General features: G+C 40.5%; 2 protein-coding genes across 31 annotated transcripts; one reads left to right on the top strand and one right to left on the bottom strand.

Annotated features, from left to right (window-relative positions):
* Positions 1–47967: 47967 nt before the first annotated feature.
* On the bottom strand, positions 47968–117929 carry LOC124607201 (oocyte zinc finger protein XlCOF6.1-like). Of its 30 annotated transcripts, none has more exons than XM_047139432.1 (7): positions 116680–116862; positions 115976–116035; positions 86705–86816; positions 81178–81322; positions 68026–68122; positions 60355–60419; positions 47968–50796 (listed from the first exon to the last, which is right to left on the bottom strand). In XM_047139432.1, exons 5-7 carry the CDS (start codon positions 68047–68049, stop codon positions 49509–49511), a joined length of 1377 nt encoding a protein of 458 aa, XP_046995388.1. In that variant the 5' UTR covers positions 68050–68122; positions 81178–81322; positions 86705–86816; positions 115976–116035; positions 116680–116862; the 3' UTR covers positions 47968–49508. The 30 variants fall into 30 exon arrangements, with proteins under 30 accessions (XP_046995388.1, XP_046995397.1, XP_046995390.1 ...); XM_047139441.1 differs by lacking the exon at positions 68026–68122 and adding an exon at positions 67063–67120 and having other exon boundaries at positions 116680–116860; XM_047139452.1 differs by lacking the exons at positions 81178–81322; positions 86705–86816; positions 115976–116035; positions 116680–116862 and adding exons at positions 67063–67120; positions 72827–72883; positions 83818–84016; positions 84114–84674 and having other exon boundaries at positions 50609–50796.
* A 2221-nt stretch (positions 117930–120150) lies between these two features.
* Positions 120151–265585, top strand: LOC124607272 (ATP-dependent RNA helicase abstrakt). The gene is made up of 14 exons (XM_047139550.1): positions 120151–120311; positions 183493–183609; positions 183707–183848; positions 193389–193524; positions 197922–198131; positions 220768–220901; positions 221116–221272; positions 223246–223326; positions 227261–227342; positions 227617–227748; positions 248744–248912; positions 258508–258657; positions 264807–264989; positions 265358–265585. Exons 1-14 carry the CDS (start codon positions 120270–120272, stop codon positions 265492–265494), a joined length of 1872 nt encoding a protein of 623 aa, XP_046995506.1. The 5' UTR covers positions 120151–120269; the 3' UTR covers positions 265495–265585.
* Positions 265586–288358: the final 22773 nt, after the last annotated feature.

Here is a 288358-nt window from a genome sequence, read left to right as displayed (position 1 = left end):
AAGGGTTTCTTCTTAATCCAATACATACCCGCTTAGCGCTTTGTAGCGGGACCTCTAATCTTTGTTAATAAATTGTTGTTTAAGAAGTGAAAACATTTCAAGAGAAATTTGACGGTGATGTATTTCCTGTGTAGTTCTACCAGCAAAGTGTTAGTTGGAGTCGATTTGAATGCTACAAAACAGACTCTGACACCTTCATACTCTCCCTTATCTAGTTTCTCTAGTCAGTTTTGCATTGCTGAACCGTAACAGATGCATTCGTAATCCGTTTAAGCTATCATTAGCACGCGATGTATATTAATGCAGATTCTTGATCTGCTCCCCAACAAGCGTCTGTCATAGCGCGGAGGATATTATGGCACCTTCACATTTCTGAACTACACGATTACTGTGATGTGATCATATTAGCTTATGATCGATGTAAACCCCTTAGTACTTGACCACTCTTTTGGCCGGGAATATAAAGGGTCTTAATCATATGTTTCTTATTTCGTTAAGCCTATGTCTCGCACATATGCACACAGCTCGTTTCTGATGTACTCTGAGCCAACAAAAGTCATGGGGAATCTGCTAATATCGTGTCGGACCGTCTATTGCCAGGCGTAGTGCGGGAACTCGACGTGGCATGAACTAAACTAGTCGTTGGAGTCGCCCGCAGAAATACTGAGCCATTTGTCCTCTATAGCAGTCAAAAATTCCGAAAGTGTAGCCGGTGCAGTATTTTGTGCACGAACTTGCCTTTCGATTATGTTCCATAAATGTTGGATGGCATTCTTGTTGGGCGACCTGGGTGGCCAAATCATTGGCTAGAATTTTTCAGAATGTTCTTCAAAGCAGTCGTGAACAATTGTGGCCTTGTGGCATGGCGCATTGTCATCTATAAATACTCCATCGTTGTTTGGGAACGTGAAGCCAATGAACGGCTACAACTGGCCACCGAATTGCTGAAAATAACCATTTCCACTCAGTGATCGGTTCAGCGTCGGTCGTCTGCTGCCATAGCTCATTAACGCCGAATTTCGCCGCAGTCTCCTAATGGATGCGTTCGTCGTACGTCCCACATTGATTTCTGCGATTATTTCACGCCGTGTTGCTTGTCTGTTAGCACTGACAACGTTGTGAAAAGACCGCTGCCTTGGTCGTGAAGTGAAAGCCGGCGGTCACTGCGTGGTCCGTGGTGAGAGGTAATGCCCGAAATTTGGTATTCTCGTGACACTCTTGACATTGTGGATCCGTGAATATTGAATCCCCAAACGATTTCCGAATTGGAACGGCTCCAACTACCATCCCGCCCCCAAACTCTGTTAATGCCCATCGTGTAGCCATAATAACGTCGGAAAACTATTCACATGTATCACGTGAGTATAAAAGCAACCTACGTTTAAATTTTCTTTTATTATAATTTCTGATGGTATCCTGCGTGGGTAAATGCTAGGGGGTGAGCCAACTTATTAAAATAATTAAGTAATTTCGTAAATAAATAAGGTTTGTAAATACATTACTTTTGTTAGGCGCTCTTGACAATGACTTTCTGTGTAAGGTCCGTTCCGATTCTTTTACTCGATCGGGGATATCTCTTCAAATGAAAACCTTTTATCGGACTTTGAAAACATTTACTCACTGAAGAAATGGTTCGTACTGGACTATTTATGTGCATTTAATGAACACGGAACCTTTTATCATTGTAATACGTGTATATTTCTATTGTCTATTGTCAAACCACAATTTATGAAAGATGTTTATATTTTATTAGTAGGACTAAGTAGGAATAATTAATATTTGGCATGTTGGAAATAATTGTGGTAGCAGGGAATGTCTGCACCAAAGTATTGTTGGCAAGAGAGACCGCACATTGATATAACTTTAAAAAGGGCGGGAGAGACAGCACTTGGATACATTTTTAGAAAAGAGCGGGAAAGACCGCGCATTGATACATTTTGTAATGGTAGCAGGGATTGTCTGCACCAGAAAGCATTGTTGGCAGGAGAGACAGCACTTTGCGTTCGTAGCAAGTCAGTAGTAAGCGAGATGTGAAGCGAGTCGGTAGCACGTCTGAAGCGAGAGGTTGAGAGGAGCGGTGTGCCTGCCAGCCACTAGCTATGATTTACAAGAGATTATAAACGGACGTGCAGAGACATCAGCTAACTATTATCACAAGAGGTACTAATTATTGAATTAATTTTTTGAGAAACTCAAGACTACTGAAGGTATGTTTGCGCATTGCTAGTTGTAAGATTATTGTAAAAAGTAAGTCCCATTTGAGCGTTTGTAAAATCATTTCATTCAGAATATAATTACTTTTTGCCAGCAATATTGCACTACTGATTATAATCCATCAACGTAAAACTTCGCAAAATTTTATTGTTGTCAAGAAAAAGTTTAACTATGAATTACATAACTTAAGTCAAATTAATTAAAGAATAACGTCAGCATTGCTATTAAAGAATAACGTCAACTTTGGTAATAAATACAGCCACTTATTATAACAGCCCACCAGCAGCTAATAGAGTGTAGTAAAACAGAGTAAGTATATTCATGTCGCAGTTCGATGTAGCAGTCAGATGGCGATCCAGTAACAGTAAAAAAGGTAAGGAACAGTTTTGGGTTATTGCAGGTAACGACTGAGGGCCACGACGAGACGACACATTCTATGTTTCGTCGGAATAATCAAACAATAAACTTTAATAAGCAGCATTTAAATTTGTAGGTGAAGATTGAGAAAGAGAATTAATTTCAAAGGGAAGATTTCATTTGTTATTATTAAGCAAGAGGTAGAAATCCTAAGGGAAGGTTTCATAGGTTATTGTGGAAGGGAACAAGAGAGATACAGAGGAGACGGGAAGGTTTCATCATGTCAAGATACCTTACAGCTGAGGATGACTTCAAACGAAAAGGTACCGTCCCCTTCACAAAAAAAACTGAGGGACTTAATTCCACATTTGCTTCTGTGCGATTGTACCCTACAGTCAATACAACCGGTCATGGTACTTAATTTTTAACTGATACTTTATTTACTTATTACGTTTCGAAAATTTTGGAGTAAAAACCGCTCTCCCGCAGATGTGTCTGTAAATTGCTCCCTGAATTGCGAGGCGAAAGGACGCACCGGTAGGCGAGCAATTCAACCTAAAGCACATTTGATTCTATATTTACAAGTCTTTTCGCATACAACGCAAGGTACGCAATGAGTGCTATTGACAAGGGATTTCGGATTGATTCCGTATTTCTGGATTTCCGGAAGGCTTTTGATACTGTGGCACACGAGCGGCTTGTAGTGAAACTGCGTGCTTATGGAATATCGTCTCAGTTATGTGACTGGATTTGTGATGTCCCGTCAGCGAGGTCAAAGTTCGTAGTAATTGATGGAAAGTCATCGAGTAAAGCAGAAGTGATTTATGGCGAGTTCGTAGTAATTGATGGAAAGTCATCGAGTAAAGCAGAAGTGATTTCTGGCGATCCCCAAGCTAGTGTTATAGGCCCTTTGCTGTTCCTTATCTATATAAACGATTCGGGAGACAATCTTAGTTTTTTAGCTGATGACACTGTCGTTTATCGACTAATAAAGTCATCAGAAGATCATAAAAATTGCAAAACGATTTAGAAAAGATATCTGAATGGTGCGAACACTGGCAGTTGACTCTAAATAACGAAAAGTGTGAGGTTATCCACATGAGTGCTAAAAGGAATCCGTTAAACTTCCGTTACACGATAAATCAGTGAAATCTAAAGGCCGTAAATTCAACTACATACTTAGGAATTACAATTACGGACAACTTAAACTGGAAGAAACACATAGAAAATGTTGAGGAGAAGGCTAACCAAAGAGTGCGTTTTATTGGCAGGCCACTTAGAAAACGTAACAGATCTACTAAGGAGACTGCCTACACTAGCTTGTCCGTCCTCTTTTAGAATACTGCTGCGCGGTGTAGGTTCCTAATCAGATTAGGATTGACGGAGTACATCGAAAAAGTTCAAAGAAGGACAGCACGTTTTGTATTATCGCAAAATATGGGAGAGAGTGTCACTGAAATGGATTTGGACTGGACATCATTGAAACAAAGGCGTTTTTTGTTGCGACGGAATCTTCTCATGAAATTCCAATCACCAACTTTCTCCTTCGAATGCGAAAAATATTTTGTTGACACTGAACGACATAGGGAGAAACGATCACCACGCTAACATAAGGGTAATCAGAGCTCGTACGGAAAGATATAGGTGTTCATTCTTTCCGCGCGCTGTACGAGATTGGAATAATAGAGAATTGTGAAGGTGGTTCGGTGAACCCTCTGCCAGGAACTTAAATGTGATTTGCAGAGTAGATGTAGATGTAGAATTTGAATTGTGGCAGATGCGCCAGGCATATTTCAATGGTCGTAGCGACTGCTACGCGCATGCGCAGTCATGTATTCTTAAGTGCGGCTAAGAACCGTTACTTCATAGTCCTTCTCGCAGCACGGTGTTGACAGTTTAATATCCGTTCCGTATGTGTGTGTGTGTGCGGAAATCATCACAGTGGCAGAACGGTACATAGAGTTTTCAGAAGAAAATATGCAATTACATCTATAATAGGTGAAATAGTCTTAATACTATAATCTTTGTTTAAAAATATACAGTTAGTTTTGGTTGATTGTCTCAATGGATAAATTTTATTGCTTTTAGAATGTTGTTAGTTGCAGATTTACAGTCTTTGTGCGACGAGTCGTCCTTCAATATGCATATACACAATATATACAATGATAATGCAGAGGTAAGCATTGTTTGTAGAACTTTTTGTTACACAAACGTTGCTGCACATAAACGTTATTGTTCACTGTTTGATATCAGATACGTCACTTTGTTCATACGTTGCACTGCTTATTTACATTTATCTTCACTGTTTTCTTGGGTCATGCATTACATGGATAAAGACCATTGGATAACCATTCCACAATATCTTGTTTCGTGAAGGTATGGATATGAGACTTGGACGGCAATATTCTGGCATGGATCCACAATTAATCCAGGTGAGAGACCGTCGCATTCCGAAAACATTTAATTCCCCGAAATCTCATTCAAAAGACCTCCACACGTAGAGTTGTCTTCAGTGCCTATGCACCGCTACCATAGGGCGTTTATAACTTGCATACTGTTCCATTGAGATAGGCGATACACAAAAAATATCATTGCACTTTCACATATACTATTACATGGCGATTACAATATATCTTGCTATGTATAAAGGTTTTTTTAACGGTTTTAAACAAATGTTTCATCGCTATTACTCCAATTGCAATGTACAAAAAGGTTCCTTTACCCTCCTTTTTACATTAGTCTTGTGCTTTTATCCACATTTATTCATATTATAAATTCTGGATATTATTGCGTTATATATAATCATATTACATTTTGCTTTACATTCATTTACAAATATTGACAGATTTTGTGGATTTGTCATCCAAACTTTCTATTAGCAAATGATGTCACCTAAAGCTAGAAAGATTAGATACGACATTTTGATAACAGCAGCAAACAAACTCAAGTGCACGTTTGCTAATAGACAGATGTCTTCGAAATAAATATTAATTCAAAACCACGAAGATTTCGTGTTTCGGATTTGTGCAGTTTGTGTACATGGGCTTTGCTTGATGTGATCATAGTTTATTCTACATGACGTGTACCTAATTTGCTTCAAGGTTGAAGTGTTTGGTTGTCATCTCGTTTAGTGTACACTTCTATCAGTCATCGATTGCCATTGATAGACGGTACAGTTTGCCAATTTCACTGTCTCGTTGATACTTTTTGCATTGATTATGGGTAAATATCGTCATAATCTCTTCTTTCCTCTTGCTTCTGGAGGCTGGTTCTACTGAAAATAACATTTCTTACGCTGTCTACATTTCTTACTGAAGAGGTGTGCAGTTCCTGTAACTCACTGGTATTCTGTTTGCTTACCAGTTACAGATAGACATAAGCTTTTTACTTAGAATGAAATACTCTCAAATATCTGTGATCGTAAAGTCCAGTGACTTTGTTTGTATTCTAGTTTTGTAATAGGCATGCACGAGAATGCGGTATATTAACGATTACATATGGGCCTTCGTATTGCGCTGCTTCAGTGCAGAAAATTTGTGGTGAGTACGCGATAATACCTGCATGCCAACTTTGAATTCTTACCTTTTCTTTGTTGAAATAGCGTGAAATCGTTTTCTATCATTAGCATTCTGTGTCAGCGTTGTAAGAACTTTCCTAGTCTTTTCATTATACGACACCGATACATTGAAATTTCGGTAACATACTGCACCATTCATTAGATTCCTTGCGGTCATACACTAGTTCATTAGGAGTATACTTAGTATCGTATATACTGAGATTACTTTGCGCATCTTCAAAAAGAGTTAAATAGCTTAGGCTGCCCATTAGAATAATGTGCAGGTATATATGTTCTCATAAACCCGTTCAGTTCCCTGAAAATCCGTTCTGTGGGATTAGATTGAGGACTAAGTCACGTGAAAGTCACAGATTTTATGGCGTAAAGCTTAACATGCTTAGAAAATATGTCATAAAAGGCTAATAGGCCTACCTATTTTACACCATCGCTACTTGTCCGATGGGGTCCACTTATGTGTGTACTAACGATTTCCATAGCTTTATTGGATAGAATGGAATGTAAATCTTTGATGATAAATTCTGTGTTTAGGTTTCTAACAAAATATACAAGTTTTAATTATGTTGTGAATCTCTCTCCTCACGTCGGGAAAAATAAGTGTGTTGTGTTTTGCCAGGCACTTCTTCGTCCCATAATGTTCCCAAACGAAGTGCGTGTGTCTAAGTTGTGTTCTGCGTCCTTGGGTATACATACACACCAGTTAGTGTCATTTGGATATCGATCATAGAATATCACATCTTGAGATACCCTATAACGGCTAGACAGTGTATGATTAAGTTGATTAATCAGCAAGGTCCTTATCTTGTTCCAGTGGGGATCTGACTTTTGTAAATCTGCTATGTTTTAACACAAATCAATGTAGTAAAGGTAATATTGTTTGCACTGCATTCAAAGTATTCTATGGTCGTTCTCATTTTCTAGATCAGTGTTACTGTCATTCAAACCTTGTCGAAGATGAGACAAAGCGTCAGCGATGTTGTTGTCCTTTCCCTTAATATAAACAATCTCAAATGAGTAATTCTGCAACGACAAAGCCCAGCATGATATTCTGGAATAAACTAACTTACAGATTAATAAAAATGTCAGAGCTTGGTGATCAGTATGGATTTTCGTGTGTTTGCCGTATACATAACAATTAAACTTTTTTTAAAAGCCCAGGCAATTGAAAGAGTTTAGTTGTGGCAGGAAACGTCAGGAAGAAAAAAAACAGACTCCTAGAAATGACTTCATTTGCTTTCTAGTACGTGGACTAGGAAAATTCTTAGTATTATCAAACTTATGCGAATCAGGGCGTATACCTTGTGCATTAATTATGTGCCCTAGATACCTTAGTTCATTACATGCAAACTTGGATTTCTTAAGGTTTGCTGTTACACCAGCTTGTGCAAATTTGTACAGAATTTTTTCAAGTTTTTGTGATGTTCTTTCTCATTTATAACTCCGGTATCTAACAACAGCCTAATGTTTCCGTCAGACCTCGTTACAACAAGTAACTGACTACTATAAGGAGATGTAGAAGGTTGTAAGATGTTCCATTGCAACATCGGTTTGAGTTCACGCCACACTGCAGGTCGCTGAGATAAAAGTACGTTTTAAGACCTATGAAAGAAAATCTGGTGAGGCTTGACTTCAATTTTGTAAATATACGTCTTAATGTTGCCTGGTCATTTTGCAAAAATCTGTACATACTTAGACAGTAGTTCAAAAAGTTCATCATAAATAAGAGCAGTTTTTTCTTCTAACTTATGACTAATCAATGTTCTTAAATCATTACAACCTTCATCTGATGCAAGTGTCTGCGTGTTTGCGTCGTCACCTTTTTGTATTAACTGCATTTCGTACCCCGAGCAATACTTGTCATATTTCAGCGTCCTGGTATCTAACTCAGTAGTGATTTCACCGCCCCAAGTTTAATGAAACACATTTCGAGAAGTCAGTGATTCTGTCCTTCTCACATAACATATCCAAACCTATTAAACAATTAGCAACTAGATTTTGGACCACGTAGAATGGCCATTGTACGGTATATGATGATATGATTACCATTCATGTTACAATGAGTCTACTGATTTTGTGAAGTAAACAGGGTTGCGGAAGCAGACTTTTAGCCACAGTGCAAATGAATTAGGTCCTGCAACTCTGCCATGCCGTAGTTCTGTTTCGCAGCATCCTGTGTTGATCTGGCAGTCCGCACTGAGATCGCCATCAATATGGCCGCTGAAGAGGAGGGGTCTTGGGCAACCAGGTTAGCTAAGGAGGGGTGCACCGGACCATGCAGGAAACTGAGCAGCCAAAAGTCCCTGTTTCGGATAGCAGAGAGATAGCGTCAGAGAGTGGGAGCTGTGTAGCAGCCTGTCCGATAGGAACAGACCTACTCCCAGCGTGTGTGTTTCTATGAGTACATTTTTACTAACGGCATGGCACAGTCACAGGACCTAATTCATTTACACTGCGGCTAAAGTCATGCTGCATACACAAACACACACACAACTGAATCAACTGAATCCAGCACTGTCAAAAAATATTCCACGTCGTTGTCAGGAATGTGCACTAGTTTCTCTTTGATATAGAATGGTTGTCTAGCTTTTAGTGCGCAGAGTATATTACATGTAGCGATGGATCCGTCTAGAAAATGGGTCATATTCAGGTATTTGTCAAAATATCTTCGTAAATTACCGTATTTGACACTGAATGGCTCTGGTTCAAAGATCTGTTTTCTGAGGCGCTCGAGAACCGTTTGAGACCAAAATTTGGCCAAGACAGCTTTTTCGAATTTATAATTTTCAGTACGATAGGGTCTGCATCTGTCGGTTTCGTTGAATCCCCAGACAGCTGCGTCTCCCCCGATGTAACCTTCTACATACGAAATTCTTTTCTGGTCACTCCAAGATCTGGGGAACGCTTTTCTGAACTCTTTGATAAAAATCACGGGGTGTTCACAATGTTTTTCAGGAACAAACGGTTGAAGTTGACGCTGTGCGATTAGGCTTTCTTCGTCTTTAGCACTGTAATACCTGTTTCCTTCACTGCAATTTTTGTATTGCTCATCTGCTGAATGCAAGGTAACAAATTGTCCTTTGATATCACGATTGCGATTTGGTGGTGTATACGCTGGTGTATTTTGTAGACAAACAGTGGTATGGTGTGTTATGGGATACGTGTCATACCAGTATCGATTTTCATTTCTATATTGAACATTTTTGCTGTGAACGTTAGTACAGTCGGGTTGCACATAATCAGCAAATTGTTTTTGCTGTGCTGCGCTACTTTTTGCTGCATCAGCTATGATGTGTTCATTATTTTTAACAAATTCAGTCACGATGTCTTGCACAACTGTCGGTAATTTTTTATCTATACATTGATCGATGTATTAGTTCTTCTCGTCAGTCCAATTCTGAAATTCATCGTTTATGTTTGCAGAATGGTTGGCTGTTAATTGTTTGATCAGCGTGTGTACTTTCTTTTGAATTTGTGTAATCAGCGTAGTTACTGGTTCGTGTATTGACGGGCAAGAATTCACTTGAGTCGCTGAAAATTTAGCTCGAAAAATTTTTGGTCGAGTTCAATCACTTGTCCCCTCAGTCTTGCGTTTATTTCGTCTACCCTTTCGCATAATGTGTCTTTTAGTAACGTTATATATTCTGTAAGTCTGCTATTACTACGTCGATAGATGCGTCAGTGTCGTTTTTGGTTTTGGTCATGGGTTTGTACATTTTTGGTCAGATGATTTTATTTTCGGTCATTTGTTGGATTATAATATTAAGCACATTAGCAGTGTTTGCCAACTGAAATTTCTGTGCCCACGCCACGCCTTTTGACATGACATCACGGTCAAGAATTGGTTTTCATAATTGACTAGTGGTCGGGACGCTAACAAAATTACCGTCACTAGGCATTTCAACTATTGATTGCTCAACATAAGAGTTATTGTCAACATTCTGCTGAATGCCCATGTCTGATTCTGTTTGTTTTTGCTGTCTATCGGGCTCCATTTACGCGAACTTTTTGCGTGTTATTACAATGCTATTATGTAATGTATTGTGGAAGGAAAAAGTCCTTAAACTCCTGAGAAACTAAATTGGTGAAAATTAATTTCGTCAAATTCAGTAAAGTGACAACGATGGTTTTACTGAGCAGGACTAGCTGTTGATCGGAAAATATTTAGCTGTAATTTTGCATTGTACAAGACATAATTCGAACATTTTGTAAAACAGTGTAAGTCGATTGCTGTAGTGGGCTGTTCGGCAAAATAAATTGCAATCCACAATTTTGAGCAAAAGTGATAGCTACAGTTTCGGAAAATTTTTATGGAAGCTAGGAACAAAACTACAATTATGGAATGCGCTTGAACTAGCGTGCTGAAGTATAAATGTAGTATTTTAACTTGGATCCTGTTTTTCCGTGCAGATTCCAGGTTTCATCATAACTTGCATTAAATTTCTCTCCAGATTGGTTGTTACAATTTTTTCAGTGGTAATGACTCCTAATGTATGTTCGCATCGTCCATGCAACAGCTAAACACAATATAGTTCAAACAATAATTGCTCCAGACACGATGTACCAGGTTTACATTTTCTTTTATTATTAATTCTGACGGGATCGAGCATGGACAAATGCTAGGGAGTGAGCCACACTTATTAAATTAATTTAGTAATTTCGTAAATAAATAATATTTGTAAATATCTTACTTTTGTTAGGCGCGCTTGACAATGGCTTTCTGTGTAAGGTCCGTTCTTATTTCTTTACTCGACCATGGATATCTCTTCAAAAGAAAACTTCTTTTATCGGACTTTGAAAACATTTTAGTAACCGAAGAAATGGTTTGTATTGGATTATTTACGTGTTTTTAATGAACACGAGACCTTTTGCCATGTCAAAACACAGTATAGCTGAGGATGACTTTCAACATATAATGAAACAATTATTAAGTAATATCACTATATTCAATTATCACACATAAACAATAAATTTACAGTGAGACTTATATTAAGGAAAATATAAATGATAATGGGAGTGTGGCGTATAAATTTGCCGTAATCACAGAAAAGCGTCCATCTTGGCTTGCTTCTAAAACATGAAAGGTGCCGTCCCCTTCACAAAAATAACTGAGGGACGTAATTCCACGTTTGTTTCTGCGGTTGTATCCTACAGTCAATACAACTGTTCACAGTATTTAATTTTTAATAGATACTTTATTAATTTATTTATTACATTTCAAATAGTTTGTGCGTAAAAACTGCTCTTCCCGTAGATGTGCTTTAAATCTGCCAAGGCACTGCCATTTTACACTTTGTGTACGCGATACTATCGCCATCTGCATATGTGTATATTGCTGTCCCACGACTTTTGTGGCCTCAGTGCACAGACTAGCGTCCAACATGTACATGACTGTGTGTCAAAACGGATAAGTGGTTATGGGTAGTACTAAGAAGCTATATGAAGTGGGCCTAACACTTAAAATCAGTACCAGGAAAAAGGGATAGAAGACTTAGAGTTGTTTGAAGGGTTCTGGGATATTGTAGCTCATCTGTGCAGGAAATCACAAAGTAGACGCTTTTGTGACTAGTAGGAGAATAATGTTCCAGTGTCTGGAGTCCTTAACAGGTACGCACGGCAGCAGACGTGGAACGATTTCAGAGGTGCGCTGCTACGGTCGTTAACAGGTATGTATGTAGCTTATAGCGCAGCAGAAACACTCGGGGAATGGGAACTGTTGAGAGAAAAACAACGTGGTTCTAGCGAAATTTTGTTGGGTACCTTATATTCTAAGAGGATTGCCACCAACGTACACTGACAGAAAAAAATCGCAACACCAATAAATAGTTAATGTAGACTAATGAAATTTCGGGAATACATTTGTCTTGATAGCATATTTAAGTGATTAACACAACACCACTAGAATGCAAACTTGTATGCATTGTATTGTAGGGATGCCGGATGTCAGTTTGTGGGAGGAAGTTCCATGCCTTTTGCACCTGGTCAGGCAATACAGAAACGGTTAATACTGTTTGAGTATGACGCTGGAGTTGTAGTCCGATGTTGTCCCATATGTGTTCGACTGGAGACAGATCTCGTGATCGAGCTGGCCCAGGCAACATGTCGACACTGTGTCGAGCAGGTTGGGTTAGAACAGCGGTATGTGGGTGAAAGTATCCTTTTGTGAAACACCCCCTGGAATGCTGTTCATGAATGGCGGAGCAACAGATCGAATCACCAGAACGACGTACAAATTTGTGGTCAGGAATGCTCTTGCTGTCATGCGAAATCGCGCCCCAGACCCAAACTCTTAGTGGAGATCCAATGCATCTGGCAAGCAGACATGTTGGTTGCAGGTCCTCAGCTGGCCTCCTCCAAACCACTTACGGTCATCACTTTCGTCGAGGTAGAACCATCGAGGTAGAACCAGTTTTCATCAGGAAACACAACAGACCTCCGACCTGGCCCTCCCCCCCCCCCCCCCCCTCCAAAAAAAAAAGGTCTCGCTTGATACCACTGAAGTTGCAAGTGGCAGTGGTTTGGGACCAGTGGAAAGCACGTTACAGGGCGTCTGGCTCGGATCTGTCCTTGACGTAACCGATTTGAAACAGTTAGTTGTGTCACTGTCGTGACATCTGCTTCCCAAATTGCTGCTGCAGATGCAGTACGATGCGCCAGAACCGTACGCTGATTGTGTTCCCTCTCGGTAGTGCCACGTGCCCATTCGGAGCCATGTCTTCTTGCGACCGTACCTTCTACTGACCAATTGTGTCAGCAGTCGTGTACAGTGGCGACATTCCTACCAAGTCTTTCTGCAGTATCGCAGAAGGATCATCCAGTTTCTCGTGGCCCTGTTACACGACCTCGTACAAACACAGTGATGTGTTGATAGTTGCGTCTTTGTCATCTTAAAGACATTCTTGACTAACATCAACTCACCAAGTCCAATCTCAAGGGTAACTAACGCTCACGATCGTTACAGTGCGTATTTGAAGAAAAACTGATTTGTAGTGGCGCTACTAGTGCCACTCTTATTCGAATGGCGCGCAATTTGAAGAATCATCTTTCAAATGTAGGAACACGCCTACCAAATTTCGTTTATGTCGCACAACTTCTTGGTGTTGCGATTCTTTTTCCGTCAGTGTATATCTCGCGTACGGATCGTGAGAAAAAGATAAGAGAGATTAGGGCGCGTACAGGCACATAGTCATTTTTCTCTAGCTCGGTACGCGAACGGAATAGGAACTAAAATCGATAATATTGTTACAGTCTACCCTCCGACATGCACTGTACAGTGGTTTGTGGAGTACTTTACAGATGTAGATATACCCTACCATTTTTTTTTTCCCTAGCGACTGAAGTGTAAACTAAGAGCTTTTTTGCCGTGTTGAAAGTACAGACAAAATTTACAATCTGGCATCTCGAGAGAGACGCTGTCGCTCAGCTTACGTTAAAAGCTCCTATACATTACAGAGACTGAATGTTTCACCGGTGCGCAGATGAAATGACGCTCCTCCGTAAGAGGCCCCTCTTGCAGGGAGACGCGGATAACACGAGACTTCCGGACGAACCTTATCGAAGGCGCCCGCTATTAAGCCTGCGAGCCGGCGCAGTCTAATCAGGCGAGGGCTTAACAAGTTAATTTCGCGTGCCGCGGGGAAGAGGGAGCCGCCCGCGAGCTGAGCTGCAGGCGGCGGCTGCCTGGGCGCACCCCATCTGACCGAGCCTCTGCGGCTCATACCTCACACGGCTGCGTCGGCGCGCCCTGCATCTGACTTATTCCAGCCGACCTGGATCTACCAATTTAACTTGGACAATCTCCGGCACAAGTGGGATGAATGGTGAAAGTTTCCATTTCTCTGTGCTGCAGTCCCTAAGTACGTGAAAGGAGACCACATCTGCTCGCATCCAGCGGCTCGTCCAGATTTCTCCCGCGAAGACGAAATCAGCACTCAAGGCACAAAGCGTACACAGTTTTTTTTTTCTGGAAATGGCTCCTCCACAGCCATTGAGTTTATTTGGTTCAAATGGCTCTGAGCACTATGGGACTCAACTTCTAAGGTCATCAGTCCCCTAGGACTTAGAACTACTTAAACCTAACTAACCTAAGGATATCACACACATCCATGCCCGAGGCAGGATTCGAACCTGCGACCGTAGCGGTCTTGCGTTTATTTATTTATTTGCTGAATACCTGTTATCAGGCTACTTATTTATTCCAATCTTCTTTGAAGTGTAATTTCGAAAAAAATTCATTTAATTGCATTCATGACATTTCCAAAAGAACTGACACCATGGATTTATATATTGGATTCACCTCGGATAGCCAGTGAATCCACCTCCTTCACTGCAGTTGCACAGTTTCGTTCGATCTCCTACGGAATGTGAAAGTAGCGAGCGTGGAGGACATGAACAGGGAGTGCTGGGTATAAATATCGGTCAGCCGAGAGGCATGCCGAGACATTTGAAGCAAGAGCGCTAAACGTTGTGTCCGCGTGGTGCAGTGGTTAGCACGGCCGTCTACTAAGCAAATCCCGGTGCAGCACACATTTTTGCTCCTCGACGCTGATTCCTCAAAAAGTCCCGATGCAGCTGACATCAACAGTTCCTTCCCTTACCTTTCCTTTCTCTGTCACAACCTTCAATTTAAACGATATGTTTCTTTTAACTTGAGACAACTAAATATCTCGGAACTGCCGCATCGTACGAAAAAAATTTTCTACGTAAAAAGTTAATATCAGTAAAGTCTGTGCTACAACTGGCCACGTCCTAATCACCCCTTCTGTGTGGTTGGGGTCAACTTTGTGTTTTTAAGTTAATCCCCCTGCCCCCCCTGCGCATTTTATTGCATATTTTGATTTTTCGTCCAAAAATTTGTACTCTTTACTCAGACCGTTGTTTTCTATTCGTGGTAGAAGGCGCTGTAATGGAAAAATACTAAGTGTGCCTGTTTTTGCTATTAAAAACGACACATTTGATTCTACATTTCATTTACGACGTAACTGTAAAGCTTTGTGTTCTGTCGGTTGATATTGATGCTCAGACGTTACACGAGTGTCGCAAATGTGACTGTACAATACAAATAATATGGCTAGACACTGATATTTCAGGCAGATCACCTACTTGCAGGGTAACATAGCTTTCTTTTTCCCTACGGGATTGATTGTGGCGAGTCGTCAAGCCATAGGAACGCTTGACTTCGGTGGCCGCCCTCGAACCCAGAATCAAAGACGTTTTAATTATTAATCAAATACTCCATCCTGGGCCCACGGATATAGCGAGGAGCATTTATGATGTGGCCAGGTTCAAGAAAAGGAATCAGCTCTCTCCTTGTTGCATTCCCTGGGGCAGTTCGAGGGCGATCGCTACGAGGCTCATCTTGGATATATTTCCATCTTCGCAGTGTTTCGCCCACCTCCAAACACTGCTGGAGACCGTGTAGACATCTCCATAGGCACTTTCAAATCTGAGGTGAATCCAGCAGCACATTTTCCCCCTTTAACAAGGAATTCAATCACAACTTGCATTGAAATAAAACACTGATATAGGCCATTTTGGACTTACAGACGCTAATGACGTCAAAGTAAATCATCACGTGGTGTTACGTCTGTAGAATAGATCAACAGGCAGTTTGTTACTTTGTTGGAATTGGAATTTTAACAATGGGTTCCTCACGACTTCCAGTAAGGCTCTTGTATATTAGTCTGTGTATAGAGGGCGTCTCAGGAGGTATGGTCAAGATTCAGGGATATAAGACGAACTGCCATTCGAAGTAAAAATATCTGGTAAACATGGACTCTAAAATGCGTACCTTAAGAACTATGAGCAGTTGTTAAGTAGAAGACCAGTGTTTCGCAGTAGCGAAGGTGAACAAGTGTTCATAGCTCTGAAGGTATGGACTTAGAGTCGATGTTAACTGGACATTTTTGATTCGAATGATTGTTCCTGTCACATCCCTGAATACTGACCATTCCTCCTGAGACACCCTCTGTGTGTGTGTGTGTGTGTGTGTGTGTGTGTGTGTAAGTCTGATGTACAATGTGTGAACAAAAGTGTCCGGACAAGTGACTTACAAGTTCATGGCACCCTCCATCGGTAATGCTGGAATTCAATATGGTGTTGGCCCACCCTTAGCCTTGATGACAGCTTCCACTCTCGCAGGCATACTTACAATCAGGTGCTGGAAGGTTTCTTGGGAAATGGCAGCTTATTCTTCACGGAGTACTGCACTGAGGAGAGGTATCGATGTCGGTTGGTGAGGCGTGGCACGAGGTCAGCGTTCCAAAACATCCCAAAGGTGTTCTATAGCATTTAGGTCAGGACTCTGGGCAGGCCAGTCCATTACATGGATGTTATTGTCGTGTAACCAATCAGCCACAGGCCGTATATTATGAACAGGAGCTCAATCGTGTTGAAACATGCAATCGCCATCCCCGAATTTGCTCTTCAACAGTGGGAAGCAAGAAGGTGCTTAAAACACCGATGTAGGCCTGTACTGTGATAGTGCCACGCAAAACAACGAGGGGTGCAAGAAGTCCCCTCCATGAAAAACAGGACCACACCAAAATAACGCTGCCTCCGAATTTTACTATTGGCACTACGCACTCTGGCGGATGACGTTCACCGGGCATTCGCCATACCCATACCCTGCCATGGGATCGCCACGTAGTGTACCGTGATTTGTGACACCATACAACGTTTTACCACTGTTCAGTCATCCAATGTTTACGGTTCTTACACCAAGCGAGGCGTCGTTTGGCATTTACAGGCGCGATGTGTGGCTTATGTGCAGCCGCTCGAACATGAAATCCAAGTTTTCTCATCTCCCGCTTATCTGTCATAGCACTTGCAGTGGATCCTGATGCAGTCTGGAATTCCTGTATGATGCTCTGGATACATATCTGCCTATTACATATTACGACCCTTTTCAACGTCGGCGGTCTCTGTCAGTCAACAGACGAGGTCGGCCTGTACGTGCCCCTTCACGTTTCAACTTCATTATCATAGCGGAAATAGTGGAGCTAGGGATGTTTAGGAGTGTGGGAATATCGCGTGCAGACGTGTGCACAAGTGACACCCCTCACCTGAACACGTTCGAAGTCCGTGAGTTCCGCGGAGCGCCCCATTCTGCTCTCTCACGATGTCTAATGCCTACTGAGGTCGCTGATATGGAGTACCTGACAGTAGGTGGCAGCACAATGCACCTAATATGAAAAACGTATGTTTTAGGGGTGTCCGGACACTTTTGATCACATAGTGTTCGTTGTTGTAGTTGTGGTCCTGAAACGGGTTTGATGCAGCTCTCCATGCTACTCTATCCTGTGCAAGCTTCTTCACTAACAGTACCTACTGCAACCTACATCCTTCTGAATCTGTTTAGTGTATTCATCTCTTGGTCTCCCTCTACGATTTTTACCCTCCACGCTGCCCTCCAATACTAAATCGGTGATCCCTTGATGCCTTAGAACATGTCCTACCAACCTGTCCCTTCTTCTAGTCAAGTTGTGCCACAAACTTCTCTTCTCCCCAATCCTATTCAATACCTCCTCATTAGTTATATGATCTACCCATCTAATCTTCAGCATTCTTCTGTAGCACCACATCTCGAAAGCTTCTATTCTCTTCTTGTCCAAACCAGTTATCGTCCATGTTTCACTTCCATACATTGCTACGCTCCATACAAATACTTTCAGGAACGACTTCCTGACACTTAAATCTATACTCGATGTTAACAAATTCCTCTTCTTCAGAAACGCTTTCCTTGCCATTGCCAGTCTACATTTAATATCCTCTCTACTTCGACCATCATCAGTTATTTTGCTCCCCAGATAGCAAAACTCCTTTACTACTTTAAGTGTCTCATTTCCTAATCTAATTCCCTCAGCATCACCTGACTTAATTCGACTACATTCCATTATCCTCGTTTTGCTTTTGTTGATGTTCATCTTATACCCTCCTTTCATGACACTGTCCATTCCGTTCAACTGCTCTTCCAAGTCCTTTGCTGTCTCTGACATAATTACATTGTCATCGGCAAACCTCAAAGTTTTTATTTCTTCTCCATGGATTTTAATACCTACTCCGAATTTTTCTTTTCTTTCCTTCACTGCTTGCTCAATTTACAGATTGAATAACATCGGGGATAGGCTACAACCCTGTCTCACTCCCTTCCCAACCACTGCTTCCCTTTCATGCCCCTCGACTCTTATAACTGTCATCTGGTTTCTGTACAAATTGTAAATAGCCTTTCGCTCCCTATATTTTACCCCTGCCAACTTCAGAATTTGAAAGAGAGTATTCCAGTCAACATTGTCAAAAGCTTTCTCTAAGTCTACTAATGCTAGAAACGTAGGTTTGCCTTTCTTTAATCTAGCTTCTAAGATAAGCCGTAGGGTCAGTATTGCCTCACGTGTTCCAATATTTCTACGGAATCCAAACTGATCATCCCCGTAAACCTCTGGTTTACTCAATTTATCCAGCTCCCATCTCCTTAAATTCCCACCTTTTCGCAGTTTCTTCAGTTTTAATCTACAGTTCATAACCAATAGATTGGGCTCAGAGTCCACATCTGCCCCTGGAAATGTCTTACAATTTAAAACCTGGTTCCTAAATCTCTGTCTTACCATTATATAATCTATCTGAAACCTGTCTGTATCTCCAGGCTTCTTCCATGTATATAACCTTCTTTTATGATTCTTGAACCAAGTGTTAGCTATGACTAAGTTGTGCTCTGTGCAAAATTCTATCAGGAGGCTTCCCCTTTCATTTCTTAGCCCCAATCCATATTCACCTACTACGTTTCCTTCTCTCTCTTTTCCCACTACCGAATTCCAGTCACCCATGACTATTAAATTTTCGTCTCCCTTCACTATCTGAATAATTTCTTTTATTTCATCATACATTTCTTCAATTTCTTCGTCATCTGCAGATCTAGTTGGCATATAAACTTGTACTACTGTGGTAGGCGTGGGCTTTGTGTCTGTCTTGGCCACAATAATGCGTTCACTATGCTGTTTGTAGTAGCTTACCCGCACTCCTATTTTTTTATTCATTATTAAACCTACTCCTGCATTACCCCTATTTGATTTTGTATTTATAACCCTGTATTCACCTGACCAAAAGTCTTGTTCCTCCTGCAAGCGAACTTCACTAATTCCTACTATAGCTAACTTTAACCTATCCATTTCCCTTTTTAAAGTTTCTAACCTACCTGCTCGATTAAGGGATCTGACAATCCACGCTCCAATCCGTAGAACGCCAGTTTTCTTTCTCCTGATAACGACGTCCTCCTGACTGGTCCCCGCCTGCAGATCCGAATGGGGGGCTAGTTTACCTCCGGAATATTTTACCCAAGAGGACGCCATCATCATTTAACCATACAGTAAAGCTGCATTCCCTCGGGAATAATTACGGCTGTAGTTTCCCCTTGCTTTCAGCCGTTCGCAGTACCAGCACATCAAGGACGTTTTGGTTAGTGTTACAAGGCCAGATCAGTCAATCATCTAGACTGTTGCCCCTGCAACTACTGAAAAGGCTGCTGCCCCTCTTCAGGAAATAGTGTACGTAAAACTTTGTCGAAAACTGATGTAAAATTATTTTAATATTTATTCTCTGTTCATGAATGTCTAACAATTACATTGACATACAGATACTTTTAACAACGACTACGATTGTGAAGACAATGCAAGAAAACAGGAGGCAAGGATCAAGTGCAATCTAAATGGTAATTAATTATTGAAATAAATTTACAGCAGCCTTCCAAAAAGTTACAGAAATGAATAACAAGCTACACAACACGATATTAGCGATAAATGCCATAACCAAAAGAACACAAACAGCGCATTTTTTGGAAGCAGGGACATAACAGTGATATTGCTCTGGGGTTCAAATGGTTCAAATGGCTCTGAGAACTATGGGACGTAACTAATCTAAGGACATCACACACATCCATGCCCGAGGCAGGATTCGAACCTGCGACGATAGATGTCGCGCGGTTCCAGACTGTAGCGCCTAGAATCGCTCGGCCACCGCAGCCGGCGTTCTCTGCGCCCAGTTCTCATTTGACAGAGCACATATATTTCGTGATTGTGGAGATGGAATAAACAAAAATACAACCATTTTTTGGTATGTTTTTTTGTCTGAAACGTAAACAACAGCATCGTACTTTTTCCAGCCATCAGCCTCCTTCTAATGTACGGCATTATTTATTTATTTAGTAAATAAAAAATGCGCTTCATTAGAGCAAGACTGTATAACTGCATCAGTTAGTTTTCGTCCTGTACCCTCCATTGTCTCACGAAACACAGTTTCTTTAGAGACCGTCGGATCCCCACAACTGATCAATTCACCCTGTCAGTACTGCTTTGCAACAACATGATCATGCACTCAACTTTCACGCTAAATCATGACTAGCTTCGTTCCTACACACGTCAGTAAAAGACAAGAAGCCGACGAGTAGGAAGTGACCGCAGCACTATCATTCCAAGATTCGAGATACTTGTAGGGCTCAGCAGGAAGTAAGGAATCAGAAACAGTACTGGCGTAACAGCGGCGCCTCGATTTCTAAGTATATGACCTTCAGCATTAGGCTCGTACTCGCTCTGTATCTGATCTCTACTCGAGAGTCAAGTCTGTCGCTACTGACTGTCGTTAAGATATTCTTTCCCAAGTTTCTCAAGGTCAGATATTAACAGTAGGGGCTACATGTCATTGTCAGGTTGCAGCCCTGGAGCCACTGGGCCTCACCTGTTACGGATGTCATTTAGAGTAATTGAACAGCTCCATTTTGGCAATGAGACATCACCTGACAGCCACAATAGCCTGTTGCCATATACAGGGTGGTCCATTGATAGTGACCGGGCCAAATATCTCACGAAATAAGCCACAAACGGAAAAAACTACAAAGAACCAAACTCGTCTAGCTTGAAGGGGGAAACCAGAAGGTGCTATGGTTGGCCCGCTAGATGGCGCTGCCATGGGTCAAACGGATAACAACTGCGTTTTTTTAAATAGGAACCCCCATTTTTAGTACATATTCGTGTAGTGCGTAATGAAATATGAATGTTTTAGTTGGACCACTTTTTTTCGCTTGGTGATAGATGGCGCTGGAACAGTCACAAACGTATAAGTACGTGGTATCACGTAACATTCCGCCAGTGCGGACGGTATTTCAAATGGTTCAAATGGCTCTGAGCACTATGGGATTCAACTGCTGTGGTTATCAGTCCCCTAGAACTTAGAACAGAAACCTAACTAACCTAAGGACATCACACACATCCATGCCCGAGGCAGGATTCGAACCTGCGACCGTAGCAGTCCCACGGTTCCGGACTGCGCGCCTAGAACCGCGAGACCACCGCGGCCGGCGCGGACGGTATTTGCTTCGTTATTCATTACCCTTGATAAAATGGACCGTTTACCAATTGCGGAAAAAGTCGATATCGCGTTGATGTATGGCTGTTGTGATCAAAATGCCCAACGGGTGTGTGATATTGTAAGTTGGCTGTTTAGGTTTTTTTATTGCTAACGCCACGTAACGCTCTGTATGAAAATCACTGACTGTGCTGTGTGTAGTCTGTGGCTGGTTTGCATTGTTGTTGGCTATTGTAGTGTTGGGCAGTTGGCTGTGAACAGCGCGTAGCGTTGCGCAGTTGGAAGTGAGCCGCCAGCAGTGGTGAATGTGGGGAGGTGAGATGGCGGATTTTTTAGAATGGATAATCTGTAGGTGTGTCCATCAGAAACAGTAGATTTGTAAGAATGGATGTCATGAACTGCGATATATATTATGACTATTAAGGTAAATACATTGTTTGTTCTCTATTAAAATCTTTCATTTGCTAACTATGCCTATCAGCAGTTAGTGCCTTCCGTAGTTTGAATCTTTTATTTAGCTGGCAGTAGTGGCGCTCGCTGTATTGCAGTAGTTCGAGTAACGAAGATTTTTGTGAGGTAAGTGATTTGTGAAAGGTATAGGTTAATGTTAGTCAGGGCCATTTTTTTGTAGGGATTATTGAAAGTCAGATTGCGTTGTGCTAAAAAATATTGTGTATCAGTTTAAGCACAGTCATGTATAATTTTTCTAAGGGGACGTTTCATATATCGACCCTTAGCCGAGGATACCTCACTGGAATCTTCTGATTTTTTCTTGTAGTTTGTTTAATTAGTGTAGTTTTTATTGCTAGCGCGTAATTGTAGAGAGAATCTCCTTTGTAGTTGCGGTCTTTCATTGTTGTACAGTAAAACAGTTGTGGCATGCATGTAGATTTGCACCAAGTATTTCGCAGCTGCGCTTGCAATTAACTAGATATTATTTTCAGTGCTATGTTAATGTGTTCTCTTATTTTTGCTCTTCAAATTGTGCTTTTCTTTGTTATCGTGTCAAATATTGTGACAATAATGGCGTGTGGAAAACGTAATACTAGGCTCCAAAGTAAACTCAGAAATAACAATGACGACGAGCGTAGCTTATCAGCACAGCCAGTGATTTTCATACAGAGCGCTACGTGGCGTTACCAATAAAAAAACCTAAGCAGCCTACGTACAATATGTATGCTGCTTGGTATCCTGGACGACATCATCCAAGTGTCCGGACCGTTCACCGGATAGTTACGTTATTTAAGGAAACAGGAAGTGTTCAGCCACATGTGGAACGTCAACCAAAACCTGCAACAAATGATGATGCCCAAGTAGGTGTTTTAGCTGCTGTCGCGGCTAATCTGCACATCAGTAGCAGACAAACAGCGCGAGAATCGGGAATCTCAAAAAAGTCGATGTTGAGAATGCTACATCAACATCTGTTGCACCCGTGCCATATTTCTATGCACCAGGAATTGCAAGGCGACGACTTTGAACGTCGTGTACAGTTCTGCCACTGGGCACAAGAGAAATTATGGGGCGATGACAGATTTTTTGCACGCGTTCTATTTAGCGACGAAGCGTCATTCACCAACAGCTGTAACGTAAACCGGCATAAATGCACTACTGGGCAACGGAAAATCCACGATGGTTGCGACAAGTGGAACATCAGCGACCTTGACAGGTTAATGTATGGTGCGGCATTATGGGTTATGGGAGGAAGGATAATTAGCCCCCATTTTATCGATGGTGCGATGTATGTTGATTTCCTACGTAATGTTGTACCGATGTTACTACAAGATGTTTCACTGCATGACAGAGTGGCGATGTACTTCCAACATGATGGATGTCCGGCTCATAGCTCACGTGTGGTTGAAGCGGTATTGAATAGCATATTTCATGACTGGTCGCCGAAGCACGTTCACCGGATCTGACGTCCCCGGATTTCTTTCTGTGGGGAAAGGTGAAGGATATTTGCTATCGTGATCCACCGACAACGCCTGACAACATGCGTCAGCGCATTGTCAATGCATGTGCGAACATTACGGAAGGCGAACTACTTGCTGTTGAGAGGAATGTCGTTACACGTTTTGCCAAATGCATTGATGTTGACGGACATCATTTTGAGCATTTATTGCATTAATGTGGTATTTACAGGTAATAACGCTGTAACAGCATGCGTTCTCAGAAATGATAAGTTCACAAAGATACATGTATCACATTGGAACAACCGAAGTAAAATGTTCAAACGTACCTACGTTCTGTATTTTAATTTAAAAAACCTACCTGTTACCAACTGCTCCTCTAAAATTGTGAGCCATATGTTTGTGACTATTACAGCGCCATCTATCACAAAGCGAAAAAAGTGGTCCAACTAAAACATTCATATTTCCTTACGTACTACGCGAACATGTAATAATAAATGGGGGTTCCTATTTAAAAAAAAAAAAAAAAGCGCAGTTGTCATCCGTTTGACCAATGGCAGCGCTATCTAGCAGGCCAACCATAGCGCCATCTGGTATCCCCCTTCAAGCTAGACAAGTTTCGTTCTTTACAGTTTTTTCGTTTGACGCTTATTTCGTGAGATATTTGGCCCAGTCACGCTCAATGGACCACCCTGTATACACCAGCGCTCAGTATTATTGCCTCCAATACTAAATACAGTGTTTTGAGAAAGGTCTTGACTATAGAAAACTATTGTAGAGAGTGTACTCTTTTTTCCTGTGCAAAAGGAAGGTACAAAAACTAAAGTTGTTCTCAACCTGAAGGTTTGTCTGACTACTGCCGTGCTGTTTGCCTTCTTCCTACCTTTGAATTTACTTATCAAGTTAGAGCTGGGACTAAATTTTCAGGTATATTTTCAGATGTGTAGCTTACTAAACAAATTGCGTTAGTAGGGAGACGATAACACTGGTGTTTCAGTAGGTTACCCACAAAAACATTATAATTAATGGATTTCTAATTCAAAGGTACTGAATGCTTCGACAGAATTGTAATGCCGGGAACAAAAAATATGCAGGACGGTTTTAAAGAACTAGAGGACAGTAATAAAGAAATAAAATCAAAAGGAATGATACAGTAGGAGATTACTATATGGAGACAGAATATACTAACCAGAAACAAACCTAGGTCAAACAGAATCACAAGTAATCAGACATTAGGGGATAAAATAGACATTAACATGGAAATATTGCCCAATGGGAGTTTTAAAAATATACTTTAATTTATACTGAGGATATTTCCAAGGTGAAGAGATCCAGTAGTGAATACTTCACTCGGAAACATTTAAATATCAAAATAAGCGTGCAAGCTCTTAAAAAATAAATACTGGTCAGTAAGGTCCAAAAAGAATAGAGTTGTTAGGACCTAGTTAGTATGAAAAAACACAGTTTGAGTGACATATTATTCAAATTAAGCACTCTGGAAGAACCATTACGGGAAGCCGTGTGGTTGATAACCTCTAGAAGGTTTTCGATGCCAATCCTCACAAGTGTCTTCTAACCAAACTGCGTGCCTATGGAATATCGCCTCAGTTGTGCGACCGGATTCGTGATTTCCTGTCAGAAAGGTCACAGTTCATAGTAATAGATGGAAAGTCATCGAGTATAACAAAAATAACACCAGGCGTCGCCACGCAAATGTTACAGGCCGTCTATTGTTCGTGATCCATATTAACGACCTGTGAGACAATCTGAGTAGCCCTCTTAGATTGTTTGCAGATGCTGCTGTCATTCACCGTCTTGTAAAGTTATCAGATGACCAAAATGAATTACAAAATGATTTAGATAAGATATCTGTATGGTGCGAAAAGTGACAATTGACCCCAAATAAAGAAAAATGTGAAGTTACTCACATGAGCACTAAAAGAAATCCGCTAAATTTCGATTACGCGATAAGTCACACAAATTTGTAAATTCAACTAAATACTTATGAATTACAATTACAAATAACCCAAATTGGAACGATCACTTAGATAATGTTGTGGATAGAGCAAACCAAAGAATGCGACTCGCTGGAAGATCACTTAGAAGGTGCAACAGGTCTACTAAAGAGACTGCTTACATCACGCTTGTCCGCCCAGTTCTGGAGTATTGTTGTGCGGTGTGGGATACGCATCAGGTGGGACTGACGAATGACTTCGAAAAAGTTCAAAGAAGGGCAGCTCGTTTTGCATTATCGTGAAACAGCGGAGATAATGCCACAGAGACGATACGTGAATTGGAGTGGCAATCATTAAAACAAAGGCGTTTTTAGCTGCGACGGGATCTTCTCACGAAATTTCAATCACCATTTTTCTCCTCCGATTGCGAAAACATTCTTTTGGCACCCACCTACATAGGGAGAAATGATCATCACGATTAAATAAGAGAAATCAGGGCTCGTACAGAAAAATTTAAGTGCTCGTTTTTCCCGAGCGCCGTTCGAGAGTGGAACGGTAGACAGACAGCTTTGAAGGTGGTTCATTGAATCCTCTGCCAGGCACTTTATGGTGAATAGCAGAGTAATTACGTAGATGCAAACGTAGATGTAGGCTAGACTGACAAATAAAGCATGAGAAATGTCAATTGTGAAAATATGGATACAAATGGGAGCATCATGAAATATTCTAGAACAGTTTGATACTAAGCAAGATACTGACAATAATCACGTTTGAATATATCTGTAAATGTTGGGACAGTAAAAGAAATAATGATCAGTAACTGCAAAATATATGGTGTAGTCCTGCAATCCAAGCTACAGAGAGGCCACTTTGAGTAACAGATCTGTAGATGAGCTGCAAAACACTCAAAAGAGTGGTGCTATAGTGCTCTGGAAAAACACAGATGGCAGTGCGGAGTGGCATACTCACTGTTACGAGAAGCTGAACTCACAAATCATTCCTCGGGAAACCAAAACAATTTATGAAATGATTGGAATAAACTAAAGACAGCTAATTATGCACGAACATATTATACAGACTACCAGAGGATATAACAAAAGTAATGTTATGGACAGTAAAAATGTTATCAATGAAGAGCAAAGATCGACAGCTGGACAAAATTATCAGCGACTTAGGAGGACAAGAAGAGGTTTGAGCATTGGTTGTTAAAAGATGATGTTTTCTTTAAAAGAGCGGACTAGAAGAACTGCTTATGGTAAGTATGCATACCTGAAAAGTCTGCAACCAAACGAATATAATTCAGAAATTCAGGTTATGCAGATTTTGGATATAAAAATTCCCTTTCACAAAAAATCATATAATCATAATAAAAGATGGAGGAATTAAGCCATAAGGAGACTGACTGGAAATGTGTAAAACCAACTGTAAATTTACTACAGGGGATGGATGATAATTGTTATCCAGCTTCTAAGGAAACAATTGGTGAGGTTTGGCCAAGGAAATTGTGAAGTTGACTGTCCCATCAAGAAACTTAATGTTTCACTATCAATACGTCACTCAAAACTTTTAAAAAACTGAATCCAAACGTAAATCGGTATTCGTAGGCAATGACTATTAGCTGCAAAACCGAGAGTTTTTTGTATTACTTAATGGGATTTGATTTTCTGTGAAGGAATATGGAGTTGCTGCATAAATCAAAAATTTATTCTGAGCCATAAGGCCTTACCTTCTCCAAGCCATTGTAGTAAAAATAAAATGTTATGGTCTACAACTTGAAAGTAAAGGTGGTACTAATTCTTCGCAGAGTAATGCTTAGATTACAGGGCAGAGTGCTGTGGACGAAACTAGGATGTCAGTTATATGCAGTCAAATGAAGGATTAAGGTAATTTATTTAAGGTCATGGCAAGCTAAAATATGGAAAGCATGTGCATCTTCATGCTGTACAAGTCTTCACAAGTATGACAAAAGGAAATCTGCACAAGCGGATTTGGTCATTTTAGTTAAGATCACTACAAGAATGAAATTGAACACCAGGTTCAATATAACGTGAATTTACGTAATACTTACAAAATGAGCAGTAAGCTACTGGAACGTCGAGCATGAGAATGAAGTTAATCAATTTTATATGTATGTGTCCTGTTATGTAGAAACGATATGTAGCATTTCTTTACTTTTTAAATTTTTTCATTCTGCTCTCCAAGGAATGGAGCGAGCTGTTTAAGATCCAAACAATATAGAACCGCTGATCTGTTCAGCCAATTACCAGACGAGCTGATAGAGGGTTCAAAAATGGTTCAAATGGCTCTGAGCACTATGGGACTTAACTTCTGAGGGCATCAGTCCCCTAGAACTTAGAACTACTTAAACCTAACTAACCTAAGCACATCACACACATCCATGCCCGAGGCAGGATTCGAACCTGCGATCGTAGCGGTAGCGCGGTTCCAGACTGTAGCGCCTAGAACCGCTCGGCCACCACGGCCGGCGCTGATAGAGGGGCAGAGAGAGAGATACCAACTGGAAAAAAACTGTTGAAACTGCCAGTTTCGCTATTCGTCTGACGACCTAGGAAAACCATCCAAAAACCTTTGTCGGAACTGGGGGTTGGAAGCATTTTAATTTATTTTTGGGGCATCGTTCTTCAATGGGGTTAGTGTCTCAGCCGAAAATTACGATATTATCCATGTGAACTGCGTATATGTGTTGTATAAGTGCACGTATGTTACAGAACAGAGTGAAGTGTTGTGTAATGTAGCAATATCAGAACAGCGGAATGTTTGTTTTAATGCCAGAGCTTGCCGAGTTGTTCAGAGTGGTTCAACTGGCTCTGAGCACTATGGGACTTAACGTCTGAGGTCATCAGTCCCCTAGAACCTAGAACTACTTAAACCTAACTAACCTAAGGACATCACACATACCCATGCCCGAGGCAGGATTCGAACCTGCAACCGTAGCGGTCGCGCGGTTCCAGACTCTAGCGCCTAGAACCGCTCGGTCACACCGGTCGGCCATATTATAACAACTTGCTTCTCAGCGCCTTGAGGTCCTTTTTTTCATAGGAATTATGCCAAAAGTGCAGAACATGAGCAATTTTGTGACAGTCTGTAAACTTAATAGGGAGCAGAAGCGTCCTAGTTCGGTTTGGTGTATGTTGGTAGAAGACAATATATTTCGTGCCTTCGCTGCTGCCAGTCCTTGCTGTCCATGCACAATGCTATGAATTATTGTACTCGAGCTATACAGACACGAGAAGTATACTGCCAGCACAGCTCAGAATGTTTCTCTCCTTACCACGACTGCACTCCCCCCCTGTGCCGCCTCTTTCCCCACCACAACAATGGCCGTTGAGGTAAGCCCAATATGAAATTTACAGACACTATACCAATTATTTTAGAAGCGAAAAACTTACGTAATCGTAGCAGGGCATTTCTTCATAGACCTATGTGAAAAATACGGCAGCAACGTGTCACTAAACCATTTGCTTTCCACATTTGTATTATGAAGTCATTTGACAACGAAACAATTTACGATTTCGTTGACAAATGAAAGTTGGTGAATTCTTTGCCGCCTGAGATCTAATTAAAGCAGTTACTGGATAAATTCGTGTCGAAATTTGAAGTTATGTTATGGATCCTACTAGGACTGGAAGAAGAGATCTAGTGTCAGAGTGGATCAATGAAATGGAATTTCTGAAAGCGAATGGTGTTGTTGTTTATTGTGATTGTTGCAGTAAGGATTAAGTAGCTGTGTATTTATCTTATTATTACTAGGCAGTGGCGCACTTTAAAAAACCTTTTTCCTAACAACTTGTACACCATATCAAGTCATTTCGTTCAAATCTTGCAATGCCTAGAAAATGTACAGGTTAAAAAATGTTATGGTGATATAGGCTATATTTCATTTGCAGATAAAATTCTCATAAAAGTTTCGAGTGTATCAGCATGTAACTTCTGCATGTTATAATGCAAATCTGAAATTACAGAAAGACACATACGTGTAAAGTGTGCCATCATTTATTAGTACAGTACCAACTAAGCGAATGCAAAACCATACTTTTTCTGGATTTAAGTGATACTTTGGTAAGAGAAAACATACTGTTTGAAAACTGGCAAATCCCACTTTCAAATCATTTTCAGAAAAGTACACAAACATGATATCCTGGATCCAACCACCTTACACAAAAATTACCTTCAAGTGTCATGCACGTAATCATTTGAAAAAGTACTTAATGTTAAAGTCAGTGAACACATGCACACATTTAAAAATATGTAAAAATTATTAATTTTCGACACTGCACCAGTGAATTGGAGCATTTCATCTTGTAAAATTCTTGAAAGAATATAGGCGGTTTGAATGATCTTCATCAAGAACATACTTAATTTTATACTCTGCTTAACTTTCACATAAACTCTTGGAATTATCAAACATATTTGTGTCTGTTGATGAAACTACTGGTTGTACAGGTCGATATATTGCAAATTTCATGGTGAATAATTGAGGACAGGCCAGGACAGCCTCTAATAGTGTGCTGCAAAGCTTTTCATAAAGCATATCATTCTACAACCGGAAATTTCTTTGACAGAGAAACTCGTGACCAATTTTAAACAGAAAAACGTTTCAGTAGTCTATAAATATTTTGTAAACCCAGGTGCCATTGTTTCGATCGGTAAAAGTCTATGCTCTTGGTGGCTACTACCTATCTTTGTCATCCAACAGTATTTGTAAGAATTCACACTGGCTTAATTTAATTTTCATTACCTCAAAGAGTACAAAATTTAAGCATAATTCCTTTATATTTCACGTTACTTTGGAGTTACTTGTAACATTTCTACTATAGCGGATGACTGGCACGAAGCGTCTTCTGTCAGCACTGCATGGATTGATGGAAACCCAAAATGGCATACAACCATATAGGAGGTCACTGAATTCTCCCCGCCTTCAAATCACCTTTTGAAAGCTAGTACGCATCTTACCCTACACCCGCAAACCCAGGGTTCCGGGCTTGCTTAAACTTTCCCCAGCTTGTTTTAAAATGCACAAGTAATCATATGTTTCTTATTTTTAGGAATACCGTGGCAAATAAATTTAAATAAAAGAAGTTCTATTATTGCTAAGCAGTGCTCTCCGTGTATGATGAACGCCACGAAGGTAATTAAAATATTTTATCAAAACCTGAAGCATATTAATGGTTTAGTTCGTGCAGTACATCGTAAAGCTGAAACACTACATCTAAAATGTGACAATCTGAATACCCTAATAACAACAACCCAACGTCGTCGTCCCCCCCACCCCGCACGCACCCCTCCCCCCCTCACACACACACGCACGCGCGCGTGCGCACACACACACACATGCACACAAATCTGAAGGTTTGATAATTCTGACAGCATTAATTAAATCACGTGTTTTTCGTGTTAAATATATTGTTGAAAGCACCTGTCCATGTTGTCGCATTTAGAGATATACTGCCAGATTTAGCTTTGGCATCGCAACCTACTTTAACCAGATTAGGAACCTAGACAAATGCTGCCACGCTTTGCTGTGTTAATTTTGATGAAATCAAGTCAGCAAGAGCCTGTAAATTCCCACAAATTTACTGAAGTTAACATCTACATACATATTCTATAATCCATCATATAGTGCATGGCGGAGTGTAATTTATACCACTACTAGTCATTTGCGTTCCTTTCCCAAATGGAGTGACGGAGAAACGACGGTTAAATGCCACATTATGAGCGCTTATTTCTCTTATCTTCATGGTCCTTATGCAAAATGTACGCGACAGTAGAATCGTCTTGCAGCCAGCCTCTGCAACTCTCTTAACTTTCTCATAGAGTTCGCGAATCATTTGTGAAATACTTGACTGCTGACAAATCTAGCAGCCCACCTCTGAATAAATAACTTCTTGCTTCAGCGAGAGGACCCTCCAATGTGTGGTGCTTGTGGCGTACAAGTCACTGTGCTTTATTTTCCAACTGGAGGGCAGCGGCAGATTTGCTGATAGATCTTTCCTCTGTTTTAAGTAACGTTCAAACGAATGTGGTGACAGTTAAGGTTTTGCGATTTGTCCAACTTGTTTCCTGAAATTATAGGGAGATTTTCTTAATGTGTTACCAGAGTGACTGGCTCATCCAATTCTTTTGTAAGTTGTCAGCAAGTCACATTTTCCTGTACCTTTCTTTTAGCTCTTCCATGGTTTTACTTCTGTTTTAATCTCGCGTATTGAACCTTTCACCCTTTTCTTCAAATTCTTTTTTTTAATGTGTGTTAAGTGTAAGATTCAAAAACAAAACACACGCGCACGCGCGTAGCGCGCGCTTCAACGTCTTGTTTTAATCCGCCCTGCTAGGGATCCCTTCCACGCTGTCAGTACTCACTATAGAAGCAATCAACAAAATTTGAAATTTCTGGGAAGTTCCTATGGGACCAAACTGCTGAGGTCATCGGTCCCCAGGCTTACACACTACCTAATCTAACTTAAACTAACTTACATTAAGGATAACACACACACCCATGCCTGAGGGAGAACTCGAATCTCCGACGGGGGGAGCCGCGCGAACCGTGGCAAGGCGCCTTTAGACCACGCGGGTACCCTGCACGGCGGCCTAGACCGAGCGGGTACCCTGCACGCCAGCAATCAAAAAAATAGGCATCTCAAGGTCGTCCCGACCTACAGCATCGTCAGTGATAATTTCAAATGTTGGTAAAAATTATGAACAAAATATTATACATCTCTATTTTCAGTTTAGAATATCATGGAGTACTTTCCAAAACGAAATTCTTACCTGCTGCTACGAAAATAAATAAATAAAATTAACGTTACAAGAAATTTTGAAGAAAAAAATTACTTCAGCCTGTGGAAAAAACAATACCACTGGCATATTTGGACTGAAAACAATGTACCAACATTCTCAAAGTTTATAGATGCATGAGAGACACCTTTTTTCGTGGAAAGATAGCAGCATCCTGAGGCAAAAAATAAAATTCCGTGAGAGGTGAGGAACTGCTTCGCCAGTGTAACGAAAAATGTCGTCGTGTTCTATTCCAGCGAGAAAGTGGTTAAGAATACTATGAAATTAAATTTAGTAACACCTGGAACATCATTACCGTATCGTGTTACGTATGAACGAATTATATTCACGAAAGAATCCGTGTGCAACAACGCACGAGTAGTCGCATGCCGCTGCCAGGATTTTAGCTACTTACTTGCCCTTTGTCACTGCATCCATCACCCAGATCGCCGATATACCCTACATAAAAGTAACTGCAGGTACTTTCAGGCCAATATTTCCGTTGAGGTCGAGCAAAATCTTTTTTTCCGCGCGGTTTTGTGGAACCCAAGTTTTATCGAAACATAAGACCACTATCGTGGTGCACACAGTAAATGCATTTTACACAAAACTTCGTTCTTGCTGCTGCAGTGTGTCTGAATTCCATTAAAAACTTTTGTCCATCTTTAGGGAATAATACAAAGAATGAAGGTCTCTGAGTCACAATAATTACTTTTTTTTTGGAAATATCATTGTATTTTTCTCGCCGCCGTATATTCCTCTGTCGTAGTGTCGAAGTACAGTTCTACAAACTACCTTTTTTGTCAAAATCGCCGACCTCCATAATTTCCGTGTTCACTTATATCGCTCTCTTGGAGAATCAAAACGCATGCTCACATGTACAGATTCTGCCGATGTTATTGTACTGTTCATACAGAATACAGTTAATTCGGAGTCGACCGGAGTGGCCGTGCGGTTCTAGGCGCTACAGTCTGGAACCGCGTGACCGCTACGGTCGGAGGTTCGAATCCTGCCTCGGGCATGGATGTGTGTGATGTCCTTAGCTTAGTTAGGTTTAAGTAGTTCTAAGTTCTAGGGGACTGATGACCACAGCAGTTAAGTCCCATAGTGCTCAGAGCCATTTGAACCATTTTTTAGTTAACGCGGAAATATCATATGGTTTTGTTGTCATTTTATGAGCTTGCGCAACATTTACATTATTTGTGGCTTCTTCACCGTTGGCCAGATCAATAAAAAATCTTCAGTACATTCTGTACCAGTGGTCATCAAACTGCATGCGGCCTGCAGTTGTCAGCGTACATTATAACAGTACTAGCGATCCACCCAGGCTTCGCATAGGTATCACTAAGTATTTGATGTCAGGGGACATGTCTGCGTAGCGGTATTTTCTTCGGAGAACTCTGCGCTGCTAACGTTAGGTAACTGAAAATTGTAACTTTGATATAAACTAAACAGCAAATGCCACTTGCCGGCGCACAGCGGCGCCTGCAGGCATGAGCGGGCTGCTCGAGCGTAACCCCTCTAAGAATGCGAGCCATGCATCGAAGTCGGCCGCACATCGCGGCTGCTGACTTGTCGGTGTCGTGGTACCGCCAGTCCGCTGCGAGTGTCAACATACCTACAGTAGTTCCTGAAATTAGTCCGTATATACCTGCAAAAGCGAGCAGGTAAATTCACCTGTTTCTGCTTTCATTTAAAGTCAAATTCATTTCCCATTATAAAATGTATTTTGTCAATTTTTAACCGTATCTAATACAGCAGCGGTCGTCAAACTATTTTTTTTTTTTTATGAAGAGCCAATGCTGACACTGTGGGATGGTATGTGTACTGATCTTATTATTAATTAGTAACCTACATAAATTAGTATGTTGTGAGCCCCAATAGACTAGCTATAGTAAGAGCGCAATACGTTGACCGCGGGCTCCCGAGTAAAAATGGTTCAAATGGCTCTGAGCACTATGGGACTTAATATCTGAGGTCATCAGTCCCCTAGAACTTAGAACTACTTAAACCTAACTAACCTAAGGACATCACACACATCCATGCCAGAGGCAGGATTCGAACCTGCGACCGTAGGGCTCCCGAGTGCTGCTCATTAGAAGTCGGCACCATTTGGATGCTTCGTTTCGACTGTCCTCTGCTGTCACCCTCAGTTGACATTGTACTTGTCTGAAGAAGTACTGTATGTTGTCTGTGTGTGCAGATGAATAACTGATTAATAACAGTAATTGTACTTACAATTAAATGCATTATGCAATATGAGACACTATCTTAAATGTTTACTAAATGTTCTGAATGTCATTTTTCTTCTACTCCTTGCGTCACACAACAGCCTTAATTTATTTTCATATTCCTTGCTACATACAAATATGAATCACATTTGCGAGATGATCGTCTGCAAAGGGTGGTTTTTTCCATCGTGTACAAACTACGAATTGATTGATGAGAGGATACGGAACAAAAAAGGTCTAATGAACTTACGTCCGGAAATGCATGGTTTCCATGCTACAGACCATTTATTCAATCATGCATTGTTATAGAGACTACAGTCTAATACACGCTGTACAATGAAGCCACAGTTACAGTATGTGTTGAAAATGGTTTCCATGCCTCAACGCATGCGTGTACGCGCTGTAGCGTATTATATCTCACACGTTCATATCGGCCAGACTGCATCCGAACAGTGTCAAATGCATCATGAATACGTTGCTCCAGTGTCTCCACATCTGGAATGGGCCCTGCATACACGATACTTTTGAGATGGTCACATAACCAGAAATGGCACAGCTTGAGATCCTGTGAACGAGCAGACCATGCAACTGGACCGCTCGTCCAATCCACCGACTAGGAAAGATACGATTGAGATGTGTCCAGACATTAATAGCGTAGTGGTCTGGAGCACCATCATGTAGCAGCCACATAACACTTCGAATCACCAATGTCATTTCTTCCAGCAGGGGAGGCAAAGTCACCTGTAAGAAACGCCGATAGTACCGTCCTGTTAGGCAATGTGGAAGGAAGATTTTTCCCAAAATACGGTCTCCAATTATCCTGGTCCACACATTCCAGCTGCACCGATACCGATGATTCGCTATCACCATACCATGGAGGTTCTGCATACTATCTCACAGATGACCGTTAGGAAAGTTGAAGATAACAATCCTCATGAAGTTGGCCTCATCTCTGAATAGGATGGATGACACAAATTCCAGAATCGCAATTGCCAGGTGAAGATATCAGTGGGAAAGCTGCTTCCGATGTGGAAAGTCTGTCGCTAGTAAGTCCGGCAATAAGTGACAAGGGTAGTAAAAACTGTCATGGGGAATGTCCCACACGGTTGTCTGGCTTACCCTGTTCTGGCAGGCCAACTGCCTGGTACTGACACAGTGGTCACCTTCCAAAGTGTTAATCACATTTTCCTCAAGTCTGGTGTTCGAACATTTCAGGTATGTCCATGATTTCCTGCTTCTTGAAACGACCCTGTCTCAGACAAACGGGGAAACACTGTTGCAAACATTGAATGCTGGAGTTGTCGGTGGGAATAAGTCTCCTGATACAACCATGCTGCCTGCCGCCCATTGCCATTTGCCTTTCAAAATGGCTCTGAGCACTATGGGACTCAACTGCTGAGGTCATTAGTCCCCTAGAACTTAGAACTAGTTAAACCTAACTAACCTAAGGACATCACAAACATCCATGCCCGAGGCAGGATTCGAACCTGCGACCGTAGCGGTCTTGCGGTTCCAGACTGCAGCGCCTTTAACCGCACGGCCACTTCGGCCGGCCCATTTGCCTTTCCGTAAGTAAACACCACGTCGGCAAGCTCTCGATTCGAATACGAACCATTGCGTACAATGCTGGATCACATCCGCTACAAGGTGAGTCAGTAAGAGAAGTGAATTGGACACAACGTTAACAATTACTATGGTAGGAGAGGGCGCTAGGGCAAGGCGTACGAGGAACAGTATAACCCTCTAGGAGGAAACCATGCATACTGTAACTGTGGCTGCATGATACAGCGCGGATTGAATAAATTGTCTCTAGCATGGAAACCATGCATTTCTGGACATAAGTTCATTAGACCTTTTTTGTTCCATGTCCCCTCATCGATCAGTCCCTAGAGTTTGTACACGGTGGAAAAAATCACCCTGTAAAATGCGTTTTATGAATCCATGTTACATCTACGGCAAAATTCATACAATAGCGGCTGATAGGTATGAGTCGCGCACGCTTGTGGATTGTTAGTACTGGAAGACAAACAATAAAACATCCCCCTCACAGACCATCAGGCTCGCAGTGACCGCGCTACTTACCCCTCCGCCCCTGAGGTAAGTGGCCAAGTACCGAATTCACCAACATCAAAGTCAAGCACATCTTAAAATGTTCTGTTCCTGTAAGTATATTTGTTACTGGGCAGGAAAACTACGCTCTTAAGAGGTTGTTAACGTTAGTTGACGTTCTTACATACGTCTGTTAGTTGCTAGATGCATATTATAAAATACGACTAAGAATCACAAGCCACACGAATATTTGATTTGGGCCACAGTTTGACGACCATTGATCTAACACAATGCTAAAATGTGTATGAATTGTTATGTTTCTTTATTCTTGCTGTTTTCGTTTCTTTCATTGACTGTTCATCTAAAATATCTAATTCGAATCTTGAAGTCTGAATGCTAACTTTATTCATCATATAATTATTGTTACAGAAGAAATAAAGAACTTGCAGCCAGCCGGAGTGGCCGAGCGGTTCTAGGCGCTACAGTCTGGAACCGTGCGGCCGCTACGGTCGCAGGTTCGAATCCTGCCTCGGGCATGGATGTGTGTGATGTCCTTCGGTTAGTTAGGTTTAATTAGTTCTAAGTTCTAGGCGACTGATGACCTCAGAAGTTAAGTCGCATAGTGCTCAGAGCCATTTGAACCAAAGAACTTGCAAGATATCTTTTACAGTTTTTCGTGGGTTAGGAAAACTCTTAACGTTACATGAGCTCACTAACAGGATGCGAGTTCGAAACCCTACCATAAAGTCTCGTTGACATTACAAGCGTGCCTAGGGAAAAGGGCGCAAGGGAAACGCAAAGGGCGGGGCGCATCGTCCGCGCGCCAGCCCGTCAACTTCGTCATGTCAGTGTCAGCCGCGCCCTTTCAGTACTCCTCAGCAGTCGTTGCGTTGTACGTGTATTTTTACTAGTTCGTGGTGTGATTATCTTTATTGGAATAAACAGCCGGAAAACTGCGTTGAAATTGAGAGAGAAATTTATTTCGCCACTACACAAGAAAGCATAATTCATTTATAGTAAATTTCCCTTTTAGGTTCAAATGAAACAAAGGAAAAAATTACTCAGCTCCAATGAACAATTCGCCAACAAAACGTTATGTTGGCAGTAGTTGGGCAAAATGAGGCTGCCATAAAAACATCACACGAAGTACGAGGTTTGTCCGGAAAGTACGTATAAAAGTTGAATAATGTCTTTATGTTACAGGTTGTAGTCACCGCCAGGTGGGACTACTGCTGTAATCAATCCCATCAACGCTCAGTTCGAGTCAGAGCACTCTGCGTGGAGGTGGGAGTGTGCGGCAGCTTGTTGACAGTTACCCTTTTTCACCTGCCATCGGCATGGAGCTCTCTCTGATTGAGGAACAGCCCGTCAACATCAAGCTAGGCAAGAATGGCCGCGAGATTTTTGAGTGTTTGAAACAGGTTTACGGAGACAATTCTCTGAAGGAACCAACCGTGAACAAGTGGTTATAAAGGTTCCGGGATGGCCGAGAAGAAGTGAACGATGACTCTCGCCCAAGGTGTGAACGATGACTCTCGCCCAGGACGCCCGTCGACATCGAGTTCCGATGCAAATGTTGAACGAATTCGGGCTTGTGTTCTTAAAGACCGTAGATTGACAGTCAGAATGATTGCTGACGAGCTGTCAATCCCCAAAACAATCGTTCACGAAATCCTGACACAAAAACTTGAAATGAAGAAATTGTGTGCGAAAATCGTACCGAAGCTCTTGACGCCAGAACAGAAAGCAAAGTGGGTCGAGTGCTGTGAGGATTGGTTGGAAGCAGAGGAACGAGGGGACTTTCTCAACCGAGTCATCACTGGAGACGAGTCCTGGTTTTACGAATTCGATTTGGAACTCAAATCTCAAAGCAAGGAATGGAAACCAGCAGGAGAACCGAGAACAAAAAAGTCGCGAAGATCAAGGTCCAATGTGAAGACAATGTTGATTGTTTTCTTTGATTGTAGGGGCATTGCTCACAAGGAATTTGTCCCTCCCGGCCAGAGAGTGAGCGGAAATTTTTACGTTGAAATTCTGACACGTCTCAGAGCTCGTGTGGCCCGAGTTCCCCCGGATTTGGCAAAAGGGGGCAGGTGGATCCTTCATCACGACAATGCGCCCGCTCACACGTCGCTCGTTGTGCGCGAGTTTTTGGCCCGATGCACAATCACCGTGACAGACCACCCGCCTTATTCACCCGATTTAGCCCCGTGTGACTTCTTCATGTTCCAGAAATGCAAAATAGTGCTTCGGGGGCGGCACTTGGGAGATGTGGAAGCAATCAAGGCGGAAACGGCACGGCAACTGAACAACATCACAACTGAAGACTTTCAGCAATGTTATCAACAGTGGAAACGGCGTTGGCAGAAGTATATCGCGTCTCAGGGCGAGTACTTTGAAGGAGACTATATTGTAATACCTGAATAATTGTAAAATAAAGTTATTATTCAACTTCTATACGTATTTTCCGGACAAACCTCGTATGTAATATTCTTGAAATAAAAAAAAGGTAACTTTCACTGATGCTATGGTAGTGAAGCAATGTAAGATACCTGTTTCTCAAACTTTGTTTCAACGTTTGTCAAACAATAAACTAATATTGGCTGAAATAAATAAGCTTGCACTTTCTGAATCCACCTGCTGCTGCCGATAGAATGTATTTCAGGGAATAATTAACGAGGTAAAAATATGCAAATACTTTCGTCTTGATTGTGGTTCCAACAAAGATTTTTTTCATTATTTGTGCATTACTGTACGTTTGTCAAACAATAAACTAATATTGGCTGAAATAAATAAGCTTGCACTTTCTGAATCCACCTGCTGCTGCCGATAGAATGTATTTCAGGGAATAATTAACGAGGTAAAAATATGCAAATACTTTCGTCTTGATTGTGGTTCCAACAAAGATTTTTTTCATTATTTGTGCATTACTGTACAAATCACGGTATAACAGAAAACGACTTGCTGGCAATTATAACCATGAGAGGTCACACTAAAGATTGTAATATTATGGACGCAACTATGGATTTTATAGAAAAATAGTGGCTTGCCAACGAGCAGTTTAATATGGGTGTCTGCAGACGGCTGTCCGTCAATGACGGGCTTAAACATTGATTTGATAGAACTGATTAAGAAGTAATTAAATTTACCATAATTACTATGTATTCTGCATCAGAGTTCGGCCTGTTAAATTTCAAATGTTATGACAACCGTCACAAACATTATAAATTTAATTCGTGCATCTGAACTGATTCACCAAATATCTGAAGAGCTGCTGGAGGAATTGCAAGTATATTACGGTGATTATGTCCTACATACTGCTGTCAGATGGCTAAGCAAACGAAAATTGCTGCAACAGCTTATCCATTTGAAATCTGAAATTATTTTGTTTTTACAACAAAATGATAAAAATTATGCTGAACTTCATCATGATGATGCTCGGCATTCGCAGCATTTTGTTCATATTGCAAAAAAGGTCAGTAAACTTAGTATGGAACTAAAAATGGAATTCTTGCCAAAACGGTACGTGCCACTTATCAACTCCCATGAATACAGCCCTCAAAAATGGTTCAAATGGCTCTGAGCACTATGGGACTCAACTGCTGTGGTCATAAGTCCCCTAGAACTTAGAACTACTTAAACCTAACTAACCTAAGGACATCACACACATCCATGCCCGAGGCAGGATTCGAACCTGCGACCGTAGCGGTCGTGTGGTTCCAGACTGTAGCGCCTTTAACCGCTCGGCCACTCCGGCCGGCAATACAGCCCTCAACATCTAATTATTGTCATACCGGAGCACAGAGATTTAAAATTCTTATTCCTTGTATTGCAGGATTTTGATAAACATGACGCATCGCTGTTAGCAGTTGCAGAGTACTTTTTAATTCGATGAAGGAGTCAGTACAGCCAACAGTTGCCAATAGTAAGTATTTATTATTTACCAGTTTTCAAAATACATTTCCATTTGTTACATATGTTAATGTCTAGTCTCTTATGAATATGGATAACTGATTTGTATCCTAATTCGGTAAAGAATAAATACTTAGCATTTGCACCTGAAGACTGTGCCTGCCTACTTCATTGAATCAAAAATATACTGGAGGAATTCTAGTACGCGCGTGACGTGTTGGCCGATCACCTCCAACTTGGTACAGAGGCAGCGAGATCTGTCATTGCGGGGCGGAGGGACATGATAAGGGAATGTTTTCTTGTTTGTATTCCAGTGCTGACAACTCATGAGCATGAGTGTCTCTTACCTACCACCTCCTATGGTATAAATTTCAAACAGAATAACACAGAATCGAGAATTGCACATTATCAAGAGTAAACTTCAAATCGATACATATTTGTAGCAAGGGATATGAAATAAAATTAAGGCTGTTGTAGTACAAATCAATGAGTACAAAAAAAATGACATTGAAAACATTTATGATCGTATCTAATGTTGCATATTGCCATTAAATACAATTACTATTATTAATGAATTAGTCACCAGCACACGGAAACACAACACTACACTTCACCAAGCAATCACTGTGTCGCAAGTTTGGGGTCCGAGAGGGAGACAGCAGTCTAAAACAGAACAGTCAACATCAAGTTTTCCTTGCAGTATTGACTTTTAACGATTAGTACCCAGGAAGTCAACAGCAAACCTATCACTCCCTTAATATAGCTAGTCTCTAAACACACGTCAATGCTCTGTTTAACGGAAGACTTTCTCGCTTCCCGCGCCCGGGTTCGATTCCCGGCGGGGTCAGGGATTTTTCTCTGCCTCGTGATGACTGGATGTTGTGTGGTGTCCTTAGGTTAGTTGACTGATGACCATAGATGTTAAGTCCCATAGCGCTCAGTTGTGTTTTTTTTTTTTTTTTTTTTAATGGAAGACTCAAACCATAAGTGGACATACGATATCGCACAGAAACAAAATATTTGGCTGGCGCTAACCTACTACACTGTTCGTGAATATTCAGCAACAAAGCTATGAGGCAAGCGAATCACAGCGCTTGGCACCGGCAGACTACACTGAGTGGGTATGACCTTGAGGTGTCTAATTTCGTGACAGCCTCTCTTGTGTTCTGTACACAGCCTCCTTTATAGATGAACTACGCTTTCCTAAAATTCTTCCAATAAATCAAAATCGTCCATTCACCTTCCCTACTACCGTTCTTACATGCTCATTCCATTCCATAACGCTTTGCAATTTTACGCTTAGATGTATAAGCAATGTCTGTGTCAAGGAGCACACTACTAACAATGAAGTCTGATATTACACAATTGTTTTTCCCACACATCTGTAACAAGTTACATTTTCCTACATTTCGAACATTCATCACACCTACTTGGAATTTTGTTCAAAATATATTATCCTACTACAGTCACTTGACATCTTCCCGTACATCACAGTAAACAGCTACGGATTGCTGCCCGCCCTAATCATCGTGTCTTTTATGTATAGAGAACAGAGCACTCCAATGACACTTCTGACGTATTTTTCTCTCTGAAGAGCAATCGGGTTGACAGCAACATACTGGATTTTATTACTTACTAAGTCTTCGAACCACAAACATATCTGGAAACCTAATCTGTACTTGGACATTCATTAACAGTTTGCAGTGGGGCACCTGTCGCATGCTTTCTAGACATCTAGGAATATGGAATCTACCTGTTGCCCTCCATCCATGGTTTACAGGGTGCACATGACAAAAGAGCAAAGTGGGTTTTCCACAAGCGATGCTTTCTAAATCCGTGTGTGCAATGAATCCATGGACAATCCAGACTATACTCAGTAAAAGTCGCCACCAACTAAAGTCCGTGTCATGTTTGTAGGCGGCCCAATTTTCAGCCGTTCTGTGCAACCCCCTCTACTAGCCACTGGCAGCCAATAATATTTATTTTCCTTCCGAGCGGCTAGCAGAGTGTTACAGCTAGACAGCGAGAAACTCGCTCCTACATGCTGCACTGTTGACGTACTTCGCGACAACCGAATTATTCATTCAGCTGTCAGTTTGGTTTTTTTTTTTTTCTTGTAGCAGTGGAGACATAAATGTGTATCTGTAAATGTTTAATGTGCGATTTAAAAAAAAAATCCAGGTGATGACAATAAATATGAAGTGCTCCATAAGCAGGCGAGGGAGATTATTTACCGCATTTATAACTTTTGCACACGTTCACATTTGAAGACACAAGAACGGACTCCAGAACCATGTGGTGTCCGCGAGAGACTGTAAAGATAATTATAAACGAGTGTCAGATCTGTAAGAACCGTAGAAAAAGTTGGTTTTGTGTCAACCGGAAAGCATCGAAATCGCAAGGAATCTGTAACAAATGGATGGTTTTAACAATGATGTTTTAAAGTGCTCCATGTGAATGATGAATACCTTAATCACAAAAACGTGTAACAGTTATGCAGGAGAAAATCAGCTTCAGTGGCAAGCGTATCGTCAGTGCGAAGAATTTTAAAAGATGATGTTGCTTCCTGATATGTTGAGAAGAGAGGTTTCAGCTCAAAGAAATGACATAGGTGCAGCACGTACTACATCCCGTATAAAGGTTCACATTACAAGAGGCGGTAGTTCAACACTGTATTATCTTTAAGAAACACTATTAGAGTCGTTCCAGGAAGATCTGCTGGAAAGTGAGTGATGGTACGGGAGGTTTTAAAGTTTTCATGGAATGCGTTCTCTGCTAATTATTCTGCATGCCAACTCCTCTTCTGGTTTTGTTTTTGAGAGTAAACTTGTATTTACGTGTAAGAAAAACAGCAGTGACTACCATTCGGAAATGAACGCCGTCAGCTTCGTGACATGATTCAAAATTCTTGTCATACCCTGCTTCTAAGTCAGTCATTGCCAGTTCTGATTCAAACTACCTTCCTTGCACGTGACTGAGGTCACAGTTTTGCTATTACCCATGTGTCATTGCAGTCCTATGGAATTAATTTCGCACAGGATAAGGCTATATGGTATAAAAACATTCAAGATAGCATTCACAGAATCGCTTGTGCATGAGGCAATAGACATCCCAGCTGTAGTGGCCACAGTCTGTGCAGGATGCTGAAAAGCTTCAGGAAGAATAATTTGACAGGGAAGTGATGATGGATATAAGCCTTGATACTATCTTCGTAAATTTGCAATCAGATTGTTCGGAAACAGATTCAGATAGAAGTGACAAGTGATACCGTATTACGATGACTTGCGGTTTAAAAAATGTGTTTGTCAACATATCAGTTTTGTACTTAACAAGAACTTCCTAGCCTTTTTGTTTAGGGCTTTTTATCCTTTGGATTATGCACACACTAATGTTCAGCATATTGCCCTAGGAGAAGTTAAGCTTCTCCCACCATGTTGTATGCTCTAATAACATGCGAGAACGCAGCTGGACAAATTCGTCAAAAGTCCGATATTTCCACATGTAAACCCATGTCATTTTCAAGGCATGTACTGGATAAGACCCTAAAATTATAGTAACTGTCACTGGTCGAGATATCAGTGGTTTTCGATGTTATCGGTCTTCAAAGTCGATACCACTAGGAAAACTTGTTGACTGTTCTGTTTTAGACTGCTGTCTCACTCTCGGACCCCGAACTTTTGACACAGTTATTGCTTGACGAAGTGTTCTGCTTTCGTGCGAGTGATTAATTCATTAATAATAGTAATTGTATTTAAAGGCAATATGCAACATGAGATACGATCACAAATGTTTGCTAAATGTTTTGAATGTCATTTTTCTTATACTCATTGCTTTGCACTGCAACACCCTTAATTTTATTTCATATCCCATGCTACAAATACGAGGGTTGGAACTTTAATAGTGGCAACTATTTATTTACAGCTCGTACAAAATAGATACGTGTTTCAAAGTTTCACTGACCTTCAAAGTAGTCACCAGCATTGTGTATAACCCATTGCCAGCAATGTGGAAGTCGTGGGATACTCTTAGCAGTGCCAGTTGTGTTGACAGTTCGAGCGGCGCGGTCTATTGCCCGATGAATTTGTAGTAGTTCTGAGGTGAATGCTGAAGTGTTTCCTTCAGTTTAGAAATCGAGTTGAACTCGCGAGGGCTTAAGTCAGGGGAGTGCAGTAGGTGGTATAGCACTTATAGCAGGCCCATCAGTTAAACAAATCGATAACAGCTAGCACTGTACGTGCTTGAGCATTGCCCTGCAAAATGATGGTTAGGTCCTGCAGGAAGTGTCGTCACTTCTGTCTCTCAGCTGGTCGTAGGTTGTGTTCCAAAAATGAACTGATTTATTTGACTGATGTGGCTGCTAAGTGCTATACCACCTACTGCACTCCCCTGACTTAAGCATTTGTGAGCTCAACTCGATTTCTAAACTGAAGGAAACACTTCACAGCATTCGCTTCAGAACTGCTACAATTTCGGCAACAGACCGCGCCGCTCAAACAGTCAACACAACTGGCTCTGCTAAGAGTATCCTACGACTTCCACATTGCTGGCAACAGATGACTACTTTGAAGATCAGTAAAACTTTGAAATACTTATCTATTTTGTATGAGCTGTAAATAAATAGTTGTCACTATTAAAGTTCCAACTCTCGTATGTATCAATTTGAAGCTTACACTCGATAATGTTCTCGGATCTGTGTTACTTCTGTTTGAAATTTATACCATAGGAGGTGATAGGTAGGAGGCACTCACGTCCGTGAGTTGTCAGCACTGGAATACAGACAAGAAAACATTCCCTTTTCACGCTTCCCGCTGTCCCACGGAGTAAATCTGTGGAGCAGTGGACGCAACGTCAAGATGTGAATTAATATTTCTCTCATGTCAACTGATGGAAACCGGTTTTATTATTTACTATTCCTCTCATAGATTTGAACGTATAATACCAGGTAGCACAGGCAAGTGAACCAGTTGTCTGCAGCAACGTAGTTGGGCAACATGGACTTTCTTTGCCAGCACTCTGCTGCTGAGTATGCGCAGTTCTCATCCCTCCAAAGCTATAATACTGCACACACGGTGTGTTTCCGTGTTACTGAGTGTAGACTTTGAATGATATGTCCAGTAACTTCACAGTCAGACACAATTTAGAACTCAATAGACAATATTTTTAACAGCAATGAATACTCACCTCCTCCTACAGCGTTTAATCGATCCATTCAATATACATTCCATACCTTGCTAAATATTTTGGACGGGTTTCATCCAGCTCTCAATTCCAAGAATAATTTATGAGCAACAATTAAAAGTTTAGGAACCTTTGTACAAATACTGTAACAATCTGCTGTTAAAATTTTGAGAGTCACAGTTCTTTACATTGTACAAGGTCTGATTTTGCTCTTGCATATAGTGTTCATCAGAGGACCTCAAACTAGCATCTGGGCAGTGTATATTTGTACAAGAAAAAAATCCTGATTTTTTTCCCAGTTAAAAATACTTTTTCTCAGGTGAAAATATACTCTTTCCCTGGGTGAAAGTATATTTTCTGCCTTGATAAGTGACATAATTCCCCTCAGAGTTGTCAAACTTTTAAGTCCTTTGAATGGTGAAGGTTTTATGCACCAGCATCAGACTTCCGAGCACTCAGTGCAGGTCTTGATGCACAACAATATTTACACTGCATGTTCTTGTATTACAGAAGTATAAATACAAATTCCACCAATTTGTGCACAGTAGCTTCCGAAGCACTGAAATCGAGATAGTGATGCACTTTTGTCAGCCAGTCATAGTTCATGTCATGTGATCTCACCAGCCAATGACAGCAGATATTCAGAGCATAGGATGTGTGAAGGGTTGCCAGTAGCAACATCAATGTTATGTAGCACGCACACACACAAATATGATAAGTTAATGGATTAAATAAATATACTGGGTGTCCCATTCAGAAGAGACAACAGCAGACCTGTGTAGCAATTCCACTGGCAACACTGCACACAACAGTGTTTGTCCGCACGTCATTGTGGCTGGAGGTCAGTGTTCAGGACAATCATCATGTTTACACGGTGCTCCCAAAATCAGATTTCATAAACCAATTTCCAAATGCCGCTTCTGTGTTGTCATGTAAACGCTTCAAAATAGATTCTGGAAATCCGCTTCTGGTCACTGGTTTTCCAATTCCGCAATCGATTTTCGCTCCCAAGTAAACACAACCAGTGTTGAAACGTACTGGAGCCATCAGGTATTGTCTTGTTTTTAAAAGTTTTTGGCTAATAAAGACAGTGTGGCTTTTTGTACATTGAAGGATAAGTAAAAATATTAGACTACAGCTGATTATATCTTGTCTAACTGAAGAGAAATAGTGATTGTGCTGACTAAATCATAAAGTATAAAAAGCTCTTCTCCAGGCATCATGTTTAACCGAGCTAGCAAATCTGCTACATAGCTTAACACATAAACACAACACTGAAAATGATTTTCGAAATTTGGTCATCATCTTTCGGAAGATGTGTTGCATGTAAACATAGTGACGGTTCAGTGATGTGGCACAGTTCCACCTCCTGTTATGTAATCTCTTAAGAATACACATTTGTGATATAATGGAAATCCACGTGCATTGGTCGGCTAACCCCTGCATTCATAAAAGACTGGCGTGTTTTGTGCGATACCAGTGTCGCTTGGGCCAATTTTTTTCAAATCTACTGTGACAAGTGCAGTTTACATCAATTTTTTTGAGAATTTGTGAACCTACTGGATGACAAACTTACCCTAGACTGGTACCAACAGGATGGCGGCACATACCACGTCTTGATTGACAATGGCAGAGGTCGTCTCATTTCTCATTTTTCCCCAGCAGAGTGATTTAGAAAGGGCTGTATCTCCCCCACCCCCTCCCCCAAGGTCACCTGATTTAACAACACGACTTTTTCCTCTGGCATGGCCCCTAAGAAGGGAGGTCTATAGGAACTAACAACATAACTTGGAAGATTTATAAGATCACATCATCTGTGAAATTAAGGCAGTGAACAGCAGAGGTTCTGGCAGCAACATTGAAGAACCTGCAGCTGTATTTACAAGTCGAGAGCTGTCACTTCCAGCATCTTTTGCGAGTCACCTTTATTTCCCCATGAACAAGGTAAGGCATGTTCATTTCATTTCCTGATTTTTACATAAAGCCTTTTAGTGTAAAGTATATGTTTGTTTGTGGGGCCTCTATCGAGTGGGACACCCCTGTGCTTACAGTATAACCACAAGAAGTGCTAAGTTGCGGCAATAACAAAGTTGGAAGCCACATGTCTATCACTGGTGGATTCTTTAGTCATTGAAAAGGTTGGAAAATCATCACAATCATCCCACAGAGAAGTGGGTGTTCCACTAAAAGATAATCTGAACAAAGTTCTCACATTATATCTTGATACTGAGTTTAAGTCGAAAAATAATATGTTGTTGTGATAATGTAAAAGACTTTCAACTTGATCTGCCTCTGTCCAAAATTTCTTCACTGAAATATGCATCTGTTGTTTCTTGTCATGAAGAAAGGTCACTTTCTATGTACAAATTTATTCAGTCAGATAAATGTATGAGAGAGAAATTGGTCGTTATGTGCATTTTGGAAGAAAACAGAAATAAATATATAACTAATTTTGATACCACATACATTTATTGTTTTGCAGCCTCAGTTTTTGTATTTAGTGAAATGATACTGCATGAACGCATGCATGTTTTAAAATTTGATAGTGTATGAAAATCTGAGCTTTACTAATAACAGAAAAGTATGTGACAGAGTTGTGTTTCAGCAACAGTTTCATAGTACTTACCTATCATAAGCTGAAACACAAAGAACTGGGTTGAACACAGTGGACAGCAACCAAATTTTGCTTTTTTATGCAGGAAATACTGTAAATAGAAAAAGGTAAAGAAAGTGTGCTGGTACTGGAGGAATGAAAATTTAGTTAAGCAACAATAGTCTTTCAACAATGTGTAAGTAGATTTCCAACAGTCCATACCTTCTTGGAAAAGGAACTTAACCAAAAGTTTTATTCCAATGTATATCACTGAGCCATATTGCAAACTTCTCTTTTCCACTATGCACACACATCTACTCTCCATCTCCACAAAGATCATAACTGCTTTTGTTCATACACTTTATCTTTGTTGCTTGTTTCAAATCATCAAACTATCAACCAGAAGCACTTACAGATACAGTATATCATTTTTAAAAAAACACCTAATTCACAAATTAAAAATGTTTTATATATACAGGAAACAACAGAGAAAAAAATTAAAATATTAAATTAGCCTAACTTTAAATTCATTACACGTCACTTCGTGTAACAATGCTACTGCTACACACACAATGAACAGAGGAAATAAATCACTTTTCCCCTACAAATGCTTTCAAAGGGCATCATTAACGCCAGTAACGTTACAGCCTATATCCATGTATTTTTCATGTAAACACCAGTTTAAGAACATTGATCCACACATTTTGTGTCTAAACAACAAGCACCAGTATAGCTTAAGTTAACTTTACAGACAATATTCTTTGTAAATAGTGAATGACTTACTTTGAGTGAATGATTTGCTTCAAAAGTAAAAATTGTGATAAATGAGTACTTGTCACTTATATACTGTGGCAAAAAAAGTGAGTAGAAGTTTGTGTCAAAGTTTGAAATGTTAATGGAAAACTTCTAATAAAAGAGTTTAATCATCTTAATACTGCACATACATATGGATGTAAAAACATTTCCTTTTGTGACAAATATGACTGAGTCTCTCATCGAAACCACATAGAAAAAAATTTATTCCTTGCTTTTCAGTGGTTCACTACAAAAGTTACACGTATGTCATAAATGGCAAAAAAGGTAATATTTTGGAGCTCACAATCCAAAAACTGTTATTACAGCACTGAAAAGGGCTTCTCCTTTTTGTAGTGTTAAGAGAACCATGTTTTGCATGACATACAAAATGTACCACATACAGTGACATGGAAATCTTTAATGGAGTCAGCCCTCAATCAGAAAAAGTTAACTACAGGTTTTGATTCAAATTGAAAAGGTGTCATGATGATGATCTACACTATCACATGCCACTAAATTCATCAAAGTTCTAGTTAGCAATGTTGTAATGCTCTGACATACAGTGACACTACTGAACAAGCTTGTCATGGAAAGCATATCAGTCTATGGATCTGTATGTGAATAAACATGAACAATAAGATCTGGTTCATTCCTGAAAGCTCTCCCACAGAAGATACAACAAAATGGGCGCTCACCCGTATGGTACCTTTTGTGTGAACGCAGTTGTTCCCCCGTCATGAAAGACAGTTCACAGTCACTGCAGGCAAAAGGCAGTTCACCTTTATGGATTCGACTGTGCCTTGCCAGCTGTAATGTAGATGAAAATTCCTGATCACACTCAGCACAATTGAATGGCAAAGCACCTGTGTGCTTAACAACATGGGATATCAATGCTGTCCGTGTCTCCTGAACTTCTCCACAAAGTTCACACCGCAATTTTTCAACACTATGAGTACATCTCTTGTGGCGATTCAAGTATTTTGTTCGTCTGAAGTGTTTCCCACATTGTTCACATGAGAGAACCTTTGGCACATTATAATGTGCACGTGTATGAACACTCAAAAGACCAAAATTAGAAAAAACTTTGCCACAAATCTTACAAGGAATACCTGGTTGAATACAGCCATGTCTTTTGCGTCGATGTTTCAGAAGATAACATATACGTAAAAATGTTTTTCCACATATTTTGCACTGGAAAGGGCGCTCCCCTGTATGAATACGAATGTGTGTTGCAAGAACACACTCAGATTTAAAATTTTTACCACACAGTTCACAAGTAATGGGCTCATCACGTTTGCGCCTGTGATTTGACAAGTCCTCCGGCTTTGTGAAATTATCACCACAATCCCTACATGAAAAACTGTCAGCTTGACTTACTACAGACTTCCATTGTTGTAGATCTGCTTGTCCAGTATCAGCTGAATCAACACTATTTGCATTAGTTTCATCTGCATTAACACCATCTGTACTGAGACAACCTGTACCAACATTAAGTAAATTTTGTTCTATCGTAGGTGAAATATGGTCTTCAGTAATTTCCACTTTCACTTTATCATACAGAGACAAATACTCTGGTGGAAAATCTCCATCTGCGGTATTCCTCTGTTGAGGATTGGAGCAAATACTCTCACAGTCATTCGCCTCGCTCTCCTCTTTTATTGGAAAATCCAATGGATTATCACTAATGCAATAATTATTTTCACTATCTTCAGGCTCTGATTCTGGTTCTTGTTTAATAGGTTCTAATTTCACATCATGAAGCCAAACATGGTGCGTTTTGGGCAGATGGGTATCAGTCTGCTCTTCAGTAGCTAATGGATCCACCTCTTTTTTAACATTTACCAGTTGGTCCATTTCCATATCTGCCATTTTTGTTCCATAACTTTTACACCTGTAACAGATATATTCGCAATTAAAATATCTCTCTATTTAAACATCATAAGATCAATTTTAATTCTTGGTTCTGTACTGCAATCTCCCACAGTAAACAGAAATAAAGCACTGCATTTCACTAAAAGAAAATTATAAAAACAGCATAAATAGTTCCATTTAACCGCAAGCTAAGAGGGCCAGAGTTGTACATTAGATAGCACACATTCTTAGAACAGAAAACTTTTTTTACATTTTTGGATTTTTATCTCATTACAGAATTTGACATTTTCATAATAAAATTGCATATAAATCACTTGTAAATTCGCACGGGAAGTTATAAACTTTACATGCAGGACATCAAGGTTAATAACTTTTTATATACAAGGCTACGGATTGTCATAATACAAAGGCAAACTTAAGTTGTTGTTATTGGTAGCACTGTCAAAAAAATGTATTAACTTTCCATAAAATAAATCCATTCTGTAATGTAGAAGTTCTAAGAAGTCAGTTATTACGGTGACCAGTGTGGGTACTGGAAAGATAACTGACTTACAGATTCTGATAAAACATTTTTATTAATATAAACCAGTGAACCAAGCAGAATATGTCTGCGATAGGAATTATGAATGAACAAATAGTGGTATGGGGGCCCACGCAGCTATGGAAATTTTTAGTCAATCCATGAATGAAAAGGGTGTTTGTTAATCCAAGTTCTTAGGTGATGGGGATTCAAGAACATGTAATAATGTAGTAGCAGCTAGCCCTTATGGTGATAGAATCATCACAAAACTGGAATGTGTGGATCATGGCCAGAAGAGGATGGGCACCATGTTAAGGTTTAATTCAAACGAATGTGTGGCAAGCGGCACTGGGAAGTTGCTGTGGGCGAGTGTGGAGCCTGACTTATTAGTTAGTGCATTGTGTATAGTGGAACAGCTGGAGGGTAGTGATTTATTAGGTGATACAGCATGTTGTTAAGTGAGCTAAAGCGTTGTTGCACATGTATAGAAAAAGGACAGAGGCTGGTTAACCTCCACCAATGTGGATAATTTTGGTGCCAAAGAATTGAGGGGAATGCAATGGATTTTGGTCTAAAAAAATCCATTTTTCAAAAATATTACTTTCTTGATCTACACAGCTTGATCTATGTTGTGTGCGAATTTTATCATGATAGTGGCTTTAGAAATGCCTTTAAATTATTAAACTGATTAACTCTGCATTTGCGGCTCTCTCCCACCTTTTACAACATTTGAGAAACTTATAGAGTCCAGCAATCAGTCGTCCTTTTTTTAGATTTTATTATGCAAATCCAGATTTCGACTAGTGGCTAGCACTATTTTCTATTCTCTATGCACGTAAGTCCCTGTTGTTCGGGTGTCAGTCACATTCAAAGAAATGTGACTGATGCCCAAACAACAGGGACTTACATGCATAGACAATAGAAAATAGTGCATTGAGAATGGCTAGCCACTAGCCGAAATCTGGATTTGCGTAATAAAATCTAAAAAAAGGATGACTGATTGCTGCACTCTATAATTTATAAGCCACATAACAGTCATTGAGTGCACCCACTTTCCGAATGGAAGGTAACCTGATTTGGGCAACGACTTGCTTCAGCGGAATGTTTGTCAATGTGAAGGCTATTTTCTTTCAATATCTTTGGCTGATATTTATATCTTTGCCTGAAAACTTTCTTGTGAGTGGTTTATTTACATTTTGACAATACTAACACGTATTAGTAGGTGGAAAGTTGAATTCGCAAACCTTTACGTGGAAGTCAAGATTTATGCAAAATGGGTGGTGCAAAAATTATGTTTAGAAAACAGAGATATCATGGAAATCAGTTTACCAAAAAAAAAGAGGAAGCAGCTAGAAATGAAGAACATAAGCTATCAGCTTCAGCATCGAAACTTTGGACAGTAGAATTGTACAGGTGCGTGAATTATGTTGATATGGATTCCACTGGATTCAGACTTCTCTGCCTGGCTATAAAGTTTTCATGTTCATGTGTTGGCTGTAAAAATACGGACTGCATGATGCTTGTTTAAGAAAGAAGAGTGGGAATAGGCGGTGATTTTATATGAATTTGTAATCTGTGTGGCTATGAATTTTCATTTTCCTCCTCCAAAAATACTAACACTGGTACCTATAAAAGCAATTTTGGGTTAGCATATGCTCTGAGATGCCTTGGACAGGGCAGGGAAGGAAGTAATTTATGGTCTAGTTTTCTGAACAACCCTCCACCTTGTGTGGTTTGAAAAGATAAATATAGAAATGTCTGATGCTATATGCGATACTGCCAAAGTTTCTATGAAGAAAGCAGTGGAGGAATTGGTGGAAATAAACCAAAAAGAAATAGATCCTGGGGTAGATATTCATGACAGTGAATCTCCTACAAATGTTACTGACCTGTGCGTGTCTGTAGATGGGACCTGGATTAAAAGGGGTGACACATCCCTGTATGGAGTTGCATCTGTTGTTGGTATTGACTCAGGTAAAGTTTTAGATGTAGAAATTATGTCTAAATACTGCCACCAGTGTGCAACAAGGAAACTGTCCAACAATAAAGAAAGTGAGAAACTGTGGCAAGAAAAGCAAGCAGTAGCATGCTCTAAAAATTATAGTGGCTCAAGTGGGGGGAATGGAGGTTGCTGCAGTTGTGAGGATGTTCTCCATAACTGAGGACCAGTATGGTGTTATACATACTAAATACCTTGATGATGGGGACTCATTTTCATTCAAAGCTGTAACAGATAAAAATCCATACAATACAACAATACAAAAGTTAGAATGTGTTGGCCACATTCAAAAGGGGTTTGGTGGTAGGCTTCGTCGCTTGCTGAAAGAGAGGAAGTACTTGAGGATGGAAAACCACTAGGAGGAAAAGGCAGGCTTTTCTCTTTAGTTATTTTATGGGAGCTATCAGGAGAAACACACATAATTTAGAGGCAATGAGGCATGCTGTATGGGCAATTTTTTTCTACAAACTATCCACTGACCAAACACCAATGCACAATCAGTGTCCGAAAGGTGATTGGTGTAAGCTCAACAACAGAAATGAGACGTATTCACATAAAAACTCATTACCAGAACCTGTTATGAATGCAATTGTGCCCACATTCAGGTTTCTTGCAAACTCTGATTTACTGAGGAAGTATCTTCACAGAAAAACACAAAATGCAATGAAAACTTCAATAATTTAATTTGTATTAAATGTTCAAAAAAGGACATTCTGTGGACTCGAAGTACTCAAAATAGGTGTCTATGATGGAGTTTTATGTTACAGTAACAGAAATAATGGCAGAATTGAAGTGCTGAGGAGGGTTGATATCAATCCTGGTGTGTTTACAACAAAAGCACTTTACACCATTGACAAGAGCAGGGTCAAGAAAGTTAGCAGATCAGTGTCTTACCTGCAAATACAGGCCAGGCAGATTCGAAGAGGAGAGAAGAGAAACCTGAAGGATGGGGAGTATCAGTATGGAGGATTTTAAAATTGAGGTAAGCTTATTAAATGTCAAAGTATGAGAAGAAAATCTTTGAACATCATTTTCTCTGTTTTACATTTTTAAAAGTCTTTTCTCAAAACGTATATGTGCTAATTCTATGAAATTTTCAGGAAATGTTCACAATGTGTTGCTGTCTTCTAAGAACTAAAAAATACAAGATCCTGCAATTACATTCTGATTTTTATATGATTGTATGCAGAAAAAAAGTTAATTTTGGATGTGCAAAATTAAAAACTCTGTTAATGATACAATTTGTACCATAAATTAATAACTGTAGTACAATGGTCTTCTAACCTTCTCAGGACACTACAATACAATTTTCAGATTGATTGCATGATTAGAATTTGAGTTGTGGCTTGTTATAAAAAGACAATAAAAAATTAAAAATTAAAATTTCTAGCAAAATATTAATCCCACACATTCTATTATATTTTTCCGTTAAAACACAGCTCTTTTGCTTTACACATGCAAAATTTTAGATGTGTGTATTAATAAATAAGGCTGTAGTGATTTTTTAGATAAATGTTTACATTTTCCGTTACATCCTCCCCTTAAATTGTTGAAGGTAATGATAGTAGCAATGTTAGAGGTTCCAGAAGACGAGTGCTACAGAGAAGGTGCGAGCTATGAACAGGCACAGGTTGCCGCTAAAAGTGCATGTGTTAGCAGGTTAAGCATTCCAGAGGTACAGAGAGAGAGCACATATGGAAGAACCATTATTGGAGTTTCAAGGTCAAGACTGGGGCCACGAGTGGTAATACCAGAAAAGCTAAGGGAAGAGGTACTTAGAATACTACGATATAATATCATATTTATTAAGCGTAAGAAGGTAGTCAATGTGTGTGTAATGTTTCATTGTGTTTCTTTGCATATTTTGTGTAGGTTGTTAAAGTAGTGTTGGGTAGGGTCACATGTACCATATTTACTCGAATCTAAGCTGCACTTTTTTTCCTGTTTTTGTAATCCAAAAAACTGCCTGCGGCTTACAATGGAGTGCAAAGTAAGCGGAAGCTCTGAAAAATGTTGGTAGATGCCGCCACAACTAACTTCTGCCGTTGAATATATGTAGCGCTACACAGGCTTGCTTTGCAGGCACAAAGATAAATACTGGCGCCAAAACCTCTGCGTCAGTAAATAAATTCCAATGAAGTAAATACAAATTCCGTATTGTTCATCTTCAAATGTAGCAGCATTTCAATGTACTATGAAAATCCAACTGGCAAGACTGTTTGGGGTTTTTGTCAATATGGCCAACTCTACATTCTGAATTTTTTCCTACCTGTGAGAAGAGATGGTTGCTAATAGGAACTTTTATAAATTGTGAAATCACATGCAGTATTCTCTCGTGTTTGCTGCTATCTCATTTAAATCCTGACTGCCTAATAAACTACGAAACTAGAGTGAGACAACAGCAAAAGCGGAAGAATATACATATCATGTCATGTTTATATTTGTATCATTCTTATGGCTAATAGTGATAGTCAGAAATGAAGCACGGCAATTGACTAGATTTTTAAATCTAAGATGACTAATTTCTGTGCAGAATGTAATGTGATGTACTAAAGAGGCGTCTGCAAAGATTTTCAAACGGGGAAAAATTTTCACTAAACTCTCGTTCAGAACATCTATCATACGAAGTTTATTATGCAAAGAAAAGCAAGCCATGCCGCGAGCGGCGACAGGTCGTAAACAAGCACTATCAGAATGCGACAAACAATGCATGACACAGTACAGTAATGCATTTTCAGCTTAGAGTGACGTAAACACCTATAACAAAGAAAATGATACTTATCAGATCAAAGAAAAAATTCAAACCAGACGAAGCACGTGAAAAAGGAAGGGTACCCGTATAAATACGGACGGAGCGCCTGATGCATAGCAATGGCTACCTGGTAAAGCTTAACTGCTAAGCTTACGACTCGAACCAAACTACTGTAGCTGTATCGTCATTCATTCGACCTAAATTGTGTCTCGTATTAAAATGGACCAACTTAGTTTCGATTTGGAGGTACGGCCTAAAACTTCTCTCTCCTCTTGAATTTCGAGTCTCAAATTTCAAGTGCGGCTTAGATTCGGGAAAATTTTTTTCCCTTGATTTCGAGTCTCATTTTTCAGGTGTGGCTTAGATTCGAGTGCGGCTTAGATTCGAGTAAATATCGTATGTGTTAGGCTAAAGATTATCTTCAGTTACTGCGTAAGAGATGCAGACTGGAGACAGCATGCGTCTGAGGTGAGGAGATGACCCTGTCCTTAAGTTTGCCATTCGGCAAAGCCGAAGAAGGATGCTAGTCTTGGAAGTGCTGTAACTCTTTGCCTGTGGCAGAGTAGGGGTGCTGTGAGATCACCTGGAAAGAGGAGTTTTGTTTTCGAGGCAGCAAGATATGGTACAGTCTAGTTGCAGGTGGACGTTAAGTTTCATATCTGATGCATACGAACTACAAAACAACATAAGGAGATTGGAAGAGAGATACTTGGGTTTACAGCAGTTAGCGAACAGCAATCGAATATTTAGGAAGGTGTCAGAGGAACACATGAAGCTACACACTTTTTATGCGCAACTGAGTGAACAAATGCAAGTAGCAGTAGGGGTGATGTTACAAGAACTGCAGAGGAGAAATTGTGGGTGGGTAGGTGCTGGAGGAAGGGTATTCAACACAATATTAGGGATAGCTGAGTGAGCGAGCTAAATAGGACAGAAGAAGCCATGAGAGCTGGTTGATGGGAATAGTGTGGTTGTGGAGCAGCATTCCACACAGACTGCAGGTGGACGTTAAGTTTCATATCTGATGCATACGAACTACAAAACAAAATAAGGAGATTGGAAGAGAGATACTTGGGTTTACAGCAGTTAATTATGTCAGAGCACCAGCTAGTACTGTAAACCACGATTTAGAGGCACTTCAAGCACAAATTTAAAGTATCGCATCATGAGGCACTTCATGGGCAATTGAACCCTGTCCTATTGTCACCTAAACAATATCTGAAGGGATTGAGAAAGGTGTAAAAACAGCAACCACTGGAACTACAGTTAACAGTAGAGCCTAATAATCAAAACCCACATTCCTATTATTATGGAGCATCTGTGGAGGTGAGAACAGATAGCGCACGGCTGTATGTGTTGACGAAACTACTGGTCGAAGACAAACCAACATTGTTTGGGTGTTACACAATACACACGTATCCTGTAAGGTTAGAAACAGTAAGAAGTTCGTGCAGATAAAAGAGAGTGGTGTGTTAATAACAGCAGAACATGGCTCGGCATGTGGTAATGACCAAGGAAAAGCTACAGCAACGTCAAAGCAGGGTGGTCACCATGTGTCCTAAGCATGAAATTGAGACGGGAGGAAAAGCATGTGCCATGCAACTATTCAGGAGCAAGGAAGGTGGTCATTCACCCTGAAAGAAGGTGAAGTTCTCAAGCTATACTTTCGGTGAACAGATCTACATTGGTTATACTCGGTGTTCTATGATATAATAGTAATGGCAAGTTGTTATGAACAAGGGAAGCTGATGGGAGCAAGATGCATGGGGCTAAGAGCCAATAGGTTGTCAGTTAATGGAACCATGAGTGATATTACGTGACAACTTTTCATTTGCCAGCTATAATGATGGGAGTTACTCACCTCAATGTAGCACAATCACAGCAGTCTTCGCAAGACAAACTCTTCGAGATGTTTCCTAAACAAAACCTAATCTTTGTAAATGATATCTGGGAACCAAGTCTAGTTCATTCTCTGAATCAATTAACAGCGTCCAGGAGCAGCGGATCACTGTGGTGTAACTAATGCAGCATGTTGAACAGTACTGGGATGGTACACGACAGGGTAACCATGACATTCAGTGGTGCAATTCGTAGCACCACAGTGACTCTGATTTTGATTTGCATAGTTTTTAAGTACTTGAGACAAAGAGCTATCCAGGAAAGCTAACTGTGTTTAATCCATGTCCCAGTGGACAGGATGCCCCCCGCCCCTCCCCCAAGTGTGAGATAGAGATTATATACCATATATTATTGTAAAAGACGAATTTGGTGGACTTGAGGGAGATTGGAAACATGGAGAAAGCCATGTAATCAGCAAACATGTGGATCATCACAGACAGAAAAGGTAATTAGCTGCTGAAGGAGTTGCAAGAAAACACCCTTAAAGTATAATGTAGAGTAAGAAATTTACAGTACTTAAGATCGCTAGCACAATATAATCTTGGGAGTGTGTAACTTGTTTTGTAATGCGATGGTAGAAGAACTCCACAGCGGGGAACCGGCCCTGAGCAAGACCCAAGAGACCAGGTCTTTCCCATGGAGAGGGGTAATGCATTGCCACTACCTAGTTTTACTTGAAATTTGTAAGAAGCTGCTGTGTAGCACAGACTAGTAAGCATAGTGTGGTGATATGTATGTTAGAGCAACACTAGTCAACAAACCCGACACTGCCTCGGTACCCATTTTTCCAACTTTCTATTAGAAATGAAAACAAACAATGAACTGTGCTTGTAGTGTAATATGCTGTAAAGCTTCCACACACTGGGCGCAGCTGCTTCATGTGCCTACAAACATGATTCTGTAAATGTCTCTATGGCACGTTTCTTCATAGCTCTATAGATGGCGATTGTTTTCGCCTAAAGACTTTTGTGCTTCGCAGTTGAATGATGTCGAAAGCACTGCCATTTGTCAATGATTTCCTTAAGTTGACATGACTATAAGAGTGCCTTCGCAGTAAAGAATAAATGTATTAAAACTTCATCCATTACGCAGCATATTTTTTTACACATCTGTGTTTATGACATTGTATCTCTTTAAATGTGTGTTGCACACTGATATATGTGTGTAGGAACATTCAGCAGAATATGCTGAAACTGTCTGCGAGATGTGTTGCACACAGTTAGTAGCAAAGTAGTAGTAAACTTACATGTCATCCACAATGCAACAGTTTTTCACACATCTCAAAGTTTCACTTCATATCTTCTGAACTATGACAGGTAGGTTGTTCTTTCTCTGATATCAAAACACATTTTTATAATACGTATGCATGTACACAAACGGATTGCAAGACAGGTTGACCATTCTCTGAAAAACATGCACCACACAGCATAGCCAGAACAGGCAAAATTGTGTCATTATACCAGGGGGCTAGAACTATGTGACCAGGAGTCAGGCAATAGTGCACTAAATGTACCATGGAGCACTTTAAATAACTGCATTTTTGAGAGGGGCATTGGACCCCATAAGTACTGCCACCAATGCCATGACTGCTAGATGACAAAACTGGGCATCGCTAGATGTAGCCTTGAGTTGAAGACCAGGACGAAGCAGCAGCCTCTATCACAAGTCCACCCTGGGAGACTAGATGCCACAATGCAGTGGACCTGTTGTCCACACCAACTGCTGCCAGCCTCTTCCAAGGAGGCAGTGGGTCGTGTCCCACACGTGGCAGTCACCCCCATCGTTGCAGACAACATAAACCATGCCTGAGTTGCCTGGGAACAAATTCCCAACATCACAGGGCCAATGCAGCAAGGAGAAACAGCACACCGCTTATGTCACAGCCTTGGCCTACTGGCCGTCTGCTGGCTTGCTTCCCAGGTCTGATGTCTGAATTACCAGATGACGACCCAAGAACTATCCATCTGGGGCAGGAGCCAGCTGCCCGTTGACAATCGCCAGTCTGCTAGATTGGAGTGTAGCAGGTCTGCACCACACTGATAACAGACAAATGTTGCAATGAAAGCAATAAAGTGTCTTCTCAATCACCAGTTTGTCAATGGGTCCCACCAGACCACCACAGCTCCACCCTTGGCCAGTGAGCCCCTACAATACACAGTGATGTGGACCACAATGTGTAAATACATGCGTATGTATAACACTCAAGAATGTTGTGGAGCTTAAATTGAAACAAATTTTCTGGCCCAGATCTGTGGATATAAATAAATAAAAATGTGAATAAGAGAATTTTTGACAAGGCGATAATCAAAAATTAGTCTCTATGGGGAAAATGAGAAACAACTAAACCAAAGACAGAAACATGGTATATTAAGCCTACAATCCAAGAGCTACAAATTACAAAAAATACCTCTGGGATTCCACTTCACTTCTGTAGTCACATTCATCATTTTCTGCTGGCAGTGGCTCTTCTTTCTGAAATACAAAAGAAAACACTATAGTTAGAAAAACAATATATATATATATATATATATATATATATATATATATATATATGTGTGTGTGTGTGTGTGTGTGTGTGGAGAGAGAGAGAGAGAGAGAGAGAGAGAGAGAGAGAGAGAGAGATATTGGTGGGGGGGGTGTAGGATAATAACAACAACACAATAACATCCACGTCAATGGGAAAGAGAAAAATGTTAATGTGATATAGCTGAACTACATGACAATCTATGGTGAAGTTGCAGAATTAGTATCACTTATTAAACAGAATAAAGCCCACACAGAATTACGAAAAAAGTTGTTAAAACTGGAAAAGAACAGAACTAGAATTTTAAATTTACACTGAAATATGTCACAAAGGCAGGTTAGACACCAATGGTGTCAGCATATTTATTGCCGTACACAATGCAATAAAAACTCTTTAAGGTCAGCCAATTTGAAAAAAACAAAAGCTCCTGGTTTTTGTGTCTCAGATTTTGTTAATTTATTTGTACAATGGTAGTACTAGTGGTTTCCATGAAAAAAACCCAAATTGAAATTTTTTTGGGCCTCTCATTTTTGAGTTAGCAATTTTCATTTGTTTCCTGAAGTGTGTGATTTTTGTCATGTTTTGAAACCTTATAATGATCAAATCTCAAACTACGTAACTTACAGACCTGTGATTTTTTTCAATTTCTTTTGTAAGATTTGACTACACTCCTAAAATTCTAATTTTTCCCAAACATATTTTTTTTAAAAATTTCGAAATCTGAAGCTTTTATTTTGGAAAAAAATGTTATTGTGTACGCCAAATTTCATGATATCATTGTAGTGCAAATACATCAAAATAGATTGTATTTTACTGGTAATCGCAGCAATCATCATGTAGTCTATAGCACTTTGGGACTTACTAATGTTGTAATGATAATCTTAAATGGCAAAGAAAACTCTATAACATCATCAAATCAACAAATTTAATACATGATTAAAAATTATGCACTTCTGTGTAAATTCAGATTTGGCATTCCCGTGTCACCTGCAAAAGTATTTTAACATACACCATTATAAAATATGCTCAAGGTAGGCTGTGCATATATAACTTAAAGTTTGTACATCTATTTTAGGTTTTTTACAATAATTATTTTTAAACATATACTGATGACTAACTCTCACCATCTTTGTACATAGAAAAGTACTCCTTTCTGCCAAGCTCTAGTCTGCTAGTATCGTCATTACGGTGACACTCTTTCAGTAACACGACTGTTTTTGCACACAAGGACTGTCCAATCTTGGAACCAGGAAGAGAGAACATGCCCTCCACACCCACAGTTGCATTGTAATCATTCAAAAAGATCTACTGTCACCTCTGCTTTCCTTAGTACCTTAAAAGAATTCCACCAAAAATGTAGCAATTTATTTTTACCTGGCGCCATGAGAAGCAAATTTTGAGTAAAACCTACGCATTTCTATGGTTGCCATGTCAAAATGTGCTGCTTTTACCAAAACACAGCTGCGTTTACACTGCCTCACCTCACTAACATGTTGTGCAGACAACTGTGAAAGAGTTATTAAGTGAGGAACTGAGGAAAAGCAAAATAAGTGGCTTATTAAAAAGCACATACTTAATACAAAAAAACGTATAATGTCTTCAAATATGTTGTCCCAAGACCCACAGACTTGTTTCAGCAGCAATCAATGGCCCTTAAAAATTACATTCTTTCACCAAAAAAAAAAAATCTGGTCTTATTGGAATAACACAGTAGATAAAGAAGTTTTATATAATAACAAAATGGTAAAATACTCCCTCTTTGTAAGTTATCATTTGCCAAAATCTCATTTCGATATCTGAAACCATTTATTAAATATGAGGAATGTTGTGGATCTTTCACCCTGCCTTTTTCACTGGGGGCGGCGCGCTCACAAAAGAGTGTACTACATCGAATCAGTTTTCTTGAGATTAGTGACAGATAGGTACCTCTACCGAAGTCTAAAGAAAAATTCAACGTGTTAGCTATATTTCATATAACATATTATGTAATACACACCAAATGCAAAATCATAGCAACCTTTGTTTTTCATTGCACACTTTTCTGAATTTCGCACAGTGTCTTACTTTCACATAAATATCACAGTAACTATGACCATTAACGAAATGGACACATCATCAAGAACCTGACATATAAAGCTACAAGCAAAGCAAAAATGAAATTTTGTTACCAAATAGTTCCTGTAAAATTGTTTGAGAAAGACTGCAGGGTGTGCGCCTCAATTCTGTCATCGCTGACTAGCTGAAACATGGAAAACACTTATCGGCCTCCCATTCTGAACAAACGAAGGGGCTCACCCAGCGCATTGAGCACCATATCCTTCGCGAACTATACAGTAATTCAAGTCTGTTCTAATACAATGCAATGCAATAAGTACAAGAAAACTGGTATTTAAATTGTTTATCAAAATCTTGTGATACTGTCTGATATTGTAGAGCATTTAAATGTAAGTACAAATACTATTATTAATCAAAGTCATTCACACACATCGTAACATCAATGACACTTCACCATGCAACTATAGTGAAGCAACTGTGAGATCACTTTGGTTGACAGCAATTTGAAACAAATAACAGTCACCACAAAGTGTTTAAAATGGTGCCAATATGTAGTAATCAGCACTTTCGGCCCAGCAGCCAACTATAGAATAATTTTATCGATAACAAATGTGAGCAACGATTACAGAAATGGAACTTCCAAGTGCTCGTCAAACTGTAGGAACAGAGACCCTTTGACGTTGAGGATTGAACTGAAATTTTATCGGTATACTTAAATCATAAAAGAGCTTTTTCCTAGACAGAGAAGTTTACGCAACAGATTGTAAATGTTTTGCTGCAGCTACATGTGATTAAAATTACTTTGCACTTGACAGTTAAGCACACGTTGCCTGCTACCTCACTGCGCCAATTGTATCTCGTAGTATAGCAGATGAACCAACGAAGTTAAAATAAAGGGACATAGTGTTACCTAAACTGAGAACACGCAATGGCCAAGGGCATGCAGTGTGGTAGTCAACCATCTTGCGAAGACGAAAACAAGGGTTTCTCCATCAAAACCCTGTGTGAAACTTGCCCCCTCTACTTGAAGCCATTGAATTAACTGTCACATCTGAGTATGTACTTAGATATGACATACTTTCAACATCTACATATATATCCTGCAAATCACTGTGAAGTGCATAGCAGAGGATACATTTCATTGAAGCACTTATTAGCGTTTCTTCCCGTTTCATTCACATATGGAGTGCAAGAAAAAAGGTTGATTGTGAATGGCTCTGTGTGTGCTATAATTATTCTAATGTCATCTTCACGATCCCTATGTGAGCAATATGTAGGAAGTTGACGTATATTTCTAGAGCTATCATTTACAGCCAGTTTGTGAAACTTTGTTAGTAGATTTTGTCGGGATAGTTCATGTCCACACTCACGAGCCTGCCAGTTAAGTTTCTTCAGTATCTATGTGATACTCTCCCGGGGGTTAAACAAAATTGTGACCATTCGTGCTGGCCTTCTCTGTATACATTCAATGTCCCATGTTAGTCCTGTTTGGAACGGGTCCCGCACACTTAAGCAATACTCTAGAATGGGTCACACAAGTAATTTGTAAACAATGTCCTTTATAGACTGATTGCACTTCCCCACTATTCTGCCTATAAACTGAAGTCTACCACATACTCTATGCACAACTGAGCCTATGTGATCATTCCATTTCATATCTATTCAAAATGTTACACCCACATATTTGTATGGGTTGGCCAATTTCAACTGTGGCTCCTTGATATTACAGTCATAGGATACCACTTTTTTTTTTCATTTTGTGAAGTGCGCAATTTTACATTTCTGAACATTTGAAACAAGTCACCAATCTCTGCACCACTTTTAAATCTTATGAAGAACTGACTCAATATTTAGGCAGCTTCATTCAGACATTATTTCAGTGTAGATAATTGCATCATCTGCAAAAAGTCTAATTTTACTATTAGTCTTGTCCACTAGGTCATCAACATACAACTTGAAATGCAAGGTTTCCAACACACTTGTGGGGCACATCAGAAATTACTTTTATGTCTGATGATGACTCCCCATCAAAGATAACACGCTGTGTCCTCCCTACCAAAAAGTCCTTAATTCAATCACAAATTTCACGTTATACACCATGTGGTCAAACTTTTGACAATGAGTATAGGTGTGGTACCAAGTCAAACGCTTTTTGGAAACAAAGATGTACTGCATCTACCTGACTGCTTTGATACAAGACGTTCGGTATGTCATGTGAGAAAGTGAGAGTTGGGTTTTACATTATTTATGTTTTCGGAATCCATGCAAGTTTTATTGGAGGAAGTCATTCTGTTCGAAATATCTCATTATATCCTTAGAATATGTTCTAAGATTCTACAACAAATCAATATTGAACAGTAGTTTTGTGAATCACTTCTACTTTCATTCCTGTAGACATGTGTGATCAGTGCCTCCTTCCAATTATTGTGCACAGGTTTTTGTTCAAGGGATTTATGATCTAAGAGATATTACAGTTGGACAAGTGCCTAACTCAGCCACAAATTCAGTACAGAATCTGATAGGGATTCAATCAGGCTCTGGAGCTTTCTTCAATTTCAGATATTTCAATTGTTTCTAAACACAACTGACATTAATACTGATTTTAGTCATTTTGTCAGTGCTATTAGGATTACACCAGTGCAATTCTTCTGGGTTTTCCTTTATAAAGGATCATTTGAAAACAGGGTTAAGCATTTCAGCTTTTGCTTTGCTACCCTCAATTTCAGTTCCTGTCTCATTCGCTACAGACTGGACACTAGTTTGGTGCCACTAACAACTATAATTTACTTAGATTTTGCGAAAGATCATCTGACAATATTCTGCTATGCTAGTCACTGAAACCTCACACACTGTTCTCTTGACACCCAAACATTTTATTCACCATCTCTCTGTCTATAGACCTACCTATTACGTAATAATCTGTTTCTTTAGAAGTTTCTTTGCAGTGATTGTCTACCACAGAGGGTCCCCCTACATCTACATCTACATACAGACTCCGCAATCCACCACACGGTGCGTGGCAGAGGGTACCTCATACCACAACTAGCATCATCTCTCCCTGTTCCACTCCCAAACAGAACGAGGGAAAAATGACTGCCTATATGCCTCTGTACAAGCCCTAATCTCTCTTATCTTATCTTTGTGGTCTTTCCGCGAAATGTAAGTTCGGGGCAGTAAAATTGTACTGCAGTCAGCCTCAAATGCTGGTTCTCTAAATTTCCTCAGTAGCGATTCACGAAAAGAACGCCTCCTTTCCTCTAGAGACTCCCACCCGAGTTCCTGAAGCATTTCCGTAACACTCGCGTGATGATCAAACCTACCAGTAACAAATCTAGCAGCCCGCCTCTGAATTGCTTCTATGTCCTCCCTCAATTCGACCTGATAGGGATCCCAAACGCTCCAGCAGTACTCAAGAATAGGTCATATTAGTGTTTTGTAAGCGGTCTCCTTCACGGATGAACCACATCTTCCCAAAATTCTACCAATGAACCAAAGACGACTATCCGCCTTCCCCACAAGTGTCATTACATGCTTGTCCCATTTCATATCGCTCTGCAATGTTATGCCCAAATATTTAATCGACGTGACTGTGTAAAGCGCTACACTACTAATGGAGTATTCAAACATTACAGGATTCTTTTTCCTATTCATCTGCATTAATTACATTTACCTATATTTAGAGTTAGCTGCCATTCTTTACACCAATCACAAATCCTGTCCAAGTCATCTTGTATCCTCCTACAGTCACTCAACGACGACACCTTCCCGTACACCACAGCATCATCAGCAAACAGCCGCACATTGCTATCCACCCTATCCAAAAGATCATTTATGTAGATAGAAAACAACAGCGGACCTACCACACTTCCCTGGGGCACTCCAGATGATACCCTCACCTCCGATGAACGTTCACCATTGAGGACAACGTACTGGGTTATATTACTTAAGAAGTCCCCTCCCACTATGACCTGTTCTACTCGGTATGTATCTACCTAATGCATGGTCAACTATTCTTTTAAAACTGAGCGATCGTTCCTGTACATGCTTCTACCCTGTGCTGAAAGTTTCGAGTTCCTCACTGAGATACGACACTGGCACGTCAACACTCGTTTACGACTACTGATAATCAGAGAGCTCACAATATAACTTGTTGATACTGAATTTCATCCGTTAAGCACGGACTACATTGTGGCAAATTAGCCAATCACATTAACTATTAGCTGTAATAGTCAACAATAGAAATAGCTCAAGATCCTTCCAATCATTTCACTACCAAAATGAACAATTTTCTGTGTTTCAGCATTTAAATGGTGTGTTATTTAGGCAGAGAAACAAAAACAACAACAACGTAAGGAAATTGTGTTGAGCTCTGGGGCATTTAAGCATTCTCAAGAATATGAAAAACATTCACATTATCTAAAATAAAATGAGTTTCTCTCTCATACAATATTTTTTTCCATCTTCATAGAACATTTTGGTCATTTTAAATGCTATCTATTTCATTTTTCAATTTCACGTATTCTGAAATTCACATACCTGTCATAATCCAACTCACCAATACACTCACCAGTGCAAATGTATTCAATTATGGTATCTGCAAAAAGAAATGTAGGCAATGGAAGCAAACTTAAATGATGATTTTATTTATAACATAATATGTACTTTGTCTTTCAAAATCTTTATTTCACATTCATAAAGTTTAAACATAACCTAGTTTATTATACGTGTGTTAGTCACTTTGGAAGGTAATTAGTTTGGTATATTTACATCTATTTTTGATTTTGTGGGCAACGTCATTTTGCATTCTTACTCCATGAGCCATTCTAGATTATAATTATCTGTCTGCAATGGCATTTTAAAATAATACAAAATGATTGTCCAGTAGCATTTAATAAAGTCTTGTCTACGCATGTTCTCAAAACTCCAATTACCCATGAAATCAACAGACTTCTGAAAAGGAACATATTTGCCTTCAGTAATGCTACAACGTATTTTCTTCTGGTGTTTCTTGTTCACTTCATACACCATGTTCAACTTTCTTTCCAAATGAACAAAAGAGTCGGCAAGTGTTGGGTCAGGACTGAGGGATGAAATAACAAGAGTATCACAACTTGTTACAAATTTTTGAAGCCCACAAAGTATTACTTACTGAAGCAGTGGTTCCCAATCTCTGTTCTGTGTTCAATGATCCCTAATTATTCTGCATATATCCACCTCCCCACACACCCCTCCCCCACCACAACGATCTCTACTGCCATTACAAAAAAACACCACTATCTCTCTCTCTCACACACACACACAAACACACACACACACACACACACACACACACACACACACACACACACAAACTTAATTCCATCTACTTTCACTCCTTTGTAACAGTCTTGCACGTGATTAGCAGATAAGGTATGGTAAATTTACTAAGCAAAAGAGATCCACTGGAGAAAACGTTGGCAATCAATGCACTAGTTGGTTCATACTTAGTGTAAAACTTACACTCCTGGGAACTTGACAGTTCATTCATCCCATCATGTTTCACAGGTATGATGATTTCTTGTGATGGTTTCTGCAAAATACATCTCTGTTTCACAACCTGCAACATTGCAACATTTGCTGAATGTTGTGTGAATCAGGAATGATCAACAGCATGAGGATGCACAAGGTAATGAAAAGCACTGTATTCAAGATACATAATGTTTATCCACTGGACATGTGGCCTGTAATCGAAAAAGTGTCACAACGCTCTCTCCATTGGTAAGATTACAGGCTAGTCCCCCATTTAGATCTCCGAGAGGGGACTGCCAAGGCGGAGGTGACCATGAGAAAAAGACTGAATAATCAATGAAAGGGTAATATTTTTACGAACTGGGGCATGGTTCTGTCACAGGTTTAAATGTGACAGGAAAGCTAGAAAATCTGAGAACAGAAATGCTACAGCTCAATATACATGTAGTGGGAGGCACTGATGTGAAATGGAAAGAACACAAGTATTTCTGGTCAGACAAACATAGGATAATAACAGCAGCAGAGGAAAAAGATATAAGGGGACAGGATTTGTTATGAATAGGAAGGTAGAGCAAAGATTGGGCTACTGCGAACTGTTCAGTGATCAGGACTGTTCTCACCAGATTCACCAGCAAACCAATGCCGATGATGATTGATCAGTTATAAATGTGAATGATGCAAGCAGCAGATGAAGAGACAGATAAAGTATACGAGGATACTGAATGGATAATTCAGTAAGTAAATTGAAACTAAGAAGGAATAGAAGGAAAGATTACAGGAGAATACGTGCTTGGAACTAGGAATGACAGAAAAGAAAGACTAATTGAGCTCTGGAATAAATTTCAGATGGTAACAGCCAAATACTCTGTTCAAGAATCACAAGAGGTGGTGGTATACTTGGAGAAGACAAGGTGAGGTTCCCACTGGATTACATCATGATGAGACAGAGATTCCAAAATCAGATATTGGATTGTAATGTGTACCAAGGTGCAGATACAGACTCGGATCACAATTTAATAATGATGAGTTTAAGAGAATCGTCTGAAAGAATCAACTTAGGAGAAAGTAGAATACTGAAGTACTGAGGAATGACAAGACATGTTTGAAGTTCACAAAGGCTATAGAAACTGCAATAGGAACACCGGAGTAGGCAGTTCAGTTGGAGAGTGGACATCTTTGAAACAGGCAATCAGGTATGTTCGGCAGACAAACATAGGTACCTGGAAGGTAGCTGTGAAGAAACCTTGTGTATCAGATGAAATACTTCCAACTGATCAGCAGAAAAAGTAAATACAAAAATGTTCAGGGAGATACAGGAATACAGCAACATAAATCCCTTCGGAATGAAATATGAGGGCTATCCAGAAAGTAACAGACGTGTTTATCTATTGTGGCGATACATAGGGCTACAGCCACCATTTGTTGTCATAATGTTCCTACACTTATTGCGCATCCATGGTGGTAGTGTGTGATTTGTGTCTTGCCTACTCTGCTTTCTGTGACGTGCACTGCAATAGCAATCTCCACCACTTGTGAAGTGTGTTCTTCAATTACATTTTTGTTGGCAAAAAACCGCAAATCAATTGAAATCTACTGTGATATTTGTGAGATGTATGAAAAAGGAGTAATAAGTGAAAGCCAAGTGAGCCAGTGGTGCAATGATTTTAAAAGTGGCCATACCAATGTTTACAATGAGGACTGCAGTGGTAGGCCTAGCCTTGTAACTGAGGAATTGGTGATGAAAATCAAGGACAACATTTAGGAAAATCGTATTCTCATGATTACAGAACTTTTGCAGCATTCTCCTCAATTTTCACAGAGGTTGGTGCATGAAACTGTGATGAAGATTCTTGTTAGCACAAATTTTCTGCCAGATGGGTTCCCAAAATCATCACGGAAGGCCACTGACCTTCCTTGAACATTATGAGAAAAATGGTAACAAAGTTACTGATTATAGTGGGGCAAGACCTGGGTGAAGCATGTCAACTGTGAAACAAAAAAGGCACTCAATGGAATGGGGACACACAAATTCACCAAAGAAACCAAGGAAGCGTTCGCAAATACTGCTAACAAGAAAGATCATGGCTATTGTGTTTTGGGACTCTAAAGGAGTGATTCTCATTCATACCCTTGAACATACATCGAAAAAGTTAAGACGAGCAATACAAAACAAGCGTTGGAGAAAACTTAGTGCGAAATAAAGACATGGCACACTACAAAGCACTTTATATACTGAAACCTAACTGTGTGCCGGTATAAATCCCATGGTATGATAAGTGCCTCAACCTGAATGACGATTATGTAGAAAAATAGCTATAGAGTATACCTCTAAATGTATAAAATAAAATTTGGTTTTTCCATAGTGTTAATTTTTTTATTTCAAAATGTCTGTTACTTTGTGGATGGCCCCAACAAATAGCAAATTCAGGGCAGCCAAGGCGACATGGCTGCAGGAAAGGTGTGAAGAAATTGGAAGAAAATGATAGTTCGGAGCCCTGAGTCAGCAACAGAAAAGTCAGAATAACTTTTGGTGAAATTAAGAGCAAGGGTGGTAACATTAACAGTGCAATGGGAACCACTATTACAAGCAGACGAGAGAGCAGATAGGTGGAAAGAATGCAATGAAGGCCTCCACGAGGGGGAGGACTTGTCTGATACTTGACAGAAGAAGAAACAGAAGTTGACAGGGAAGAGATGGAGATCCAGCATTAGAATCAGAATTTAAAACAGCTCTGGAAGACTTGAGAACAAATAAAGCAGAAGGAACAGATGTCATTCCATCAGAATTTCTAAAATCACTGGGGAACTGGCAACCAAATTACTATTCAAATTGGTGTGTAAAAGCTATCAGACCAGCAACATACCATCAAACTTTTGGAAAAATATCCACAAAATTCCGAAGATAGCAGGGACAGGTAAGTGCAAAAATTAGCACACAATCAGCTTAACAGCCCATGCATCCAATAATGAAACCTCTAATATCAAAACTAGCCACAGCACTGAAGGCTTGTTTTTCAACATGGATGAAAAGCCTCCACAGACAAAACAATGATTGGCGCAAATGTTTTTCTTCCATAGTTACATCCTTAATGCTTTAATATGAGGATCACTTCTGAAGTTCTGCTCATGGTAAGACAGAATTGAAGAAAATAATTTATTTTACAAAAAATCTTCGTAGGCCTTCATTCTTGCTTATGCGGCTTCCCAACATTTTGGCAACTTCTGTATTCTGGATAGGGCACCTTCATTGTTGAGCTACCTGATTACCTGGGTCACCTAACTGTAAGCTTCATCAATTGTATCAAAACATTTTCCATGGAGTTGCTGCTTCGATCTGGGTAGCAAATCAAATCTGTTGAGCTCATATCAGGACAGTATGGTGTGTTGGGAAGTATTTCCCATCCATATTCGTCGACTGTTTCTCTCACTGATAGAGCTATATGCGGTCTTGCATTGTTACACAAAATGAGGACACCAGCTGCAAGAATGTCAGACCTTCTTTGACGAATTTTTGGGTGCAGAATACTCTGCAGAAACAGCTTGTAGTATGTGGCTATCAAGGACATCCCCTGGGGCATTCCATTTGTAGTTATGACTCCATTTATGTCATGCGTAAAGACCATCACTTCCACCTTTAATCACTGATGGTGGTATTTTTACGGTTGTGGTGAGTCAGAAATTTCTTTCTTTTATTTTACAATATCAGGCATTTCACATAAACAACTGACGCGGACTTTGGAGACTGTGTTGGAACTCTTATAGCAGTGCAAGCAGTTTCAACAGTTAATATTAGTATTTTATAAAACTGCAATGTCCGAAGATCTTCCCATGTTAGGCCGAAATATTTATGCAGGAATCCTTATTCTGACCACTCTTGCTTTCGTTGCTGCGATTTCCACTTTGATGTGTTTCTCGTTCTCTTTCTTGCATTTCAAAAAATGTGTGTGAAATCTTATGGGACTTAACTGCTAAAGTCATCAGTCCCTATGATTACACACTACTTAACCTAAATTATACTAAGGACAAACACACACACCCATGCCCGAGGGAGGGCTCGAACCTCCGCTGGGACCAGCAGCACAGTCCATGATTGCAGTGCCTTAGACAACTCGGCTAATCCCAAGCGGCTTTCTTGCATTTTATCTGGGTGTTTCATTTATTGATGTTTTCATTACGTAGCAAATGGAGTGGAACACTATTTTTCAGTTCACCATTCAGAATAATATACACATTACATTACACAATAATGACAAAATACAAGCACACAGGAAATAGAATTTTCTATGTGCCAATTACAATAAAAAGCCTGTGTATACAAAAGGCAGTGCAAAAGACTTGTGTTGCCAACATAAAAATAAAATATTAAGGCTTCAAAGAGCAACGTACAAGGAATTCTTTTGCCTACTGATATGGTCATATTGTTGCAGAAACTAGCAACCCAAGATTCAAGACAGAAATGTTAACACATTAAGATTGTTGCTCATTCCTTGACAAGGCCAGTTATGAATTCAGTGCCTGATAGTCTTGGCCCATTCTGTTGCATGAACATGAATTCAGTGCTCTGCATCATGAAGAGACAGCTGATTTTGATGCATATTCCTGTTTCACATTATAATAATGTACTTCTACTTTAAATCAGTAATACTAACTCATTTTTTGTAAATTTTGTGACTTGGCCAGTTTTGATACTAGGTGCGTCATATACAGAAGAATGGAAAGAAAACTGAGGATCAGTTAGATGATGATCAGTTTGGCTTTAGAAAAGGTGAAGGGATCAGAGAGCAGTACTCACATTGGACTTGGAAGCAAGATTGAAGAAAATCAAGACATGCTCACAGCAATCATTGACCTAGAAAAAGTGTTCAGCAATGAAAATGGTGCAATGCATTAAAAAATCTAAGAACAACATGGGCAAGTTATTACGAAAAACAGGTAATACACAAAACGTACAAGAACCAAGAGGGAATGATAATGGAAGACAACAAATGAAGTGCTCCGATTAAAAAGGGTGTACGACAGGGCATGCATAGTACTGGGGAGGGGGGGGGGGGGGGGGGGGGGGGGGGGGGAAATGTTACTAACACACAATTTTTTTTACGTGTCTGCTACATTACAAAATGGTATTCTGGTGGGAACAGGTTAAAATAAATTTTATTTTTCTGGTAAACACAGCATCCAGCACGTAGTCTGTAGACTTGTGCCTTGTAAATATTAATTGGCAAGAATCACATAATGGTGTCAAATCAAATGTTAGTCTCATTTAAAGACAATTTCTTGCAGCACTAGAATCAAACATTTGAATTTAAAGTCAGAATTGGCTTTTCCATGTTAACTACAAAAATGTTTGAACATACATCATATCAACACATGCTCGGTACAGACTATGAATAATTTAATTAATTGTACCTTATTTAACAAATATATTAACATTAATTAAAGTTACTAATTAATCAATGATGACAGGCGAAATACCCTCAGACGTCAAGAAGAATATAGTAATTCCAATCCCAAAGAAAGCAGGTGTTGACAGATGTGAAAACTACCGAACTATCAGTTTAATAAGTCACAGCTACAAAATACTAACACGAATTCTTTACAGACGAATGGAAAAACTGGTAGAAGCCGACCTCAGGGAAGATCAGTTTGGATTCCGTAGAAATGTTGGAACACTTGAGGCAATACTGACCTTACGATTTATCTTGGAAGAAAGATTAAGGAAACGCAAACCTACGTTTCTAGCATTTGTAGACTTAGAGAAAGCTTTTGACAATGTTGACTGGAATACTCTCTTTCAAATTCTGAAGTTGGCAGGGGTAAAATACAGGAAGTGAAAGGCTATTTACAATTTGTACAGAAACCAGATGGCAGTTATAAGAGTTGAGGGGCATGAAAGGGAAGCAGTGGTTGGGAAGGGAGTGAGACAGGGTTGTAGCCTGTCCCCGATGTTATTCAATCTATATACTGAGCAAGCAGTAAAGGAAACAAAAGAAAAATTCGGAGTAGGTATTAAAGTCCATAGAGAAGAAATAAAAACTTTGAGGTTCGCCGATGACATTGTAATTCTGTCAGAGACAGCAAAGGACTTGGAAGAGCAGTTGAACGGAATGGACAGTGTCTTGAAAGGAGGATATAAGATGAACATCAACAAAAGCAAAATGAGGATCACAGTGGTATGTAGTTGAATTAAGTCAGGTGATGCTGAGGGAATTAGATTAGGAAATGAGACACTTAAAGTAGTAAAGGAGTTTTGCTATTTGGGTAGCAAAATAACTGATGATGGTCCAAGTAGAGAGGATATAAAATGTAGACTGTCAATGGCAAGGAAAGCGTTTCTGAAGAAGAGAAATTTGTTAACAGTGAGTATAGATTTGAGTGTCAGGAAGTCGTTTCTGAAAGTATTTGTATGGAGTGTAGCCATGTATGGAAGTGAAACATGGACGATAAATAGTTTGGACAAGAAGAGAATAGAACCTTTCGAAATGTGTGTTACAGAAGAATGTAGAAGATTAGATGTGTAGATCACATAACTAATGAGGAAGAATTGAATAGAATTGGGGAGAAGAGAAGTTTGTGGCACAACTTGACAAGAAGAAAGGACCGGTTGGTAGGACATGTTCTGAGGCATCAAGGGATCACAAATTTAGCATTGGAGGGCAGCGTGGAGGGTAAAAATCGTAGAGGGAGACCAAGAGATGAATACACTAAACAGATTCAGAAGGTACTGGGAGATGAAGAAGCTTGCACAGGATAGAGTAGCGCAGAGAGCTGCATCAAACCAGTCTCAGGACTGAAGACCACAACAACAACACGATGATGTTACTATTTACAATGAATTGTTTCAGTGCTTTACAATCAGAAACTTTCTATTACCTTCAACAAGTATTGATATAACAGCACGGTCTTTTGCAATATAATCTACGAGGCTTTTAGCATCTCTTCATTTGATAACCTGTATGTTCAAGTGGTAGTTGTGGGGTATAAATTACAAAGTATGAAATTTTTTGAAAGAGTTAATTTATCTGGTCTTCTTGGGTACGAAAAACAAGGTGCTGGTGCATAAGGAAGCATAAATAAAAGGTTCACTTCATCTTCTTTCTAATCTCTTGGCAGCACAAAACCCATCAATCATTTGAAGTCATAAGAACAAGCAATAAATCCTGTAATCTGTTCAAATGGCACGCAGTCTTCAACTGGATCAACATTAATTTTATGAACATCAGAGTCTTTAAAACAAGAAATAACTTTTGCTTCAACTTTGGCTTTGCTTAAAGGAATGAATTCTTGATACTTCTGAGCTCCTGTGACTGCTACACTTCATAAACTTGAACAGGATTTAACATTTTGCTACCAATAGGATTTTGCAAACTAGCTTTGCCTGTAAGCTTTTTTATTGTGTCGCCAGCACCATCAAGCACTCTCTTTCCATGTGAAGCAGCATAAAAATCCCATTTTACCTCAATTCTTTCAAAATCGTCAACATGATCATGTAAGTTAGACAAGTTTTTTAGATTTTTATATTATGCAGCTGAGCCATCACTGGAGTAATAAATTTTGTTCAAATTAGAAAGAAAATCAAATTTCACGAACTCTAATAAGTTATTTTTGGAACACATATAAGAATGATGTATTGCGAGCCAAACTATCTCAGATAAAAAAAAAGGCAGATTGTTGTTTTGCAGCACAGTCATGTCATTTTAGATGTGTTCACTGTGTACAAAAATCTTCCACAAATCTCTTTGTTGATTTGGTTACAGTTCAAAGTTTTTTGAGGTGGCATTGTGCATGTTGCTCCAGTTACTGGACAGCGAGAGTTTCAATGTATGTTACGGGTTCCAGGAATTTGTGACTGCATAGATGGAGAATTTTACGGATGGACAGAAGGTATACAAGGAGGTTTGAGCCTGATTGATATGGTATTGCAGAACTATATTGACGAGGGCTAAGGATTAGCAGAATCTGAACAGATGGAGGTCATTGTGAAATAAAGGGTGGAAGTCGAAGATGGGTAATTTGATGGAGCCATTTGGGAGCTTTCATGAGCAAAGCACCAACGCAGGAACAGTGCGTGGGATTGGGTTCTGGCTAAAGTGAGAGTGAGGAAAAACTACACCAGCTGTCATACTCATCCACCTACAAACCCTGCCACAGCAACCCAATTCCAGAGACCCAGTAGGACCTCCAGCCCACAACCTCTCCCTGGAGTCCACCTCTCTCCTCGCCCCTACCACTCCCTGCACTCCTACCTTCTACATGCTTTCTAAAGTCCGTAAAGCCAACCACCCAGGATGCCTCATTGTAGCCGATTACTGTGCCCCCACTGAGAGAATTGCTGTTCTCGTAGATTAACAGCTTCTGCATATTACCCACTACCTACCCTCCTACACAAAGATACCAACCATTTCCTCCATTAACACTCCATAGTTCCTGTTCCTTTAACACACGGTGCTCTGCTCGTCACTATTGATGCCACCGCCCTTTAAACTAACATTTCAAATTCCCATGACGTAATTGCTATAGAACACTACCTTTACCAACACTTGACATATTCTAAACAACAAACTCCTTGACCATGACCAGCTATACTTCTCCTTTGAAGGCATTACCTACAAACAAATGTGGGGTACAGCTATTGGCACCATCCCTAGCCAATCAATTCTTCGGCCACCTAGAGGAATCCTCCTAAACACCCAGAATCCCAAATCCCTCATCTGGTTCAGATTCACTGATGACATTGTCGTGATCTGGATCAAGAGTGAGGACACACTATCTACATTCCTCCAGAACCTCAAACAATTTCTCTGACATTCCCTTCACCTGGTCCTATTCAACCCATCAAACCATCTTCCTCGATGTTGACATCCAACTCAAAGATGGCTGTATTAATACCTCTGTCTATAGCAAACCTATCAACAAAAAGCAATACCTCCACTTAGACAGCTGCCATCCATTCCATACCACCAAGTTCCTTCCATACAGCCTAGCCATCCATGGCCGTCGCATCTGTAGGACGAGTGGTCCCTCTCGAAATATACCGAGGGTCTCACTGAAGCCTTCAGAGACCGTAATTACTCTCCAAACCTTGTACAAACACAGATTTGCCATGCCTTACCTTTCTAGTTACCCAACACCTCCCAAAGTCTGGTGAGACCAGCCACGGAGGAATTTTCCTCTTGTGACTCAGTACCACCCAAGACTGGAGCAACTGAATTACATTCTCCGTCAGGGTTTCGACTTCTCTTGTTGCGCCCTGAAATGAGAAATGTCGTACCCACTACCTTTCCCATCCCTCCCACAGAGAGATTCTGCCGCCCACCACAACTACACAGTATCCTCATCCATCCTTACACAACCCCTGTTCCCAATCCTTGCGTCATGGCTCATATCCCTGTTATATGACATAGATGCAAGAGCTGTACCACACCTCCTTCCACCACCACCACCTACCCCAGTCGAGTCACAAACATCGCCTACCCCATCAAAGGCTGGGCTACCTGTGAAACCAGTTATGTGATCTACATGCTTAGCTGCAAGCTGTGTGCTGCATTCTACGTGGACAAGACAACCAACCACCCAGCTATCCACATGAATGGCCACTGACAAACTGTGGCCAAGAAATAACTGGACCATCCTGTTGCTGAGCATGCCACCCAACACAACATTCCTCATTTTAATGACTGCTTCACAGCCTGCACCATCTAGATCCTTCCCGCCAACATGAGATTTTCTGAATTGCGCAGGTGGGAACTCTACCTGCAATATGTCCTATGTTCCTGTAACCCTCCTGGCCTAAACATTCATTAGTCGTCGTCCTCACCCATCTAGCACTTCCCCCCCCCCCCCCCCCCCCCTTACCCTCCATCTAACTTTCAAATTGCACCTAGCTGCACTACTCTCCACCTCCTCCACGCATGCTCCCTGCAGCATTTTACTATCCCACACCCATACCCTGCTCTCCCTCTCTGCCCCAGCCTCCTCCTTACCATCACCCAGTTACCACTCCCATTATGCTGAACTGTGCGGTAAACCTGAGTTCGGTGTGGGGTGGATGGACTACTGTGGCCTGTTGCTGGGTTGTGAACCACTGAGGGCTACGGCCAGACGTCCCCGCTTTAATACATACATACATACATACATACATACATACATGATGAATGTTATGTGGAAGACTTCTTGGTGATGCTAAGAGTTATTGCAAATTCACTGCATGGTTTTGTCCTACGCTTCCCAAAATTTTCCTTAACACCAGGGTGGTGCAAAATAGTCTTATTTTACTTTCATGATTGATCAGATTATTTGCTTGCCATTAGACAGGCAAAAAATACGTAAAGAACTACACATATTACAACAAACAGCCATGCATCCATATAATAAAATAAAATAAAGAAAAACAAGGGAGCACAGGAAGCAATGGAAAGTAATAAAAATTTTGCCTGATGACACACTACTGAAGAGTATCTCAACAGCTAGAGAAGCAACTGAAGAACACAAATGTCAGATGCAGTTTACAAATAAACTATTCTCTGAAAGTGCAGCTTAGACGCAAGTTAGCTGACAAATTTTCAAATTATGGAGTCCACAAAACACGTCACACGAATTGTGAAAAGTTTTATATTGGACACACAGTTAGGAATTTTTTTTTAGGTTCAGGGAATACACATATCTACAGAACAAAACTGCATTTGGACAAGACCTGACTGAATGCAAGTGTACTGAAACCAACACCAACTGCAACATGTAAGTCGCACATACAGCTTTTAGGGGCTGCCTATAGAAGCTTTTGGAAGAAATATATGTCTACAGGAATAAGAAATGCCACCCCACAAAACTTCTAATGAACCAAACGAATTTACACCATAAAGAAATTTTTCACTGTATGATAGGCTGTTACAGATCTTGCATGTCATAATGATGAGGCTCTGTCTACCTGTTTTCACACTGGCACTGTGCTGCCCTTGTTTTCTTGGCTCTGGTTTCGTGGAATCATGTGCCTGCTGCTTTTTCATGTTTTTTCAACTGCTGTCGGTTAACTTTACTGTGTATTGTCAGTTCTGGTGGGGTAATTGGAAACGATTTTGTGAAGTTATGATGATTTCAAGTAAGTGCTAGCTTGCTGAATTTAAGTGAATTATTTTTGCAATTTTAAGACATAATACCTTGAAATACAAAGTCTGCTCTTGGATTCTTCACATGACATCATAGTAAGTTTACATTTACCCCATTGTGTCCAGAGTAAATGGAAATTGCAATCTCAAAGTGTGGACTAGATTTTGATTTGCCAGCAGGGTTAGCTGTAAACCAACACTGTTCTACAAGTTATGAACATTTTCCTGAACAATTAGTGTTTACAATTACCACAACCAAATGTGATAAAAATTCCAAAATTAGCAATTTTTAAAGTAATTTATCAAATGACATTAAAAATGAGGTAACAGGGTAACATATTCCTAGTCAGTACACACAAACAGAACAAATAAACAAAAAAATATATGGCTAAGCTTTTCTCCCCATGTGATTTTAACAGGGCCAAACACAAATCTGTCACGACGTTGTAACCTACCAGGTAAATGACTCACCAGCACACTAAATGAATGTTATTCTGAACACCCATTTCCATTAATTGTAAGCTGACGTGGCCAGCGTGCCCATCAAACATCAAAATGGCACTTTGACAGGGTATCGGGGATTTTTACGATATTTTTGTACGTGATGGATAAAAGCCGTAGTGAACCATTGACAAAACCTTGGTTCCTCCCTCTACTGCTTTGCTGAAGCAGTTTACAGTCTCCCTGGTTAGGTATTAGACAAAGTCCAACTCTGAACTGCACCATTCTTACACACATTGAGGTCACAAAAGTCATGGGATACCTCTTAATATCATGTCAGAGTTAAGAATTCCTTTTGCATGGCGTAGTGCAGCGATTCGATGTGACATGGACTCAAAAAGTCGATGGAAGCCACTTGCAGAAATACTGAGCCACACTGCCTCTATAGCTGAAAGTCAATGGAAGACGCTTGCAGAAATATTGAGCCACGCTGCCTCTATAGCTGCTCATAATTGGGAAAGTGTTGCCAGTGCAGGATTTTGCGCACAAACTGACCTCCTAATTAAGTCCTATAAACATTCAATGGGATACATGTTGAGCAACATTGATGGCCAAATAATTCTCCTAGTCATAATGTTTTTCCAACCAGTCACGAACAACTGTGGCCTGGTGACGTGGTGCAGTGTCATCCATAAAAATTCTGTTGTTTGGGAACATCAAGTCCATGGATGGCTGTAAATGGTCTCAATTTGTTCAGTTGGACCACAAGACCCAGTCCATTCCACGTAACCACAGACCATACCATTATGGAGCCACCACCAGCTTTCACAGTACTTTCTTCAAAACTTGGATCCATGGCTTTGTGAGGTCTGTGCCACATTTGAGCCCTAACACCAGCTCTTTCAAGCTGAAATCAGGAGTCACCTGACCCGGCCATAGTCTTGCAGTTATCTAGGGCCCAACCGATACGGTCATGGGCCCAGGAGAGGTGCTGCAGGCAATGTTGTCCTGTTAGTAAAGGTACTCTCATCTGTCATGTGCCGCCATAGCACATTAATGTGAAATTTAGCCACACTGTACTAGCCAATACAAACATCCAATGCCCCAGATTGATATCTGAAGTTATTTCATAAGTTGTTGTTTGTCTGTTACAACTGACAACTGTATGCAAATGCAACTGCTCATGGTCGTTACGTGAAGGCCATCAGTCACTGCATTTCAGTGGTGAGAGGTAATGCCTCAAATTTGGTACTCTCTGCACACTCGCTACACTGTGGATCTCAGAATACTGAATTCCCTAACGATGTCCAAAACAGAATGTCTCCTGTGTCTAGTTCCAACCACCATTTCGCATTTAAAGTCTGTTAATTCCCATCTCACAGCCATAATCACAAAGGAAACCTGTTCTAATGACTCATCTGAGTACAGTTGATGGCTTCACCATAGCACTGCCGTTTTATACATTGTGTATGCGATACTATCACCAGCTGTAAGCGCACATACTGCTATCTCATGACTTTCGCCACCTCAGTGTATGATCAATGGTACAAAGTGAGTGCATCTACAGCAATGCAGGCCAAAACAGTTGTAGATTCCCTACCTAACCCAGCACAGACCCCATTCAGAGGCTTCCACAAGAGCCCCCATTTCGGCATGAGCAATTAAACTGGCCAATGTAGCTTCAACGTGTGGAGTGAGAGCTTGAGGATGCTCAAGGCTTCATTCATCCACGGTTATCCTCCAACCTAAAGAAGAAATCAGAATAAAATTAAGCAAATCCTGTGTAAAGGTTTATATTTAATCTCTTCCTTTTAGTCTTTAATTCTGGACACAGAAAAATTTAGACTCCACCCTTCAATTCAGTAGTATATGACACTTTGGGATACTATAAGCTGCTTTTGCTTCCTTAAATGTTTCAATTTTATAACATCATGCACAGCTGTTGACACATCATTTACAGTGTAACTGCGATTTGGACACTTTTTTTATGTATTTCCTTGGCATTTTTCAAAACCTGATATGAATATCATCATACTGGTTTGCAATCTCCACTCAGTATTGGTACCCATTTACCCCACTTTGTAATTTTTTAGAGGGTAAATGTAAATGTAAAAGTCCAATGGATGTTATTTACATGAAATTAAGGAATTTCACTGTTGCAATCTCATTGGAACAATAAAATAATTTAATAAAACAGAAATGTGTTTATCGTATCTATAAATAAAGGGAAAAATACTTTTTCCTTTCAAAATACAGAGCTTCTAGACTCAAAGAAAAAAGCTCAACAATTAACAGAATTCAACAATAAAAGAGAGAGGGAAGTTATGTCAAAATAACATGCAAAGGTTGAAAACAATGTTTTCTACAATTACAAATATCTCTCTAGTAGTTTACAACTATCCCAGCTGACCCCACACAGTGCAGAAACCTATTTGGGATGCCAAATATTTATAATTTTAAACAACATTTTACTGTGGACCCATGCTTAAGCTCTAGTTCTAGTTTAATTGCATTTTAACTAATATTTTACAGGGGCCTGGTGTATAAATCTAATTCTTTTTTAACTGCACCTTAACTGATCTTATTTTCTTTCACACCGAATGTTGAAGATTGTATCCTTGACTTTGTAACATGCAACTGTAAACACTGCTTATGGACAGTGTTACCTAATGATGATGCCCTCTCAACTGTTTGTACTGTAGCTATAGGCATTTCCCATAATTTTATATCAGATTTTTATACCATGTGACAATGTCAATCATGGCTATATGTTTTATATGCCTCTTTTGATAAATACAAGGACAGACGTATGTACATTAGTTCCTCCTCAAACAACGTGAATCACACTACTACTTGTAATGTTTGGTAACTTATCGTAACACTATTATTCATAAATATGTACATTCTTTTTAAATCAATCTGAAGATGATCATTATGATTAAATAATTCAATGAATAAAACAAATACTTGTGATCACAAGACTACTGTGGTTTTTTACATACTGTCACACACTGGATCACTTCTCTTCAAAGTGACCAAGTCATCCCTCAATAATTCCACTGAAGTCACCAAGATTTATGATGGTCCCATGAACATTACAAATAGTGCGACATGGTTCTTAATAGACTGTTTGATCACCACACATGGCAATGCATGCTCTGCAATGTGGTCCTACGCTGGACACTAGGTTAGTATGAAGTTTTTGTGGTAGGGCATTCCATTCCTCCATATGTGAGTTTGACAACTGTTGGATAATCATTGGTGCATGTGGGTGTGCTGCAATATGTCATCTCAATGCATCTCACACATGATCTAAGGGATTTATGTAAGGGAGGGAGGGGGGGGGGGGGGGTGGCAGGACAGACCAGCCCATCTGCCAAATATCTCCTCACTCCAACAGCTCCTCCACAACGAAGTTCAACAATTCACACATTGTAATACACACAAAGCAATGTCTGGACCAAATGCGCCACTGAAAAGACCCCTATGTTCCAAGATTTGGAGCTCAGTACATCTGAGCACCATTATGCCTCCCCCAATACCATAATACATGGAATACCGAAAATGATCTCCTTAGACAATGTTGGATGTACCGTCATATGGCAAGAGACGGGAATATGTAAAGCATCCAGAACTGCTCTGTATAGCTAATTTGAGAAATAAATCTGAAACTAGAACCATCCAGCAGAATTTAGCACTGTCAGGCAGTTTCTGAAGGCATTAGCAGATGTATATGTATCACATGAATGAACTCTTAAATAAAATTTAATCAACCACATTAACCTAATTGTTTTGCTATAAAAGATGTTTGCCTCTACTAGTCATCACAACATGCATCCCAAGTAATTATGAAAAGATTTTTTGGGCAGCTTCATATAGCCTACAAAGTTAAGCAAAGCATGCCAATCCATACCACTTTTGAAACTTGCACCTTATCAATTTCGCGTGCATACGTGATGCAATCACTTTATGTTGAAGCACAAAGACTTTCCATCACAATAATTAACAAGGAGCACAACAATCATGTGCATGATAAGAATTCATATGTTGTTCATTTGAAATACATGATATCTTCTTGCTAACAATATTAACTCACTGGATTGTCTCAAATTTAAACAACTACGCGAAAATAAACGGGAGCGCTCACACAAGCTGTCAAAACCACGGCATCTTCAACTTATAAGAAACATATCATGCACTTACACATTATAATCATTAAGAAACATCTAGTGCAACTTACATTCTGCATGTACGGCGGAAAGGATGTGAAAATACATGGCACGGCGCCGCATCTAATGCGAACATTTGATAAAGACGTTCGATCAATGTCTGCTTCTCGGAAATGGACTGAACATATTCTACTATGTTTAGTTGGTTTCCAGTCTATTCGTCGCAATGCCTTGATCCATAAACTTTTCCTTGCGCTGTCCTTCGGGAAACTATGTGTCGCGAACATAAAAGATTGAAGGTAATGAGTAAAATAATTGAAACGCTCCCTATTGCGAGCGTAAGTTTTAGTTTAGCTGCAGCATTTACCTGTGGAAAGTAACAGCTGATTTTCCGCTTCTGTTTGTGCATCCGGACGCAACACATGTAACCATTTTTCCCACGTTTACTTTAATATTTCGATGAACAACACATCAAAACAAACACGCTACTGGCAATGTTTTGAGCGCAAACAAATGGCGGTGCCGGCTTCACGTTTACGGCATCTTCCAAGGGGCTTCTTGGTCGTCATCCTCAGATTCTAACCTCCTTGGGTGTGTCACACACGAGCGACCGATCGCAGCGATCTTTCGCATGCGTGTTCCAAGGGCGACCGATCGCTTCGTAGATCGCAAGTTTGCGGTAAAATCGCAATGATCCGTCGCTGATCGCGTGGAAATAAAAGGTATTTTCACACCGATAACAAACTCCAACAAACAAAACCACGGGCTACAACTGTTGTAAGTTTGGCAAATTTGCAACTGTTGTGGGTCTGGCAAACATCTGTTGAAAAATGTTGACAACAGTTTTAAATTCTTGTAAACACACATTCCGTGTTTCGATTTTAGAGACAAGCAACGGATATGGATTCTGACTGAAGTTGCATTAGCAATTTGTGCTACAATAGAGATTTTGTGGTCCAGAAAGTTTTTGTTACAATGACAAACTCACGAAACTTATAATTCTGTACTGGAGGTGCTCAACGTTGAAGACAGGCAAGGTTTCAAGAATTTTTTTCAGTATCACACGTGGGCTGATTGACTAACTCTTAAGGCTAGTAGCCCTACATATTCAACGGAAAGAGAGAAATTTTAGAGCTGCAGTATCACCAGCAGAACAAATTCTTTTAACCCTTCAATTTTTGGCAACAGGTGACAGTTACACACATTTAATGTAGTCTCACTCAATATCACTCGCCAAGATTAGTGAAACTGTACCTAGAGTGTGGTGGGTTATCGTGAATGTGCTCAAGAATTTTGTAAAATTACTGTTATTTTCTTATCTACATTCTTAACCCATTTATACATGCTCTTATTACATATTCAGTTCCTTCCCAATAAACCACTATCTGAAGGCAAGGAACTGAAAGTTACTGTCATGGTCTCTCTTTGCCATAGTAGTTTCCAAACACCTTAACCTTTAAGTAAAATAGTATACGTTGCTGGAAACATTTGAAATATATGCACTTACACTCAGATACAGCACATCTTACCAGGCTTTCCCTCAGAAAGGAAGCAATTAAAATATGTTTGAAGACCCAAAATGGAACATAATAAATGTTGCTGCCTTACATTTAAAAAGATACATTGAAATAATTTTTGGTAAAAATATTGACTGATTTTGGCTCTATCAATTTTTTTTAAAAACAAGAGATATCACTGTTTCTTCACTACACATTGTCAATATTGTTATCTGCCCCTGCAACCTCATTTTCAGCTGCATAAAATGATGTCACTGTTTTTGCTGTAGCAGCAGCAGCAGCTTGGGCTTCAGCCTGCTCAGCAAGCATTTCCTTAGCGTTATATATTACATCAGAAATTTTTCGTTTTACTTTAACAAGCACATTCTCATTCCTTATTTCTTACAGTTCAGCTGCAACCCAATCTGCAAATGCAGAGTATTCGTCTGTTGTGTTTGACAGTTTTTCTATTTTGTACTGACTTCATGCACATTAAACCTTGCTCTGCAGCAGTGGTCCTCTCCCTCTTCTTTGCAAAACTGGGATCTCTGACAGATATTGAAGGCAATGGGAAGTGTACAGTTGATTGTGGTGGTGGTGCAAAAATTTTTGTTGTAAAAGCTGGGATTTCTTCATTAAAGCTTGTAGATTGGAATACAGTGGAGTAGATTAAAACTTCATCTGACCCATCATCGTTATCATCGTTCAGTGGTGGCTAAGTGGGGTACATTAAATGTTTCTGATGAATCCTGAAAGATTCAAAATGTAAATTTTAGAACACTGTGCCCCCTAAAGCTACTTATTAATATAATACAGCAGTTAAATTTGAAAGGTATTTTTCTTACTTTTATAGGAAACATCTACAAAAGAAGAATGGGAAGAAGTAGCAAATGGATTTCAAACAATATGGAACTTGGCATACTGTATGTATTGGTGCAATACATGGCAAACATATTGAAATAGTGCAGCCTGCTGGAACTGCATATTATAATATAATTACACTGGAGCATTTAGTGTTGTGCTGTTAGCATTGGTAAATGCATATTACAACGTAATCAGTTACAAAGTAGGTATGCAGTGAAGTATTTCAGATGGTGGTGTCTTCAACCACTTCAAGATGGGTGAGTGATTTTCTAAGGGAAAAATTGCTCTACCCATGCCAAGATCACTTCCTGGAAGAAACAAGGATGTGCCATTTGTTATGGTGGGAGATGATGCTTTTGCTCTTTTAGAGTACGCGATGAAACCATATGCAGAGTGGCAACAGAAAAGTAGCCACGAAAGAATGTCTTGCTCTAGAAGAATTGTGGAGAGTTGTTTTGGAATACTGTCAACAGTTTTTCAGTGTCATTTAACAACTATGCACTTAACTAGGCCTACTGAAAAAGCAACGTTACTGACTTCTGCAACTGTGTCTTTGCACTATTTAGAAGATATAAAGAAAGTGCCACAGTTTACTCACAACTTGGCAGTTTGATATGGAAGATCCAGAAACAGGCAGGATTCAGGTGGCAGTTGGAGAATGTCTCCGCAAAATAAATGTCTCCAGAGAAAGGGAGGCAACACAGGAAAAACTGCAAAGCAAAGCATATAGAGGATGAATTTGCAATCTATTTTATATTCGATGTTGGTAATGTGAAATAGCAAGACAAATGTAATTACAAACTCCAAAACAAAACCCTTATAGCTTTAGTTATGAACAATATATGCCATTAATTTGCATCAGATGTTGACAAAGTTATATGAAAAGTGAAATAAATAAATTTCCAGTGAAAATATAGATGTAATTACAAAGTTCCCTACTAAAAATCTTCCAGCTTCAGTTACGCTAGTGAATGACATTTTATTTACTATTGTAAATATTTTTCTCCCTCGCTTGTTCACGCCTTCCAAAATCTTCATACGCTCGTAAAATATCCATTTGAGAATGTAGATCTCAGTTATCTCAGGCCCACTTTCAGTTTTGACCATTTTACAATGTTCAGATTGTACCGTGTTTTCATATATGTCCATTTCCTTTCACACTCCTCAAGCGATACACAAACTTATCTGAAATGTCTTTCGGTAAATCTTTCTTTTCATATCTGTCTTTATACGCAGAATCAGAAGGATCCCAGAGGTTTCCTCATTTCAATTCTATCAAAAACTGAGTTGTTTGATCTGTTGACCACACGTTACTCGCTATTGTCGAAAGAAAACACTTCTGACGAAGAAAGAAATACAGCAGACGACATGGCAAATGCGCATGCGCACATCACACAACTCTGCCATGTTTGGCTTACTGAACTCTAGACAAATCTTCCCTCAACTACTTGTTCAAACTCGCGACTTCAAACAACTGTTGACAGTAGATAAGAACTAAATCAAACTCCGAGCTGAAAACAGTTGTCAAGCGAGTTTGTTGGGGTTAGTTTTCAGTGCGAAGATGCCTTACGGCAATCTGATGCATCGCATGCGATTCGTGCATACATACGGCTGCTGGTTATCAGGAATGGGTGGCAAATACGTGTGCGACTCGCGTGGGCTGTTTTGTTTCGCCTACGTTAAAAACAACTTTAAGTTAGAATTTATGGTTATTCAGGCACCATGGACTACTCTGAGAAGTGAAGTGCAGGCGGAATTGTCGTTTGTAATAAAAAACATACGCAAGAAAGACGTGGAAACATTCCACGAAGTCTTTCCAATGGCTGCATGCACACAGGCCATCGACGGACGTCTTGTCATGTCAAGTACCGTCGAAGTTTCTCTGGAGAAAGTTTTGACGGTGTCGTGTCGTCTGCTAAAGGAAGTTAACTCACTTTCGCCGTGATAACTAATGTTACAGTAGTGAATTTCGTGCTCTTGTGTCTTCTTAATCTTATTTTATTTCTGTGCTTTGTTTTCGTGGAAAATTTCAAATGTTCCATGACGACTTGGAACAGATATTTTTTCCTTTGTGTGTTCTCCCACAAGCGTGGTCACACATCTGAAAGCGAAAAATTTACGTTTTACAATAACAGAACAGAGCTGACGCCCAAACTGTATATACTAAGAACATAATTTGATGGAGCCATTTTCATTAAATAACATTTTAAATGAAAAAGTCAGTTCTAATGAAGGAGTAAAATACAGCTCTTCATGAAGTTATTAGGAACTGGACAAGGTAAATAGGTTCTATTTATTCCCTAATAAATGTTGTCCCATTTGTTTGTTTGTATATATATATAAATGTCGCTGATTTGAAATGCTGTTCCACTTCTCAGCACAAAAATGATCAAGAATATATGTCAGGATGTTTGTTTTGACCATAAATAACTTCGTGTTGTTAGTTCCTCTATTCAGATACCATATTACGATTTTCTGTAGCACGTACAAATACGATAACTCATAACCTTAGTTAAGTAATTAAGTACTGGGCTATGTGAACGGACATGAGTGTTGCAGATAAACTTAAGAGCACAGTAAGGGCAACTGCCACTCAGAGTCGTCTTCTGCAAAGACAGGAAGTGGATGCGGCCCTGATCTGGGAACTTGTTTATATAAGGGGGGGGGGGGGGGGGGCAGGTATCAGCTCTCGGAGGAACTAGAGGTGAGTTGATTATACAAGAACTCAACCCCAAACATGTATTAATGTTAAAAATGGAATGTCCATGCCGATGGTGCGCTTCTTCCAGGGGCTTAATGACCATCAGAATGAAACACTGTACGGAAGCAAGCACGAGGGTGAATGTATTGGCCTCGGCTTACCTTCATTACAAGGACAGCTGCTCACAGTTGAATGAACTGGTTTGTGATACTAGTGCCCACAACCTGATACAGTGGAGCAATGATACCAAAAGCAGAGGGGAGTACCTACTGTAATTTCTCCTCGAAAGCAACTTTGAGAACTGGAATAGGGGTAGGGAAACAACCTTCAGAGGGAGAAGATTGGAAGATGTAACTGACTTAATTTTTGGGCCCCTCTCAAGGGCGGTTATATAAAATAACAGCATGTGGTGATGGAGCCATCCTTATCTGACCACATTTGAGGCTGAAATGGATGTTAAACAGACCATTTTCTATTGAAATTTGGAGAAAACAACAGGATTCACCTAGGAAAGACCTAAACCCACACTTACCTGAAATCAGAACATCATTAAGAAACCCAGTAAATCTTGCGGAAATGGCATAAGAGGCCAGCCGGAGTGGCCGAGCAGTTCTAGGCTCTACAGTCTGGAACCTCTACGGTCGCAGGTTCGAATCCTGCCTCGGGCATGGATGTGTGTGATGTCCTTAGGTTAGTTAGGTTTAAGTAGTTCTAAGTTCTAGGGGACTGATGACCTCAGAAGTTAAGTCCTATAGTGCTCAGAGCCAGAGAAATTGCATAAGAAACAAGTTTACCATTATGACTTCATACTTGAAAAATTGTCCAATCGCCAAGAAGTGCACTAACATGAATATACCTTGATAGAACAATAAACTTGAATTGCAAAGGGAACAAGTAAGCCACATTTTCAACATTGCAAGAAGGAAAGAACAATGGTCAAATTAATAGGGGACCACTGCCAAATACAACTTTGCAGTTAAGCAAACAAAACTGTAGTCCTTGAAGGTACTCTGAAAGGAGGTGGAAGATACAGTTACTTGTGCCAGACTGAATCAAACACTCACCAGAATGCTACCGAATCTGGGAGGCACTTGAAGGAGGATGGTGGGTACACAAGGACAGCTAGACATTGAATGTTCTCCTGAAGACCAACTTCCCCCAATGCAACCTGGTCGATACCATACCAATATTTATTCCCTTGAAGGTACTGGTTTACAGGTAACCAGAGGGAGAACTGAACCAGCCAGGGAATGCATAAAAAAAGAAAGAAAGTAGGGAATGGGAATATTTCAACCATTCTTGACTACTGCAACAAGCAGGAGAGGGACTGATTAGATTCCTATGCAGATTGTTTAGAGCCAACCTAGCAGCAGGAGTCATTCCTAATGCTTGTAGGACACTGAAGGATGTTTTCATTCTGAAGCTAGGGAGAATGGATCATATAAAGGTTAAGGATATGAGATGGACCAGTCTGTCCTCCTTCCTACTAAAGTACAGAAAAATAGGTTAACGTGCACATTAGGGAAAGGAGGTTGACTGAGGTTCCTCTACACGAAAACCAATGCAAGTGTATCAACCAAGCAAATCATGTGAAACAGCACTTGGTCAACTTGTTGGAAAGGTGGGAAAAGCTCTACACGCTCACGAAACAGTTCTCTGCATTTTCCTTGATATTGAGGGGGCTTTTGGAATGCGACCTTCAAATCCATGGTTACAGCTGTAGAAGAGCATGGCAGTAAGACCACCATATGCAGGTGGATTAAGAACATGCTGAGTAGGCAAAAGGTAGAAGCCACTGTGATGAATGGGAAAATGGTAATCAACACCACCAGAGGGTGTTTGCAAAGAGGGGTTTAGTCCTAACCACTGTGGAACCTAGTGGTGAATGAACTCATCAAAGAGTTAAAATCTTGAGGATTAGGGTATGCAGATAATTTACTCATAGGCAATATTTGGAAAATTTACTAGTACCATTAGAACAGTGGCACAGTCAACACTGAACAATGTGCAAAACCAGTGCAAGAAACAGGATCTAAGGGTCAGTCCCAAGGAAACTTTAGTTGTACCATTCATGCACACGTACTGGAATATTAAGCTTCTCAATGAGTCTACCTGTGGAAGGGTAGGTAGTGAAGCATCTGAGCGTAACCCTGCATAAAAAACTACCATGGACCCCCCAAATAAGGAACGTGCATGAGAAGGGCCTATTTTACACACTGGGGCCAAAGCTCCAGGAGTATGTACTAAATACACACCACTGTTAAAAACAACTATGGTAATTTATGGGGCTATAGTAAAGTGGAATAAACTAGAACAGGAGGGTGTTACTAAGGAGCTTGGCAAAGTGTGTACAGTTATCTGCTTAGCCAGAACAGTATTACCCCTCTGGGTTACAACAGAGGCAGCAGCAGGACCGCAGAAATTAAGAACTGGAAATGTTTAGGATTTCAGAATCTCACATCAATATAGTGAATGTGGTACATATAGGAAAGTTCAGGGAAATGACAGCTGACTATTCAATAATTTCCACATGCTTCAATAAACTTCAGGGCCACCACTGTTTTTGAGTATTACTGTGGAAACTAGCAGCTCAGCCTCAGGCTGCAGAAGCCACATACAGCTGGCAGGCATCAAAGTGTCAGCATGCCAATTGAGCAACATGGCTGCTTTTACACTGCAAGGCTGTCAAGACAAAGAACCGCAATCCTGGTGACACAGTGAAAAGAAGAGACTCCTGCAGGGCGGCCTAAGCAGTTCCTGCACCACCAGCCACTGGATTTGCTTTTCTGAAGGCCAGAAGCTGAGCATTGGCTAATAAACAAGCTGGACCATGTAAATAACTGAATTCTAATGGAGGAATCAGCAGTGCGATATCGTCTACAATGATGGAAGGGCTGTGGTAAGCGCTGAAGTGATATAAGTGTCAAGCAGCCACCGCGGGGGAGGGCGTCCATCCTATAGCACAAAGTCTACCTTACTGGGGCATGTGTTGTTGAGTGTCCTGTGTGTAAGCATTTCCGGGTGCCAAAATTAATCGGCCTACTGGCTGCTAGGTGGCCTCCTCAGCATACCACTCAGCATCGTAATCACATGCCGAGAGGAGATATGACTTCCTCACAGAACTACTGTGAATGTACTAACACAACTTATAAAATTTAGCAAGTGCAGACATTGCCTGCTGCGGAACAACAACTGTTGAAACTAACTTTATCAGGACAGTCAAAAGTTGATATCAATACATTTTATTTTTATTGTTTTTGTTGTCTAACTTTACGAATTTTAAAAAGTTTCTGATAACGCTCTTATAAAATTATGGAACAAAACCACTAAAAAATAAAACATACTGTTTGCAGCTAGTGGCTGTCCTGGTAAACTAAATTCTAATAAAATATTTGACTTGTCGTGTTTTTTCTCTACGCTGCCATCAGGCTACATCCCAGCTGTGACCCACTCCCGCTACCCAACTCATGCACAGAAGTCTTCTAGGACTCGAATTAGTGTGTCACGAATTAATTTGTTGGACTAGAAGCTGTCCTAGCCGTAACTAGTATGATGGTAAAATTAAAATTATGTAGCTAGATTAGAAGGCAGCATGCAGAATATTAAACTAAAATCAAAAACAAAAACATGGCAAGCTAATGACACTGAAGCCATGTTTCAAGAGAAGTTCTATAATCCTGGACTTGAACAGGATACAGATTAAACTCATCATAAGACAAATGACTGGGCACAGGAACTTTAATTAACATCTACACATGATAAGTATAGACAAAGAAGCCTGAAGTGTGGCCTGTGTAGTGTGGGCATGAAACCGCACCACATTTGGTCTTCCAATGCGATGTGTGGGAGGTCAAAAGACACAGAATATTCAGCCATTAATTGCTTAAGAAATTGTGTCTAATAAAGCAGTAGTACAGAGTCTCCTACTACTCTTTAATGTTTCTGACTGGGTTTATTAGAACCACATTAAAAGAAACCACAATAAACTCCGTTTCGGTGTGTGCTGCAGTGGGCTGAGACCACTGCTTTTTTGTTTCCTAGCAGAAGTCAATCAAACAAAAATCAAATATTTATTTCACTTTCATGAACAAACCAAATCGTCAGTTTATTGACCAGTATATATTATTAAAAATCTAGTCACTGTCCTCCAAAGGCAACTGTTACTTTATTCACATTTATTTCTGTTTCTATGAGAAAATAATTCTGCATTCTCACTACATGGGCCACATGAGTCATTGTCAAGTGGCCACTGAAGTCCCATGTGCACACTAAAGTTCAGAAATGGGGTCTTGTGTAAACACTTACTCATAACCTCACTAACCATTAAGTCAGTGGGATTCAGTGGACATCACTTGTGAAACAAGGTGTCCCACTTTGCTCTCAATTATTTATTGTCCTAGGATGTGGGAAGCAAGTATCAAATATAATCCTGAAAATCGTATGCTCTTGTAGAATAAAAGGTAAGCATTGATCAGACAACCTCAAAACTTGAGCCACATTTTGTAACAACAAACACAGAACACATTTTCTTGTTGATATGATGTGACAATTATCCATTTACACCAGACACTGAAATTCTCTCTTCATCGGTGTAGTGCTACTTCTGCAAGGCCTTTATCACATGGTTCTAATGACTAATCACTGCTTGAGGCAGCAGTTTGGCTGCTGAAGAAGCTTCATTTTCTTCCTGTGTTGCTTATTTGTTTCACACAATACATAATTTTCCCATGTTGTTACCACATTGTCAAGAGGTAGTGTGTCAGAAATCTTTTGGCAGCACTAGGAAACAGATGCATACAATAATAAAATTAGCATGACCTGTCAAGCTTTCAATGCACAGAAGCTATTAACTACTGAATTCTGATACAGCAGTTCCTAAAATAAGGATAACTCCTCAATTAGCACAAGCAGAATAATCACATATGTAAAAAAAAAAAAAAAAAAATTAATATGTTGAATAATATGTTGAAAATGGTTTCTGTGCATAAGATTATTCCTCCTCTGTGCTAATTGTTATGCCAGAATATTTTTCTTTATACTGGAAACTACTGCTCCAGAAAGAAGTAATTATTTCTGTGCATCAAAAATTTCTCATTTTATACATTTGTTTATTTCCTTGGGTTGCCAAAAGAAGTCCCCCCCCCCCTCCCCTCATACATACACACCATCTCACAACACTTGTTCACATCAAGAAAAAAGTTGTACACCGTAAGTGAACATGGAAAACAGAAGAAAATCAAGTTTCTTCAGCAGCCAAACTGTTGCATCAAGCAGTGAATAGTCACTAAAATCATGAGAAAAATACCTTGCAGAAGCAGCACTACTACACAGATGACGATTGTTCCATGTAAATGCACAGCTGTCACACCATTTTGCCAACATAACAGGTTCTTCATTCTTACAAAATGTACCACAGCTTTGAAGTCTTTTACATAAACACTTACTTTTTATTCTACAAGAGCACATATTATGTCAGGGTTATATTTGACATTTGGTTGCTACATCCTTAGTAAGTAGATGGTAGCAAAGTGGGTCATCTTGTTTCACAGGTGATGCAAAATGTATGTACATGGAATTCCATTTATTTAACGGTTAGTAAAGTTATGAGTAAGTGTTTAAATAAGACTATTTCTGAACTTAAATACCAACATGAGACTTGAATGTGACTTGATACCAACTCAGTGTTAGTCTAGTGTAGCTCATGCAGTGAGAGTGACTGAAATTATTCCTGATTGCACAAAACTGTCAACTAACATTGATAGTGTGTTGAATGACCTAAATGTTCTTAGAAGGGCAAAAATGTGTTACAGAGACAAATATAGGCTTTGTCTGGCACTGACTGTAAGCTTTACATTTTAGTGGTAATATTCAATTGGACTCACACTTACCCAATAATTTCATACAATATATTCATGTTTCTCTAACTAAAAAGTGTCATTTCATCACCTAATTCAGCAAACTGTACGTACTGGTAGTAAAATTATCAGAAGGATCTTGTGCCATTTACACTATTAACTATTACAGCTAATGGTTCGACTTAAATTAAAATGATCAGTTCTTTTGCCACGATGTATTCAATGCATAATGAATTAAATTTCGTGCCAACAAATTGTATTGTCAGCTCTTTGTTAAGTATTCCTCCACGGAAGTATGTCATATCTGAGTACATTCTCTGATGAGACAGGCAATTTATGTAATGAGAGCAAATTGCACATATGGTATTAATGGAAAAACCCTTGTTTTACTCTTCAAAAGCCGATGAACTGCCACACTCCATGGCTTTAGTCAATCCCTTTTCTTGGCAGAGGTAACTCCCTATTGTCTGTCAGGTGCGAAGTATTAACTGCACAATAATGGAAATATGTCTACCATGACAGTCAAAGATTTCACATTCAGAAGATGCAATGAGGATTGTGTGCAATCAAATAGTCACAAATATGAACAAGACAGCAGAAAAAAATCATCACATGATTAAATATTTTTATTCTTCAATTTACTTTGTAATTTTAGAAAATAAAGCTCCAGATTCAAGACCAAACCCGTAATTGCCTTTAACACAGTCACTAATATATAAGGGTTATAGGAAAAAGAAAGAGTTCCTTGCCTTCTTTGTGATTTCCACTTATAACTACACTCCTGGAAATTGAAATAAGAACACCGTGAATTCATTGTCCCAGGAAGGGGAAACTTTATTGACACATTCCTGGGGTCAGATACATCACATGATCACACTGACAGAACCACAGGCACATAGACACAGGCAACAGAGCATGCACAATGTCGGCACTAGTACAGTGTATATCCACCTTTCGCAGCAATGCAGGCTGCTATTCTCCCATGGAGACGATCGTAGAGATGCTGGATGTAGTCCTGTGGAACGGCTTGCCATGCCATTTCCACCTGGCGCCTCAGTTGGACCAGCGTTCGTGCTGGACGTGCAGACCGCGTGAGACGACGCTTCATCCAGTCCCAAACATGCTCAATGGGGGACAGATCCGGAGATCTTGCTGGCCAGGGTAGTTGACTTACACCTTCTAGAGCACGTTGGGTGGCACGGGATACATGCGGACGTGCATTGTCCTGTTGGAACAGCAAGTTCCCTTGCCGGTCTAGGAATGGTAGAACGATGGGTTCGATGACGGTTTGGATGTACCGTGCACTATTCAGTGTCCCCTCGACGATCACCAGTGGTGCACGGCCAGTGTAGGAGATCGCTCCCCACACCATGATGCCGGGTGTTGGCCCTGTGTGCCTCGGTCGTATGCAGTCCTGATTGTGGCGCTCACCTGCACGGCGCCAAACACGCATACGACCATCATTGGCACCAAGGCAGAAGCGACTCTCATCGCTGAAGACGACACGTCTCCATTCGTCCCTCCATTCAGGCCTGTCGCGACACCACTGGAGGCGGGCTGCACGATGTTGGGGCGTGAGCGGAAGACGGCCTAACGGTGTGCGGGACCGTAGCCCAGCTTCATGGAGACGGTTGCGAATGGTCCTCGCCGATACCCTAGGAGCAACAGTGTCCCTAATGTGCTGGGAAGTGGCGGTGCGGTCCCCTACGGCACTGCGTAGGATCCTACGGTCTTGGCGTGCATCCGTGCGTCGCTGCGGTCCGGTCCCAGGTCGACGGGCACGTGCACCTTCCGCCGACCACTGGCGACAACATTGATGTACTGTGGCGACCTCACGCCCCACGTGTTGAGCAATTCGGCGGTACGTCCACCCGGCCTCCCGCATGCCCACTATACGCCCTCGCTCAAAATCCGTCAACTGCACATACGGTTCACGTCCACGCTGCCGCGGCATGCTACCAGTGTTAAAGACTGCGATGGAGCTCCGTATGCCACGGCAAACTGGCTGACACTGACGGCGGCGGTGCACAAATGCTGCGCAGCTAGCGCCATTCGACGGCCAACACCGCGGTTCCTGGTGTGTCCGCTGTGCCGTGCGTGTGATCACTGCTTGTACAGCCCTCTCGCAGTGTCCGGAGCAAGTATGGTGGGTCTGACACACCGGTGTCAATGTGTTCTTTTTTCCATTTCCAGGAGTGTATTTGGAACACATTGCTGTGCGAAATATAGGCACGTCACTATTTTCCACTGAGCTCCATCCATTACTGACTGTTGCTGTACTGCCAAATTTAAATTCAGTCTTCCTCATTTTACCTTTTTCTTCATTTTTTACTGGCTTTTATTTAACTTAAAATTCATTCACTTTTTACAAAATGTGCTTTGGCAATTTTTCAAATGTACCTTAATCAATTCTAAAATATTTGTGAATAGTTTCGGTCCTTTATTCTTTCATGTTTTATTGGCAGTTGAAAAATGTACCTTAATTAATTCTAAAATACTGGCTGAATAGTTGTATTTCTTTATTCTTTCAGGTTTTGTTTATTTTGTTAACTGTTCACCTGAAACACCTTTTCTGAATTTTGATGTCTGAATTCTAGCTTTATCCATTACACAATTGTTACTCACTTTTACAAAGAACTTAATAGTTTGCATGGTATCTTTTCTGATTCTAAACATTACATGAATGCTCTTACTAGGATCTGTGTCTGAATCCCCACCACAAAAACTAATGAACATTAGAAGCATACCTAGGTAGAAGTGTGCAAGAAAAATATTAAGAATGGAGGCACACTATCTGTGTAACCACCCCGCCACACCTCAGCTTTGCTACGTTAGTGCTCTTGAGAGTTCTTCGTGTTGCAAGTGTATTTGCGCTCATTTGTGTTGAAATTATCTTTATTAGAATAAATAAGATCTCATGGCTGCCAAAAATATTTAATATGAGGAAGATAAGTGAAACAAATAGTTTCTGAGAAAGATGGGAAGATGCACTTTGATTTATAAATGGACACAACGATGGCACTTTATTTGATTATTATTAAAGGAAAGGGTTGTGGGAATGAAGAGATAAGATTCATTTCTCCAATACACAAGCAAGCATAGTTCATTTACAACAGCTCTTCTTTTAGACCCGCGTGGGGGAAAAAAGAAAAACCTATTCAAATCAAAAGTTCATCACTAACAAAACACAGTCAGTAGCAGTTGCACAAAATGAGGCTGTCGTAAAAGCATCATATGCAGTAATTAATATTCTTACAAAAAATATGGAACCTTTCTCTGATGCTGATTACTGAAGCAATGCAACGTAACTGTTTCTCAAACTTTGTGTCAACATTTATCAAACAGTGTCAGATGATGATCAATTTAGCTTCGGGAAAAATAAAAGGCACCAGAGAGGCAATTCTAATGTTGTGGTTGACAATGGACGTGAGAATAAAGAAAAATCAAAACACGTTCATAGTATCTGTCAACCTGGAAAAAGCATTCAACAACACAAAATGGTGCAAGATGTTTGAAACTCTGAGAAAAATAGGAGTAAGCTATAGGAAGAGATGGGTAATATACAATATATACAAAAACCAAGAGGGAATAATAAGAGTGGATGACCAGTAATGGAGTGCTCGGGTTAAAAAGGGTGTAAAACAGGGATGTAGTCTTCCGCCCCTACTGCTCAATCTGTACATCGAAGAAGCAATTATGGAAGTAAAAGAAATGTTCTGGAATGGAATTAAAATTCAACGTGAAAGGATATCAATGATATGATTCGCTGATGACATTGCTATCCTGATTCAAAATGAAGACGAATTACATGATATGCGGAATGGAATGAACAGTCTAATGAATACAGAATATGGATTGAGAGCAAATCAAAGAAAGACAAAAGTAATGAGAAGTAGCAGAAATGAGGAAAAAACTTTAACATCAGGATTGATGGCCACGAAATAGATGAAGTTAAGGAATTCTATTACCTATGCAGCAAAAGAACTAGTGACAGACATAGCAAGGAGGACATCAAAAGCAGACTAGCACTGGCAAAAAGGGCACTCCTGGCCAAATAAAGTCTACTAGTATCAAACATGGGCCTTAATTTGAGGAAGAAATTTCTGAGAATGTACGTTTGGAACATGGCAGGAATTCGTGGCGGGTCGCATCAAACCAAGCAGAAGATTGATCAACTAAAAAAAAAAAAAAAAACTTTGGCACCACACAGAAGCTATTTCAAGGTACATGTTTGAGGGAGTAATTAGTAAGGTAAAAATATGCAATTACTTCCACCTTGCACGTGATTCCAGTGCCGATGTAGCTTTGATGTCTCAGTTTTTATTATTTTTGTGTTACTGCGCAAAGGTTAGGATAGTAGAAGAATAATTTTTAGCAAATTTAACCTTCAGAGGTCACACAAAAGGTTGTGATTTTATAGATGTGACTAAAGATTTTGTAGAAAAAAGGCTTACCCTTGAGCAATTTAATATCATTGTGTACAGACAGTTGTCCGTCAATGAGGGGTGTAAACAATGATTTGATAGCATTGATTAAGAGGGAATGGAATTTATCAGATTTACCATCCATTCACTGCTTACTGCATCAAAAAACTTTGGTATGTCAAATTTCAAATAACAAAGTGACAAGGATGTTACAAAAGTGTAAGTGTCACACATTTCATTCGTTCACATAAACTTAATTATCAAGAATTTGAACATCTACTGGAGACTTTGCAATGCTTATAATGGTTATGTTGTCCTACATATTGCCATCAGATGACTAAGTGAAGGAAAAGAGCTGGAACAGTTTGTCAGTTTGAAATTATTTTATTCTTACAGCACAGCATTAAAAATTACACTAATCAGCCAAAACATTATGACCACTGCCCACCGTGACAGTGGATGCTGCCTGGTGGCATTGTGGACGTGTGACATGGTAATAAAAGTGTGTAAGCGAAGTGGACATGGACGTGGTTCACCCCTAGTGCAGATATGGGCTACAAATGGGGACATCCATTGAGATAAGCTACTCTGGCAAAGGGCAGATTATTATTACACAGAGCATGTGAATGAGGATCTCAAAAATGGCAGAATTTGTCAAATGTTCGGGTGCTACTGTTGTGAGCAGTTACAGAAATAGGTAGGACAGTGAAACTACCATTAGGCACTAAATGGTTGGAAACCCACGACTCTTCACAGAACGGGGGTTAGGAGGCTTCTCTTCTCTGTAAAGGATGATAGATGGTAATCTGTGGCATCTCTGCCGAAAGAGCACAATCCTGGTGCATGCTCGAGTGTTTCAGAGCACACTATTTATCACACATTGTTAAACGTGGAGCTACACAACAGATCATGCAGCGCACCACGGACGAAGGTTGATGAGAACGTATTATGCTATGGGAGTCATGCACTTGCATGGGACCTGTGGTAGTACCCGAAGACACATTGACAGTTGTGAACCACCTGCATGTTTGATGTCTTCCCTGAGTGATGTCATCTTTCAGCAGTATAGTCATCAATGTCTTGGAGTCAGAACCATGTTACAGAAGTTGAAGAAGCATTATAGTGAACTCATGTTGATGTCTCCCCTATGGGACCCTTGTGGGTCGTTACCAGGCGCCAGCACAACTTACACAAATCAGCAACATATCATTTATGCAAATTACATGACCTGTGTGTAGACATCTAATGCCAAGTACCTACCAACAAACTGCTGGATCCCTAATAAGCAGAATCAGCAATGGATTTTGTTACAAAGATTGAAAAACAAGCTATTAAGCAAGTCGTCCTAATGTTTTGGCTCATCAGTGAATGTTGAAGTTGATAATGATGATTAGTGGTCACTTAAAGCTTTTTCAACTGATACAGGAAAAGCTAACAAATTTTATTTTCCTGGGACCCAACTTTTTACTGGGGCAAAATGATTGAAAACACATTTATGTATATGAACTTGAAGGAAAAGATTTGTCTAATTTTCCAGTGGTTGCTATACTCTGATCAGACTTAACTATTGCTTGAAGTATTTACCAACATGCAGTGCCCTATTGGAAGACATTAAAAATGCCCGAGGCTGTTTCATTCTCGCAGATAACAATTGGCATACCGAACATGATAATCAGTATTATTCTGTCAATTCAGGTTTCATAAAACTCATTTGGCAAATAAAATAATCTAACTTCAACATGACACACAGTTTCAAGTTTAATTTACAGAACATCATGGAAAGCAGGAGCACATTTAATTTTGGAGCAATCATAAAAATTTACGAGACTATACACAGTTTATTTTAACACTGTTTCCTACAACTTACCTTTATGAAGCATTGGTTTCAAAATTGAACTATCTGAAAAATAATCATCATAATCGGTTACCCAGTCATTTAAAAGACACAAAGAGGATTGTATGCAGTCCTAACAATGCAAATCTAGATGGGATAGCTAAAAGAGTACATTACAAGTCACATCAATTAACATTTTTATTTTTGTACTAAGTTTACTTTACAATTAGAATGAATAAAAATCCAGATTGATGAACAAACCTGAAGCATTTTTACATAGCCTGAATATGCCAAAAACTATCTGAAATGAATGGGTTCTTCAGCTTTTGCTATTTGGAAAGTCTCAGTTTCAGAATAAAGTTTATGTGACTATTTGAATAAAGTAACATTTTTAATTCAACTAGTTGGCCGAGCATAAAAATATTTTGCGACCAACTTCAGGGATAAAATGCACTCACTTTAGCAAGTAACTCAAAATGATGAAATTACTAATGAGTCTCTTTCTTTCCTGCAACCTTCACATGCACCTGTCAAGCGATATGATTTGTAAGACTATGCATGACAGGTGAACTTCATTTTCCCAGGGGTAAGGTGGACTGGAGTCAGACAGGTGCACTGTATTCTTTCTTTTAGAGTATTGAAAATTGATCAGCAGCACTTGGCTGTCATTCTGTAAAAGTCTGGCAGTGGAGGATCCTGTTGTCAGCCCTTGTTACAACAATGATTATTCCTGTCACCACCAAAAATTGACTGAATACATCAATACAGATATAAAATTGTTATTCCCTATGTTGGAGGATTGTAATGTGTTAAACAAAGTTGACCATTGTGAACAACTTGCACAATAATTTTACTCAACAAAGGAGTTGGGTAAAGCCAACAGTTGCAAATGGTAAGCATTTATTCTTTACTTATTTCAAATATACATTTTGTGAATTGTAAGCAGTATTCTTTACTGAAGCTTCCTGGCAGATTAAAACTGTGTGCCAGGTCGAGACTCGAACTTGGGACCTTTGCCGTTCGCGGGCAAGTGCTCTACCATCTGAGCTATCCAAGCACAACGCACGACCCTTCCTCACAGCTTTACTTCGGCCAGTATCTCATCTCCTACCTTCCAAACTTCACAGAAGCTCTCCTGCGAACCTTGCAGATCTAGCACTCCACTGCAGAGTGAAAATTTCATTCCAGTATTCTTAACTGTTTTCAAATACACATTCCCATTTGTACCAGGAGTTAATGTTTAATAGCTTCTGAAGAAGTATGACTTTTGTATGTCTGAAACCTGTAAAGAATAATACCTAACATTTGGAACTGCTGGCTGTACCTGACTCCTTCATTGAATCAAAAATGTACTGGAGGAATTATAGTAGGCACGTGGGAAGTGGGTCACCTGAGGGGCGACACTGGGTGATGGCACAGAAAAATCTGTCATTGCACATGATACAGAATATGTTTTCTTGTTTGCCTTCCAGTTCTGACAACTCATGGGCTGGTGTCCCTCTTACTGGTCAGCTGCTATCATACACATTTCAAACTGAAGTAACGCAGATTCACGATTGCAAGAGAGAATCATTTTCTAATGCGGTACACATCTGAATATGGAATTAAAGTAAGGTGGTTGTAATACAATGCAATGAGTACAAGAAAAATGACATTCAAAACATTTAGTAAAAATTTGTGACTGTGTGTCACACTGCACAATGCATTTAAATGTAAATACAATTACTGTTCTTACTCAATCATACACTCTCACAGACAAGACAGCACTTTGTCATGCAATTACAGTGCTACAATTTTGCAATCTCTGAGGGTGGCAGCAATCTGAAACAGAACAGTCAACAGCAAGTGTTTCAAAATGGTGCCGACTTTTAATTATCAGTGCTTGGTGGAGAGCAGCTAACTTATCACAGCCTTACCACATTTTGTCTATTTGTGGCTCATGACATACTAACATGTCTAGGTTACCAAATATTAATACAATTGGGACGTATGCAGACTGAGTTGCTGCCCCACATCAGTATTGGCTCTTGAGCAAAGAAATTTGATGACCACTGTTTTAGATAATTTAGCCTACGCAAAGAGCAGATTTTCATTCTTTTTGAATAATCCATGTTATTTAAGTCATCCATAAAGTTCCTTCTTAACCTCCTTATACCCAGTGAGAGAGTCTGTTTAAGAGACTACAACAGTATTTTGGCAATTAAAATCCTGAATTGGTATGCGGCTTCTTGCTCTCCTTTTGCACTTTGCTGCTTTGCTAATTTTATCTCAACAATTCACCTCTACCAAAGAGTATTATAGTGTCAACAGAAGAGAATATTTTGTTTTATTATTATACACTGGTAAAATATATTGATATAAATGTAGACCACAACCAAATCAAAAGTTATACATGATTAAAAATACATAATATTCCTCAAATTATTTATGTTAATTTTCAGCCTGTATGTAACAACTTATGTTTTAAAAACAACAAACAAAAGCCCACTTAATTAGTATACAATAATTTCGTTTCAACTTTAGTTTTACGAATCAGCTTGCAAACCGTGTAGTTGTGGCACAGTTGGCAATGTAAATTGCAGGAAAATAAACTGAATTTTAGTATTTTCCAGTTTGAATACCATCATGAAATTTGGCACACATATTAACAAGCTGTGTCCGAAGAACATACATTTATTTATGATTTAGAAATCATAATAACTAAATAAAAGCTGATTTGTGAAAATTTTACATTTTTGTGAATATGTTCAAGTGACATCCATTTTTAAAGCTTCTATGAAACTGAATGTAACGGTACAAATTTGAGATCTGTAAGTCAAATAGTTTTTGAGATATGGACATTTTAAGATGTTAAAAGAAAACAAAAATTGCTCAATTTTGGAAACTTTAAAGTCTATAATTTTGGATTCTATCTTATTTCAATAGGTAGAAGGAAAATGATAAAAATTTACCTAATTGTAAATCATCAAGTTTCAAATTTATATTTCACTGGTTGGACACTTACAAAATAACCAAATGTGAAGTAATCTGAGTGGAGTTAGTATGTAAGGTCAGTTAAACAGCATAATCTGATGTTTTCATAGACATGCTACCTCAGCCGCTACAGTGGCAGACTGTTTCAGAGACAGAGACATATCATCAGTAAATTTACTGATCAGTCTATTGTAATATGGGCAGTCTTCAATTTGCCAGTTATAGAAAGGGAGAACCACAGAACCACACAATCTACTCTAGCACCAGAAACAAGGAATTGTGTAAAATGGCTCTCATTGTCTTGTCTGAAAGTATATTCAAGTTCGTGTTTAGAGGGCTGACTTCTGAGGGATACATCTTAAAACCTCCCAGCAACAAACAGCCACAAACAACAGATTAAACAGAGGTGGGCATCGTTGGTCATAAGCCTGTTATCACATTAACGACAAAGGCTGTTACAAGAATCGTTGAGAAATATAGGGAAAAAGAATTTGGTAGAAAGAGTGACAGGATACAAATTGAAAAGTATCTTTACTGTGTCAACATCATCTCCGAGAACAAAACTGAGGAGCACAACTGGATTAAACTAAAAAAATACCAAAAAAACACAGTTTGGAAATGACGAATATTAGGGTAGATTTCTGGTCTCCACATGGAGGAGGCACGGAACAGAATATAGGCATATTCATTAAGAAGCCTGTCACATTTTAGCTATCTGACAAAATAAACAGATCCAGAAAACACAGAAAAATTTGTACATACGCAATTCATGCATACATAATCAATGTTGTCTCCAGCAAAGCTGCACACAGAGGCCCAGCCCACAGGTAGCTGCCACACTGCTCACATTAGACTACAACAGTCTCTGATGAAATGAGCCCATGAAAGGAGATGGACTGGGTAGTGCTGCGCACTATCGTCTGTGTGCTACAGGCTTCTAGTAACAATGGCCACGGTAGTGACAGAAGCAGAGAAATTAAAAGGACTGTGCATATGAGCCAGTGGGATATGAAGTTTGTACGAATGCTGCTGCAGGGAGAGTTCCCACCTGTGTAATTAAGGACAACTTTTATAGGTGTGAACCAACCAAATAGTGGGGACTGTGAAGCCTCACCCCCCTTACATGCTCCCAGCCTGGCATAGCACAAGTGTTCTGTCCCTCTCCCCCCTCCTAAACATCTTCCCCAATGCAGCCTACTATCCTGTGCCCTCCATGTTATTCCAAGAGATCACTATTCTATCACCCAGAGGTGATAGAGGATTTTGGAGTGTGTGTGTGTGTGTGTGTGTGTGTGTGTGTGTGTGTGTGTGTGTGAACGCGCAAGAGCTAAAAATCAAAGTTTGCTAATAAATGTGCCTGTCTTCTGTTCAACATGTCCTCTATGTGACAAGTAGCAATCCATCCTAATATTAATATTATTAAAATTCAAAAGCATTGTTCATTAGACCTTAGACCAGAATGCATCGAGCGAGGTTTTTAGGGATGGGAAAGATGCACTGTCAATCAATAACTATGTAGAAAACTTACAGCAAAATCAAAGAGCTTTGTCAAAGATTTAAGAGACATCAAAGCCTTCCCGACTAACAACAGCTGATTGAAGCTAAAATGAGTGTAATGAGAGCAATGCAGGAAGCATTCCATAAATTTGGGAGTAAAATTTTGCCAACCAGTAAAGTAAACACCTCATAGATCAAGCCTTAGGCCTGTTCCGACTGGCTGACTGCTGGCTACAAGGCAGTATGAGCAGCAATCTGTGACTATGGAACGTAACCAGCATGTTGTCATTCTCTCCTGCTGTTACTGCCAGTAGATGAATCTTGATGGTTCCATTTCTTCTCTTTCGTTTTGCCTCATGAGATTAAGTGAACTCCATGTTGACATCTCTATATCAGAAAAAAATATTCTGAGACAGTACAAGAGTGCCAGAATCACATCCAGGTCTTTCCACACAAAGGGCACAGACACTAATTATATGGCTAGAGAGAAAGCCATTTGCTGATTAACATGACAAAGTCTTAATTAGTTTTTGATCTTACATAAATCAAAGTTATCATGTGACCATACTCGCAATGAAACAGAAGATGAAACGAGATAAGAGCAAAAGACTGAACCAATCTTCTGAAACTTCTGAGCATGGAAAACCGTAATAAAAGAGGCATCTGGTTATTTAAAAGAGGGGGGGGGGGGGGGGAGACCAAACTGTGAGGTCATTGGTCCCTTGTTCCCAGTAGAACAATTACCCATGGGAAAGAAGAAAACAAAGAAGACGTATGGCACAATAACAGGAGAAATGAAGAACCAGTATAACGACAGGAGGGCAACAAACACTATAATGGACAAAACATGACAAGAAAACCACAAAGAGACGCAAGAAACAGGGAGAAGAGATTAAAAGCAAGAAAGCAGATTACCATGGCCGGCTGACCACGAGAATAAAAAAGACACCAGTCACTCTGCAACACATGAAAACCTCCACCCTAAAAGCCCTACAGTGGAAGACACAGAGGGACAAAGGACATGCACTAGAACTGAGACCAAATGATAAAATCCACCCTCACGAGTAAAAGGTAGAACTAAAGCTGCTGCTGAGGCACTGTCACCCAACACCAAAGGTAGGCTGTGGCCAGCGGGCAAGGAATGCTGTTCAATATGGCCTCTGTATGTCCACAGAAGCCAACATTACCATCAGCCATTGAGCCGACGGTGTGAACAACTTCAGAGCCCCGGAACATGTCAAGAATCAAGAGGATCCGCAATGGAGAGACTCCGGCCTCCACCAGGACACTGGTCACCGGACTCATTCTACAAGCTCCCGTCGCTAGGCGAATGCCACAGTGGTGGACTGGGTCGAGTAATGCAATGCCAAGGGCGCCACCGAACCATAAACCAGACTCCTATAGTCAAACCGAGATCGAACAAGGGCTCTGTAGAGCTATAGCAGCGTACAGCGATCTGCAACCCTGTTGGAGTTGCTCAGGCAGCGGAGAGCATTGATGTGCTGCCAGCACTCCCGCTTAAGCTGGCGAAGGTGAGGTAGCCAAGTCAATTGGGCAAATAAAACCAGTCCTGAGAATCGATACGTCTCCACTACAGTGAGTGGATCATAATTAAGATAAGTTCAGGTTCTGGATGAATGGTACCACACTGACAGAAGTGCATGACACACGACTTCACGGCTGAAAACTGGAAGCCATGAGCTACAGCCCATGACTGCGCCTTGTCAATGGCTCCCTGTAGGCGCCGCTCAGCGACACCAGTACTGGGGGAGCAATACGAAATGCAGAAGTCATCCTCATACAGAGAAGGGGAGACCAAAGGCCCTACAGCTGCTGCTAGGCCGTTGATGGCCACTAAAAATACACTCCTGGAAATTGAAATAAGAACACCATGAATTCATTGTCCCAGGAAGGGGAAACTTTATTGACACATTCCTGGGGTCAGATACATCACATGATCACACTGACAGAACCACAGGCACATAGACACAGACAACAGAGCATGCACAATGTCGGCACTAGTACAGTGTATATCCACCTTTCGCAGCAATGCAGGCTGCTATTCTCCCATGGAGACGATCATAGGGATGCTGGATGTAGTCCTGTGGAACGGCTTGCCATGCCATTTCCACCTGGCACCTCAGTTGGACCAGCGTTCGTGCTGGACGTGCAGACCGCATGAGACGACGCTTCATCCAGTCCCAAACATGCTCAATGGGGGTCAGATCCGGAGATCTTGCTGGCCAGGGTAGTTGACTTACACCTTCTAGAGCACGTTGGGTGGCACGGGATACATGCGGACGTGCATTGTCCTGTTGGAACAGCAAGTTCCCTTGCTGGTCTAGGAATGGTAGAACGATGGGTTCGATGACGGTTTGGATGTACCGTGCACTATTCAGTGTCCCCTCGACGATCACCAGTGGTGTACGGCCAGTGTAGGAGATCGCTCCCCACACCATGATGCCGGGTGTTGGCCCTGTGTGCCTCGGTCGTATGCAGTCCTGATTGTGGCGCTCACCTGCACGGCGCCAAACACGCATACGACCATCATTGGCACCAAGGCAGAAGCGACTCTCATCACTGAAGACGACACGTCTCCATTCGTCCCTCCATTCACGCCTGTCGCGACACCACTGGAGGCGGGCTGCACGATGTTGGGGCGTGAGCGGAAGACGGCCTAACGGTGTGCGGGACCGTAGCCCAGCTTCATGGAGACGGTTGCGAATGGTCCTCGCCGATACCCCAGGAGCAACAGTGTCCCTAATTTGCTGGGAAGTGGCGGTGCGGTCCCCTACGGCACTGCGTAGGATCCTACGGTCTTGGCGTGCATTCGTGCGTCGCTGCGGTCCGGTCCCAGGTCGACGGGCACGTGCACCTTCCGCCGACCACTGGCGACAACATCGATGTACTGTGGAGACCTCATGCCCCACGTGTTGAGCAATTCGGCGGTACGTCCACCCGGCCTCCCACATGCCCACTATACGCCCTCGCTCAAAGTCCGTCAACTGCACGTACGGTTCACGTCCACGCTGTCGCGGCATGCTACCAGTGTTAAAGACTGCGATGGAGCTCCGTATGCCACGGCAAACTGGCTGACACTGACAGCGGCGGTGCACAAATGCTGCACAGCTAGCGCCATTCGACGGCCAACACCGCGGTTCCTGGTGTGTCCGCTGTGCCGTGCGTGTATCATTGCTTGTACAGCCCTCTCGCAGTGTCCGGAGCAAGTATGGTGGGTCTGACACACCGGTGTCAATGTGTTCTTTTTTCCATTTCCAGGAGTGTAGATACGCTCAATACAGAGCCCAGCGGAACGCCATTCTCCTGAATATGGGGGGAGATATGGGAGGCACCAACTTGAACACGGAAAGTACGGATAAAAATCGTTTGAGGGTGCAAAAGGCTATGGATAGTTCTCCTACACAGAGGCTCGAGCACAGTGCTCAGCAATAATGTTTCCGTCGGACTCCTGTTGGGGTCTGGTATCCAGAAAGACGTCTGATCTTCATCCAGACTTGGGAAGGTGACGTATGGCACCCAATGGTCAACATGTACCTCACGTAACACTCCTGTTTCCATCGTTTTATAAGCAGGAGAACGGGGGCACAGAGCCGCATAAAGGCTGTTAGATGCTCTCGAGAAGGGTGCCGCTTATGTCACTGTAGAGCTCACCGACGCTCTTTAATTGCCTCAGCGACTTCTTGCGACCACCAAGGGACTGTCTTTAGCTGGGGGCACCCTAAAGAACGAGGGATTGCGTTTTCTGTCGCAGAAATTATCGTTGTAGTGACCTGCTCAAACACAACATCGATGGCAGCATGTGGGGGGAGATTCAGTGGTGACAGGAGAGATGAAGGCTACCCAGTCTGCCTTGTTTTAGCCCATCTGGGTAGGCGTCCATGGGCATGATGGTGACAGGAAGATGGGGAAGTGGTCACTACCACACAGGACGTCATGTGCTCTCTAGTGGATAGATGGGAGGAGTCCTGGGCTGCAAATTGATAAATCAATGGCCGAGTAACTACCATGAGCCACATTGAAATGTGTGGTGGCCCCAGTATTTAAGAGGCAGAGGTCGAGTTGGGACAGTAAATTTTCAACATCTCTGCCTTGTGCCAGTAAGCACGGTGCTACCCCACAAAGGGTTATGGGCATTAATATCTCCCAAAGGTAGGAAAGGTTTAGGTAGTTGATCAATCAGTGCAGCCAATATGCTTAGGGGTACCGCACCATCTAGAGGGAGATATACGTTGCAGACAGTTATTTCCAGTGTCGTACATATCCTAACAGGTACAGCTTCAAGAGGAGTTTGAAGGGGCACAAGTTCACTGCATACCAAGTTCAGGACATAAACACAAACTCCACCTCACACTCTATTATATTCGCTACGGTTCTTGTAATATCCCCTGTAGCTGCGAAGGCGAGGGGTCCGCGTTGCTGGGAACCAGGTTTCCTGGAGGGCAATGCAGAAAGCAGGTGTAAAGCTTAAAACAGTTGCCGTAGCTCAGCCAGGTGGTGGTGAAAACTGCCCAAATTCCATTGGAGGATGATGTGATCGTGAGACTGGGAAGGCATGAAACACTCAATGAGACAGTCTACGGGCCTCGACTTATTTCCTAAACAAGCTGTATCCATTATGTCTGAGGGTCTGGCGAGATCTAGGTCCTCAGCAGACGCCAGAATCTTCAACTCATCAGGCGCAGAGCTTGTAGGCAGCGGTGGTGTGGGTGCCACTGCAATTCCCTTGGTCTTGGGGTTATTCTTTCTGTACTTCTCTTGCTGATCCTTGGGTTTTTCTGGCTGGGAGGGGTTCACTGATTCAGTCTCCAGGACTAAGGATGATCGTGAAGCCCTACGACCAGCTGCTTTTGGGAACTTCAGCCACTGGCAGGTGTCATCTTTCCCACTAGCAGAAACCTGGGAAAGGATTGACACAATGAACACCTCCCTAGCGAGAAGAGCTAAAGAAGACATATGATTCTCCAGCTGAGAAGTGGGGTCTGGTGTCCCCAATTTGGGGGGACAGTGCTCCCGAGGTAGGTGGTGCGGGAGCAACAGGGAGTGAAGTGCCCCCACCATCAAGGGGGCAGGTGTAATCTTCTGGCTCTGAGAGCTGACTGGAACTCACAAGAAATTATGGGGCTCCAACTGTTCTCGTAGCGGCGTCATAAGAGGAGGTCATAGCCACAGGATGTAGGCGCTCAAGTTTCCTCTTGGCCTGGCCTCAGTGTAGTTCAGTCAGTCCAGGGTTTTGTATTCCATGATTTTCCTTTCTCGCTGTCAAGTCCTGCAGTCTGGTGAGCAAGAGAAATGATGCTCTCCACAGTTGACACAGATGGAAGGCGGAGCACATGGAGTATTGGGATGGGATGGACATCCACAGTCTTGACAATGGATGCTGGAAGTACAGCGGGAAGACTTCCAGCACTTAAAGCACAGCAATTGTAGGGGAATATATCACTTGAAATCACAGAGACAGACCATCACCTTGACCTTCTCGGGTAATGTGTCGCCCTCGAAGGCCAAGATGAAGGCACTGGTGGCAACCTGATTATCCCTCAGACTCCAATGGACGAGCCGGTCGAAATGAACTCCTCGTCGCTCTAAGATGGCGCAGCTCGTCATCAGATTGCAAATTAAGATCCCTGTGGAATATAATACCCTGGACCATATTTAAGCTCTTATGAGAAGTGATGGTAACAGAAACATCCCCCAGCTTGTCACAACCAAGTAATGCCCATGACTGGGTGGAGGATGCCGTTTTTATCAAGACTGACCCTGACGCATTTTAGACAAGCCCTCCACCTCCCCAAACTTGTTCTCTAAATTTACCACAAAAAAAACCTGAGGCTTCATGGAAATGAAAGATTCCCAATCAACTCTCGTACATGCGAAGTACCGGGGCAAATAAGGTTCGCTGCCATCCTTAGCCTGGCGTTCCTCCCATGTTGTCGCCAGGGAGGAGAATGATTTAGGATCACACTTCCTTGCACTGTACTGAGACTTGGAATGCTTAGAGACTGCTGGCATTTGATCACCAGCAAGCGATTACATGGGACGCTTCATCACGCCTCATCCACTTTGATGCCACCCACTCCAACCAGGGGCACTCCCCATGGGCGCCACCCAGCCACAGCACAGGCCACGTGGCAGAATGGCCATTGCCGGGAGTCCCGATGCCCCAGGGTGACAGGCATCTACTCCTTGGCACATGTTGGGAATTAACGGCGCAGGAATCAGCAGAGCAATCCCTTTGTAGTGAGGGGGCTACAACCAACAGGGTACATGGTGGCCCCACCACAACGGACTGGCTACCGTGCTGGATATGATGTGCAAAGAATTCCATGGTCCTCAACAACACTGCACAGTGGATGGAGGAAAACGCACCCAGGAAGATGTCCTCACTCAAGAGATGGAGGATGAGCAGGACTGCAATGCCACAATGAGAAAGTGGGCTAAAGATCTCAATGCATGATGGACACGAAGCGCCATGTAAGGTGCCCTTCCCCAATTGGCTCACTCTTAGGGAAATTTTAGAAAAATGGAGGTCAAACCCTACAAGTGACCATCACATAAAGGCCGAAAGGTGTGAGACTCCTTTTAGTCGCCTCTTACGACAGGCAGGAATACCTTGGGCCTATTCTAACCCCCAGGCCCGCAGAGGGGGGGCGGGGTGGGGGGGAATGGCATCTGGACTGGGCGAGATATCTATGAGATTTTGCAGAGATTATATGAGAGAACTTGCTGCCCTTTCTAGTAGTTGTTTACCTCAGGTTGCCAGAGCAATGGAGGGTACCTAATGACTGGAAAAAGAATGGAGGTCATTTCTGTTTACCAGTGGGTTTGTGGGGCACACACACACACAATTATAAGCCTATATCACCAACATCAATCTGTTGTTGAATTATGGAACATGTTTTAAGTGTTATGATGCTTTTGGAGAATGAAAATTCCCCTAGGCCTATGAAAATGTGTGGATTCCGTAGAGAGATACCTTGCAAACTTTAGTTTTATTTGATAATTCACGAACTATGGAGTGTCAGAAGACCTGTGAACAATCTGGGATTAGTGCAGGGACTGGCTGTTGACCCTAAATGTAAATAAATGTGATGTGCTGCACATAAACAGGCATTGAGATCAACTAATACGTGATTACACTGCTGGCAACAATCACTGAAAACATTAATTACCATTAAAAAAACGTAGTAATAACCATGTTGAGTGACCTGAAGCAGAATTACCACATAAAACAACTGAAGGAAAAATAGGTGAGTGACAATCTCACTGGTAAAATCTTAAGCCATGAATTAAGTGACTTACAAAACACTTCTTCAACCACTTCTTGAGTATTGCACTTCAGTGTGGGACACTTACGAGGTTGGATTAATAGAAGAGATAAACAAGAAACAATGAAGAGCAGCGTATTCTGTCATGGATCATTTAGTTGCTGCGAGTGCATAACAGAGATGCACAACAAACTCCAGTTGCAGATGCTACAAATGACACCATTCATCATGAGAAGGATTATTACTGAAATTCCCAGAAGAGAACGTTCCAGAAAGAGTCATATATATTATTTCCTCTACCATATACATCTCATGAAATAAAAAAATATCACAGAAATTACAGCTCGTACAGAAGTTTACCGACAATCATTCTTGTTACTCACCACTCCCAAATGAACTACGGAAATGGGGAAAAAGACGGCGGTAGCAGGAGTACCCTTCATCATGCACAGTAACATTGCCTGCAGAGTGTATGCCGATGCAGCAGATGTGCTTGGACAGAATGCAATATTACAAGCATCTGCAAATGTTATTTTTTTCAAATAATGACTGTTTTAGAGAACTGTGGACACGATATTGAATTTTAAAATATATGGCAACAACCATATGGTTTCTGCTGAATGTTATAAATATCCTGTACATTGGAGCTACTGTACATTGCCACCGTTATATAGGCCCTACATAAGTGGCACCTATAGAGTGCATGTGCAGAAATAGATTGTCTAATATTCTGTAGGCCTAAGTTGTTACCTTTACTCACTAAATTATTTACATTCACACAGACCTCAGTGAGAAGATTCAAAAGTAACTGAACACCTATCAGTGTATTAGTAGGAGGGGGCATTTGAACTCTGCTTAGGAACCTTCCCGTGAAGTGTCTGAAGGAATGGTAGCCCATTCACCTCAAGAACCTCAACCAGAGAAGTACATTGAACACTGAGGTCTGTATTGAAGTCAGCTCTTGCAACTTATCCCAGAGCTGTTCCATTGAGTTCAGGTCAGATTTCTGGGCAGGTCAGTCTATTTCATCTATGTTACTGTCCACAAACCACTAGCTAATAGATACTGCTTTATGACCAGGTTCACTCTCATGCTCAAACAATTAATCATCATCTCCAAACTATTCCTCTACTGTATGCAGTATACAATGCTGGCAACATATTCATATCCTCCTGCATTTGCCATTTTTAAGTGCAATAAAGGGACCACACCCTACCCACAAAAACAGTCCCGTAACATAAAATCACTTCCTTTGTACTTCCTTGTTGGCATTACACATGACATGTAATGTTTTCTAGGCTTTTGCCAAATCCAAACCTTTCCATCGGATTGCCACAGGGTATAGTGCAATTCATCACTCCAAATCACTCATCCAGTGTCCAGTGTAATTGCTCTTTACACCATCTCAGGCATCACATAGCATTGACTACAGAAATGTGTGGTTTATGAGAAGCTGCTAAACTACTGCACCCCATTCCTTTCAACTGTCAAGCACAATCATTGGGCTAGTTTGAAACTTAAAGAGTCAAGCCTTCCACTGACTTCATGTAGTTTTTTACAACAATCCTCTGCAGAGCTCAATGTTCCCTGTCCATTACCACACAATGTCTGTTTCATCTTGGTTTAGGTGTGGATGTTCATTCATATTTCCACTTCACAATCAATTTGCTAACAGTCAACATGGACAGCTTTCAAAGGGTTGAAGTCTCCCTAAAGGATTTTTTTCTCAGGTGACATCCAACAACTAGTCACCACTCGCAGTCACCAAGCTTCCCTGACTGACCCACTCTGCAGTTACTGCTTCTCTACTGACAATACTCCCCACGCCCTTTAGTAATGGCTGGTCTGCCTCTCATAAGCTCTACTGCTCAATTTCATGTTAGCCTACATAGGAGTGTGCAGATACTATGCATGCTCAATTTCATGTTATATAGGAGAGTCCAGATACTATGTGTGTTAATACTCATAGAGTATAGTAGTGAAGTGCACACACTAATTTCTGGATGTGTAACTAGTTATATAACTCATTTCTGTCTACCTCATAATCGTTAGAGAATGTGTAAATCTGACACTAAGTGTATAATAGGTATAATGATGTTGCCATTGCAAGTTCTGTCACTGTCCCATATAACATGTTCCAGCTGTCCTCTACCCAAGCAATGCCAAGGTATGCTCCGTATAGAGATGTATATAGACACACTGTGTGACTGGCTTGCTCTCAAAAAGTTTATAGACCCAGAAAACGATCACCATCACTTCATAATAGAATAATTGTTTTGTTTGCTCTGCATCACTCATTTAATACTAGAATGGCTGGTTATCAGTACCACAGTTACAATGACCTGGACACTAGGTATTCTGTGGGTACTCAGATGTGAGCAATATAAACAAATGAGGCAAGATCTGGTAGTCAGCTGAATACATGCACACTGTTCCTTGCTACTGCACACTGTCATACAAAATGACATCTTCTTTCAGCATAATGAAAGACTTGGTGAAGTATCTAACAATTCTTAACTGCAAATGACGATCCACCAGCAAACACTGATCCTGTTGATACTGTGTGTTAGCTTTCATCATCAAAGTGGCCTTCTCCGTGTGTGGTCTTATAAGAGTGACATAGGGTACCAAGTCTCTGCTGTCAGTACAGTTTATCATCCTATTGTGATTGAGCAACAATGAGATCATAAATTTAAAACCAGAACTGTAAGTTAGCTGTCAACCCAGGCGCCAATTAATTGAACATTTATTCGGTAACTGAAAGAAAATCAATGTCAGTAACTGTCTAACAACGGAATTTTAAGTCCATGACAGGTGTAAAAATTTAACCTGCAAGATTGTGGAATTATAATTGTTTAGTCTGAAGGTAGCCTATCTTGGTATGAAGTGAGATAACTTGAAAGATACTACATACAACACTAGAGAAAGAATAAATTCTTTGTTATAGGAACACAGATCTCACATTCTTCAATGAAACGATTACTTCGTAGCAGAGGTATTCGAGTTAATTTAATTAACATATGGCAGCATAAGTTTCATCAATCACTGTTACGGTCTTGAAATTAGACTATTGCGTTTGTCGCTACTCTCCCGTAAAATATCTTTACCTCCGAAGAACTGTCTAACTTTGATTGGTTGAGAACTTTAACACTCGACTCCCAAGAAATTTAACATACCGTGCACTACAATTTTGCTTCAGCGCCTCCTAGTAAACATCCAAATCGAACAACCCGACACCCTGTACGTAACAATACAGCACAGAGAAAAACGGATAACTTCCAATATGTCTAACTACTTACAATGACAATTTCATCCAGTAGAAGTTGCTCCGGCACGTTTTGCGCTCCATCAGTTGGGCACTGTGAAAAAACACCGTCTATAAGATTTCTGGCATTGTTTTTTCACCCTCCGCACTTCAGCGCGTCATTCATCAGAATGTTGAACAAGATTATTTTTATGAACACGACTCATGATATTATACACAATAACTGCAGTTATAGAAATGTCCCTTCGTTTGCCAAACTCAGAACGCTGCTTCGTTTAACAACTGCTCAACATAACAATGATTTGTTTTCAAAATTCGAGAAGTAGCTTTCAACTATCACTGCCTAGTCAAACAAAGAAGTAATATTATCTGTCAATGTGAATGTGATGAATATCTTTGTTAGAAGTGCACCTTTTTTGAGGGGGAGGAATTCACGAAATACAATCCCGTAAATAGGAAAAAGTGTAGATCGTGTACACAACTTGAAACTGTCTTTGTCTTTGTTTCACTCCAGAATAAAGTTCGGTAACGCCGTACTGTAAAGCATGTTTTAAGGAAAAACATTTTAACCCACGTTAATATTTGAAGAAATCAAAACTGTACTTTCGGAAGCGATCGGGAGATCGGAGTTTTTGCACGAGTATAACTGGTCCAATTAATGGCTTCAGAGAGGAAAATTAACTGTGAATATCGGTTCTAAAGTAATTATGCATTCCCAAAAAAATTAAAAAAACTTACGCAACATATCTAAGACTTATCAGATTCCCCCGCAAACCATTAAATACATGCTTCGCACATTGCCAATAAACGCAAAAAATGCTATGGTTTCAAATGAAACATCATGCTTTCATCTTTTCTTACAACTACTAAAACTAATGTTAGTTGAGTTAAAGCTGCTTTGCACTGATAAAGGAGACTCAAATGACTGATTTATGTATTCAAAAGTGGTATTCACACAGAATCCAATAGCGGATTCACAGTGTGCTTCCTTGATTTGGCCACATAATCGATCACGAAGCTCTTTGACGGAACTGTAGTTCTTAAATATAGTGCATTTGAAAGAAAATAACCCAAGAATAATAATAAAAAGCACTAACAAGAATTATTGCCTGAAATTTATCCGTGAATATTGGTATTTGCGGAGTAACATTTGTAGTTTGTAAGTCCGAATAACTGAATTGTTTACTAGCCAAAAACGTTAATTCTCACCTTGGCAGTAGGCATATTAGCTACAAAAAAAAAAAAACTCCAAACGAAAAAAAAAATTTTTTGGTACATGTAGAGCATTAACTCCGGCGTCGGAAAGAAGTAAGTCCAGAGATAACATTATATCTTAATTTCCTAGTTATCTCTGTAATTTCCTTACTCATAAAAACAACATCAAATGCAAGGAAGTAGTGGTAAGGCCAACTTGTGACTTAATAGTGAAAGAACGGATAATATTTTAAAATAATTGCACGAGCTCCTATTCGAATTTGGGATAAAATAACTGGTCCCTTGATATTGTACTATCGGTCAGAATTATGGCAGTTTTCGGTAAAAATTAGTGTGGAGTGAAAGATATTATACCGATTACAACAATTACGATTGTCTGGAAGAAATCTTTTCAGTAATAAAGTCGTTTGAGGCGCGGGAATAAATCACGATGGGGTCGAAAGAAAGATGACGGTAGTTACAGCATTAATTGTTAAATAATGTGTTTAGCATTTTCCTTGACGTTAGCTATCGTCTCGCGCGACAAGGCACTCTAATTACTATCACGAATATCTCGCTCATAATACTTCACCTCTTTGACATATTCCCACATAATGCAGTCGAAAGTCTAACGAGGTCTTCGAAAACAGCTCGTAATGCGTATCTTCTATCTTTCTATGTCATCACAAACACACACAAAACCAGAAGGAAACGAAAAATTACGCATTAACGATTATTAATTGACATAACAACGAAACACGGGCAGGCACCTTCCTAGCGTCCGAAACCTATACGCCACGTACAAAGATATTATTCCTGTATAAACACAATCTTTGCAGCGATCCGAATCAAGTTCTCATAGGTCATACACAAGGAGGTTAGAATAATCTAACATACATAATGCTGTCAAATGCTATGTGAAAGGCTTTCAAAAAAAAGCAGGAATCTGCCGACGTGGCTGTAACACAGAACATGGTAATCTCATACGAACAAAGAAGGTCATACGTTGAAACAATGATTTTTTACTCTGGCTACAGAATTCCTTCCCTAGATTAGCTCAAAATGTAAGCATTTTTGTAGAAAAATACTGCGTATCCAAATCTGCTGCCACTGTCACACAAGTCTGCTGACACTAAATACTGTCAAATATATAAAACACTGAAACATTAAAGTCATTTGAAAAACATCTAGTACAGCTCACATTCTGCAAGTATGAAGGAAACGATGGGAATAGGAACGGCATGCACCATCTCTTATGCGAACGCATGACGACGACGTTCGATCAATATCCACTTCGCGGAAATGATCAGAACATATTCTGCTATGATTTGTTGGTTTCCAGCCTTTGTGTCGCACTGCCTTGGTCCACAACCTTCTCATTGCAGTGTCCTTTGGGAACCTACACATCGTACAAATGAAAAGTAGAAACAAACAGTCCGTATTTAAGCTGTAAGTATTAATTTGACAACAATATTTACTTGTGGAAAGTATCAGCTGATTTTACACCTATTGGTACAACCATAGGCAACGCAATTAACTATTTTTTTTTTCAAAAATAAACGCATAAAGTACCGCCAGCAATTCAGTTCGAACAGACATTTGACGCCAATTTTTTGATACTCCCAATATGGCGTAGTGCGAACTGAGGTGGCTTAATTTGTGTGGATTAGATTAGATTAGTACAGTACTTGTTCCATAGATCATGAATACGACACTTGAAACATCCTGGCAGATTAAAACTGTGTGCCCGACCGAGACTCGAGCTCGGGACCTTTGCCTTTCGCGGGCAAGTGCTCTACCAATTGAGCTACCGAAGCACGACTCACGCCCGGTACTCACAGCTTTACTTCTGCCAGTATCTCGTCTCGTACCTTCCAAACTTTACAGAAGCTCTCCTGCGAACCTTGCAGAACTGGAAACATCCCCCAGGCTGTGGCTAAGCCATGTCTCCGCAATATCCTTTCTTTCAGGAGTGCTAGTTCTGCGAGTCTCGGTCGGACACACAGTTTTAATCTGCCAGGAAGTTTCATATCAGCGCACACTCTGCTGCAGAGTGAAAATCTCATTCTGAATACGACACTTCGTAATGATGTGAAACGTGCCAGGTTAATTTTCTCCCCATGAAATCCCTTCCTTACTTCTGTCCATGTTGTTCCGGATTTTTATTTCTTCTGCTTTGAAAGCTTTCCAAATTTAGTATTTTGTTTTTAAAACGGTTTCTTTCTGCTATTTCTGATTCTTTGATGTTGTTTGGGGGTTGGGGAAATTACCTACTAACTATATCCGAAAGTTCATCTAATGAGTAGAAGGAGTTGCCATTAAGAAATTCTTCTAATTTCCTTTTAAATGCTATATGGCTATCTGTCAGACTTTGGATGCTATTCGGTAAGTGACCAAAGACTTTTGTGGCAGCATAATTTACCCCCTTCTGAGCCAAAGCGTATGGGCATGTACACTTATTTTAACCACCTTGCTTTTGTCCTCGAGTGCTGCAGCACAGTTTTCGTTGATTGTAACACGCTGCACCTGCTGCTTGTTTGGTGCTGTAAAGTCGAACAATGATGGCATTGCTTTCTCGTAGTTCCAGGTCTTATTAAGTAATCATCTTGTAGGAAGTGCTGGTGACAAAGGAAACTGTGAGACGTAGGGTTAGAGACTTCCCTTTTAATAGAAATAACTCACTTCTTCAGTAGCTCTTTGTTCTTTAGAGGAAATCTGTCCGACGCAAATAAGTTAGCAGACGCACGAAGTCAGTTAGTTTCTGCCTAAATTTCTCTCATAACCTTATTACCAATGAAATGCTAAACCTCTTTCCTTATTCCACCGATTCGTACATTTGAGAGCAGAGCAAGAAATCACCTTTTTTTATAAGTCTTCCTTAAAGATCGACAGTAACCTTTTGCCCAACTACAATATGACGACCAGTGTAGACGACTGAAATCTGAATTCAGTGTGAAAGCTCTATGCTCAAAGATCGGGATTGTACATTTGCATAGTATGTCACTGGTGAGACACTTCAGTTCGATGGTGTGTAGAATCTGTGGCGTCAGTTTGTTTGTAAACAGTCATCGTGGTGCTTAATATGAAGTGTGTTGTGTAAGTGGTTAAGATAGTTGCCAGATCGATAACAGAATATGGAATGTGATCCGAATAAAAAACCGGAGCCACCATTGAAAGTAAGAATGTGCTTTAGACATAAAATTTACGAATAACGAATTGGCAGCGCATTGGTGATTCTTAATGTTGTAGTACGATAACTCTTGAGTTTTGCTCTCACCAAAAGTGTATGACTTAATGTTCACAAGAACGACTGTAATGGCGTAGAAGTACCCGTACGAGATATCCATCACCCCTTGTCCTGAGAAATCTTCCAGTGTATGATTGTAGGTAACAGAAATGCATAGACTTCGACTGGCTAATAAGCTAATGGGTCTGATAATGCTCGCTACTCTATTCGCTCGTTTTTCACAGGGAAACAAATGCCCATAACCATCTGTGTGCCCTTAATCTCTCTAATTATATCACTATAGATTTATGCGATACATCTAGAGAAGAGAGTTATACTTCAGAGATTAAAGAATTATTTTGCCCATTCCCAGATTTCAAAAGTGATGTCGCAAATAGAACTCGTCCGACAACGTTCTGAACGTACTGAGCGTATGATTGTGCAAGTTACACAGAGATTCTTAAAGCCTCCTTTGATGTAGTTAAATCTGGGAAAGATGACTGCTTACGACAAACCCTTTATAAAGTTGTGTCACATGCGTCACACTTGTGGCACCGCAATACTACCATATTTAGCCATCGATATCTTATAAAACTGTTGGGATACTATAATAGTGGCAGATTCGTTATGTAGTGATGTGTCAATGACGTGTCACGTTACATCGGTGCTTTACATATTATTTAACGCAAGTCTTTTTTTTTCCTTTTTGTGCATTATGCAGCACACTTACTCATACAAAAGCAAAAATTAGTGTTGTTACACAAGAGCAATAATACTTTCTCTTCTAAATTATGTAGGCTTTGTGTGCGACACATTTCTGAACAGAGATGTTTGTATGGAACAGGATTGCTTAAGAAGCAGCAGCTGTACCATTCCAAGTCATCTTGTACAACGTTCTGCATTCTGTTACGCGGAATGATGATAAAAGATTTCACGAGCAATTTTCATATAGATAATTTCAAACCCATCAATCGAAAAAAACGCCCCTTGAAAAGAATGTGAAGTTTAGCTTTGTGTATCTCCAGAAGCAAACGCATGATAAACCAGAAACTCCGCACGTGATAACTTACGATCAAAAGATCTTCCAATATAAAATTTAATTCTCCTGCTCCTTTCAAATAGTTTACAAACTGAGGGCAAAGATGACAATTTTTGCAAAACCTGTATTTTGCGAATACAAATGTTTTATTTCACCTTTGATCATCGTAACATGCATTCGGCGCCGTCAACATTAACACAATAATAATAAAAACTTGGGCAAGTGTCATCAAGTGCAAGAAAATAATGCAGGATTCTAAAAGGCGTCCTTTTAACTAGCCCCTGAGTGGAGAGCGCAGGGAGTGGAACGTTGCAATCGGCTACGAGTTGTTGGCGGGTCGCTACGAGTTGTTGGCGGGTCGCTACAAGGACCAGTTACACCTTCTTTGCACATTTCTGTAAATTATATTAACAATCACTATAAACAACACCACACACGGATCAACACTTAATTCTCAACGGCTTGTTATTGTTACGGCGCACAATACCTTACGTATGCCGTGTTGGCAGAGACCAGAAACATTCTGGAGTGGCACGAAGTCACCGATCACAGGGGGACCAAGTACAAGTGCGAAATCAGTAGATACATAACAATAACAACAAAAAGTTTTCTAAAAGCTCAGTTACAAGATTAATGACCTGGCTTTAGGGAAGCGTCCGATTCCACCCGTCTGCTTTGATCAAAGACGTCATCAGTATGAAGGAAACAACTACTTGCAGAGTGTACAAAATTGGGACTATGTCATCACTACATACACATGCCAACAAACGCGAACAAAAATAAAAAAAAAAAAAAAACCGGAACAAGAACGTCTCATTCCAACAATAAAATGAAACTAACGGGGCAACCGCGGAAAGGAAGGGTTTTGGGGGGGGGGGGGGGGGGGGGGGGGGACAATTCCCTTGGCATATATAGCTGAAACGAAGTCCTCAGTACCAAAAAACCACTATCTACAATTTCGAAAATTGAAATCGGACAATTCCTTTGACCTGTATTGCTCAAAGCAGCTCTTGATGTCTACCGCCAAACCTGAAATACTAATGCCACAACCACAAACTTCACATATCTACATAACTCATAAGACACCACTGAAACCAAAACCTTAATAACTCGAAAACCCAAAAAAACCCATATTCACTAGCTCAATTAAAACACAGCTGAAATACCATAAATATAAAACAGACAAAATATCAGAATTAAGCTCACTGAAAACAAAGCAAACACTTCCATATCTATGTTACAGCACTGAGTACCCAGACTTAAATAAACCCACACTGCCACAATGATAGCCAAGACTCAAATGAACCCAATCATACATTAAACTCAATGTGTCACATCCATAACCACAGGGCACGATCAAATACAACACAACATCTGCAAACATGAACCGACTCAAAAACACCGTGCCATAGTGACGTCACACACCACAGCACCATTACATCATGCATCAAAGCAGACAATTGGAATTCGGCATTTCCAATGAACCAAATGACCTACATAGTTGAGTGATGACAAAGGTAAAAAATAATTAATGGATAAATGACAATAAGTACATGAAACGGTAGGACGATGAACAGTTTACCGTAGATCAAATTTTCTTAGACACTCATTACATTTAGTTGCTTAAAATAATCTGGACATGAGTCACATGGTCTAAGTCCTGCAGTGCACCTTATGGCTTTCCTTTGTTATTTAAACACTCATTTTTAATCTACTGAATTACTCCACAATAGTATCCTATCACTTTGGTGGGAATGAAAGAATGCTAAATATGCATGTAATAGAGCTTGTACAACAGATAGATGATATTTACATCTATACTCTGCAAACCACTGTGAAGTGCATGGCAGAACCTACATCCTATTGTACCAGTTGCTGTGGTTTCATCACGTTCCTTTTTCTTGTTCGGAACGCAGGAAGAATGATTGTTTGAATGCCTCTGCGTGTGCCGTAATTACTCTAAGCTTGTCCTCGTTATCCCTATGTGGGAGATGCATAGGGTGATGTAGTATCTTGCTAGAGTCATCAGTTAAAGCAGGTTCTTGAAACTTTGTTAGTAGATTTTCTCAGGATAGTTTACATTTGTCTTGAAGAGTCTGCCAGTTCAGTTTTTCTCAGCATCACTGTAACACTCTCCCATGTGTCAAATAAACATGTGACCATTCATGCTGCCCTTCTCTGTTTATGTTCAGTTTCCCCCAGTTAGTTCTATCTGGTTCAGGTCCCACATACTTGAGCAACATTCTAGAATGGGTCGCATGAGTGATTTGTAAGGAATCTCCTTTGTAGACTGATTGCACTTCCCCACTATTCTACCAATAGCCTAAATTGTACCACCTGCTTTACACACAATGGTGTCTGTGTGATCACTGCCGATTCCAGCTGTGACTCATTTATATTACAGTCATAGTATGCTAGATTTTTTTTCATTTTGTAAAGTGCACAGTTTTACATTTCTGAACATTTAAAGCAAGTTGCCAATCGTTGCACTACTTTTAAATCTTACTGAGATCTGACTGAATATTTAAGTAGATTCTTTCAGACAGTACTTCATTGTACATAACTGTGTCATCTCCAAAAAGTCTGAGGTTACTATTAATATTGCCTGCAAGGTTATTAATACACAACAAGAACAGCAAGGGTTTCAACACACTTTACTGGGGCACAACCGAAGTTACTGCTACATCTGACAATGACTCTCTGTCCAAGATAACATAATGCATCCTCCCTATCAAAAAGACCTTAATCCGCTCACAAATTTCACTTGATACCCCCATATGATCAAACTTTTGACAATAAGCATAGGTGTTGTACTGTATCAAGTGCTTTTAAGAAATCAAGAAATACGGCATCTACCTGCATACCTTGACCCAAACTTTTCAGTACATCATACGAGAAAAGTGGAAGTTGGGTTTCACATGATTAATGTTTTTCGAATCCATGCTGGTTGGCATCAAGGAGATCATTCTGTTCAAGATATGTCATTACGTTTTAGCTCAGAATATGTTCTAAGATTCTACAACAAATCAATGTCAAAGATATTGGACGGCAGTTTTGTAGATCACTTTTATTACCCTTATTGTAGAGTGGTGTTACATGTGCTTTTTTCCAGCTACTGGGCATGGTTTTGTGTTCGAGGGATATACAGTAGAAATGTTAGAAAAAGGGCTAATTCAATTGTAAATTCAGTATAGAGTCTGATAGGGATGCCATTGAACCCTGGAGCTTTGTTCAATGTTAATAATTTCAGTTGTTTCTCCACACCAGTGACACTAATACTGATTTCAGGCATTTTTTTTTAGTGGTACAAGGATTAAATTGTGGCAATTCCTCTTTGTTTTGTTTTGTAAAGGTACATTGGAAAATAGAGTTAAGCATTTCAGCTTTTGCTTTGCTACCCTCAATTTCAGTTCATGTCTCATATGCTAGGAACTGGACACTACTTTGGTGCCACTAACAGCCTTTACATACAACCAGAATTTCTTTGGGTTTCATGAAAGATCATTTAACATTATTCTGTTACAGTAGTCATTGAAGGCCTCATGCAGTGTCTTTTGACAGACAAACGTCTTTCATTTAGCATTTCTCTATCTATAGTCCTATACTTTGTGTTACACCTATTATGCACATTCTTTAAAAGCTTCTTTACGGTGATTGTATATCATGGATGGTATCTCCCATTATGAACTGTTCTACTGGCTACACATGTATCCAGTGCATGGTTGACTATTCTTTTAAAATTGAGCCATAGTTCCTCTACATGCTCCTGCCCTGTGCTGAAAATTTCAAGTTCCTCATTGAGATATGACACTATTGATCTTTTATCTAGCCTTCTGAACCTATATACAGTATCAGTCTGCTTGTTTTAGATGCCCTTTGAACTTTGATAATCATTGTTGCCACGACCGTGTCATGCTCACTGATACCACTTACAATGTGACATCCTCAAGATCCAATATACTTCCATCATAGGTGGGTTTCTGAACTATCTCTTCTAGGTAGTTTTCAGAGAAGGCATTCAGTAATGTTTTAAACGGTCTCTTATCATGCCCACCTCTAACAAAAACGTTATCCCCCCAATTGATTGTTGGATGATTAATGTACCCACCGATGATTACAGTATGATTGGAGAACTTACACATAGGTGAATTGAGGTTTTCTCTAAATTTTTGGTTACATTAGGAGATGATACTGGTGTACACTAGAAGGATCCATTTACCATTTTACGCCCACCCGTGATACTGAGTCTTGCCCATAAAATTGCACTTGCAGCTTAAATTTCTATCTTGGTGGATTTGAGTTTTTTGTCTGCTGTGACAAATACCACCACCTCCATTTCCCATTTAAGTGTAAGCCTTCGATATACACTTAAATTTTCCCCAAAAATATCACTGCTATCAATTTCAGGTTCCAACCACCTTTCTGTACCAAATTTTTGAGAGCTTCACTGCTTTTCAGGTGTGCTTCAAATCCTGGCACTTTGTTGCAAATGCTTTGGCATTTAACCATTAGGACTTTAATGTTCTCACCTCTGAGAGGCATTTCTTTCGATCTTACACTGATACTTCTGGGTTTCCTGCACCTATTATTATCTGGATTGGATGGAGAGTTGCCTAATTTTTTTAAAAAAAACCTTGTGTGCACGCCACACACAGTCAGCTACCGAAGTAGCAGTCTCTCATTTGTAGTGCATACCTGACCCATTTAGGGGCACCCTAGATTTCTCAAAGGTATGGCACAAGGCCAGGAAGTCGCAGCCTAACTTGTCACATGACTTTCAAAATCTCTGGTACAGTCCTTCCACTTGGCTCAGAGCCAAGGGGCCACGATCAGTTCTGGGAACAATGCTGCAAATTGTGATCTTTGTTGAAACTCTGTGTACAAGGCTGGTTCTCTCAATCTTCTCTGTCGATTGGTGGAATGATCCAAGTATGACCTTGGAACTCAGACAACAGGGATCATTTGTTCCAACATGTGCCGCAGTCTGAAGTTCCTTGCAGCCTGTTCCCTCAGTGGCTGCTGGAACAGCCTTTTCATCATTTTGAATGAGGCCTCCTGGTATAAACATTGAGTGCACCAGGTAACCTTTCATGTCTCTTGATGCCATTTCCCTAAGGGGTACCATCATTCGCTGTATGTTTAACTGCTTGCCCTTTTGCTTTTGCCTCCTTTTAACACCAAACAAAACGGGTGATGTGTGCCCCACTAGCTCAGATTCATTTTCAGTGAAAGACAACACCTCAGACTCATTGATTAGGGGGACTGATATAACACTGAGTCCTCCTCAGTCCCTGTTGACACTGTAGAGGGTGCCTACATCTACAGGGAGACAGATCTACAGGACAGGTGGTACTGGTATATGACTCTTGGGAGCTCTTTCAATATGTTGATTTGTAGCTGCTGCCAATTATTTTACAGTAGTCAGAGTGATTTCCAGATGCTTACGAATGTCGGGCAACTCACCCCATATTCAAGAACAGGATTCACATTAGGGCTGCATTTTGACTGGTGCAGTGTATTACAGGACAGTCAGCAAATAAGTACAAGCTGTGAATACTGTTTATCTTTTATGTCTGTTTAGCTAAAGAACTACTAACTTCCTATAAGAACGGAAGTAAATAAACAATAGGAGATTTCTGTTAAGGCAACAGAAAAACCTGCAGTAAAAGTTTCTAATTTCCTAATACTTTTTGAGGTTGGTTATAATTATTAGCAAACTCGAAAATAGAGTTAATTTACAATAAATGTATATAATATATACTCCTCTTTAAGGTAAAACTAGATGTAACCCAATATGTTAGTTAGAATATCTGCTACAGTAACTAAATCACAAGTGCCGATTTACTACAAATTAGATTATGCGCAGATTGTAACTTCTGAAAATTCTCTAAAATGTAAACCAAGTAGCACACGATGAGTGTTGTCATCTGCATGTAGCACTGCGTCACATGATACAACTGTAAGTAAATCTTTTATGTAAATAATGAAAAGGAAAATTCAGGATGGAATGTAACAATATTATGAGAAGGGAAGTAGCTACTCATTAAATAGCAGAGACACTGAGATGCAGATAGGTACAACAAAAAGACTCTCACAATTAAAGCTTTCAGCTATTGGCCTTCGTCGATAAAACACACACACACACACACACACACACACACACACACACACACACACACACACACAAAACGCACTATGTAGCTAAAAACATTTTTAGTCTGATGATAGCAGCTGTATTATGCTCTTGGCCCTAAGCGACCTTGCAGTTGTCATTATATTCCACAGAGTATTTTATATAATTGATAGTTATGTTATATTTTTACATTTCAATTTTTATTCCTATGACATTTCTGCTTGATGAGAGCACTTTTGCTCAGATGTTTTAAGCCATGGTGCAGTTAATTACATGTGTTCCGTGTAATTTTTTGCTCTAATGAAGATTGCCTTAGTGCAATCAAAACCATGGTGAATTGACAAAATTTTGTGCAACCAAAGTGGCTGTATGTACTTCCTGTAATTAAATAGTGTATGGTTGCTGGATTCCAGCCAATAAAATGTTTAAAATTTCTACTTCAACTGTTTCGTATTGGCCAAGTAAGAGTGCATTAAGCATTCTCTCTCACTGTGTAGCGGTAGATTTTTTTTTTTTTTTTTTTTTTTTTTGAGGGAATGTTGTGGGAGGCCATGTAGAGTGCTTTGCTGAGGTTCGACAATTGTTGGTAATATATATATTTTCAAAACAGTTGTAGATTTTTCCTGCCATGCTCTCAACTGTTTTATCATAAATACTGGATATGAAACCATACTATGAAGAACTAAGTATTTCATTAGATTCAGAATATTGAATCATCTGTTTATGCAAGCAGTATTCTATTATTTTTGATATTATGGATATAAGTAATATATAGGTTGACAGTTATCTGGAGATGCCATATCTCCTTCCTTATGTACTGGTCCAGCTACAGATAATTTCAAACATTCCAGATATATACCTTCACTTAAGATGTTATTGATTATTTTCGTCAGTAGCATTAGAATTTAATTTCTGACATATTTAATAGCATAATTTGAGAGGCCATAGTAATCCTCTGATCTAGAATTATGATATTGTCACCTTAGTGACGACTGATAAAATGTGCCTTTAGAATATTGGGTAGAATTGGTGTCTGGTATACTTTATCCTCACAGTTTATTTCCTTGCAGCTTTGTACTTATTCACTGAGTTCAGTAGATACATATCTTTCTCTTTGCACATTGATTTCAGACCTATAAATCTTTTTCACCTTCACATACCTTTCGTTGTCAGCACTATTATTCTTTGACCTATCATAATAGAGTGGCATTATGATTCCTATTCTACTTAGATGTGTGCTGTACCAATTTTTTAGATTTTGTGGTTTAATGCAGCAACTCTGTGTTGATGTTTTCTTGTAACATTTAGGGCAACATGCTTCAAACTGTTGAGCTAATAGTTCTAAAAATTTGTTGGTAAATTCGTTAGCACCTACAGTGGTTATTATTTTGTCCTATTTTATTAAATTGCATTTAAATATCAATTGGTTTATCTTTAAGTCATTAATTGGTCTTATAATGTTTCTATCTTCAGTGGATGTTTCAGTTATTTTACTGTTAAGAGTTTGAGCCGTAGTCCCTCATCATCAGAAATGCATAGTTTGACTGTATCAATTTCTGTATTGCTTCAATGAAAATCACCATTATATTATCTAGACATTCTTCCTGCCTTGTAGATTTATAATTTATACAACAGAAGTTAAAGGATCTTAATGTATTTATCAAATTATAAACATTCCTGTTCTTGAACCTAATGTCTATGTCGTTATCACCAAATATTAATATTCTGTAGTGTTTTTACTGGAATGGCAAGAGGATCAGTTTCTCCAGAAGATCCACGAACAAGTCTTCATTGTGCTTTGGGGGGGGGGGGGGGGGGGGAGGGGGGCTTGTTTATGCTGATGCTACTATAATTTCCTGTTTTGGCAACATTATGGCTACAGCTTCAAATTTTATTTCTGTGGATACTTGAGTTACTTCTGTAATTTTGTACATTAGGTTCACACTATTTTTAACATAGACACGTACCCCACAATTTTTTAACACCTGTTCTGCAGCAGCTGGTTGCCAATTCATATCCAAATGGTGCACTTAATCTATTGAAAAATTATGCATATTTCTCACTAATTTAACTACATTCATGGGGCTTTCACATTGCACTTGGCATCTTGATTCGTTCCACTGTGTTTTACTGCTTCAGCTTTCCTTTCTCCCACTACTTTTGTGATGCACTTAAGATCACATAAATAACTACCCAGAAGGATGTATAGAATAGTTTCTATGCTGCATTTGGAACTTATATACTACTGCCTTTTCTGTCCAAGGACTATAGTCAGGAAAGCACACTGCTAAGCTTAATGTATAAGAAAGCACCCTTTTACAAAAACTATTTCCTTCAAACTCTTTTAACCCAGTTTCAGTAAAAAGACCATGTTCTCGACCCTGTAAAAAACTACATTTGTTTTTTCAATCAAACATATAGAGTCCTAAAACCTAATGGGGACAAGGTGAAAGTGCAGTGAAAATATGCCCACATTATGCTGATACTGAGTTAAATGTTACATCTTTCAGTATATTTTGCTACTATCTAGGAAACGTAAAATCGAAAGTCCTAATGAAAACAAAAGAGACTTTGCACCAGAAAATTTGAAAAACTTCAAGAACATAATTTTTTTTGTTTTGTTTTTTAAAATTCTCTAATGCATTCAGCTCTATAATTCTTTTTATAAAAAATAAAGGCATAAGGAATCTAGTAATAAGAACAGTGTTCTCTGTATAGCATCTGCCATTGCTAGCTATTTCATACAGGATGGTCCACAGAAAATAATTGTATTCAAGCAGTGATCCATATTGTTTGAGACAAACGGGTCACAAGGCAATATATGAATTTTATTGGAGTAGGAATAAAAATCTGAAGTCTGTCATGCCATTGTTGCATGACCACAGATCGCAATTTGCATATGAAAGTAATTAAATTTTATCTAAAGGAAGACAAGCTTACTATCGTAATGAATTTTGCTGAAAATTATTCATTTATCATTCAGAATGCAGTGCAAGGTTTCCATGGGGAAAATAGTCGAGCGAAAGTTCATCCATTTGCGATCTATTTTCCCCAATATCAGAAGGTGGGATCTATGAGTTTTTGCAATTCCTATGACAGCACATTTAGGCATACTGTTCAGGTTTTTGTCAAGGAGCTAATCAAATGTGTAAAAACCCACTGTGCTTAGATTTCCCACATCCATTATTTCAGTGATTTCCCCTGTGCACAATGAAAAACTTTCAAAAATTTTCTCAGTTTGTAAGAAGAGAAGTTTAAACTGGAGCCTACTCTAGTAGGAACTGGAGAAAATCATCATTTTTTTGCCAGCTGCTGAAAAAACTACTCAGGTCAGCACAGTTTGAGATGATGCATCTTCTTTTCTGGCCAAGATTAGTAACAGTGGAGGAAGTACGATAGTACCGGACTTCCAGCCAGGACAATATTCTGCATGCATTTACGAAAAAAAGTGAATTGGAAACTTCTGCAAGACTTCCACTGAGCAAAAGGACACTTTAATAAGTTTTGTGCACCCACATTGCCCAGAAAATTTATTTTATTGATCACCATGGAGTGAAAAGTGCTGGGCTCTGTAACAGCACATTATTTCAATTATTCCAGCTCTTATCAAGGACAGCATCTGGCTGTCAGTTTTCCTTGTGATATTCAATGAAACTTCCAAAAAATTCAAATAGCTTTGAGAAAACATAAGCTCATGATCCTAAAAGAAACCCCTTCTAACTTTGGTCTGGGACACTTAAAGAAATCTGTCATCAGACTTGAGACTCTGTGGTAACAAACTCCTGTCAGGCTTGAGATCCTATGGTGAAGAAACCTATGCATGGTTGTCATGACACAGCTTTGGGTATGGCCCCCATGGTAATGGGGATGCTGATTTTCTCACTTTGAAAGAAACCAGTGGTTGGTAAGCCACCATGGACCATAGTTATATATTTATACAATTTTTCACCAGTACACTGATGTTTCCCTTAAACTGCATAATATGCAAACAGAAGATATGCTATACGTTAGACCAGAATTAAACCACTACATCAATAACATCATGAAATAAGAAGACGCATTCAAATTCTCAAGAACACGAATTCTTTTCTAAAAAATTTTAGTCAGACTGCTATGAATGCCAAAATTTACATATGTGACCATGGTGTAAACTTTAAGGCAGTTTATAAACTGTGTTCCAGCTGTTGTGCAAAAAATTTACTACTGTGTTCTAGAGTGTTTGGTAATGCACATTTATATTTTAAAGTTCATTACTTGTTTCATTCTGTAGTTATTACACCAGAAATACTGTTTGAAATATGTCATTTTGAGTTGTGACAAATGACACCCTTAGTTATTTCGTACTTTTTCAAGTTTTTCTGATTCATACTCACTTCCTGTTCATTAGTACTTCATATTTTACATTTCCTGGACACTGCTAAACAATGGTAAAAAATAATGTCACATTTAACTTGAGCACCAGTGGAGTAAAAGCATATCTTCACTGCACCTTCAGCTTGCATTTTTGTAAAGGTGCTATATGCTGTCATTGCAGAACCAAATCTAGTTTTTTAGATGTTTTAAAACATATTCTTTCTAATGAAAATTGTTTAAACAGTTTGAAGGGAATAGTTTATTGTAAAAGTGGACTGAAAATACGTCTTTCTCTGTTTTTACAAAAACTATCAACTTTGCTTTCATTTTGTAAACTATTGGAATTACAACTGTTTACACATATATATTCCTCCCTCCCTCCCCCCCCCCCCCCTCACCCCCCAACAGAAAAAATTCTAATTGTGTTGACAGACTTATCTGTAGTTTAGTCTGAGGTATAGATTACGTTGGAAAGTAACAATATTCTTGTGAGTTGGTAAAACTGATGAATGTGAAAGAAAGAAGCCTGGTTGTGGTGACAGACTGATCTGCAACTTAGCCTGTTTGAAAAAATTGCCTCTGATATCACATTATATTTGCCATGTTATTTACAACATTTGTTTTATGTTTCCTCTATCACTGGCCAAAGCTAATGACTAGTATAAAATATTTCTTTTATCCAAATTAAAAATAATGGAAAATCATACTATCTCAGGTTCCGTAATTAGATACTCGTGCTAATAAACCTGTACAGTTGTTCTTTTTAAGTAGGCCTATATGGTTGTTTCAAACATAGTATAGCACGGTCAGTACACACAGATGTTTCAAAATGTGATCATTGTCGAACTGAATGTCACCTGACGGTATTACGACACATGAAGCAGTAAGGAAAGTGTATGACTGGAGCAAAGATGAACAGGGAATTATTGTAGAAGCAATACTTGCTGCAAGTGGGGAAAACCACTGACAAAAGCAAGGCCTAGGAAAGAGCACCTTGGAAATGGTGCAACTGTTCATTCAGTGCTGCTGTGAACATCTACAGAAAATGGTTGAAAGACAGTGAAATCCTGAGATGTTGTCCATCCCCGCCTTTCATAGAATGGGAAGGTCAGTGGTTCGCCTGCTCTGTAAAGCAGGATAGGTGACGGTCTGTAGCAGATTCGATGACAGAGTACCATACTGGTTTTTGGAGCACGCCATTAAGCACATACGTGACTCCACAACAGACTATGTGTTTCCACTTCTCTTCAACAACATTGTCCATTATGATTGCGGTATGCACAAGATCATCAGGATTCGAACATGGATCAATGGAAATGTGGCTCCTTGTCAGATGAATCATGCTTCTTATTATACCAGGAGGATGGTTGTATCTGGATATGCCATTGTCCACTTGAATTATTCCAGAAACATGCTCCACTCTATGAACACAGGCAGATAGGGGTAGTATTATGCTATGGGAGGACATTCACCTGAGCTTTCATGGGACGGGTGGTTGTAGTTGAAGACACTGTGATAGCTGTGGACTACATGAAGATTATTGCAACCAGCAGCATCCCTTCATGCTTGATGTCTTCCTAATGACGGCAGCATCATCCAGTAGTGACACATTGCCAGAAGTGTGCTACAGTGACATGAGGAACACAATAATGAACTCTCATTGTTGGCTTGGCACACAGATATGTTTTATCTGAGCCTGATGAAACACATCTGGCAGGCCAGATTTGAGATTAGATTAGATTAGTTTTCGTTCCATAGATCCGTGCTGAGGAGATCCTCGTGGATGTGGAACATGTAATTTTTTTTTTTTTTAAGCTGAAATAACAGTACTAATAGTATGAATATATACAATACATCATTTGTTTCTGTTAAAAAATTCGTCAATGGAGTTGGCCACTAGTAAGTCTTTCAGGCTTCTTTTAAACTGATCTTTATTTGTAACTAAATTATTTATGTTTACTGGCAAATTATTGAAGATGAGTGTTCCTGAGTAGTGGACACCTTTTTGAACTAAAGTAAGTGCTTTTAAGTCCTTGTGCAGATCATTTTTGTTCCTAGTATTGTATGTATGAACTGAGCTGTTTGTTGGAAAAAGAGATATATTATTTAGGACAAATTTCATTAATGAGTAAATATACTGAGAGGCTGTAGTTAGTAAACCCAGTTCTTTGAAGAGGTTTCTGCAGGACGTCCGTGAATTTACTCCACAAATAATACATATTACACGCTTTTGGACTCTGAAAACTTTTGTTTGACTTGAAGAGTTACCCCAAAATATTATACCATGTGACATTATGGAACGAAAGTAGGCAAAGTATGCAAGCTTTTTCATTTTTATGTCGCCTATGTCTGCTAACACTCAAATTGCAAATACAGATTTGTTAATGCGTTTCTGCAGTTCTGTGGTGTGCTCTTCCCAACTGAATTTATTATCAAGTTGTAATCCCAGGAATTTAAGACTGTCAACCTCTTCTATCTGCTCTTCTTCGTATTTTATGCATATGCTGGGTGGAAACCTCTTACAGGTTCTGAATTGCATATAGTGGGTCTTTTCGAAGTTTAATGTCAGTGAGTTGGCTTTAAACCATTTATTAATATCCATGAAAATATCATTAGCAGATCTTTCTAGAACTACACTTGACATACTATTTATTGCAATACTTGTGTCATCTGCAAACAAAACGAACTCTGCTTCTGGCAGTGTAACTGATGAGAGATCATTAATGTACACAAGAAAAATCAATGGGCCTAAGATTGATCCCTGTGGGGCACCACATGTAATTTCTTCCCATTCTGATGATGACTGATGACTTAATTCAATAGTCCCTTGCACTGACACCCTTTGTTTCCTGTTAGTGAGGTATGACTTGAGCCATTTTGCAGCACTGCCCGTGACACCATAGAATTCTAATTTACTTAAAAGGATGTTGTGGTTCACACAATCAAATGCCTTTGACAAATCACAGAAAATACCTGCTGCTTGTAATTTGTTATTTAATGAATTAAGTACATTTTCACTGTAGGTGTAAATAGCCTTCTTGATATCAGAACCCTTCAGAAATCCAAACTGTGTTCTTGACAATATGTTATTTGTGGCCAGATGGTTGAGCAGCTGCCTGTACATTACTTTTTCTAAAATTTTTGAGAATGCTGGCAAAAGTGAAATCGGTCTGTAGTTTGATGGTATCTCTTTATCCCCTTTCTTGAATAGAGGCTTAACATCTGCATATTTTAGCCAGTCAGGAAATGTCCCAGTTATAATTGACTGGTTACACAAGTAACTTAGAATTGTACTAAACTCACAAGAACATGCCTTAATTAACTTTGTTGATATTTCATCGTACCCACTAGAATGCTTTGTTTTTAAAGATTTTACTATGGACGTTATTTCTTTTGGTGAAGTGAGTGATATATTCATGTACTTGAAGCTATTTGTGAAGCCTAGTTTCAGATATTCAAGGGCATTATTTACTGATCCTGAAAGTCCCATTCTATCAGTAACAGATATAAAGTACTTGTTAAATAGATTTGCCACACTATGCCCATCAGTTACTAATGTGTCATCTACCCTTAGTGCTATTTGCTCCTGTTCCTTTCTGGTTCTATCAGTCTGCTCTTTCACTATATCCCATATTGTTTTTATTTTGTTCCCTGACATTGCCATCTTCTTCTCGTAGTGCGTTTGTTTAGACGTCTGAATTACTTTTTTAATGTTTTACAGTATTCCTTGTATTTAGCTAAATCATCAGCATTGGAGCTATTCTTGGCCGACAGATACATTTTCCTTTTTGTCTTACAGGAAATCTTTATTCCTTGTGTAATCCATGGTTTTATTATAGACTTCTGTTTAATTTGAGTAACTTCTAGAGGAAAACAGTTTTCAAACATGGTATTGACATTGTTCATGAATGTGTTATATTTTTCATTCATGTCATGAGCACTATAAACATCTTTCCAGTTCATATCTTTGAGCAGTTTTCTAAAACACTCAATTTTTGATTGATTGACTACTCTCCTGTACTCAGATTTAGCAGTCTTGATAATCTGCTTAGAATTTACATCTAAAACAAGGAGCTGCATGTCATGATCTGATTGTCCATTTATAACAGATTTTATGATATGATTTTGTTCCTTTTATTTGTCTATAAAAATGTTATCAATGGCTGTCCTTGAGGATTTAGTGATCCTAGTTGGAAAGTTTACAGTGTGAGTTAGATTGAAAGACAACATTACTAACTGCAGTGAATGTTTACTGGAAGATTGCATTAGAAAATCTCTATTAAAGTCACCATCAATCAAAATTTCTTTGTTTCTTCCTGTTAAATAACCCAAAAGAGCTTCTAGATGATCTAAGAATAGATTATAATTCCCTGCAGGTGCTCGGTAAATAGTTATTATTATATAGGATCTGTTATGGAACTCTTACTTCTGTTGCACATGCTTCTAGATGCTGCTCTAACCAGAATTTATTAATGTCAATGTTCTTGAATTTATGGCAGTTTTTGATAAATGTGGCAACTCCTCCTCCATCCATATCTACTCTGCAGAAGTAGGAAGCTAGCTTAAATCCTGAAATGTCTAACATACCTATATCAGTGGTCACTTGATGTTCAGAGAGGCAGATTATGTCAATTTGGTTAGATGAATTCATTTCATCGATACAAATGAGTAGTTCATCAACTTTATTTCTAAGTCCCGGAATGTTCTGGTGTAATAAAGATAACTGATACTGCATACTAATGGGATTGTAACTGCTTTGGCGAAGATGAACTGGCAGTTTCTGATTACTTTCTGTTAAACACTGTTTAAATGGAGGCTGTATGATAAAATCTGACTCCTGTTCATCTGTTTTCTCAAACTGAGTGTGGCTGCCAATCTCTCTTAAAACTCGTTTTCTTTCCCTCTTCCCCCCCTGCGGGTTCGGGGGTTAGAATAGGCCCGCGGTATTCCTGTCTGTCATAAGAGGCGACTACAAGGAGTCTCAAACTTTTCGGCCGTATGTGATGGTCCCCTGTTGGGTTTGACCTCCATCTCTCAAAATTTTTCCGAAGAGCGAGCCGATTGGGGAAGGGCGCCTTACTTGGTGCATTGTGTCCATCTAGCGATCAGACCTTTCGCCAGCTTCTTTGTCGTTGCATTGCAGTCCTGCCCGCTCTCCATCTCTTGGGCATGGATACGTTCCTGCGTGCACTTTCCACCTTGCGCTGTGCAATGCCACTTTCTGCACTGATGGCGACCATGGACCACATGTCACTTAACATCCAGCATGGTAGCCAGCCCGTTGTGGTGGGGCCACCATGTACCCTGTTGGTTGTAGCCCCCTGACAACACAGGGATCGCTCTACTGATGCCTGCGCCGTTAACTCCCCATGTATGCCAAGGAGTAGATGCCCGTCTCCCTGGGGCATCAGGACTCCCGGCAATGGCCATCCTGCCAGTTGGCTATTGCTGCGGCTTGGTGGCGCCCGTGGGGAGGGCCCTTGGTCGGAGTAGGTGGCATCAGGACGGATGACCCGCAATGAAGCGTGGTACATCATCTAATGCTGGCGGCCAACCGCCAGCAGTCTCTAAGCGTTCTCGGGCTCAATTTAATGCTCAGAAGTACAATCCGAAAATGTTCCCCTCTCTGGCCACGCCGTGGGAGGAGCGTAAGTCTCAGGATGGAGGTAACAGTTATTCGCCCCGATTCTTAGTTTGCACAAGAGCTGATGGGGAGTCATTTCTATCCACAAAGCCTCAGTTCTTCATCGAGCATTTAGAGGACAAGTTTGGGGAGGTGGAGGGCTTGTCCAAAATGCGCTCTGGGTCAGTATTGATACAAACGGCATCCTCCCCCCAGTCACGCAGGTAACTTGCTTGTGACAAGTTGGGGGATGTTAACGTCACCATTACACCACATAAGAGTTTAAATATGGTCCAGGGTGTTATTTTCCATAGGGACCTACTTTTGCAGTCTGATGGCGAGCTGCGCGCCAACTTAGAGCGTAGAGGTGTTCATTTTGTCCGGCGCGTTCATCGGGGTCCGAAGGACAATCAGGTTGCTACCGGTGCCTTCCTCTTGGCCTTTGAGGGTGATACATTACCGGAGAAGGTCAAGGTGATGGTCTACTGTTGTGACGTCAAGCCCTATATCCCTCCCCCGATGCGGAGCTTTAAGTGCTGGAAGTTCGGCCATATGTCTTCCCGCTGCACTTCCAGCCTCACATGTCGAGATTGTGGATGCACATCACATCCCAATACTCCATGTGTCCTGCCTCCCATCTGTGTCAACTGCGGAGAGCATCAGTCACCTTGCTCGCCTGACTGCAAAGTCTTTCAGAAAGAGCGCAAAATCATGGACTATAAGGCTCTGGACCGGCTGACCTATACTGAGGCCAAAAGGAAATATGACAAACTCCATCCTGTGAGAATGACATCTTCTTACGCAGCTGCTACAAAAACTGTGCTAGCCCCATCAGTTTCGAGACTTCCAGCCAGCTCGATGAGCAGTACGACTCCTCCTGCCCCCTTGCCCATGGGCGGCTCTACCCAACCGGTTGCTCCTGCACCACCTACCTCAGGAGCAACATCCTCCCACCCATCGGGGACGTCCGTCACCACTTCTCAGCCGGAGAAGCGTCTAATTTCTTCGGCTACTCTCGCCCGTAAGGGTTCCCTTGGGTCCCTCCCTTCCCAGGCTTCCACCAGCGGGAAGGATGACGGCCGACAGTGGCATAAGTCCCCACCAGCGGTCGGGCATAGGGCTTCACGATCCTCCTCCGTCCTGGAGACTGAATCGGTGAAGCCTTCCCAGCCGGTGAAACCCAAGGTTCAGCGAGAGAAGTCCAAGAGAAAGACCTCTAAGGCCAAAGAACTTGCGGTGGTACCGACCCCACCGCACCCTTCGAGCTCTGCGTCTGAGGATGAGGTCGAGATTCTGGCGTCCGCTGAGGACCTTGATCTCGCCGGTCCCTCAGACGCCGTGGATGTCACTCGCACGGGTACTGAATCGGTGGCAGTGAGTGAACAAGCGGCGTAAATTGCCTTCCCAGTCCCTTCACGCCTTTCTCAGCCATGGACAATATCATCCTCCAGTGGAACTGCAGCGGTTTTTTCCATCATCTAGCTGAGCTCCGAAAAGTTATCAGCCTTCACCCTTTCTTCTGCATTGCTCTTCAGGAAACTTGGTTTCCAGCAATGCGAACCCCCGCCCTCCGTGACTATCGGGGTTATTATAAGAACCGGGCAGCTTATGAAAGGGTGTCTGGTGGCGTCTGCCTCTATGCCCTTCACACTCTGCACAGCGAGTCTGTCCCTCTCCAAACACCTTTAGAGGCTGTCGCTGTTTGGGTGTGGATGCCACAGGCTGTTACCGTCTGCAGTCTTTACCTTCCATAGGATGGTGATGTCTCACAGCATGTCCTGGCTGTGCTGATAGCTCAATTGCCGCCACCTTTCTTGCTACTGGGCGACTTCAACGCCCATAACCCTCTGTGGGGTGGGTCAGTGGCAACAGGTCGAGGCGCCACCGTTGAGCTTTTATTGTCGCAGCTCGATCTCTCGATTTTAAATGATGGTGCCTTCACACACTTCAGTGTGGCGCATGGCACATACTCCGCCATTGACCTTTCGATCTGTAGCCCTAGCCTCTTACTGTCTGTCCAATGGAGTGTGCATGACGACCTGTGTGGTAGTGACCACTTTCTGATCTTTCTGTCACTACCACAGCGTCACTCTTCTGGGCGCCCTAGCAGATGGGCTATGAATAAGGCTGACTGGGACTTGTTCTCCTCCACTGCCGCTATTGAGCCTTTCTCTAATGATGACATTGATGCGGTGATTCAATCGGTCACCACAGGCATCGTTACTGCCGCCGAATCTGCCATTCCCCGTTCCTCTGGGTCCCCTTGGCGGCGGACTGTGCCTTGGTGGTCACCTGAGATCGCTGCAGCGATTAAAGATCGCCGGTGGGCACTACAGCGTCACAAGCGACATCCCTGCATTGAACACTCATCACCCTCAAACAGCTGCGTGCGCGGGCCCACCGCCTTATCCGCCAAAGCAAGCAGGAGTGCTGGGAGCGGTATGTGTCCACCATTGGCCTCCATGTCTCTCCATCGCAGGTCTGGGCCAAGATCCGATGCCTCTATGGCTACCGGACCCCTGTCAGCGTCCCTGCGCTCTCACTGAATGGAGCAGTTTGTACAGACTCCGACGAAATTGCCAACAGCTTGGTAGAGCATTTTGCTCTTAGTTCCGCTTCTTCCAATTACCCACTGGCCTTCCACTCCATTAAAGAGCGGATGGAATGTCGGAGCCTTTCGTTTCGCACCCACCACCCAGAATCTTACAATGCTTCATTCAGTGAGTGGGAATTTCGCAGTGCCCTAGCCGCCTGCCCTGATACCGCTCCTGGGCCAGATGGCATCCACTGTCAGATGCTGAAACACCTTTCAGTGGACTGCCAGCTACGCCTCCTCGACCTTTACAACCGTCTTTGGGTCGAGGGGGAGTTTCCGTCGCAATGGCGGGAAAGTATTGTCATCCCCGTTTTGAAACCTGGAAAGAACCCTCTGGAGGTGGACAGCTACCGTCCCATTAGCCTCACCAACGTTCTTTGCAAGTTGCTTGAACGGATGGTGAGCCGGCGCTTGAATTGGGTACTGGAGTCTCGGGGCCTTCTGGCTCCGTCTCAGGGTGGGTTCCGTTAAAGCCGCTCCGCCACCGACAATCTGGTGAGCCTGGAGTCGGCCATCCGTACTGCCTTTGCCCGCCGTCAGCACCTGGTCGCTGTCTTTTTCGACATGCGGAAGGCGTACAATACGACATGGCGTCATCACATCCTTTCTACGGTTCATGGATGGGGTCTTCGGGGTCCTCTGCCGATTTTTATCTGCAATTTTCTGTCATATCGTACCTTCCACGTGCAAGTCGCGGCCTCATATAGTTCCTCCCACGTCCAGGAGAACGGTGTGCCACAGGGTTCTGTTTTAAGTGTCTGCCTGTTTTTAATAGCCATTAACGGGCTCGCTGCGGCGGTGGGAAATTCTGTCTCCGCTTCCCTGTATGCTGACTACTTCTGCCTTTACTACAGCTCTATTGGCATTGCAGCTGTTGGCTGTTGAATGTCAGCTACAGGGCGCTATCCGCAAGGTGCAGTCTTGGGCTGTCACGCATGGTTTTCAGTTTTCGGCTGCCAAGACGCGCGTTATGCATTTCTGCCGGCGCCGAACAGTCCATCCTGAGCCGCGGCTTTATCTTGCCGACGAACTCCTTGCTGTGGTGGAGACCCACAGGTTTTTGGGTGTAGTTTTTGATGCCCGGCTGACTTGGCTGCCTCACATTCGGCAGCTTAAACAGGCGTGTTGGCGGCATCTAAATGCTCTGAGATGCTTGAGCCACACCTGCTGGGGCGCCAACCGATCTACCCTGTTACGGCTCTACCAGGCATTAATCCAGTCTCGTCTGGATTATGGGAGCCTGGCGTATGGCTCAGCATCCCCATCTGCGTTGCGGGTGCTGGACCCAGTCCTCCATAGCGGGATACGCCTTGCCACTGGTGCTTTCCGGTCCAGCCCAGTGGACAGCATACTTGTGGAGGCGGGTGTTCCTCCACTGCGATTACGCCGCCAATGTTTGCTGGCTTCTTATGCTGCCCATGTTTTCAGCTTGCCCGGGCATCCTAACTATCAGTTACTATTCCCACAGTCGCACGTCTATCTTCCAGAACGTAGGCCCAGGGCTGGTTATACGATCGCAGTCCGCAACCGAGATCTTCTATCGGGGCTTGGGGCTTTACCTCTTGCGCCTCCTTTCCGGGCACCTCTGCATACACCCCCGTGGTGTGTGCCTCGCCCTTGCCTTCAGCTGGAATTGGCACAGGGCCCGCCGAAGGACTCAGTCCCTCCGGAGGCTTTCTGCCGCCGCTTTCTTTCCATCCTCGCCCCGTATCGGGGCTCTGGCCTTGTTTACACTGATGGTTCGATGGTTGCTGGTCGTGTCGGTTATGTGCTAACTCTAGGGGACCATTCCGAACAATGTTCCTTGCCGGCTCGCTGCAGTGTTTACACTGCTGAGCTGGTCGCTATCTTTTGTGCCCTAGAGTATCTCCGCTCCTGCTCAGGTGAGTCCTTCGTTATCTGTAGCGATTCCCTGAGCGGTTTACGAGCTCTCAACCAGTGTTTTCCTCGTTCCCGTCTGGTGATGGCTATCCAGGAGTCCCTGCATACTCTTGCCTGTTGCGGCCGCTCTGTGGTCTTCGTGTGGACCCCAGGCCATGTTGGGATACCCGGCAGTGAGAATGTTGACCGCCTGGCGAAAGAGGCCACCAGTGCACCATCTCTGGACATTGGCCTCCCGGAGACAGATTTGCGAGCGTTCCTATGCAGCAAAATTCTAGACCTTTGGGACACTGAATGGCGCGTCCTGCCTTCACGGAACAAACTTCGGGCCATCAAGGAGCCTACCGGTGTGTGGCACTCCTCCTTGCGGGTCTCTCGCAAGGAGTCTGTTGTCCTCTGCCGGCTGCGCATTGGGCACACATGGATGACACACGGCCACCTATTGTGACATGAGGGCCCACCTTTATGTCGCTGCGGCTCCGTTTTGACAGTGGTCCACATTTTATTGGACTGTCCACTTTTAGCTGTGCTCAGGCAGTCGTTCGCACTGCCTGACACGCTCCCTGCCCTTTTAACAGATGACTCTGCTATGGCTGACTTAGTTTTACATTTTATTTGGGCAAGGGGTTTTTATCATTTAATCTGAGTGTTTCTGTTTTATTTTATTGTTTTGTGTTGATTCTGGCCTTTGGCCTACGATTTTAAACTGATTTTTTGATGTGTTTCTAAGTGGTTGGCTTTTCCTTTTTTAATTCTATGGTCGGCCAACCACCGTCACACTCTGTGTGATTTTAGTTCGTTTTGTCTTGTCTTTGTCTAAGTTCCTCTTGTTCTGTATCGTCTGTGATCTATTCTGTTAATCGTTTTTATTCTCTGTGGGTGTTCTTAGTATTTGTAAAAAGGGACCGATGACCGTAGCAGTCTGGTCCCTTTAATCCCACAAACCAACCAATCTTTCCCCCTTCCCTATCCTAAAAAAGGCATCCCTCTGACACCTGTGACCACTGGTATTTTACCACTTGTGCCAGTGTCCCCCCTTAAGTTTTCTGCAATCAACCCAGACAGTTTTCCCTTCCCTTTCCTATTGAGGTGAAGGCCATGCCTAGTGTAGTCCCACCTATCGATAGCATCCACAGGAATCAAACCAATATGGGACCCTATATCCGTCCTAAGCAGCCACTCCAACTCGCAAGTTCACCCTCCCTACGGAAGAGTTCAAATGAGGCTGATCATGGCGTCTCAACACAGACACAAATCCCACACTTGTATGCTTCGTTGCTGATGCTATCTTCACCAGGTCACTCTCTATGGAATATTCAGAGTCTCTGCCAATGCTATTTTCCGGACCACCCACTATAACCATGGCATCCTCCTTTGTGAAATCCTTGCATAAAGCACCTACATCCTCGTTACCTGACCCAGATCTGCACTAGGCTTGAAAAAGTTTGTGACCTGATACTCTGGACCTAGATTTTCCTGCAGTAGTTTGCCAACACCTCTACCATGGGAACTACCTAACAACAGAACTTTCTTTCTCTTTACAAATTTCCCTACCTTTTTCAAGTCCTTGAAAGCTTGTTGTGCCCTTTCTACAGCTTCATCTACCTGAGGCTCATCCGATTCTGACTGAGGCAACAGGACAAATCTATTTTCAAGATTTATGACAAAGCTGTCTGATGCTCTCCTTTGCCTGTTCCCCCTATTACCTGTTGCCACTTCCCACCTCTGTTCACCCTTCTCCCTCTTTAACCTGTCCAGATCCTCCCTTGCCTTGTCTAGGCCAGCTTGAAGAGCTGCAATTTTCCCTTCCTGTTCCAGTATTTTCCTATCTCTACTACAGATCCTACAATACCACTGATGAGCCTCATTTATGTCCCCATTTCCCACGCCACTACATTCGCCCCAATGAAAGAAACTACAGCACCCAACACACCATACCCCGGAACTAACGATCCTACGGCATGTCACACACTTCTCACTCATGGTAAAAACAGAAATCATATAAGCTGATTTAAGTAGTGACTAAAACGTAAACAAAGGACCCTAGAAACTATTCAGGCAGATATAAATAAATTGAAAGAGTACTGAATAAAAAAACTGGTGATTACATATAACTCACTGTTTACTTATGATACGCGCGCGTGAAATTAAGCATAAAATCCGTGCTATAGGCGCGAGAAGGAAAATAAACTTCTTACCCTGTTTAATCTTCTTTAACACTTCACTAACACTTCCACTAATGTAACAACACTTATATTATATTTATACCAACTGGAAACATTTATCTATAAGTTTAATTCACTGCTTACTTATGATTCGCACGCGTGAAATTAGGCCTAGGATTCGTGCTACAGGCGTGAGAAGAAAAATACGCTTCTTACCCCGTTTAATCTTATTTTATACTTCACTAACACTTCCACTAATTCAACAACACTTATATTATATTTATAACACCTGTACACGTTTAAAAATAGCTTAATAACAACGCTTTTTATAATTATTTAGTGCAGCAAAAACTTGAAGACTCCGCTACCAGGCACCATCCCTACACACATAAACCACCAGCCCTTAATTTAGGGTAGTTTTGTGACTTGTGCATAGACATCTGAAGCTGCATACCTCCAGAATCTGGCAACGAACTGTCAAACCCATGCCATGCAAAATCCCTGCTGTATTGCATTCCAGAGGTGCACTAATCCACTATTAAGCAAGTAGCCTTAATGTTTTGGTTAATCAGTATAGTTCTTTAAATTTCTCCCTGAAGCCTTGTTTTGGTGATAAGATTTTGATCTGTATGACACACTTCTTCTCTAATCTCTCCATGTGTAGTGAGTAGCTGAATCTACTCTTCCAGAAAATTGCCTCAGTGGGAATGTGCTGGTGCTTATTTTAGAAAAAAAATGTTGATATGAATCTCCTAAATTATGTCCCAGATGAAATATATCAAACATAATACCCCGGAATTTATTGTTTCATACTTCTTTTATGACCAAGTCTTCAAGCATATGACACACATCATTGGCTGTATTTTTTGTCTATTTGTTCATTGAACAGTTTGCAGGTATCTACATATATATTGTCTTGTTTGTATTCGCAAATAAATTATACATTTGTTATAACAGACAAATAAATTATTCTCACTGAAATGTGTTAGCCTTTATATTTCTTAGAGAAACTCTTTGTTCCAGTTCTTCTGTTGAGCATGTATTTAATACAGTTGAATTGCATGTAACCTTCAGTGAATAGCATAGCAGAATCTTGTCAAGAGACCTTCCACGAGATGAAGAAATTATAATCATAATTAAAAGCTGTCAGTGGCAGAAAAGTTTGTGTCCAGATACTTATGGATTACATAGGAACTGAAATTGAAATTTCATAAGCAAAAATGCTGAACTTGTTTTCAAATGTTCCATTACAAAGGAAAATCCATGACTAGTGTCCCAGTTTAACTCTCACACCACTGCTACCATATGTGATATAGTATCAGCAGTGTTGATGAACAGCTGAAATAGCTAAAACTGGAGAATGACCCAGGGTCCAATGGTATCCTTATTAGAGTATGTACAGAATTTGCAGGTAAGTTAGCTTCTGTTTTAACCATGATATACAGTTGATTTTTTCAAACAGAAAACTCCGCCCAGTAGTTGGAAAAAACAAGTTCACACCTGTCTACATGAAGGGGCAGCACAATTTGTCCACAAAACGAGTATCCAATACCTTTTACATATGTCTTTTATAGAATCTTGAAACATATTTTCAACTCATATGTAATAAGGTACATCAAACAGAATGATGACCTCCATGCTGACCTACAAGGATTCTAAAAGCTTCACTCGCACAAAACCGAACTCATACTGTTCTTGTGTGACATCCTGAAAGCTGTGAATCAGGGCAGTTACAAACATGCAGTATTTTTTTACTTCCAAAAATTGTTTGACTCAGTACCACACTAGCATTTAGTAATGAAAATATGTGTGTTTTTGATATCACACTAAATATGTGACTGGATTGAGGATTTCATGTTGGGAAAGACACAGCATGTTGTCTTGGATGTAGAATCATCCAGTAATGTAGGAATAACTTCAGGTATGCCCTAGGGAAACAAGTTAGGACCCTTACTTTTCATATTATTTATTAGTGACCTGGCAAAGAATATTAGTAATATCCCCAGACATTTTATATGTGATGCATTTATGTATAATGAATTACTATCTGAAGGAAGCTGCTCCAGTTCCCTCAGTGCCATACAATACTAAAGTTAATGTTCTTAGCAGAGACAGTGGACCAAACCATGAGGACTCCCTTCTTCTCCTGAAATAGTAGAAAAACATATCATTCAGCTTCGTACTGTGAATTGTGTGAAATGACTGTGCAGTTATTGCACTCAGTCATGCCTGTGGATAACAGTGTGATACCATGTATGGGTCCTCTTCCGGCTATCACCTTGCTGTTGAGTTATAGAGCTATACAGCTGTAAGATGTTGAGTAGGTTGTGGTGAATGGCAAAATGACAAGTTACAGTTAGTGCAACCAGCTATCTGGCTGTGATGTATCTCACATCTGCCCATACAACATGATCAAGTCAGCTCGACATGTCTCCAAGTGGGGCTTTGTCTGCCAATTCATGGCTTTTCTGACTCTTGTGAGAGACTCTCCAATCTGAGATGATCAGTACCTGACATTGAGTCATTTGACAAAATGTTTAAAATTTTGTGATTGTTTGGACTGCAGCTTAAGCTTTTAGGCTGGAGACTTTAGTGTATTGTAGAGTGACTGGCTACTTTTGTTTTTACCTGATGAGCATACAGAGCCATATTTTTTTGATATTAGAAAGACAGACTGACCTTTGGCTGGGAAAAAAAGCTGGCATACATGGAGCATTGGACACCATGTCACCTTGGGACTCCATACACTTCTCCCAGCTGTGAGCCAGTGGAAGCATGCCAAAAAAGCCTCTTTCAGAATGGAATTTAGCTCAGCTGTTGTGGCTGCCATGATGTTCTCTCTCTCTCTCTCTCTCTCTCTCTCTCTCTCTCTCTCTCTCTCTCTCTCTATATATATATATATATATATATATATATATATATATATATATATATATATATATATATATGGTTATAATAGAGGGAAACATTCCACGTAGGAAATATATATCTAAAAACAAAGATGATGTGACTTACCAAATGAAAGTGCTGGCAGGTCGACAGACACACAAACAAACACACATGTGTGTATGTTTGTGTTTGTTTGTGTGTCTGTCGACCTGCCAGCACTTTCATTTGGTAAGTCACATCATCTTTGTTTTTAGATATATATATATATATATATATATATATATATATATATATATATATATATATATATATATATAGAGAGAGAGAGAGAGAGAGAGAGAGGGGGGGAAACATTCCACATGGGAAAAATATATCCAAAAACAAAGATGATGTGACGACCAAACGAAAGTGCTGGCACGTCGATAGACACACAAACAAACACACACATACACACAAAATTCAAGCTTTCGCAACAAACTGTTGCCTCATCAGGAAAGAGGGAAGGAGAGGGAAAGACGAAAGGAAGTGGGTTTTAAGGGAGAGGGTAAGGAGTCATTCCAATCCCGGGAGCGGAAAGACTTACCTTAGGGGGAAAAAAGGACAGGTATACACTCGCACACACACACTTATCCATCCGCACATTCACAGACACAAGCAGACATTGGTAAATGCAAAGAGTTTGGGCAGAGATGTCAGTCGAGGCGGAAGTGCAGAGGCAAAGGTGATGTTGAATGACAGGTGAGGTGTGAGTGGCGGCAACTTGAAATTAGCGGAGATTGAGGCCTGGTGGGTAACGGGAAGAGAGGATATATTGAAGAGCAAGTTCCCATCTCCGGAGTTCGGATAGGTTGGTGTTGGTGGGAAGTATCCAGATAACCCGGACGGTGTAACACTGTGCCAAGATGTGCTGGCCGTGCACCAAGGCATGTTTAGCCACAGGGTGATCCTCATTACCAACAAACACTGTCTGCCTGTGTCCATTCATGCGAATGGACAGTTTGTTGTTGGTCATTCCCACATAGAATGCATCACAGTGTAGGCAGGTCAGTTGGTAAATCACGTGGGTGCTTTCACACGTGGCTCTGCCTTTGATTGTGTACACCTTCCGGGTTACAGGACTGGCGTAGGTGGTGGTGGGAGGGTGCATGGGACAGGTTTTACACCGGGGGCGGTTACAAGGATAGGAGCCAGAGGGTAGGGAAGGTGGTTTGGGGATTTCATAGGGATGAACTAAGACGTTACGAAGGTTAGGTGGACGGCGGAAAGACACTCTTGGTGGATTGGGGAGGATTTCATGAAGGATGGATCTCATTTCAGGGCAGGATTTGAGGAAGTCGTATCCCTGCTGGAGAGCCACATTCAGAGTCTGGTCCAGTCCCGGAAAGTATCCTGTCACAAGTGGGGCACTTTTGGGGTTCTTCTGTGGGGGATTCTGGGTTTGAGGGGATGAGGAAGTGGCTCTGGTTATTTGCTTCTGTACCAGGTCGGAAGGGTGGTTGCGGGATGCGAAAGCTGTTGTCAGGTTGTTGGTGTAATGGTTCAGGGATTCCGGACTGGAGCAGATTCGTTTGCCATGAAGACCTAGGCTGTAGGGAAGGGACCGTTTGATGTGGAATGGGTGGCAGCTGTCATAATGGAGGTACTGTTGCTTGTTGGTGGGTTTGATGTGGACGGACGTGTGAAGCTGGCCATTGGACAGGTGGAGGTCAACATCAAGGAAAGTGGCATGGGATTTGGAGTAGGACCACGTGAATCTGATGAAACCAAAGGAGTTGAGGTTGGAGAGGAAAATCTGGGGTTCTTCACTGTGAGTCCAGATCATGAAGATGCCATCAATAAATCCGTACCAAACTTTGGGTTGGCAGGTTTGGGTAACCAAGAAGGCTTCCTCTAAGAGACCCATGAATAGGTTGGCGTACGAGGGGGCCATCCTGATACCCATGGCTGTTCCCTTTAATTGTTGGTATGTCTGGCCTTCAAAAGTGAAGAAGTTGTGGGTCAGGATGAAGCTGGCTAAGGTAATGAGGAAAGAGGTTTTAGGTAGGGTGGCAGGTGATCGGCGTGAAAGGAAGTGCTCCATCGCAGCGAGGCCCTGGACGTGCGGGATATTTGTGAATAAGGAAGTGGCATCAATGGTTACAAGGATGGTTTCTGGGGGTAATGGATTGGGTAAGGATTCCAGGCGTTCGAGAAAGTGTTTGGTGTCTTTGATGAAGGATGGGAGACTGCATGTAATGGGTTGAAGGTGTTGATCTACGTAGGCAGAGATACGTTCTGTGGGGGCTTGGTAACCAGCTACAACGGGGCGGCCGGGTTGATTGGGTTTGTGAATTTTAGGAAGAAGGTAGAAGGTAGGGGTGCGGGGTGTCGGTGGGATCAGGAGGTTGATGGAGTCAGGTGAAAGGTTTTGTAGGGGTCCTAAGGTTCTGAGGATTCCTTGAAGCTCCGCCTGGACATCAGGAATGGGATTACCTTGGCAAACTTTGTATGTGGTGTTGTCTGAAAGCTGACGCAGTCCCTCAGCCACATACTCCCGACGATCAAGTACCACGGTCGTGGAACCCTTGTCCGCCGGAAGAATGACGATGGACCGGTCAGCCCTCAGATCACAGATAGCCTGGGCTTCAGCAGTGGTGATGTTGGGAGTAGGATTAAGGTTTTTTAAGAAGGATTGAGAGGCAAGGCTGGAAGTCAGAAATTCCTGGAAGGTTTGGAGAGGGTGATATTGAGGAAGAGGAGGTGGGTCCCGCTGTGACGGAGGACGGAACTGTTCCAGGCAGGGTTCAATTTGGATAGTGTCTTGGGGAGTTGGATCATTAGGAGTAGGATTAGGATCATTTTTCTTCGTGGCAAAGTGATACTTCCAGCAGAGAGTACGAGTGTAGGACAGTAAATCTTTGACGAGGGCTGTTTGGTTGAATCTGGGAGTGGGGCTGAAGGTGAGGCCTTTGGATAGGACAGAGGTTTCGGATTGGGAGAGAGGTTTGGAGGAAAGATTAACTACTGAATTAGGGTGTTGTGTTCCAGATTGTGTTGATTGGAATTTTGAGGTTTTGGAGGGAGTGGAGCTGGAAGTGGGAGGTTGAGTAGATGGGAGAGACTGGGTTTGTGTGCAATGAGAGGAGGTTGAGGTTTGCTGGAAAGGTTGTGAAGGGTGAGTGAGTTGCCTTTCCGGAGGTGGGAAACCAGGAGATTGGATAGTTTTTTGAGGTGAAGGGTGGCATGCTGTTCTAATTTGCGGTTGGCCTGTAGGAGGATGCTCTGAACAGCCGGTGTGGATGTGGGAGAGGAAAGATTGAGGACTTTTATTAAGGATAGGAGTTGACGGGTGTGTTCATTGGCGGAGTTGATGTGTAGGTGAAGGATTAGGTGGGTGAGTGCAATGGGTTGTTCAGTTTGGAACTGGTATAGGGACTGATGGAAAGAAGGGTTGCAGCCAGAGATGGGAACTTTAAGTGTGAGGCCTTTGGGGGTAATGCCAAATGTCAGACAAGCCTGAGAAAATAAAATATGCGAGCGTAATCTGGCTAGGGTGAAGGCATGTTTGCGGAGGGAATGTAAATAGAACTTAATGAGGTCGTTGTGGGGATGTTGTGAGGGTGACATGGTATTAGAAGGTGGAAAGTGTAACATGTGGTTGAGATGAAAATGAAAATAACTGGAGAAAGTAACTGGAGATCTGTTGTGAAAAAAGGCGAAAAAGTGTTGTATAAAGCTGGGCTATGTTGATCCTGTGGTGAACTTGGGTTGGTAGACAACGATGTGCACAAAGGTTAGGTGGTTGTGTTGCCGCCAAAACACGTTAAAGAATGGAGAGATTTGGGAAAATTTCGAAAAAACGGCGTGTAAATGTATTAAAAAGAGTGGTTTTGTGGTGACAGATTATGAAAATGAGGCTAACAATTGTCTGGCAAAGAAATAATGACGTTAAAACCTGTGGGAAGCGGCTAAAAATTATCAGTGATGTGGGAAAAACGGAAATGGAAATAAAGCGAAAGTTATCAGAACTAGACGAAATGGTTGTTTAATAGGTGAAAGGAACTGTTTGTGGACTAGAAACGGTGGATTTTATAGCAGCGGTAGTGTTGAAAGCGTAAAAAAATTTTTTGGTTATGGTTTGGAAGTGGGTGACGTATTATTGAGTATATATAGGCGGGATAAAATTGTATAGTACATTACGGTAAAAAGGAGAAGGTGAATACAAAGTGAAACTACTGGCAAAAACAAAAAGAGAAAATAAGACGACAGGAAATATTTCGAAATGCAACAGTGACAATAACAAACGTAATTGTTGGGTTCAAATAATTGATACGAATTAATAGAGGGAAACATTCCACCCCACCGACACCCCGCACCCCTACCTTCTACCTTCTTCCTAAAATTCACAAACTCAATCAACCTGGCCGCCCCATTGTAGCTGGTTACCAAGCCCCCACAGAACGTATCTCTGCCTACGTAGATCAACACCTTCAACCCATTACATGCAGTCTCCCATCCTTCATCAAAGACACCAAACACTTTCTCGAATGCCTGGAGTCCTTACCCAATCCGTTTCCCCCGGAAACCATCCCTGTAACCATTGATGCCACTTCCTTATACACAAATATCCCGCACGTCCAGGGCCTCGCTGCGATGGAGTACTTCCTTTCACGCCGATCACCTGCCACCCTACCTAAAACCTCTGTCCTCATTACCTTAGCCAGCTTCATCCTGACCCACAACTTCTTCACTTTTGAAGGCCAGACATACCAACAATTAAAGGGAACAGCCATGGGTACCAGGATGGCCCCCTCGTACGCCAACCTATTCATGGGTCGCTTAGAGGAAGCCTTCTTGGTTACCCAAACCTGCCAACCCAAAGTTTGGTACGGATTTATTGATGGCATCTTCATGATCTGGACTCACAGTGAAGAACCCCAGATTTTCCTCTCCAACCTCAACTCCTTTGGTTCCATCAGATTCACGTGGTCCTACTCCAAATCCCATGCCCCTTTCCTTGATGTTGACCTCCACCTGTCCAATGGCCAGCTTCACACGTCCGTCCACATCAAACCCACCAACAAGCAACAGTACCTCCATTATGACAGCTGCCACCCATTCCACATCAAACGGTCCCTTCCCTACAGCCTAGGTCTTCATGGCAAACGAATCTGCTCCAGTCCGGAATCCCTGAACCATTACACCAACAACCTGACAACAGCTTTCGCACCCCGCAACTACCCTTCAGACCTGGTACAGAAGCAAATAACCAGAGCCACTTCCTCATCCCCTCAAACCCAGAACCTCCCACAGAAGAACCCCAAAAGTGCCCCACTTGTGACAGGGTACTTTCCGGGACTGGACTAGACTCTGAATGTGGCTCTCCAGCAGGGATACGACTTCCTCAAATCCTGCCCTGAAATGAGATCCATCCTTCATGAAATCCTCCCCACTCCACCAAGAGTGTCTTTCCGCCGTCCACCTAACCTTCGTAACCTCTTAGTTCATCCCTATGAAATCCCCCAACCACCTTCCCTACCCTCTGGCTCCTACCCTTGTAACCGCCCCCGGTGTAAAACCTGTTCCATGCACCCTCCCACCACCACCTACTCCAGTCCTGTAACCCGGAAGGTGTACACAATCAAAGGCAGAGCCACGTGTGAAAGCACCCACGTGATTTACCAACTGACCTGCCTACACTGTGAAGCTTTCTATGTGGGAATGACCAGCAACAAACTGTCCATTCGCATGAATGGACACAGGCAGACAGTGTTTGTTGGTAATGAGGATCACCCTGTGGCTTAACATTCCTTGGTGCATGGCCAGCACATCTTGGCACAGTGTTACACCGTCCGGGTTATCTGGATACTTCCCACTAACACCAACCTGTCAGAACTCTGGAGATGGGAACTTGCCCTTCAGTATATCCTCTCTTCTCGTTACCCGCCAGGCCTCAAGCTCCGTTAATTTCAAGTTGCCGCCGCTCATATCTCACCTGTCATTCAACAACATCTTTGCCTCTGTACTTCCGCCTCGACTGACATCTCTGCCCAAACTCTTTGCATTTACCAATGTCTGCTTGTCTGTGAATGTGTGGATGGATAAGTGTGTGTGTGCGAGTGTATACCTGTCCTTTTTTCCCCCTAAGGTAAGTCTTTCCGCTCCCGGGATTGGAATGACTCCTTTCCCTCTCCCTTAAAACCCACATCCTTTCGTCTTTGCCTCTCCTTCCCTCTTTCCTGATGAAGCTACCATTGGTTGCGAAAGCTTGAATTTTGTGTGTATGTTTGTGTTTGTTTGTGTATCTATCAACCTGCCAGCACTTTCGTTTGGTAAGTCACATCATCTTTGTTTTTAGATATATTTTAATCTGTGTGATGCCCATATCATCATCAGCAAAAACTGTCTAAATCTTCTGAATGTTTTCTACCTGGCTGCTAACCGATTTCTGACAAAAGTGCTCCAGTCATTCTGTCATTTCTCTCGCAATGAAAAGTCGATACAAGCATTACATGCTAACTCACTCAGCTGCTGCTTGCCAGTAGTTGATGCTATCAACAGGTGGGAAAAATTGACATGCGTGCAGGTAGGTTCAGGGTCAGTTCATGCTAGCATGCTAGACTCATATCCATCAGGTGTTCACAAAAAAAAAGGGGGGGGGACATAGATACAGATACTTTTCCAACAGACCTCGTAAGTATTACTTAACCATCAGTTTTATGTTATGGTTGAAAAATACTAACACGTATTACCTACTGAAGAATGTAGCAATTGGTGGATGCCGACTCGGGGAAATATTAAATTGGTTTCCGGATTCCATAGAAATGTGGGAACTTATAAGGCAGTGCTGAGACTGAGACATTTTGAAAAAAGACTTACATATGGAGGGGGGGGGGGGGCAGAGGTGTAAAAATTGTTGAGGGTGGTCAAGACTTGACAATACTTAAGTATATTTCAATAGTTACACAGAGATGAAGAGGAAGAATTGTTCACATAAACGTCTGTCAATGATCTGTAGTTGGTGTGTTCCAAATTGTAATAACAAGATACTATATATACATCTCTTAAGAAGAAGTGGATGTCATTTTGTAGAAGTTGATTTTTCTAGAATGACTTTTCAGCTAATGCAGGAGGAGTTACGCTGGTGACGGAGTCTCCTCCTCAAAATAACTTCACAGTCATTTTACCAGTGGACTGCCACACAGATAAAAGCAAATGAAATCAGGCAATAATGGCAATGCAGAAATTCTTTGCATGACTAACTGGTACCCACAGTATAGAAAATTTCAAGCTTTTTACATTAATGTTGTGCCTCAGAGTAAACAACCGAGTTGTTGTTTCCATTTTATACACAATATTTCAATGAACAAGCCAACTGTCTTTTCAAGTTACTGTGATTTTTGCTACTTGATTCATTTATTACGACCATCACATCCACCAGAATTAGTAAATACTAAGAGAATATACACTTCAGGGAATATCAGTACATGCTTTGAAAAATAAAAGTGCATAGTAGGCATTGGGATTCACTCAGCTATACATACGGGTGCAAGACCACCAATACCCTGTCACAGTCTGGTTGGAGTCCAGGCAGTGAGTACATGTAACAGCAAAACTCGCAGCATCTGAAGAAGACAATTCTGGTTCGGTTGTTAAAATATTGCATAGAAAATGGAAATAACAACTCGGCTGGCTGCCCAGAAGCACACATTAATCAGTCATGCTAAGGAGATCTGTGATATCACGTAACTTTTTACATTTTCATACAGTGGTTTCATCTCAGTTTATTTTTGCATCTAACATTACTCCTGGATTCTCAATGAGAAAATAAATTTATGATTGTCATATTTATGGCTAGTAATGGGAGAAATTCTGGAAATTTTGACCTTATGAGCCTAGAATAACCAAAGAGGACCATTTGAGTTTTCGGATGGAACGACTGTCAACCCTATGTTGTGATGTTTCACATCATTCTGGTAGAGTGACAAGTAACTCTGCATCTGCCTAGCTGGTGAATGATCACAGCATCACCACGAAATGCAGTACCTGTATGATCCTCAGGTGTGCTCCACCAGTCATCATCCCAGGTTGCAGTAATGCAGCGCAAAACTGAGTAAAAGCACGAAGTATGACGTCTCTGCAAGGCAGAAGAAGGATGTTGAAACATCATGAATGTTATTCTGATGTCAGAAATTGAGATGTATCATCATGTAATGTTCCCTATCTTGTAAAGTTCAGGACAGAAGATATTATTGTCTCTTGTGAGATAGTATAAGAAGTTTATTACAGAAGAAATGTTTCATAGAAGTTTATTACAGAAGAAATGTTTCATAATCATTTATAAAAGTTCAGTTTTTGGTGAAGCCTTTTGATTTCATACCGTGATGCAAGGGCAGAAGCACAAGTTGATCGGGATCTGGCCTGTGTTTTAGCTAATGCTGAGACATCCGTGTCTAGGGTTTTAAAGTTTTGTGATGTGTCTGGACTCTGGCCTAAACTTTTAGGCTGGAGGTTTTAGTGTATTGCAAAGTGGCTGGCTCCTCCCTTTTTTCCTTGCAGTCAGCCAGCCACTTCCATGTGCTATATTGTTTTAGCTCCCTCTACCACTTTCTTCCTGTGTTGTCCATGTTTTATTGCGGACAGCATACTTCGTTCCACACTTCGGTGTGGGTAGGCTCATATTTTTCCAAGCTTGTTACCTGTGTGTTACATTCTGTTTTATCTTACTGTTCTGAGTATTTTCTTGACACCCGTCTCAATCTGTTACTGCGCGGGCACTGAAGACCTTGCTGTTGTGTGCCCATACAACCCTCTCCATCATCATCGATTTCAGCATAATCAAGACTGCATCAGCAAATAAGTCCTTCATAATTGCTGTGGCATGATCCAAAGATAATTTGATTTTGTTTGAAGATGTTCAGAGCTACAAAAAGTCAACAAGCTCAAATCAGAACACAAATATATTTTAAAAGGGGAAGACTTCATTCTGGCAACTGTGATAGGACCCAGACTGATTTATGCTGGAAGCCGATAACTATTGAGAAAGGAGATTAACAATAATTACACTATTATGGAAATGATAGAGTGCCACTTACCATATAGAGGAGATGTTAAGTTTCAGACAGGCACAACAAAAAGACTGCTATACATTTGAGCTTTGAGCTAAAAGGCCATCTTCTAAAGGAGAAAAACCATACACATTCTTGCAAGCACAACTCACGCACATTTGACCATTGTCTCGGGCCACTGACGCCGCCTGAAAGCAACAGTACCTGATGCGAGAAGCAGGCTCTGGTAGGGAGTGGGAGGGATAGCAATGTAGGGGTTGGTAAGGGTATAGTGTTGCTTATGGGAGCATGCAGGGATATGGCAGAGACAGAGCAGGGCTGCTAGGTGCAGTTGGGATATTTTGGGAGGGGGAGGTGGAGCAGAAATGGAGAGTAGTGGAGCGGAAAAAAGATGAATGGGTGCGTTGATGGACTAGAAGGCTGTGTAGTGCTGGAATAGGAGCAGGGAAGGGGTAGGTAGTTAGAGAACAGTGACTAGCAAAGGTTGCGGCTAGGGAGGTTATGGGAATGTAAGATATATTGCAGAGAGAGTTCCCAGCTACACAATTCAGAATAACTGGTGTTGTTAGGAAGGATACAGATGGCACAGGCTATGAAGCAGTCAGTGAAGTGAAGCACATTGTGTTGGAGAACATCTTCAGCAGCTGGATGGTCCAACTGTGTCTTGGCCACAATTTTTTGGTGGCCATTCATGCAGAAGCCAGCTTGTTGGTAGTTGTGCCTATGTAGAACGCAGAACAGTGGTTGCAGCTTAGTTTGCTGCTTTCAGGAGTAGCCCTGCCTTTAAAGGGATATGTGGTGCCTGTGACGGGACTGGAGCAGATGGTGGTGGAAAGATGTATGGGATAAGTCTTGCATCTAGGTCTGTTTCAGTGACATGGGCCATGAAGTAGGGGTTGGGAGCAGGATTGGAGTAGGGATGAACAAGGGTATTGTGTAGTTCAGGTGGGTGGCAGAATACCACTTTGGGAGGAGTGGGAGGGACAGTGGGTAGGATGTTCTTCATTTGAGGGCACAACAAGAGGTAATTGAAACTGTGGCAGAGAATGTAGTTCAGTTTCTCCAGTCCTGGGTGGTACTGGGTCACGGGGGAGTGCTTCTTTGGGATTGGATATTGGGAATGTGGGAGGTGGTAGGTGAATGGAGAGGCAAGGCACAGGACATCTGTTTCTTTACAAGGAGGGTAATTTGAGTGTGTGAAAGGCTCTGTGAACCCTTTGGTATATTTGGAGGAGTACTGCCATTGCTACCGATGCAAAGGCCATGGGTGTGTAGGCTGTATGGAATGGACATTTTTGCATGGAATGGGTCACAGCTGTCGAAGTGGAGGTATTGCTGGTGATCTGTAGGTCTGGTAAGGATGGAGATACTGATGTAGCCATCTTTGAGGTGGCCGTCAAAATCAAGAGTGTGACTTGTTGGGTTAAGGAGGACGAGTTGAAGTGAATAATGGAAAAGGTTTTGAAATTCTGGAGGACTGTGTGCAAGGTATCTTCATCCTCCACCAGATCACGAAGACATCATCAATGAGTCTGAACCAGATAGGGGTTTGGGATTCTGGGTGATTTTAGTGTAGAGGGAACTGACATCAGTAGTGATGAGCAGCGTGCCGTGTATAAAGGAACAGGAACTCTGGAGAACTGGTAGGGGAAATGGTTGCTGTCTTTTATGTAGGAGTGCTGGTTATGGGTAATAGGCTGGAGATGTTGGTCCATAAGAGCAGAGATTCTCTGAGTAGGAGCACAGTAACTGGCCCCAATGGGGCATCCTGCATGGCTGGGTTTGTGGACTTTAGGAATCATTTAGAAGATAGGAGCGTGGAGAGTGGTTGAAGTGAGGTGAGGGGTTCTGGGACAGTTCTAAAGCTTTGAGGTGAGACTGGGGAACATGGAATGGTGTCGCTGTGACAGTGCTTTTAGGTGGACAGATCTGACAGCTGGCAGAGACCTTCCACCAGGTAATTTCTGCAGTTTGGAACCTTAGTGGTGGGGCCTTTGTCAGTAGATAGGATTACAAGGTCGGAGTCAGTTTTTTAGGTTGTAGGTTGTAGTTGTGGATGTAAAGTTAGCTTCCTGTGTTGAGGGATTTGTGGAATGACAATGAGGCAAGGATTGAGGTTAAGAAATTCTGGAACGTTAACATTTGGTTGATTTGGAGGCAATGGGGTATATCACGGTTGAATGTAGGAGTGAAATGAGTCATGCAGGGTTCAACATTGGCTTTGGATTGAGTCTGATTAGTAGAGTTGGTGGTGATAAAGTGCTTCCTCTGTAGGGACTGGGAGAAGTTGAGAAGTTTTTTTAACAAGTCCAGCATGATTGAATCTGGGAGTGGGGCAAAAGGTAAGAGCTTTGGAAAGCACTTATACTTCTGTGGGACTACGGCTTTTGGAGAAAGGTTCATGACTGTCTTTTGGGTCTGCTTTGGGTTCTGGATTTTGTATGTTGGTGGGAGTAGGTTTCTGAGGGTGTGATAAGTGTTATAGACCTGTGAGACAGGATTTGTCAGCTGTGAGGGGACGTGGGGGATATTTGGAGGTTGTTGTAGAGGTGTTGGATACTTGTAGTCCAAGGCAAGAGTAGGTGGTAAACAGGTTGTAGAATTTTTTGAGGTTGCCCTGTTCATGCTGCTGCAGTTCCTGGAGGGCAGGAGTTTAATTGTGAGAGATGGGATGCAAAAATTTGGGATTGCAAAGCAGGAAAATTTTATGGTTGGAGAGGAGGTATTGCAAGGAGGTGTGGGCCTGATTTACATTGTTTTGCTGGACTAGGTTGATGAGGGCTAGTCACAAAAAGATGGTAACAGATGGAGCTTGTGAAAAGAAGATGAAACATGAGGAAGTAGGGGCCAATAGTGAAAGGCGAAAATCAATTGAAATTGATGTGAAAACACAATGAGACAAAGAGAAATATTTTTAAAAAAAGACAGTGTGGGATGCAGGTGGGTGGTCAGTATGTATGACGATGGGAACAGCAAATGTGAATGTAGTAGGTGAGCTTACCTTGTGCTTGCTGAAGTACAAGACGAGAAAGAGGGGGGGGGGGGGGGGGAGGGCTTTGGTTGGTTGGTACTCAACTACTGCATGTGGCACACCGAAAATATGTGAGAGTGAGGCTGGAAGAGTGATCAGTTTGAATGTCTGTGATGAATTATATCAGCAGGAATAGTTTGGACATGAGATGGTGCACTAACAATAAGCACGGTCATGTAGCTGTGTGTTGTGCGCAGATGAGGTGGTTAATATAGTGCGAATATTAAGTCAGAATGTGTGCAGTTTTGGGAGGCAACAAGTAAAACACTAGAAAGAAGAGAGAGACTAGGACTGACACAGAGTAAGGAGAACTGTAACAATGGAAAACAGCACTGTGTTGTGGAATGGAAGAGAAGCATCTAGGCAAAATCAAACAATGAAAAATCCTGGGTGGAATAATGGCAATATTATGAAAATGATGGGGTGATACACACCGTGTAGAGGAGATGTTGAGTCACAGACAGGCACAACAAAAAGATTGCAATACATTTGAACTTTTGGCCAAAGGCCTTCTTCTAAGGTAGGAAACATACACATTCACACAAGCATAAATCACACACACATGACCACTGTCTGTGGCCACTGAAACCAGACTGCAAGCAACTTCATTTAATGAGAGAAGCAGTCTATAATGGAGAGTGTAAGACAGAGGCTGGGGTGGGGTAGTGGAGGGACAGCAGGGTGAGGGTGAGAGAGGGTGTAATGTTGCTTGTGAGAGCATGCAGAGACATGGTAGGTACAGGATAAGACTGCTAGGTCAGGAGGTTGTGGGGCCAAGAGGGGATGTGGAGGAGGTTTGGAGGCTGTAGTAGTAATGGTTGATAGTCGTCATCGAGGTGGAAGTAGGAGGTAAACAGGTTGGACTTCGTTGGACTTCACCGACTCTCCAGACTTTCTGTTCCTTTACAAAATGGTGCTCTGCTCATCACTGTTGTTGCCACCTCCTTCTCCACTAACATCCCTAATGCCCACAGCCTTGCCACAATTGAACACTTATCTTTCCTAATGCCTGACTGACTCCAAACGTACAACCTCCTTCCTGGCTGCTATAAGCAACTATACTCTCACCCACAATTACTTCACCTTTGAAGGCATCGCTTACAAAAATTCTATGTTACAGCAATGGGCACACACATGGAACCATCCTATGCCAACCTATTCATGGGCAATTTTGAGGAAGAATCCTTCCTAACCACCGAAAATCCCGAACCACTCACTTGGTTCAGGTTTACTGATGACATTTACGCAATCTGGGTGGAGGATGAGGATACCCTATCCACTCTTCTCCAGAACCTCAATACCTTTTCCCTCATTCACTTCACCTCATCCTCCTCAACCCAACAGGCCACATTCCTTGATGCTGATGTCCAACTCAAAGATGGCTACATCAGTACCTCCATCCTTATCAGGCCTAACAACCACCAGCAATACCTCCACTTCAACAGCTGCCATCCAACCCATACCAAGCAGTCCTTTCCATACGGCCTAGCCACCCGTGGCCATCACATCATTAATTGGAGAAGTCCCCCCTCCAAATTACCAAGGGTCTCACTGAGGTCATCACATACCGAAATTACCCTCTCAACCTTGTACAGAAACAGATCTCTTATGTCTTGGCTCTCCAGTCACCTACCAACTCCCACATTCCCACCATCTGATCACAAAGGGATCCCATTACCACCCAGGACTGGAGCAACTGAATCACATTTTCTGCGCCAGTTTGAATACCTCTTGTTGTGCCGTGAAGTGAGGAACATCGTACCACTATCCTTCCCACCATTTCCACAGCAGTATTCCACCATCCACCAAACATGACACTATCCTTGTCTGTATCTACTCCAACCCTGCTCCCAACCTCTTGCTTCATGGCTCATATAACTGTAATTGACCTAGATGCAGGACCTGTCCCATATGATGTCTGTTATAAAAGTATCAGACATTTGGCCAGGAAAAGAAAACTGACTTACCTGGAGCATTGACACCTAATCACCCTCAAAATAGTTCCCTTCTCCCAGCGGTGCTGCCATTGTTGGAAGCATGCCGAAAAAGCCTCTTTCAGAATGAAGTTTAGCTCGGCTGTCATTGCTGCCGTAATGTCCTCTCATGTCAGAAACCACATTCCTTTTAATGATCTCTTGCATCCGGGTAACTAGCAGAAGTCACAGGTGGCCATATCAGGAGATAAGGAGCCTATTGAAATACAGGAATTTGGTTTTTTGCCAAAAACATCTGAATTAAGTATGAGGAGTGTGCTGGTGCATTGTCATGATGAAGTTGCCAATTTCCTGTTAAGTGCTAGTCCGGTCTCTTGCACCAGAGAGCATTGCTTAGGCAACGGAGAGCATCCCTGTAGTACTGATTAGTGATTGTTTGATCGTGTGGTGTGTACTTGTGGTGTACAACACTGCAGGAGTCAAACAAATCAGTCAGCATCACGTTGACGTTTCTGCCCACTTGGTGGGCTTTGTTTGGTCTTGGAGATGAGGAATGCTTACACTGTGATGGCTGGGATTTGATTTTTGGATGGTACCCGTGCACCCAGGACTTTTCACTAGTGATTATGGTATTCATGAAGTCGGGGTCACTATTTGTTATCTTAGCAAGTCCTGTGAACCTTTAACACAAAGTTGCTTTTGCTCCACCATCAGCAGCTTCGGCACGAATTTCACTGACACTGTCTTTATTATGGTCAAATTTTTGGTCACGGAATGTGCCGAAAAAGTGTTGGCGCCCACCCCTTCCGCAATTTCTCTGATAGTCACATGATGGTCCTGCATCACCACAGTGTTCACAGCAATGGCCTGGTCATTTCAGCAAGTTGATTGCCAATTGGGGCATTACTCGCCCTCCACCGATGTGCAGCCATCTTTAAACTGGTTATACCACTCCTTAATCTGTGAGATTCCCATGGCATTGCACCAAGAGCCGGTCATCCAGTTTCTGGCAAAATTTGATGCAGTAATGCTGCTGCAGTCGTTCAGTCATTTTCCTGGCAATGAAAAGCTGATGCAAGCACTACACACTACTTCACTCAGCTGCTGCTTTCCAGTAACTGATGCTGTCGACAGGCATACATGTGCAGCAAGATTCAAGGTCAGCTAATGCTAGTGCACTAGATTCAAATTCATCAAAAATTGTTTGCAAAAAAAAAAAAAGAAGTAAGATCAGATACTTTTCTAACAGACCTTGCACATCCTCCCTCCACCAACTACTCCAATCCAGTCACAGGCAACTAGGTTGCAACCACTATGCTGCATTCTACTTGGGCATGACAACCAGCAAGCTGTCTGCATGAATGGTCACCAACAACTTGTGGCCAAGAGACAGCTGGAGCACCCAGCTGCTGAACATGCTGCCCAACATTATGTACTTCACTTCAAAGACTGCTTCTCAGCCTACACCGTGTGGATCCTTCCTACCAATACCAGTTTTTCAGAATAATGCAGCTGAGAACTCTCCCTGCAATATATCCTACATCCTCATAACCCCCCTGGCCTCAAACTTCACTAATCCTTGCTCTCCACCCATCTATCCCTTTCCCTGCTCCCACTCCAGCACTACATAGCCTTCTGTTCCACTAACCCACTAGTCTTTTTTTCCCTCCACTACTTCTCTCCATTTCCACTCCCTCCCCCCTCCCCCCTCCGACTGTAGCTAGCAGCCCTACCCTGTCTTCACCATTCACTACATCTGTGTATGCTCCCATGAGAAGCACTACTCTCTCCATCCATCCTACTGTACTATACCTCCATCTCCCTGCCACAGCCTCCTCATTATCCCCACCACCCACAGAGTGCATCTCCCATCAGGTACAGTTGTTTGTAGTCTGACCACAGTGGCCTGAGGCAGTTTTCATGCGTGCGTGATTTGTGCATGCATGAATGTGTGTGTGTGTGTGTGTGTGTTCTACTTTAGGCTGAAAGTGCAATGTGTAGGAGACTTTGTGTTTTGCCAGTCTGTGACTCAACATCTCCTCTATATGGCGAGTAGCACTCTGTCTTTCTCATTATATTGTTATTATTCAGTCTGGACTTTTCCAATGTTTCATTAATAGTAATTGAAAGGTAAGAGGGTATCAACATTTTAACTGAAATTTATCAGGAATTATCATAGTTTTCATTGACAATCAAGTCAGCAGCTGCACATTACAAAGAAGTGGTGATCCAGTTACAAGCACAAAAGATATAAGCTTAAGAAGAAATATTTTATAGATAAATAATAAATAAATTACCTGAGTCATTACTCTGAAGAATCATAAAGTCCCTGGGTTGGAAATTGGCAGCCGTTATATCAAAGGTCTCGACTGTTTTCATCATTTTTTGAACCACAACACAACAGCAGGCTGTAGCAGCATCAGCTGCTTACCATCGTACAGCAGTCTTGTTTCTCATCAGCGTTGCACAGGGCGAGCCACACAAGCCACTTTGGTGAGCTACGTTGAAGGCGAATTAATTTTTTCTGGTGGTTTGTGTTTGGAGTAGTTAAAGTGCATTTTGTGTTCAGAAGTTTCTTTTTTACGGACTTACATTCCTGACTGTGACAGTTGTTAGCAGGAAAACATTAGCTTTCAACTGAATATTATTTTAATTGTCTGCCTGTACTGGCCAAAAACTGGAGGAGCATTTTCGAGAACTTTTGAAAAACTGGAGTGAACAATTTAGGGAAAAACTAAACCAGCTACATATCAAACTAGATGCAAATACTGCTAAATTAGAAGCAGATTTAAATGTAACTATAAACAACCAGGGTGTGAAAGTTGAGCAAGCCATTGCCGAGACAAAAGCCAACATAAGTGAAACTAGCGCTGACTTAAAAGCTGAATTACAAGTAACCAACAAGAAGAAAGATCATAATTCACAGATTAGCAGAACCCAATATTGATACATGTAAAGAGAAGTTAAAAATAAAGAATAAGGTATCCAAATTGTAAATGGTAATTTCTGTTTTAACTGGGGACCTACATTCTGAAATTATTAAGCAGTGTGATTTAGTGAGCAGTGAGGTTCATGAGCAATTTAGAGAGCAATGAGATCAAATTGTTGAATGGGATGAAGATTCAGATTAACTTGAGGCTCTAATCTTGCATCCTTGGAGGAGCAGTTTAGCAACTGGATTGAACAAAAAGTTCAGGGAAAGATTGAGTCATCTTTCGATAGGCCTCAGTCATCAGCTGAGACAAATGGGACAGAAGTGGAATACCAAAGGCTTTGTGATGAATAAGCTAAACGAAAGATAGTTTTTAAAAAAGAAGTTTTTGAAAAACTGTGGGTTCCCTACAGAATTAATAGAACTTTGTTTGGAGAATGGGACAAATTTTTACTGACTATTTCTGGTGTTTAAGCCTGAAGGAGATGTATATCCTACAATTTTAACATATACTCTTATGTGCACTCATCATACTATTTGTTGCTTTTGCTACCTAGGGAAGAATGATGACTTGGGAGCAGCCATGAATCTACATATTTGTTGGGTTTGAACTGAGCGAGAGGAGGCCATACCATTCTGACGAACAGCATTGCGGTAGTTGTCTGTACAAGCATAGAGAAAACCCTTTCACATTTTTTGGACATTATTCAATTGTGCACAAAGTGTGTTTTGGAGGAAGTAGTATCTCTGAGAATTTATATTCCTGAATATATTCATGAAAACCATGAATTGTTTCTATTTCATTTAAACTAAATTTGCTAAATAACTTCCTAGTTTTGGCTTCACCAAATGACAGGAGCTTCCTGGGATTTTCTGGCCAGTACTTGGAATCTAAAATCTTGGCACATTCAGTTTATCAGAGGCTAGGCATTTGACATCATGGCACAGTTTACAACCCAACATTTTATTTTTTACTTACATCCTCTCATCTCTCTTGCAAAAGTCATTTTTTTGAAGCAGTGTCCAAAATAGGGGCCATTCATAATCTGAATCTTCCAAGTTTTGACCATGTGCAGATCTGAAAATTTCTATTTCTTCAACCTTTTTTTACTAATCAGCATAAAGAAACTAATTATTTTACTCATTTTCAAAAGTTAAAAGTATCCTCAAAACTGACGTGAACAGCTCCCAAACACCTGTTGATAATGAGTAAAACACCACAGAACAAGAAACACTGATACTGCAAGTTAACTGAGCACAACTCCCTATTTAGGAAAAAGTGTGGTGCTAACTTATAAGGAATAAAACTGAAAATTTCATTTTCGAAGGCAGTGCCAACTACCGAGATATTTATAATACAGTTTGCTCTGAATGAATCTAACACTTTTTAAAATGCAAGAAAAAAGGTGCCAGTACAGCGTACTGTTGCATAGTTACAGAAAAAAATTGCTGCTTCAGGATATTTTGTAAGTCACTGCCTAAATGCTGAGACAATTCTGAAAAGATCAATTTTGTCCTAAAATATATATATAAGGGAACGCTGCAGAGTGGGGAACTAAATGTTCTCAGCAATTCGCTTCTTGGAATGGTTTACAAGGAATATTTAAAAATAAATATTGGTCATCAAGTACTCAAACAGTTAACATATGTAGAATGAAATTTTCACTCTACAGCGGAGTGTGTGCTGATATGAAACTTCCTGGCAGATTAAAACTGTGTGGCGGACCGAGGCTCGAACTCGGGCCCTTTGCCTTTCGTGGGCAAGTGCTCTACCGACTGAGCTACCCAAGCACGACTCACGCGCCGCCCTCATAGCTTTTTAATTCTGCCAGTACCTCGTCTCCTACCTTCCAAACTTCACAGAAGCTCTCGTGCGAACCTTGCAGAACTAGCACTCCTGGAAGAAAGGATATTGCGGAGACATGGCTTAGTCACAGCCCAGGGGATGTTTCTAGAATGAAATTTTCACTCTACAGCAGAGTGTGTGCTGATATGAAACTTCCTGGTAGATTAAAACTGTGTGCCGGACTACAGGCTGTGGCTAAGCCATGTCTCCACAATATCCTTTCTTCCAGGAGTGTTAGTTCTGCAAGGTTCGCAGGAGAGCTTCTGTGAAGTTTGGAAGGTAGAAGACGAGGTACTGGCAGAATTAAAAAAGTGTGGGGATGGGGCGTGAGTCATGCTAGGGTAGCTCAGTCGGTAGAGCATTTGCTCGCGAAAGGCAAAGGTCCCGAGTTCGAGTCTCAGTCGGGCACACAGTTTTAATCTGCCAGGAAGTTTCATATCAGCGCACACTCCGCTGTAGAGTGAAAATTTCATTCTAGGAATATCCTCCAGGCCGTGGCTAAGCCATGTCTCTGCAATATCCTTTCTTCCATGAGTGCTAGTTCTGCAAGGTTCGCAGGAGAGCTTCTGTGAAGTTTGGAAGGTAGGTGACGAGGTACTGGCAGAAGTAAAGCTGTGAGGATGGGGCGTGAGTCGTGCTTGGGTAGCTCAGTCGGTAGAGCATTTGCCCGCGAAAGGCAAAGGTCCCGAGTTCGAGTCTCAGTTCAGCACACAGTTTTAATCTGCCAGGAAGTTTCAGTTAACATTTGAGCTATTGAGTCTGTAGGTATTATAATAGTAGTTGTAGCTATAAGAAATATATTGAATGGCCTATCCTTTATTAACAGTAACTGGAGTTTATATTGTGGGGATAACAGGCTGTAAAAGAAAACAAATTAAAGAAGAAACATGGCTACCTATCACTAATGATACTGTTACCTTTCATGAGGCACTACTAGTAGTACCTAATTTAAACTTAGATGTACTATTAGGATTGAATTGGCTGGTTAATAAAGAAATGTCATTGAATTTCAACAGGAAAAGAGTTATGTGAGAAATAGAGAATAATAATTATAGTATTCCTTTCCGTAATAGTTTATTAACTTTTAAGGAAGATTAACTTTTGTAAAAAGTCACTATGACTGATATTGTTGTAGTTGAGGAACAAGATCATACTCAAGTAGAACTGTTGAAAAATATAAAACTAAAATCAGTGGAATCAAATCTGCTAATGGTAGAATAGAAAAATCAGCTAGAAGGTATTTTGTTAAAGTAGAAGGATATGATTAAAGAATGTGTATGTAAATTAAAAGTAACCTTTTCTGTTGCAAACTTTACCAAATACCAATTAGTCTCTGCATTAGAGCAGGGGAAGAATAAGAAAGGATGGTCATTAATGATATCGTTGAATGTAGTTTAAGGGTACACAATGATGCATTAATGGTGGTGAAGAAACCTGCAGGTGGTGTCGATTAGTTTTGGATGTACAAACATTAAGTAAACATATTGAAACTGAACAGTACAGGCCCATCGATAGAGAGTAGTTGTTATCAAAGATAGACGGAGCTAAATTCGTTAGTTATATGGATTTAAAACAGTATGCTGGCAGGTGCCACTAAATGAGGAATGAAGACCATACACAGCTTTCTTATTTGAGGGTAAACCATAACAGTTTAGTGTTCTCTTTTGGTTTTAACTGGCAGTGCGAGAATTAATTGTATGTGTAGGTGACTTGTTAGTTTCTAAAACTTGACAAGACCATTGTCAGTTGTTAACACAAATTTTAAGCCAATTAGAAGAAAAAATATTAACAATAAAACGTTCTAAATCGCAAGTTGGGAGACAAAAAGTTAAAATTTTTGGGTCTTATTGTAGGGATAAATGGCATACAACCTGATGCAGAAAGAATATAAACTATAAAATATTATCCTGAACCCAAGGATGTAAAACAATTGTGATCCCTTCTAGGTTTTCATGGTGTAGATTTACGCTTTCCAGTTACATTAATGTGACAACCTTAATAACCACCTTTTGCAGTGTGGACCGTTGCGACAGGTGCAGGAAGATAATGAGGTTCTGGAAGGTACCTACAGTGATGTGAAGCCACGCCAACTGCAATGCCATTTGCCACACCAACTCCAGCGCCATTTCCACCAGCTCTAGGTTCCGCAGTTAAGGATCCATGGTGCAAACAGCCCAATGAAGGTGGCCCTACAGATTCTTGATGGAGTTTAAATCTGGGGATTTTGGTGGACAGTCAGGATGTTTAGTGGACAGGGAAGTAGAGTAAACTCATCCTTGTGCTCTTTGGGCCATGCTCATACATTGTGAGCCATGTGTGACATTGCATTGTCTTGCTAGTAGATGCCATCATGCCGAGGAAAAACAAACTGCACGTAGTGGTGGTCATGGTCTCAAAGCATAGATGCATACTTGTATTGATCCAGTGTGCCTTCCAGAATGACAAAATCATTCAGGAAATGACACAAAAACATTCCCAGATTATAACGCATGCAAGGTGTTTGCTTTCAGATGTTTTGCAACATACATGCCAATGGCCATCTGTCCAGTGTAGCAAAAATGTGATTCGGCCACCTGTTGCAATTCAGTGGGCATCCAGTTGCAGTGTTGGCATGCAAATTCCACCAATGAACAGCAGTCAGCACAGGTGCATAAACCAGGTACCTGTTGTGGAGACTCATATACAGCAATGTTTGCTGAACAGTGGTTGTGGAGACGCTGATGGTAACCACTTGGTATATCGTGGGATTCAGTTGCTCAACAGTTGCACATCTGTTTGCCCATACTCATCTCCACAGCCGTTGTTCATTCCTGTCATCTATGGCTTGTGTTGCACACAGTTGCCTCAGTGCCAGTTTGGGATAGTGCCATTTTGCAGTGCACAGTATTCTTTAAACAAAGTGCCATGCCAGCAGTTTACAAACTTAGCCGTTTCAGAAATGTTCCCACCCTTGGCCCAAAATCCAATGATGAGGCCTTTTTTGGACTTTTCTATCCTGCATAACAAGGATAGAAACTGTTCATTGTCACTTGCTCCAGTGGATATACTGAGCCACAGGGAAATGAACACATGTTCCTATAAGTCTGCAGTAGACGTAGGCTATGATGTAGCTAAATCGGCGTAGCAATATAATGGTCCCAAATCAGTAACCAATTCAAGACCGGAAACAAACTGAATTCAGCTTGGCTGTGCAGTGGCGTGGTATGGACAGCTACAAAGTACAATAAGGAGTGAGCCATGCCACAAGCCCAGACTTCTGGCTAATCGGCAAACAATCACCACCGGTGGTGCCATGTGATGCACATATTTCTGTCTCCCCTTACATTGGCATCCTGCAACTGTTGCTTGCAACTTTAGTACCTCTGAACTGCCCACTTCCATGCTAGATGGGGAATACAAACCACTGTCAGATACAAATTGGACATCACATAAATTGCTTTGTTTCAGCATTACGACAATGACTGCACTGTTTTCCGCATCCCCCCAAAATGCTTTGTGTACCCTCCACTGCTAGTGCAGCCACCGGCCATTTGTTAGTGGTTATTGCACATTGACATCAAACATAGGTGGTGATCTCATTAATGTGACTGGGCTGTGTGTAAGGGGACAGCACATGAATGATCTATCTTGCAGTGATATAAGAATTGTCAAGGTAATGAAAACCAAATCAATAGCTCAAAATATAAAACATACAGAATACATAACATGCTTTATGAGAGTAGGACAGGTGGTCTATGAAGATAGGACAGATGGTTGGAATTGGCCGTGATTAGGGAGTCATCCTGGTATTTGCCTAAGCAATTTAGAAAAGCCCAAATCAGGACAGCCAGATAGCAACTTCATCCTCCTGAATATGAGGTCAGTGTTGTAACAGCAGCAGTGCCTCATTCTGTTGGTCCCTATTGTACAGTGCTCCTTGATCTGCACACAATGTGTTTAAGTAACTGACAATATAAAACTAGTTTTGTTCATCACCATATACATTAAGGACACTCACTGATGACTACATTTTCACTTATATTCAACTATGCTCCTCAGCCCACCTGAAAGAGGTTGCATAGCTGGACACAATTCCCTTGTGAAAACAGTAAACCGTGAAATGTGACAGGGTGTTGTAATTATCCACTTTTTATTACTACCCATTCTTCTGAGCACTGTAAGTGATCTTGAATTGTGTAGTATACCTTACTTTCAGCTGCCTGTTTAAACAGACACATTTTAGTAATCTTTTTCATTTCCTTTGGCAGTTTATTATACAATTTTATTCTGTGATATAATATGCTGTCTTGATTTTTTTTCCTGACTAAATGTAGTCCAAACTGGCTATTATTCCATGATTAGATATAGAGCTGTTAGTGAAATACGTAGTAATGTTTTCCTTGATATGCATCACAGATTGGTAGATATACCGGTATGCACTTGGTGCCATAAATATGCCAAAATTTTAAATAGCTCTCTACAAGGAGCCCAACTATTACTTCTAGTTATTATTCTTTCAGCCCTTTTCTACAGTTTAGAAACTGTTTCTGTGTTTTGGGCCTTTGTTTCCCAGGAAGGAATCTCACAACTAAGAACTGGGTGTACCTAGGCGTACTATGTCACCACAAGACATTGGCTGTTACATACGGATGCTAAAACCCTAAGAGCATAACAAGCTGATGACATTCATTTTGAAGGTGTCTTTCTGTTTATTCCATGTTAGCTGACAATCTGTGTTCATCCCTACATCTATAGATTTATATTCTATGCATAATGTGACAGTTATTTCTCATCTTTACGCTGAAGTGCATAATGTTTGTTTTATTCATGTTCAGTGTTAATGTATTGCATATTGTCCAACCATAAATATCCTCTAAAAGGAGTTTTGGTGTTTCACCAGTGGCTGTGATGTTGCAGTCATCAGCAAAGAACTTTCTCTGTGTCTTGCACTGGCTGGAAAAACATATATATATACAGAACTAGACCCAATAAACTTCCCTGAAGAACTAGGTTTATATGATAATTATATATAATAATATATTATTATAATGTTGTTCTACCAAGAACCGACCGAAGATTCTGTTAATAGGTTTATATGTTTCTTGCCTGAAAATTGTTTTAGTAAAAATTTATCATCAGCAGATGTTTGAAATTTTCCCATCTTTTGCTCTGTTTTCCAGGTAAGATTGGAACCACTCATTTGCTGTTCCTCACATATTTGTACCTTACACGTACTTTTCCATTATAATGTGAAACAGTCATAATGGAACAGGATATATAACAACAAGATTTATTTTGAAAGTATGAAAACGTAGAGTTTACATTCCTCATTTGTAATGGCAGATATGAATAATGATTGTGCATGTACTATAGGTCAATGCATCACATTACAGATTAGAAGATGACAGTCTTAACTGTTGAAACTGGTCATCAGTAATAATAATATTGAATGTGATCTTGGCCATTAAAAATTTCACAGGACAATAGCACTATATGCTGTTATCTTATCATCTCTACACCAGTGCTCTGTAATTAATGCTATCGTGTTGTTCAAAGGCTATGATTCAATTTCAGGCTGGTGTATTTTATTTTTAAGGGACCACACATTTATTTCTAAAGGACTGCAACATGGTGTTTGCGCACTCTGTTTTCTTCTCACACACTGAAGAAATCTCTAAGTTGGTTGAGATACTTTCCAGAGTCAGGAGTCTGTTGTCATGATTTACCCTAAGAAAGGCCTAGTTCTCCTACCCAGGAAAGACTTAGGACCATGTGGATCCTCTCACCCACCTGCTACACTCTCACTAATCATCCGACCAACGTCCCGTTTCCAGTCCTTATTGAAGCAAAAAGCTACATAGGTATGAGATGATGGTACAGCAGAAGCTTTTAGTAACATTTAGTAGACTTTTCTAGGAGCTAAGATTTTAATATTTTTAAGTTGGCCACAGATACATCAGAATATTGGATGGACTGTGAGCTGTTCCAAGGAGAATGAGAGCCAGGAAGGGATGAACATCAAACTATAGACTTCGCCAGCCAGTCTTATTAAGCGTGAGTTCAGTTAATCATCCACAGAGAAAGAACTGTTGTTTATTGTTTGGTGTTTACAAAAATTCTAAACTGACCTATGAGTCTGAAAAATAGTAATAGGCACAGACCATCAGGCTTTGGTGTTCTTAATGGAGAGTAGTCACTAATGAGATAGATTTTGTTTTTATAAGAATTTAAGTTGGAAATTAATTATGTTAAAGCTTCACTCAGTCTAGTGCCTGACACTCTTTCTCTATTGCCATTAGGTGTGAATAATGAGCATAGAACAGAAGATTATGGAGTAATCTTTAGAATTAATTTTATATCTAACTTACACTAGCTGTGAAATATAATTGTGAACTAAAGAATTAAAAAAGGATTACAGTCTGGTCTGCAGTTTGGTGATATTATCACATCCTAGGGCCAAGGAACATTGCTGGAGAAGGATAAGAACAAGTGTATGTTATGGGAAAACTTTTTGTTTTGGAGAGTAAATGAGAATTCAAACAATTGAAAGTAGCAATGGAAGATCTAGTGTGGTATTTACATATTATTATGGCATAAGAAAATGTGTTGACACGTATGATTAACTTTTACTTCTTTAAGAAAGGAAGAAAAAGGATTTTATGTGCAATTTGTGATTTATGTCAAAGGAGGAAGAAAAGTAATAGTATTTTAAGTTACAGTATGTATCTTCATTTTACTAATGTTTGAAGCTCCTCTTGATGTTCTTCCGTGTATGCGATTTAAAATTGGGTTGTATCCAATAGTAATACCAAAAAGCATTAAATGACCCAACAGTTGCACATTTATTTGGAGCTTTACCAAACGCTAAAGGTGGAGTAACTCATGTATTTGTTTCAATTGATTGCTGGTTGAAATAATTTAAATTATAACCTATTACAATTGTAAACATAATCATGATGAGAAATTGCCTGAGGGAATATTTTGCGGATTGCTCACTGACAGCAGTACACAGTTCGTAAGTAATAGTTTTAAAGCGTTTTTAGCATGGGTAGACATACGACATATTACTATTTTATGTGCTATCCTCAGGCTGACCCTTTTTAAGAGTAATGTAAAAGATTGGAAGACTTTGTTGTAAGCATTGTTCAAGTAGCCATACTAATTGGGCTTAACTGATATCAGAATTCCAAATTTTATTGAAAGAATTACCACATTTCTATATTGATCTTTCACTAGTAGAGTTACTAAATAGGAGATTGATTGTAGAACCATTATTAAAGTTATTTTAGGGGCCCAGTGGTGTAGTTCACTTCAAGGAGGAGATTCAAAAAAGTGCAGAGAAGGAACTATATAAGAGTGCACAAAATAGAATAAAAGACCATAATATAAGTGCTGTCATCATCATCTTCATTTCTCCACTATCTAACATCTTGTCGGGTTGGGATATCAGTGTTACTTCGCCACTTTACTCAGTCTTTACTCCATTCTTCTTCCACAATTTGGTTCCATAGCAAGTTTCTCCTCCTTAAACTCATCTTTATTGTATCAACCCATCTTATTCTCGGTCTTCCTCTTGGCATCAATCTTGAAGTGCATCATTCTTCTTGGTATTCTTCCCTCTCCCATCCTCTTCACATGCCCAAACCATTTTAATCTATTCTTTTCAGTTTTCTCCGTCAACTTCCCCACTCCAATTTCCTTCCTAATATCTTCATTTTTCGCTCTGTCTTCCCGAGCATACATCTTAGAAACTTCATTTCACTGGATTGTATCCTACTCTCCTCTCTTCTAGTCATAGTCCAAGTCTTTGAGCCATAAAGCAGTATGGGTGTGAAGTAACTCTTGTATAGCATCAGCTCGCACCTCATTGACATTTCCCTTCCCCCCACCAAGCCCCTCACTCACTGTAAAATGTACTGCTCTGTTGTATTCTTTTGCTAATTTCTGTCTCCAAACAGGCATTCCCCATTAATACACTCCCCAATTATAAGTGCTGTAAAGCCAGAATTTCCAGTATGTGATATGGTGCTGGAGAAAAGATGTCACCCTAGTTCAAATTTAAAAGAAAGACACTAGTAAATTCTTTCATAAATATGAGGGCCATTACAAAGTAGTGGATATATAATTCATCCAACAGCAGTGTTCTTAATAGATCCATCAAATGAGAGAGTAAAATGAATATATTATGTGGATTTGACTAAAAGATCGTTACATAAAAACATGTCCTTGAGGCTTCACTTTCTTTGTTAATTTTGTAGATGATGCCTACAAGGACCTATGTTGATAGTTGTATTCCTTCACGTTTAGTTTTCTGTACATTGGTCCTTCCCTTTTAATGTTCTGTCTGCTTTAATTTATATTTTTGTTCTACTATCCTTATCTATGCGCAGACATTGGTATTTGAATTGCAAAAACAATTTAACTGGTTATACACTGGCAGTAAAAGATGGCTCTCCTGCAAAAACAAGGTAATTTTACTGACAAATGAGGTGACAGATAGTTCATCAATGTGAGAGTCTATGGCAATTAATTCACACCAAATGAAACATATGTCACAGTAAAGATTGCATAAACAGCAGCATCAGTACACAGCATATGCCCCCCCCCCACCCCCTTCTGGAGGCAACACAGGTGTGTATTCTCTCACGCAAAGGCTCATAAAAGCACCAAATGGAATCTTGCAGTGTATTCTCTAAAGCAGGGCCGGCCAGAAATTCTGCACGCGTGTGGTGCTCCTGCACATGTGCAATTTCCGAGTCACAGCGTGCACGCCGCAGCCGTCAGTGTTCATGTAGTGCATGTTTCTACGCACAGATGTCGCTTTATCCACTTGCTGGGATACTCTGTACCGGCGCATTCTAGTGCTCTTTCCACAGCTTGCAAGCCAACCATGGGAAAGCATTTGGCGTATTAAACATTTAAAATACTGTCACAGTCTACTCATTGAAACGTCTACTTTTATGTTAACTGTTTAACCCAGTAAGACAAGTAATACAGTTAACAACCGTGGGTTTTTATTAAGGCAGTTTGACTGACGGCATGTAAATCCGCGTAATGTTTTTGATCTAGTATTTAAGAAAGAGAGCACTTAGCAACTTCTAACGGACCTTATTCATGATTTAAAATAACATTAAACTAATGCAAGGTTTCCTATAACTAATTCTCGGTGCCCTCAGTTGCACCCACATAATTTCTGTCTCACTGACCTCTGAGCAGAATGATAACCGCAGGCCTCTCGATGATCACCTGCTATTTCAATACCATTATGGCTATATCTTTCATCAGTTCTGTCTGAAATCTGCATAATAAGCGACAATTAGATGAATGTTATGTTTTATCGACTCAGCTGAGCGTAGCCCTTCACACATTAAAAAAAACCCTAAATGTAAGTATACATTGGAACAATCGGTTTAATGACCAACTTTCCTGGTAATAATATAACATGGAGCAGAATGGGGCAATAATGCACAGTTAGTAAACAATAATTTTTAATTGTGAAAGGAATAAATCCAAACACGTTTATCACTGGTCATTAGAAATGATAATCGAGTAGATGTGTCTCATCCATTTTCTAAAGGACATTTAATTTTGCTTGCCGTTCTTCACTGTTGAGTACACGACACTCGTCTTTGTGATATGTATTGTAGTGTCTTTCAATTGAAAACTTACGCTTGCCGCCTATTATTCGGCAGTACAGCAAACACTGAGTTTTCACCAACGGCTACAAAAAAGAATTGCATTTTTAAACAACTGAGAACATAGATCTCCCGTCCTTTGCTTTTTCACAGTACCTGCCATTTCTCAGTACTTCTCTGTTAAGGTTACGGTTACCAGGGGTAAACGAGACTGGATATATTGCGCTCTTGCTTGTACCGCATAAACAGGGAAGTGGAGCCGCCGCCGTTAATTTAGGACACACGTCTAATAACAGATGTCGCTGTCGCACATGTGCAGCACTTCCGCACGTCTGCACACTGTGCAGCGTTTGGCCGGCCCTGCTCTAAAGCATATTGCTTCATTTGTTGCGGTTTAGTAATGGTCCTTCCAGTATGTGTTTAGTTGACAAGAGATGTGGTTGGCAGTTGTTGTACACCACAAAGAGCATGTTGCGTTGCAGCAGCCCTATGTGTTTGTGCACTGACCTGCCGAAAAAGTATACTGTTTTCATATAGAGGAAATGGCGGTAGCATGGGGATAACAGCCAGTGCAATCTAGTGGGCATTGGTTTCTTTACCCTGCAGAAACACCAAATTTGACCATGATTTGTATCATGTCCCCCTCACACCAAGAAAGGGGATGAGGCCTGTGTGTTGTGGGCAAATGTATTCAGTTTACCAAGGCTACACTGTATGAGCATGTCCATCACTCGCATATGGACGGAAACTACTTTAATCGCTGAAGACAACAGAACACCATTCCACTCTCCAGTCAACCCTCTCTCTATAAAAGATTAGTCGTACTTGGCAGTGTCATGATGTCAGTGGTAGCCTAGTCAGAGGCACACGTGGTCTTAATCCTGCTGCAAGCAGATGGTTCCTAATGATCCCCTACGGCAGTAACACTTTCCCAGATTTTGTCACTGGAAGGTGTTCTGTTGGCCACTGCTGCTTTCACAATGTGTGTCTACCATGTGAACGTTCAGAACCTGGTCTGCAGGTGAGAACACTGTTGGAAGCAGCAACACTCCACTGATACACTGTGCCCAACGTGTGCGACAATCTGTTGATGTGACCATCCGTCTTCCTGTAGGCCCACAGTGTGACCCTGTCCAAAAGACTGCATCTGTTTAATAGCAGTGTGTATTCATCATTGGGTCATGGTTGTAGCTAGAATGAATGTTACTAACACTATTCATCTAAAAACACAGCACAGTTACTACCTGCTGAGTCAAAACAGAGGGTGCACAGACAGGTCTCCTGAGAACCATCTGATCACTGATGACCATGACATGAATCACTACACTACAATCCCTCAGTATGCGCTTATTATACCATCGTGCCACTGAACATGGTCCTTCAGCATGTTACATTTTTTTCCGGCAATATGGATGCTTTTGTTACACCACAGAAATTTCCATGTAACTTTCATACATTTACTTTGCATTATGATGTGCAGATATTAGCAACATCACATTGAGGAGGGAAACATAGGAAGTGTGGAAAGTATTGGATTCAGATTATGATTGATGACTTACTAAAGTCCAGCTTAGAGCCGGACTATGTCATGAACATCCATAGCAACTAAAGTTAGTATTGGTTTTAGATAATGTGTTATAGGTCTCTAATGTATGAGTGACTTGTAATTGTCCTGTAAGCTGACCAAAACCAAAGTTTAGGAGCTAACATGATTGTGGTAGACAAAACTAAAAAGTTATGATGCACTTAAAATCTGACTGTGACTGTCTGTATGGTTGTAGCGCCAGAAGAGAGAAAACTATTACAAAATAGTATGAACTGCATATATTCAAAGTTCGGAAAGAGAGTGAACAAAAATGATGTTATATTGAGTGAAATATAAATGCTATGGGTAAGAATGACAGAGAAATTAACTGTTTCATACTACAGAATAAAGATAAATATTATATGCTATAACTTTTTCTGTCTGTATATCTGCACTAGATATGAGAAAGAACACCAATCATTATGTACTAACAGATCAAGAATAAAGAGTGAATGATAAGGCTAAGATGTTATGTATGACATTAAAAATAATTATTAAAGGATTCAGTTGCATGCAGTACAAAACATTTAATTACTTAAGTTTATGTAAATGCCCCATTATCTGTCTGAGTGGGAGTATTAAGTGTTACATAATTGCACATCAGTCTAGCAGAGTGATATGTAACTCTACATCTACATAGCTGATGAATAATGGTGACGAATGTTAAATCATAAAACAGTTTAATTATTAAGAATACAAAGCTGTTTGGAGGTTTAGTTACCTGTTTTTACGTGTAGCAAATATACGGAGAGCTGCTACACATCTTCAAGTTGGGGTGAATTGCATTATCACCACAAGATGCGGTACCTGCTTGGGCTTTACGTATGCCCTCAAGTTGTCATCCCAGGTTGGAGTAACAAGGTGGACTGCCACTGAGTTAAAGTATGCAATGTGATAATACTGTGTTGCTACATTGTATTGCATGATGTCTTTGCCAAACAGGAGAAGAATGCAGAAATGTCTTTCTAATGTCAGAATTTGAGATGTATCACCACATAATGTGCCCTGTCCCATAAAGTACAGAATACTAGAAGTTACTGAATTTTGTTAGTTAATATACAAAGTTTATTGCAGAAGAAACACTTCATATTCGTTTATAAAAGTTCAATTTAAGTGGAATCATTTTGATTCGTGCATAATAAGACTGCATCATGAAGGAGTTCATCATAACTGCATTGGCACAGCCTGAAGATAATGTTAATTTGAGATGCAGACATTCAGAGCTATAAAAAGCCAAAACACTCAAATCTGAACCCACCTATAGTTTTAAAAGGGAAACGCTACAAAATTCTGTGCCTATTGTGATAATGCAGGCAATCATTTACATTCTCATTAGCTATGCTCAAATTTGTTGGTTTATCACAGTGTAACTGGACTGAAGGTAGCATAAAAGTGGTATTTACAATAGAACTTAATTGATAGCATTATTGACATACAATGACAAGAATATTCAACCCAATATGAAAGTGTAAAGTATACAGACTCTTATGTTATTGGTCAAATGGTCAAAAATTGTTGTTGCTGCAATTAACCCCTGTCTGAGCCACTGACAGCTTTAATAATGAGGGAAAAGTTTATTTTCTCCCTGGTTTTATATGCATGAACATCACTGTTCTTCTCAAATTTTGGTGGATCATTTATGACAAATTTCATTAGCAAATGTATGTATTGTGATGGTGCAGTTAAAATGCCTAACTCCTTAAGTGGTACTTAATGACGACTGCAGGGGAACACCACATATTATTCTTAGTGCTCACTCTTGCACAATCAGTACTTTCTTTCTAAGTTGTGAGTTATCCCAGAATATTATTCTGTAAGGTATTATTGATATGAAATATGCAATATATGACAGAAGTTTGATTCATTTGTTCCCAAGACTAGCAATTGTCCAAAGAGCAAAAGTAACTGAACTTCATTGTTTGAGTAGATCAGTAATATGCTTCATCAATTTCAAGTTTTCAGCAGTATGTGCACTCAATAATGTGGAGTATTCTGCCACGTTTACTGACTCCTAAACGAATTGTTGGTATGACGTGTTTGTTGTACAGAACTGAATTTGGTGTTTTTTCTCAAAATTTAGGGAATGGCCATTTTTAGAGGAGCAGTTGATAATTCTTTGAAAAATATCATTAACAATCTCTTCAGTTGCTTCCTCTCGAATGGAATTTATTTTAACTTTAGTATCATCTGCAGTAAATACCAATTCTGCTTGATGAATGTTAAGTGGAAGGCTATTCACATGTGTAAGGAATAGAATTGGACCCTAAATTGAACCTTGTAGGACTACCATGGTGACTTCTCACTAGTCACAATAATTTTCTCTCCTTTCAGTGTAATTTGAACTTTTAAACACTATATATTGACTTCTATTAGTTAAGTATGATTCAAACCAGTTGTATGTAAAGCCATCAGGCCATAAAACTTAGTTTTTCTAAGAAAGTAACATGACCTATGCAACCAAACACCTCACAAAGATCACAAAAATACCAACTGGCAATATTTTATTATTTAAGGCTTGTAATACTTGGTGAGTGAATGTATAAATAGAATTTTCAGTCGAGCAGCCATTCTGGAATCCAAACCACGAGCAGCTAAGTAAATTGGTTCTACTTGAAAGTGGGACTTCTCTTGAGTACATTACTTTTCTAAATATTTTTTAAAAATACGTCAATAAGGAAATTGGACAATAATTATTTAAGTCTTACTTGTCACCTTCCTTATAAAAAGGTTTAACAATCTGGTACAAAAAAATTCCCTGTGTCAATGAAGCATTACATATATCACTATGAACATTACTTATTAAGGTAGAGCAACTTTTCAGAATTCTTTTTGAAATTCTGTCAAAATCATGTGAGCTTTTGTTTTCTTAGAATTTTTATAGTTCTGTTAATTTCAGTGATGGATGTCTGTGCTACTTGTAATTTCTTAAAGTTTTATGGAATGACATTTTTAATAAACATGGTGCAGTTAAAATGTACAAATGTACAAATATGACTAATGCAGGAATGGAATCATAAACTCACTCAAGTTTGCATTTTGCAGTGAGGGCCCCTCTGGTCACATGGCACATGTACAAGTGATGGTCAGGTTTGTTCCATACCTCATGTAGCAACATCACAGCAGCATTGATTTGTTCTCTGAGGTGTTCCATTATTCTTGGCAGTGGCCATCATTCTTGGCAGTGGAGGTACATCAATATGGTCCTTAATGTATACTCAAAGGAAAAATTCACAAGACATTAGGTCAGGCAACCTGGGGAGCCAAGGGAATAAAGCCACATCATCTTCAACACCACACATATACAGAAGTCCATCGTTTAAGTAGTGATTAACATTGATGCTCCAATGTGGGGTGCCTCTGCCTGTCTAGATATGAAATTCTCAGGATCAGTAGTCAGTTGTGGAAACAACCACAAATGCAATATATCCAGCTAAGAGATACCCATCACAGTCTTCTGACAGAAGGAAAATGGTCCCACACAGCTTCATCTGTGGGGCATTGCACAGAAAACATTAACATATGGAAAGTCTTGTTCATGTGACCTGATTTCTTGAGGATTTTCAGTGCCCCACACTTTCACTGTCCCACATAAATGGATGGTTGCTTCATCACTGAATATCAGTTTGGAGTCAAAATATTGATCCTCAAGTGCTTCTTGCATTGTGATGCAAAATTGAAGGCACCATCACAATATCTTCCTCACAGATTTCTGCAATTATTCAAGTTCATGATGTGCATTAACCAATCATTATTGTTACATGGTTGAAAATTTTCTGTCACCAAAATTGGATGAATTATTACATGACCATGACAGGTACAACATCTGATTCCAACAAGATACATTGCATCATCCAGCGCAAATTCTAAGACAAATGTTTCCCTGTCATCTTGTCTCTCCACAGTATAACATTGGGTGCCCCCCCTCCCCCCCCCCCCCCCCCCTCCACACCCAGATTGCCTGATTTAACACCACATAATTTTTTCCTCTTGGCTTATCTCAAGGAAAAAGTGTACACACGTCATCCTAACACTACTGATAAACTGAAGGGTGTTATCACCAAAGAAATCAGTGCTATTCCCTGGAATATGCATCACAGAGTCATGGAAAATTTCCAGTATAGGCTCCATAACTATGTGGACATGGGAATGGACATTTACAAGATATTATTTTCAAAACCAAGTAAATTGAAACTGTGTTCTACAGTCTTTCAAATAATAAAGTAAATTTTATTGCTTGTGGATTTGTTTTTGTTACATACATTTTTTTTTTTTTTTTTTTAATTAGAAAGTTTAGTACGACTCACCTTGTGTTAACCTGTCATTAATGTTTTTTTACAAAATTATTTGTACATTGGTGATTGTGACACTAGTGCAGCTGAACAATGTTAAATAAGTACAAAGAATCTGTTATTTTCCAGTTGTCACAAAAAATTTGTTATGTCCCAGTTTGCCATCCTGCATACCCTGTTCTCATCCATATCCACACTATTACTGTCACAAGTAGTGTTTTTACTTTTTATCTTTTCCTAAAACTTTCACAGTCCTTATAAGTCATCTTCCGTATGACCACGTCCCAAATTAGATTTGGAGATATTGTTAATTTGGATCACTATCCGAAACATTTTCTGTGGTTGGCAGATTACACCTCACCCAAGGATATTATTCAGAGCCATACATTCTTTTTCCTGTCAGTCCTTTATCTTGAATCTCCTGAATGTGACTCAAAAGCTCATTTAGTGTTAGTATTGAATCAAATGAGCTTCAACTCTACCATCTTGTAGAGAGCTGATTGTGTTTGGTGTAAAATAATGTTTCTGCTTACTTTGGAGTATAAGATAAAAGCAAAAGTAATTCACATAATTATTAATGTTGATAGGTTGTCAGCAGTTGTAAGTGGTTATTAATATACTTCTCAGAAGTGGTCTGTAATGGCTGCTTCAACTGGTTGATGTGGTTTTTGACTTGTTCAACATTGGTGAAGTTCTCCTTCATGATGGGTTTTACAAAACATAATATGAAAAGATGCAGATGAATGAATTCTGTTCGTTCTTCCATCAGATTATTTTCTCAATTCAATTCTTGTAGCTGCTGAAATCTGTGTTCTGGAGCCCAAAATGAAACTAAGATAATGTGTGTCTTTTGCACCAGTACAGAGAACCCTAACATTGTGTGTCAGCAACCACTCCATGACAAAAAAATAGGCGTTTGGTGCAGTATAACAGAAACGCCCATCATTGGACTGATATTTCTTTACGCTATCCTCAACACAGTTGTGTGTGCTCAACTCACTGAATATGAAAGACAGTACTGCTTTTTCCATCAAGATGGAGAACATGCCATACATCTAAGGTAGCCCAGGAACTAGTCTATGATGTCTTCACTGAGGACTGAACTGTTAGCAAACATTTATGGCCACAACATTCACCAGATATACCAACATGTGATTTTTTCCTGTGGGAACACTTGAAGAGCAAGGCCTGTGAAATAAATCTGCACACGGTACAGGAACTGAAAGACATAATCAACCATGAAGTTGTCGCAATCAGTATCCAAACTTTACACCGAGCCTCTCTGAATATGCTTAGATGTGCAAATTATATGTATTGATGTTGCAGGGAGTCACTGTCAGCATCTTCTGTAAATGTATCTTTCACTGTATTTTTTATTGTAAATAAATGGTAAGTCCTTTTCAGCTCTTCATTTCTGTAATTTCACAGCATTTCCCTTATACTTAGATGGGCTAATTTAATCTGCACCACCCTGTATATTACTGATGTAACTGTCACACACTGATTTTTAAGCAAACATTTGTTAGATAATAAACACCAAACATATAATTGAAATTTTAGTTTGTGAAAGTTAGTACAAAACATGCACTGGTTTTGTCAGTCTTGTCTACATTAAGACATGCATGACAGTACAAGACTTTTCAGTGTTCTTTTCCATGTTTTTGAAGTGGACTCTTACGAAGTATGACTAACTGAAGAGTTAGAGAAGATCCAACAAAATGTAGCACATTTCTCACCATATCAATTAGTAAGCTTGAGACCATTACAGAAATGCTCTACAAACTACGTCACTACAAGAGAGGCATTGTGTATCATGGAAAAGTGTACTGTTAAAATTCCGAGAGTGTATGTTTGAAGAAAAGTTGTGAAACATAATACCTCCTTCCACATATATCTCATGAAATTACCATGATGAAATAAAAAAAGAGAAATTAGAACTCATACAGAAGTTTATCAATATTGGTTTTTCAAATGCATCATTTGCAAATGGAACAGACAAGGATGAAAATGATCTGACACGCAGTGTAAGATTGCTTTAGTGTATGGATTTGGGTGTAGATGTAAGAAGTGGATGACTTTCTTTGCTTATTTCAAGCAGAAATAACTATCAGATTGTCAAGAATATTTATTTGTGTCTCAGGCTTGTGATGTTAAGATTTAGTTCACTTTTCTAGCGATACCGGAGAGAAGAAAAAACTTCCAGCTCAGAAAGTGAAGGTGACTATGTTCCATATGTGCCTGTTAAACTACGGAAGAAGGAACAGCTCGTCAAATTAGGAAGGCTGACTCAGGTATATTTTTGAAGAGTATTTAACTGTTGTATTGTGTTCTGAGAATGTGCTCACATTATTATTATTATTATTATTATTATTATTATTTTGCATTCAGTTAAAGGAGGAATGGAATAAAGGAAAATCATCAAGTGAAAATGAACGAGACAATGAAGATGATGAGGATGGTCAAGTATGGGGCAGGAAGTCAAACATCAGTCTACTTGATCAGCATACTGAACTCAAGAAGATGGCTGAAGGTATGTAATTCCAGATGTATTCTCTAGTAATTCATGTAAGACATGACTCAAAGTTTGTGGAAACTGAGTATTTAGCTCTACTCTCCACTGTTATTGAACTTTGGCAGAGTGTAAATGAATGTGTGTTGGCTGAATTTATATTCGAGCATCTGCTTAAGTCTTTCAGTTAGGATATATTATTTTTATGTAAATCACTCCCCAAAAAATTCTGTCTGTTATAGCCAAACACACAACTAAATATCCATTATCAGTTTACATGTTGATGCTTTAGGCCTCATAATTGTTCTGAGTAGTGAAACATTTCCTTTCTATTTCCTTCATATTGAAGTCCTGTTTCTCTTAAAGTACTAGCACTTCAGTGCCTCTTATTTTTCTTTTCATGCCTACCAAAGCAAACTTTCTTTGGTGAATAGCCCTTGAAGAACTAGAAGTTTGAGAAACCATGAACTGCACAGAACATGTGGCTCTGTCAAAGATTATATTTATTGTAATGAAAAGAGAAGATGGCAGTTTTGAAAAGGTCTCAACTTTCCGTATCCACAAGGTTTTGCAGTGTAACACTGGTACATCTAAACCTGTAAAAGAAAAGAACAACATTACAGTATTAGCATAAACGTCAACTTCTCTTAAAGTTAAGCGAATACACATTTTTTGCTATTTCTCCACTGTTAGAGCTCCATGAATTTCAGCAAGTGTGTTGTTTCCTGGAAAGATCTGGAGCTAATTGACATCTAGGCACTAAATTAGAAACGAGGAGGAAAAGAAATGGTAACATAAGTACAAGGCATGACCAAAAAATAATGAGAATTTTTGTTTGTCTTTAAGAATCGCTATTTATTCATCATCAACATCAACTTTTTACCCTTCAAAGTAATCCCCCCTCAGATATATTACACTTGTGTCAGCACTTTTTCCAGTCTTGGAGGCACTTCTGGAACTCACTTTTTGCTATGGTTTTCATCTCCTTTAGCAATCCAATTTTTCTCTCATCAGTGGTGGTAAAACGACGTCCTTTCATGGTTCTCTTCAGCCTTGGGAATAGGAAGAAGTTACAAGGTGTCATGTTTGGTGAATACAGTGGCTGAGGCAACATAACAGTTTTGTTTCTTACCAAAAAAATCATGAACAAGCTTGGACATTTGAGCAGGAGCATTATTGTGTTGCAATTTTCTCAGTCGGTTTAGCCACAATTATGGTTATTTCCATTGGATTGCTTCATGCAAACAGTGCATAACTTCTAGATAGGTTTGGTTTCCTTATTGACTGTATCACTGGAAGGCAGGAACTCAAGATGCACTATCCCATTGTCATAAAAGAAAACAGCAAGAAGGACCTTCACAAGTGGTAGAACTTGTCAAATTTTTTTTTGTGTCGTGGCTTATGAGGTAGTTTCAGTTGGGACGATTGGCCCTTGGTTTCAATGACATACTTGTATACGCATGTTTTGTCACGTTCTTTAGAAGTTCTGGATCATTGTCGACTTCATTCAGCAATTCCTGACCGATATCTACGCAATATCATTTGTGGTCGAAATTCAACAATTTTGGAACAAACTTCACTGCAACACATTTCATGCCCAAAACACCCAAAAGAATTCCTTGGCATATCCTTGGAGATTTTTATGCCAATTCTTAGTGGAGGTGTGTCTGAAATGTTTTCCTTGGCCACCCATAACAAAACAATGATATTTCAGTGTTGGGTGTTGTGGTTCTGTCATGTAATCATTTCAAATGTCAGCAAAGCAGGAAGAAAGTTGTCACTACTTCAGAATCAGTAACTATTGCCCTATAGCAAACTAATTAGTTTAAGAAAAATTCTTAAATATCACCAATGGACAGAAAAATCTAGCCTGTGAGCTCTACAGTTTCCCTGTGAGCTCTACAGTTTTAGATAAAGGGGTCTAAGGTGAAAGGTTAGGGCCCATGCACCACCATGTTTCATTTCCAGTTACTACCTTGTTGATATAATACCTCTGAAACAGGTAGCCCTTTGTCAATCACAATTTCAGTTAATTACAACACAGATTGAGTAAGATATCAGATCTCGATAACAGGGCAATAAAGACAGGCAGGCATTGATTAAATAAGATTTTCAGCTAACCCAAATTATGAAACAGCTCTTAATTTAATCAAAAATGGAACAGGCAGGCCTTCAATAAAAACAGCTTCAGTTAGGTAAAATTACCAAATAGAAAACAGATAGGCCTTCATTGATAACAGCTTCAGTTAAGTGGAATTGCCAAATAGGAAATAGGCAGGCCTTCTTTAATAACAGTTTCACTTAAGTAAAATTACCAAATAGAAAACAAACAGGCATTCAAGGATAACAGCTTCAGTTAAGCAAAACTCACCAGATGCAAAAACAGCAGGCTTTCTTCACTCATAAGATTAATCATGTGATAATGCATATGCAATTCAATAAATAACATCAAAACTTGGCTTCTGTTTTCACAGGTTTCCACCTTAAACTCAAGTACAAGTGAATTCCAGTTTTAAACAATTTGTTCTTGTCGACAAGAACTACCCCACAATAACAATTTACACCACATCTAACAGCTGATTAACTGCTGGTCACCAATCACAACAGAACAACACAACATATAACTAATAGTGCCCAATGCACCACTTTAACTACACCATTACACACTATGCTCTCTGTATACCATATCATCAGCCCAAACTAGTTGTTTTTCATGCAGCAGAGCTTAAATAGCTTAGCACACCTTAATATTGATACATTCTGAAGTAAGCCAGCTTAGCTGTGCTGACTCTGCATAGACACCATTTACGCTAGGTTTATTTAATCGTATGGTGATTTTATACAATGTACAGTTGAAGTAATACAAGTGATTTTATACAATATACATTTGATATAAGACTAGATTAAACCTTAAAGTCTGTGTTTTTCAACCAATTAATTAAGCTGGGTGTGAGAGTGAACAAGTCGTCGGGAATTCCAGGGTATGAATGAGGGGGACAGCGTTGGATGAGATGTTCAATTGTCTGCTCTTCTTGATTACATTCACACATTGGTGAACTGATCCAGCCCCATTTGTACCTGAAGTAGCTACAACAACCATGTCCAGTCCTTAACCTGTTGAGGTGGCACCAGAGGTTCCTCAGTAGGTCAAAACCTTTTGGCTTCTTTGTGGGATCAAGGTGATGGGCTCTTGTTCCCAATGTTTTTGTTGACCATTCATGCCTCCAGCTTTCATTTAGATCAAAACCATCCACGATGAGTTGTCCTGCAGTAATACTTGCTGGTCTTCTTGATCGCAATTGTTGCTGTGGCGGACGACAGAATTCCTGGTGCAGAGGGTGATGCATAGATTTTCTTGGCCTCCCTCAGTAGAGCTTGTTTCCACCTTAAGTGAGGTGGAGGGATGTGACTCAATACAGGTAACAAGTGGCATGGGGTTGATTTGATGGAACCGGTAATGCAGCACATTGTGTCGTTCAGTTTTGTGTCTACCTTCTTCACATGTACTCTTTCCAACCAGACAAGTGCACAGTATTCGGCAGCAGAGTACACAAGACTGATGCCAGTTAAACGCAGACAGTCAGCAGAGGTTCCCCTGGTGGTACCACTTAGTTTATGTAGTATGTTGTTCCTTGCAACAAATTTATGAGAAAGTTTGGTGATGTGCTCTTTGTAGCTCATGGTTCTATCTAGAGTCATTCTGGGATAATATGGGAAAGAATTGTACCTCAACTTTTGTCTGTTGAGCAGAACTCTTGGTTTGTAGTTCGCAGCGTGATTCTCTAGATAGAAACAAGAGACTTCAGTTTTTGATGTGCTTGGGATCAATCTCCAGGTCTTGAAGAAAGTTGACATCTTCTCCAGATACTCTCTAAGAATTCATTCACCATCTTCAAAATTACTGCTCTGTGCTACCAGTGCAATATCATCAGTGTAGATGAATTTAGTTGATGTTGTGGTTGGTAAATCATTAATGTATAAATTGAATAGTGATGGGGCTAAAACAGATCCCTGTGGTAGTCCATTATTTAGTTTCCGTTTGTGGCTTTTAGAGCTACCTAGAAACACTTCGAGTTCCTTTCACAATTTCTTGACTTGGTACAACTTGCAGTAGCTTGTAAATCATTCCCTGTTGCCAAACAGTGTCATACACAGCTGTCAGGCCGATGAAGACAGCTGTTGACTTCAGATGGCCTTGAAAACCTGCTTCAATATGGGTAGTTAGGGCAAGAACTTGATTGGTGCAGCTGCATCCTTTTCTGAAGCCAGCTTGTTCAGGAGGGGTAGTGACCTCGACGAACAGTGCTATTCTGGTTAGGAGGACTCGTTCCAAAAGTTTGAATGTACAACTGAGCAGTGCTATAGGGCGGTATCTTTCAGGGCTGTCTTCTGGCTTGCCAAGTTTGAGAGTGGCTATAACTTTCGGCACTTTGAATTGTCTGGGAAATTTGTTCTCTTTGAGTATGTAAGTGAAGAGCGAAGTGAGCCAGCGTACGTAGTGTGGGCCCATGTTCTTAATAGATACATTATAGATGTTGTCGGGGCCAGCAGCCTTACCGATTTTCAGTTGCTTGACAGCACTTTCTACTTCCACTATGAAAAAGGGCCTGGAAAGTGGCTCGTTTCTTGGGTCACTGCGCTTGAGGTTAGAGAGGTTACATTTTGCTGCTCTGGTATGATTCTTGTCTCTCTTTGCCCTAGTGAGGTCTGTGATCTGGTTGGCAAGGAGGTCGGGACACAATTTAGGATACGGCTTTTTGAGGTGTTGCTTGCCAGTTAGCCCATTCAAGACTCTCCATGCTTTCCTACTTTCCTTGGCAAAGTTCATCTCTTTGAGTGTTGCTTCCAATTTCTCTCAGCTGTTCTTGTTTAAAGAGTGGAGTAGCTGTGAGCCCACTGTTTGATTTCTAGAACTTCGGTATTCTTGATATAAAGCCTCACTTTCTTGGTTCCAGCCAGGCACATATTCCTTTCTGTAACCCTTAGGAATGTTTGACTTAGCAGCTTTGATAACTGGTCTGACGAATTCGTCATAGTTTGTTTGCTGTTGTCTGTAAGTTCTTTGCAGCTAAGTTGGAGTCAAGGTCTTTTGAGAATCCATCCCTGTTAGCTCATTGAAAATTCCATGTGGATAGCGGCATTGAGTTTACAAGGAGAATTTTTAAACCAATTTCTGTCATAACAGGACGGTGTTGGCAGTTTGGGAAGTTACACAGAATAGTACAAGTGGCATTAAGTGGTAGGTCTAGCTGATCTTTGAACACAAATACCAAGTCTGGGTTGTAATCCTTATTCCAGCGTGCAGAGTTGTAAGTTCCCTTGTCTTTCACATCAAAGACCAAGTGCATGCTGGTAGTTTCTGCAATTGAGCTAGTGACTCCCCATTGACATTCACAGTGTCGTAATGCCAGTCCATGTGATGGCTGTTAAAGTCTCCAGTCTATATACAAGGGTGATCAAAAGCCGGCAGAACTGTGGAGGTCCAATTTACAATTGGAGGCTTGTAGAGGTTGACAATTATTAAGTCATTTATCTGGATTTCTATTATGTAGATGTGGTTAACTTCTAGAATCAATTACATGCACTCCGTTTAGACTTGACTTCACATAAGTGGCTATTCCATATTGTGGATGGGGGATAGCTTCGACCAGTGTATAACCAGGTATTCATCCTCTACGCTGAAGATCTTGCTCATCTTTGGTATGTGTTTCTTGAATGTTGACAACATCAATGTTAAGTTCATGCAGTTTTTTCTGTAGATACATTTGGCAGAGCTTATGCCTTCAATATTAAGCTGCATAATATGAACTAGGTGTTTCTTGTCTCTAGTTGGATGATCCTGAAAAGGACAGTTATTAGTTACATTTCTGGACATATTATATATCACCTATGACACTGTTGCTCATTTAGCACCACCCAGAGGTCACATGTAGGGTAATTTAGGTTATAGCTACGGACATGAGCAACGTTCGACCCCTAGGTGACTAATCAGTACACTACCCTAAGGGAGTGTGGTACACCCACATATGACTTAGAATTAGGGGGAAACCCTATTGGGCACAAGAAAATTCCTTACACTCATACTTTTAATTTAATTAAAACAACAATGGCAAATGGTATCAAAAGGCCATGCCAGTTGCACTTTATCAAATCACAAATCATCGGTTCTTTGCTCACACTGAATGTGCAAACACACTTCCTAATATATTTCATAAGGGTACATACGGTGTAATTCTTTCATAGGCACTACTGCTAATGGCGCAACCCTCTGCTTTTGTCACTGTGGTGCCCAAAAAAAAAAAAAAAAAAAAAAAAAGTAGCAGTCTGAACAAGGATATCATCCACAACTAGAACACATGCATAAAATCAGTATGTATTCATGTTCTGCCATCTGCCATAGGAGTCTAAACCTCACTGTAGGACACACACACACACACACACACACACACACACACACACACACAGAGAGAGAGAGAGAGAGAGAGAGAGAGAGAGAGAGAGACCCACGGCATGCTATTAGCCTCAAGGCAGACACAGAATAACAGCAATTCCATGTGACAACACCAGAACAACTGATGTGGGCTGCATTGCTTACTAGGATGTAACATCAGACACGGACAACAATGACTTGTTGATGATGCACAAGACCCACCACACGAAGTCGTTAATTAATTTGGTGTGTCTTCTGCCCAGGTGCTTCCACAGAATTTGTCTTGATCGCTGTACATGCAATAGCACCTCTTTTCACTATGAGACGATTTCTGTAACCAATAGTGAACACTCACCAGAACAGCAAGGCCAAGGAGCTCACAGTAACAGCATCGATGCAAACTGCATGCCACTCACAATTCCACTCACCGGAGCGTGTCTATGGTAAACTACCACGAACTATGGTGATAACAATACACTAAAACATTTAGTAGCAGATCTGTAGGGCGACACCAAACCAATTATCTCAACATAAGTGAACGGTCTCTGTTCAGTAAGTGGGTGTATGTCTTTGCTTCAACAACCCCGCACACTATTTAATATCCTCTGATCAAACCACCAATTCAGCAAATTGTGTGGAAACCACAGGATGAAAGCTGCAACAATGTGGTCATGGACACCAGCCATTAATACCTGCGTGGCAAGGCTACACATGAAGACAGCACTCGAATTCAGCCACACATACAAATTGGCCCACAAATATGACCAGCAACCACTCACCGGACTCCGTGCCCAAGATGCTTGGGCAAGTGCTCGCCTTACTCGCTGGGCAGACATCTCACACCATCCTCCTCACTTTGTTACCACTCACCAAAGTGCCGTGCCACAACACACCCCGTCCCCATCAACAACCTCGAGCAAAGATCTTAGTGGCCTCAAACCAAAGGGACATCACATGACAGATTCAGCTAGTGGTACCAGCAATTCGAAAGGTGATGCCAGCAACCCTGCCACGGTTCACCTTGCTAATGGTCGAAGTATGACCTCCAGCTGGCTCCCAACAAAATATGCTAATCATTATTACCTACGCGAAACAACAGTTTAAAGTTAATAGAGGAGAAGAGTCGTACAAATCACAACAATTTAAGTTTCCATAGAAACAAATATAGTTCACTGTTTTCAGTTAAACCTTGCCAAGACCATCACTTTTTTCAAATAGCACCTGTAGCTAGCTAGTGGCTCCACACTGTGCTATGAGACTGATTCCCATGACATGTGCACGTTCGCTAAACTGCAACAGTAGCCAAGAAAATCTGAAATTACTGAATCAAAATTTCTCATGTACAAAATGGACCACACTTTTGGATTCTGTCAGTTTTGTCTACTGGGAGAAAGTACTTGAGTGATTAGTCAGGATCACTTAATCCTGATTTCATATTGTCAACACTCTTAAAACTCAATCCCCACAAGGCCCATTACTTACCTTTTTACTCTGACAAGGGCTTTCAGCCAGCTCCTGCATTTTAAAAGCTGCAAGCAGCTCCCGAAATTTATTTTAACATTTAGCAATTCCAACAGAAATTCGATATTTCCACTGGGCATTTTCTGCTCACAATAACAGCATTCTTCTAGAAGGAGCTTCTTCCTGCCAGCACTGTTCAAAGTTCGTTTCCAACAGCTGCTAGAAAACCTGCCATCATGAGAAAATCATTCACCCTTAAGTCAGCACAGCAGAGCTGGACCACAACCCATTTAGGACTGAGTAAAGCCTGACTCATCAACTCGTGGCTGGATAAAGCCCTCTTCCCCAGATACTGCAAATTGGCTCTAATATCTCCAGTAGCCAGAGGACAGGCACACAGATGTGCCAGGAAATGCAAAATTTGTTCTGTGAGCTTTCACTGTTAACTTGTAAAGGTCTTTTTTCCCTGCAGTCCCTTTTCATATTAAAGCAGTGCCACCTAAAAGTAGAATACTTGCCGAGGTAGCTGTGTTTCTCTTCCCAGCCATACCCCCACACCCGAGCACCACCTCTCCCTTCTGAAGCAGTATTACAACTCTGAAATTGTGCCAGAAAATTAGTTGAAGTTGAAAATACATAAGCCCTTTTACATTAAGCTTCTTTTTGGCATACCATTCTCTTGCATACTCAGTCATTTTTGTTTATTACTCATAGAATGTGCCTTTTGTTTCTGCAACATAGTAACAAGCTCACAAAAATCTAGACACTGAATAGTGCATGATGTGCACTATGGTTGTTGCCATTTTATTGCCAAGCATTGTAACATAGTCATTTTGTTGATTGTGTCACGAAATTAACTATGAATCGCATATTAAAATTTCTCTCCAGTGACAGACCTGATGTGATGACAATAATACAAATTTGAGGCTGAACATTGTTGACTCTGTGAATATTAGATATTGTAGCAATGTGACTACACTAGTAACAGTCAACCACTTAATGATTTGTAAATTTATTCAACATGAGAACACAGTAAAAGCAAAACTTCACAAAGCAGGGCATGAAAAAAAGGAAAAAAAGTCCAAGAAGACAGACAAGTCAAAGAGGAGAATACAAAACCAGCAATTGTGCTTTGCAGTGGTCAACACTTGCCACAACCCTAATTTTTTCAGTTGTTGTGTACAGGCTTCAAATGTTACAGGAGTAAATGATGCTACAGAAACACTACACACAGACTGTAAAACATTTTTACACCATGTTATTTCTGAATCCGTTGTATATCAGATCACAGTAAATTGGTTTTTAACTGTATCTACAACCATGGGATAAGATCTGATTTACAAAAGACTGTAACAAAATAGATTGTTAGCTTTATTGATGCCTGTGTCAATGATCAATAGCAGACAGGTTGTAAAAACTAACCATAAATCTGCATTCTGAAATAGGTGTAGACAGACAAACTTCTTTCTAATAGAAGGTTCATTGGAAGTTGGCTGAAAACACTTAAGATTATAATATTTAGTGAGATACTTGTTTTGTGTGTGTGTTTGGGGGGGGGTTGTAAATTTGTTGTGGCAGAGGTTGTACTGTGTAGAATTTTGTTCTGTTGAACAGTCTACCATTAACATCAGTGTTCCTTTAAATAATTTTTTGCAAAATACTTTTTGCAGCCAAGAAGGAAAGTGCAATGGAGAGACAACTTAAGGAAGAAGAGAAAATATTGGAGAGTGTAGCAGAAAAAAAGGCTCTGATGGGTGTAGCAGAACTGGCAAAAGGCATTCAATATGAAGACCCAATAAAAACAAGGTAATACTTTAAAAAGATGTTGCACTGCTGTAGAGACATGTGTTTTCAATAATCTCACAGATCAATTGGCAGCAGCACCATAGAATAGATGTTGAAATTTACCCTATTGGATCTTCTGTGGATTTAAGTATCCAGGGTGCTGTACAATCTGTTCTTTCTCAAGTATTTTTGCTAATATGGTATTTTTTAAGTGCATTTTGATCTCAGACTATAGTTTTTCTGGAGTAAAAGAAAACTACTTGTCTATCCTACTATTTCATCCTTTACCTGTATATTCCAGCAAAATGGCTCACTCATTCAGAAAAACTTAAAATTTTTCAGCTAAATTGGAAACCAGTGGATACTTGTGATTAGTGACAGTTGAATATTCAAATGTAAGGGGCAGCAGTCAGTTGCAGAATCTGTAATTTATTGCAAATCTATATTTCAACTCTAACACAATCATCAACGGCACATTACCAGAAGAATCGTACAGGCATAATCATGTCAGAGCATAAACATGGTTAACTATGACATGGTTATACCTGCATGACTCTTCTGGTAATGCACCAGTGATTATTATGTTATAATCTAAATCTAGATCTGCAAAAAATTATGAATTCTGTGACTGACTGCTGTCCTTCTTTACATTTAAAATTTGTTGCTTATTGCTGTGTCTTTCTGTTTGCTGGATTCCAGTTCTCACTGTAAGTGCAATATTTTGTGCTTCTATTGATGCTTAGCTCTCTGTTTTCTACCTTGTTAATGAAATCTTTGAATTGAAACTGGATGTTTTGTGTAAATGTCACACAGTAACTGTGTGCAAATAATTAACCATTTCAAATATGTTTTGCAAGTGGCAGACCACTAAGACAAATTTGTGAGTATTGATTGTTCTAACTCATCCGATATGAGAAATGTCATTGCTCTAATGGTTTTATATAGGCAAGTCTCATATTTTCTAGTTTGGTGATGGGTGAGGGTTGCTTATATTTGTACATGCATTTATTGATATATGCTGTTGTGCAAAAAGCATTTAAAAACTAAAGGAGGAAAAATTACACAAGTGTTCCAGGATTTCTTTAAGTGTATGTATCATTAAAGAGATCAATCAGAAACATAGATAGTAAGAAACAAAACTAAAGACATTCCAAATGTAATACCAGAAATTATGTAAAAAGTCAGTCAAGATATGAAAAATGGAAAGGTACTGGAGACTGTGATGTTTCAGTAGAACTGATTCAAGCTTGAGGCAGTGTAACACAAAGGGAACTTGCGAAAATGTTTACTAAATTTCCACAGAGGAAGACTGTTCCCCAAATTTGAAACAATACTGTAATTATTGTACTTCATAAGAAAGAATGTAGAGATTAAGAGATGTAAGCAGATTGCAGGCATGTGAAATGCAGTTCCCCAGAAGTGGAATAGGATTAACAAGGAGAGATAGGATGGAAAATGAAAGGGTAAGGGAAAAAATGAAGGAGAAACCCTTGCAGAACAGGATAGAAACATCAACTAAGATGGTGTGGGCACTTGAGAATGGAAAAAAAGAGGATTTCCAAGAAGCTACACGAAATGGAGAAGTGAAGGAAGTGACCAAGGGGAAAAGCAACAGAAAGGTGTGGAAGAGTATGTTAAAAAAATGAGGACTGGACCAGAGTGAGCTCAGAAAGATTGTGGGGAAACAGGTTTAGATGGTGAGGTTTATGTTCCAAACAGACCCAGCCAAGGGCTGGAAACTATTGAAGATGATGATGGTGATAGGAAAGAAAGAGAGAGAGAGATTTTTATTACAGAGACTATTCTTATACTGTCTGGATTCTGGATTTCATTATTTGTATGTTCTTGTGGTGGTATATCACAGAGTTACAGTACCTGAAGGTGCAATAAAAGATTTTACAGCTGACGCCCGAATTTCCGACAGTTTGAAAATTACAACATAGTTATAACAAACTCTGTAATATACAAGATACTGAAATTATCACCAGCAACATGGGGGAAACAACATTGGATTGTTGTTGGAAAAGGAATACGCTAACTTTAGAGTGGATGTGGTATGATAGATCACCTGTAATCATGAAGAAGATTATAGACTGGAGCAATGGTTATGAGCACCACTTAGTGTGGGATTTATAGATTATGAATAAGTCTTTGCTCAGTTTCAACAAACTCTGTACTAACAGCCATTAAGAAACAAAGCATTGACTCCATTAATGTGAGTATACAGGAGAACATATATTTAAAATGCCATAGCTTCCATTAGACTTCATCAGAATAGTGACAAATTCAGAATTGAAAGAAGAGTCAGGAAAAGAGATTCTATGTTCCAAGTAGTTCTAGAGGACATTTTCAAATCCTTAGACATTGAAATAAAACAAAGCAACAAATGTCAGTAGAACACATCCAAACTACCTTAATTTTGTTAATGACATTTTACTGTTTTCCATTAATACAGATAAACTTCAACAACAGATAGATGGGTTTACTAGAGCAAGTTTAAAAGTGGGACTGAAAATCAAGGCTAAAATAATGTATAATCAACACATGAAAACACACTGAAAAGAAAAGAGTAAAAGTTAAAAATGACATCATAGAACCAGTTGAGTGGTTACTTACAATGGTAGGAATGGTGTTAAGAGAAAAGGAGTGTGGCAGGTGGGAAGAGTAAGACCTACAGGGAAAGGAGGCATGTGGAAGGTAGTGAAAGGCAGGAAAGGGGTAGGTAGGTAGCTGTCAGTGGCATTTGCAAAATGAGGACTGATGAAGGTGGTGATCATGAGAGAGAGAGAGAGAGAGAGAGAGAGAGAGAGAGAGAGGCAGAGGCAGAGGCAGTAGGGGTGGGAAGTGTGGGACAGCTGAGTACAACTTATGGGCATGGGAAGAGTGTTGTAGAAAGAGTGAATGTAAGGATAAGTGTAAGTTAGTGGAAAAGAGTTTAGGGAAGTACAGAACAGGGAGACTGCAAGAATGGGGACTATACTGAAGGGATGGTTTCCAAGTTTATAGGAGCTAAGTGGGGGTTCCTAATGGGCCAAGTAATAAAGCTGCTGTTAAATTCATTGGTATTGTGGTGTTCAGCATGTTAGTAATTGGATGAGCAGCTTGAAGGATAGCCAAAAATTGGTGAGGGCCATTCCTGTGGACAGGCAGCTGATTAGTTAGTACCCCATATAGAATGCAGGACAGTAATGGGTGATGAGGTGATTCCATAATGTTGGAAAAGGGTTATCTTACCCCACTACTCTCTTGAACTTAATCTCAATTAACAACTCCTTCTTTTCATATTGTTTAGAATTTTAATATTTACTCGATTATTTATTCATTCAGTTATTTATTTGCCTCCATAAGCAAATAGTTAGCATCATGCCCTCAATATGGAAGGACCCTAGTTCGATCGCCATTACCTCCTTGGATTTTGTTACATAGGGAGGTGTGTAATGGAGTCCATTCAGTGCTAATGAGGCCTGGAAGGATTGGCTACATGCTGATCACATATCCCACAACCATAGATCGCTCTTTGTATTGCCTTGTAAGCAGCAGTTGACTGGTTGGAACATGCCTGTGACCTTAATCCATGAACAGTGTTTACATTACTATTTTCGTTGCTCCCCCCCCCCCCCCCCCCCCCCCCTCTCTCTCTCTCTCTCATGTGTATCTTTGAATTTTTCATTCCTCACTTTTTTTTCCTTCCCTCCATACCTTAATTCAGTTATTCAAGCCACTTCCCATGCCTTCTTCTCCTTAAGGTGTCACTGTGTTCCGATCTGTCATCTCTGAACTGAAGATGGCACAGTGCTTACCATTACACTATTCCTGTGCTCTTTGATGCCTTCTTCTTCTTCATCTGTCTCCCCTTATCCTAACAAGAGTAGTTTCCTTTTAACCATAGGGTCTGACTGACCTGCCCCTATTTCCCACCTTCGGCAACAAATCCCCTCCCCCACCCCCTCCCCTCCCCAAAGAAGGAATATCTAAAATCCAAAAGCTAGGAGAAAAAGTTTCTTGCAGTAGTAGTAGTAGTAGTAGTAGTAGTAATAGTGGTGGTGGTGGTGGGAATGTGCCTCCTATAGGCGAATTCTGGGCATCATTACATTTCCTTGTTATTTTTGCAGGTTTGCAATTTAATTTTCCACTTAATACAGTACATTCCATTTCATAAATCATATAGAACGGTAATTTCAGCAATACTTTTTTTGCTATGTTATTTATTGCTTTTATCTTGTATAATTACTTACAACTAATATTTTATGTGTCTTTTGTTTTATCAATGCCTTAACAGTTCTTTCAATAAAATTGTATACTCCATTAACAGTTACTTTCCATAAAGTGTGCTGTGTGTTTATTGGATAAAGTAGATGCTAAATTTGTGCAGTCAGGTCCCTTACTTTTTGAAAAGAATATTGTGTTCTACTTTGCAGTTGGAAACCACCACAGCATGTCTTAAGCATGTCAGAAGCGAGACACGAGCGTGTTCGCAAGAAATTGAGAATTCTAGTTGAAGGGGATGATGTACCACCACCCATAAAAAGCTTCAGAGCAATGAAATTTCCTCGTGGTGTTTTGGCAGGACTTGAAAAGAAGGGCATCATTAAACCAACTCCAATTCAGGTCCAAGGAATACCCACAGTGTGAGTGTTCATTTCTTTGGATCCAACTGAGGTAACATTTAAACACAACAAACAACTTCTCTCAGTTAAAGACAGTGTGACCTACTGTAAAGACATGTCACAAATGTTATACAGAGTGCAAATGATGTACATGGTCTCGTAAGTAAGAAAATTTTGATTTTACAGTAAAATTATAAAAATTCATCATTGTAAAATGTGAATATTTCAAGACACTATATTTTGTTAAAATTACACATTTTTCATCCTTTATAATTCTGCTACTTCAAAAACGGAGCATTTTACATGCACTGGATTTTAGAATGTGGGTTTGACCATATCTTTTGTACATGGATAGCAGTATTTTCACTTTGATGCCCCCTCTAGTAATTTTAATGATTTTCTCCACAAACTGGACTATTTTTGAGCAATGTAAGCCAGTGGAATCATGATGTAATTATATGTGGTGACTTTAACATTGATTTTGTCATCCAAAATAGAAACAAGGAGACTTTGCTCAGTCTTGTAAAATCTTATAATGTGCTTCAGTTGGTGAATGAACTCACCAGAAAAACACTTATGTATTTGAAACTTCCTGGTAGATTAAAACTGTGTGCCCGACCGAGACTCGAACTCGGGACCTTTGCCTTTCACGGGCAAGTGCTCTACCACCTGAGCTACCAAAGCACGACTCACGCCCGGTCCTCACAGCTTTACTTCTGTCGGTATCTTGTCTCCTACCTTCCAAACTTTACAGAAGCTTTCCTGCGAACCTTGCAGAACTAGCACTCCTGAAAAAAGGATACTGCGGAGACATGGCTTAGCCACAGCCTGGGGGATGTTTCCAGAATGAGATTTTCACTCTGCAGCGGAGTGTACGCGGATATGAAACTTCCTGGCAGATTAAAGCTGTGTGCCCGACCGAGACTCGAACTCAGGACCTTTGCCTTTCGCGGGCAAGTGCTCTACCATCTGAGATACCGAAGCACGACTCACGACCGGTCCTCACAGCTTTACTTCAGGAAGTTTCATATCAGCGCACACTCTGCTGCAGAGTGAAAATCTCACTCTGGAAACATCCCCCAGGCTGTGGCTAAGCCATGTCTCCGCAGTATCCTTTCTTTCAGGAGTGCTAGTTTTGCAAGGTTCGCAGGAGGGCTTCTGTAAAGTTTGGAAGGTAGGAGACGAGATACTGGCAGAAGTAAAGCTGTGAGGACCGGGCATGAGTCGTGCTTCGGTAGCTCAGATGGTAGAGCACTTGCCCACGAAAGGCAAAGGTCCCGAGTTCGAGTCTCGGTCGGGCACACAGTTTTAATCTGCCAGGAAGTTTCATATCACCACACACTCCGCTGCAGAGTGAAAATCTCATTCTGGAGACTTATTTATTTATTTACATTTTATTTGCAGGGAGCCATCACAATGGTGGCTTTTTCAAACATCAGAAATAATAGTATGACAATGATACATTTACAAAATGGGTTACATACTATGTTTGATGCATCTTATATCTATTTTATGCATTTATTACTTTACACCTCGTATTCTACTGGTTCATGTTACGGTCAGTGTCTTCAAATTCAGTGAATGAATATAAATATTATTCTGTCAGAAAAGATTTTAGTTTTGGTCAATATCATTCGCTGTACATGTTCTTTGAGAGCTTGGTAGTTCATTAAACCAAATAAAGCTAAATTGATATATGGAATTTGATCTCTTATTTTTAATTTTCTTTTCTGAAAATAGTTAACTTTTGTGTTGTGACCCTGTACATCACTGCACTTGATAAATTCCATTAGTTGGCTCATAAAAACGTAACTAATTGAAATGCTTATACATAATAATGTATTGTTAGGTATTTGTGCAGTACAGTCACTTCACAACAAGGATCTATAAGGCCTGTCACATGTGTCTTATGCTCCATTCTGCAACAGCAGTACCATTTTAAGTGGATGCCTGCTGCACAGCCACATAGTTCAATCCCATAATTAAGAAATAGCTAAATTCTTCCATAGTATCAAACAATGGAAAATCCCGGATGGAACATAACATTAGTATTGTTATGTATTGTTGTTCCATAGTATACTATTTTTAATGTTTGCCAAGGAGCTATCTTTGGGAGCTGGCTAATGAGGTGCAAGGCAGTACTTTTCCACTACAAAATTAATGTGGTTTGCATGCCACAAATTGTCATCAACAAATTTACAGCTCCCAGTTTGTTGCTGAGATGTTCTCCTTGAAGCCCTGATCATTCAAGTACCTTGTTACTTCTATTACACAACTAGTAGCAAAAGACTCTAACTCCTTACATTATCCACTATAGAGTAAGACTGAGATGTTATCTACACAACTTATTATATGGGAATTGATAGATTGTGTAATGTTTTCTGAGGTACACCTTATATTACAGTTTCACCAGTGGATTGAAAGTTTATAATTTTTTCATTCGGTGTCTATGTCACTTTGGTGCACTACTTAAAGTTAAACAGGTATGTGAGTAGAAGATTCGTGACTGGATCTCTGATACAATAAGACTTCAATTTTTTTAGAAGTAGCCTATGGTTTACTGTCTTGGATGCTTTTTTCAGGTCTAAAAATATACCTGCAGTCTGCATCCTCTGGTCTAACAGACAGTACACTGCATAGAAGAACCATGTAACTGCTGTGCCACACTTAGCTCTTTTTCAAAGGCCATGCTGAGAATCTGCAAGCAGTTCCTTTTTTGTGAAAAAGTCACTTAGCTAGGACGGGATAATACTTTCAAATATGTTACTGAAGGTGGAAATTAATTAAATTGGTCTGTAGGTGAAGACATTGTCCTTACATCCCTTTTTGTACAATGGTTTCACAGCATTCATTTTTAGAACAGATGAATACATATTTTCTCTATTGCTGCAACTAATCAGGCTGGTAAAACTTTTGAACTGCACTGGATATGCTATACCATCTAGGTGGATTTTTTCTTTGGTATGTGTGTTGCCTTAAAAACTTCCTGCTCATCTAGTTCCATAAATTCAAAGTCAGTACACTGAGTGAAGTGACTTGTGCCTGTGCATCTATAATATGTGTTGGTTGATTAATAGAGGTGAAATAATTATTAAAAATATTATAAGTAGTATTTAGGTTTTTCACAATGTGACTGTCATGTGTTATGCAGAGTGGGTGTGTATTCATATTCGTGGGACCTTTGCAGTACTTGGACAGTTAGTTCCCAAGATGTTTCGCTTGTGTTGTCAGACTGTTTCTATTGTGTTGCTGTTAATCTGCCTCCTTAGGTTAGCAATTTCAGGTTTATGAGTTTTCTTTGCCTGATTGTATTTTTCCTCAAAAATCTACAAGGAAATTTTTAACTGCTGCATCCTTAATAACATACAGTGTGTTCATAATTAAAGTTTCAGTTCCAAAACACTGTAGATAGAGAACCACTGCTCAGAATGACATCAAATTTGAACAGCATGTTATTGACACATGGGAACAACTTGGAACAAAAAAAGCAAACAAAAATTCCACCAATAGATGGTACTGTAAGCATCTTAGCATAAATGGGATTGACTATAAGTGACAGATGATTCACAATATAACGGCTGTGGTTTGAGTTGCATGTTACACCATCCATACTGTCCAATGTGCATGACAGCACAAGTTCAGGAGTCAACAGTTGTGGCACTGTTAGGTAGGTAAGACCATCCAACAAGGCAAGGTCATACCACATCAGATGGGAATAATTGGTTTTTAATTGTTCTGAGGCCAAAAACCACATAAAAAGCACAATGACATCGGTTTTTAATTGTCCTGGGGCCAAAGACTACATAAAAAGCAAAATGACATTGGTTTCTAATTGTTGTTCCGTATGTTGTCCACTGTTTTCTGCCACAAGTTGAAATATAGAAACAGCACGTTCCACAACATATCGGAGTGTCTTGAGGGTCATGTTCAGAATGTGTTGCACTGCATGCCTTCAATTCAGCTACGATCATAGTTGGAGCACTGTACACAAACATTTTTCAGATGATCCCACAGCCATAGGTCACACGAATTAAGATCAGGATGACCAGGCTATAGGGAAACAATGCCTGATAAATCTAGCATTTCCAAAATGCCTGTGCAGCAACCGCTTCACTGGCTGTGCAATGTGCAGAGGGGAGAGCCTTCATACATAAAATGATCGCACGCTATTGAAGGGTTAGAATGACATTGGTGGGCAAAAGACTCATAGCATTTACCAGTGACAGTACAAGTAACTGGATCCACAGGAGTCATCTCCTTGAAAAAATATGGCCCTGTGATAAAATATGTTGTCAACTGGCACCACGCAGTTACCTTTGCAGAATGTAGTAGCACTGGTTGATATGCATGTGGATTTTCCATTGCCTATATTGCATTTTGAAATAACCTTGGATATGTAAATGGGCTTTGTCTGCCCACGGAATGTTCCATGGTCATTCATTGTCCACTTCCATGGGGGCAAGAAATTCCAGAATGAACATTTGTCTTGTTGACATGTCCCAGGAAGCAACACCTGAACATGGATGATTTTGTATGGATAGCAATGCAAGGTGTTTCATAAGATTTTATGCACTGTGCTCTCAGGCGTGTCTAATGTTTGTGCAATTCTGCATTCATTGCATGTTTGCCAACCACCACTTAACCACTCCTGCAGTGCTGTGCCCATATCTTTGAAAGAAGAGTCAAGTGCTTTCTTCTCTCTGCCACATTGCACTTCAAAGGAATTTGTCTTTTTGAATTTTGTAATCATTTTTCCCAGACCCTTAGCAGACATCAAACCAATACCTTTTTTCATACATCTGAGTGTCCAGGACTTGCACAGTGCTGCTGACACAAATTCACCATTCTTGTAAAAAGAATTGCCAGCAACACGCGATCCTTCATGTAGACAGTCATGTTGGGCGTCTTAATTCTTATTACATTATAATTCATGATAAATTCAAATTATAAGGGCATTTTTGGATAAGCCACTGCTTGACTTGCTTTTTAAAAGTATTCCCTGTCAATATCCTACCTTCACTTGGTACCAAGTTATTAAAAACAGCTCCTTTAAATATAGGGGCTTTCTGCTGTTAAAGTTAATCTTCTGTTAACCATATGAAGGTCTTTTCTATGCCTTGTTTCATAGTTGTGAATATCTATGTTTCCTTTTGTGATTTTAGTGTCTTCTTTCACTAGCATTATAGTTTCTAGTATGTACATGGCATAAACTGAGAGAATATTGTGTCTAAAGAATAGGGGTTTGCAAGAAGTTCCATGTTTTACTTTTGCTATGATCCTCAAAGCTCAATTCTGCAGTATGAAAACCCTTTTCACATTAGTTTGGCATGTCCCACCCCACAGTACTATTCCATAAGACAATAAATGGTACACTAATCCACAGTATACACTCCTTTGGGTTTCAGAATTAAGATATGGTGATGATCTTCGTAATACTTGTAGACTGGGTGTTATCTTTCATAGACATAATCAGCTTGCTGCTTCCATGAAAGTTGATCATCTATGCATAAACCCAAGAATGTGCAATCTGTACAGGCTTTTGGTAGATCTGTACAGGTTTTTGATAGAATTTCCCAATCACAGCATATTGTCTGTTTGGGCCACTTGGTTTAAAATGAATAATATTAGTTTTTTCTATGTTTACATTTTGGTTGTCTCTTTCAAAGTGAGCTCCTATCTTTTCAGTAAAGTTATGTCTCTCTTCAACTAGGCTGGGCTCACTGTCTGAATAGCAGAAACCAGATGTATTGTCTGCATACATAGTGATCAATTGCTTATTGTCAAGAGAACTTGGGAAATCATTTACATAGCATATAAAGAGGACTGGACCTAAAATGGAGCCCTGAGGAACACCAGAATATATATTTCTAATACTTAACCTTCTTCTCTCCAGTATTCTTCCATTAGTGTATATAATCTCCGTGCACTGCTGCCTACCCTTTAAATATGTTTTTAAATGAGTTTTCCAAAGACACCACTCTTCGCAATTTCTGATAAGAGCACGTCATGATGTACTCTGTCAAAAGTCCTGAGAGGTCTAGGAATATTCTTGCTGCTTGGGATTTTTTATTTATTTTTTCAAATACATGATGGACAAATTGTACTGCTGCTGACGTGGTACTTCGACCTCTTCTGAAACCATGTGGGAAATCACTTAATATGTCAGCATTGTTGTAATGTTCCAGGATTTTTTCAGTATTATTTTCTCTATTAGTTTGCTGAAAGTTGAGATTAGGGCTGTGGTGTCACCGCCAGACACCACATGTGCTAGGTGGTAGCTTAAATCGGCCGCGGTCCATTTAGTACATGTCGGACCCGCGTGTCGCCACTGTGTGATCGCAGACCGAGCGCCACCACAAGGCAGGTCTCGAGATACGGAATAGCACTCGCCCCAGTTGTACGACGACTTTGCTAGCGACTACACTGACGAAGCCTTCTCTCATTTGCCGAGAGACAGTTAGAATAGCCTTCAGCTAAGTCCATGACTACGACCTAGCAAGGCGCCATTAGCCTTACATAGTTTGATAGTTATCATATGAAATGTCTCATCAAGAATGCTGTATTCACATCAAAGAATAAAAGATAAGTATTCGAGGAGCTGCATACTTTTCTTATGAGAATTCACTACTTATCGTGTTCCAGAATTCACGCCCGTCTGCCTTAGATAGCGTGCATTTCGGCCGCCTCTATCTATAAGGTGTTGGCACATTTACCAACACATCAAGGGCAATATGTCTGTAATTCCGTACATGCTTTATTTCCACTTTTTTGTGTATAGGTGAAACTATAGCCAGTTTCAACTTGTCAGAGAACACACCATCTTCAAGAACACAGTTTATTAGATCAACTAGTTGTTTCATTAATTCATGTTTGCATTTCTTCAATAGATATGGAGAAATTTCATCTAATCTTACTGACTTTTTTGTTTCTGAGGCTATCAATAAGCTGCAGAATGTCATAAGTGCTTACTGCCTGTAGTATACTGCAGTTCTGTTTGTTGGCTGGACTCAGATGTGTGCTGTACTGTAAAATGAGGCGAATCTGATCAAAAATGGCAGTTCTTTTTAAAAATTTCATCCATATCAGAATAAAAATTCAGTATGTTAATTTCACAACCTTGATAATGATATATTCGTGTATTACATTAATTTTTGTTTATAATTGTTGTTATTATTTTAAGTTAATTGTTGATCGGTTTCACCTCCTCAGTTGGGGCGAATCTGATCACCTGATCACCATTGTGTTTTGTATGCAAGAACAAAATCAGTAAGTAACACAACCAAAACAGCCTTGCTGTGCTGGTACAGCGAACGGCTGAAAGCAAGGGGAAACTATGGCCGTAATTTTTCCCGAGGGCATGCAGCTTTACTGTATAGTTAAATGATGATGGCGTGCTCTTGGGTAAAATATTCCGGTGGTAAAATAGTCCCCCATTCGGATCTCCGGGCGGGGACTACTCAGGAGGATGTCGTTATCAGGAGAAAGAAAACTGGTGTTCTATGGATTGGAGCGTGGAATGTCAGATCCCTTAATCAGGCAGGTAAGTTAGAAAATTTAAGGCATCAAGGGATCACCAATTTAGTATTGGAGGGCAGTGTGGAGGGTAAAAATCGTAGAGGGAGACCAAGAGATGAATACACTAAGCAAATTCAGAAGGATGATGGTTGCAGTAGGTACTGGGAGATGAAGAAGCTTGCACAGGATAGAGTAGTATGGAGAGCTGCATCAAACCAGTCTCTGGACTGAAGACCACAACAACAACAACAACGTGTCATTAGAGATGCTTTCAGTTTTACCAATAAAAAACCTGAACCTTTTTTCGTAGGAAATTTTACTACGGTTAAATCAGTTTCTTTTAAATTCAGCCAATCTTTATCCTTCTCCTTGTTCATTTCTTCATTTTCATTTGACTCATGCTGTTTTAGATCAGGGTTAGATGTTCTGGTTGCAGCCCCATCACTATCATTTTCATTGAAGTCTCTGATGGCAGTTCCTTACCGTGGAGTTAATGCTAAATGCTTTGCTTGGCACTGCTTTCCTTTTGTTTCATTAGAGCGAACTTGTTTCAGTTGCATTTGGAAGGCTGCTGCTGCCCAAGAAACTTCTGATGAGCTGGTGCCATGTGCATTGTTATCAGTTGCTTCTGGAATCTGTGAAATGACTTTATCGGGACAGAAAGGAAAAAGTCCTGCTTTTCTGAATGCAGATATTACATTTGGATTGGATTTGATAGCTATATTTTCAAATGTTTTTTCAACAACGTAGGAAATTTTGGTTTCGGCAGCACTCCTCTAAACTTCCTTTTCCAATCATCTAGCACATTTCTGCAAGCAAGTTTTAAAGGTCTAAAAAAAGGCCACATCACATGGCTGACACAAATGAGTAGAATTACGTGGTAGAAGCACAAATTTAATGTCCTGTTCCTGGCACAGTTTAATCACGTTATATGGCAGATGACTCGAGAGATTGTTACCTATAATCACTTTATATCCCTCTAATTTCTGGGCAAAACATAAGACAATTTCAACAAACCATGATTCAAACATTCTTAGGTCAAACCAACAATTTCGATTTCTATTAGAAGCTGCACCTGTTATGCCCCCTTCAGTCCAAGTATCATAGAAGTGTTTTGCCGTATAAGCAATGTATGGTAGGAGGACTGAGCAGTTGGCAGCTGCTGCTATCATCGCGCTAATACTTCACTTAGAAACATTTCACGATGTCTGATGCCTCGCTTTACTATTACTTTCAATTGTCTAAGATTGTCACAAAAGTTTGTTGCGTCATAGTTTATAATGTTGGAGGGACAGTCACCACCCAAGGTCACATAAAGGTTTTTAAAATAATCAGTCACTGTTTCTCAGGTAACTGCTGCCTTTGACCTCTTCACATTTTCGCTTACTCTAATCATTAGCTCTTTATTTCTTTTCAGAAAAGATTTTACCCACTCGTGCCCTGTTGATTGTCACAAAATCTTTTTTCAGTCCTCCCTGCTCGATTGAGATATGCCTGTGCAGTGTCCCTAACATCATTATTCCTCATAGGAAACCCCCATTTTGCACAACACAATAATCCTTCAACCAGGCTTTTTTCCTCACTTTTGGAACGCTGTTTGGCCGCCTCTTTTGTATTTGTACCTTCCTTGAGTTTGTCATTTAATGTGGTATATGGAACTGTGTATTGCTCTGAAGCGTCTTGGATACTTAATTTTCCTGATTTGACAGCTTTCATCGTATTTAGAAGAAATTCTGGTTTGTAGTTAGATTTCTGTGTTGGTCCCAGTATCCTTTGGTATACTCGCATGATCAGATTCACCCTATAAAAATGCAAATTTGTGATTAGGCCTGCGTAGTGACTAAGCAGTATTAGCAGTGAACAAAAAACAAAACTGTATCACTTAACACGTTTGTATGCAAGCAATAATTCTGCAACTTAGTAGTTACACTTCAGAAGTAACAGGCACCAGCAGAAGTTTCCGCACTGTTGTGTTGACTACACAAATGCAGCACAAGAATCGCACACCTACTGACAATGCAATTTGCTGGTTGCACGCATTCCAACACGCCATTGTTGTTGATAGATTAGTCAAGAATTCACGACAATTGTCAGCTGCAATGTAATTGTTAAAATGCTGTGCTCAGTTATCCAAACATGGGAAAACCAGTAAATGGTTGGATTGACACCACCTGATAGGATTCACCTCATTTTATGGTATATCCTGTTTCATATGGTATATCCTGTTTCAGAGAGACATTATTTTTGACAGTATCTATGAAGTAATTATTGAAAATATTGCTGAATAGAAGGGTATCAGAGATATCATCATTATTTACAGTTAATTTACATTATTAATTTTAGTTTCTGTTTCATTGTTTCTGATTTTATTTACATTTGACCAGCAAGTCTTCGAAACATTATCTGAACCTCGTATTTGTTGGCAGAAAGGTGACCGTTCATGACGTTTGTTGAGATGATGTGGTCATAATTTGTAATAACATGATCCATTGAACTACTATGTGTGTTAGCTCTTCTGGCAGGTGCTTGTTCAAGATCTTTAGCCCCAAAAGACAGGATACAATCTGTAAAATGTTTGCTTTCCTGACCATCTTGTAAAATGTTGATGTTCAGATCTCCCAGTATGACAACATTTACACTTCTACAACCTGACATAAATTTTCTTAAAACTCCATCATGTGATTTCAGAAAAGCATCAGAATTTCACAGGGGGATCTATATACACCTATGGCATAGAAAGGCACAGTGCAAAATGTGAGTTTAAGAACTGCAATTTCAAAATATTTGTCATCACAGAAATTATTCCCCCATAGCACTTTTTCTATGGTGGTTATGAACTTACATTTTCTTGAATGGATGGCAACACCAACACCTTTATTATGTGTTTTACAGTAGAACATAGCTAGGTTGTGGCCTTATAATCTGCAATACTGAATGTTGTCCACTGTTTTCTGGCGTTCTGTAACTATTACTACATGTGGCGATAGTCCTGTGATAAATGATTCAAAAGCGTCTATTTTGTTTCCCAAAACCTATACATTATAATACAAAAGTGATAAATTATTCTCTAGCGGACTGAACTCTGTTTGAGGCACATATGAAACACATACACTTGTGTCTGGTGTTGCATTGGTGGAAGGTTTTATTGCCTTAAAGAACATTGCTCTTGTCCTGCCGATGTATTGTTTTACTGACCTGGAATTTCATGGATGTTTCTCCCAAGTATTCGTTAATTTTATCTTTGAGAGGGATGGCCTCTGTAGCACAACACTGTACATTCAGTTTGCTGTTAACTACTTCTTGGATCTGTGTTATAACTAAGTGCTCCCCTAGTCTGTTAAGATGTAAGCCATGGGATGTGTGGAATCTTCTTCCTACGCAGCTTAAGTTGACAGTGTACATTTTTGAATCTCGTACAAATGCATTTAGGACCTGTTTATTTGCACTTCACACCTCTTTATATACACACAACCAGATGGGCAAGTCAGGTCGATGTGGAACAGAGAAGACAACCATGTTTGAGCTTCTCAGCTCAAGTAGCCTTCATTTGTGTGAGATAACTAGGTCTTTCGTTTCACAAGAATGGAATGCTTTGGACATATATTTTCATAAAAGTGTGCAGTTAATTCTTTTCCATGACTGTGTAGTGCCTCGAGAATTTCGGTGTAAATTCTAGAGACACTTGGCTTTCCACTGTCTTGAACACCTGATATTTCAAGTACGAGGGTGAGAGAATGGAGATGTGTCTACCTCGCCCCTGGTTTCTGTGTGTGCAGGATGGATGTGTATCGGGAGAATACGGCAAAAGTGACGGTCGATCGGCGCACACAAGTGTTTGCAACGCGCACCTGAGAAGCTGTATTTCCAGTACAAGAAGCAAGCACACTCTGTTACTTCACAGTGTAATGACAGTATTGTTGTGAACAAATGAATTATGTATTGAACTAAAGACACTTACATTTGACTTTCTGGTGTTGGACTTGCGAGAAGCAAGAACTGGTTTTATAGTTGTTATTAAACCAAACATAGTACAATTGTATCTGTTAGTTTCTAAAGGTCCAAGATGGGGTTGACTCACAAGAGTTGAAAGCTTGTGTGAAACTTGTGAAGTTGTTTTATTGTGGAGATGAAAATATAACAGAGTTGAACAAAAGTATTCTGAGAGTATAGAATCATTTCAAGAGTAGAGAAGAAGTCCGTTTTGAAATTCCATTAACCAGCTGTAGCCTTCTGAGAAGAAGAGTTTGTGAAGATCGACACAGCCATCTGACCCGAGAAGAAGATCAGCTCCACACAATACGTGAGTCAACTGCGAGAGACGTGTGAGTTTTGCACCCCAGTTACACACTCTCTCTCCTGTCATCTGAAGACTGTCAGAACATGGCAACCTACGTGACAGGACCCGAGTAAAACAGGAATTTAAAGACAGAAATGGAAAGAAGATATTATGCATCGCCATAGCAACCAAGCCTAACAACATACAAGAACTGCTTCCAGTAATCGTATTGATTCCAATGAACAAAGGGAAGAAAGTTGTGAGTGCAATGCTGTAAAAGACGTGAGAAAGTAATAGTGGAGAGAAATGGAGAGAAGACCTCAATTTTTCGAATAAGAAGGTCGGGTGTGGAGAGTAAGCAGTCTTCACACACGTACATCACGCCAATGCTGTAACCAGCCACCGATGTCGACTGCACCAGCTGCTGCTCACCGGTGCTGACTCTGTGTCCACTCTCCGCCGTCGACACTGAAGCCAATGTCCGACGCTGCTGGCGCCAGTGCTGTCCACCCACACTGATTATACATCTGCGCACCAACGTAGCTTGAACTCTATGCCGGGTGAGCGAAAAACAATAATTGTTTGGTGAAGTTGAAGGAACTGTGCATGGTAAACTCTTAGTGTAGTTATTGTATTCAGTGATTAATTTTCTTTAGATGATTACTAGGTCCAAGATCCATAAAATTATGGTTCAAGAACAGCAACAAACTTCAGAGCCAGCCATGGCAATGACTGTAACAAAAGAAATGCCAGGCCTGACTGAGGTAGCAAATTTAATTAAAGCACTAAGCCTTTAATTAGATAACCAGTGACAAGAACTAAATGCTAGATTATATGACCAAAGTGCTAAGTTGGATGACCAGGAGGCTGATACAGCCAGTCTTAAGTGAAAAATTAAATGCTCGGAATGAAGCTCTAAGGAGAGAAATACGTTTAGGTACATTCTAGTTTAAATGCTCAGAGTGAAACCTTGAACGGTCAAGTAGCGAGTATAGTTTTATTTAAGACTGGATTGGACTCTTTAAATGATAAGGTAGAATATCTGAAGTTAGATTTAAAGAGTGGACTCACTAGTTCTTTGAATACTCATGTTAATCAACTATTTACTGAATCTAACCATAGACAGAATGAGTGATTTCGGAATTTTACAAAGAAACTAGAATTTGATGTGAAAAGTAATAATAAAGAACCCAAGCTTAATGAAAAATTGGAATCTTGTGAAAATGTATGTAATGTTATATTTAATTCTGTAAGACAGGAAATAAGGATGTAGTATCAAATATTCAATTGAAAATTCCAGGTGTTAGTATACGAGCCGTTACTACATGAGCTGTCGGTTCACGAGTAAATAATGTAGAACGGAATGTCAGGGAAAAATTAGCCGCCTTTGACATGATAAATGTAAGTAGTCTGGCGGAACCTTTTGAGATAATTATACATTGAGATATTACCGAGAGTATAATCTCCGGAAACATTTCGACTGTTGCTTTCTCCAGACTTACTGATAATAGCAATGTTAGAGATGACTCATGGAAAGAATTCAAACTTGTCCAGGACAGATTAGAACATAGAATAACTTTACTTAATGTTGTGCTTCCTTTTAAAATTGTAGTTGTTTTGTTGCGGGGAGACTTTCACATAAAATTTAATGAGAAATATTGGTCCATAAGCAATCGAGTGAGGTTAATGTCAGAACCATGGGATCCGGGTGGAGTCACATCTGTCCCCCAGGGATGTTAACGTTCTGTGTTAATGGGCGGAGTGATGACCACTGGCTCCTGAGTTGTTTTCAGTGTTCCTCCTGAAGTTACTTTTCTTGCATCGAATTCCCTTCAAATATCAAACTGTAATAGCATTCTTATACTACCCTATGGTCCTATTGCTTCTCCATCCTTATTTTACTTAACTGACAAGCAGTGGCTGCTGCAAATCCCTAATATGAAGGCCATACTGGTTATTGTAGTCATAGCAATAGGTGATCGTATCACTATTCGTGGTCTCAAAGGGGTTACGGGTTACGTATGATTCTAGTCCACGTTATGTAATCAACTGAATAAATTGTGTTGTTATATCGAGTCAAGACTGAAGAATCTATTAGTGATCTCATAATATGCTCTCTAAATGCAGTTGGATTCCGATTTGATATATCTGCAGTTACATCCATAACAATTAGTGCCCAATGTAGATGTAAGTCGACAGCATGCTCAGCTCTAGTTAGCGTTCAATCCCGACATCAACGTAGAGTTAGAAGAGAGTATTTAAGTCACCCATGCGCTCCGCTCTAGTCAGCGAGCATCTCGAATCCCAGTATCAGAGTATAGTTAGGTCTTAGTTTTGCCTAAGCTGTTCTTTGAGAGCTACCAAGAAATATTAGATTAATAGAAAATGGAAATTTGTATGAAACCTTACATAACACATAATTTATAACTAGACAACTGATTGTAGTGTATAATTTTCTATTTTTATAGAATATTTTATACCTTTTGTGTAAAGTGGTGTAAATGGGGAGGGTTTGTATCGATTTTGGAAGGGGTGGGTTGTGTAAGTACAAACATGACTAACACTAGGCACACACCCCACCTTCAGACAACCCTCACAGACAAGTGTAACTGATCGTTCACCATTTGCCGTTCCTTAGGTGTTGCTAAGATTTTTCTTTGGGGGCTTCAAAGGTGAAGGTGAGAATGTCCGTTCTGTGGGAGACATTTAACATCATACTTCCAACATACTAACGCAGATTCTTTACAGACGAATGGAAAAAAAACCAGATGGCAGTTATAAGAGTCAAGGGGCATGAAAGGGAAGCAGTGGTTGGGAAGGGAGTGAGGTAGCCTATCCCCGATGTTATTCAATCTGTATATTGAGCAAGCAGTGAAGGAAACAAAAGAAAAATTCGGAGTAGGTATTAAAATCCATGGAGAAGAAATAAAAACTTTGAGGTTCGCTGATGACATTGTAATTTTGTCAGAAACAGCAAAGGACTTGGAAGAGCAGTTGAACGGAATGGACTGTATCATGAAAGGAGGGTATAAGATGAACACCAATAAAAGCAAAATGAGGATAACGGAATGTAGTCGAATTAAGTCGGGTGATGCTGAGGGAATTAGATTAGGAAATGAGACACTTAAAGTAGTAAAGGAGTTTTGCTATTTGGGGAGCAAAATAACTGATGATGGTCAAAGAAGAGAGGATATAAAATGTAGACTGGCAATGGCAAGGAAAGCGTTTCTGAAGAAGAGAAATCTGTTAACATCGAGTATAGATGTAAGTGTCAGGAAGTCGTTTCTGAAAGTATTTGTATGGAGCGTAGCCATGTATGGAAGTGGAACATGGACAATAACTAGTTTGGACAAGAAGAGAATAGAAGCTTTCAAAATGTGATGCTATAGAAGAATGCTGAAGATTAGATGGGTAGATCATATAATTAATGAGGAGGTATTGAATAGGATTTGGGGAGAAGAGAAGTTTGTGGCACAATGTGACTAGAAGAAGGGATCGGTTGGTAGGACATGTTCTGGGGCATCAAGGGATCACCAATTTAGTATTGGAGGGCAGCGTGGAGGGTAAAAATCGTAGAGGGAGACCAAGAGATGAATACACTAAACAGATTCAGAAGGATGTAGGTGGCAGTAGGTACTGGGAGATGAAGAAGCTTGCACAGGATAGAGTAGCATGGAGAGCTGCATCAAACCACAACAACAACAACAACAACAACATCCTCCGGCTTCTCACTCAAGTACTGGTGAAGTAGGGATCCTGGGGAAGGGGGTGGGAAGGGTTTCCTGTCTTTGGGGCTATCTTCTTTTTCTTTTTGATCTTAGAACCCTCTCTACTTTTCATTTCTTACTTCTCTGTTGAGTACCTATCTATCTTTCCCTCTTTCCATATGCATATACTTCTCCTTCTCTTTTCTGTGGTTTCCAATAACCTTCAACTTATTTCATATAAGTAGGCCGAAGAATCAGGAGACACGAACACATATCTACATACACACAAAGATATACTTAAACACAAACAGAAGAATTACGAATTGGGAACTTAAAGTGATCCCAGAACCGCCAAGGGATGTATGGGAATAAAGATGTATATACATTTGAGTCGATGCACATATTACATTGTTGATATGTGATGGTTCTGCATCATTATTTTTTTTTTTTTTTTTTTTTTTTTTTTTGTCTCTCTCAAAAATATTTACATGTGCCATGCTAGTCCTTTGAGAAAGGGAATAGTATCTACCGGGAGGTAGTAAATACAGGTAGACACAGCATCTACTATGTGTGGACTTGATATCTGTTTGTATAGTAAAAGTGAGGAGTGAAAGAGGACTCAGTGGTATAAGATGAAGTATTAGAAAGTGTAATATGAGTGTAAAGTAGATTTGTAATTTTACCAGAGAATATTTAAGTATAGTATGCATAAAGATGGATGTTAGGGCAATGAACCAGGAGGCCTATTCAAGAAGGATATAGAGGGTGCACTCGACATTTAGTGGATGAGAAAAAGGGCGGATAGGCAGACCTATGAGAGGCTGACCTATACTCCTCAGACAGGGACACCAAGAAGGGGATTGACCTGTACCATAGGAAGATAGAAACAAGAAAGGTGCATACCTACCAAGACGGAAGGAGAAAGGGTACTCTTAGGATCAATCCATGTAAGATATAGGTACTGTTCATAAAGGGAAAAAGGACAGTATCATGACAGAAGTCACATGTTTAAAGGGATGAGTCTGGTAAGTTTGAATTCTGTGCATAAAAAGCCTCATTAAGTTTCGGGTTTGCAAATATCCAAGAAGGGAACACTTTTTATTCTACCCAGAGTTCCTCCAGATTGCAATAGATAATGAATAAGTACATACTTAGAAAAAGTAGTACGGGAAGTAAGAATGAAGCAGCAGAATATTATGTACACCTGTAATTTATGATTGGAAGAGGAATAGAAAACAGAGCTAACTCCAACATGGATTGAAAGGGTCATGTATTATAATTGTGGTAAAATATGCATGGGTGTTAGTAGAATGAGATGCATTGTTAAAAGATAAAGAATTATTGTATGTAATTGTACATAATGAGTATGTATAAAATAACGCATGTTTGAGCTAAGGGGAGGGATATGTAGTGCCTCGAGAATTTCAGTGTAAATTATAGAGACGCTCGGCTTTCCACCATCTCGAATGCCCTATATTTTAAGTATAAGGATGAGAGAGTGGAGATGTGTCTACCTCGCCACTGGTTTCTGTGTGTGCAGAATGGCTGCCTATCGGGAGAATACGGCAATAGTGGCAGTCAATCGGCGCAGACAAGTGTTTGCAGCATGCACCTGAGAAGCTGTATGTCCAGTACAAGAAGCAAGCACACACTGTTACTTCACAGTGTAATGACAGTATTGTTGTGAACGAATGAATTATGTATTGAACTAAAGACACTTACATTTGACTTTCTGGCTTTGGACTTGCGAGAAGCAAGAACTGGTTTTATAGTGGTTATTAAACCAAACATAGTACAATTGTATCTGTTTGTTTCTAATGGTCCAAGATGGGGTTGACTCACAAGAGTTGAAAGCTTGTGTGAAACTTGTGAAGTTGTTTTATTGTGTAGATGAAAATATAACAGAGTTGAACAGAAGTATTCTGAGAGTGTAGAATCATTTCAAGAGTACAAAAGAAGTCCGTTTTGAAATTCCATTAACCAGCTGTAGCCTTCAGAGAAGAAGAGTTTGTGCAGATCGACACAGCCATCTGACCCGAGAAGAAGATCAGCTCCACACAATACGTGAGTCAACTGCGAGAGACGTGTGAGTTTTGCACCCCAGTTACAAACTGTCTCTTCTGTCGTCCGAAGACCGTTAGAACTGTTGGCATACAGGAGTAGACCTTTGGTGCATTTTTGCATTGGGAAGCTCTTTTTTGACTCTCTGTCAGAAGTTTTGTCATTGATTTTTGGTTCGCCTGTGTTTGTTGTTGTACCACAGTCAGGTTCTGCTGCCAAGAATTTATTTGATAGTGGTATTACTGGGGCTGTGCTTACATGCAGTGTTTTGTTGCAAGTTTGTTTGGTATATAGCCATGTTTTCTGTGTGAAACTACTGTTAACAGCAACATTGTCTTGGGCTAGGTGATGATTCCAATTAGGTACTGTATGAGAAGTTCTTAATATTTTGTATTTATCTTATGGTAGCACACTTATTATTTTTTCTTTTGACTTAAGCATGTTTGTAATTTCGTTTTTGTGACACTTTTTTTTTTGACCACATATACAGTCCCATTCCTTTTTTGTATGTATCAGATTTACTTTTAAACATTTGTCATGGTATCAGTACTTACAATGGACACACAGTGCAACTCTTTTCACCTTTTTTATGCAGATTTTACAAGCATCAGTACCATTTTTTAAAGTAACTGAGACATATTTGCACAAAAAAATTTCACTTGGTGCCGTCTTGATTTACATCTGAGACAGCTGTAGACCAAATTATGGTAAATTAAAATAAATAGCCCAACACCAGAAAAACGTATATAATGCGGTACTCAGTGGCCACAAAGCTGAAGTAAATAAAGATATCTCTCATCCAATACCATCCAAAAATTTACAAAGGTATTTCACTGAAGGTAACTTAAACAAATTCAGCGCCTTTTAAGTAAAGAAAAGTGGACAGAAATGTAAGGAGTCTGTGATGTCAACAAAAAAAATTAACACATTTATTAACACAATGATCCACCACTTTGAAGAGGCATTTCACAAGAAACAATAAGAGATACAAGAATTGGATTACACCACTGTTGCCTCAGTGTGGCAGTGTGGCCTACAGAAAAATTAGACTTTTAGAGAAAAGAGAAACAGCCGTATGAATATCAATAGCTCAGGTGGGAAACCAGCCCTAAGCAAAGAAGGGAAAGCAGAAAGGTGCAAGGAGTGTATAGAGGATCTATTCAAGGGAGATGTATTTGAGGGCAATGTTATGGATATGGGAGAGGATGTACAGCAAGATGAGCAGGGAGATGATATACTGCATGAAGAATTTGACAAGACATTGAAAGAAGTGAGTCAAAACGAGGCCCTGGGAGTAGTCAACATTCCGTTAGAGCTGCTGGTAGCCTTGGGAGAGCCAGCCATGCCAAAAATCTTCCATCTGGTGAGCAAGATGTATGAAACAGGCGAAATACCCTCAGACTTGTAGAAAAATGTAATAATTCCAATACCAAAGTGCACAGATGCTGACAGGTGTGAAAATTACCAAACATCAGTTAAATAAGTCACGGTTGCAAAATACTAACACAAATCCTTTACAAAAGAATGGAAAAACTAATAGAAGTGGAGCTTGTGGAAAATCAGGCTGGATTCTGGAGAAATGTAGGAACACGTGAGGCAATATTGACCCTACAACTTCTCATAGAGGTTAGGTTAAGAAAAGGCAGACCTACATTAATAGCATTTGTAGACTTAGAGAAAGCTTTTGACAATGTTGACTGGAATACTCTTTTTCAAGTTATAAAGGTGGCAGGGGTAAAATGCAGAGAGCAAAAGGCTATTTACAATTTTTACAGAAACCAGATTATAAGAGTCAAGGGGCACGGAAGGGAAGCAGTAGTTGAGAAGGGAGTGAGACAGGGTTGTAGCCTCTCCCTGATGTTATTCAATCTGTATATTGAGCAAGCAGTAAAGGAAACAAAAGAAAAATTTGGAGTAGTAATTAAAGTTCAGAGAAAAGAAATAAGAACTTTGAGGTTTGCTGATGACATTGTAATTCTGTCAGAGACAGCATAGGACTTGGAAGAGCAGTTGAACGGAGTGGACAGTATCTTGAAAAGAGGATATAAGATGAACATCAACAAAAGCAAAATGAAGATAATGGAATGTAGTCGAATTAAATCTGGTGATGCTGAGGGAATTAGATTGTGGAATGAGACACTTAAAGTAGTAAATGAGTTTTGTTATTTGGGAAACAAAATAACAGAAGATGGTCAAAGTAGGGATGGTACTAAATGTATACTGGAAATGGCAAGAAGAGCATTTCTGAAGAAGAGAAATTTGTTAACATCAACTATAAATTTGTGTCAGGAAGTCCTTTCTGAAAGAACGAGTTTTTTTTTTTTTTTTTTTTTTTTTTTTTTTTTTTTTTTTTTTAAGTACTTAGACCTGTTTATTTCTACAGTGGTTTACATCAGTTTACAGCTTGAACATTTAGCTATTTTTCGACATAATCACCATTTCTGTCGATGCATTTTTGTAGACACTGTGGCAGTTTTTGTATGCCCATGTCATACCAGCTTGCCGCCATGCTGTTCAGAAAGTTATGAACCTCATCTTTCATCTCGTAGTCGGAGCTGAATCGATGGGACCACAATTAACGCTGAAGGGTACTGTGAGAATCTGAAAAATCTCGAAACGGGCAATTCAGAACTGGAGAAGAGGAATGTTGAGCAAGGGTGTACACAATCTCCATGACAACGCTCGCCCACACATTGCTCGGCAAACTGTTGCTCTCCTGCAACAGTTTCAGTGGAACATATTCTCCCACCCACCCTATAGTCCTGACCTGGTGTGCAGTGACTATCACCTGTTCCCTAGGTTAAAAGAACATTTGGCCGGAAAGTGATTCAGCTCCGACAACGACGTGGAAGAAGAGGTTCATAACTTTCTGAACAGCATGGCGGCGAGCTGGTGTGACATGGGCATGCAAAACTGCCACAGCGTCTACAAAAATGCAATGACAGAAATGGTGATTATGTCAAAAAATAGCTAAATGTTCAAGCTTTAAACTGATGTAAACCATTTTAGAAATAAACAGGTCTATGTACTTATAAAAAAATAGGAGACCGTACTTTTGGGATTACCATCATTTCGATAAACAGTTTAGACAAGAAGAGAATAGAAGCTTTTGAAATGTGGTGCTACAGAAGAATGCTGAAGATTAGATGGGTAGACCAGGTACTGAATAGAATTGGGGAGAAGAGAACTTTGCGGTACAACCTGCCTAAAAGAAGGGATTGGTAGGTGGGACATATTCTGAGGCATCAAGGGATCACCAATTTAGTAGTGGAGGGAAGGCAAAAGGGGGGGGGGGGGGTTAAAATCATAGAGGGAGACCAAGAGATGACTACAGTAACCAGATTCAGAGGGATGTAGGTTACTATAGTTACTCGGAGATAAGAGGCTTGCACAGGATAGTGTAGTATGGAGTGTGCTGCATCAAACCAGTCTTTGGACTAAAGACCACAACAACAAACAACTGAAAATTATTTTAGTTTACAGTTCGGTTCTTCACAGTTGAACAGTTGTCCAAAGTACTTTCTTAGTATTTCACTGTTCTGCAGCATTCTTCTGTAGCACCACATTTCGAAAGCTTCTATTCTCTTCTTGCCCAAACTAGTTATTGTCCACATTTCACTTCCATACATGGCCACACTCCATACAAATACTTTCAGAAACGACCTCCTGACACTTAAATCTATATTCGATGTTAACAAATTTATCTTCTTCAGATACTCTTTCCTTAGCATTGCCAGTCTACATTTTATATCCTCTCTATTTCGACCATCATCATTTATTTTGCTCCCCAAGTAGCAAAACTCATTTACTACTTTAAGCGTCTCATTTCCTAATTTAACAGCCTCAGCATCACCCGATTTAATTTGACTACATTCCATTATCCTCGTTTTGCTTTTGTTGATGTTCATCCTATATCCTCCTTGTCAAGACACTGTCCATTCCGTTCAGCTGCTCTTCCAGGTCTTTTGCTGTCTCTGACAGAATTACAGTGGCATCGGTGAACCTCAAAGTTTTTATTTCTTCTCCATGGATTTTAATTCCAACTCTGAATTTTTCTTTTGAGGTATATAAATATGAAATATAAATGCATAGTTAAATATAACTGTCCTTTTGGTAAGGAATCAATGTTCTAAATGTTAATGCCAGGTTATCAGTAATCTTTTAAACACCAGGTACATCAGAAAAATAGACACCATCTGCCGTAGGATGCCCAAAATCCAAGTACTAATTTTTAACTTGTTGGCAAAATTCTTTGCTCCTCCAGTTAAATTGTAATCATTCATTAAAATCAGATAATCTATCCTAAGTAGGTTGATTAACGACAACATCTGATGATTAGATTGGATTACTTTTTCGTTCCATAGATCTGTGTTGAGGAGATCATTTTTGGAACGCAACCTATGACCAGCTTAGAGACAGAAGTGATGACACTTTCTGCAGGACCTGACCATCATTTTGCAGGACAATGCTCAAGCACGTACAGTGCAAGCTGTTACTGATTTGTTTGAGTGATGGAGCTGCTAAGTGCTATACCACCTACAGCACTCCCCTGACTTTAGCCCTCGGGAGTTCAATTTGATTTCTGAACTGAAGGAAACACTTCAGGCATTCGCTTCAAAACTGCTACAAATTTGTCAGGTAATAGACCACGCCACTCGAACTGTCAACACAACTTGCACTGCTAAGAGTATCCTACGAATTCCACATCACTGGCAATGGATTATACACAATTCTGGTGACTACTTTGAAGGTCAGTAAAACATTTTGTATGAGCTGTAAATAAATAGTTGCCACTATTAAAGTTCCAACCCTCATATGTGCCTACCCTTGATATTGACTTGCATAGTTGACCTCTCATGCAGCTTTAATTTCTATAGTGGTGGATTTGAGTTTCTTGTCCACTGTGATAAAATACCAACCATCTCCATTTAAATTAGCCTGTCCTTTCAGTATATTCCTAGATTCACCCCAAAAGCCTCCTGCTGTCAATTTCAGATTTTACCAAGCTTTCTATACCTAGAGGTATATGAGCTCCACTACTTTTTAGGTCAGAAGTTTATCACTTTTTTCTTAAACATTTGTTGTTGTTCTTTTACAGGTTGTCTGGGCGTGACATGATTGGTATTGCATTCACTGGTAGTGGGAAAACACTGGTATTTGTGCTGCCCCTAATAATGTTCTGCTTGGAACAGGAGACTCGCCTTCCCTTTATCAAAAATGAGGGACCTTATGGTAAGGAAATAGACTATGCCCTTAATGGGTTGTATAATCATTTCATCATTGCATGATATCCTGATTGTTCAACATTAAGCTTATTTCTAAAGAGATGTAAACCTAGCATTCCTCTATACATAATACAGCTACTGATGTTAGTTTTCTCATTCACAGAGCATAACACAGTTCCTTTATTTTTTATATACTTATTTTTACCCTGTATATGTTACAGGCTTGATAATATGCCCATCACGTGAGTTGGCAAAACAAACACATGATATCATAACACACTACTGCTCTTCACTACAGCAACATGGTGCACCAGAAATCAGATGCTGTCTTGCTATTGGCGGAGTACCAGTCGCAGAATCTATTGAGATCATTAGCAAGTAAGTCCACCTGTTGTTTGTTCCATCCTATTAAAAGATTACTTTAGTCAGAAATCATGCAATATACAATGAAACTGTAGTTCTGTTTACACACTCCAGTTATTTTCATTGACCACTAAGATGACATTCTGAGGCTGTTTTCTTGAAAGTTGCATTCCACAATATAAATGTACTGTTCCATCACTTTTCTCACTGCTTCTGGAAAATACAAATTAGAATACTGTCAAACTGTGACCTTGTATTATATGCCATGGCTCCTCATTTCTGAAGGGCATTTGTAAGGCATTTGTTCACAATTTTAATTTTAAGTGTAAGCTCAGAACGGCTTCCTGTCCTGTAGTCAGACCTGCTTGAAAGAACAGACACCAAACATTCATAGAATTGATTCACTTTGGTGGGCCATGAATCCACGACCTTCAGGGCGGATGCACACTTCTTTTGACCACCAGTGGAAATCTAGAATTTGTGAGCATGGAAACATGGACTGGGACTGAAGATAGTTGGCACTAGGTAGGAATGTGAGCCAGCCAGGGAACATCCTGGGATAGTCTGCACATTTGCCAGAAACACTGTGTCTGGATGGTGCAGTGGTTAATGCAACTGTCCTGTAAGCAGAAGATCTCTTTCCTTCCCCCCCCCCCCCCCCACCCTCACCCCACCCCACCTGTCCCCATTCAATTACATAATAAGTATCAGCTGCGGATCCTGCATGGTGTCTGTTCTTTCGGACATGTTCACACATTTGCGTTAAACACTGTGTCGGTATGGTGCACTGGTTAACAAAAGTGCCTAGTAAATAGGAGATCCCAGGTTCAAGTCCTGGTCCAGCACACATTTTCACTCATCACCACTGATTCCCGTGCACAGTCCCAATGCAGCTGATATCATCAGTTTCTTCCCTTTTCTCCCCCCCCCCCCCCCCCCCCCCGCCCCCCTCCACATTCAGTTACATTAATATATATCACAGCTGTGGAATTCTTGTGGTGTCTGTTCTTTCAGACATGTCGAAAAAAACAGACAAAACACATTCATATAACTCTCTATCTGTCAGTAAAACATTATCCTTTTACAGGGAACATGTTGTTCCAGCAAATCCTATTGTGCTGGAACCACCTAACCCTTTGTCTCTACTTAGCTTTATCTCTTCTCAGCATTTTTCACTCTCATTATCTTATCACTCGTAATGTTTTGTTTTCATTTAACCATGAAAATGAACAGTTCTTTGTATTATATTCCAATAATATCAACTTTCTACAAAATGATTGGGAACAAGCATTACAACACTGTTTTATCTATGCAGTCATTGATTCATTGTCATCAATCTTCTTCAGATACTCTCATTCTGAATTAAGTTAATATACTACACATAGGTTTTGTAATGAAAAAAATTTTATCAGTGTTTGATTTTTCATTAAATACAATATTTATTTTATAACAACAAAAATATTTATTTTTATGTTTTGAATGCATTCTTTCATCTGCTGCCTAAGTGTTCTTATGTACATCTCATTGCTTTGAAATCCACCTTACAACTGTACCAATATGTGTATTCACCAAAAATGGCATATGTACAAGGGATATTAAGAAAACAATGAAATAAAGTTTAATGTGGTTCTTTTCAGTGTTACAAAAAATTAATCTAAATTCATGTTTAATTTTTAAATAAAATATGTAAAAAGTGACTTGGATGCAACAGAACCCCACACGTTTATAAATCTTGAAGTAGGATGTCTTTACAACTTCTTCATAATAATGTTTGAGGAATAGTTTGATGCACAATAAGTAATAGGCTATGAACGAGCAGGTATTAAATATTACATGTGTTCTGGTATCATATTTATGATACAGTCATTGTGTGGGAATGGCTTCCATTCCACTTTGTACATTGTAAATTGATTTGCAAAAGCTGTGTACAAAATTATATTTTTGATTTCAAAAGAAACTTAAAGCTGGAACTTTTTACATCATTGCAGAGGAGTACATATCATGGTGGCCACTCCAGGTCGTCTCATGGACATGCTAGACAAGAAAATGGTACGACTAGATGTCTGCAGGTAAATTATTATAATGTACAAAATTTTAAACTTTTGAAAGTAACTTTCATCTAATTAATTCTGCCTTATTTATCATGAACATTAACAGGTGAATTTTACTACACAGCTCATAGTATTTTCTGCATAAAATTGTTCTTAACTGGTGTATGTATGGAAGTACTGTGCAAGTCTAAGAGGTGATGCATTTTTTAACAGATTTGGTACACTAATACAAAATCCATATAAATGGTAATGTGAGAAATTGAAACCATGTACTATATAGACAAGTCTTGGAGCTGTGGGTGTGTGCAAAAACAAAAGTGAGCAGTGAGGATACACAATTGCGTGCTTCCCCCTCCCCCCACACACACACAAAAGGAGAGGGGGAGAGACAACGTGTCAAATGTACATACAGAGTGCCCAAAAAGTCCCTGTGCTCTATTGCTCAGTTGATTGACCCGTCTACAGTGACATTCACTTTCAAAAGAGCAGCTGAATCTCAAGAACCATAGTCAACAATTCCTGAACACATTAAAAAGATGTGAAAATGAAAAGATTTAGGTCAATGTTTGTGAATGAATTATCTGACGGTGACATAGAGCAGGGAGTTGCAGTCTGTAGTGATTTGTTGGCACAATTACCTAATGCTATGTCTTGCTCAAGTGTGTTATTTTCTGATAAATGTGCGATATATCACAATTCACACAGGAGGAACGTGGTTTCTCTGGTCTAGGAAAAATCCCCATTAAGTGTAAAAATTTGGAAAGAAATCCACTTTATTATGTGAGCTGGGACATCATCAAGATACCTGTCCATACATTACAATGCTAGACAACTATTATGAGCAATAATCAAGTCCTATGTGGTTCAATGTCAGTGCAAGAGTGATGAACAATTGTGTAAATATATTGAGAAGCCTTTCAACATATAAATCCTGAAATGCTCTGCGATGTGTCATGTTGGTAATGAGCATGCTTAGATCACCGTGTAAGGCATGGTAGCGCACAGACAGTTTTGCTGGATACATTGTTATTGTATGTAAATACACAATGTAAGAACTCTTTGATTTCACTGTCATTACATTTTAAGGACATGTGCTCATCTTTTATTTACCAATGTAAGCCTGTTTTTACAAAATATTACATGCTCCCATAGTTATTTACTGATATGTTACAAGATAGTGATTTTATGTTTGGCATTTCATGGGGTGCCAATATTTTTCTTAATTTATGACCAACATTGGGCACAACATGTTAAGTGTCCTGCAATATATGTTAAAGACAAAAAATCAAACACTATAAAATGGCATAAAAGATCATATCCTGGGTTGTACTTAAATAAACACTAAAATTGTCAAATGGCAGTGTATTCCTTTAAAATACTCTCCATCACACTCCAGACCTTGTGACACGGTGCATTATCTTGCTGAAAAATGTTGCTGCCATTAGGAAAAAAAGATCATCATGAAGGGGTATATGTGGTCTGCAACCAGTTTACAACACTCCTTGGCCATCATGGTGCCTTGCACAAGCTCCGTTGGACCCATACATGCCCACGTGAAAGTTCCCCAGGGCATAATGGAGCTGCTGCCATCTTCCCTCTGTCCTGCAGTACAGGTGTCAAAGAGCTGTTCCCTTGGAAGATGACAGATTTGCACCCTCCCATCTTCATGACGAAGAAGGTATTGGGTGGACACGTGCCCATTTCAGTCACAGTTACTGATGTTGTGGTTAACATAGGCACATGCATGGGTCGTCAACTGCGGAGGCCTACCATTAGGAGTGCTTAGTGCACTGTGTGTTCAGACACATTTGTACTCTGCCCAGCGTTAAAGTCTTATGTTATTTCCACCACAGTCTGTCACCAGTCCTGTCTTACCAAAGTGCCCAGTCTTGACGTTCAACATCCGTAGTGAGAGTTGCCCACCCAACTCAATGACATCTGGATGTGGTTTCACCTAGGTTATGCCACATGTACGAGGTAATCATCACAGATTTCCTCAAACATCTGACAAGTAATGCAGTTTCCAAAATGCTCATACCGAGCATGTGGCCATCATAATCTACCCTTGCTCAAACTCAGATAGATCGCATGCCTTTCACATTCCATTCATGGACAGCATGCTCAGTAATACTACATGCACCATGCGTGTGTCTGACTAGCAGTTGTTCCTCGCCAGGTGACACTGCTATCACCTGGATGGGCTTATATTGATAGCAGCTTGGTGGCTGATCAGTGTGTATAAGAGAGGGGCTTATACACCTGTATTTGGAGTTTGTCACCATGGTCTCAGCACCTCATTTTATCACTTTGCATCAGGAGCACATGATCACATTCACTGCACTGTAGTTAAGGCAGTGGACTTGTATTCAAGAGTAATGATTTTCAAACTGTTAGGTCCTTCTGTTGAACAGAATTCTTCACATTGATGGGCAGTTGGAAACTGGATACGGATTATCATCTCAATTAATTAAACTCTCAGTTTCAAAATTCCTGTTTATCAACAAAATGCATAGTTGTTACAGTCATCAACTAGCATAGATGCAAACCTATTGATAGAAACATACACACCAAGTAGAAACTGTATTTCACTGTGCTGTACAAGGGGGTACCCAAAAAAATAAAAAATAAAATAAATAAATAAAAATTGCTATGGGCGGAGCTTGTGTAGTACACATTTCTGCCGTTAGGTTTGTGTAGCGAACTCATTTCCAGTTCAGTGCCCCCCGTGTTTTCGACTTGGCGTGTTCTGTTCATCTGCAGTTATTGTTTTTGCTAACGCTGTTTTGTTTCTGTTTAGTTTTTTATGATGGCAAGATTAAGTGACAGTGTGCAGCTGTGAAATTTTGTTTTCTACTCAGTAAAAGTGCTGCTGAAACTATTTTAATTTTAAAACAGCTTACCAAAATGACACTGTGGGAAAAATTCAAGTGTACGAGTGGTTTGCTCAGTTTAAAAATGGCAACATATCGATTGATGGCAAACCTCGTTCTGGACATCCATCAACTGCCTGCATTGTTCAGAGTGTGTTCCCTGAGATCAGACTGTCAATCAGACCTTTTATTTGGAAGTTTCAAGAAGATTGCACAACAGTGTTCATCAGAAAAGACTCAATTTGTGGTAGACAAGAGACTTCTTCTTCCACCACAACAACGCAGCTGCAAATAAGGCCATCTCTGTTAGACAGTTTTTGGCTACAAATGCCATGCACCTTACTTGCCTGACCTGCCTCCATGAGACTTTTTCTTATTTTCACACGTGAAAAGGGCCATAAACGGACACCTTGTGACAACATTGAAGAAGTCGAGAAAAAAAAATGAGGGAGCTGTCAGCCCTTTCTAAAGATGACTACAAAAAATGTTTTGAACAGTGGAAGCATTGGTGGGACAGATGTATTAGTTGTAATGGAGAGTATTTTGAAGGGGGTAGTGTTGTTTTCAAGGGGATAAGGTTGTTTTTTTAAACAGTTTAAAAATATGTAGCTTTTAAAAAATAATTCTGGTTTTTTGGATTCCCTCTCATATCATACTGTACTGTCAGTTCATGACCCAAACTGTTAATAATTACTTCTGCCTGTAGCCTCATAGCTTCCAGTAGTTTTCAACAGAAGCCAAGCAGGACAGTGTTTTTCACTTTATTAGTGGCAGCTGACCTTTCTATGCTTGGTCACCCTGCCCTTTTCTAGCATTTGGCAGTTTCTTTACCATATCATTCATTGAAAAGGATGGCTCCCTGGGTGATTCATTTTTAGAAGGCTACAGTTAGATTCCTACACCCTCTCTATTGAATCTGTATTTCTGCTTCATCTCAAATTACCACTTCATCAGCAAAGAGCTAAACTCTATAATCGTCCTCCTTCCTGACAAAACACATTCAAAGCATAGCAAAAGCAATGTAACCATCTGATTGCACTCCTAACTTGAGAATTAATGTAGAGCTTTTGTTACACTTTCAGATACTTGTGCATGGATGAAGCTGATAGGATGATTGACATGGGATTCGAAGAAGATGTCAGAACAATTTTCTCATTTTTCAAGGTATGTTAATTATTTAACAAAAGAAATACCATGATACAAGTATTAAATAAGTAACATGAGTAAAAAAAAATAGATTAAAGTGTTTTGTTGAGAATATAAATTTTGTGAACTGGAAGAAATATTGGATATTAAAAAAAATGAACTTACTCTCATACATTTGTATGAGGTTAATTTCGTTATTAAACAGTAAATGGTATATTAAAATCATTTTTGGGCGACATTTTTTGTCAGCCTTGGGGTAATCTATAAACTGGAGTTATTGTTTTCTTTGTAGGGGCAAAGGCAGACACTGCTGTTCTCAGCTACAATGCCAAAAAAAATACAGAATTTTGCCCGGTCAGCACTTGTGAAGCCAGTTACAATTAATGTGGGCCGAGCTGGTGCAGCTTCAATGAATGTTATTCAGGTATTTCAAATGCGTTAAGTGAAAGTCAGTATTATTACACTTTAAAGATTGTGTGATATATCTACTTCTTGTAAAACTTTGTTATGTGTTTTGCTCACATTTTATTCATTTTGTCCAATCCCATAGTGTGTTGTATGGAAATGGTGACAACTGATTCCTCTACCCCAGCTTTACTACAGGCCATATTCCTGAACGATGCAACATAGGTTAATTGCAGTGTAGACTGAAGAAACCTTCAAATGTAGAACTGTGTGTGGGCGCTGGCAAAGGGGGGGGGGGGGGGGGGGGGGTCATCAGTTTGGTGTTGCAAATGTTCTTGCAATAATCCTGTGTCTTATAATTGAGGCAGAAATACTGCATGTCGTTGGTTTCATCTAACTGAATGTATGCCATTGCATAAGAACCAAACCCATTGTCCTCTCTCTCTCTCTCTCTCTCTCTCTCTCGATGCATAAGGTTTCATCACTTTTTTGAATAGACGTGCAATACATACACAAGGAAGTGTAGAACATTCGATATAAACAGGGGGGCTTATTGCATGGAAGTTGGGAAAATCATATGGCTGCTAACAAACTCAGGCCACCATATAAACTGAACTATGATAATTAACAACACTTTTGACTAGCTCCCGCTCACCAAGAAGACCTTTCACAGGTGTATGTATGCGTGTGTGAGAGTTTGTATGTGTTTTCCTGTACTGGAGCTCATCAGAGGACAACGCCAAAAGCTAGCAAGTTTTCCTTTTATTTTTCTTAATCTGATCCCAACAATTTCCTCTTTCAGAAGTGATACAAATATGGTGTGGAAAATTTTGGCCGAATGTAAATATTTAGAAATAAAGATAATAACTCATTAAATAATGGAAGTATTGAATCAGCACCAGTCTGAAAACTTGCTAGCTTTTGGACTAGTCCTTTTTCGAGCTAGAGTACATGTACATACGCAGGCACACGTGTGCGCATGCAACCCCCCCCCCCCCCCCCCCACCTTACCCCCCCCCCCTCCCCACACACACACACACACACACACACACACACACACACACACACACACACACACACACACACACACACACACACACACACACACACGCACACACCAGTTTACCAACATTGTGCCACCTGAATACATAATGCTGGGACTGCACTTCACAGGTAAACTGGTGTGAAGGTTGTGTCAGGTGGAGTGGACGATGGCATAAAGGAGGCATGAGGGAAGACTGGGGAAGGGTAGCTGATAGTTCAGACAGAGGCAGTATGTGTACAGAATAGGAGTGTGGAAGGGAGACATTGCAGGTGTGCGGGATAGGGATGTGACACACAGGTGTTGGCTCCAGTGATTTCATGCACCGTACAACGACGTAGGGGAGTGGGTTGAGGAGTGGTCAGAGAATATGGAAGGAGAGACTGTGAGGAAGAGAGTGTGGTTGCAGGATGAATGAAATTGGATTCCAGGAAAGGATGGTGATGGGTTTGGGGCTGGGAGTTAGCAGTGACTGAGGCAGGAGGATTACAGGAAAGGACGATGTTTTGCAGGACTAACTCTTATCTATTTAGTTCAACAAAATTGCTGCAATTGCTGCGAGGGTGGCATGGGTTGTGAAGTACCAATTGTAATCGAGCATGTTGTGACCATCAGTTTGTTTTGCCACAGGATGGTATACCCCACTCTTGGCCACAGTTTGGCAATAGCCATTCATTCGGGTGCACGGTTGGTTGGCCATCATGCACACATAAAACACTGTGCAGAAATTGTTGCAGAGCTGGTGTATGCCATGGCTGCTTTCAAGAGTAGCCCTGCCTCTGATGGAACAGAGGAAGCCTGTGACAGAACTGGAATAAGATGTGCCGGATGGAAGAATCCAACTGATCATGCACCTGTGTCTTCCACAGAGAGATGATGCATGTGGCATGGGGATGGGAGTGTGACATAAGTGATGCATATGTTTATGACTTTGTAGAGTCAGCTTAAAATTACTACATCAATTGTTGCAGCTTTCTTTTCTTTACAATGAAATTATCAGATCCTTAACTATACAGTGGTTCACTAAAGAATAAAATGAAAAGGCATTTTAATAATTAATTAGTATTAGCTTGAAGTTTCATTCTAAATTAACACTTATGAAGCTTTTCATGAGTTGAGTTTCTTAGTAATCACCACCCTGTTGCATAGTTTAGCTGTAACAATTAGTTACATGTTCATCCCGTAATTCTGTAAGCAACTTGAATAGATTTTAGGAGAACTGTCCATTTTAAGTCCAAAGTCCTATTGGAGTCCAGTTGACAGTTGCATTTTTACAAAACACCCAACTGAACCAGCCAAGTAAGTCAGCTATCTGAGCTCTACAAGGAGTAAAATTATGAATTTAGACACCAGTATTTGGTACAAGTTTCTAGGACAGTATAATTAAGGAGTCTGTTGAATTAAGGAGACAACCAAAATATGACTCTACAAGCTTTCCCAGCTGATGTGCTATAAATAGTCTTCACGAGTTTGCCGCCAGATCACATGGTGCAAATTCCACAATATTTCCTCGGAGCAACTATCCGACATCTTCAGGTGGTTCGAACTTGCTGGTGGCTAGGTATGACTGACGATATCCGCACGTTGATGCCCCATTTCTAGAATATGCACACGAAGAATGCACAGGTGTGGAAATCACACATGCACAATTATTTGCAAATGGATGGTGCCATACTCAAATGCCCTCTGCTGAAAATCACAGAGCGGCTCTTTTACAAGTACACTGTATTCTGTGTTTACTAACAGTGTGGTCAGACATTACTCTCTAAAAACCATACTAGACCAATGTTATAAAGGGTTTGTTATAGAAAAATCTTGATTTAAGCGTCATGATTTTAATCTGAGAGAGAGAGGCCCAAGCGATTTCAATCTATGGAACAGAACAAGGATACAAAGACACCCACCACTTTGGCCTTTTTGCCGTATTTTGGTGCCTTGTCATGAAAAATTGGAAGAGGCCTTGGAAGATATGGCATTTTTTTTTTTTTAATTGTGTTTTTCAACCATCTGCAAAACTGCGAAACCTGTTGGGCTGAGTTAAGGATGATCTTGGCTGGAGTAAAAGTGGTGTGTACAAGATTCCTTGTCAGTGTGGGGCAGCATATATCAGCCAGACATGTTGCACAGTACAAGAATGCTGCGATGAACGTCAGCATCATACATGCCTCCATCAACCGGAAAAGTCGGCAATTGCGGAACACTGTTTGAATACAAGACATCACATGATTTATGAAAAGACGGAAGTTTTGTCCGCAGCATCTTCTTTCTGGGATTGCATAATTAAGGAAGCAATACATATCCATACAGCCAATAATCTCATCAACAGGGATGCGGGATTTCAACTGAGCACAGCCTGGAATCCTGTGTTGGCTGCTATAAAATTACGATGTGAAAATGAAGATTTTTCGATAACAGACCCGTCTAGTGCGATTTTTATTGAGTAACATCTGGCCACACAGTAAGTAAACACAGCATACAGCGCAAGTGCAGGAGAGCCACTCTGCGATTTTTGGCAGAAGGCGTTTGAGTATGGCACCATCTATCTGCAAATCATTGCGCATGCGTGATTTCTGCACCTGTGCATTCTTGACATGCGTGTTGTAGAAATGGGGCATCGACACGTGGATACTGTCAGTTGTACCTAGCAACCAGCAAGGTTGAACCAAGGGCGAGGTTGAACCACCTAAAGATGTAGGACAGTAGTTCTGAGGAAATATTGTGGAATTTGCACAATGTGATCCAGTGGCAAACCCGTGAAGACAGCAGTCACAGTTTCAGTTTAGGTTACGTCTTGTGTCTAGCACCCAGTTTATTAAGACCCTGCTGCCATCTGATTTGTCAGTGGACACATATTTCACAAAATCCTAGGACAAGGATAGAAAAATAAGTATCTATTCCAGGCACTAGATGTGAAACTCAACTGTAACAAGGTGCAAGATATCATCAATATGTTCTACTGTGGTTTAAGTTCGCTGCACGCAACACCTGAACAAAAGATCAGATAAGTTGTCGAAATCCTTAGCTCCAAAATGGGATTATCTATTTGGCTGAAACCCAGTGTAGGACCAGGAGCTAAGATATGCCAATCTCACTTCCTGTTGGTCATAAGAACTGACTAAAAGGAGACCAATCCAAGAATTGCTGCATAATGTTGGTTCTCAAAATAGATGACTAAGCATTGGAAATGACAAGTCGTAGCATTGAGATGGCTAAAATGCCCTTACAGCTCTTTCAGTTTAAAACATATATAGCCCTCAGCAGATTACATTGTCATTATCTACAAATTTTATATAACATGAAGGGCAACTTACGTATCTGCAATGCTCTTAATACATTAGAACCTTGAATGCCCTCCACCTGAATGGATCAGTGTTAAGGCCAGTAACCATCACAATGACCAGCCTGTCAGGAGCAGTTGTCATATACCTGTAGTGTCACGGCCCCCCGACTGTACAGGTACTGCATTGCTCATTTAGGAATGGTGAACTTCCAGTGTATGTTGTACATATGCATGTGTCTAGTCCAAATACCTATGATTCTAGTTAGTCATTGCCATGACAGGGTGATGCCCAAGAAGAATACTTCCAATCATAATGAGTGACTTCAGGGCAAATGATTTGCAGTGAAATACTTCAATTTTGTACTTGGTGGTGGCCACACCAAAACTGTACATTTCTTTATGTTCCAATAAAATTTTCAGTTAGAGCATTTTCACCTTAGTAGCATTCATGTCCTTTGATGTTCCATTGAAAGAAGGCCAGAAAAGAGAACTTGAGTAGTTCAATTTGAATGTTAACTGTAGTCAAAGTACAGCTATGGAAAAATGAGAAATAGGTCCCTGTTCAGTCAGGGGCTTGAATATAATGTGGCCAGTTTTGGTATCAGTTTTGGTATGGTGCTACATGCAATACATAACCTAAACTGAAATTTTGGTTCTTATTTGTAAGGTTTTCATGTATTCTTAATTCAACAGACTTCTTAATTGTGCTGACCTAGAAACGTGTGCCACAATACTGGTCTTCTTGTATCTAATTTCATAATTTTACTCCATGTAAGGGACAGCTGGTTCAGCTGGGTGTTTTGTAAAAATGCGACTGTCAACAGGACTCCAATAGGACTTTGTATTTAAAATGGACACTGCAAAATATATTCAACATGCTTACAGAATTATGGGATGAGTGAAGAAACAATTTAGGTTCCCTTCTATGCTACTAAGGGCCATAAGTACCTAAACAGTGTGCTACTTAACGACTAAGCAGTGCACTAGTTAAGGAAGATGACAATAAACAGCAGGTTGTACTGGAAGAGCCGCACAGACCAGTTCTGAGATACTATTACCAAAAGCTAACAACCATGGTAAAATTCAGCAAGCCATTACCTCTTTATCAAGGAGGGCCCTCGCTCATGGTGGAGTCTCTGGACAGGATGAACCATGAATGGCTTACAGCCTTTGTTTGGTGTTGTCTGGCAGCACAGGAAAACACACTTCAGAGGTGTGCTTGGCAGCAAAGGGGAAATGCCAAAACGGCTGGGATGGAATAGTAATAAACCCCTCCTGGTATGCACTGCACTTCACTGTGCTAATTACGTTACACTGCAAGTAGTATTCAAAGTGCTGATAAGGGGAGGATGAACCAGGTGTCCAGCATAAGGTTTGTACATCTGTAGTCAATAGAAGCATCTTGAAGAGACGCATCTCAGGAAGGTGGTACAGAAAAATGCGGTAGCACTCCATGTGTTAAGCAAACTTGCAACAGAACAGTGACACTGAACACAAGATAAGAATTCCACTTTTCATACACACCCCGGTGAAATGTGGCAGACCATGATGCGAGTCATGTGGCCGACCATGATGCGAGTCATGTGGCCTTGCACGGGCAAGCTGCCAAGAGCACGATCGGGAGGTGTTGCACCATCAGAGTGTAACAAGAGACTGCCAATCAACATGCATGGTGTCCAGAAAGCATGGCCAAACTAAGCTCTCCCTCCTGGTATCTGCAGTCTAAGTACAGCTATGGAAAAATAAGAAATAGGCCCCTGTTCAGTCAGGGACTTGAATATTACTTGACCCGAGGTCATCAGTTTCGGTATGAACTAGTTTTAATTATTTCCTATGAATGGACTGAACATGATCTGTCAGAGATCATTGGAACAGCGGAAAGTTCTACGGGACTGGAAGAAGGCCCAGGTCATAGCAATCTATAAAAAGGGTAGAAAATCAGATGTGCATAATTACTGGCCAATTTCACTGATATCGATTTGTTGTAGAATCATGGATCATATTTTGTGTTCAGACATAATGACCTTTCTAGACTCTGAGAAGCTCATCTGCAGAAACCAGCCCGGTTTTAGGAAACAGCGGTCATGTGAGACACAGCTGGCCTCTTTGTGCATGATATACAACAGGCTCTAGATACTGGCTCCCAGGTTGATGCCATATTTCTCGACTTTCGAAAGGTGTTCGACTCAGTTCCACGCTGTCGCTTACTCCAAAAAGTGCTCGCTCACAGTCTATCTGATGACATATGCAGTTGGATAGAAAGTTTTCTAACAGACAGAGAGCAGTAAAAAGTCGTCCTGAATGGGGTGACTTCAACAGAAATAAGCATAACTTTAGGTGTGCCCCAGAGCAGTGTAATAGACTTGCGGCTTTTTACGATTTACATAAACGATCTGGTTGATGATATTGACAGCAGCATTAGACTGTTTTCCGATGATGCTGTAGTCTACAGGAAAGTAGTATCACATGAAATTTGTGAACAAATCAATGAGTATTTGCAGAAAACAAATGCGTGGTGTAATGACTGGCAGTTATCTCTCAATATTAGTAAGTGTAACCTACTGCATATAACAAGACAAAACTCCCCATTAATGTATGAGTACAAAATAAATGCCTAGTCTTTGGAAGCGGTAACATCTGTCAAGTATCTGGGTGTGACTATTCGAAATGATCTCAAGTGGAATGTTCAGATTACACAAGTAATAGGCAAGGCGAACTGTAGATTGCGGTTTATTGGTAGAATCCTGAAGTGATGCAGCCCTTCAACAAAGGAAATTGCTTACAATATGTTAGTTCGTCCAGTCTTAGAGTATTGTTCGTCTGTATGGGACCCTTACCAGTTGGATCTCATTCAAGAGATTGAAAAGGTTCAAAGAACAGCGGCAAGATTCGTGACTGGTACATTTACCCATCGTGAGAGCATTACAAGTCTCATAGAAAGTTTGAAGTGGGATACACTTGCAGATGTATGATGCAGTAAATGGAAGGGGCTGCTCACTAAATTCTGAAATCCAAACTTCGCCGAGGATGTAAAGCATATATTATTACGACCAACTTTCAAATCGCGCAATGATCACCATTCAAAGATAAGGGAAATTAGAGCTCGTACTGAGGTGTTCAGACACTCGTTTTTCCCTTGTGTGATCTGTGAGTGGAACAGAGGAGGGGAAATATGACTTTGGCACGAATTGTCCCCTCCACCACACATCGCTTTGTGGCTAGTGGAGTATATATGTAGATGTAGATGTAGATGTAGATCTAGATCTAGATCTAGATCTAGATCTATATCTACGGACTCATCTTTCATCAAAATGTCTCACAATAAACTGAAAATGAGCTTCTTCCTAACTTACCAGGTGTAGAAGTATGAAAATGGAATTTGGTTGCAATAATTACATGTCTGTTGTTTGAAACTGAAAAGCAATATTTTATTCAAAATAATCTCCATTGCTATTTATACATTTCTCCCACCTCTCCGGCAGGCTGTGAATGCTACGCCAGAAAAGTTCTTCCTTTGAAGTGAACCAGTCAGCAAGCCATTTTCGTACATTTTTATACAAATTGAAGTGTTGTTCAGCGAGAGCATGTCCCAGTGATGCAAATAGATGATAACTGGATGGAACCAAGTCTGGAGAATAAGCCACATGCTCTAGTGTTTTCCAACTGAACACCTTGATCATTTCCATGACCCATTTTGCTGTGTGTGATGGGGTGGTGTTATGGAGCAATATGATTTGTGTTGCCTTTTTCTATGTTCCGGTTGTTTTTCATGTAATGCTTGATTTAAATCAATCATTTGCTGTTGGTAGGGATCAGTGTTAACAGTTTCACCAGGTTTTAGCAGCTCATAATAGATGACACCCTTCTGATCCCACCAAACACAGAGCATTGTCTTCTTTCCAAAGTGATTTGGTCTTGCTAGGGATGATGATGCCTGGATTTACCCATGTTTCACGACACTTAGGAATTTAAAAATGTATCCATTTTTCCTTACCCGTCACTATTTGATGGAGAAACGACTTTCTTTTGCTTCTGGCAAGCAGCACTTCACAAGTGGTCTTTCAATTTGGTTTCTATCTTCCATGCATTTCATGTGTATCCCGTTTTCCCACTTTCTGCACCTTTCCCATAGTTTTCAACCAAAGAGAAACGCCTTTCTTCGTCACATTCAATTGTTCCGTGTGTTCCTGTTGAGTCTGAGTATCATCTTCATCCAATAAGGCATGCAATTCATTGTCTTCAATCTTTTTCAGTGGTTTCCCACTTGTCGTTTCTCATGTCATCATCACCACTTTTGAATTTTTCGAACCTCTTGAAACATTGTGTTTTCCCAAGAGCATGTTTTCTGAAAGCTTCAACAAGCTTTTGATGTGATTCTGCAACAGTTTTCTTCAAATGATAACAGAAAACCAATGCTGTCCACAAATATTAGTTTGAAGGCACGAAACTCAACATGTTTACGGGTTTGAAACCAATGTATGGAACTTTGGTTACTGCATGTTGACACTAGTCATCAGATGTTACAGGAAGCAGATGGCACAGCAGACACTGTCTCATGGGCACTACACTGATGGCTAGCACCTTCTATAGAGAAATTCCGGTTTCATACTTCTACACCGGGTAGAACATTGAGATATTGACTTCATTCATCAGACTTGGTATGGGATTGAGGGTTACAGATTGGGCACTGGCACCTTAGTCCTTGAGTCTGAAGAGAATGTACCCAAATCACCTGAAAAGTCTGTGGTCAAAATAATTTGATGCAATAAAGCTCAACATCACTCCACTATGAGGTGTCAGACCACTTATGATGTGTCAGACATTTGGAATATGTTACCACACAGGGTTCTGTCTACAAAAGAATAATTCACAGGGCAGTCAACTGTCTGGGACACCACTCTACATGTCAACCAACCTGCCTTACCTCTAAAAAGGAGAAGATCCAGGATCATGAAATACTCAACCATTTGGTATAACAGAGTACCAGAAATACACATGAAAAATTTAATCTTGTCTTAATTTGTAATTGACACAAGACTATGTGACTGACATGAGCCTAACTAGAGAGATTAGAAACCCAAATAAAGAAGGGATGTTGTCCCTTGGCACCTAAACCCTTCATAATGTTCAGTCCACTGCACAAGGACAACTAGAGAAGCTTCAGTCTCTATCTGGATTCCTAGGGCAGAAGAGACTAAGACTGTTGCCCTGTCAAATGAACAAAGTCAATATTTTTAAATGAAAAAAATAAAATATGTATGTTCTACAATGTTAATTTAATTAGTGAAACAGTTTTTAGGTTACAAAGCCTTCTGCAGACAATAACTGGCTGCTGTCGTCAAAGAGGATGAAATACTTATCAACAAGTTTGAAAAAGATGTTACATATTACACATAGAGAAGATGATACAGAAATAGAATAAGCATCATCCCAGACACTGAAATTGTAACACAGCTGAAATGTATATGCTAAACAATGTATAACTGTAAAGGAAACGTATTAGAAGACATTAACTATCCTGCATGCACATAAGTTTTCCAGTGTTTTGTGTTAATGTTTCTTGGTATGTGTCCTTGACATTTATATACTGTTTAACTTATATATTTCAACTATATTATAGCCTTAGTATTGAAGATGACCTTTACTCTGTTTTTGTATCACGCATAGTTTCAACTATATTATAACCTTAGTATTGAAGATGACCTTTACTCTGTTTTTGTATCACGCATAGTATGTGTAATATCTTTTTTAAGATTGTTCTTCAGTACTGAATGCTCTTTTATGACAATATCTATTGTCTGAAGATGAACTAGTAAGCCAAAAACCAGTTCATTAAATAAATTACTACTCTAGTGCATCCATACACTGTGTTTTTCATTAGTAAATATGAAGTTGTTGTACCAAGGAGTAACAGATGAATCAATAAACACTACAGAGCTCATATTTTACAGAACATCGGCCAGTGGCTGAAAGAGCTACAGGCATCTGTACAGAGTTTGGTACACATCTCTTCTTTTCTTGAAGCAAAGCTGAAAGCCCTGTCCCATCTATGGGAGTTAAAGCCACCACAGGGATCGAAGGAAAAGAAGGTACAACATGAAATCTGCCTCAGTTTGCCCCATCCAATTCCACCTGAGTGTGAAAAATTGATGCCAACAGTGGAAACTACAAGTAGGAATATCAACTATGTAAGGGAAAGATAGACTGCTACTTACTGTACAGATGACACATTGAGTTGCAGACAGGCACAACTAAAGACACTTACATATTAGCTTTCAGCCATAGCCTTCGCCAGAAAAAGAAGCACACACACATTGATTCACATGAGTACTCACTCATTCACTACCTGCAACTTAACATGTCATCTTTAAGGTAAGTAGCAATCTATCTTTTCCTTACATTGTAGAAACTGAACATAGATATTATAGTTCACATAGCTGGCACACCACAACCATTAGTAAAATGGTCCCAGTCTATTTTCTCTTGTATTCTACCACAAAAGCCCGTGTCAAATTCCCATCCTTGGCCCTGATTCAACTGAACTGCAGTGGTTACTAGCATCATCTTGTAAGTTTGCTCACCTGGTATTAAGCCTTTGGTAGTGTCATATTCTCTTTGTGATGGTTGTCTTCCAGTGGTTGAAGGATCTGTTGTATGAATGTCAAATAATGTACACCACAGTAATTAATTTCTGATCTCTTCATGTGTATTTATAATCAGTTTGCCCTATTTTATGATCAGCTTTTGTCACAAGTAAGAGTCTAAATATTCAGAAAACATTCAAAACGGGTGAACAAATTACATTCACAGGCACCATATCAAAAAGTTCTGTAGTAGCAAACTAACCTATTTGGGCCTGAAATGTACTGTACATTATGATGACTACATTAAGGTTGTTTATATGTTCTTAATGAACTTGTAATTAAATGCTGTTAACACAGGTAATTAACTCTTACTTAGTGACAGTAGAATTGGGATGAAAGCTACAGGCTGAGTGACAAAGATTGTGTACTAGTATGTTGCTAGGCCTGGATTGCCTGTAGTGCTATGCACATGTATTTATTGATGAGCATAATATGAAAAATTACAAAATGTTGACATACATAGTTATTACATTTTGAATGTTGACATAAAAATCAGGAAAATTAAAAGTCATAAAGGTACACAAGGTGAAGGAGCAAGTCTGTTTAACTAAGAACTGTATTACTAGAAAAAGGCAAAATGATAGGTACCAGTACATGAAAATGATTTCTACATGTCCAGGGATCCCAAAGCCTGCCAAAAAGTTTCAAGACAGTTCAGTTTTTCAAACTGAATAATGAACAAACTAACAAGTTATGGTAGTGAAATTGAGAATTTTTTAAATAAGAAAAATCTGAGCTACAAAACTTGGAAATGATTACTATTTAAGTTTGGAATTTTCTGGAGTCACATAAAATTTTTGAAAAGAAATAACTTTCAAAGTATAAATTTTTTGTTTTATTCCCCCACCCAAAAAAAAGAGATATGCCAATTTAAAAATACACAACCATCTACTCTGTGAAAATTTCATTTTGGTTTGTTTTGTGTGTATTGTAAATGATGAATATTCATTTAAAGAAAATGTTTTTATAATAACCAAATGAACGATTATGTTCTCGTAACAAAACAAGATCAAGTAAAGCAAAAAAATTACATTAACATCAGTAGTGGTATAAGAATAAGAAGGACAATGCTACCTTGCTATGTTACAGTCTCGGTTCCTGCAGCGGGAAGCTGCCTGCATCCAAAGAGACCAGTTTCCCAGAATCACCATTCTTCCACAAGAATGAGTATGATAAGAACAATGTACTTGCTGACAGCATCTGAAGGTGTCTGCACAATGTTACATGTGCATGCTGTTACACTCACATGTGTTCCATGAACTAGTAACAGCAAAACAGAAACAGTTTATTTCTCCTACAGATGTCTGTCAAAGTAACAATATTCACAATTTATGAGGGGTGTTCAATAAGTGGCAGGTTGATTTTATTCAAGATTACAAATATACCATGTTATTCGCCACTCTTTTGCCTGTAAAACCATATTTTATCAATATAACTCCATAGGCCAGTCTGAAGATGCCTTAAACTTGGGAAGAAAATAAAACATTATTGGCAAAATATGAAACAGTTAAGTCTTTTTTGCAGCCAAGACCATTGATTTCTTCAAAACATTTATCACTGGTTGCTGTATCACTTGCCATGAATTGGAAAAAGTCCTAATATAATCTGTGTTCAATGTGATGGCCTCACGCCACCTTACTGGGAGGGCCCGTATGCCCGTTTGGCACTGTTCTATTGGTTGACATCAGAGCTGCACCAATAACCTTCCCATCATCCAAGTACTGCTTCCCAAAGAGTGCACTTCATGATACTGTAGGCGCTGAAGCAGGAATATTCCATGATGTCCCACATCAAATACCACTTTTTTTTTCGACCAATATTGGCAAGAAAAAAGTGTGTTGCATTACTTACTGAATTCCCATGTATTTCTCACCAGAAAGAAAGATTACGTACTGAGGAATAGCTGTCTGATAGGAGTGGATGACTTCCACACTTTCTGTTACTCCGAGAATTCAACACCATCAACCCATTGTAGGCTGTACAGACAAGGCCACCAGAGGTCAACTAATTGAGAAACTAATTACAGAGCTCAAACCACCCACCCACCTACACACACACACACACACACACACACACACACACACACACACACACACACACACACCGTCATCATATTCCAATTTTCCTCTCTCTTCTCATTCACCAACCAGTAGACAGCCCACTGCACTTGATACACACAAAAGCAAATGGGCCACGTTTCGGCTCCAGAGTGATGTCTGCCATTAACCAGAAGAGTGAAGTTGATGACAATATTAATGTCAATCCCCTTGCCATTTCCTAACACTGTGATGAAACTTGTCCATCCACCTACTATAACAACTCACCAGGAGAAGTTTCATCAGTTTCAGGCATGCCATCTGACACTGACAATACAGCCTGACTTGCCAACATTAGCCCATTTACCACCTAACACTGACGAGGAGAACACTGCAAGTGCCATAACCCAATTTCCTAGAAACTTCGCTCAGTGGGAGTGGCATCAAAATAAGCAAACACGTCTTGACTTATCAGTAGATATTCAACCATATTTGAGAAAATTATGGTCAAAGTTTTTGAGTTAATTTATGTGCCTTTTGGCAAGTAAACAGTCCAACCAAAGTGGTGGCACAGTGGCTAGTGTTATGGGTTCATGCTTCTGTGCTCCGTGTTCGAAACCCGATTATTATTTTTATTTATTTATTTATTTATTTATTTTTTTTTTCATTTATCTACCCATGCCCATAGAATATATTTTCCATTGTACAGGGTGATTCAAAAAGAATACCACAACTTTAGAAATTTAAAACTCTGCAACGACAAAAGGCAGAGCTAAGCACTATCTGTCGGCGAATTAAGGGAGCTATAAAGTTTCATTTAGTTGTACATTTGTTCGCTTGAGGCGCTGTTGACTAGGTTTTGGCTGAAAACCAAACTACCCGAGGCAGCCCGTGACAGAGCACTTCATCACTGGCCTCCAAGAAGCCCTGATCTTACCCCCTGCGATTTTTTCTTATGGGGGTATGTTAGGGATATGGTGTTTCGGCCACCTCTCCCAGCCACCATTGATGATTTGAAACGAGAAATAACAGCAGCTATCCAAACTGTTACGCCTGATATGCTACAGAGAGTGTGGAACGAGTTGGAGTATCGGGTTGATATTGCTCGTGTGTCTGGAGGGGGCCATATTGAACATCTCTGAACTTGTTTTTGAGTGAAAAAAAACCTTTTTAAATACTCTTTGTAATGATGTATAACAGAAGGTTATATTATGTTTCTTTCATTAAATACACATTTTTAAAGTTGTGGTATTCTTTTTGAATCACTCTGTATATTGAAATACCATTGTCCTTATTCGTCTAGTGATTGTACATTTGGTAAATGACTTAAAAATGTAAAAATTATTTGAAATTGTTTTTGGTGAAATTCCTATAGTGTTTATTGTTTACTAATCAGTTGTGAGTGCCAGTTTTCAGAACAGTGATCCGTCATGCATGATTTGCCACAAAATTAATATAATAATATATATAATATAATGCCCTTGTATCCTATAACTTGGTAAGAAACATTCATGTAGTAAGTTTCTATGGACATGGATAGATAAATGAAAAAATAAAATAAAAACGATAATTGGGTTTCAAACATAAGATTCAAAAGTCAAAGGCCACGATGCTAGCCACTGTGCCACCAGTTGTGCTGATCATATTTTGCACTAAAAGGCTCTAAATTAGATTGAAAACTTTGACTGTCATTTTCTCAAAAGTGATTGAATACCTGTGGATAAGCCAAGACACGTGTTTGCTTACTTTGGCTCCTCTTCCACTGAGCGAAGTTTCTGGGAAATTGTGTTATGGCACTTGCCATGTTCTCCTTGTGAGGCAATTGTTGTTTGCTACTGGGACTTCACTCCTAGGATTGTGCATATATATAAGATGCGTACCTACTTTTGTGCCCCTTGACAGCACACTAAAGTCCTGTGCAAAAGAGAGCAAACATCAGTGAAAGTTGCCGAAGACAACCGATGCTGTCTTGTCTAATAACATGAGCGAGTGAGTGCATATCAAGAGCCACATGGATGTCATGCTCTAGTCCACAGCCATGCAGACATCTCACACTCGCACTCACTTGCACATAGGCTGCGAATTTGTAGTGTGTACATGAGCAGTGTGCTTTCCTATGCCCGAAGTTAGGCAAAATTTATTTGAATGATGAGTAACTTATACAGATAAAAATTATTGTTTGTTAGTCATGAATAAGAAATAAAAATATTTTTCTGAAACATTATTCATTTACATAGATAAAAACATTTGTTCATCATCTATGAATAAAAAACATTACAAATAATAGGTAATTTGAAACCCAATGATGTTTATTGCTCCGCCTCCTTTTCATTTATTAAATTAAACAAATGTACATTTTGTTGATTTTAAATTTGTTTTCAAAACAACTCCATTTTTAAATATCTCGCGAGAACCTTTATTTGATTTTCAAAGATTTGTCATTGTGACACAGAAGAAAATACGTCCAGCATCGTCAAAGGTGATATCAGAGTGTTATAGCTTGTGAAATCATCTTTATTTCAAGATAATGATATAAGACTTTTGAATCACAGTCTTTTTGGACAAAAATTGAGAAATCATCAATTCCACTGTAGTTTTGGCAAATAGTTCCATGATAGTTTCAGGTCCCAAGTCACATTCTAAATAAATTTTCTTTTTACTTTTTCTTCAATATTTCTTTGGCTGTTGTATGTTTACAGTTTGTTGTAAGCCTCCCTTGTTCATGGGCAGCAATATAGGTGAACTATTTGTTTTTAAATCATGGGTAGACAGCACAATAATTGTGTTTGGTGTAGAAAGGCATAAAAAAGTCTTCCAATCATCTCGACACTTTCTCAATAAAAAAAAGTTGGCAATGTGCTGCAATATTATGAACTATTTTTTGTACTTCCAGTGTCTCTTCCAAAACTTTTATATCTCAAGACTGAATTGTTGCATGTTGCATAGAAAAACTATTCCAGCTGCCAATGGAAAGGTTATTAAGAGTTAGCCCTAAACATTTTGGGATAACTGTAGACATGCAGCAGCTTTCCACAAATATTTTAGGAGACTTTAGACTTAAAATGTGTTGATGTTAATTACTACCATTGAGGTTTTACTTTGTTCATTCATTTTTTAGCTCTACAAACATAACAAGACATCCCCATCCAAAAGTGTTAGCAATACAAAGTTAGTTAAATTGGGCCATGTCAATAGTGTAACTGCTAGGGCCATTTGCCAGTGGAGTATCTTTATGTTGCATTTGTTACACTGTAAAGCAAGTGCAGCTGCACTCAACCAATATGTTGGTTTGAACACTGCATTGCTTTATTAGCCATGGTGATGTGCCCTTGCCTTCTTCCTGCCTCTGAACTGACTTTTTCATCCAGTTAAAAGTAGACCTACAGTTCAACATATACTCTGAAACACAGTGAACTTGATTTTGGCACTTATTGCACTGTTATAGATGAAAGAAGCAATAAATAATAGAAAAAATCAAAGGACCAATATGGGATCAGACCACTAACTTTCAGTTTCATAATCTGTAACTTAACCACTAAGCCCTCAAGGTGCATTTCTGAACAAACCATTAAAAAGTAACTTATCAAACAGAAAGAAACTGCACTCAACAAAGGAAACAAACACAGTTAGAGAGTTCTGTACAAGAAGTAAACAAAGAAAATACAGTGACATTCTGCGTTACTCTTTATTTAAGTTACAAATAATTTGTTTGTATGATCTGTTATTTGAATAATTATTGAGATAGAAACTTATTTGAATAATGCCCTAAGTATTGCGCTTCCTTCCTCTTTCTGGTCAGTGGAGTTAGTATAATCAACTAGACAAGTCCTTGTAGTTCATTTGCATGATTTACTTTTGAGAGCCAGCATATAGTGTAGCTGGAGTGAAGTTTTTTTTTGTTAATTATAAATGAAGTTGACAATAACAAGAATTTGTCACACACCTCAACATAAATCTTCCTTTGTTCTGTCCAAAATATGTCTAAGTGTCAGTGCAATTTTATCTGCCGACTGAGTGTTGGCATTATTTCATTAGCTGTTCATTCATGTAAATTTACAATTCCACAACTAAATCATTGACCTCAAATAACATTGAGTATTTTAATTAGTAGTTTGATTTTCATTACATGTAATCTTACTCAGTCATATTTGATGAATCTCGGATGTACAGCATACACTTTCACTGTAGAAAATATGGAGATTCGACAGCTACAAAGAAGTTCTAATTCTAAATACATCCCAAAGCTTGCAGGACCCATTAGTGCTGCAATGGTGGGACAAAGTTGTGTAGAGTCCACGTTTCCTCAGCCGCATGACAGGGCCACTCAGTGACCACACACCAGTGAGGGAGTGTGCATCTCTGTTATGGGTATGCTGAAACTACCAGCTGCATGCAAAGTGAGTGTTGGGGAAGAGCACCTGTCACACAGTTTTGCCAACCATAATCAGTGCTGTGTGGCGCACATATCATGGCGCCACCATAATACTGGTCTGTTTTCCTGTCCTGCAAATCCATGGAGGAGTCTATCATTCTGTACATAACACAGAGTACCATATTGATTCGTACATTGTCATTCAATCATTTTTTTTTAAGCTAAAGAGAGCATGTTACATCCAGTGGTTGTACTACATCCTGTCTGTGTACCACAGTGGAGGATTCTGGGTTCTCTTCCAGTCTTTGTGTTTAACTTTGCTTCTCTCTGTCAGGATTGGAGTGGTCCATCCAGTGGTTGTACTACATCCTGTCTGTGTACCACAGTGGAGGATTCTGGGTTCTCTTCCAGTCTTTGTGTTTAACTTTGCTTCTCTCTGTCAGGATTGGAGTGGTCCACAGTAATCAACATGAACAAGAGAATGAAGGACTGTAGGATTGGTTTCTGAGTGTAACACTTTTCTCCATTGCTATCAACATAATGTGTCTATTGTATGCCCTGTGGCCTCACTGCCACTGTATTTTTTGCATTTTCCATGGACCATATTCTTGACAACTTCCATGAAGTGGGTTTCTAGCTAGGATTCATTTTCACTGTGATAATATGACTTCATGCAGGTGCTTTACTTTACTGGTTAAAAAAAATGTACAATAAAATTTGATAAATATAATCCAATAACATAAATACTATCTTCTAAAAAAAATCCTGTATGGAGTAGGAGGAAATGCCAAATTGAAATGATTTTAATTTGTTTTCAAAACTTTCACATCTGCCAGTGCCTTTAATTGACAGGGGAGGTGGTGAAATATTTTTGTGGCTGCATATCTTGCACCTCCTGTGCAAGAGTAAGCACAGTGAAGGCTATTTTTATTCATAGTATTATATTTATGAATCCTGCTATTATATTCAAATTTTAATTGAATCATAAGAGAGTAAATGTGTTGTGAGTCTGTTGTTAGCATACCTCACTTTTTAAATAATTACCTACATGAAATTCAAGGATGTACACATGATATTTTCCTTACAGTGTGTCTGTGCAATGAATACTTTGTGTCTACGTGTGGAATTACCCAGAAAATTGTTCTATATGACATCAATGAATACTCTTGTGCGCTACTGTGTTACATCAGTAGGTGTTGCTGAATATTACATCTAGGTAGCTATGGAGAAAAGACTACAGTGAGCTCTGATTTTTAGTTCATCTCATTGAAAATTTCTGTAAGCTCAAGACTTCACATGTTCATCTCAAACTCTGGTTTAGTAATAACTGTAAAAGTAAGCAATACCATCTCCTGGGGGCTTATTAGGGGGTACTTTTGCATTTTTATAAGTATTTAATTCTGTCCTATACATATTACAGATATGTTGTGAATCAATATGCAGCCCTTGCATGGTCTCGTTCACCACAGTCGTACTAGGCAGTCTAGAGCAGCATTCCATATAGGTCATATTAACAGCCATTCTAGTAGTCAGGCATCCTATCACAATTCCAATACGAAATATGGCTCTAAAGCTGTTCAATAATTATCATTCAGAATCCAGCCACATTTTCACTAACTTTAGGTTGAATAACTTTGTTTAGTTCCACACTGTCAGCAGAATTTCAAGCATCAGCAGCTAGTGCTTCCTTTATTCGTTACAGGATTTTCTTTGATGTCTTTGTTCTTCAGCTTTCCACAATCAAATGTTTTGCTGGGTTTTCCAATTTCAGGTGCTTTGTCATTGTCTTTAGATGCAGCTTTACTGTCTGTGTTGTATCTGGTTGTATGTGATGTGGTACCCCAGTTCTCATGAGACGTATTAACAATAGCATACTGCCTCCATTTATATATGAATTTAAATAACAATTTCTGAAATTTTGCTTTATCTTCTGAGCCAGGATTCTTTTATAATGGGTTTTTGTCTTATAGCTATGTAACTGTGCTGGAGTTCTCCCAAGTATAAATTTTGAAATCTAAGGAAAAAACTGGTTCTATCACAGTGCAGACAAGGTATATTAATTATCTTTTAATAAGATTAATTTGGCCGCTCAGTTAATTGTGTCTTTAACGCATTTTGATCTTTACAGTACCTCATAGTCCCTTCCAGTCTCTGAACCTCTCACTTCTCCTTGTTTAAAGTTACTTTTCATAATGCAAAAAAAGGCTTAATTAATTGTACTTTCTCAAGATGTTGATTAGGTCACTAGTTGCAGTTGTTTCTATGTTTATTTCTTCTTCAAAGAACAACATTGTGAGACTCAGTAACTCAGTTAACTGAATATTACATTTATCAGTTGATGTTCAACATCTTGTTCAACACCTGTGTTCCCAAAGCTGAAGGAAGATGAAATTTCTCTTCTAGTGGCATATTGTCCTCAGGAACAACATGGTGTCTGAATTTGGAGTCCAAGAATGTAAGTTTTACCTCACGTTGGGGGTCAGGGAAGGGGGGGTTATGGATAAAGTCTATGGTGTACTTCTCAAATTATAAACTGTAGCTTCAAAGTGCCCATTAAAAGATTCTGCTAGCATTGTGATGTGCCAGGTATCTGTTTGCAGTAAGCCAAATTAGATAGTAGACTTCTCCCCCATAAATCTGCAGAAAATAAAAAAAAATTTATGACCATTGTAATTTCTGCCTTGAACAGTGAAGAACTTACTTCCTTTGAGTTCATCATTGACTTTTGCAGATTTACATCTCACGTTACCTACTTATCGAGCTCCTTATACATAATTGTCGGTAAGTTAAGATACAGCTGCTTGCCTTGATGGTTACACCATTTCATTTCATACTCTGCAGCTTGTCTCCATGTGTACTGGATTGCTCTCCAAGTAAATCTACGAGTGGTTGTTTCTCGTTTCCCATTAAGGTGTGTATTTTTAGGAAATATACTGGGTATCCCAGGGGGAGTGGTCAACTGGTCAGTATTCAGCGATATGACAGGAACGATCATTTGAAGCAAAACTTCATATAGACAATGCTCTATTCCAAATGGTTTCCAAGACTGAACACAATTAATGTACATCATTATTTATTTTCTGTATTATTCAGTACATTGTCAGGCATGCACATATACAACAGTTAGCATGCATATTATGAAGTATCAATTGAATAATATATATATTTTTTAAACATTTTCCACTAAGTATTATTGTGGAACTCACATTATAGCTGTTGCAAGGTTCACTATAAATTTTCAAATATCCCACCCTCAATTTTAATGTATTTGTGCACTCTTGGGATAACATGTTATGTTTAGCATATGTCCATACAAAGCTTTTTGCTTCAAATGATTGTTCCTGTCATATCCCTGAATATTCACTATTCATCTTGAGATACTGTGTGTACCTTACGAGCATTATCATGTAACTTTACTATTCATAACTTATTAACAGATTTGTTATCATTAAGTGGTGGATGAGTTGACATTTCAGTACTGTTTTTTCAGCTGCCTCTTTTTAGGCAACAAATTTTCTTGATTATTTGTACTTTACGTGCAGCCATTGGAAACTGGACAGATATTGTTCTTATTGTTTTGTACAGGTGTTAAACAGGTAAGTTTATTGGCCCAGCATACTAATTACTGAGTTCTTTCCAGGAAGTTGAATATGTGAAACAAGAAGCAAAGATTGTTTATCTTCTGGAATGTCTCCAGAAGACTCCTCCTCCTGTTCTGATATTTGCTGAAAAGAAACAAGATGTGGATGCTATACATGAATATTTGCTGCTAAAGGGAGTAGAAGCAGTGGCCATTCATGGTGGCAAAGGTTGATATTTAAATTTTATGTACTAATTAGCATTAGTTCATGTCCTGAACAGTATAGTCAGACGTAGTTTGGAGTGTTTGAGTAAATAGTTTTTAAAAATGTACACATGTGGAAAAAATGCAACACCCTTAAGGACAAGGTCAATTTATTGACAAGTTATATGCCACCTTGTTAATTGTTTTAGGTGTGTATGATAACAAATTCAGACCAAATGAAACACACGTCCCAATAAAGATTGTCCAGTCACATCAATATACAGTGTGTATATATATACAAAACATGCACTTACTGAAGAAGAGGACCAGGAAATGGTTGACTAAAGTGGTCCAATGAGGCTGCAAAAGCAAATAATAATAATAATAATAATAATAATAATAATATAATAATTATAATAATACTGGAACAGAACCATTATAACAGATAAAACAACACCACATAACAAACCTGACATCATACTCACCAATAAAAGAAGAAATTACCACAACTGTTGTGACAGTGCCACGACATTTAACAGTGCCGCCACGACAGTACGCGCAAACGGCGATAGAGGCGCTCCGCAACTCGACTGAGCGCAGGAGCGCCACCTACCTACGAACGGCGCCGGCCCCATGTCACGGCACGGCAGTCGAATAAGAGATACTGAGTTGTTATCATGTAACGAGCTATTGTTTCTAAGTGAGTGTGTTTGGATATCCACGCAATTATTGGTGATTAAAGGTTATAATACTTTTTGGCGACGAGGTCGGATATTTTCACTGCGTTGTGGATTTGTGTGTTCATAACGGGGCAGACATGGAACAGCTTATGCAAGCGCTCATTGAACAACAAACACAGCTGATGGCTGCTATTCAGGCGTTGTCGACGTCGCTTACTCATCGTCTGTCTTCCTCTTCTCCGCCTCCATTCCCTCCTTATGATGAGGCCGCTGAAGATTGGGAGGATTATGAGAAGTGTTTGCGGCAACACTTCTTGGCTTTCGGCGTTGTCAACGCTCCTATGTGTAAGTCGTTATTTCTATCTTGGATTTCCCCGCGGATCTATCAGCTGCTATCTCAGTTGGCCCCTCTACGGGAACCTGCCTCTCTGTCCTTCCAAGAAATGTGTGACTTATTGCCTAACTATTACCGAAAAAACACCCACGTCGTTACCGACCGCGTGGCGTTCTACCGGTGTCGTAAACAGCCCCATCAATCTTACCGGGCTTGGGCGGCGGAACTACACGGTATGAGTAGGAAATGTTAGTTTGTCACGCACACTCATCATGAGTCTTATGCTGATTAAATGGTTAGGGATGCTATTCTACGGCTTGCTCTTGATAAAGAAGTATGGCAAAGTGCCCTACAACTGCCAAACCCGTCGTTGTCGGAAGTTCTAAGCATCGCCCAATCCTTTGAAGTGTCCCATGCTGCTGGCGCGCAAATAGACGCGTGGTGTGATGTAGGTGCTGTACAGTCAACTTTCGACACGGACAATTTGCCTGCTTCACAGGAGAATGAAGATGTGGCGGCGTTGCGCCGCAACGCTTGCAGCGAAAACAGCAACCACAGAAGCAGGTTCGTTCCGCACTTCCTTCTTGTCCACGTTGTTTCGTACAGCATGACAGGGCCGCGTGTCCAAAACGACGTATAATTCATGTAGGAAAAATGGCCACATTGCTTCTGTGTGTCAGTCCCCTAAAGTTCCTGTCGACGAGGACGAGGCATCGGACATGGATGTTAACTGTGTGCTTTCTCAAACAAATAAGTTGTTTGTTACTGTTCGTGTTCTGTATAAAGACATTCTCATGCAAGTGGACACTGGCTCTGCAGTAACTCTCATTAATTCTCGCACGTATTTGGAGTTGGGCTCCCCACCCTTGTCTCCAGTTACGCGAAATCTGAGAACTTATAATAAACAGAAAATTCCTATCATTGCCCAGTTTGATGCTTCCACTGCCTACAAGTCTGTTGCTAGGCCCCTCACGTTTTATGTGGTGGATCATGCGGGCACTGAAAACCTGTTCAGTTATGATGCTTTCCAGTTGTTCGGGTCCTCCATTGATGATGATGTGCACCTCATGTCTGAGGATATTCCATATCAACAGCTGGATGGATTGTGTTCTGAATTTTTGTCCGTGTTCTCTGCTGGTCTGGGTCGTGCCAAGGATTTTGAAGCCCCCATTACTCTTAAACCTATAGCTCGCCCTAAGTTTTTCCGGGCACGCCCTATTCCGGTGGCATTGCGTGCACCTGTCAAGGCTGAGATAGACAGGTTAACAGCTTCAGGGATTCTCCTTCCTGTTACCTCCAGCGAATGGGCATCGCCAATCGTGCTGGTTTCTAAACCAAATGGGAGTCTGCGATTGTGTGGTGATTTTAAAGCCACTGTAAACGCTCAGAGCCTCATTTACACTTATCCTCTTCCCCGTCCTGAGGAGTTATTTGCCAAGCTCGCTGGGGGCCAGTTCTTTTCCAAACTTGACTTATCGGAGGCATTCCATCAGTTGCCGTTGGATGCTTCTTCCAAGGAATTTCTCGTCATCAACACTCCTTGTGGGTTGTATCAGTACCAGTGGTTACCATTTGGCATCGCTAGCGCGCCGGCCATTTTTCAGCGTTTTTTGGAACAGCTCACGGCTTCCGTTCGCGGCTGCATAAACTATCTGGATGACATTGTTGTCACAGGGGCCTCCACTGAGGAGCTCCTTCGCACTTTGCGTTCACTGTTTCGGGTTTTGCATTCGGCTGGGTTGAGGTGCAATCTGGACAAGTCACAGTTCTTTCAACCCTCCATTGTGTATCTTGGTTTCCACTTGTCCCGTGAGGGTATACGTCCTCTATGTCAGCACGTTGCGGCCATTAACGCTCTACCCCAGCCGTCTACGGTCAAGGAACTTCAGGCGTTTCTAGGCAAGAAGGCTTATTATCACAAATTCATTACATCCGCGGCAGCGGTAGCTCATCCTCTGCATCAACTGTTACGCAAAAACGTCCCTTTCTGTTGGTCCGACGAGTGCGAGCAGGCTTTGGTCCGCCGGAAGGCTCATTTGCAGTCGACGCCTTGTCTTGCACATTCCGTCCGGGTCAGCATTTGGTTCTGGCGACTGACGCGTCACAGTATGGCCTAGGGACTGTTCTCACCCATTGGTATGAGGATGGGTCGGAACGACCCATCGCCTATGCTTCCAAGACCCTCAACGATGCGCAATGGCATTACTCTCAAATCGAAAAGGAGGTGCTCGCTATCATTTATGCTCTAAAAAAGTTCAGCATTTTTTTGTATGGTTCTAAGTTTCACCTCATCACCGACCACAAGCCGCTGGTCTCTCTGTTCAGCCCATCGGCGTCACTTCTGGATAAGGCAGGTCACCGCCTGCAACGTTGGGCCTTATACTTGTCTCATTTTCAATATGAGATTCACTATCGCCCCACGGCCCAGCACGCCAACGCTGACGCATTGTCGCGATTGCCGATGGGCCCCGACTCGGTTTTCGATCGTGATGAACTACTCTGTTTCCACATTGATGAGGAAGAACATCATGCGGTTGAGGGTTTTCCACTTACAGGTTCGCAGGTCGTGTCGGCTACTGCGCGGGACCCGGTCCTGCGTCAGGTGATCGGTTTTGTTGAACGGGGTTGGCCAGACAGGACCAAGGGCCGGGCATCGGATCCCCTTCGCAACTACCATGCCTTGCGCCTTCGTTTGTCTGTTCGTGATGGTGTTGGTCTTCTGGCCACGGATGGCGCATCTCCACGGGTCGTGGTGCCAGCCTCTCTTCGGAAAGATGTTCTCAAACTGTTACATGAAGGCCATTGGGGTATTTCTCGGACTAAGTCCCTGGCCCGCAGGCATGTTTATTGGCCCGGTATTGATTCGGACATCGCCCACATGGTTGCTGCATGTGGTCAGTGTGCTCAACAACTGGCTGCACCTCGTACAATGCCCTCTCCGTGGCCTGATCCGGCGCAGCCATGGGAACGGGTGCATGCTGACTTTGCCGGCCCCTTCCTCGGTAGTTATTGGCTACTGTTGATTGACGCCTTCTCAAAGTTTCCGTTTGTTGTTCGATGTCCGTCGCCCACCACTGCGGCGACGACGCTGGCATTGTCCAAAATCTTTGCGCTAGAAGGTCTTCCATCCACGATCGTCTCGGACAATGACCCTCAGTTGTCTTCGCAGGCCTTCCGTGATTTTTGTACTGGACAAGGGATTCATCATGTTACAGCACTGCCCTTCCATCTGCAATCGAATGGGGAGGTCGAGCGCCCTGTCCACACTTTCAAAAGCCAGATGAAAAAATTCCTTAGTGATTTTTCCACAGATGACGCTCTGCTGCAATTTCTGAGTTCTTATCGCTTCACACCTCTGGGTGATCGCAGCCCTGCTGAACTCTTGCATGGCCGCCAACCGTGCACTCTACTGCACCTGCTTCACCCTGTCAGGCCTTGTGCTGTGTCCCCTAGTGCGGGAAAATACTCGGTGGGCGCCGACGTGTGGGCACGAGGGTATGGATCTCGCCCTAAATGGATTCCAGGGGTGCTCAAGGCTCTTCGCAGCCGCCGGCTTTGTGAAATACGTACGGACGATGACATGGTTGTTCGCCATTACGACCAAATGCGCCCACGAGTGGTGGCCACGCCGGTGCCACCGCCCCTTCCTTCGCCTCCACCAGCCCGAGAAGCCAGTCCTGTCGCTGCTGCCGATCTACCGTACGTGTTAATGCAGCCGACGTCGCTACCGCTTCCGAGTATGCCGGAACCGGCCCCAGTCGCGACGCCGCCTTCTCCGGGACCCGTCTCACTGGAGCACACCCCCAGGTCCACGACACCTATGGATGCTGCTGCGGAGTTTTCACCCATCATCTCATCCAGGAGGCACGTTCCACGCACGAGCTTCCGTCCTGGACATTTTCGACCATACTCTCGTGTCTCTCCGCGGGATCTTCTGGGGGCCTCACAAGAGGCCATGGATGTCTCCGCACTGTCCATGTCTCCAAGGAAGTGTTTTTTTTTTTTTTTTTTCAAGGGGGTTAAAGTGTTGTGACAGTGCCACGACATTTAACAGTGCCGCCACGACAGTACGCGCAAACGGTGATAGAGGCGCTCCGCAACTCGGCTGAGCGCGGGAGCGCCACCTACCTTCTAACGGCGCCGGCCGCTTGTCACGGCACAGCAGTCGAATAAGAGATACTGAGTTGTTATCATGTAACGAGCTATTGTTTCTAAGTGAGTGTGTTTGAATATCCACGCAATTATTGGTGATTAAAGGTTATAACAACAACAAATCGAAACATCCATACCCAATACAACAAATATACAGAAAAAAACAGGAGAAAAAATTGAAAAATACATCCAACTGGCTGAGGAAGTCAAGGACATGCAGAATCAGAATAAAGTTGACATTATACCAATTATACTATCAGCTACAGGAGTCATACCACACAATATCCACCAGTACATCAACGCAATACACTGAATCCAAATGTATATATACAACTACAGAAATCTGTAATTATTGATACATGTTCAATTACCCGAAAGTTCCTAAATGCAATATAACATACACCGTACAGTTAAAAGGAAGTCACGCTTGATCAAGGTCCGCGTCACTTTGCATTTTTAACCAGACATAACGTCTGAGAAAGGAAAGACATAATAATAATAATAATAATAATAATAATACAGTGTACTTCACTCTGGCAGCTATGCAGGCGTGTGTTCTAACATGCAAATCATCATAAAGGTGCTGAATGGCATCCTGCAATAGACTTTCCCAAGCATCTTGCACATTTTGTTGCAATTTGACAGTGATTTTAGCAGGCTCTGGAGAATGGATTGTATTCCCACTTCATCATTCCCACATGTGTTCAATTAGTGTAAGCTCTGATGATGTTGCTGGCCAGGGCAGCTGTACACCACAAGAAGCATGTTGCATCGCATCAGCTGTATAGAGACGTGTATTGTCCTGAACAAGCACATCACCTTGCTATCAAAGACATGACAGTGGCAATGTAATAGGCACTGGTTACATTACGCTGCAGATACACCAAATGTGACCCCGAGTTGTAGTGGATGGCCTTCTACACCATGAAGCCTGGGATGGGACCTGGATGGCATGGGGAAATGCGCTCCAGAATAGGCAGCTCACGAGGTCTACACGATGAACATGTACATCCGCTGCTCACATATAGACAGAACCTGTTCTCCTCACCAATGACAACAGAGCACCATTCCTTGGGTGCGTATGACCTCATTTGCTTTTTGCATCCAAAAACAAAACAAACAAACAAGAGCACCATTCCACTTTCCAGTCAACTCTCTAAATGACACCAGAGTAGCCATGCTTGATGGTGTGTGGTAAAGTGGTAGCCTGGCCAGAGAGACTTGTAATCTTAATCTTGCTGCAAGCAGAGACTTCCCAATGGATGCAGCGGACACCGAAGGTGCAACATGTGCCCGGATTACGTCCTCCGATGATGTTATGTCAGCCACAATTGCATATGTAATTCATTGATCTTGATGTACTCCTATACTATGCAAATGTCTAAAACCTGGTTTATGGTTGTAAGGATGTTCCACAGACTGCTGCTGAAAGCAGCAACACACCATTGATGCATTGTGCCCAACCTGTACAGTAATCTCTTCATACAACCAGCCAGCTTCCTGCAGTCTCACAGTGTGATCTTGTTCAAATGTCTGCAGCTGTACACAGGAATACATACTAACCAGTGTGGCATGGCTGTGCCCTGTAATGGTGGATGTACCAAACACCGTTCACCTCTTTGCCTGCAGGGTCAAAACAGAGGGTGCACAGACAGTCTTCCCGAGAGCCATCTGATCGCCGATGACCTTGAGATATGAATAACTTATACTATAACCCCTCAGTATACATGTATTATGCCCAGGTGGTAGTGAACACAGTCGTTGAGGGTGTTGCATTTTTTTCTGGGAGTGTATGAAAGGTTTCTTCAGTAATTAAGAGTATTTGTTATTCAGTTTTCTTGCAAGAAATGATTGCAGACGTGCCTGTATTGTAAAAACAAAGGGTGGTCAATTGCTTTCAAAATAGTAATATATATCTATTTTACTATTGATACATGCCTAGGGTCAAAGATTTTGTGAGTTTAAAAAGTGTATATATAAGGACGTGCTGAAAACTAAAGCCTCCAAACTTTAGATTCTGTTCTGAATATCAGTACGAGCGTTACGGGGGTAGGATGAAAAGTAATGCCACCACCTTCTTTAATTGTGTTTGGATGGGAATATTTTAATATATCATATGCAGAAATAATCCTTAGAATCTGGTCTTTAATTACCAATATTCACTTTTCCACATAATCACCAGCCCATTGGATACATTTCTGCCAACGATGAACAAGTTTTCCGAAGTCGTCACGGAAGAAGTCAATGCCCTGTTTCCGCATCCAGATCTTCCAATAGCCAAGCAAAGCAATAATGTGACCCACACATTCTTGTGAAATGCCAATTGTGCTTGCAGTTTCTCTCTGGGTTATACGACAATCGTCCTGAATCAGCCTGTCAACATTTTGTATGTGAAACTCGGTGGTTACAGTACTCACATCAACACAATCAACATAAACTGCTTTCATTCTCTGATGGATCTCCTTTGGGGAGATACCTACTGCTGTCAAGAATTCAATGACTGCACATTGCTTAAATCGCATTGACCGTCTGTCTGCACAGGGTTCCATACTTTACACTGTAACAACACAACTGTTCAGTGCTGAGGCTTCCCACCAACTGGAACTGTAGAGAAGAGGCTATGAAACAAGCCAGTACCTGCCGTATACCAATGCTGCCAACTGTTGAAGAGTTACGAAGGTGGAGGCATTACTTTTCAGTCAACCATCATACATGTCATGCATATAACTCAGTCGACTTTCCCTCTTCGCTGACCCAAGTTGCAAACTGTCTACCACCCAAGGGCTCCAATTTTAGCATGTAACATGGCGATGTGTAACGTAACTATGTCTGTGCTTGTGAAACAGTGTGCTGTAATCGAGTTTCCAACTGCAGAAAATGGGCTTCCAATTAAAATCCATAGAATAATGAAAACTGTGTACAGTGATGATTGTATTGACATCAGTAATGTGCCACTTGTGTTCTTAGTGTTCATAATAAAGGAAACCTTAGTGTTAACCTCAACTTGTGTGATAGAGCTCAGAGTGGATGACCAAGTACAGCAACCAATGAGACTCATCAGAAATGGATAGATGAACTTGTCAGAGATAACTATCCGATACCATAGATGCAGCTCTCATGTACATGTGGCATACCACGAGAGCATGTATAGGCCATCATTGTGGAACTATAATACAAAAAACTGTGTGCATGGCGAGTGCTTCAAATTCTCACTCCTGACATGAAACAGAGGAGACTGGCCATCTGTCAGCGATTTTATTTGTGTATTACGCATGAGGGTGATGGATTCCATAACAACATATTGACAGGTTACAAAAGCTATGTTCACCATTTTGATCCTGAAGACAAGAGAGTATCAATGGAGTTCTGCCACAAAGGATCACTGGTACCAAACAAGTTCAATACCACGCCATCAGCAGGCAAAGTCATGCTCCCAATGTTCTGGGATGTTCAAGGTATGGTGCATTGGGAATTCATTCCTAAAGGCAGAATCATGAACTCTGCAAGGCACTGCGAGACCCTCAGAAAACTTCGAGCACAAATTTGATAAGGTCATCCACATATGGAGCACACTGTCCTTCAGCATGACAATGCCAGACCACACACGGACACTGCGACATGTGCAGCAGTCCAATACCTTGGGTTCATTGTTATAGATCATCCCCATCTGGTTTTCATCTGTTTCAAAAACTGAAAGAACACCTTCAAGGACTTTACTTTGATGGTGATGAACTGCTGCAAGCAGGGGTGAGGTTATGGCTCCATCAACAAACTCATTCTACAGTGACGGTATTGACAAACTGGTCTCTCGTTGGGAGAAATGTGTTCATCTCCAGGATTGCTATGCAGAGAAATAAATATGTAGACATGAAGAATAAAGATACAGATTGTTAATAACGTTTGTTTCATGTAAAAAACTTTAAGAGTTTTCACATGAAAAATTTGGAGGCATTCCTTTTCAGCACTCCCTTGTAGATTGTAGTGTGTTGGAATGACAAAATTGCTGTTTGGTAGGGGAAGAGGGGTAAAAAGAATAATGAGGTAATAGCACTTTTAACAATTAATACTAGTAAAATCAATAACTAATAACAGCAACACAGCACACCAATGTTAATTTAAAAGGTATATATTTTTTTAAAAAATGGAGGTATTAGGACAGTGAAAATGGCTGCTGAAATATTTCTGAGAATGTGTGACAGATTACAAGGGTCGAGTCAACCAAGTCACACATTGGAAAGATTACAAAAGTTAGCATTTTTGTTTTAAGAAAAGTGATTACGAAATTGAATTGTTGTCAGAAACGTTTACATGTGCCTGCTACAAATGGGGATGCAGAAAGAAAATAAAACATTCTTCCATGAGTAATTTATCAAGTGGTTCATCTGGCAATGCACTGATTCTCTATTGACATTGCTTGTCTTGTATGAAACTGATAAAAATATCTGTTTTTCCAGATCAGGAGGAACGGTCTCGTTCTGTGGATGCATTTCGAAAGGGACAGAAAGATGTTCTGGTTGCTACTGATGTTGCATCAAAGGGCTTAGATTTTGCTGATGTTCAACATGTCATTAATTATGACATGCCAGATGATGTAGAGAATTATGGTGAGTCAGTTTAGTAATTTGATTTATACACACTTCAAAAATTTTGAGGTTATTACACGTTGTTACAATAGGATGTTTTATATTTTGAGTGCATGGATTGCCATGAAGAAACAGGTAATAAATTAAGTATACCTTTTTGCCTAGGATCAGAGATGCAAGAGCTTGCAGAATTTTTTGAGCCACATTACATGCTGTGCTTTTGTACCTCATTTCATAATTGAAGGAAATTAAAGGGAGAGGGGGATTTGGCATACAGAAACAGTACCAAAAAAACTTCATTACAGAAACAAGCATATTATCATCTACGCATTTCAGCTTTATGGTCCTATGAATAGAGCATATAGCTTCCTAATTTGTGTGCCATTACAAAGCTAAAAACAAAGTTGAAAAAATCTCAGTAATTTGGAATCGAGGCTACTGCCACTGTAAGGAGCTTACAATGCTCAAAACTTACAAGAGGTAACAGCAGAGAGTTTAAGTTACATGTTATCGACATGACATTGTAATTAAAAGTGATAAACAGTTAAGTAGTTAAATAATTATACTTAAAGCCATATTATTACAGACAAGTTTAGTTGGCAAAGGATTTATAGTTGTGTACATGGTTGTTTACGATGGCTATAAATGGGTCAGCCAATATTCTCAAAAAGTAAAAAAAGAAAAAAGAAACCACACACACAATACAAAACTGTGGCAACATCATCCCTCATATAAAAAGAAAGGAGAGTGGAAGGAAGTTAGCATATTATCTATCACAGGTTTTGGGCATGAGATTTTGCAGTCAGGTGCACTATATTTTGACAATACACCACAGAATGACATGGGGTTTTGTTATTAATCTATGTTAGTTTTTTTAGCAATGCACATTGTAAGTAAACTTTGAGAATACACACTGAAGACCCAAAGAAATTGGTACACCTGCCTAATATCGTGTAGGGCACCTGCAAGCATGCAGAAGTGCCCCAACAGTGGCATGGACTCGACTAATGTATGAATTAGTGCTGGAGGGAATTGACACCACATAAATCTTGCAGGGCTTTCCATAAATCTGTGAGAGTGCAAGGGGGGGGATCTCTTCTGAACAGCACATTACAAGACATCCGAGATATGCTCAATAATCAATAATGTTCATGTCTGGGGAGTTTGGTGGCAAGCAGAAGTGTTTAAATTCAGTAGGGTGTCCTGGAACCACTCTGTAGCAATTCTGGACATGTGGGGAGTCGCATTGTCCTGCTGGAATTGCCCAAGTCTGTCAGAATAAAGGACATGAATGGATGCAGGTGATCAGACAGGATGCTTACATATGTGTCACCTGTCAGAGTCATTTCTAGACCTATCAGGGATCCCATATCACTCCAACTTTACACTCCCCACACCATTACAGAGCCTCCACCAGCTTGAACAGTCCCCCACTGACATGTGGGGTCCATGGATTCATGAGGTTGTCTCCATACCCATAGCATACCCGTACACGTCCATCTGCTCAATACAATTTGAAATGAGACTCGTGTGACCAAGCAACATGTTTCCAGTCATCAACAGTCCAATGTCAATGCTGACGGGCCCAGGCAAGGTGGGTGTAAAGCTTTGTGTAGTGCAGTCATCAAGAGTACATGAGTGGGTCTCCATACCCATAGGATATCCGTACACGTCTATCTGCTCAATACAATTTGATATGAGACTTGTCCGACCAAGCAACATGTTTCCAATCATCAACAGTCCAGTGTCAGTGCTGACCGGCCCAGGCAAGGCAGGCATAAAGCTTTGTGTGGTGCAGTCGTCAAGGGTACGTGAGTGGGTCTTTGGGTCCGAAAGCCCATATCGATGATGTTTCATTGAATGGTTTGCATGCTGACACATTTTGATGGCCCAGCATTGAAATCTGCAGCAATTTGCAGAAGGCTTGCACTTCTGTCATGTTGAACAGTTCTCTTCAGTTGTTGTTGGTCCTGTTCTTGCAGAATATTTTTCCGGCCACAGAAATGTCAGAGATTTACTGTTTTACTGGATTCCTGACATTCACGGTACACTCATGAAATGGTCGTAGGGGAAAATCCCCGCTTCATCGTTACCTCAGAGATGCTGTGTCCCACTGCCCATGTGCCGACTATAATACCACATTCAGACTCACTTAAATCTTGATGACCTGCCATTGTAGTAGCAGTAATCAATCTAACGATGGTGCAGACACTTGTTGTCTTATATGGGCACTGTCGACTGCGGCGCCATATTCTGTCTGTTTACATATCTCTGTATTTGAATATGCATGCATATACCAGTGTCTTTGGCACTTCTGTGTAGCATTGTTTTAGTAGTATTATTTAATGGACTTTTTGGATTTTGGAAAGAAGAAGACTATATGAGAAGAGAAGAGAATTTAAAACAAATGTGAAGTATAAAGAGGAGTAGTAATATTCCAAAAGCTGAGTGATCTGTGGTACCTATATACGTGTGCACAGAGCAATTGTCTGATTAAAAAAATTATCCAGTGACTTGAGATTTTGGGCCTGTAAGCATCTTTTTTCTCAGATCTATTTCTGTAGAGAATACTGTGTGGCTTTTTTCCATATTTGTTGTTGCTACCCTTGTTACTTCCAAGTAATACTGTGTAGTGTTTTGTTCTCCCTGTGAGAGTATTGAGACTGGCCCCTGAGAGTACTGACATTATTCCATTAGTGTACATTTCATTAGTATACTACATGATATTGGTCTGTAGGACATATTATTGGATAGAGATAGGAGACAGAAAGGGTACCAGAATTTCAACTAGTTTGATGCAGTCATCCTCCACCTCTGCTTATGTGCTACACACAACACTTTCCAGAATTTATTTTAGATTCAGAGTGGTCACAAACAATTCATTGGTTTTTGGAAGAATGCATTTCACAAAGTATTACATAAAACAGCGGATGATACATTGTAGGAAAAAGCATATTTTCAAGTTTCTTACACATCATTACAAATGTTCTACGTGCTCTCCTCATGTTACATGACAAACATCTGTGCACTAATCAAGTTCGACCTATACACGCTCAAGCATATTGTCATCAGTGTTCAGTGGAGTTCAGTCGGTGTCATTGGCAAAGGTGATATGTAAACATTCTTTCACATATCCTCAAAGAAAACTATCACAAATTGTGAGATCAGTAGTTGTTCTGGGGGGGGGGGACACCTGAAGAGTTTCAAATCATCTTGAGCGCAGTGGCCAGTCCACCAGTTCGGAAGTTCCTCATTCAGATGGCTACACACTTCTGCATGCCAATGAGGTAGAGCTCCATCTTGCTGAACTATAAAGTTTGGGACATCAGGTGTCAGTTAAAGAAACAGTCAATCTTGCAACATGGGTAGGTACATTATAGTTGTGTCAGTTTTCCCAGGAATAGGAGTAAGACCTTCACACTTTCCTGTGTGAAACAACACTGAATGTTCACCATTGGGGAATCTCTCTCTGTCTCCACTGCAACACTGGTATTTTCTGTGCCCCATATTAAAATATTGTGATGATTCACTTGACCATTTGTGTGGTACATCACCACATAACTGAACACGATTCAGGGTGCGGGATTCATCATCTTCCATTGCTTTCCAAAAAAGCTCACAAAATTTCTGTCTGACATTGGGATCACTTGACAATAAACATTGCAGAAAATGTATGCAAAATGATTTCTGTTGTACTCACTTGTGCAGAACCTTCTACAGAACCTTCTACAGAGTTGGCTCCATTATGCCCAATTTACAACTTGCACAATGTGTTGATTTCTGTGGCATATGAGGGAATGGCTTTTGGACACATTCCATTATTTCAACTGCAACACCTGGTACTCTAGAGCTTTTTCCTTTACAGAGGCAATCTGTCTCCTTGAACAGTCAGTACCACCACAGAATGCTCTGGTCGCTGTACTATCTTCAGAATGCATGATGTATGATATGACCACTCCATTCTTCTCATATTGTAACACACGAAATGCTTTCTGTTGATTAGTCACCATTTTGCAAACTGCTATCACCCTGCCACCTGGTAAATCAATGAAACCTACAGTGGCATAAACAGAACTTCAAACTATGCTCTTATCATTGGTTATTAGTACACACAGGTGGGCATTGTATATTTAAAAGTGTAGGACACCAAAACCTGATGAATCATTTGTATAATCAATATTCTCCTAATGCCAAGCTAACTATGCCTGGGCGCCGTAGTAAATCTATATTAGGAAAACAGTGTCCTGGAACCCAGTACCTGTTGCAGGTGCCTATCTAACAAAGCCCAGACACAACAAAAATTTGATTTTCAATATTGACCAAATTAAAAAAATTAAAATCTGTCATGATCTACCCATTAAGAGATATAATCTGATAGTAAAAGATTAACACAATAAGACAAGTACTACAGTTAGAAACTGTGTGTTGGTCATAAGGCAGCCCAGTATTTGAGAATGAGAGCACTGAGTGACTTCCAACTAACTTTATGCATAATTTCAAACCTTTGCGAAACTTTTCTCACTGACGTCCTCACAAAATGATGAAAGGAAAGAAAATTTATCGCTAACTACATTTTTACTCTTCACACAGAAAACTTCAGCATCAGACATGCCATTTTAATTTATTATTTCTTTACTACCTTCTCTATTTGAAATACAGGTTTCAGACAGTATTCATGTATACCACTGAATGGACCTGTAAACTTGTATCATTGTACAATTCATAGTTTGGGAGATATGATACTATAAACATTGAGATGCTTGAAAAACTAGCTTTTGCTTAAAAATGAGCACCAATTAGCCAGATTATATTCATCTAGTGTTTCATAACGAGAGCATTTACCAACTTCCATCAAACTTTAAACATAATTTTCAATGTTTCCTAAATTTTTCTTGCTTACATGCTGAAAGTCAAATATTTATCACATTAACTCATGTATAAAGTAACCAGACATTTAAAGTTTCATGCATGGAAGTTCAACTCTTCAAGAATAGAGAGTTTGCTAACCTGTCATTCCCAGGTAATTATTTCCATAATCTCTTTTACTTGACATTTCTTAAAGCGTGTTTTCATGTTTACTTACCATGTGGTTATCATTTAAATGACGGTGTTCTGAGTGATGCAGTGCAGGCTGTATACATTGCAGGATACAGAAACATTGTAGGTATGTTCACTAGTCAGTGCACTTGTGGAGTATGCTGAGAAAAATAATAGTTCCACTTTCTGCGACCAGGTGAAAATATTGCATCATAAGCAATCAGAATGTGAAATGTTCCCTCTTTTGACATCAGTATGCTGTTTATCACTTCATCTATAAATGTTTTACACAGTACTACTAACACTTCTTATAACGAGAAAGAAACGATTTCGGTTCACATCAGTCAAGGTGCTCATGTTATGCTATTAGGATACTATATTGCATTCTCATTTCAAAGGCCCATGTCGAATTCAGTGTATATATGAGATCATCCAAACACATCATGCAATTCACTCAGTCTCTTTCAGAGCTCAGTATTCTGTATATAAGGGATAAACGCTGCATATTTTTCTGCTGATCACAGTTTTGTAGTTCTGTCATGCAATTGAAGTCTTTTGGGAAATCCATATTAGTCCTACCCAGAGAATACAATTGACCAAGTAAAAGTAGTTCATGTATTTGTTAGTGAAGTTTCTCTGCTTAAAATACTTTTCACTATTCACAGTTGTAGTCCTATACTATGTAAATCTACATACAGCTGCAAAGTGCAAATATTGCTTGAAAAACATAAGTACTCCTTTGCTGGAATCAAAAAGTAGTGACTTTTAAAGTACATCTTCTAATCATCAAAGTATTGCATGAAACTGTTCCAAGATATACATCTACATGTGTATCTATACTCTGTGAACCACTGTGCAGCACATTACAGGATGTATACCCCACTGTACCAGTTATTAAGGCTTTTCCCCCATTTCATTCATATATGGAGTGGGGATAAAAGATTGTTTAAATGCCCCTGTGTGTGCTGTAATTAATCTAATCATTTCCTCGCGATCCCTATGGTAGCAATATGTAGGAATTATTGACAGCTACTGGAAAATTTGGGCCTCCACATCCCTGTTACCTTAGACATTTTTGAGAGCTGTAAATACTTACTGGTAATATTTTGCTGCTTTTTCATTCTTTTCCACAGTTCATCGTATTGGGAGAACAGGCCGTTCTGGCAAGACAGGAATTGCTACAACATTTATCAATAAAGCTAATGATGAATCCGTGCTTCTTGATCTGAAGCATTTGCTAATTGAAGCAAAGCAAAAAGTTCCACCATTCCTTGCTGCTCTTCAGTCTGAAAATGAGAAATACCTTGAGCTTGGGGGTAAGTACTTGCAATATTTGTAAGGCAGCTTTCATTTCCACGCATCCCACCCGTCCTCATATGTATCCGCCACTGGTACTGTGTGTTTTTGATAAGCAATACAAACAATGAAATTTATCGCACATAGTCATTCTGTATTAATGTTTCTGACAAATTACTAATTATCTACATCAATATCAGTTGTAAACATGACTAAAAGTTTTTTCTGGTATGAAAGATGTCAGTAGGTCATGAATCCTACCAGGAGTCATGAAGGCAAATGAATGTGAACTGATATTAGATCCTTCCTGTTTTCATATTAGCAGGTAGATATTCGATGTTTACTTTTGTAGACAAATTTGAATGCTTCATAATGCTACTTATTTCAGATGAACGTGGCTGCAGCTACTGTGGTGGCCTTGGGCATAGAATCACTGACTGTCCAAAGCTGGAAGCTATCCAGAACAAGCAAGCATCCAATATTGGAAGGAGAGACTATCTTGCAAGCAATGCTGCAGATTATTAGATTATACCACTATACTGTTAAAAGAACTGTTTTTTTACTTGTATTTTACAGATTAAGTTAATTAAATGATGTTTCTTCTGTGTTTTGAAAACCCCCTGTGAAGTATTTTTTTGAAAACTACATAGTTATTGTGTAATAATTTTTTTGAAAGTAGTAATGTACTCCACAAGTGCATTTGAATATTTCGTGGGATTCAAAAAAAATGGTTCAAATGGCTCTAAGCACTATGTTACTTAACATCTGAGGTCATCAGTCCCCTACACTTAGAACTATTTAAACCTAACTAACCTAAGGACATCACACACATCCATGCCTGAGGCAGGATTCAAACCTGCGACCGTAGGAGCAGTGCGGTTCTGGAGTGAAGCACCTAGAACCACTTGGCCACAGCAGCCGGCTCATGGGGTTCAACACCTGCTCTAAACAGTCGAAAATGTTCTGTATATAGATGTTACTTGGCAAATAGAGTTTTTAGCCTAAAATAACATGTCTTGTAACAAAAGAGACCACTTATAAAAACAGCGACAACTCATTTTGGAGACCGAGCGAGGTGGCGCAGTGGTTAGCTCACTGGACTCACTTTCGGGAGGACGACGGTTCAATCCCGTCTCCAACCATCCTGATTTAGGTTTTCTGTGATTTCCCTAAATCGTTTCAGGCAAATGCCGGGATGGTTCCTTTGAAAGGGCACGGCCGATTTCCTTCCGAATCCTTCCCTAACCTGAGCTTGCGCTCCGTCTCTAATGACCTCGTTGTCGACGGGACGTTAAACACTAACCACCACCACCATCATTTTGGAGTAAGTTTTGTCAGATGAGCCCTTGTGTGATAAAGTGGTAGGACACCACCAGTTAACTGTCATTTGCAAAGCAGTAGCCGAATTTTCTCATCACCTTAGCAAGTGCAGCTGGTCATGGAGGTCCAGTGGAGGCTGTAATTATCATATGGCAGTTCTGACCATCAGGCGCAAATCTGGTGCTGTACAGCATCTCATCGATGTCTCCAGTGCTGTTAGTGAACAATTTGTGTAAGTGGTGGCTATTAATAAAATCAGCATTGTCCTTCTCACTTGTTTGACCTTTCTGCCCACATCCCTTTCCTAATTCATTACATATGAACTTATTTCTATACATCTTTCTTGCACTCTCAGTTCACCTGGTGGCCCAAATTGGAACTACTACTTTTTCACATTACAATCTTTATTAAGTGATAATTACAGCCTACATTGGATCTCTGTGAGTGGCTGCACTTTAATTATAACCACCTTGTACCATTGTACATAATGTGCGGCAATATTTTAAGCACTTGTGTTAGCACAGGAAGCTGATTAAGATTAGACCTGATGTCTGAATTGAATCAAAGAGAAAACACAAGATTGGTGTAGTTGACAATGACAATGGATTTTTAGAAGGAAGCATGCCATAATTTACCTTAAGTGATTCTGTAAATCAGCAAAAAATGAGGATCCTTGGACAGTAATCTGAACATGACCCCTGCTGAAATGCTTTTTGTATAACTACATTACCCTCCTAGGTACCAACTGCAGATCTGTGAGTGGGAAATAAAGAAATCAATTTTTCTATGTATTTCCTGTAGAGCATACCTCACATGACTTAGGGACTGTAAACACCATTCCAGTGTCACACCTTGCAGGATGGGCCAATAGGCGGAGTCATAAAATGAAGGTGTGGCCTTTTCACAACAAAGAGCATACCAGAAAAAATTCATTTCATGTGAGCTGTATCTTTCATTTGGGATAGGTAGGAGAGACCTGTGCCGGAATATTTCACAGATGTCCCGAAGTATGAGAGACTGTGTGTGTGTGTGTGTGTGTGTGTGTGTGTGTGTGTCGCAAACAGTGAAAGTTTGATGGCCAGGGTGTAAAGCAAACTCATCCTGGGGCTCTTCGAACCACGCATGTTCACAAACTGCATTTAGGGGTGGATGTGGTCCACAAGGATAGATGCATATTTGTATTGATTCATTGTGCCTTCCGGAATGATGAGATCACCCAGCAAATGCCACAAAAACATTCTCCAGACCATAACACATGCATGGTGTTTGCTTTGAGATGTTTCATGCCCTACATGCCAACGGCCATGTATCCAGTGGAGCATAAGACAAGATTCCTCTGAAAAGGCCACCTGCTGCCACTCAATGGGCTTTCAGTAGCAGTATTGCCATGCTAATTCCAGCCTTTTTTGCTAATGAACAGCAGTCAGGGTGCATGAACTAGGCACCTGCTGTGGAGGCCCATATGCAGCAATGTTCGATCAACAGTCATTGAGGAGGCACTGTGATTAGCCCCTTGGTTCATCTTGGCAGTCGGTTGCTCAATAGTTGCATGTCTGTTCACCCATGCACATCTGTGCAGCTGTCACTCACAGCCGTCATTCACCTCTGTCATCTGTGGCCCATGGTGCACTATAGTTGCCTTGGCACCAGTTTCTGATAGCATCATCTTGCCACTCATGATACACTTTAACCACAGGAGCAGGCAAAAGATATACAAACTTAGCCGTTTAGGAAGTGGTTCCACCCTTAGTCCAAGCCAATGATCATGCCCTTCTGGACGTTAGATAAATTGCTCCATTTCCACTTTTGACTGGAATGTGTGTGTGTGTGTGTGTGTGTGTGTGTGTGTGTGTGTGTGTGTGTGTGTGTGTGTGTATATATATGTCCTTTCCGTTTGAAAAGCCATGAAGTATCAAGGTAATCGTGCATCAACTAGTATATAATTTTCGCAGATTACCCATGCAGTTATGATTGATAACATCTATTATTCTGCAGATGTATGATATATTTAAATGTACACTATCAATAAAACCAAATGATTGTTCCCATTACACTGAGGTGATAAAAGCCATGAGATACCTCCTAATATTATGTCAGACCCCATTGCCCATTATAGTGCAGCAACTCTATGTGGCGTAGTATCAACAAGTCGTTGGAAGTCCCCTGCAGAAATATTGAGCCATGCTGCTTCTGCAGCCATCTGTTACTGGGGAAGTGTTGCCGGAGCATGATTTTGTGCGTGAACTGACCTCTCAATTATTTCTCATAAATGTATGATGGGATTCATGTCAGGAGATCTGGGTGGCCAAATCATTCGTTCGAATTGTCCAGAATGGTCTTCAAACCTATTGTGAACAATTGTGGCCCAGTGACTTGGTGAATTGTCAGCCATACAAATTCCATCATTGTTTGGCTGCAGACAAAGAAGAACATAACCATTTCCAGTAAAATGGGTTCAGGTGGACCAGAAGATCCAGTCAATTCCAGGTAAACACAGCCCACAGCATTACAGAGCCACCATCAGCCTGCACAGTGTATTTTTGACCTGATGGCTTTGTGGGGTCTGCACCACACTCAAACCTCACAACCTGTTCTTACCAACAGAAATTGGGACTCATCTGTCCAGGCCACAGTTTTCCAGTTATTTAGAGTGCAACTGGTATGGGCATGAGCACAGGAAATGTGCTGCAGGCGATGATGTGCTGTTGACAAAGGCACTCGCGTAGGTCATCTGCTGCCATAGCCCATTAACACCAAATTTTGCAATGCTGTCCTAATGGATACATTTGTCATACATCCCTTATTTATTTCTGCAGTTATTTCACACAGTGTTGCTTATCTATTAGCACTGACAATGGCATTGCCATTAAGTGAAGGCCATCTGCCACTGCATTGTCTGTGATGAGAGGTAATGCCTGAATTTCCTGTTCTCAGCACACACTTGTCACTGCAGAACTCAGAATTTTGATTTCTGAAATGGAATGCCCCTGTGTCTACTGGCAGCTACCATTCTACTTTCAAATTCTGTTAATTCCCACGTGCGGCTATAATCATATCGAAAACCTTTTCACATGAATCACCTGAGTACAAATGAGGGCTCCACCAATGTGCTTCCCCTTGACACGTGTATGCGATACTACTGCCACCTGTGTATAATATGCACATCACTGTCCTATGGCTTGTCACCTCACTGTAGTATTGCAGGATGTATTAGATCAGTTTTCATTGTAGAAGTCTGTCTAATTACTTACCCACCTCTGTTCTACCTTCACACCTTCACATACTGCATGTGTAAAATGTATAGATATTTCTACTTTGGAGCTTGTTCAGGAGACGATCATAGTGCTAACAAAAACATGCTCTATAGTGTGTAGATGATGATGTACTTAATTTACATATGAAGTACAAAAAAATAAAATATTACTTTAAATACAATAAAACCTTTAGTAGTCATCCACTTGAGAAGCACAACAAGTATTTGGACGTATAAGGTATTTTTTTTTCTTTTAATATTTGTGCTAAAATAGTTGTTAACCTGGATTTGAACTTGCTGGCACATACACAACGTGATATTTAAGAACATGTGGGGATTGACTTCTGTGACAATAAAAAACAAGCAAAAAGCTTGAAAATTCAAGATATTCACTTTTAGTTGGAAAAATCAGCACACAGAACTGAAGAGCATATGTACATTGTGCCAGACTATGCATGCACTGTTTATTCTCCACAATTACTCTTTGGAATTATTTTATTAATTCTACCAGATTCAGTGTCTCCATTGCTGATATTTGCTGCAGGTCTCTGGAAGTGGCTTTGATAGATTATTTTAAAATATGATTTCTCTTAATAGTGATCTAAGATAACCCAGAAATTTAAAACACATTTACATCAGGAGACTGCTGAATGTTTTAAAGGAACTACATTATAGTATTTGTGGCAATATGCGTAGCACCATTGTCTGAAACCTAGTTTTTCATACTTGAGCAACTAATGTCCATACATTATGGTTGGAATTACTGAAGATGTGTCAAGGTAATTATTAAATAACATTTGAGATAGAACAAATTATATGAGGCATGTTTTTTAAGTAAGTACCATTTTGAAATTAAAAGAAGACGTGCTAAGATATCTCAATAATTTTATTTTTACATGAAAGCCTGTGCCAGAATCTACTTTTCTACATAATTTCCGTCAATATTGAGGCACTTGTCATAACGTTGTACCAGTTTTTGAATACCCTCCTCATAGAAATCTGCTGCCTGACTTGTTAACCACTGCATCACCACTGTTTTGACTTTTTCATCGTCTTGAAGACGCTGACCATCCAGATGTTTCTTCAAGTGCAGGAACAGATGGTAGTCACTGGGCGCAAGATTGGGGCTGTATGGAGGACGATCTAGAGTTTCCCATCGAAAAGATGTGATGAGATCTTTGGTCTGATTTGCCACATGCGGACGGACATTGTCTTGCAGCAAAACGATGTCCTTGCTCAACTTGCCACGTCTTTTGTTCTGAATAGAACGCCGCAGATTGTGCAATGTCTTACAGTAAGCTGCTGCATTGATTGTCTCATTACGAGGCAGAAATTCCACAAGCAATACCTCTTTTCTGTCTCAAAAAACTATGCACATGATTTTCCGGGCAGAAATTGTTTGCTTAAACTTCACTTTTCTGGGTGAATCTGAATGCCACCATTCCATGGACTGTTGCTTTGATTTTGGTGTGACATAGGCCACCAATGTTTCATCACCCGTAACAATTTGGCTTAACAAATCATCACAGTCATTGTGGTACCGCTCAAGGAAAGTCAATGCACTGTCTAAACATTTGGTTTTGTGCACATCCTTCAACATTTTCGGTACCCAACGTGCGCACAGTTATCGGTAATTCAAGTGCTTGGTCACAATGCCATACAAAACACTACGAGAAAAAATGAAGAAAGTCATCCTGCAGGGAGGAAATTGTAAAGCGTCTGTTTTCTCTCACCTTATTGTCCACTTCCTGTACCAAACTTTCATTAATGACCGAAGGACGCCCAGTCCTTTGTTCATCATGCACATTTGTGCGGCCATCTTTAAATGCTCTCACCCACTTTCTTACCATTCCATCACTAAAAATGTTTTCTCCATAAACTGCACAGATCTCACGATGAATACCCATCACTTTTAGGCCTTTAGAACTAAGACATCTTATAACAGCCTGTATTTCACAGGTGACGGGACTCACAATTATCGGAGGCATCTTAAACACTCAGTATGCAACATAAACAAGGAAGAATCAGACCATAATGGCGTCAGTGCATAGACAACAGATGTAGGTACACAGTGCACATGCGCAGAACGCTGACCGCAGCGCTGTGGCCGCGGTGTGGCAAAACGGTACTTACTTAAAAAACACGCTTCGTAGTACAAGCTGGACAAATTATTGTGTTCTTCAGTCTGAAGGCTGGTTTGATTCAGCTCCTCAAGGTAGTCTCTCTTGTTAAAGTCTCTTCCTCTCTATGTAACTGTTGTACCGTACCTCCACCTGAGCCTGATTAACGTAAAACCATGGCCATAGTGACTCAGCTATTTCAACAGATAGAAGAATCTTTTAATGCACATACTTATAAGCACATTGCATTCCTGTTGCTAACCACACCAAGGGACAAGTGACAAGCACAGAGACATGGAGCTCACAAATTCAAAAGGTTACTGAACTAATTGAGATTCCTTTGCAACAACGAAACTTTTATACTTTGTTGAACATATCGTGGATAAGTTCGGCAAGGTATCTGTGTTGAAAAAAATGGGAAATGGACCCCTGATTTTCAGAACATGAGCAGCTGTTCTTTGGGTTAATTAGTTTCAAATGGATACAAGGTGCAATAGCTATACAGAGATGAAGCACTCCTGAAATGTGACAAACTATCTCAGTATGACCAATGTCTTATGTGCCACCAAGACCTGATATTTAAAATCTACAAATTGCAAGCCGATCTAGCAAGAGTCCATTTCCTCCACTGAATCCAGAAAGCTCCAAAAGACAACAGAATTGACGCTTGTGCCTCTGTCCTTGGTTCTGAAGGGAACATGTTGCCTGAAAAGTTAAAGTTATAATTCACATAGGCAGTGGTGAATGGTACATTCGCCCACTGATGAGATGATTTCAGTGCCAATTCTACAGGCACATCTCCTCTGCTGCACCGCTGAGTCCCTCTGTAGGAAGTGCAGAAGGGCTTTGCATGTGAACCAACGTGCAAACAACCTCACATGGTACCTGTTCAAACCATTATCCTCCGTGTTCGTCAGACTGTCTCATGATCAAAAAAAGAGAGGGAGATCCAAGAATATAAAACACTAGAACATTACCTTATTTTGAGACCAGAAAGAAGTATGAAAGTCTGCATGCTATCAACATGGTTACAAATTTCACAAGTGGTGTTCAGTCTTCTAACTAATATGCCCTCTAGCCACGACCATAGAAATCACTCATCAATCAATCCACCTTCTGAAGAAGAGGCCACAAACTACGTCAGTCTGCAAACCTACAGCACCAGCTAGGCGTTTATTATGCTGGTGCATCCAGGAACACTTCAACTGTCTTTCACACTAACAGAGAGGAGAGCACTATCCAAAGTGCCCCCTCCCTACAAGAGCAGAGACATGACCTCAAACAAGTCAGTGGATGAAAGAGCCACAGGCACTGAGTCGCAGAGAGCTTAAAAGCATGAAAATCACACAAACTCAAACCACATCTCCCAGTAAACAAAAGAAAAAGCCCGAACCAAAAAAGGTCCAGCAATTCTGACCAAACTGGACTCATCCACCCTCCTTACATACAGAAGAATGCGCAGAAGACACTAGACCAACTAACACTATAGAATCTGCAATCATTCACCCTTACTGCCTTTGCTTCTCCTCTTTTATGTCATTAAAATGGTATTGTAATGGTTGCTACCACAACCTCGTAGAGATTCATCAACTGATGGCCAACTATCCCACAATATGCCTTGCTCAAACTTCTGAGGTATGAAATTTTCTCTTCCCTCATTGTCTATAAATGAGCCAGCATATGTACATTTAATTTTATTATAATTTTAATGGCAAGTAAAAGGGATTAGTATGTAGGTACTCCTTTGGCAGCATTTAGCACATGGAGTTTGACTACAGAAACATCTACATCACAGCAGGTAAGTGCTGCATGGAGCTACCAGTACCATATGGAAAGCCAAGGAGCACCTCAGAGTACGACATCACGATGTAGTTCGGTGAAGATGTAAGACAAGAATACTAACAAAAACAATTGTGCGCCTTATTTAAAGCTTTTAGTTTAGTATGAGGTTCGCTACTGCTCAAACCACATCCCTGTACTCAAATATGTAATAAAAGTTAATTGTTACTTGAGGCAAATAGCAACTGAAGAATAAGAAATCAATAAATCAAGATCAAAATGAAATCACACATTAGAAGTGTTGAAAAGTGGAAGTGCAATATCAGAGTAATGTAATAAAGAAAGGGGTAGTAGTTTGCCTTGGACAATTGCTGAGGACCTGACTTTGATATATAGACGTGAAGGTTAAAGATGTAAATGTTAATAAAGTTTGTTTTATTTAAAAATCATTCAGAGGCTTAACTTTTCAGCACACCCTCGTACCTTCTGTGAGCAGTTGTAGCCATATGATCCACACGCTACACATAGAACCGACAATGTACGTAGTGTAGAAGTAGCACTGGAATAATGATTTGCACTTTAAGCGAGAACACTTGGCGTGGTTGAAATATATTAACAGGTTTTGTTTTTTGATTGCACTATAGCGCAAAGTGCAGACACTAAACTAGCAGTCAACTGTGAATTTAAACAAACTTGAATTTTGACCTCCAAAGGAGTAAGAAAAGGTGCAGGGAAACAAGCCGTTTCGCATCCAGCCTGCACCTTTGTTCTGCATTTGTCTTGACACATAGTCATAGGGTTCATCAGTCTCTTCTGGTAGTCTCCTGCCGCCACATGGTGAGTAGATTTTTTATCTATCCATTTATATTACATCTGATGATCATAATATAACTCGGTGATGGATCAGTATTAGTTTCTTCATCTGTTTCAAAATAGAATACAATGAACGAAATACAACACAAAGCTTTTAGTAATGGTTACCATGTAATTATTTGCTGGCAGTATCATAAACGAGGTAGTTCAGACCTGACATCTACCAGTATTTGACACAACCGCAGTTCAAACTGCTCACCACCTATAACTGCCACATTAAAACATTCACAATATAACAACTTCTGAGATTTAGCTAGCACAGAAATGTACGAGTTTCTTTGTTCTAAGATGCTGATCATCAAGCGCACATCTGTTTTGGAAATGCTTTCTTACCCACATTATCTTCAGAAATTGGACTTCACTAGATGACGTGCAATACAAGTAATTGAAAACTGAGTACACTCGTATCCAGAAAATAAAGCTACTTCAAACTATCTCTGATAAAATAGTTCCTCTGGATATAATTCACTATGACAAAGTATTTACTAGGTAATTTTGAGTTTTCCCAATTTGAGGCAGAGTTCGCCTCTACGTTTGCATTTATTGCAAACTTTTTGGGTCCCTACTTATTGAAATGTAAATCCTAATCATTTAAATGTCCACTCGAATCCTGTCAGAATTGCACCTATAAATGTGTTGCAATACAGGAATCGCATTTCTTAGATGATTATGTCCCTGATTTTAGCCATTATCACGGTCAACGCAGAGAGTTTGGAGGCGTATGTACACTAATGCGCTCCAAGATGTAGAGAAAACTACTCCTTTTAATAACAGAAAATATGCAATAGCTATCCATATTCAAAGGGGAGGGGGGGGGGGGGGGTTGTTATAGGTAGAGGCAAGGATAATTTCGGGAATGGAGAATATGTTTTGAGGATAACTTGCAGCCATACAGTTCAGAAAAGCTGATGGTGGAGGGAAGGATCCAGATGTCCTGGGTTATGAAAAAGCCATTACAATCAAGCATGATGTGTTCAGCTGCATTTTGAGTTACAGGGTGGTCCACTTTGGTCTTTGCCACAGTTTGGCAGTGGCCATTCATCCTAGTAGACAGCTGGTTGGTAGTCATATCAATATAAAAAGCTGTGCAGTGGTTGCAGCAGAGCTGGTACATGACACGGCTGCTTTCACAGTTGGCTCAGCTTTAGATGGTGTAGGACAAGCCTATGACAGCACTGGGATAGGAAGTGCTGTGTGGGTGGATTGGGCAGGTCTTGCACCTGAACCATCCACAGGGATATGATCCCAGTGGCAAGGGGGTAGGATTGGGAGTGGCACAGAGATAGACTAGGATGTTCTGGAGGTTGGGTGGGTGACAGAACAAACTTTAGGAGGGGTGGGAAGGATCTCGGGTAGAATCTCCCTCATTTCAGGGCATAAATGACAGATAATCAAAGCCCTGATGGTGGTACAGCTGTTCCAGTTTGAGGTGGTATTGGGTGACAAGGGGTCACTCCTTTGTAGCTGGTTCTAGGGGTGGTGGGATATGGAATGGGAAATCTCTTTGTGGACTAGGGGATAATGCCCGTCTGTGAGGGCCTCTGTGAGACCTTCAGAATACTGAGCAAGGAAGTTCTCATCACTACAGATATGCCGTATCCGGGTGGCCAGGTGATATGGGAAGGATTTTTTGGTGAATAAAGAATGGCAGCTGTTAGAATGTAGGTACCATGATTTTGGTGGGTTTAATGTGGATACAGGTGTGGATGGAGTCTTCAGAGAGGAGATGGTCAAAGTACAGGAAGGTGGAATGCTGGGCTGAGAAGTGGCAGGTGCAGCTGATGGGAGAGTAGGTGTTGAGGTTGTGAAGGAATGAGAATAGGGTTTCTTGGCAGTGTACATCTTGAAGATATCATCTATGAACCCGACCAGACTAAGGGTTTGGGATTTTGGGAGACTGGATGGTTTCCTCTAGATGGTCCATAAACAGGTTGGCATAGCAGGATGCCATGGGGGTGCCCATGGTTGTGCTGCAGATTTGTTTGTACACCTTCCCTTCATAGGAGAAGTTGTATATTACCATACAGCTAGTAAGATGTATGAGGAATGAGGCAGTGGGTCTGGAGTGTAAAGGGCGTTGGGAGAGGTAGTGTGCAATAGCAGCATGAGGGATGGTGGTGTATAGGAAAAGGCATCAAAAGTGACGAGTAGAGATCCAGGAGGTAAAGGTATGAGGGTGGTGAAGAGTCAGTGGGGCCACCAAAACCATCTAAAATGGGGCATCCAGGATTGTTGGGTTTGTGGACTTTACAGAGCATGTAGAAGGTGGGTGTGCAGGGTGTCTTTGGGGTAAAGAGGGAAATGGATTCTGGGGAAAGTTTCTAAGAAGTGCCTAAGTCTTTGAGCAGGGTGGATGTTATGTTGGACTTCTCGGATGGGATCATTCTAGCAGAGTTTATAGGTGGAGCAGTCAGACAATTGGTAAAGGTCTTCTGCCAGGTAATCCATGCGATTCATAACATACGGTAGAGGAACCTTTGTTTGCAGGTAGGGTGATCAAGTGAGGAACTGTTTTGAGGTTGTGTATGGCTGTTCTTTTTTCTGCTGAGAGGTTGGTGCTTTTAGGATGGGAGTTGAGGAAGGATAGTGACACGCAGTTGGATGGATGTAATTCCTGGAAGAAGGAGACCATGAGGGAGGGAGTGGGGGGGGGGGGGGGGGAGATAATGATAGGATGGTGTTATGAGCTGGAAAGGGTTCAATGTTGGGATTAGAGGCAAAGAAGTGTTTCAGGGAGAAGGAGAGTATGCCTTTGACAAATACAACATTGTTAAACTTGTGTGTAGGGCTGAAGGTGAGGCAGATCTAGTCTCCAAACAGATTTTCCATGCTGTATCCCCAAACACCATCAATCCTCCCACCATCCCTCAGAAACAAATACAAAGGACCACTCCCTTCATCACCCAATACCAAACCGGAAATGTAACAACTGAACCACAGTCTTCATCAGAGTTTTATCTATCATCATGCCCTGAAATGTGGGACATCCTTCCCTTGCCACAGGAATCATACCCTGTGGAAGAGCCAGATGCAATACCTGTCCAATCCACCCACCCTGCACTTCCTATTCCAGTACTGTCACAGATTTGTCCCACCCCATCAGAGGACAGGCCACCTGTCAAAGCAGCCATGTCGTGTACCAGCTCTGCTGCAACCATTTCACAGATTTTTGTATTGATATGACAAACAACCAGCTGTCTAACAGGATGAATGACCACCGCCAAACTGTGGCCAAGAACAAAGTGGACGGTGCTGTGACATGGATCTAACAATATGCAGCTCAAAAAACCATGCTCAATTTTAATGGCTGCTTCACAACCCAGACCATCTGGATCCTCCCCTCCACCACCAGCTTTTCTGAACTGCACAGATGAGAGTTATCCTTACACCCAACAGTTTCTGCTCCTCTGTCCTATAAACACCTTCTAATTCACATCCCCTCACCCTTATTGTGCCAGCTCTCTGCCAACACACCCACCAGTCTTTTTCCCACTCTCCATTCCCTTCCCTCCCCCCTCCCCTCCTCCGCCACAGCCTCCCCATGCTGCCCAATCCTTGTCCTGCCACCTTCTACAGTAGTTGCTGCTCACTCTACCAGACAGGCTCTTCTCTCCCCCAACCACACTCTGCTATCCCTCCTTCCCTGCCCCACTCCTGATTGCTGCTTTCATTCAATGCAACTGTCGCAGTCTGACTAAAGTGGCCAGAGATAGCAGTCATATGTGTGAGGTGTGCATGCTTGTGTGTTATCCTTTCTTTGCTGATCAAGGCTTTGACCGAAAGCTTAGGGTCCATCAGTATCTTCGCTGTACTTGTCTGCAACTCAATGTATCATCTGAACGGTTAGGTGCCAATGTATTTATATCAACCTGCACTTTCCATTGTTCGAATTATATTTAAATTATACAGAACGAAGGCATGGTGTTTAAGAAACAATCACAAGTATTTGTGGTCATCAACTACGCCCAGGAATATCTAGAATTTCTCCTAAGTGAGATGATATAACTGACTCTCCAGACATTACAGAAAGTTCTGCAGCCTGTAATTATCACTCTACCTTTATAAATTACCGACACCTAGTGGACCACAGCACTTGATCTTTCCATACCCTACACCAAGAAACTTACAATACTCCTTTCTTAAGGAATGGAAACTCAAAAGCACTTTAGTGTCTCATCAAGATATGTCCCCAGATTTCAACAAGATACCCAGTTGCTTCAATACCTGAACAGTAGCAGCCAAGGACTATCCTGGAGATTTTGAATCAACTATCGTGAGAGGGAGTTCTCTCCTCCATGTGGATAGGGAATATTGTAGTCCCTATCCTGAAACCTGAAAAATATGCACACAACCTAGGTAATTACAGACTATTTGTCTAAGAGCTACTTTAAGTAAATTATTACAGAGAATAGTTTACTGGTGACTGTGGATGCTTAGAATCCAAATGAGTACTTTCTAAATTGCAATGTGGTTTCCTGATTCTCTGCCTACCACTGATTAAATTCTGAAAATAGCATTTGCAGTCAGAGATGCTTTTGCACACCACTGATACCTGATTGCCATAGCCTTTTGATTTAAAGGGCTTATCACATGACACACCAAACATATACAGGTTTGCACCAACGCCCCAAGCGTACAAGTCTGGAACTGCTAACCTTTTCATTAGCCTGTTACATGACACACTTAATGTGTAGTCTGCACCAGCACTCCAAGGGGACAAATTCGAAACCACATGCTTGTTTATGTCATCAGAACTTCTGAGAGGTCTAACTTTGTATGCATTAACCAGTTATTGTTATCTTGTCCAGCTATAATGAAATCATGTTTTGATTATTCAAAATTATGGAGAATGTGTTCGTTTTATGCTATACTGGTATAAGCGAATGATTGCCTGTGTTCATGTTTCAAAGCATTTTAGACATGACTACACAGTTATCTGCACAGCATTTGTCAAGGCAGTGTCTGCCTTAGCCATTAGGAGAAAGGCAGGACAACAACAACAACATAATGCCAGATGCAGGAATTGGGTTCGACTCTGGCTGGAAAGAAGGGATGAAGGCAGGGCATATAACTCTATTGGTTGATTGACTGGTTGGTTTGGAGAGTAAAGGGACTAAACACCAGGGTCATCAGACCCCTTTTCCTCTTTCAAACATGTCTCAGATTAAAACCATTCCCCAAAAAAATCATGTTCTGATATCGGGGGAAAGAAAAAAGTTGTAAAACTAACTGGAAAGCACATTGAAAGAGAAAATGAAAGAATTAAATCAAAAGTGAAGACATTAAGCAAAAGGAATAAAGCAGTAGAAGGTGTTAAAACAATATAACAAATGGCCTAGGCTGGTTGATCGCAAGGATAAAAAAGGAAAAAAGGATGAGCCAGCCACTCTGCACTACACTAAAATCTCCAGCCTAAAAGCACAAGGCAGGAGAAAAATAGATGGTAAAAGGATAAACATGAAGTCGAACAGACAGCATCAGAGGGAGCTAGGTAGAGTTAAAATTTATGTAGACAAGGCCTTTGAGAAAAGACTACATGCCCATCCTTAGATTGAGTGATAACACCCCCCCCCCCCCCCCACACTCTCTCGAATAAAACTTAAAACTAGATCAGCCGTTGAGTCATTGTCACCTAACACCATAGGTAGTGTGTCCAAAAAGTTGAAAGACAGCCTCAGGGCAGCTAAATTGGGACAGTCCAACAAAATGTGGATTACCGTCAATCAAGAGCCACAGCGTCACTGGTGTGGGTGCAATGGAGGAGGCGACTGTGAGTCAGCCAAGTACGGCTGATAGGGGCCGGCAAAGGACAATGGAGTCCCTGTGGATGGCTGGCATGGATGACCTCCACACATTTGTCATCTCCTTTATAGCAAGTAATTTTTGTTGTACTTCAGGCATGCCATTCGGTATTCCAGGTCCTGAAAACTTTACAGCCTAAGATTGATCGGAGATCACTCTGTGATGGACTGATCTCTAGAGCTGGTTTATCAGTAGCGTGTTTGGCCGTCCTGTCAGCAAGTTCATTTCCTGGGATTCTGACATGTCCTAGGGTCCAGACGAAGGCCACTGAATGTCCATAGTTTTCAAGGGCATAAATAGACTCCTGGATAGTCATTGTCAGAGGATGGCAAGGGAAGCAGTGGCCAAGTGCTTGTAGGCTGCTTGAGGAGTCACTACAGATGACAAAGGACTCACCTGTGCAGGAGCGGATATGCTCAAGAGCACAAAAGGTGGCTACCAATTCTGCAGCGAACAACACTGTAGCCATCCAGCAAGGTGCGCTGTTCAGTACGTCCAGCAAGAGAATAAGCGAAGCTAATGTGAGCATCGAGCCTTCAGTGTAGACTATTTCTGAGCCCTTGAACTCACCGAGAATAGCAAAAAATTGGCAGCGGTTGGCCTCAGGAGGTCCAGACGAAGCTGTGGCCGAGGCATGGACCACAGAGGTGTACATGAGTGGACCCGGAGAAATGGTGGTAAAGGAAAAGACTTGAGTTCACTGAAAAGGGACCAGACATGGACTGCAATTGTAATCCTCGATCTGGGCCACCATTGCGGGAGATGGAGTGCCGTGTTAGGGAAAAGGAGACGGTAATGGATTATGAGGTGAGCTGCGAATGTGCACGATGTAATTTGCAAGCACTTGTTCCTGCCTGCTGTACAATGAAAGAACCCCAGCTTCCACGAGGACACTGTTCACTGGGCTCCTTGGGAAAGCTCCTGTCACAAGTCGAACTCCAGAGTGGTTCAGCATCCGCAATGCTGAGGGCAATGCTCAATCATACTCCAGGCTCCCATAGTCAAGAAGGGACTGTACCAGTTCTTTGTGTCTGTGATTGTGTCTGGTTCGGTATATACAGCTCCATGTGTGGAAATTCCAGATATACCTGCAGGGATCTGATATCCTTAAAGGCGTCTGAACTTAGTCCAAACCTAACAAGAAGATTTTTGTGTTCCAATGTGGAGATCTATCATTCCCATCACTCCTGGTTCTGTCATTTGATGAGTTGGTGGACTCGGCCACAGAGCTGTTTGAAGGCAATGAGGTGCTCCAGGGACGGGTGCCGCTTATGGTGTTGAAGGACCAGCCTACGGTCTCTAATGTACGCTGTGATTTCTGGCAACCACCGAGGCACCATATTCCAGCGGGGGCAATCTGAGGAACAAGGTATTGCCATTTCAGCTACAGAAACAATGGTAGCAGCAATTTTTTGGATCATCTCACCAATGCCATCATGCAGTGGAGGTCCAACAGTTGTAGCAGAGGTGGAAGCATCCCAGTCAGCTTTGATAAGAGCCCATCAGGACGAATGTCCAGGCAAATGATGCTGGGGGAAGAGCAGAAAGTGGTCACTTTTACACAAGTCATCATGAGCTTTCCAGTGGATAGACGGTAGAAGACCAGGACTACAAACTGAGAGATCAATGGCCAAGTATGTGCCATGTGCCACACTGAAATGAGTAGGGCACCAGTATTTAAGAGGCAAAGGTTGAGTTAAGTTAGCAGATGTTTGACATCTTTATCAGGAACAGTAATATTCATTCCACCCCACAAAGGGTTATAGGTGTTAAAATCACCCAGAAGTGGAAAAGGTGGTGGGAGTTGGAAAATTAGTGCAGCCAATACATGGTGTGGCATGCCACCATCTGGAAGATGGTAGATGTTGCAGATGGTAATTGCTTGTATCATCCTCGCCCTGACAGCCACAGTTTCTAAAGGTATTTGAAGGGTCACAGGTTCACTATATACAGAAGTGAGGACATATATTCGTACTCCACCAAACATCCTGTTATAGTCAGTACGATTTTTTTAATACCCCAATAACCATGAAGAGCAGGGGTCTGCATTGCTGGAAACCAGGTTACTTGAAGGGCAATGCAGAAAGCAGGTGTACTGCTTAAGAGCTGTTGCAGCTCAGCCTGTTGGTGGAAAAAACTGCTGTGATTCCATTGGAGGATGATGCTTACTGTGGTTCGGGAAGGCATGAGGGGACCAAGCAGGCAGGTTATGCCTCGGGGTGACCTGCTGCCACCGACTGAATATGTATATCCATTTCCATTGCAGCTGAGGTGCCAGCAAGGTCTAGGTCCTCCAGGGACGCCAGAATCTCCATCTTGTCCTCAGAAGGGAGAGGTAGTGTTCATCAGTTTGCCACCTCATTGCTCTTTACGGGCTTGCTGAGAGGGCTTCCCTATAGTTGCTTCCACGACAGAGAAAGAGTGTGAAGCCCTTTGACCAGCAGCTTGTGACTCCTTCAGCCACTGGCTGGTGTCCACTTTTTGAAGGATCCCTTCTGTGCGAGAGGAGCCTGTTGCTTCTCCAGCTGGGGCAGGGGGGGGGGGGGGGGGGGGGACCGACCGATGTCTCCGGTGTGTGGGGAGGTGGGAGGTGTTGCCCCCAAAGTAGAAGGTGGGGCAGAGGGGGGGTGGGGGTGTAGTTGGGTGGCCCTGAGGGCCCACTGGTAGAGGCAGAGATGAGGAGACTACTGTTGCCAATGAGGGTGATGTCGTCATAGCTGCAGCATATGAATACGTCAAGTGAAAGGAATGCAACCTTTCATATTTCCATTTGGCCTCTTGGTAAGTCAGTCGGTCCAGGTCTTATGCTCCATAATCTCTCTCTCCTTGTGAAGAACCATGCAGTCTGGTGAGCAGTAGGAGTGGTGCTTTCCACAGTTAACACAGGTGGGGGTGAGACATGTGAATTATTTGGATGCAATGTACATCCCAGTCTTGGCATGTGGCATCAGAACTGTACCAGAAAGACATGTGCCTGAATTTCCAGCACGTAGCATCGTATAGGAGGGGGGGGGGGGGAGGACATATGCATCTTGACCTTTTCAGGTAACGAATCACCCTCAAAGGCAAAGATGAAGGCACCAGTAGCAACCCTGTTGTCTTCCAATCCCTTGCAGACATGCCAGACGAAGTGAACCCCCCTTCATTCTAAATTCACACGTAGCTCATCGTCGAACTGCAACATGAGGTCACAATGAGAAATAGTCCCCTGGACTATGTTTAGGCTTTTACGGGGAGTGACAGGAATATTACTCAGCTTGTCACAGGTGAGCAACGCCCATGTTTGGGCTGGGGATGCTGTTTGAATTGCGACAGACCCATTCTGCGTTTTTGACAATGCCGCCACTTCCCCAAAGTTATCCTTTAGGTTGTCAACAAAAAAATAGAGGCTTTGTAGTCAGAATGAAGTCCCCATCAGTTCTGCTTCAGACTAAATAATGAGGGGAATATGGCTCTTTCTTTCTGTAGCCATATGTTCCTCCCATCATGCAGCTAGGGAGGGGAGTGACTTGGGGTCATACTGCCCAGTGTTGAATTCCAGCCTTCCCTTCTTAGAGACTGCTTGGACTGGCAAGAGATGACTTGGCCCCTTCATTGTGGGCCATCCACCCTGATGCTACCCACACCAATCAGGGTCTCTCTCCACAGGCGCCACCCACCTGCAGCAAAGGCCACCTGGGGTAATGGCTGTTGTTGGCCGTCCTGATGCTCCAAGAAGACAGGCATCTACACCTTGGCAAACATGGGGAGTTTGCAGTTCAGGCATCAGCAGTGCAATCCCTGAGTATTGTAGGGCTACAACTAAGAGGGTACGTCACGATCCCTCCACGTCACAGTGGCTACCGTACTGGATATTGGGCACCAAAACATCCATCATTATCATTGCTGCAGGAGAGGACAGTGGACAATAGAGGGAGAAGGTATCCCCATAAGGTATCCTCACCCAAAAAGCTGGATTATTGGTGCAGTTGCAGAGCCATGACATCAGTGGGTGAAGGAGGTCTCAGCACACGATGGATGTATGACGCACCCTGTAAGGTGTCCTTCCGTAATTGGCCTGCACTTCTGTAGAATTTGGAAAGATGGATGTCAAACCCTAAAAAGGGACCATAACTTAGTAAGCTGAAAGGTTGTGAACTTCTTTTAGTCAACTCTTACAACAGCAGCAATACCTCGGGTCTATTCTAACCACCGAACCCGCAGGGGGTACACCACATGTTAACAAAGGAGTTAAGCCAAAAGATTCACAGGAATTTAGGAACTTCATCAGAATGGATGTGCCTTCTTGATGGCATCCGCACAAGTGACAGAGCAATGAAGGAAGCTTTTTCATCCAACCACGAACATGCACGACGACATTTCCAGTCCTCAGTGGTCGTGCCCGGCACGACTGCTCTGATTCTCGTGGTGCGGCTTTTCGCACAACACTACCCTTCCTGGCATGCTAAAATAGCGCAAAAGATGCAAGCAAATCAAATAAATGCTGCAATTTCACCAATTAAGGCAATATGCACACATCTGAAATAAAATTAGATGAACATTTACATGAAACATGTAAACTCGGAATTGAACACGTGTCGACATATTTTATTGCAATACAATGTATCTAGAGGATCACACAGACACCTTTCCTTACCATATGTCTCTATAACAGTGATCTGTGCTCTATAAGCAAGCTTATAATATCTTTGTTTCATTTCATTTCTGCAATAAGAAGCAATCATTATATGTACAGCTTTTGTCAATGGCAACTAAAAAGAAGAGAACTCTCATTCTCATTTGTTTTATTACTGTATCAATAAACGTTACTTAGTGAAAAATGTGTAGAATATTCCGTGCAATAACCAGAAAGAGTCCTCAAGAACTTACATATTTCTTGTCTGCTGACCACGTGACAGCAATAACAAGAAGAAAGCCTGCTGGAAATGCTGCATTCTGCGAATGCATGGAAACACCACCTCTACTGTGCATGTGCGGATACATTGCAGAATAGAACCACCCATACTTCTGCCCGGTGGATGAACCGTGTGTTAAAATCATATCGTCACCCATTCTGTCGCTAGGTGGCAGGTCAGCTACCCCTAACTTGTACACCTTAGGTGTGTTGTCTAATAAGTGCTTTACAGAAGGATTACAGTACTACATGGCACTATTACTACGTTTTGTCTACATTGCATAAACAGAGTTTTGGGAGTTTCCTATAGTTTTATGCACAATTTTACCACACATACTGTCTCTGGTAGGAGTTGGCACGCCATGTGGCATCCAATATTTCCAGGAGCACAGAGCTCCACAGCGACTGGTGTTGAGTGCTACTCTCTTTGCTATTGCAATCAACAATAAAGTAACCACTGTGGGTACTACGATATCATCTGCATCAAATGTGGACAACTTCTATATACTATAGCTCTCCTAACTCCATATTGCAGAATGGTAACTTCAAAGTGCTAAACGAGGTTGGGACTAGATTTGTAGGTACTGCTTTTCACCAACAAAATTTTGTGTCGTGGGTCTTTCCAGACTTCATTCTTTACATTCTATATACTTATTTAGGTGAGAAGGTACTAGATGTAATTACCAATTCTGCTTTTTAGGATTATTATTTAATATACAATAAGGAAGATACAGTATTAGAGTTAGAGCTCTGAAAAACTGGAGATTAAATAAGGCAGCACGGATACATAACACTCCATCAGAATTTCTAATATCATTGGGGGGAAATGGCAATCAAACAACTGTTCAAGTTAGTGTGCAGGATCTATGAGACTCGGACTTTTGGAAAAATATCATCCAAACAATTCCGAAGAGAGCAAGGGCAGACGGATGTGAAAACTATTGCACAATCAGCTTAACACTGCATGCATCCATGCTGCTGACAAGAACAATAAACAGAAGAATAGAAAATAAAACTGAGGATCTATTACAGACTATCAGTTAAGCTTTAGGAAACGTAAAGGCAGTTCTGACTTTGCACTTGATTGCAGAAGCAATAGTGAAGAAAAACGAAGATACATGCATAGGATTTGTCGATCCACGAAATGCTTCCAACAATATGAAACAGTGCAAGATATTTGAAATTCTGATAAAAAATATGAGTAAATTACAGGGAAAGATGGGCGATACACAAAATGTACAAGAAGCAAGAAGGAACGATAATACTGAAAGACCAACAACGAAATTCTCAAATCAAAAAGGGTGTAAGAGTCAGTGATGCAGCCATTCGCCCTTACTGTTCAATCTACATTTTGAAGAAGGAGTGACAGAAATAAAAGAAAGGTCCAAGAGTTGAATTTAAATTCAGGGTAAAGGGATATCAATGATAAGATTTATTGATATTACCACATTCAGTAAAAATGAAGAGGAACCACAGGATCTGTTGAATAGAATGAAAAGGCTAATGAGTGCAGACTATGTATTGACGGTGAAATGAGTACGAAAGTAATGAGAAGTAGCAGAAATGAAAACAGCAAGAAACTTAACAGCAAAACTGGTGATCATGACGTTAAGGAATTCTGCTATCCTGGAAGCAGAATAACCAATGACTGGCGATTCAAAGAGGGCATAAAAAGCAGACTAGCACAGGCAAGGAGGGCATTTCTGGCCAAAAGAAGTCTACTAGCATCAAACAAAGGCCTCACTTCAGGAAGAACTGCCTGAGAATGAACGTTTGGAGCACAGAATTTTATGGTATAAAATCATGGGCTATAGGAACACCGAGAAAAGAGACATTCTAAGTGTTTGAGATGTATGTTGAAAATTACATGGACTGATAAGATAAGGAATGAGGAGGTACTCAGCTGAATCGGCAAAGAAAAAAAGATGTGAAAAACACTGACAAGAAGGCAGGTCAGGATGATAGGGCACATTTTAAAACATCAGGGAATAAATTCCACAGTACTAGAGGGAGTCATAGACGGTAAAAACTGCCAGGGAAAAAGAGAGATTGGGATATATCCAACAAATAAATGAAGCTGTAGGACCCAAGAGGCTGGTAAAGATAGGAGTACGTAGTGGGCTGCATCAAACCAGTCAGAAGACTGATGATTTAAATCAGTACCTCTTCATTAGTTATTCACCCTACCCATCTAATACTCAGAGGAGTTCTGTGGTGGTACTAAATTTCAAAAGAGTATCTTCCATGTTGCATTCACTATATTGATATACAGGGTGTTACAAAAAGGTATGGCCAAACTTTCAGGAAAGCAGAATAACACACAAAGAAAGAAAATATGTTATGTGGACATGTGTCCGGAAACGCTTACTTTCCATGTTAGAGCTCATTTTATTACTTCTCTTCAAATCACATTAATCATGGAATGGAAACACACAGCAACAGAACGTACCAGCGTGACGTCAAACATTTTGTTGCAGGAAATGTTCAAAATGCCCTCCGTTAGTGAGGATACATGCATCCACCCTCCATTGCATGGAATCCCTGATGCAGCCCTGGAGAATGGCATATTGTATCACAGCCGACCACAATACGAGCACGAAGAGTCTCTACATTTGGTACCGGGGTTGCGTAGACAAGAGCTTTCAAATGCCCCCATAAATGAAAGTCCAGAGGGTTGAGGTTAGGAGAGCGTGGAGGCCATGGAATTGGTCCGCTTATACCAATCCATCAGTCACCGAATCTGTTATTGAGAAGCATACGAACACTTCGACTGAAATGTGCAGAAGCTCCATCGTGCATGAACCACATGCTGTGTCGTACTTGTAAAGGAACATGTTCTAGCAGCACAGGTAGAGTATCCCATATGAAATCATGATAACGTGCTCCATTGAGTGTAGGTGGAAGAACAAAACTAAAATGAGCTCTAACATGGAAATCTAAGCGTTTCCGGACACATGTCCACATAACATTTTCTTTATTTGTGTGTGAGGAATGTTTCCTGAAAGTTTGGCCATACCTTTTTGTAACACCCTGTATATACATATTTTGTTTTGTCTTACTGAGCATAGTAAAAAAATTAGTTACTACTCTTAGTACTTATGATTTTGGATACAAAGTTTAGAATTAAGACAAATGATAGGGTTATTAAATGGAAGAGCAAACACAACTTTATACAGTGGAAAAAAAAAAAAAAAAAATGCGTTTCTGAACACCATCCCGACTTGCTTCCCTCCTACCTCATCTCTTTTTGTAAAGAAACTTGTTTCCGTATTAAGGTAGAGGTGGTGTCCCAGCACATCAACCCAATGATAAAGCTGTGCATCGACTGAACACAACTGCCACACAGCT

Source organism: Schistocerca americana, chromosome 3 (assembly GCF_021461395.2).
Source record: "Schistocerca americana isolate TAMUIC-IGC-003095 chromosome 3, iqSchAmer2.1, whole genome shotgun sequence".
Lineage (NCBI taxonomy): Eukaryota > Metazoa > Arthropoda > Insecta > Orthoptera > Acrididae > Schistocerca > Schistocerca americana.
Note: the sequence above shows the minus strand (reverse complement) of the source record. Positions and strands in the feature narration are given on the sequence as shown.

Excerpts from the sequence above, each read along its gene's own strand:
- LOC124607201 (XM_047139426.1), bottom strand. The coding sequence starts at position 84,178 with ATGGTTACATGTGTTGCGTCCGGATGCACAAACAGAAGCGGAAAATCA. Across the intron at positions 84,017-84,113 it reads TCAGCTGTTACTTTCCACAG|TTTCCCGAAGGACAGCGCAA; the intron begins GTAAATGCTGCA and ends CGCGACACATAG. Across the intron at positions 60,420-72,826 it reads ATCTTGCTTCCAAGTCCAAT|AAAGAAGAGCCACTGCCAGC; the intron begins GTGAGTACTGCT and ends TTTGTATTTCAG.
- LOC124607272 (XM_047139550.1), top strand. The coding sequence starts at position 120,270 with ATGGAATGTGATCCGAATAAAAAACCGGAGCCACCATTGAAA. Across the intron at positions 193,525-197,921 it reads GAAGACCCAATAAAAACAAG|TTGGAAACCACCACAGCATG; the intron begins GTAATACTTTAA and ends TCTACTTTGCAG. Across the intron at positions 227,343-227,616 it reads CAATTTTCTCATTTTTCAAG|GGGCAAAGGCAGACACTGCT; the intron begins GTATGTTAATTA and ends TTTTCTTTGTAG.